Source organism: Artibeus jamaicensis, unplaced genomic scaffold (genome assembly GCF_021234435.1).
Source record: "Artibeus jamaicensis isolate MK-2021 breed Jamaican fruit bat unplaced genomic scaffold, CSHL_Jam_final contig_387, whole genome shotgun sequence".
Taxonomy (NCBI): domain Eukaryota; kingdom Metazoa; phylum Chordata; class Mammalia; order Chiroptera; family Phyllostomidae; genus Artibeus; species Artibeus jamaicensis.
Window position 1 is genome coordinate 6,772,626 of NW_026521812.1, and position 288,358 is coordinate 7,060,983.

The window sequence follows — 288,358 nt, forward strand, 5'->3', positions numbered from 1 at the left end:
TAGTACAGCTATAAAGTCACTAACTTACCTGACAGAGAATCACTAGAGGCATTCATGGTACGGCCAAGAACAAGGAACAGACACCCACTCACTCTATTTAAAAATATATTTTAAAATATATTAGAGGCACTAATTTAAAAATATTTACTAATTAAAAATATATTAGACTCACTAACAATATAATCAGACTAGACAAAACAATTCCATAATAACTGACATAGAAGTGAAACTTTTTATTTACAGGTGATATTGTAGTGTGTTGGAAAATCCAAGAGAATCAATAAAAACACCATCATAAAAATACAGAATAGTAATAGAATATTAAAACAAAAAATCAGAATGTTTTACATACACAAATAATAGCTAATTAGGTGATGTAACAGGAGATAAAACTTTGGTTATGTTACTAGCAAAAAGAATTTAAGAATACATTTAACAGAAAGTATATAATATCTATTTAAGAAAAAAATGAAGTATTTTCAGAAAATACAAAAATATATTTGAATAAATTTGGAAAATTTTCTTGGTTTTAGATAGTATAACATTATAAACTTGTATTTATTCCCATCTTAATAATACATTTAGCAATAAAAATAATATAAAGTTATTTTATGCAGCTAATGAAGTAGATTTTGAAGTTTATATGACAAAACAAACATAAAAATAACAAAGAGAACCCTGAAAAAAGAACAATGGGGAAGGAGTATATTAAAACTTACTATAAAGCTTTCATAATTAAAACAGTATGGTATTGATTAATAAATAGATAGGAGGCCAGAGAGATTAAGGGAAGAGAATAGGAAGCTTACAAATAGAAAAAATGCAAATGGCAATACAGTGACGACATTTTTAGAATGTCAGGCTGTGAGAGAGACCAAGGAAGTACAAAGAAAATAATGAGGATGTGTAAACCAAACACAGACAGTATCTTGTAGTTTCTCAGACTAGTCAAACTGGGGGCAATTTTGGCATCAAGAATTATGGTACTAATGCGTTATAGTATAAAGAAAAATGTAAAAGACCATAGGTTACCCAAAATGAGCTCATAAACAATAAGTATAGAACTTCAAGGGTAAGAAGGAAAATATCTTTATGGCAACCTGTATTAAACAAAGTTTACTCCTTATTCCAGGTGCTAAGGAATTGGGACATTCCTCAAGTTTTCATTAAAATAACCACATTTTAAAAGTTTGTAAATACGTTCACTGCTTAAATAAATTTATTGAAAATTTTTATTACAAAATTATTATTAAAAAGTAAACATGCAAATATAGATATAATAGTATCATGAATTTCATTCATACATCACCTCCCTCCATAATTACCAATCAAGTTCAATCTTGTTTCACTTGTATGTCAACCTATTTTTCCTCCTTTTTATTTTGGAGCTACCAGTCATCATGCCATTATAACTGCAAATATTTCCATAAGTGTCTTTAAAAATAAGTACTAAAACCCCACAATATCATTACCATACTCTAAAATATTAACAATTCTTTAACATCATCAAATATTAGTCAAGATCAAGTTGTCAAATGTCCCATAAGTGTCATCATAATTATTCTACAGTTTCTTTGATTCAGGATCCAAATACATTTTTTAAAGAATAAAAAATTTAGTAGTAGCTAAATCTAGACTGTTACAGATTCTGATTCTTAAGTCCTGGATTTTCCTAAAGTGCAATAATAATTGTTTCATACTGAAGTTTTGTGTCCAGCCATTTGGGCAGCATCTTAAGTGTTTTTTCTTTAGTAATTCAATGCAATTATCTTTTCTTTATTAAAAAAATCTTTGTATTGCTGCTCAATTACAGTCGTCCCCATCCCCCGTCATCACTCTCTCCTGCCCTACCCATGTCCCACCTCCCACATTCAGTCCCGAAAGGGTTCTGAAGGTCCAAGAACCTATAGTCCTGGTTTCCTATGGTCTCTTAGGCCAAAGAGTTTGGCCATTTTTAGACAGTTAAAATAAATAAGTTCACAGTAAATCAATACATTTGGTCCATTTGGCCAGTTGGTTGTTGTGTGCTCTGTACACACCTCTTTTGTTGTCTAGCTTATAGTGGAGGGCTCCTTGTGTACTCGGGGCAAGTAAAAGACTTGGTAAATTTGGTGACATGGTCATTCAGAGAAGAAGAATACTTGTGAAGTGTTAAAGTATTGATTGAACAAATGATTTTTTAAAGATCCCCAAAGGAAAAAAATAAACTGAAAAATTCCCATGTGACATACTGACATTTTTATTATATTAGCAAGAATATATTCTAAATGATTAATAGTAAACTACAGTACAGTTTCAATTGTTTATTGCCTTTTTAAATGTTTAGTCAGGTAAACTCCCTATTTTTATATTTGTCTATGTTTCTATTGGTTTGTCTTGTTTTTATTGTAAATATCAATCCTTTGCCTGTGATACATGTTACAAATATTTTCTCCCATCCTATTTCTTGGTATTTAATTCTTTAATGCATTTGAAGTTTATGTTGGTGTTTGGTGCAAGATTAGAATCTAAAGGAATTTTTCTATCTAGAAGTTAAACAATTTTCACCATACTTTTTTTTTAATAACTCACCTCATTCCCATTGATCTGTCATGCTTTTATTTTTAAGTCTCATAAGTGGTAGGCCCATTTCAGAATCATCTATTGTGTTTCAGCCAATTTTTCTGTGAATTCTTACACACAGGTTTGGCTACTGTTGTGTTATTATGTATTTTTTGGTTCATATGTTTCAAAATTTCTTAGCCACCATCATATTTTTACTATTTTGACAACTGAGATTTAGAATCGTTTTTATCAAGTTAAAACATAAATATTGGCATTTAGGGAGTTTGTTGTGGTAGATGGAGGGTAAGTGACACGGATCTACACATGGCATTAACCCCTGGTGCAAACGTGAAATATGCCAGCCCCGCCGGCCAGCAGCGCATTCCCTGGGGTCCACCCCGCCCCGTGCGTCTCCGAGCAGAGCCAGGCCAGCCAGCACTATCGAGTAGTTATCCATTGTCTCTGGTTTGTCCGACTCGTCAACAACCACTGTGGGAGAAGCTCAGGCTCTTGGATCTCACCCCTGTCTTCTCTGCAGGTTGTTTTGCAGAAGCTCCTTCTATGCGTCATCCTCTTCTACACTGTGTACTACGTGGTTCTCAGCACAGGCTGTGTGGTGCTCCAGTAAGTAGCACATTGCCTTCTCACAGAATCAGGAAGCCGAAGTCGACCATGAAAGTTTATACTTAATGCTTGACATGTCTTTATGAACTAGAGGATGCAGACTTCTAGAAAGTGTATATCTTCTCACTTTTGTAAAAGTGAAAATGAGCAAATGTACCATCATTGAAAATGATCAAAGTAGCACTCATGAAACGCAGTGAACAGAACCAGGCAGGGCTCATCCTTTTACCTCTGGACAATCGTCATGGAAAAAAGTGGAGCTCTCACTCCCTCCACCTGTGTTGGATCAGAAGACGTTTGAACTAGAAGAGAATTTAGAGTTAATATACATTCAAAGGAAATATTTTCTGTATGTACTGGAGATAGCTCTGGATCGTGAGTCAGGAGATCTGCCTTCTGGCCCAGGTTCTTAAAATCTTCCTGCTCATCTTGACCAAGTGATTGAGCTTCTCTGATTTCACTTGTCTTCATTTGTCTAATGAAGGTCATAATCCAAAAGGGGGTTATTGTGAGGACAAAGTAATCCATGTGATTTTAATACCATTTTTACTTACATGTGTAACCATTTTCCCCCTAGGAAATTTCTTGCTATGGATGAATTTTGTCTTTACATATTTAGGTTGTCAATACATTGATTTACTTGAAATACATTATGTATTTTTACAACTGATTCCCTAGAAATCGATTGTTTGTACAATTTAATTTTACTTTGTGAGCAAGGAGTTAGGCTTTACCATTTCAATATACAATTTAGTGCCAAAACTAATTATACCAAGTTTTGCGATGGGAAGAACGTTATGAAGCATGCTTGCGGGCAAACCCACTGAGGAGGCTTCCAGAGCTGACACAGTCGCCTTAGCTGTCATCTGGGACTGGAGATGGTGAGGCTACGCCTGGAGCAGAGCAGGGCTGGGAATCTTCAGGGCTCTAGGAGCATGGGGTTGCCAGGGTTTGTAGTTAATGTGAGTCAGAGGCCAGGGATTTGAAGTAAAAGCCCCAAAAGGCAGCTAACCGATTGATGAGCTGCACACCACTGCAAACTTAGGTACAGCAGAAGATGTGTACTTAACAGACTCAGATTTTAGAAAAGGAAAGTATCTCAGAGATTAATCATTTCAATTTACAGATAAGAAACTAAGCCCAGGGGGTTCAGTGACATGCCCAAGCTCAAGGTGAACAACTCCATCAGGATTAGAGCCTGGTTCTTGTTTCCAAACCCTGTGCTCTCACCGCAGTATCAGGTTCTCCTCCCACATTTGATGGAAGGGACTTCCAAGATTACAGCTGAGATATCAGGTACAAAGAAATATACTTGGTGGACACTGTGGACTTCATTGGACAAAGAAGTTAATGTAGGTAAAGAGGTTATTTGGCTGCCATCCAAATCAGCCAGTTTTTAAATGTGCCACAAAGAGGGTAAAGCTAATGACGCTGTTGTATGTGAAGAGCACTGTGCAAACCTTGACATGCAAAGCTATGAGCTGCCTCCTCCAGTGTAAACTGTTTTCATTTGCAACATCTTCAGGGTGTATGAACTCAGTGTCCTGGCACCGTTTGACTTCAAAACATGCCCCTCATGGCTCAACACAAGTTATAAAGGTAATCGGTTTTCATTTTGAATCTTTATCAGTTAGTGAACTAAATACCTCTAAAAATCAAAACAATTTTCTGCTTTATAAAATGTTTTTAAATATCAGGCCTTTCAGTCAGCCATGTGTATCTTAGACTGGACTTCACAATTTGATGTAGAAAAGTGCTATAAAATTTTTTTAAATGCTTATTCCTAAAAGAACGGCATGGAATAAGTGGAATATGTAGATAGTACTATTATTTGAAATTTTATTTGGAGGCATTATGGGTAAAATTTTGTGCATGAAGTATTTTTCTATAAAGAGGGAAGAATGACTTGATGTGCAGGTGTAGAAAAATGATTGTGGGGTTTGAAATGGAAAATTAAGATTACAGAAGAATTTGTATAGTATAGTTATTCATTTTTGTAGAACAGAGTAAAATACATGTGTCAGTACTAAGAAATTATGCAAAAAACTGTTATTTTCCAGCTGGGATGACAGAGGTCTTTCATTTTCTGCTTCACACATTTCTGCTTTGTTTGGTTGTTCTCCGCCAAATAGTATAAAGCTCGTTGGCAAAGGTAAAATGATAAGAAAAAATGTACTAAGAAACAAAAAGTCTTTTTAAAGTTTATTAGTTTTTGAAGAAATAATTATTAATAGCTACTATATTCATAAACCTTATGTATATTAATAACAACACCTATTTGTATTAAATATGTGCCACCCATACTTGTCTCAGGGGCATTCATGGTGAGTTTGCTCCATCGTTAGAAAAATTAGATTTGAATGTTGTTTTCCATTGTAAAATAATACACATAAATTAATGAAAGTCTGTAAAAAGTATACAGTTTCAGAAGATGATTTGATTTTAGGGTGTACAATGCAATATACAGATCATTTATCATAGAAATGTATACTTGAAACCTATATAACTCCATTATCCAATGTCACCCCAATAAATTCAATCAACACACACACACACACACAAAGGTAAAAATTACTGCAAAAGTAATGAGAGTTAAATACATTCTTTATTATTGTACAAAATACATGTTTTCAGCAGAAAATAAATAAACAAATAAAGTATATACAATTAGAAAAGAGAAAAAGAAGAAAATCAGTTCCAAGCTTACTTTCTAAATATTTCTTTTAACATTCTGTTAAATTTCTTTCTACTTTTAAGAAATAAACTGTGGACTCTTTAAACATTACATTTTTAAAGAAATTACTAGACATCTCTTTTTGGAACATATATGCAAAAATACAAAAATGGCCTGCAACCAAAGAAATCAGATTTCAGATGTGATTTGTATAGGAAACTTGGTCTGCTGGAACTACTGAATTCAAACAAAATGCTTTAAAACAACCCCCTCAAAGGGTAACATTGTTCAACCAACAGTGGCACTTGGGACTTGCATACTTGGTGTCTTGCTCATCCAATAGGCAATCGCTGCCTTGCTGGTTAATAAATTTTGTCTGCATAATAGAACATAATGTGGAGGGTTTTTTTGCTTCTAAAAAATATGGAGTTTGCCTGCCTAGACTTATCAACTCCTGAACTATATAAACTTACCAATCATTTGCCATATTTAAAGAGAAAAAGAGATAATCTTTATGGAAAGTGATATTATTACAAAGGGAACTTGGGGTATATCATATCTATTTGTCACTTTATAGTTCGATGAATCTTTCAAACCACCACAGTCTTAAAGTTCCCTATTAAAAATAAAGGCAAACCCTTCTCATGTCGAAGGCTGTTAGAAAATTGTGGTCCTGACCTGTATGTGGTCCTGGCTCTCCGTGCTTGTTCAGGGAAACCAGTCTGAGACAACTGGTGGGTTTAGAAGTGTCTCCATCCATGCAAGTCCTTTAGGAGGCTTCGTTCATCTATAGCTGTCGGTTACTCGGTTACGTTTCCCAGGTGACTATCTGAGGGCACTGCTTTATTAAAAGATACAAAAGAACTTTATTAAAAGATACAAAAGAACTTATGATTGGTGCCAAAAACACTTTATAGTTCACTACATTTTTTTTTATTTTTGAAAACTCAGAATTGAAGTTTTCATTAGTTTTTAAATACATCTTTAAAAGAGGCTTGCAATCCAAATATAGGTCAACATGCATTGGTTACACTGTAACTTTTCTTTGTTGCATTCTAACTTCTAAAATGCTAAGTATAAAGAATGTGAAACAGAAATTATATATTGTTATTTTTCTATAAGTCTAATATTATTAAAAGATGGAATATATTAAAAGTTCTTTTCCAAATCTGAGGATTGTTAGGAGAAGGAACATTAAGAAAATTCCTATCAAATTCATTTTGCTGAAAGACTTGTAATGGTCCTATTACTAATTGTATTTCAGAATTATTAGTTACTTATATCCCAAATAGTTATATTCTTCTTTTTATTTTCAGTTCTTTTAATCTCAACAGAAGTCACCTACTTTGTTTGTGGATTGCTTTTCGTTCTTATTGTGGAAGAATGGGTGTGGGATTATGCTATTTCAGTAACTATTCTCCATGTTGCCATCACTTCAACAGGTAAGCAGAACAAAGTAAACAAAACTTCGTTGTGTGCATGTTGTATTCTGATGACTAAATAACAAAAACTGACGGTGAAAGATCTCCACCTCCCTCCCCTTATTCATCCTTCCCACCAAATGCTTCTATCACTTCCTCAGCAATGTATTGCTTAGCTACATCTTCCAATTCAAAACTGTACTGAAATGTAGGTGCTTCCTATTCCATTTCCACATTCAGCTTATTAACTTGCAGAGAGTTTGCCTCTGTTAAGAATACTCTCCTACAAAATCCTCCCTGGGGCAGAAATTGACCAAAGACTGGGAACTGGAACCTGAAACCTGTACTCAAAGGCTTGCAAACTCTTCTAGTTATTTTAGAAAAGTTACTGTGTTCTTAGACTGAAGGGTTTTTATTTCTACCTGTGATCTTTGGAGTCAGAAGAAAATGGATTCAAGTTCTCGTCCTACTTTTTTATTAGGTGGTTAGTCTTAGGCAAATTACAGTATTGCTTACATTATTAGTTGCCTCCTTTACTAAGTGAGGGGTAATTAGTGAAGTTTCAGTGAGAATGAGAATTATGTGACACAGTGTCTAGCATATCATAATTTCTGAGTAAATAATAACTTAAAATTTATACTTCCATTGTAACTTTTTCTCCCTTGTCTAACCATTATTTTTTTTAAAGCATACTAATCAAAGTATGGGTGGTAATCAACCATAAGTTGTAATTCAAAGTTATTATTATTAACAACTTAAATCACTCATATTTTTAGTACCCTGGTCTATTCAAGGTTTGATCAGTCTTCAACTTAAGAACACACAATTTTCAAATGAATTGCTACATTCCAGCATCGCTGCTATTGGAAAATACCAGCATCTCCACACCCTAGCATCAATTTCCTGAGACATAAAACCTTGCAGTAACTTGGAGGACCATTGAACTTCCACCATCTTAGATCTCTAATTTATTTGGGGGCTTACTAATTCATGGGAGATAGCCACAGGATATTCACAAAAGGGGCATAAGGTGGTTCAGTCTTCAAGGCTGAGATAAGCAGTCGATTCTGGATCCAGAGAAGTCACAAGTTGTCTAACACATGGAACATAGAAAAGACTTCACAAATATCTCTCAATAGCATGGAGTTCACAGTGAAGTGGCTCAGAACTTTAGAGAGAGCCAGGCATTGAGGGTGCAGGATGGTCTTAGGACCACCATCAATGTGTATACCTTCAAATCAACACAGTGAGCTGACCTGAGACTTGATAATTATAACGTCATTTCTAGGAGAGAAGTTTCAGCTATCTGACCTGACAAACGACCTCTTTAGATGATGACTTCAGGGCAAATTTAGGGGTACCTGATTTCATGGATGGAAATAAAATTTCTCTGTTTTATGTGGATATGTTTTGCCCAAACAGAAGTATTTATGAGTAACAAAATAATATATATTTTGAAAATGAACACTTTTTTTCTATTGCAGTTATGTTGGAATTCCCTTTGACATCACATTGCTGGGCAGCTTTAGGTATTTATATATATATTACCTATATAGATTTTATATATACATATATAATATTTGTGTGATATAAATACATATTTATATATAAACTGGGGCATACAAATTTTTTAGACGGGTCAGGTAATTGAACCAGAAGACTGATCATAGGCTTTATTATTCTAAAATTACAGGGAATAAAACACTGGATATATTTTTGTGACATATTCTTTTGTGTCTCTTTTTGTACAAATTACATTACTGTCATTTTAATAGTCCAAGAAGAGAAACTACTTTCATATTTTTTACTGCCCACAAATTGAACAACTGAATTCATCAATCATGTACCTAGCAAAAATATTACCCAAAGGAACGTGGACTTTTCTAAAGCTTTTTCTTCATGTTAAGCCAGGTATTGACCACGAAATATTTTTTAAGTTTTCTCTTTTCAGTATATTTTGGAATATTTTTTATTTAATTAGTGTCCTTCTTAGTGATGAAAAATGGAAATGCAGCACTTTGCCACATTCTTTTCCCTAAAGCGGAGTGTTTATAGTATGAGCATTATCGGTACTTACATTACTTACCAATCTCTTTACTAGAATTTAGTTCTCCACTTACCTTGTGTAACCATAAGTCTTAGATGTACACTTTTCTCCAATATTATTTAGTGCATACAAGAAATATGTGTAGAAAGTTTTATCTTTTTTATCTAATAATATTTTATCTTGTATAAATTGTTCAAAGTGTAAATTTTTCATAAATTGAAAAAAGATACTGAAAGACATGCTATAAATGTAAGTGGAGATGATCTCTTCTCTATGAAAAACAGGAACCTCTTTAGATTTTATTGACAACACCACAAAATTTACTGAGCCCTAGAGAGCTAAGTCACATAACAAACATCACCTTGATGTCGAGGAAAGTCAACTTTAGCTAATGGAACAGCCCATAGAATTTGGTAAAACACTTTAGTGACTATTTTAGTCTCTGTAACCATGGCTGGATTACTCAGAGGACAGTCATCAAATGATGTCGGAGCTCATCTTCTTTTGCTTTTCCTTGAGTAAAAAATTTAGATAAAAGAGAATAGTAGCTCAACCTCTTGAAAATCCTGTCTCTTGGTCTGGCACTGGATGCATGTCCGTGTGTGAGGAACTTACTTGCGTGGGCCTGTTAGGCCTCGGATTCACTCAGAGCTCTTCCCTCAGGAGCTTTTTCTCTCTTTGAAGTTGTACTCTTATTGCCATACAGGGAACAACAGGTCTATGAAAACCCTGTAAGGTGGGATTAATATTTTAAAACAAACTGGAATTATTGGGCCAATGAAACCAGAGCTAAAGGCATTTTCATATAACTGAATATCTCAGTGAAATTCTGTGTGTTTAGTGTTCCTAAAAATCTGGCACAAGTCAGAGATAATTGCTTACACTGAGAATCCGTGCTGCAGAATATAGTATATCAAAAGCATCACTTTCTTTAAAATTAAGGTTTTGTTAAACATCATTAAAATCACTGTTAGCCCCCTTCCCAGGGTTTAGTAATTTACACCATATACCAAAATAAATTCAAGATGGATAAAGACTTAAATATAAGCCGTGACACCATTAAAGTCCTAGAGGAGAACATCGGCAAGAAAATCTCAGATATTTCACGCAGCAACTTTTTACTGATATGTTCCCTAGAGCAAGGAATGTAAAGGAAAGAATAAACAAATGGGATCTCATCAAAATAAAAAGCTTCTGTGTGGCTAAAGAAAACAGTATTAAATTAGCAAGACAACCAACTGTATGGGAAAACATATTTGCCAATGAGACCTCAGACAAAGGTTTAATCTCCAAAATATACAAAGAACTTACATGACTCTACTCTAAGAAGACACCCAACCCAATTAAAAAATGGGAAAAGGACTTGAACAGACACTTCTCCAAGGAGGACATACAGAACATCCAGAGACACATGAAGAGATGCTCAATATCGTTAGCTATCAGAGAGATGCAAATTAAAACCACAATGAGATACTACTTTATACCGGTCAGGATGGCTATCATAAACAAAGCAACAAACAACAAATTTTGGAGAGGTTGTGGGGAAAAGGGGTCCTTAGTTCACTGTTGGTGGGAGTGCAGACTGGTACAACCATTATGGAAAACAGTATGGAATTTTCTCAGAAAAATAAAAATCGACCTGCCTTTTGACCCAGCAATTCCACTGCTAGGATTATATCCTAAGAATCCTAAAACATCAATATCAAAGAACCTATGCACCACAATGTTCATAGCAGCACAATTTACAATAGCCAAGAGTTGGAAGCAACCTAGGTGCCCATCAGTAAATGAATGGATCAAAAAATTGTGGTACATATACATAATGGAATTCTATGCAGCAGAGAGAAAGAAGGAGCTACTACCCTTTGCAACAACATGGATGGAACTGGAAAGCATTATGCTGAGTGAAATAGGCCAGGTGTTGAAAGACAAATACCATATGATCTCACCTTTAACAGGAAGCTAAACAACAAAACAAACAAGCAAGCAGAAAAAAAAAACAACAAAGACACTGAAATAGAGAACAAGGGGACAGCGACCAGAGGGGAGAGGGGAGGGAAGTTAAGGGGAAAAAGGGGGAGGGATTTGGAGGAATAAATAGGAAGGACACAGGGACGAGAACTATGGGGGGTGGAAATGGGAGGGAGGTGGGGAGCAAGGGGTGGGGGAGGCTGGGATGGGAGAAATAGACAAAAAAACTGTACTTGAAAAATAACTAAATAAAATTAAAAAAAAAGAATAGGAAAAAGACAGATAGTAACTTCTTATAGATGAGAAGACAGATAAGTGGGTAAAACCAGATTATGGTTGTCAAAAGTCATTGAATTAGGAATATTTGCATTCTTCATTATAGAGTTTTTCAAACAAGCCCCAGTTATGAAGCACCTTGTTTATGGGGGGAAAAGTTCTAACCAATTTTACTGAAACAAATTTCACTGTGTTAAAGTTGATTTGGCTCAACATGCAGAGAAATCAAAGGGTCAAGAAGTTTGATTTATTTACTGAAACAGAAATATTTGTTAGTGAATTGGTTGAGTTTCTGAAGCCTCTAACTTCTTAGAATGATTCTGTTATTTAGAATTCCATATTTAATAGTAATCTATGACAACTAGAAACATCTATAAAGACTGTATAGTTTTACATAATTGCTTGCTCTGCAGACAAGAAAACTAAGTTTAATAATATGAAAGACATGGCAAATGTGAAGTAGAAAAGATTATCTAAAAATTGGGATTTTAGTTAGAAGCATTTATATCAGACAATAACTGTAAACTTTCACAGTAAACTTTTACTATAAAGATGTTAATAATAATTGAGTTGGCTGCCTGATTACAGACTTTCCTACATATTTAGTGACAAAGTATCAAAAATATCCAGAAATAGGAAACCCTCATGTGCCCTTACTATTGGTATTTTATCTGGTATGAATGTAGCTCAGCTAGAATGGAAGTGTTTGCTGAGATGTTAATAAAAAGCTTAAGAACAGGACGACTAGATTTGTTGGCACATGAAATAATAGTGGCTACAGACAAAAGCTGGTGACCTTGTGTTGCTATTTACTCCATGCCCTGATCAGACTAGCAACTAGATAAGTGGAGTTTTTCTAAGATGCCTTAAAACTATTATGGTTTGATTCAAAGACCCACTTTTTTTTTTTTAGCTATAATGATAAGTTGCTTTTGTTTTGTCTTGTTTAATTTTATACAAAGGTGGCTTCTGTTAAAGTGTTTATTTCTTTCATGTTGTAAATATTTTTGGTTCTTTTAAGCTGTGATAGCGATGGTAACTGATGGCTTTCATTTTATTCAACTCACACAAAACAAGCCAACATCTGATCAAAGTATTACAGAAAGTCTTCCTTGAACTAATGAAAGGTGTTGGCGATTTACTCCTGTGGACTGCAGAATTAGGACTGCGGTCACTACAGTTGTCATCACTGTTCGGTGGTAAAACCACTACTGATATTTGCCTCTTTACATGAAACATGTTGCCTTAGCATGTCTGCCATTCATTTCCAGGAGCTGTCCACTGGGAATGTTGTCTGTTTATGTGTGAATATGAAAGTGCTTGTTTTGTTTGTTACTGCTGTTTTTTTGTTTGTTTGTTTTGTTTTTTAGTTTTTTGTTCTTCTCAGTAGTCTTGTGTTTGCACTGGGTAACTTTTGTCTCCTAAGCCAATCAAATGTTAAAGACTATGGGGGCCTTTCCTTTTTTTAATTAACATGTCATTCATCGGTTAAAACTCGATCAGTGTTTCAAGAATGACTACAGTGGGCATTGGAAACAGACTTATCACTATTGATTTGGGGTTTCCTAGAGATAAATATAGTTCACAGTTAATTGTTGAGCTCTAATACAACTGATGATTTAAAATTGAACAATAGCTTATTGTTTTGTAACGATGTCAGTTGTTAAACCTTGACATTTCAATTAAAACATGAATTGTAGTTATAACAATGCAAATTCAGCAGTTGCATTTGCTGTAGTTAAATTATTTTAACAATTAAATTTATTTAATAAAAATCTGAAAACTATACTTAAAATATTTCCAAGTGAATAACATGTTTTCCTTTTATAATTAGAGAGAAAATGCCTTATAAAATAGTTTTAAATATCAACAATGCAAAGGAAAGACAGGTCTGAAGAGCTAAAAGAAGAATTGAGAATCGTGAATGCCGTGGCACGTGCTTTGACTTGATTGCCTTTGAGTTTCTGAGGTTTAAGAGCTCCCTACTGTTAACTTGACAGAACTGTGCACCTACTCTTCCCTGACGGAAGTTTTGAATTTCAACAATTTACCATCACAAAATATATACCTACCCTCTCTTAGCTCAATCTATAAAGTACTCTGTTGCAAATGCTGTGTCAGTTTTAGGAACATTATCTTAGTCACCACAATTGTTCTTATTCATCATCTCACCAATGAATTATTCATTATTCGTAGTTAACCAAAACTTTCCTTTCATTACTTGCAGGATCCGGCTTAATTTCAATGATATGTGGAGGGCAGGCTTTAGCGTACTGTTTGTTCAGAGACAACTTTATCTATCCAGAGCTGGATGATTTTTAACAGAAAGGCTGAATTAATTTGCTTCAGATTTTCTATATTATCATGTACATTGTGTCAGAATTAAATTGTATTTTTTGTTCGTACCTATATTCAAGGTTGAATTTATTCAAGAGACTTTCTAACTATGAAAAGAAAAAAGATAAGTTAATGGAGAGCAGAAGGACCCTGGTCAAGAATTCACGGGCAAAATGTTGCAAATTCGTAAATGCAGTGTTCCTCCTAGTGTGTTCCGTAAAATGTTACTTCTGAAGGATGTTCGTGATGCCATGCAGAGAAAAGAAAAGTTTCCTTTTGAAGTATATTTGTGGAATCCTGGGTTTAAGTAAAACAGACTTATTTATTTCAGGACTTCTTCAAATCCTTAACGTACTACTGTAAACAAAGCAGTGGTATGCCTTATGCATGGTTTCTCAAACGTATTTGACCAGGAACACACCGTGGGGAATGGTAATGCGTCTGTGTAAAGTATAACACAGAAGCAGGCAGATTCAAAACTACAGCAAATCCCTGTAACCAGAATCTGATTCTATTATTATCCCTAGTATTTTTCTGTGTTAAGAGTATTTCTTATGAAATTATTGCTTTTAAAAGTAGTATCTATTTATTTCCTTAGATTGTGATCTTCTAACAGTGCTTTTTGAAATTTTTGTACATTTGAGTCACCGGAGGTTCTTGTTACAATGCTGATTTTGGTTTAGAAGGACTGGGTAGAGGCTGAAAGTCTGTACTTCTAGCAATTCCTGGGAAATGCCTGTGTTGCCGGTTCATGTTGCTACTTTAGGTGGCCAGGTCTAAGGGCTTGGGACCATGTATGTTTTCAGGGTGTACAGCTCTATGTTGCCAATCCTTTTTCTTATACCATTGTGTTCAATAAATGCTTGTTGAATCACGTTACAAATTAGGAGAGTTAAATTTGTGTGTGTCTTAAATATTTACCACTTTTTATATAGTTTAAATATCTTCTGATACAAAAGAAGTGCATACCATGTTTAAAACTATATATAAGTAACATACACCCACCAAACACACACACACACACACACACACTCACACACACACACACTCACACACACAGGCTCATTCCTACACTCCCACACACAAACATGCTGGGAAATAACTAGAAACCAAACAAAACCATCTCTAGATTTTTTTCCCTAGATGACTCCTTTTACACTAAAATCTATTTCTTTCACAAAGATATGCATTTTACCATTAAGGTATATCATGCTAATTGTATGTACTTCAGGGGACATCCCCCAAACTACCTCGTGTTGACCAGTGACTGATGAGGTAATTTAAGTTCCTCATGGACATGTAAGTCTGAAAATAATGAAGCTGTCTCTGCTGCTTCTTTCTCACACTTACTTACTAATACACACTGTCTTATGTCCATTATTCTTATTCTTCCTGTTAAATTTCTAGAAAATGTTCAATCACAGATGTATTGAAAAATATAACTCATCTAAAAATGGACCCGCTTTTTGACCCAGCAATTCCACTGCTGGGATTATATCCTAAGAACCCTAAAACACCAATCCAAAAGAACCTATGCACCCCAATGTTCATAGCAGCACAATTTACAATAGCCAAGTGCTGGAAGCAACCTAGGTGCCCATCAGTAAATGAATGGATCAAAAAATTATGGTACATATACACAAAGGAATTCTATGCAGCAGAAAGAAAGAAGGAGCTCCTACCCTTTGCAACAGCATGGATGGAACTGGAAAGCATTATGCTGAGTGAAATAAGCAGAGACAAATACCATATGCTCTCACCTTTAACAGGAAGCTAAACAACAAAATAAACACGCAAGCAAAATATAACCAAAGACACTGAAATAGAGAACAGGGGGACAGTGACCAGAGGGGAGAGGGGAAGGAATTTCAGGGGAAAAGGGGGAAGGATTTACAGGAACAAGTGTAAAGGACACAGGGACAACAACTAAGGGAGGTGGAAATGGGAGGGAAGTGGGGAGCACTGGGAGGGTGGGCTGGGATGGGAGCAAAAGACAGAAAACTGTACTTGAACAATAATTAAATAAAAAATGTATAACTAATCTAAATCAGTCCAAGGAATGTAAATTTTAATTACTAATAAAGATTATTTTGGTCTTGAAAAGAAGGCAACATAAGATAGCTCTGAAAGGGTCAGCATTACGCTTGTTCATTCTCCAGTGAATACCCATCGGCAGCATTCAGAAAAAAAGTGTCTCGTTAGAAATACAACGAAACTGAAGCCTGCTCTATGGAAAACACAAACATTGAGCAAACCATGGATACATTAATGATGAAGTCTACCCCTATAGAACCTCACACGGAAGGAATTTACAGAAACACTGAAACTGCCTGAATACATCTGATAATTAAAAAAAGATTTGGTTGATTAAGTACTTTTTAATATAATGAGAATTAAGTTACACTAGTAAATTAGAATACAGTCTCTCTAGACTCAGAAGACCTTAATGTCTTGTCATATTGTAGTGTAGCTTAATTAGCATGTTTATTTTTAGGATTAGGAATCCATCTGCTCAGGTAATTACTATTGTGTTAATCCTCTTTATTTTTTTTCTCCTGATCATAAGAATAATCTGTGGTTTTCTTCTTTTATTCATTAAAATGATTATTATTATCTACTTGATGATACTGCTTGATAAAAATGAAAAATGCAATTAGGTTGCATATTTTAGCTTAAATATAAAATGTATCACACATATCAACTAAATATTCACTTTGGTTTTTATTGCCTAAAACTATATATAAATTTCTCAAAGAGCCAAGCCCATTTAATTTATTCTTCTAGTGTCTCACATGGAAGTATAAGTTGGTAGAATCCTGTCTGGTATTTTGATACATATTTTTCATATTTTTTTTTAAAAGGCAATGCTTCTACATCATGCATAACTTTTTCATAACTATGCTTTGTAAATTAATTCACATATCCCTTTAATGTTTATTTAAACTAATTATTTTCCCAGTGAATGACCAGTATCTCTACTTTTGCTGACAGTGGTCCCAATATATATATTGGGGCATATCTATATGCGGACCACTATTATATCTGCAATCTAAACTTCAGACTCTTGTCTCAAATTTTATGGGTTCTGTTCAACCAATTTATCTTTGTAGTTGAATTGATCAGGTCAAAAGTTGTTTGGTACTACTCTAAAGGTACAGAGATTATCATATAGAAGTAACAAGATATAAATATATACTATGAGAAAGAAAATTTTTTGACAAACATCCCAAGGGAAAACAGTCACTTTCTGAAGTTGTTCCATAAACTTTAGAAACCTGAATTTCTGGCTAAATAAATCTATACCAACAGCATCCATAGATATAGCTGTAGTAAAAAAAAAATGTCAGAAAATGGAGGAAATACAATTTGCTTCATATGGATAAAGGTAATTTTTCAAAATCAAAATGCAATTCTTCAAATGAATATTTCTACTACAGAAAAAAAGCCTCATAAAAGATGTAAGAATTTGGAAATATTTCACATTATATTAAAATGTAAAAATAAAGTTATAAGTTTTCCAAGTGTTATGCATTATTTATGTTAGCTATTTCTTTAAGATTTTTCCATATTCTATCTAAATGTTCCTGGTAGTTCAGTAACAAGAAGGCCAAATCACCTTTTAAAAACAAAAGGAAAAAGTGTCTATTCAGGTCCTTTGCCCATTGTTTAATTGGATAGTTTGTGGGAGGTTTTGGTGTAGAGTTTTGTAAGTTTTTAATAAATTTTGGATATTAACCCCTTATCAGATGTGTTGGTGAATAAGTTCTCCCATTCTGTGGATTTTACCCTTTGTAGCAGTGTGGATGGACCTGGAGAACATTATGTTAAATGAAATAAGCCAGTCAGAGAGACAGATAAATACCATATGATCTCACTCATATGTGGAATCTAATGAACAAACTGAACTAACAAGCAAAATAGAGATCTTCTCATAGGTGGAGAGCAGGTTGTCAGCTCTGGTGGGGGGTGGGCTGGGGGTGGAAGGATCAAGTAAAAAGGCAAAGACTCATGTTCATGAACATGGACAAAAGTGTGGTGATTGCAAGGTGAAGGGGAGTATAATGGGGATAAATGTTAGTGGACGAAATACAATAAAAAATTTAAAAAAATACAGAAGGAATTATCATCTATCTTTTTTCTTGGTAAAGAATGTTTACCCTCCGACCTAGGCCCAGTACCCCAAATGGGAAAGCCATTCGTGATGATTATAATAATAATTGATTCATCTAGTTTAAGGAGTAATAGAGATCTCCAAAAGATCTTTCTTTAATTGTAAAAGATAAAATATTATTACATTAGGGAAAAATGGCAGAAACCACCTTAGACAAATGAACCAGGTTAACATTGCTACTAATGGGACTAACCAACAACACGTACCTTCTTGAACACATATGAATTGAGATCCCAGCATCGCTTCTGTGGCACTACTGCCAAAACTGAATAATCTGAAGCTAATCTTAAGAGTATATCAGACAAGCCCAACATTAGGGGCATTTTACAAAATAATTGGGCTACACTTTTCAAAAATGCCAATATTGTAAGATTTAAAGAAACACTCAGAAATGTTTCCAGATTAAAGAAAATTTAAGCCCTGGCTGGTGTGGCTCAGTAGTTGAGCACTGGCCTGCGAATCAAAGGGTCACTGTTTTGACTCCCAGTCAGGGTACATGCCTGGGTTCTAGGCCACACAGATACCCCGTAGGAGGTGAGTGAGAGGCAGCCACACACTGATGTTTCTCTCACTCTCTGTCTCCCTTCCATCTGCTCTCTAAAATATAAAATAAATAAAATCTTTTTAAAAATAAAAAAATTTAAAAGACACAATTTTGGCTTTTCTTTTGCTTTAACAGAAACATTAGGACAATTGACAGAATCTCAATACTGTGTATTAATAATTGCATTGTTTCAATGTTAATTTTTTGATTTTGATTATTGTACTGTGGTTTGTTTTTTAAAAAATCCTCAGTTTTAGAAAATATCATCTAAAGTATTTAGGGGAAAGAGAGCATTGTACCTGCAACTTATTCTTAAGTGGTTCAGAGAAAAACTTGTTACGTATGGCATGTGTGTGCACAAGCACATGCCTATATATGGAGACTGAGAAAAGGGGAAAACAGCTGTAGAAACTAGGAACGTTTTGGGAATCTGGATGAAGGGTACATGGGAATGCTTTGTACTATTCTTGCAAACTTTTCTCTAAGTTTGATAGGTCAAAATAGAGGAAAAAAACAATGAAAGAGAGAGGAGATGGAGAATCCGAGAATTTAAAAGAGTTTGTCCAAAGTCATATAAAAGAGGCAGAAAGTTCTCTGGGACTGAAAGTCATGTTCTCTTCACCACCCCTCTTCTTCTTTCTCTCTGTGATGACATTTCATTCTCTAACCATAGAAATATGGAAGAGCGAATGGACTGGGCCAGCAGCTAGGTTGCTAATTCTTAGAGAACCTGCTTGAATACTTTGTGAGTCACACTGGCATTCTTGGGCAGCCAGCACAGGGGGCAGGAGCATGGCCAGAGCTACAGACACTGTGTTGGCAGTGTGCCTTGACCTCTAGAAGCTTGTCTAGCTGTCCAAGACACAATGTCGAATCAGGAACCACTGGGACTGGCATTCATTTCTCTAAGGAGTTTGGCCAGGTGTGAGTGCCTCTTCTGGTCAGGAGTGATATCCATTCATGATCACAACAGTGGTAGAGCCTTGACTGAAGTGGGGTTCTAGTCAGTGGTTTGGGGTAGAGTGACATGGTTCAGCTTTCCACAGAGAGAGGCAAAGGCTGACAGGTTGGCAGGCACATTCAAGTTCAGGTTGGACTCCCATACTCTTTGGGAACTAGAGTACAAACCAGGAACCCCAGACTGAGGAAGGTGTCCCCTCTGTGCTTCCTGTGTGATTGTCCATCATTGGACTTGACACCTTTGAAACTGCCACTGAATTTTTAATATACTAGTTGGCCAAAAAGTTAATTTGTTTTTTTCCCCATAAGATGGCTCTACTAGCGCTTAGTTGTCTTTAACTTCATTTAAAACAATTTTGTCAGATTGTATTGTGACAGCTGTCATGTCAGTGTGCATATAAAAAAACTTATCAAAATGGGTGAATTTTTGTGTAGCCATTTTAATATCGAAGATGGAAGAAAACAAGCAACATTTTTGGCATATTATGCTTTATTATTCCAAAAAAGGTAAAAATGCAACTGAAACACACAAAAAAGATTTGTGCAGTGGATGGAGAAGGTGTTGTGACTGATCAAATGTGTCAAAGGTGGTTTGCAAAGTTTCATGCCAGAGATTTCTCGCTGGACGGTGCTACACTGTTGATAGAGCAGGTGAAGTTGACAGCTGTCAGGTTGAGGTGCTAACTGAGAACAATCAACCATGTGGAAGAGAACCGACATCATCAAAATATCCAAATCAATAAAGTTATTGGTGAAGATGAAAAATGTATGTTTTATTTTACGGAAAAAACTATGGGTACTTTTTAGCTAACCCAATATATGCTTATCTCGTCCACTAGATTCAAGCAACTTAAAGGCAAGCCTGTGCTTTTTATTGAACAAATATGCATTGAAGCCAGTGCTGTGCCAGGCACTGTTTCAGGTACCAGAAATATATCAGGGAACTGTTCTCAGAAAAATTCTGTATCCTTATGGAGCACACTTCATCACCATCATCATATTTAGAACACAGTATCTGGAACATAGTAGGTGGTCAGTAATAAATGAGGGGATGCCCAGTTGCAATGGGCACTTGTGGTGACTAGGAAGAAAAACTACAGTGTCATGGGCATTTAGGGACCCAGGGTGCTCAACTGACACTGGGAACTGAGCATAGGTTGGAAGACTAATTCCAGTCCCCACTGTGAGACGGTGGAGTTCCCAGGTCTGATATATTTGGGACAGCCTCTGGATCTGGACGTTCAGTCTGCAGAATGCAACGTTTACCCCCATCAGCTGGGAAGTGCCCTAAGAATTGTAGGAAACTACTCAGTACATGATAGGCTTGCTGTAGTTTCCAGAGTTGAATGTCAAGGACAGGAGGGTATACTAAAAAGCATGTACTCTCTCTTCTCAATCTTTAGAAATGTTGTTTTTTCCACTGGAATACTTTTCAGTATGCCAAACCTCTTATCTTCACCCAACACCTTCCTTTACAGCTACTCAGGCTCATCCTTTGCCTGGTGACTTTGCTTGGTCTCAACTTGTACGTCCCTTCCTTCAGGAAAATCTCTGTCATGCCTTCCTCAAATCAGACTACTGATAGAACCCCTTCTGTGCATCCACACAGCTCCCTAGTCTTTTTCTGCCAAAGCATTTGCCATATGACACTGGAATTGGCTACATTCCTTACTACACTATAACCTGTGAGGGTGGGAATAAGCCTGTCTTGTTTACGGCTGTGTCCTAGAGTCTAGCACAGTAGTTACCCTAAAATAGCTGTCTAGAAATAGTTACTAATTGAAAAATCATATTTCAGAAAATTATCTGACTTACAAATACATTCTCAAATCACAAAGGAAAGCTTATTTCATCCTCTACAGGAGTGGTTTTCAGTCTGCTTTTTGGAACACTGGGGGTTCCATGGAGATGCTTAGGGACTATGACAATGAGGACAGGGGAGGTGGAGTGGCCAGGCCAACTTTTTACTGCTTTGTGCAGTGAAGGAATATCTGTGTTGTTTTCTAAAGCTATGCTCTCCTATATTCCAATACAGGGCGTGTGTGCACATAGCTGAATCCTATTTTGGGCTACATGAATAGTGTATTACTTTTCTACTTCTGCTGTAACAAATTACCATAAACTTAGTGGGTTAAAACAACAAAAATTTGTTTTCTTGCTTCTGGAGGTCAGAAGTCTCAGACAAGTTTCCCAGGCTCAAATCAAAGATGAAGCTGGGCACATCTCTGGGGACCCTTGTCCAGCCTCCCAAAGTGGGGCTCCCCCTAAATGTATGCGAACACGTGCATTTTCTTGACTGCACATTGTCAGAAAGATGAAAGTCCATATTTTCAAAAATTATCCAAAAGGGCCGTGGATTCTTCTAAAATATAAATCACTAACCTAGTTAATTTAATTAAAAAATCGATCTCAATTTATTTACATATATGGTTTCAGGACCCTATCCAAATGCACAAAATACCACTAAAATAGGTTAAACTAACTAGGGAGAGTAATTTGGCAAAATATATCAAAGTCAAAAACACACATATACTTTAATTCACAAATTCTACTGCTAGGACTTCTTACAGACATAATTGCAAAGACAAAAACTGCATAAGGAGATCAGTCAGTTACATGACTTACAGCATTTATGCAAGAGAACTTGACACAGTTATTATAAAGAATGAGGGTGATGTATAGGTGTGTAGAAAGAAAGATATTCAATATAAATTCTTATGTGACAAAAATTCAAGACAGAGTACAAAGTCTAATACCTACTTGTCCTTTCAGAATGTATATATGCTGGTTCCCAGACTTATTTTTGGTGAGGACATATAACAAATAGACTATTAATACAGAGGGATGGCAGAGGCTAGAAAAGAAGACTGTTTTATGCATTTCTACCATCTATATTTTCTATGGTGGGTAGGTAGTACCTTATTTTATAAAAGGTCAGGGGCAGTTAATAATAATAAATTATGATTATAGTAAGAGTAGAATCAGTAATGTTCCCATGCCTCATGTAATTCTAAGCACTTTACACAAATACTTTTAATTCTCACATCTCTGTGAGATAGGAACATTATGATACCCTCTTCTTACTGAATGTATTGGGGTGACACTGGTTAATAAAATTATATAGGTTTCAGGTGTACAATTCTATAATACATCGTCTGTATAATGGTACTGTGTGTTCACCACCCCTAGTCAGTGTCCTTCCATCACCATTTATCCCCCTCCTCTTCCTTGTACCCTCTTGGCGATGAGGAAATTCAGGTTCATGAAGATTAAGCCAGTTGTTTAATGTCACACAGCTGGTAAAAAAAAGAGGTCAGATTACATTCTGGTATATTTGACCTAAACCAGTGCTCTCAACTGTTGCTACTATTTTTGTTTACTTGCTTATGCTTTTTCATGTTAAAATAAAAATTCTAATAAAGATGATCACATATGTTTTAATACTGGTTAAAACTTTCTCAAACATCAAAACTAAAACTATTCTTTTTCCTAACACGTTGTAAATCCAAACAGAAATAACTATATCAACAAAGCTCTGAATTTTTGAGGTTTAATATGTTCAAAATATTAAAATATATATTTTAAATTTTTAATGAGAGACATTACTCAAAATGACAGCATGTATAAACATTTATAAGAAGGACAATAAAAAGTAGGAGAGGAGGGGGAATGTAAACAGGAGAAGAATGAGAAAGGAATGAGAAGAAAATTTACGAGATTCTGCTAACTCTGCTGATTTATGCTTTAAGAAAATGCTTTATAAAAGTAGTCTAGGCTATCATTTTTGACAGCTGTAATTTTTTTTCCATTATATGTGCTAAATAAATACTCTATTTCTATTAGAGCTAGGATGAGGCTGGGGTATTTTTCAACAAGAAGATGATGCCCTAAGTTATATGTAACATGCTTTATTGTAGTTACTTCCACATTCCAGCATGACTCATTTTTTTTTTTTAGGGAAAAGAATAACAAATATAAATGAGCAACTCATTGCCACTTCATGTTTGTGTGTAATCTAAAAATTATCTGCACAAACTTTTTCCGGGTGAAAATTGTGTCTTATCTTATCCACTCGGTTCAACGTTTCATAAAGGTTCTGACAAGAACCAGTGGTTTCGGGAACACCTTACGTGCATCCTTCACTCACATCCTTTGCCCTGGATGACTCTCTTAGTACATTTGCTTGCATCATTGCTTTCCAAGCGATCCCAGTGTGGCAGTGAGTGTGGATTATCAGGTAGTTCTTCAGGATCCTTTGGTTAAATTAATGAACCCACATGTGGTTAGGTTAATCGGTTGACTTAGCAACTGTTGACCAGTCTCTGCAGGGCTATATAGAGCATAGAAACATAATCATAAACTATAAAACTGTTTGATAAAATATGTTTATACCCTATCTTGACAAAAAATTTTTAAAATAATATAAATCTTTAAAAATGTGTTAAACCATACTATGTTAAGTATAACTTACAGAAAAAATTTTAAGAAAATTTGATAGTGTTCTTATGGCACAAATTTGACTGTTTTGGTGATTGCTAGTGATGTTCCAATGAGTAATAAGGTGAAGATATTCCATAATTCATAAATCATTATATACTTATTTCATATAATTTATTCATCTTGCCATCATTTTAGAAAAAAATACTAATTATGTTGTTAAAATCAGGATTATCTCATGATTTGTATTCTATTAATAGTAATGCCATATCAGGTCACTCTAGTTCATAGACTGGTGTTTATTTAAATTTGGAGAAACTGTTCAGCTGATGAATAGCTAATAAAATTGTTAAGAAAATTTGCAATATGTATATGTGGGGATGAAAGAAAAAATTTACACACTTTAAACGTTATTAAAGAGAAATTTGTGATGTATTTTTCATATAATACCTACAGCTTATATAGTGATTTTCACTATCCCCTACAGTGATTTCTTCATTAAATCTCTATTTATATAAAATTTCTGGGATTCCATTTGATTTACTCAAGTTGTACATCTAATAAAAATAGCATTACTTCATTCTCATTATTTTGATCAATAATTAAATCTGCTTTTAATAAACAATTTATAATGTCCTGTTTCCAAATTTTATGTGGGTCACATTCAATATAAATCTCAGTTTTATTGTTTCAAGTTCTTAAAAACTTAAGCAAGCTACCTCTTTGAACATTTTGTTTCTTTATGCTTCTTATTTTTTTTCCCTAGCCCTACTTTTGTGTTTTCTATTGTTAGTATGATCTCCATATGAACTTATTCTCACTAATCTAAAAGGTTAAAAATAAAATGCAATTATATTCAAAGTAAACTCAGTTTAACTGTATTTTCATTAAAAATGTAAATTAAACTTCTGTTTATGTGTTTTCAAGATGTTATGTTCTAAAATATTCAGGAAGATATATTAAAAATTAAGATGCAAAATTAAATTATAATAATTAATAATAGAAATTTTAATCTAACCTATAAATGAATCTAAAATTATTTATTTGAGGAAAATCAATAAGATTTTATTAAATACTTTCACAAACACAAAATTATTTGCAATTTCAGTATTTAATATCCACTTAGCCATCACTAAAAAAAAATCTAGATTATACTTGACTCATGCTATGTCTAGACTCATGTATCTGTAGATATATCTATAAACAGAAAGAAATATGAGAGTGATATAAACTGTTGAGTACTGTAGGTTCCCAAGGTACCATGTGCAGCAATGAATATAGACTAGGAAAGTGAGAACAGAACATGGATGCTTGATACTACTCGTTAGGTGAGAGTCTAATGCAACAGCTCTACCTATGAGGAAGGGTTTAACAAATTGGCTAATTTGCCTTTTCTTTTTTTTTTAAATGCTTACACTACACACTCAAAAATCTTCTCTGCACTCAGAAGCAGTGTCAGTGACAACCCAGAAACTGTGACGACATTCAGTGGTGGCCGCCATCTATCTAGGAAAAGAGGGGCAGAGGGTTCCCCGAGGATGAAAAGTGTTACTCCAACCAGCATATGCTCAGGATAATGGTTTCTGCCATGTCAGCACCAAGAGCTGCATGAATTGTAAGTGACTGAAGTGCCCCTGAATTGTTTCATAGAATTTTGTGATAAGTGAGGCCTTCAGAACAGCAAGGCCAGGGCAGAAGACTTTCTTGTCCCAGTCCTATTAGAGGACAATTGGAAATCCTGTCCCTATAGCATGACCCAGCTATGACTGGAACCCTGAGACCTTCATCAGGCTGCTTTCCCCGGAGGTACACTAATCAATCACATAGAGTGCTCAGGGCCAGACACAGTAACAAGTGTAGCTCTTCCATAGTGATAAGAGCTTAACATCGATATTTATGTGTGTCTCTGATGTACCAGAAACCATGCTCATTCTATTATGATGCAACTGCCTGTCTGCCATTTCCTGCTGAGAGACTTTGGGTAAGTTTAATTCTCTGAGTCTTGGTTACGTTAGTTCTAAAATAGGCTCAATATAACTACTTCCTATTGCCCTAGCTGGTGTGGCTCAGTTGGTTGGAGCACCATCCCAAACATCAAAATGTCAGGGGTTTGATTCTTGGTCAGGGCACATACCTAGGTTGCAGGTTCAGTCCCTATTTGGGGTGTGAGCTTGATGCCACTAATTGATGTTTCTCACCTCGATCTTTTTCTCTCTCACTTCCTCTCTCTCTAAAATCAATAAATATATTTAATTTAAAGAAATGACTTCCTACAGTTGTTATGGTTAAAGAAGTTGATGAATTATCAAATAAACTGTTCATTGCCTGGTGGATACTATTGTCATTATTCCTATTGTTGAATTTATCCCTCAACTCTCCATTCCACTGTTCAACCAATAAACTCTATCAATTCTCCCCAACATACCCTCAGAAAAGAAAATAGATGGGCATTTTTTAAAAGAAACTTTATGCCCAAGAAATTTATTCTGCTTCCCCCAAACTTTGTAAGAAACAGTGACTGCCATTCTATGCCAACCCCGGACCAACTCGGTTTTCCCCTTCTCCCTGCCTACCCCCATTTTTGCAGCTAGTCCTTCACCTCTGAAGGACACACTACCTTAAATTCATTCACTCGACCGTACGTAGTAGGCCCTCAACCCACTGAACAATCCTGTTCGGTGTCCTCGTTAGCTCAGTGACTATTTCAGATCCCGTCTGCCTCAGTCACATGTTCTACCCTCCTTATTGTCAGCAGATAACCCTGCCCCTTACAGCGCAAATAAATGCATCAGATAGGAACTCTCTCAACCAGGCCTATAAAATCAACTTCATTGTCCTTATCATCGTCTCCACCTTTTCTCTTCTTATTTATTCTTATTTTTTCTGCTTGTGCTCCTGATGACATTTCCCTCAATGTCTCACGGATTTCCCATCGTAAATTACTAGACTTCTGTACTTCAGTTTCTCTCTTTGCAGTAGATCCTTCCAATTGATATTTAATTATACCCATGACCAATATTCCTTTCAAATAAACAAAAAGAAACACTCTCTAGGCCTGTCCCCTGCTAGGGACTATACTCTTTCCTGTCCGTAAACCCTACTTCTTGAATGAGTAGTCTCTAGTCACTGACTCACTTTCTCCAACTTTCACACATTCTCATTTCTATCAGGTTGCAGTACACTAAAATTACTCTCACCAGCATCCTCACAGCCACCTCCCCAGGGCCAAAGCCAAATTTTCAAGATGTTGCTTGATCTTGGGCAGCATCTAATATTGTTGATCCCTCTTTGTTTCTTAAAACACTGTCTTCTCATGGCTGCCATGGTATAGCCTTTCTTTTCCTTTCTTCTGTCTACCCAGCAGCTGCCTCTCAGTCTTCCCTGCAGCTCCTTCTCCACTCACAGTGCTCAGCCTTGTAGGGTGGCTCTTCTGCACACTGTCTCTGTTTACTCCTCACAGTCTCACATGATGATCTGATCTACTCCCACTCACGAGACAGGATGCTGTCAGGGGCAACACAAACCATCTTTGGAAGGGATATTGTTGGTTCACCTTAATGGGGAATCTGAAGGATAGGATTCAGCTCTATCCAGGAATATGACTAATGATAGTTAGAATCTGTCCTGTTTTTGTTTAGTTGAATTTATTAGGGAGACATTGGTTCATAAAACCATACAGGTTTCAAGTGTACAACTCAATAAAACATCATCTGCCCTTTGTATCATGTGCCCATCGTCCCAAGCTAAGTCTCTTTCTGTTCCCATTTTCTCCCCTTTGCCCACGTCCACCAGCCTCCATCCCCTTCCCCTCCAGCTATTACCACTCTGTTGTCTGTGTCTATGTGTTACACACATGTGTGTAGTTTTCTTAACCCCTTCACCTTCTTTCATCCAGTCCCTCAGCCCCTTCCCCTCTGATAGCTGTCAGTCTGTTCCATGTATCCACGCCTCTGTTTCTGTTTTGTTCTTCAGTCTATTTTGAATTTGTCCTATTTTCCATGTCCCTTACCCTTGCTTTCCACAGAGTTGTCACTCTCAGCTCACATTTCTTCCGTAATGGCCAGAAGAACCAGTGGCAGCTCTAGACTTCCATGGTCCATGATTCAAGAAAAGAAAGGTAGCAACATTCTCATTCTCCCCAGAGATTTCTGTTAACACACTTTGGTTGACATGCTTACCCTCAATTGAGTATTGAGGCCAGATGATGGGGAACTTCTAGGGTCCCACCCCTGTAGTAGAAGTAGAGCAGGTTTGAGTCCCAGCCAGAACACATGAATGTCCTCATAGGAACTCTGAGGAAAAGAGGGAGTATTGGGTCCTGACTGGTGTGGCTCAGTGGGTTAAACATCGTCCCACAAACTGAGAGGTCACTTCCTGGTCAGGGCACATGCCTGGGTTGTGGGCCAGGTCCTCATTTGTGGGCATGCCAGAGAAAATCAATAAATGTATATCTCGCACATAGATATTTCTCTCCCTCTCTTTCTTCCTCCTGTCCCCTCTCCTTAAAAATAAATATATATTTTTTAAAGAAAGGAATATTGGGTAAAAAAACAAAATATGCTTCTATGGCCTTGTTTAATTACTGTTTGTCAATAATTTTACTATCGATATTTCAAATTTAATTAGGGGTCTTGAGCTCCAGAACTACATATCCAGCAATCTCCTAGCCCTATCTCTTGAAAAGATATATAGGTCAATTAAGTTAAACTGTTCTAAAAGTGAACTCATCATTTACTTCCCCCAAATTAGCTCCTTCCCTTCAATCCTTTTTTTCAGCAAATGCCACTGCCATCTACCAGTTGCTCAAGCCAAGTACCTAGTGGTCATCCTGGATGTCTCTCCACCACCCGAGCCAGATAATCACATCTAAATGATTTTCAGGTGCCATGATTCCTTAATAGTTCATCTGTCAAATCACATCAAGCATCTTTTCTGACCATAATGATATGAAACCAGAAATCAATTAAATAGTTCATCTGTCAATTTCTTTCAATTTCTTCTACTATGACCCTAATTAAAGCCACCATTGATTTTGCCTAGAACTTTTTAAGTTTTCTAACTTATATGACACTTATTTTCTTCTCCTCTTTATATTTAATTTTTAAAATGTTGAAGTTATGCATCTACATAAAATGACAAAAGTTTTCATAAAGTTTGTCATGAAAACAAGACCAGTCTCCTATTCCCACTCCCTGTATTTCCTTACAGACAGCTACTGTCACCAATTTGAGCTGATTATTTAGGTGTGTGCCTTGTAAATGATACAATGTGTTGCTACTTTTTGATATTTTATTGTAGGCATTTCCTGTTGACTTCCCACTAGGAAAGATGAGAAATTAACTTGCTCTCCTCTGCTCCTTGGACACATACATACTGTGCCATCTCCCTTCCCCCAGTATATCTGTATCATCATTTTGGCTTGATATGTTGGCTTGATTGTCAATTTCGTACATTATTACAACTACATTAAAGCTATTCACAGCTGAAGATATTATTGATAGTCTTTTTTTTCCTCTTATCATTTAACACAGGTCTCTCCCAAGTGACTTCTTCCTGCTTTCTTTTCTCACTGTTTTTTGGTCTATGTCTTTCGCACCAGAGGCTCTTCTCAGATGCCTGCTGTTACCTGTCCATGCACATTGAAGTGGAGGATGATGAGAAGCACTCAGTTCATGAGCAGGGCTCTGAACAGTGAGCTTCATTGTCAGGTGATGAGACTGGGCAATTTCATTGTCAATGTTGGTATTTTTAAGACCTTCCTCTGGTCCAGGAAGTTACCCTGAAAGAGAGATCACTTCACTTTTCTGCCTTATGAATGAAGGCCTGGCTTCCAGCTCTCTAGGAGTTCCAGTATCCAGTCTGCTTACACCTTCTCATTGGCCCATTTTTAGCAGGTTGTGCCTTCCTCTCAGCCATGCCTGCATATCTCCCAGTCCAGAGTTGCTCTCTCTAGAGAACAAGTCCCCAGATTTCCCCCATGTGGGTGAGGGTCAGTTGTCCAGCTACATGGAATGCAGGAGTGGTTTGACTGCTTCTTAACAGTTGTTAGACTAGTCTTCCAGGTTATTAAATGAACAAATGGTGCTCGTGGCTAGCAAAAATGCGCAAAAGGCTAGCCTGAACTCAAGGGGTAACCCTGAGGATAGCCTACGGTAAGTCAAAACAAAATTATGACGCCCAAATACCAAAGTTCTAAGTCAGAGGAGATGAAGTGATGGAGAAACACAAGGACAGAAGTTGCAGATTGAGCAGCAAGTTTGTTAGATGGGGGAAGAGAATGTAATGAGACTCAAGATGCAGAATGGATTAGTAAGTATTTTCTTCCTGCTGCAAGAAAGGCCATAACAGCTACTTTGTGGAGCCATTGTGACAGTAACAGATTGTGTAGCCTGTTTTAGATTTTAAACTTTGAATAACTGGTAGTAGTATATCATCTTTAGTTAAGATGTTACCCCACGCACATTTTTTTGGCAACAGGCATATTTTTAGGTTACAACCAGGAACACATCTGGAAAATACTTATGAAGGGAGATATATGCTTCTGGAAACAGATACTGGTAGTATATTTTAGCAGGAACTCGTAGACATCTGTGTCTGAGATGACTCATTGTGTTTCCTTTCCTATCTGTGGCATCTCTGGGGCAGATCCAAACACTCGACAAGGGAAAGTCTAGACAGAGTGGGTATTAGCATTCACATCAAAAGGGTGGTCCGAATAATAATAATAATAATAATAACAATAACAATAATAATACAATCCAAAGTTCCATACATGAATTCACACCTAAAAAGGGAACATCAATAAAATGTGCAAAAAAATGCTATAACTGTGTGTGTGGTTTTTTTTAATGGGACTGTTCTTAATTACTAGAAACTGAGTTACCACAAGTCAGTACTTTTATACTTTACTTGCGAGTCACACTCTAGGTGCAGTAATACTTTTCAAGGGCCTGAAAGGAATGAGCCTTAAAAGCCTTTTCTGAAATTCACTCTCCTTCCCTGACATCACACATGACATTAGGCAGAAAGGACGAATGATACCAAAAACCTTCCCTTCATCTCTCAAAGTCTCCACTTAGATGCAGGCAAATTCTTGACATAGGACCTTAGTTCACTCCAGTTTGGGGGACGATTTGTCTTTTGAATCAAAGCAAAAAACATAGGTTATTTTTTTGCTCTATTATTCTATTTATCATGACTACCCAATGTTTTGTTTACATTTTAGTTACATAATACCTTAATAAATAATTATCTCATTTCACTTTAGAGAAATTTTTTAACCATCTGTTAATGAATAAGAAAATGTTGCTCATTTAGTAGGTGTTCAAAAATCAGGTATAATATTTATGTTATTGTTCCATCCAAACAAAAATGATAGAAATTAGATTACATATTTTTTTTAAAAGGGAAAGATACCAGGTGGTGATGTTGAAGGCCAGGATATTATCTCCTTTCTTAACTTTAGCTGCTATTGTCGTCATCTATATCTATGTTCTATTAACTTTAAAATTATATCAATTTTATTAATAAAAATAACTGGGTTCAACTGAATTTTTAGTAGTATTTAATGCATTTCTGATATTTGCACTCAGACACCACTGAACATTTTATATCAGGTTGAAATTTGCTAGTTTCAATCCAAAAATAAATCAATGAAAGACATAACAGTGGTCTAAAATAAAGAGTTGCTCACTGTACACAAATGACAACACTTTGTTCGTATACAGTGTGATCACACACGTGTATGTGATAGTAATAACCTTCTACCAGAAGTGTCAGAGGAGAAATTGGCAGTTTTCCTTCTGTTGGTTTTCACAGTGGTAATGTGGTGACCTTGATTTAATTGATTTTCAGTTTTAAATGATAAACTGACCTTGTATTTCCGGGCCAAACTCAGCTTCAGTCATGATGGCCTTTTATTTTTTATTTATTTATTTTGTATTGTTGTTCAGTTACAGTTGTCCCCATTTTCTCCTATTATTCTCCCCTGCCCTACCCATCCCCCACTTCCCACATTCAATCCTCCCCTTCTGCCATTGTCCTTGTCCATGGTGGCCTTTTAAAACATTGTTGGGTTCTATTCTCCACTCCCCAAAACACCGGTAATGTCTTGGAGAACAGGAGAATGTAGTTGTCTTCATTTTGGTCAAGTCTGTCTAATTTGGGGGTCAGGATCATGATGATGTATCGAATCAATTTAGGATGCTTTCCCTCCTCTTCTAATTTCTGGAAGTGTTTGTGTATGATTGAGATCACTTATATCTAAGTGCCTGGTGGGATTTACCAGAGAAGCCTTTGAGCCTCAGGTTTTTTTGTGGGTGCATTTTAAACTATGACTTTTATCTCTTCAACACCTATATGGCTTTTCACATCATTTTTTTTCAGTAAACTTTTTCAGCTTTTGTGTTTCAATGCAAAAACTGACTTCATTTTAGTTATCAGATTTATTGCCATTGTATTTTCCATAATAATTCCTTGCTGTCTTTTTAATATCTGTAAGGCATATAATGGTGTGCTCTCATTCCTAACATTGGCGATTTGTGTCTTCTCTCCTTTATTTTCCTATCCAATGTATTCAAAAGTTTTATTGATCATTTAAACAATGGTCATAAAGGGACTTATTTAGGAAAAAGATCAAACCTATGAACATTAAAATGACAACAAATTCACAACTATCAACAACTGAATCTAAAAAACAAACAAAAAAAAACTATGTAAACAACTAGAACAGGAACAGAAGCATAGATAGGGAGATCCTGTGGAGGGTTATCAGCTGGGAATGGGAAGGGTAGGAATCCAGAAAAAGGTACACAGACTTAGAAGCAAAATTGGGTAGGTACAGAAGAGACAGGGGGATGTTAAGAATAGTGTAGAAAACGGAAAAGCCAAAGAACTTATGTTTGACCCATGGACATGAACCAAGAGAGGGCATTGCTGGAGGGAAGAGGGGAACCAGACAGAGGGGGGCAAAGAGAGAAAATTGGGACAACTGTAATAGCCTAATCAATAAAATATACTTAAAAAAATAAGCTTTCAGTTTCATTGACTTTTCTATGTTGTTATTATTTTTAGTTTATTAATATCAGCTTTTGTCTTTATCATTTTCTTACTTCTTCATACTTTAGATTTCATTTGCTCTTCTCTTTTCTAGTTTCTTAAGGTGGAAATTTAGATAACTGGTTTGAATTTTTTTCTTTGCTTTTACTGTAAGCCTGTGATAAGTTATCTTCTTAGCACTGCTCTCTCTCTGTATTCTATAAGTTTTGATATGTTGGTTTTAATTATTACTCCATTCAAAATATTTTCTAATATTTCCTTGTGATTTCTTCTGTTCCATGACTTAGTAGAATACATTTTACTGGTGTTTTTCAGTTATTGATTTCTAGTTTAATGTATTTGTGGTCAGACACCAAAATTTTATAGCATTTGTATCTTTTAAAACTTATTGAAACTTGTTATATGGCTCAGAATGTGGCCTCTTTTGGTGGCTGTCCCTGTTCTCTTGAAAAGAATTTGCACCCTTTGCTGGGTGGAGTGCTCAGTAAACCTTGATTAGGTGTAGCTGGCTGATAGCGATGTTCAAGTATTCTATACCCTTGTGATGACCTGTCTATGGCCTCTATCAAATGTTGAGAAAGGAGCATACTGATGATTTTGTTTCTTTCTTCTTTGAGCTTTATCATTTTGGGGGGAGGTGTATTTTGAAGTTCTGTGTCTAGATGAATACATCTTATAATTTTTACATATTCCTGCTAAACATATTAATGCTTATTATTAAGAAATGTCCTTCTTTATTCCTGATAATATTTCATGCTCTAAAATCTACCTTGCCTAGTAGAAATTACTGATTCTAATTTTTCTTTGAATAATGTTAGCATGATACATATTTCTTATCATTTTACTTATCATTCTACTCTTCTGCTGCAAGTGTCATTGTCTTTATAGTTAAAGCAGGTTTTCTCTTGCAAACAGTATCATTGTCCCGTGTTTTTTATTGAATCAAATAATTGTAAGTACATGATTTTTCTCATATGTGGGATATAAAACAAATCCATGGACATAGACAGTAATGTGGTGGTTGCTTTTGGGAAGAGGGAAAAGGGAGGTGGGATGGGGCAGAGGAAGGCGTAATATGTGGTGACCGAGGATGGTTTGGCTTTAGGCTGTGGGCACACAGTGCGTTATATAGATCTAGTATCGTAGAAATGTACACTTGAAATCTACCTGATCTTAGTACCCCAAGTTACCCCAATAAATTTAATTTAAAAAATATAAAAAATTAATTTTTGCTCTTAAATGGAGTGTTAGGTCATGTATATTTAATAAAATAATTGATACATTGGTTTTAAACCTACTGTTTTGCCATTTGTTTTATGTTTGCCTTATCTGATTTCTGTTTCTTTTGGTCTGCCTTTCTGGATTAATTTAGTAATTTTCAAGATTTCATTCTACCTCTTCTATTGATTTATTAGCTCTAAAGTATTTTAAGTATTTGTTCTAAGTTTACAATTTAAGTATTTAATTTGTACCAGTCTGCCTTCAAATAACTTCTTATGATGGTATACTTTCATTTCCTCTTTCTAACCTTTATTGGAAACTTTTTTGGTCATACATTTTACTTCCACGTGTGTTCTTAATCCCACAACATGTTATTTTGCTTTAGATCACCGATGAACTTTTGAGTGGGTTTTTAATGGGGAGATAGTATTTTATATCCACCCCCACCTGTATAATTTCTGGTGTTCTTCACTCCTTTCTATATATCCAGATTTCCATCTGGTATCATTTCCCTCCCACCTGAGGAACTTTCTTTAACATTTTTTGTAGTGCAGGTCTATAATCAATAAATCCTTTGAGCTTTTGTTTGTCTGAAAAGAACTTTACCTCCCCCTGCCCCCACCTCACATTCTTCTTTCTTTTTTACAACAGCTATTTTCATTGGATAAAAAAATCTAGGGTGAGATTATTATTGTCCTCCTCTCACCTCCCCCCCTCACCCCATACGTTACAGACATGCTTCCATTGTTTTCTGATGTTCACACACGGTTGGGATGTTTGGACCTGCAAGATTTCTGATCAACATCCTTTTGTATGTGATATGCCATTCCTCCTAGCTGCTTTGAAGATTTTCTCATTATCACTGGTTTTCAGCAATTTGATGATAATATAACATAGCGTCATTTTCTTTGTTTTTTTTTCTACTTGAAGTTTGTTGAAATTCTTGAATTTATGGATCCGTAGTTTTCATTATATTTGGAAATGTATTGGTGTTTATTGGTGACTTTTTTCATGCCCCTGTGTTTCCTGGGACTCCAATTACATACATGTTTAAACAGGTTGGCATTTTCACATGTCACTGTGCTGTTTATCATTTTCTGTCTTTTATCTCTTTATACTTCATTTTGGATAGGTTCTGTTGCTAGCTCTTCCAGTTCACTATTTTTTTTTAAAAAATCCCTGAAGTGTCTAATATGCTGTTCATTCCCACCAGTGTATTTTTCAATTCAGATACTGTTTTTTATATTTAGGAATTACATTTAGTTTTCTTACACATTCAATTTCTCTTACCATGATCATATTATTTTCTAACTATCATACTTATACCATATTTCTAATATCATATTTATAATAGATGTTCAGGGGTGGGGAGGAGTAGGTTTCCAGTTGTTCATATGGAAAAAGACAGGCAGGTTATAATTATTACAACAGCTTTTTAACTCAGTGTTTTGCATACTCACAATTGGAAACCCACTTTTGCCTACCTACTCCTATATAATCTAACATTAATTGTTTCACTTCAGAATTAGGTATTGTGCTGGCAGTTCTCCAATACTTAAAAATAGTTTTCAACATTAGATATTTACAGCTACAAGTTCATTTTGATTCATTACATCCTCATGGCAGTAGAATTCCACATATTCAGTTTTTATGTTATTATTGTATTCCTTTGTAGAGAAGCTTATGTGGGAAAGTTTCTTTGCTGTTGTAAATTATCCAGATTCTAATATCTTTGTAGACAATTCATCTTTTGGTGGGGCAGGGTAGGAATGTACACATAGAAGACGAAGCCTGTTAGATAATTAGGCCTGTGGTTTCCAAAGAGAAAGAATCATGTCTAGACAATTTTTAAGTCATGTAATAATCATAATACATGGCACATAATCAGCTCCTCCAATACTATTGGTCAGTGAACAAAAGAAGGAAGAAATAAAAGAATGAACATAGAAGAAAGCTATATAATTATAAGTACCATTCTTTCGTCAAATGGTGGAGATATATTTTTGAGATCTTGTTACATATTGCCTTCTTACTCTTTAGAAAATGACACCCATTTATATTCCTATCAGCCATAAAAGCATTTACTCATTTCCTTGGCAGCCCGGCCAACACTGAGCTAAATCATCTTCATGTCTGTAAGAACTGATGAACAGCAAATATCCAGACTATGGATTTGTACACTAGATCTTTACATTTCCATGCCAATTTTCTTGCTAGAATTAGGATCTCTTAATAAAAAAGTTTGCCTGAGACAAATTTAAGTTATTTATACAATTATCCCATCCTATCTTTTTTATTCACTGTTTTTCTTTGAAAGGTAGTAGTTGTAAAAATTCTATATTACTACATTGTTTATTAACCTGATATCAACATCTTATTCTTTTCACACGAGCCATTTAGTGGCCATGAAGCCAATATATGTCAAAGCATTTTGAAGAGTTTTTAAAGATGTGGGCAAATTAATGTGTTTTAAAATCATCCAATTTTTTTCTGAAAATAAGGCAATAAACTGAAAATCTTTCTGACATAAAATAACAGAAATGATGAGTAAAATATAGCAAACGTCATTTTAACATATACAACTATACTTTAAAACAAGTGAGAGAAGAATCCAGAGAACAAAAATATGAAGGTAACTGAACACAAAAAGAGTGAATTGATACTTCAGCTTTCTTAGCGGGGTATGTGAATCTTGACAAAAAAGAGGCTTGGGAATTAACTGAACATAAATCTATGCTGAAATAGCATGTAGGACGACTTCCTGCAGAGAGAGATAAGGAGTTAGAAATTATATACACATATGGGCAAAGGTAGATTAAAAATGATCTGTCCTGACCACAGGTGGGTGACAAGGAAAACTTTTGGTCTCAGACAAAGCTCTAGATAAAAAAATAATTTCCTATAAATTTATCATCACAAACCTGATCACAAAAGTTTAAGGTTTAAAATGCCATCATCTCTGTAGGCTGGGAACTACATACCAATAAACGAACATAAATTTTGGTGCTAATTATAATTTTGGCAGACTTCAAATCAGATCACATAAGACTACCATACATAAAATCCTGGAAGATAAGCTCACACAACAAATTTACTGTTTGTTGTACAGTTCTGAATTTTAACAAATGCATGGAATCATATAGTCACACCACCAAGGTACAGAATAGATCCATTTCTCAGAAGCTTCTATTGTGCTCCTCCTTTGTAGTCAGTGATTCTCCATACTCCTAACCTTTGGTGACCACCAATTTGTTGAGCATCTCTGTAGTGTTGTCTCTCCCAGACTGCCATATAAGTAAAATCACCCTGTTGCATATGTAACACACCCTATGGATATGCATCCATATTATTGCAGCCATCACTACTCCAGTCTGCTTTTCATTCCTAGTTAGTAGTCTTTAATAATTCTAACATCTGTTCAACTCAGGGTTGTATTGTTCAGGTTTTTCTGGTACTTTGAATACTATATCATGAGGTTCTAGGTCCTATTAAAATCTCGTGGAGAATGTTGACTAAAGTCAGTGATCCACAAACATTTGGACTAAAAGTTTTATTTTGCAATTTGTGGGCTGGGGTGCTGGGGTGAGGTCGTTTCAGTTTTCAAGGCTTTGCAGTGCCGTGTGTGTCTGCCAGGCACATGCACCACCATGGGCGAGTCTGGGAATGGAATACTGCTTTACATTATGGTTCAGTTCTCTAAGCCTCTGCTATGTGTTTGTATACACACACCACACACTCTGCCATGCACTGAAATTGCACCCCAAATAGAATTCATGTGTTGAAATAACAGTCCCCAATATGATGTTATTTGAATATGGGTTCTTTGGAAAACAGTTTTAGGTGAGGTCATGAGAGTGGGCCCACATGAAGAGATTAGTGCTCTTATAGGAAGAGACACCAGAGAACTTGCTTTCTCTATCACATGAGAAGGCATTTGAAGGTGACCATCTGCAAGCCAGGAAGAGAGCTCTCACCACAACCTGACCAAGCTGGCACCATGAGCTCTGACTTCCAGCCTGCAGTGGGTTAAGCTGTCCAGTCTATGGTACCTCGTCATGGTGCCTAAGCTGACTAATGCGTGCATTTTATTGATGCTGTTTCTCTGACCAATACAGGCATCTTCCCTTTTATGCTCTGAAACAATTTAAATAACATCAAAATTCTCTGTCTTCTGAACACTGAAAAGAATCATCCACAAAATCATTTATTGTTTGGAGTGTCTTTGATTATTTTCTGGGTTTCTTATGTGATTGTCTATCTGTTTAGCTTTTCTTTCTTCTGGGGTCACTTATTTTCTAATTTGTAAAAAATCATCTATTTCACCCAGGTTTTCAATCTGTATTATTCTGTAAAATGTCATATAATATTTTATGCTCCTTTTTCAATTGTGATTATATCTGCCATTATTTTACCCTTCACATTTAGTGTATCAGAGTGAGATTTCAAAATAATTTTAACTGGCATATCTGTTCCTGTTCTTAATACCTTTGGTTAATTACTGGATGACATCTTTCAAATATTGATAAATGATATTACTGTCCCCCCTTGAAGGTTACTGGAGCACATTTTGCTGTTGTTAAATAATTTTTGTCTTTCAAACTCACTTCTGTACCTCTGCTCCTATTCTGCTATATTTCTTCAGAAATTCTTTTCTTTACTTTTCTGTGCTTTTTGTTTCTTGACACTTTAATTACCAATTTATTTGTTGAAGGTGAATGCTTTACATCTTTCTAGCAGCTAGTGTATTAATTTAATGAAACCAGGTAACAGAAACTGTGAAGACTGACCTTGATTCTCTTGTCTAACCACTTAACATATTTAAAATAGTTGTAGTATTTTATGTTTAATATTAATAACTATGTAAAACTCAGCAAAAAGTTTAATGATCTCAGAATAATGAATTTTTGTGTAGTGGGGACTGCTAACTTTCTCTCAGTATCTCTTCTTCTTTACTTTTTAATAATATAAGCTCTCATCCAGTTAGCACCTACATTCCCCATCCCACCTTGCAAAAAGTGCTGGCCAGGGGACAATGGTCCAGCCAATGGAATTGCAGGGAAGTGCACTACCATTTCCTTCAAGGGTACCGAATTTGGGCACACTTGTTTGTCAGACCAAGTGACTCTTTTAGTATAGGATGCTATAGTTATATATGCAGTACCATATCTGATAGATGTTTATTAAACATATAATATGTGCCAGGCACTATGCTATACATAAAATATAAAGATCATTTTTTACCTTTGAAACTCATATATGCTGCTCATAGAAGAGACAAATGAGTGAAAAGATAATTTCAATATAAAGTAATCATTTTTACAAAAGCACTGTGCCAGTCAGTTATCAATTTATTGCCTCTCAGCTCCAAATCCATCCTTCACTGCCTGCATGTGATAAGGAAACATTTATCTCTTGCCAGCTGGCACAATGTTCAGCTTTGTCAGTAGAGGGCGCTGGAGGGACACTGCAGGTGGTAGGGATGTCTCTTCCTGGTTCTGTTGTGCATTCCAGCATTCTTGTCCCTGCTGGGCTAGCTTGCAGGACATCCAGTGGAACTCACCTTCACGAGTTCATTGATTTTCAGCAGCACCCTGTAGAAGTCTTTGCAGTGAGATCCGAAAGTGCCCCACCAGGTTTTCCAGGGGTAGGTGTGGCAGTGCCTTCCAAGGCAGTTTGCAGGTGAAGTGCGGCAGTCACCTTAGCTGACTGGGGGGTGGGGGGGGAATGGGCGGCATCTCCGCATCTCTAGGCAGCAACTCCCAGCCAAGTTCTATGGGCACTGTGGCCAGCTTCACACTAGTAAATTCACTGGCACACTCTCAAGGGTGGACTTATTACTGTGGGGTTTCTGCCTCCTTACTGGACCCTGACTTTTAAGCACTCTTATTTTATCTTCACTGTAAATAAACTAGTTGGCCCTGAATTAACAAAGACACATAGAACACTATTTATATGGGGTGTCCTTATACGTCACAATACTTATATTTGCATGTTTTCCCTCTTTGCTTAATAATGTAGATTATACCTTAAAAATCACAGATTTTTGTAACTGATTTTTTACCCTTAGAGAATCAATATTAATTTCTTTTTTTCCCTGAACAATGTACCTGAAAGATCCATTCACATATCACCTAAAAATAAATTTTGTGGAAATAGTAGAGTGTATCATGCTAGAGGAACTTATTTTCCTAGTTAAGAAATGAGTGAATTATAAATTTAATCCAAAATTTCAACAGTCCATTGGCCTTGGGAATTAAGTTTGTGAAAAATGGGTTATTGATCAGTCAATGCTCCTCCTGACTGCCGCACGACACTGAGGTTTCAGTACAGACCTTGTGTGTGCAGACACAGGAGTTCGGGAGCCAGGTGAGTGAGGCTGAATTCATTGTTTCTTTAAAACAGCAATCATGGAATAGCATTTTACATCTTCTGGAAGCAAGTACTCAGGGATTTTAGAGGGGCATTACTCTACTACTTTTGTAAAAAATGACTACTACAGCAGTTTGAGGCAATACATTCCAGACTTCAGTTCAGTGACACAGCAGCACTCTTGGATCCTACAGTGTGAAACATACAGGGGGACACAAAGATGAGCCCAGGTCCTGCCCTTACAGAGTTTATACTACAGTAAGGAAGAGGCCATACACATAGCAAACAGAACTGAGGACAAGGCCAAACAAGTGACAAAGGAGGAGTGTGGCAGCCATGAGGAAGGCCCTCCCAACCCTCCAGCTGCAGGGTGTTTAGCTGACCCAAGCCCTGCTGCCCAGTGCTGACAGTGGTCACAGCTTTTGTGCAGCAATCACACTTCCTATGGGCTGCTCTCAGCCAACCGCTGGCAGTGGCAGTGGTACCAAGGCAGGCCACGTCTAGGAGAAGACACGTCTGTGATGGAAGACTTTGGCTTGAGATCCTATGAAGCTTTTCTTAGAACTGTACTGCATCCAGCTTTCCTTCCTTCCTTTTCTCTCTTTACTCATGTTAGCTGGCTCTCCACGGGGGAGTTGAGTGGCATAGTCTTATGGCTCATCAACCCTCCCTGGACTTCCTCCCCATTTTTTGCAGAGATATTTCCTCTAGTAAAGATGTTGCATATTTAATTCCATCATGGTTCTATTTCTTGGAGGACTCAGACTTATACACAGACAAGCAACATGTATGAAAATATAGACAGAAATCTTCATTCTGAAAATTCACTTCCGAGAAAGTATCTTTTAATTAGGATCCTGAAGGAAGAGTTGGATTTTGGTAGGAGGAGTAAAGGACAGGGCTGGGTTGCGGGAGAGCAAGTGACAGTTACAGCAAGTAGCCCACTGTGGCCAGAGTCTGAAATGTACAACAGAATATAATGAAGACAAAGGTACACAAAACAAGGGGGTAATGGAAAGTTCTCAGAGATCGTGCTAAGAAATTTAGTTAATTCTTAGTCATTTTAGCATTCTGAATAGAAAAGTAAAAAAGCTTATCTCAGACAGGAGGCTTTTGGCTGCAAGGAAAACCCAATTTAAAGTGACTTTAAGACATCTGGTCAAATTGGCAGCGTAGGTAAACATGGCTTGCCTCCTTCCACAACCACATTAAAACTACAACTAAATATAGAACAACCATCACTCAGACTGGCAGAAAATTGAGCTGAATGGAAGTTTGATAACTATGGAATTAAGGAATCCACATCCATCCAGACTGGTAGGAGGGGCAGAGATGTGGAACGGGCTGTTCCCACACCCACACACGCTGGATAAGAATTCTGGAGGGATATATTGAAAGCAAGGAGTCCCAGCCCCATACCAGGCCCCACAACTTATGGTTCCAGTGCCAGGCAGATAAGTCCCTGTAACTTCTGGCTGCAAAAACCAGTGGTGCCTGGAGTCCCAAGTTCCTCTTAAAGAACCCACACAGGGACTTACTCAGACTCACTCCATCTGAGCTTCACACCAAGGTAGCGCTTTGAAAGGCACCAGTGGCATACAGGGAGAAAATGAAGTGTCTGGCATCAAGGTGAGAGCTGGGGGACAGCTTTCACCCAGACAGAAAGGTGGGCAGAATTCATTGTCCTTTTTCTGAGTCCTCCCTGCACAGAGTCACAGAGCTGGTAGGCTGGTACCGTATTTGAGACTCCATCAATTTGGCTAACACTATTTGTCCCACCCTGAAGATTCCCTGAAATTCCATCCCACCCAAATTACAGGCCCACCCAAGATGTTAACAGAGGCTTTTCCATACAAATGGCTGGTCTACATGCATGCTTCACAATATCATAAATCTCCTCAAACAAACAACAGCCAGCCTCAGAGAGCCCCCAACCCCTGTACCTCTTGCTAAGTGGACCCAGGCCTGGCACTAGCAGCAGCCAGCTTAGATTCACAACTGGTTTCACCTGGGAACCTTCAAGCCCAGCATAAGTAGCAGCCATCTCACATTGCTGTATAGCTTGTGCAGGGCTGTTCTGGGCAGAACACAGGTGGGGATGACCTTGGCCTGTACCACCAGGGATAACCCTAGAGTCAGCATGCCCAGTGGGTGGCTACCGACCATGCCAGAGCCCACCACCCTGCCCCAGAACAGCTGACCCTCCATGGAGGGTAGAGGTTAATGGTCAGTGGTCAAAGTCAGTCCTTGGAACTGAGCGGCCTGGGTAAATTCCTTCCATTGACCTGCCAACAGCAATCAAGGTTCAACTGCAAGAGGAGGGCATACTTAGCCCACATGAAAGGCACATCTCAAGCACCCAGCTTGGGTGCTATGGGAGGCTAAGCAACTGAACCCTAAGGACGCCTACTATAGTAGGCCGCACTACCAAGACATGGAGTCAAAGAAGCTCTACCTAATACACAGAAACAAACACAGGGAGGCTGCCAAAATGAGGAGACAAAGAAACATGGCCCAAATGAAAGAACAGATCCAAACTCAAGAAAAAAAATAAAAACTAAATAAAATGGGTATAAGCAATCTATCAGAGGAAGAGTTCAAAACACTGGTTATAAGGATGGTTACAGAACTTAGTGAGGATTTCAACAGCATTAAAAAAAGTCCAGTCAGAAATGAAGGATACACTAATTGAAATAAAGAACCATGTATAGAGAAACAACCATAGAGTGAATGAAGCTAAGAATCAAATCAATGATTTGGAACATAAGGAAGCAAAAACAACCAATCTGAACAACAAGAAAAAAAGAATTCCTCCCCACCAAAAAATATAAAAACAAACCTAAGGATAGTGTAAGCAGCCTTTGGGACAACTTCAAATGTTTTAACATTCACATCATAGGGATGCCAGAAGGAGAAGAGAAGGAGCAAGAAACTGGAAATCTATTTGAAAGAAAACTTTCCCAATTTGGTGAAAAAAATAGACATGCAAATCTAGGAAGCACTGAGAGTCAGGCCCAAACAAGATGGATGCAAAGAGGCCCACTCCAAGTCACATCATAGTTAAAATGCCAAAGGTTAAAGGTAAACAGAGAATCTTAAAAGCAACAAGAGAAAAGCAGTTCATTACCTACAGGGGAATTCCCATAAGACTGTCATCTGAATTCTCAAAAAATACTTTGCAGGCTAGAAAGGACTGGCAAGAAATATTGAAAGTGATGAAAACTAGAGACCAGTAGCCAAGATTTCTCTACCTAGGAAAGATACCATTTAGAATCAAAGGGCAGATAAAGAGCTCCCCAGACAAGGAAAAACTAAGGGAGTTCATTATCACCAAACCATTATTATATGAAATGTTAAAGAGACTTATTTAAGAAAAAAACCAAAATCATGAACAAGAAAATGACAACAAATACATATTTATCAACAATTAACTCTAGAACACAAACTAAGCAAACAAGAACAGAGACAGAATCATGGACATGGAGAGCAATTTAATGGTTGCCAGATGGGAGGGGATTGTGGGGGAATGGATAAAGAGGTGAGGGCATTAAGAAGTACAAATAGGTAGTTACAGAATAGCCATGAGGATGCAAAATACAGTACAGGAAATGGAGTAGCCAAAGAACTTATATGCATGACCCATGGACATGAACAATGGTGGGGAGATGCCTGAGTGAGTGGAGGATACTGGGTGGAAGGGGCAAAGGGGGAAATTTGGACAACTGTAACAGCATAATCAATAAAATATAATAAAAAAAGTGACTTTACACAGATTTTATTGGCTCACATTCAATTTAATTTAATGCTATTTTGCAAGGACCCAGGTTTTCCACCTCTGCTCATCACTTGTCAAAATGAAAACACATCAATTGTGTGTTCCTTCCCCAAATCCCTGCAATGTCAAGGGCCCCAGCCAAAGAGCCAAACTTTTTCCCTTCTCATTGTTTATCAGCTTCATGTTGTGTTAATAATTATCTGAGCTGATACTACTAACTAGAGCTTATAACTACTCAGTGCTTCCTATGTGTCAGGAACTATTCTAAATACTTTATATTTATTCCTATAATGTTCTCAACAATTGGATAGGTACCATTATTGTCATCTTTTTATAATTAAGGAAACTGAGGCCCAGAGAATGTAGGTTATGTGTTTCAAGTCACTTAGCTGTGAATAGTGGCCAAACCCAGGGTTCTAACCCAAGCAGCCTGACTAAAGAGACTGACTTTGAACCACTAGACTAATCCCTCAGTATCAACAGGAATGCACTTGACACTCAAGCACAAGCTCAAAAGCTGTTATGCTCAAAACAATGCAACTGTTAAAATATTGTCCATTCTTTTTTCCAGCAGAGTTAAAATAGACTCTGTAAGGTGTGAACACCCCCAAATTCAACTTGGTAATGAAACCCACCCAAACCAAGGAGTTGATGGGCAGTAGATAGTGATATCTACCAGCCAGATGTGGGGCCAGCTTGTTTTGAGTTTCTAGTCTGTAGGGATCCCTTTGACAAACAGTTTACAGTGGTTAAGTCTTCCGTTTGGATTTCTACCCAAGGGGAGCCTACCCAGGATTGCTACTATGTAAACGATGATCACTTTCTTAATTCCAAAGTACTTTGAGGCAAGCAGGGTTTTTTCCCTAATTCACTAATTTTTATTGGTTTATTAAATATGTGGGGTGAGGTCTGTGGAAGTGAATTCATAATTTGCTTTTGGTAAAATTTCATTTTCTACAATATTTTGTCTCTAGATCAACAAAAAGAGCAGTGGTAATATCTTTCCAGAGGCAAAACTGGATTTTTTTTCCTTTTTCAGAACTTTAGACTCTGAAGAAGTATTTTATGAATCTTTTAAAAAGAACAGGTACATTTACTGCCAAATAGCTCTTCATGAAAGACATGCAAATATAGCAGAATAAGTGAGATAATTCTCTTTCATTTGAAAAACACATTCTTAATTATGTGAACTTGTTTGGAAGAATATGAAATGCTCTGTATTTAGTACTGAATGAAGTTTGGCTATGACATTTATGATGTAATCATAGTCAGGAGTTGAAAGTTATATTAGTATTGAATGTAAAATCAGTTTTCCTCTTTTCTTATATTTTTAATAAAGGAAAATGTTAATTAAAACTGATCACGAAGAATAATGTTGGCTTCTTTACAAAGCTGATCTTTTCAAGCTAAAAAGGTGTTCCCAGCAGTAATAGGGGCTACATGCTTACTTGTTTAAAAATGAGACATCAGTAGATTTTCAATCTTTTTCCCCTAAATCCTGTTGTCAACTTGCCTGTCCTCTTTGTGAGTTAAAATTAGGTCACATACCCATTCCTTAACTGTGAATGGCAAGGGTGTGGCATTACCATTAGACCAATCAGACCAGACAACTTCTCCTTGAGCAATTGGACTATTTGAGAAATAAATGGATAAATAATTATAATGAGGGATCTGTCAGGAGAAAGTTGAGAAAACTCTGCCAAGGCAACCAACTATAATGGTAAAGAAATTTCATGAAGAGACTTTGAGGGACAGTATAGAAACAGAACTGAAGAGTAGGAGATTAAAATGCATGGCTAGTTGGAAAGCAGCAGTTGCAAGAACTGAGAACCAAAGTAGTAACAATAAAATGAACAAATGGATAGGTTATAAACCTTAATTTAAAAAAAACACACACAAGAAAGAATCAGAAAGGTGTAATTGAGAGAACTCAAAAGCGGAAACACTATTACAGAGGAGGAGTGGGACAATGAGGCGGTTACAGACTAGGTTTTGGCATCCGGCTGCCTGGTAAGTGATGCCACCTCCAGCTTTAACCAGCCACACTTGCTTGGGACTGGTACTCCTGAGGAATAAGGCTATAATCCAGATTGGCTAAGCACTGTGAACTTTGGCGCCATGAAATTCACTTATTAGTTATGTGGTCTTGAACTCTCAAAGCCTTGATTTCATCATCAGAGATGATATGTTTTGTGTCCTTAATCATTACCAGTTATTGTTCGTGGGCCTGTTTTCTTTTGACATCAGCCAACATTGTTTTGTACTATAAATTCAAAATGTGCAATTGTGATATATGCTATAAAAATACTTCTTGTGGTGATGAAATGTGTTTTTTTTTAAAGAATTTTAGCTGTGCTTGGCAGAGAATAAGGTGCCAAAGAAACGATAGCTGTGATTTTGTCATGAAAATGCAAAATTGTTGGCTTTGATGATTAGGACATCCTGGGTAGCCTTTGAGAACCAGATTCACTGTAACACTATAATCAACAGGAAAAAAAAGTAGGAGCTAAATGAGGAAGTTGATGTAACAAATCTCTGCTATAAAATATGGCGAGGGCAGATATGCTTCCAGTTCTACTCAGGATAGAGACACAGGGATTAAAGACCACCAACAGCATTTATCAAGTTGGCACGAATAGGGCTGCATCTTTCTGCCAAGTTATGAAATCTTGGACTTGGCTACATTGAAAAAACTATTTTTTTCTTCTGGAATCACTTTCTTTAGGAAATGTTTCTAAATGAACTCCTCCAGTTTTCTCACTGGCCACCATAGTTAGAAGGACTCTCTCCTGTGCCTCAAACTAACCTGAAAACACAGGCAAACCAGTGATTGTACAGAGAGATACACTGATATAGATGCAAACAGCCAGCATGGTCTCTAACCTTAAAGAATTTATGGCTGATGGTAGCTGGGGCCTGATTTAGCTGAAGGCCACCCGCAAAAAAATGTGGTCATAAAAGGATGCACAGGAAACAGCACAGTGAAGGAGAGCCAGGAGGGGGTCTGGACTCTGGAGGCACTCATGTACAAGGAAGTCAGAGGATAGAGGAACAGGGAGAGAGAGGGAGAGAAAAAGGGAGAGAAAGGTCTTTCCTGGCTCAAGAGATTGGATCAATTGGCTAAGGTAGCACCTGGTACAGATTCAAGCTACACCTGACTCCCACTTCATCCATGTTTTCTGTATGGACTCTCACAGCCCCTTCTTTCAAGCTATAGCTCCATGAAAACCTGTTAGGTTCACCTTGCACAGATGTGGAAGAAATGATTAGCTAGAATTTCTCAAAATGAAATAGTTTTCTTACCTGCAAACTGTGAAGAGTCAATGTCTCTGGCTTCAACAGTAGCAGAAAGAACACTGTCTGGATTTGGCTCAACTTGGCAAGGAACATCTTAGTGGGATGGAAAGAAAAGAATAGGGGACACACTCAAAACAACAACAACAACACAGAAGTTATTATTATCCTATTTAAAAGCCAATTGGCTTATGCATTGGACACTTACATGACAAAAATTTAGTGTATTCCTATTTCCAAATACTTGTCAGCCGCAAATGCAAGGCTGAGAAACTCGAGTCAGAACTTAGGTCCATAGCAAATTCAAGAACGCCAGCCTTCCTGTGAGTGCCTTTCATGGGTTACCTAATAAACCCCCAATCTATTCTCACACAAGCATTTATGGAGCACCTGACATTTACCAAGCCCTGAGAAAGGATTTGGGTTTACAGTTATAAATAACTAGTATCCCCTACATTTCCTGGACTTCCCATCTGAAAGATTTAAATTTCGAAATGCCTGTTATAATTTGGATTGTTAACATTACATTTCAAACACTGCACAATTATTTTATAAAATACTTGTTTTACTTAGAACACCATTGTCTATAGGCAGATTTCCCTTGCGTAGAGGTCGATTAATTTGTGACACATTGCCTAGAGTTTCAAACATAGGCAATTCCCTACCTAATCCTTGAGCGACAGTAATTTGCTAGGATTAAAAGCCTTTCACTGCCTACACCACATACGTGACCCCAGAGGCAACTTAATTGTGTAAGGAGAGAGTTAAAGACTAAACACTACTATTAGCTTCCAAACATCTCTGTAAACCTATCCATCAAAAATATTTACTAAGTGCAGTGCTATGTGTCATTTTCCTTTCTATATATTTTTTCCTCTCTCTCTCCCCCTTTCTCCCCTCCACCCCCGCCCCCTTTGCAGGGGGAGTTGGGTACGAGGTCTCCTTGTTCTAGAAATTACCTCTGTTAAATCTTACACTCTGCACTTTTCTCCTTTCTCAAATCAGAAGAGAAGTCACCTTTCCCCGTCGAAATGTACTGGTGGAGCATGCTCAGTAGCTGGGGCCGCTTTCGGAGCTCGCCTCGAGCTTTGGTTGAGCTTGCATTAAGCTTGGGAAAGCGTCAGGGATCCAGCCGCAGCTGACGATCCAGTTGCTGGAAAGCTGATCTGTGCCCAATAAGGAAGGTGCGGCTCTAGCATCCATCCTCAGCTGCAGCGGTGCTGCAGAGGGCTCCCCCGGAGTCCGGAGTCCGCCAGCCCCGCGACAATTTGCCTACTCAGCGCTGGACTCATCCTCCTGGTGCCCGCGTTCCAGCCCAGTGCTTCTAGCAGCTGCTGGACGATTGAGCAGAAACGACAAGCTTGTGGTTAACTGTGACTGGCGCGTGAATGAAACTTCTAAGTCAGAGAGAGGTGCGTCTTGGAAGAAAGTGCCCTAGGAAGATTTTTGCAGCAGCTCAAATCATCGTTTCTTTCTTCACTTCTCATCACCCTGGCATCCCCTGCGCTTGCCCTGGGAAAGATGGTTACGGTAGCCACGAAGCTGGCGCATTGCTTTCACCTCCGGTAAGGAGAGCACCTTCACGTGCTTTTTTTTTCAGTGCGTTTATTAGCTCTGAAGTCTACAGATGGGAACGGTCTTTTGACTGGTAGCCTTGTTCCCACTTCACAAGTTTGTTTTTAACAGAGGCTGAGAAAAGGGGACTTTTTGTATGATTTCAAAAATCCTCTCAGGTTGAAGTTAAAAAAACAAGCACTAGTGTTCTTTCTTACCTCGGTTGTTGTTGACCCTGGTCTGGACCAGCTTGGTTAAATTTCAGTTTCTAGTTGAAAGACGAAGTTGAAAGTATTTTTCTATAAGAGTCCTGTTGTATTTTGGAAAAAGTTACCTCATGTCATATAGGCAAACAGATGTCATAATTGGTTCCAGATGAGTATGATTTCAGTTACAGTCAACAGAGAATAATTAATGGTATTAAAATTCAGCATCACCCTTGACCAGCATTGAACTTGAACTGACTAGAAGGGAAATATTCGTTCTACGGTCATCTGGTTGTTTCAAAAACAAGTGCTCAGGGTTTACTCTTGAGATAAATAGGAGCTCACTGATGTAAAGAAAAATAAAATATTAGCCCCCCTCATCTTCTTTGGGCATCAAGCAAGATAGCTTCTTCCCAGAGGCATCGGTTCAAATGTAAGGAAACATATTTAAAATGTAGCTTTGTGGTTGCACTTTGACATTTTCAATGGCAGCTGTGGAGCCAACGTCTTCAGATGGCTCTTCGTGTAAAAGAAAAAACTGAGAAAGACTCCTCTTTTTTGGAACATAAACCAAGAGCTTTCAGATAAGTGGATTTAACTCTGTGCTACCTAGAAAAACTATCTAAAATGTCATGAAATAATAGCTAGTTTTAATTACTATTAATTTGGCTGGAAGCTTTGAAAGGATCACTTTTCCAAGTAAATTCCAAATTCATAAGCAATAGTAGGTTTAAAAGTATTGCCTAACATTTAGCAATTGTAATCAAATGAGGCAGAAAAAAATGTTTTCTTTCTGATCTGATAGTAGATTTATTTCTTGCTTAATCTAGACATAAACTTATTAGTAACAATTTATTTAAAACAGTAGCTATATGTTATTTCTCTGAAACAGTAGAGTTTTTTACCAAAACTAAAACAACAGAATTATGAATTATGCAGTGATAAAGAGGAAGATAAGAGACAAGAAAATAGTTAATGTTGAGTGGTAGATATTTGACTGAAAAGAAGTTGGAATTTCTAGACAGATAATTGCTTTTAAAGCCTTCTTTTAAATGCAGTTTAGTGTTTGTGATACATTCTCTTGCGGACTCATTTAACTATGGCCAAGTGAGCAAACTCTAGTAAGAAAGGGTGAGGGGTCAAGCTGTGTAGAGGTAACAATTTCTATTTTTAGTTTATTCTGTAAGGACTGGAACCCAAATGCATTCAGTCCAATAGGCCTTCTACAGTAGAAACAAAGTCCTTTGAAGTCTCGTTACTAGCCTAAGAGCTAGGAGAAATCCATCTTTCATTCCTTTTCTGATAGAAGGGCCTCAAGTCTGTGCATTTGCAGCACCCCAGGTTCTGAGCTCTCTGCCGACCTGTGGCAAGACAAAAACTACCCAGTGTCCTCTGATGTTCATCCTCTGGCTTCTCTTCACCTGTTCCTTCTGGCTCACCTCAAGCTCATCCCAAACCAGGTGGCCCTCAGCACAGTAAACGTAAGAAGCGCACTTTTCAGAAGCTCCCAGTTACCCAACATTTTACTAAGGAAAACTGACTTCTAAAACCGGTCTCTACTTATTCTTGGTGGTCTTGTTCTGTGGACTGGTTTCCGGGAGGTGCTTTCCCCGCATACTCAACAGTGATCTAGGTAGACTTAAAACATGTCCTAATGCTAGGAACTGCAATTAGCAATCTCCTAGAATAATGCCTTAACAATCAGGTGGGAGAAGAAAACAGGAAAAAAAGTTTTTTCCCCATGTTTGGATATCAAGGAGTGAGTAGACATTTCTCCTTCTCTACCCTTTCAGCCAAATATGACATGAGATGAAAAGTAAACCTATTTCAGTGCAAGTCATTCTGTTTCCCTTTCTGAGAGGTGAGAATAATGATGGGCCATTGCACCCTCCATGTCTGTCCCTAACCTGTTCCAACTCACTGCTCATCATCAGTATCTCATCCACATCAGAGAGGAAAAAAAGCGAGACTTTAGATTCTCTTAGAGTGCCTTTATCTGTGAAGCAGACACTTGAAATGAATTTTATTTTTCCTTTAACAAGCAAATAGTACCAGAACTTAAGTCCTAATATGTATGTTTTTTCCCCTGCCTTTCCCTCCATTAAGGAAGGACTTACATCTGCTTTTTTTTATTTCTACTACTCTCTTTGTCATAGATTTAACTAATGTCTAGGGTTAGATGACAGTTCAGCTGTGGTTTATTATTCTCAAAACCTAGACCAAGATATAACCTATGTTTCAATATTGATATTGATATTTTCAGTAGAGGAGCCACATGCTCAGTAATGTTTTTATTTTAAAAATAATAAATATAGAATTTTCTTAGCTATCCCACATCAGATTTCTTTTACAGAATTAATCAACCCTATATTTGTATAGCACGAAAGGTGTAAGTCCTGATTGCTTTTGATTTAATAAATGAATTTTCTACTACTTCAGGTGACTTCTAATTTGGATTTAGCAACTTGGAGGAAGGATAATTGTACCAACACAGAACTAGAAATACTCAAATTTTAACTGGAGTCTAGTCAAGAAGCCAAGAATATCAGGCTAGTTCTAGGGTAGGGTTCATATATTCATGGCCAGAATTCCAGGGATTCTGCACTTTCTCCAAGGGCATAGTAAACTTTAGCCCGGCCCACCACTTTCAGACTGCCAATGCTAGGAATTCATCTTGAGAATACAGATACATCCTGAGTTTTGAGAAGTTAAGGCTGGTAGTGTTTCTCTGTGCCATTGTTTTCTGTGGAATGGGCGGGATAAAAGCAGGCCTTGACTAATTCCTTTACAAAGGCGCAAGTCCAGCGGGACTCTGGATATCTGCATTTCGTGGAACAAATCACTCTCTATTACCCACTTCCTCCTTCTGCATCTTTAAGTTTCTTGTATGACTGTATTTGAATATCTTGGTTATATCACTTTTAAAAAGTTATGTCATTGCCGATGAACCTCTTAGAGACCTTCAGTTCCAAGAAGTCCCCCCAATAAAAGTATGCAAAGGAACAACCCTAATTAAACCCCCACTTTCTGCTTCTGCTTCAGTATACCACACAAACTAGCAATGGTGATTGATGTCATGACATGCTGAGAAAGAAAATGTGCAATATCAGTCATTTCCTTGAGCACATCATAAAATAAACTTGAAGGCAGTGGTCAGATAAAATCTTTCTGGTTGATGACTTTCTGCCTCCCCCCACACTTTCCTTACCAGATGGTTGCTGAGCACCTATACGATGAGCTCTGTTGGGATAATTAAAGAGAGATGTTTGAACAAGGTGGCTAAGGTGCTTGGTCTCAAGGGTCTTGTATTAACTACAGTATGGTGGGAGAGGGTGCTGCTTCTCATGGAGAATGAGACAATAAGTAAAATAATATTGGGGTAGTTGCAAGTGTGGTGTGAAAAGCAGACAGGGAAATGATTTGAGTGTGACTTTCAGTGGGGCGCTCAGGGAAGCCCTCTCTAAAGATACAATATTTGATCTGGGATGAGAATGGAACCGAGGTCTGTATGTGTGTTCCTGGTTGCTCGGTTTATTTTAGAGATGATGTAGTGTAGCCAGAACAGAGAAAGGCACTGGGAATCGGGGAGGGTTGGGGTAAGTGTGGTGATGGAGAAGGGAAGATTTAGGGACCTGCCTGGGGAGTGGGGAGGGCAGGGGAAGTGATAAGATTAGAAGGATAGGCCAGGGCCAGGCCAATGGGTCTCCTGAGGTGGGATTTTTTAAGTGCATTGAACCTACTGGAGACTCTTAAACTTTCAAGGAGCACTATGGCTGCTAAATAGATAATGCACTGTAGGGCTGAGAGGGGAAACAAAGGAGATCAAGGGAGATGCTACAGCAGTAAACAGAGAGATGTTGGTAACTTGAACTAAGGAGGTAGCAGTGAGGGTGGAAGTTGGCACCTGTAGACTTTCTTTGCTAAATTATACTTTATTTCCATTACAGAAGTAATATATTTTTATGGTAGAAACCCTGAAAAACACACGGAATGTCCCCCCCAATTAGTAAATCATAATTTTATTACTCAAACTTAATCACTGTAATGTTTTTGGTATCTGTCCTATAGAAAACCCTGGGACCCCCCACCCCCACATAAAATATTTTATCATCTTACCACTTAATTTTACATAGGATATTTTTGTATCCTATGAACTCTTTATGAAGCCAAAATATTATTTTTATTTTTAAAGATTTTATTTATTTATTTTTAGAGAGAGGGGAAGGGAGGGAGAAAGAGAGGGAGAGAAACATCGGTGTGTGATTGCCTCTCACACGCGCCCAACTGGAGACCAGGCCTGCAACCCAGGCATGTGCCCTGACTGGGAATCAAACCAGTAACCCTTTGGTTCACAGGCCAGGGCTCAATCCATTGATCCACACCAGCCAGGCTGAAGCCAATATATTATTTTTGGAAACTGGTTTATTTTGGATATTCTGAGAAAACATTGCTTTTGGCTTAAATAAACTAGAAAACAGCTTGCTCTAAGTCTGAATGAGAAAAAACAATTCATGTGCCATAGAGTCACTTTCTGCATTTGTTTACTAACTACTTCACGGTACACCAGGTGCTGGGGAGCTATGATCTGTGGTGTATGCTCCCTTTATTTACTATCACCTCCCATGTCTCAGCTTGGTACCTCTACTTTCCAGGGGACGGGGAAGACTGAATTTGACCTTCTGACTGTATCTGTAAATTGTATTTTTCACCATTCCTGCTTTTGTAAAGACTTCGCAAAGATTTCCTTACTAGAACTCCCATGCCATTTTTGGAATCTTTCCACTAGAAGCAGCCTGGTAGGAGGCTGCATTTGGGAGGTCTGCCCTGGCCAGTAGTGGCCCAAGTTTGGTAATGGATGATGAGCACCAAACATTAATATGTTTTCTAGGTTTTTGCTCATAGACCCTTCACCTTTCAGAAGTACTTACCAGCAAGAAAAGAGTACTGGACTTCCTCCAGGCCAGGATTCCTGAAACATGAAAGGGAGTGATCTTGCAATAGTCTACTGCGGCTTTCCGAGAATGTGCCCTTTGCACCTCTTCTTCTGCGTTAAAAATGCAACACATTTTACAAGTGTGCCCTATCTTGTTTATTGTTAAAAATATTAGTAGTTTGTTTGCCTTGTGCTTTCAAGCTTTCAGAATGGTCTTATGTAAGTTATACTATGAAATAAACATTTTAGATTACACTTGATCTTTTCCCAAATACCTGAAATTCAGCAGAATGGGATTTATTTTTATCTTCTAAGCTTGGTTCTCCCATTGTCTTTCTTGACTTAGGTAAGAATTTTACCTGTTCTAAAGTCTCCTGACTGAGAAAGGGGAGAATCTTTTTTCACTCATTTTGTCTGTTAGAAAGAACATCTATGCAAGTTCAGAAGAGCCTCCCTAATCTTTTCCTCCCATCCATTCTACTGAACACTACTTTGGTTCAATAAATGTCTTCCATCTTTAACTGGGTCTGTTAAGCTTCTCCTGCAACATTCCCCTATTTGATCCTCTGTGCTATAGCAAGAGTGATCTATTGTATCCTTTTTCCCCTTTTTTCTTTTTTTTAAGTATTTGATGATGACAGTTTCCAAATTATACAATACAGTACCACATATCCAGATAATCTCTGAACTTCTGAGACTTACAATTTCCCTTCATTTTCTAAGTCTATCTTCTTCCCTTTCCCACCATTTTACCCCTTGGTCTAGCTATATTGATCTTATCATTATTTCTTCAGTGTGTTAAATTTTGAGCTTTATACCTCAGCACCTGCTGTTTTCTCTACCCGGAATATCTTTCTCCTCCTTCCCCAAGTTTCATAGTCCTATTCATTCCTGGAGAGCCAGCCCTAACATTAGTTTTTTCAGAGCTCACCAGGCAACCCTTTTACATTCCTGGAGTAATTTGATCAGTATTAAAGCATTGTTTCTTTTTTGTTTTTGGAAGCCAAGCAATGGTAATTTATTCATTCATATTATTATACAATATTTATTTTGTGCCTTCTATGTGCCAGATCCTATATTAGTTCTGGGAGGTACCAGGATGAATAAAATAAGGACTTGCCCTCCATGAATATATGACAGTTAATGACAAAACACCTACAAAGAGAGAGACTATGACACGGTAAAAGCAGGCTGCCACTTGGGGATCATTATTACTATTATTATGGATTCTGGTCTCTCTTTGGATCAGGCTTCTTTCTTCAGCCCCATGGGCTCACGTAGGCAATTAGTTCCCTTAATCCTGAAATCATGAGGTCTGTGAATTGATGGGCAGAGAGTATGACTTACTGGGATACAACCATCACAATTGGGACACCATACAGAACCAGATATCTCACTGGCATTATTTTTACATTCTAAGATCCCTCAAATGGTAGTCCTGTCAGAGCTCTGTTCTCATTCTCTGCATGAAGAAAAATTGTTTTTTATTTTCAAAGTGGACTTTATTTTTTAAAAGAACTTTTAGGTTTACAGCAAAGCTGAGAGAAAGGTACAGACATTTCTCATGGACCCCCTACCCACGCATATGCCTAGCCTCCCTATTATCAACATGCCCCGCCAGAGTCGTACATTTGTTACAGCTGACGAACCTGCACTGACCACCCATGAACCTGCATCATGATCACCCAGAGTCCAGAGTTAACATTAGGGTTCACTCCTGGTGTTGTACATTCTGTGGGTTTGGACAAATGTATTATGCATGTATCCATAATCATAGCATCAAAATCCTCTGTGCTTTTCTGATTCATCCATCCTTCTCTCTCTCCAGCCCCTGACAACCACTTACATTTTTGATATCTCCATAGTTTAGTCTTTTCCAGAATGTCAGATACTTAGACTTATACAGTATGTGGTCTTTTCAGATTGGCTTCACTCATTTTGTAATATGCATTTGTATTCTCATTTTCTTTTCATGACTTATTAACTCGTTCTTGCTAATGCTGAATAATGTTCCATTGTCTGGGTGTAGCACAGCACACTATTTATTTATAATTATTTGTTTTTTTCTGTTGAACTTGGGTTTGTGGGGGTAGGGCTTTGATGTTTGGTTCTAGGTACATAGTAGAAACCTACTTAGTATTTACTGTATAAAAAAGTGATAAATGAGTAAATCAGACACAATGCTTTCTCTTCCTCTCATTTTCCTAATAGTTTGTTCTTCTTCATCTGGAAGCAGCTTCCATATTGAATGGAAGTGTGCATTTATGGGTGAGAGATATGTTTTATTTTGTTTCCTTCCCAACTAGTCTGCCACCATTTCTTAAACTCAAGGGTGAGCAAATTTAACCCTCTGGCCAAATCTTATCTGACACCTGTTTTTGTCAATAAAGTTTTATCAGAATATAGACACACCCATTCACTTATATATTGTGAATGACAGAGTGGAGTGTTTGTGACAGAGACTACAGGAGCTGCAGGGCTGAAGACACAGACATCTGAGCCTTTACAGCAAAAGTTTGCTGTCCCCTGCTCTAGCCCAGGGAAGGAGCTGGAGGCCGAGATCAAAGTGGCAGAAGTGATCACACGGTAGGAACTTTTCTACAGCAGCAGCCATTATATTCTTTGGTAGAGAAATAAGTTTCTGAGATTTATTTTGATTTGTGTGTGGAATATAGAAATGATAAAAGATGATCTGGTGAAAGGTCTGGTTGCTTTGTTTTAGTAATTACAAGATAATGATTTGGACCTAATTTATTTTAGGATTAAATAGCTGTTCTTGAAGTAACATGAATCAGAATGACCTGGGGGCTGGTTCAACTGCAGAGTGCTGTCTCTCTCCCAGGATGGTTCTAATTCAGGAGGTCTGGATGGGGATCTGGAAGCTGCATTTCAAACAAGTTCCCAGATGTTGCTGGTGCTGTTAGTCTGGGGACCATGTTTTGAGAACCATTAATTAAAAACAGCGGCTCTAAGCCTTAGCTGTCCCAAAATCACCTAAGGAGTTCTAAATACTTTTTTGTTTCTAAAATAAAATATGCTTGGGCCCCACCCCAGACTTACTAGATCAGATTCCCCAAGGTTGTTCTGTATTTTTAAAAGAGTGATTCTGGGGAACACTTATATTTAATTAACATGCTTTTTAGAACTATCATATGGGCATCACTGATGTTTTGACTAATACATTTGAAGTACCAATTAAATATAGATTTCATTACATCTTCAGTTTGAAGAAAATTGTAAACTCAAATGTTGTTTATTGTATGTACATTGCATTTAGTTATCAGTGGACTTTAATAAAACTGTAGTCCAAAAAGTATGTTGTATTCAATTTAGCAAATTTCTTATTTTTCTTAGTAAACATACTTTGATAAGTATTAGTTTGATAATAAATGCACTTGTAAATATACTTTGATAAGTTTAGTTTTTTCACTATGTAAAATTAATTGTAATTCTATACTTGATAATATCCCTTTCCACTTTTTCTGAAAGTGAGTGAGGTTTTAATTTTGAAGGGAAGGGTGAACATCTCACATTTCATCACATTTATAGTTTTATGGTAGCAAGTTTAAATGTACAAATGCGTTCTAAAGTAGCTAGAAATGGCACGAGAGAGGTTTTCTTTCCTGGCTCTTCCTCCCATGTGTGCAGGGAGAAAACATCCCTCAACATCTGGGTAAATGCTTTTTTAAAACAATATAAAGCCCTGTTGCTCTGGATGTACTTCTATGTGAGATCTGCTTCTCCTCCATCATCATTGCAGCATATCGCATAGCTGTGTTCATTTTGTAATGTTCTGAAGCTCAGCATTATGTTAGAATACAAATTAGGAAAAACAACTATGCACATAGCAAGTGTAGAAGAACCAAATCTTTGGTACATTGGCAGCTAATGTAGTAACCTCGACAATCACGGGCCATACAAAGAGCCCTTAAGCACTATATTTATAAAGACCAAGCATTTTGGTCATGCTTTTGGTCTGCACATTTAAAAAAATAACGACAAAAGAAAACCAAACACCAACCCTTTGGCTTTACCAGGATAGGAATCAATATAAAGATTTGGGTTTATAGATCCCCAAATCCATAAAGCAAAATAACTACCAACTTCTTCAACTACAGAATTGTATCTTAGAGAATCATGAAGATTACTAATATGCAGTGTCAGAATATGAGTTTCACAACTAGCTTAACCAGAATAATGTTCTGAAGCATGAAAAGGCTCATTTTTAAGTGCATTTGGATTAATTCAAGTTTCAAGCTGGCTGTCTTGAGTGAAAATTTTTAACTTTTTTCTACATTTCATTAAGAGATTAGAAAGGATATTTAGAAGTTATTGTGGGTTAAGCAGAAATGAAGACTTGTTATTCTTTCCCTTTCATGGATATCACTTGCTGTGCCTCAGTCAGCTCTACAAAGAGAAGCTTTTATTCCTGGGGATTTATTTTATAGCTTCTAGAAGGCAATAGCACCCAGGAAACCCCCAACATAATGGAGAATAGTAATTCATTATCCTATGATTGTTACTATTTTAAGTACACTCATTGGAAATGCAAGGACTAGTTATTCAACTAGAACAATTGATTAAAATGGGGACTACGATTGATAATAATTTTGTATTAGCTCATCACTTTTGCCTGTTTGAACTTCATTTCTCAGTTGAGAATGTTCTAGATTCCTCCTTTATACATGGGTAGGGCCAGTGTCATGGGCATAGCTCAGGACTCTGCTTATTTTGAGAGCAAAACGAAGTATTTCCTGTTTCTTTCTGCTTTGCTCATAGGAATGTCACTGACATCAGTGGATTCCAAAAATGTCTGTGCTTCAGACTCAGTGATGCGGGCGGTTGAGTGGTCTGGGCGAAGTGGCAATAGTGAATGAACTTTTAAAGAATACAGATTCTCTGGCCCCACTTTAATCTTCCTGAATCAAAGTTTTTTGAGACTAAAGGTCAGGAATCTGTGTACCTAAATCTCCTGACGCACTTGCGTGCCCGTGCACGGATGTGATCTCCAACAAAGCTTCGTGAGGCCTGCGGGTCTGTACCCACAGTGGGTGTAGGTTTCTGGTTTATCTAAGTAGTCAGGAAAAAGGCCTATTTCAGGTAACCTCAAGTAAAATTTAGGAGGAAGTGAAAATAGTGAGACTACGAATCAGTCCAACACACCCAAGTCCCGGATAATATTGTGTGATACCAACAGGGCTACCATTTGTCCAGTTGCTTCTGCCCACATTGGAAGGGTTATGATACTCTGTGCAGCTCCCATTCACCAACTCACTATGCAGGAGGGGAAGGCTGGCCCTACAACCAGGCTGCAGAATAAAGCACCAGACCACTCTTACTCGCGGGCCTCTTCTCAGGTCTGGCAACATAATGAGATCTACTTCCAAGTGGAAGTAATCAGAGGGAAATGGAGTATGAAAAGACCTGATGGTTAGCTTAGTGCCTTCATGTGTGGTTTGGATGTGGGCCTTGCCAGAACTACTAAGGATTTGGAGCATGGGGCGGAGGTGGGAGATGAGGTAGGGGTAGAACACAGGATGCTGAAGGGCACTGTGCGTGTAGGCTGGTCCATCCCTCGCAGTAGTAAAGGATTCCTGGGTTTTCATTTGGAAAGAGAGGCTTCAGTGCAGGAGTACATCTTATGTACACCATGGGGCAGAATGGGGAAGCTTATATGCATCTCAGTGAAAAATGAAGATGCTTATAAGAACCTCAGTACATAAAGTATCTTGTAACCCCAAACATGATGGAGATATACAAAGTCCATGTTGCTGAATGAGAGTGTCTAGTCTATGAAAACACCTAAGAAAGCAGTTTCAAGAGGAGAGATAGAGCCATCCTCAAAGGTCTCCTGTCCCTGAAGGGAACCTGTGTCATTCAAGGGCAAGCATCTCAGAGCTCAGGAGAAGGCCACTAACAGCTTAGCAGCAAACCACCACTGTCTGTCCTTGTCAAAGAAGAGTTTTCAGATCAAGACATACTTGGTCTCTGATGATGTGGAACCTGGCTCTTGCTGAGCAAAGAGAGGCAGTTAATTAACATGGCAGAGTCATGAGTGCCATGGAGAGAATGCAGCTAGTGTTATGTGAAAGATTATGGGCATTGCAATAGGTGGTCGAAGGTGTGGGGATGTCCTCTCCCTTCCTCCCACATGTAGTTATGACAGGCCAATTTGTCAAGGGCTCAGTTCCCTATTGTAGGAACCATGACCAAATTCATTCTTGGCCAGGCCACTGAGCACGCTTGGCTGGACAGGCTGATTTATGAGGGCTTGGACTTGGTTTAGATCTGCCTGTTATGTCAGTTCGCTAAGAGCAAGTAGCCCCTTTCCAGCTGTTGGATGTGTGTTAATGGAGGGCTAAAGAGTATAGGGCTGCACTAACATTACTGTCTTCCTCTTCATTATAAATATGTTTGGCTGGCTTCAGGAAAATAAAAACGAAATGCAGCCGGTGATGTTTCTTCTGCTGACGTTCAGGTGCATTTGTAGCAGATTTCCTCTTGTTTGATATTTACTGAAATAAAGAACTTGGGACTGGATAATGAGTAATAAAAGAGATTTTCGCACTAAATATTTATATATTATAGAATAAGGAAAGAATACATGGAACTAATCAATAAGCAAGTTTTATAATATTGCATAATTTGTTATAGATTTAATACATTGTATATTTTGATTGAGATGTTAGGCCCTGGGATAACATCATAATAATAATTACCTGAGTATATAAATGTAAACACCATTAAAATAACCAAATACAGAGTGAATATGCTATGTACATAAGAATAGATATCTTTATGTTTTCGATCTAACCTTCACTTACACTGGTCTAGATAATTATCATTTTTAGAACATCAATTAGAAAATCCAACCAAAAAATCATGAGGAAATATATTTTCAAATTTTAAATAAATATATTTACAGATTTATAAATCAGATTCATAAAGTAACAGTATTTTGTTTTCAAATCTAGAGTTTTCAGCATTTTGGACCATCTAATTCAATCACTTTCATTCTATATCTAAGGAAAATAGAGAAGTTAAGCAATTTTGTTTAGGATCTGGGGATTACTTCACTTTGAAGTATTTATGAGACCATTTTTTATAAGTCAGAGGCTAATTTACACAGTGGTTATGAACATTCCTGGATTGGGATCCTGGTTGTTTATTGTTTTCCATACATGCGAGCTCCATGAACGTAGGTAAGTTACTTAATTTCTCTAAGGCTTCAGGTCCTCATCTGTACAGTCTGGACAATGGTCATGCCTCCTCCTCAAACACTGTTCTAGGGATTCGGCAACATAATAAGCACAAGTGTGCAGCACAGAATGGGCCATAGAGAAAGAGATCAGGGAAGGTTGTCATTATCATTGAGACTACAACGGAAATATTGCTATCAGAACCATCTTTCAAGAAGGTGATGTTTGTAAATAATGTATGTCAGAAACACCTAGAATATAGAAGTTTTCCTGGTTATTTCTGATTAAGGAAATCAGTGCCTTCATTATAGCAATCTTTTTCCTGAAAACTTAGGTTTAGTTAAGTATCAGTAGTTCTATAACCATTTTACTAGTACTTGTGCCAAGTAAATGACTTTTGTCATTTATATAACTGGCTTCATGCCAGGTACATATACCCACACACTTAACCCTCACCAAGAAACCAGTGAGATAGGTATTACCATGAGTCCTTTGTGACAGATGTTGCAGCTTTGCCACAGAAAGTCAGTTGGGAAGTCAGAGGTGCCTTGGCCGATGAGTGGAGAAGCTGGGGTCTGAGCCCCACCTGTCAGTGTTAGAGCCACAACTCTAATGTATCACACCGTATCACGTGCGCCATGGGAGAACTGCTAGTAGAAAAGGGGATGCTCCAGTTTTTATACAAATCTGAATTTGATTTGCCCGGATGGGCGTTGATCCAACCAATTATTAGCTACTGACAACTCCACTTTATAGGGCTACTAAGAAAATATTAAAACTGGCTGCCATTAATCCATGACTTCCATGGATTTTAAACTCTGCTAGGGATTTCATATGTTCTTTTTCTCTCTTCCATAGCAACCTTCCGAGATAGATATGATGATGATGTAGATACGACAGTTCCCATTTTACAGATGATGGAACTGAAGCTGAATGAAGTATATAACTTTCTCCAAATCACAGTATTATTTGTGTCACTCCAAAGCCACTGTATTATTTGTTTCTATAATGAACATTGTGTATATCTCAGTTTTATGCTACTGACACTGTTAATAAATGATTAGGAACAGTAGAAAAAGTAAGTCAATAGGACATTATGGGGAATGCCTTTCACTATCCCAAATTAAAATTGAATTCCATGCCTATCAGAAGTTATCTGTGTTTTACCTCCAGAAAGCAGCGAGTGACTTCATACAAAAAAATGAGGGCTGGGCTTTGACTGGATGTTCTTTTTCCTAACTAAGGAGTGCCTTTCTCCAGCCATGAGTGAATTTAGCTAAATATTCCCTTAAAGAAACACTAGGTGGCGTGTGAGAACAAAAGAGATGGGAGACAAGCACCCTCTTCAATTTGCAGTAGAATTTATCTTCTGAAATGAATCATTGATGATTCAGGCTTCTGATCACTAATGCAAGGAACACCTGACCTGATATTTTGCCAATATAAACCTCTGCATTATCTCCAGTTTGGAGTACAAGCTTGATAAATCTAAGTAGAAACCCAGTCCTTTATTTTTACAGAAGATTAACCGAATGGATCTCCCGGTGTTATTTCTATTCAGTAACTCTGTCCTTGTTGTAGCAAAATTAAACCAAAAATATGAAAACGTGATACAGTCAAGGAACACTATAAACTCTATAAAATTAATTTCTATGCTTTTTTGGAATTAAAATATATGTTTACCAGGAATGCAGGGCTTGCGACATTATGTAGGATACAAAGACAATAACCAAAAAAGGACACACATTTATCCTCCAAAGATCTTGTTTTTAGGTCATGAAACTTCCAGACCTTGGGCTCTATTAACTCAATTTATTCATATTTTCAACTATTACTGATATTTTTTTTCATTTCTCTTATAATCATCTATGCTTTTTTAAGGAGTTGTAGAGCCCAGTGAGACAGAATAGAAGCGGAAGAAAAACAAAGGAAAGAAGTTGCAAGGGCTGAGGCAAAGAATGAAGTATTTAGATTAGATGCTCTAGCAAGGGCTGTCCAGCCCACAGCCTGCAGGCCACATGCAGCCCAGGACGGCTGTGGGCGTGGCCAACACAAAATCGTAAATTTACTTAAAATACTGAGATTTTTTTGTTTTCGATAGTTTTTATGTATTTAATGTGTGGTCCATGACAGCTCTTCTTCCAGTGTGGCCCAGAGACACCAAAATATTCGGATACCCCTGCATTCAACCCAAGTCAATACAATTTTGCCTCATTTTCTGAATGTCTCTAAAGAAATCATAAAAAATAAAAAGCTAGACAGAAGGGCTAGTTTAAGCCCTATGCCTTCAAATAAAAAAATTGAAAGGGACACATTAGTCTCACATTAGTCTGTGTGAGTTCTTTTTTAAAAAAAATTTTATTTTATTTTTTATTTATTGATTTTAGAGAGAGTGAATGGTGAAGGGAATGAGAGAAAGAATTGTTCACTTATTTATGTACTCATTATTGATTCTTAAATGTGCCCCGATGGGGGGACTGGTCTTGTAACCTTGGCATGCCAGGATGATGGTCTGACCAAGTGAGCTATCCGGCCGGGACAGGGCTTAGCCTATGTTAATTCTTAAAAACAACTTTCCAGTAGAGAAGAAAAATAGCATCCTTAGGGGAAAAAGTCTCATGTGTGTCTCTATTTCACAGCTACAAAAACTATTAAGAGCTAAATACATGGAGTAAAGATGGACCCCTTGTTTTAAAGCAAGTTTAAGAGTTAATTTATTGACTACTAACTATATGCCTAACATTTGCTGCTGTTTATTTATATGATCTTATTTAATTTCCCAACAGTTCTGTGAGAAGGAGGTTTCTATTACTAGCCCCACTTTATGGATGAGAAACCTGAGGCTTAAGGAAATAAAGGGAAGAAGCCCAGGGTCTAATGATTACCAAGTGGAGGAGCCAGGTCTCTCCGATTCTTAATGCCCAACTGTGAACTAAGTCACATACGGCTTCCCCTAGAGAGAGGGTGGCATTTGAGGGCCAGACCCATGCCATAGTGGGAGTTACTGGAAATATTCTTTAGCTTTCCTCTCAATGTTCTCCTTTCTTACCCATACTTCTGTGTCCTCACCTCCCATGTAAGGGGTCCACTGTCTCCCAGGGAAATTTGGGCCCTATAGGTCACTTAGAAAAATGCAGCAACGTCACCAGTTCCTGTGATCTTTTACAGGTCACATATGCTGAAACCCAAGTTCTAGTGTAAATAGCCGCAGAATGTGGACTTTCTGATGTCGAGGGGCTGCTGTCTCAAAACTGAACACACTCCATCTCATTCCACTACCAAATGGTATGCAGCTCATCTTGTAAAGATGAATAACCCCATTTTGATGATTCTAATTTTGAGAGGGTAACACAAGTTTTGCGAATTTCTTTGTTTAGGCTCCCAGATCATCCATCACATGGCTGCAGGCACTCCCACTTACGTACTGGCCTTGTGTCTAAGAAAGTTGTCTATAAGCTAATGTTTTAGTAACCTAGGAGATGAATGGGCAAAAGATTATTGTGAAATATGTTATTTTGGCACCAGCTCAAGTGAGACCTTGGAGAACAGGATGTGGTTCATCGTGTAGCTGAATCTGCTTCATGACTAATATCGAGTGTGTCTCTGAGCCTCTGAGTCCCTGAACCTCATCTGTCAAACGTGAGGGTGGGGCTCAGTGAGTTCTAACGGCTGTTCAAGCTCTAACCTTCTAGGATTTTTTTAGGCTCCACACCTGAAGAGAGTATTCAAAAGTAGGGCATGTAATTTTAATCACTGCCACAAATTATTTGAGGACAGTGTTATAGTAATTAATATTCAAAAGTTCTTATAGGTACTTAGATGAAAGCTCAAAAGGAAAGATGATCATGGCTTAGAAAATTCATTGAGTAATTAATTGCCGATGACTAACGCTCTTCCTCCTGCCCTCCTTCCCCTTCAGAGGCGCAAGAATAGGGTAAGCCATGCAAGTGAATTTTATTCTTGCTAGTGTGCCTAAAATAGCCAAAGGAAGTTTCTGATGTGATTTAGCATGCTTAGATTTGTATTCTTGTTAATTGTTGTGAAATGTCATCTGCTTAATATCTAACCTCATTTGCAATTCTAAACAGTCTATTAACATCCTTTGTCAACAACATCAAATACCCACAAATTTCCTTTCGCACAGAAGTGGGCAGTACTTCATCTCTCCTGCTTCCTCAGTTCTATATTTCTTTATTGCCCTTGTACAGTCTCGCTTATATGCGAAATTAAAATAAAAATGAAACTCATAAAAACAGAACAGATTGGTGGTTGCTGGGGAATGGGGGGGGCAGGGTGAAGATGATCAAAGGTACAAACTTCCAAGTATAAGATAAATAAATTCTGGGGATAGAATATGTACAGAATAGTGACTACAATTAACACTGTACTGTATACTTGAAAGTTGCTAATGGAGTAGATTTAAAAGTTCTCATTACTAGAAGAAAATTGTAACTACATGAGGTGATGGATGTTAACTGAACTTATTGTGGTAATCATTTTGCAATATTTATGTATATCAAATTATTATGTTATATACTTTAATATGATAAATCAGTTATATCTTAATAAAACAGAAAAATTAGAGTGGACATTTGGTCAGTCTTATAATAGAGTAATCTTTTCTTCTAATGGGGGAGCTGGACAATGGTCACAAAAATTCACACTTAGTCTAAGTAAAAGTTTAATGTAGGGAAGCATTGTCATAGGCTGGGACAGTGGGCTCTGAGGTGGAAACTGTAATTGGAGGGGATTAGACTGGATGAGGTCTTTAAAGTTATGTGTTCATCCTTCTTCCCTTTTACGTATAAGGAAACTAAGGCCAAAGGAGTGAGGGTCCTTGCCCATGGTCACAATGATATGTTAGTGTTAGAGCCGGAACTAGAACCCAGGACTTCTGATGGCCAAGTTCAGTGGAGGAATTCTTCCTCCACACCACATTGCCTGTCTTTTCAGTAATTAGATATAGAGAAGAAAAATGGAAAGCAGATAATTTTTAACCTATGGAATTCTGCAAAATTAGTTGATTTTTGTGGTTGGCTTTTATTTTTAATACCATGAGATTCAAAGTTCTGGTTTTGTGCATTACAGAGTGTACAAGATCTGAATAACCTAATTATTAGTTTTAGGAGAAAAGGTGTGTGTAATCAACTGTATTTTCTTCCCAGGGAAGAATAATTGCATTTTTGAGGGGCTTAGAACATATGCTCTTGACATTAATATTTAATATTAGATACAGTAATAACAACTCCTAGTGATACATTTGTGCGGTCTGCATGTTTGTGTGGAAGTTAAAGGAAAACCAAATGAATTATTAAGGCAGGATGAGGAGAGCCATGAAGTGAGACAGGCTGGGTCCGTGTGTGTCAGGACTCTCGCTTAAGCCAAAGGTGGCTCGTCACTGAGACGCACTCAGATTTCCACCGCCAGGAGCCTTTTAATGCAACAGTGTCCATTATGGTCTGGTATCAAGTGAAATGCCACTTTAGAAAGGTTGCTTCTCAGTCCTGATCCTTTTAACTAAGTGTGGATGAGTGCATGTTTGCTGTGGACCCGGAAAATTGTGTCAGTTTGTAGTAGCCCACGATTGCTCTATTTTTCTTTCTTTAATCATCCTGGGAAAATTTGGAGACAAAGACAACCAATATGACAGGACCAATATGACAGGACCTTTGAGAAGGAAACCTAATCTTACAGGATCTACTCCTAAGGCAGATTTTCATTTAGTGAGTGGTCAGCAAAAATGGAGGGTGGGAGGACTCATGTCCCTGTTGTAGGACTTTGTACCTGTTCTCACCCAGAATGCAGGGGGTTTCAGATGGGTCTGAATTCTATCTAGTTTTACCTTTCATATCTGTATAGAAACACAGACAAGTTCAGTAACTTTTGGGAGCCAGGGTTCTCCTACATGTGAGTTAACATTAGGGAAAGTATCTGATGCATGCAATATATGCAAATGGTAACTGCTATTTAACCTAATAAATATTGGATTAGTGGAGAAGAAAGAATAGACTATGAGGAGGGGTGGCCTTTTGTTGTTGCTGTGAAGCAGAACTGAAATCTAAGGATTTAGATTTATTTGAAAAGGAAAAAATGTGTTAGAAAAAATATTCAAGAATACATGAGTGATTGCTGCTCAAGATCTCCAAGGGATTTCTGGAAAGTTGTAAAAAGAGCAGGATTCTTCTCTCAGGTTCCAGATCTTGCTGAAGTATTAGTTTGCATTACAGCAATATTAAAACTTTTCTTTTAGAATGTGTTTCCCATTACATTTTTTCCTTTTAAGTGAACTTTTTTTTAAATCAGGACTTTCTTAGGATTTTTTCCTATTTTTGACACCATGCGACCCCAAATTCTAGTCTTGTACGTTATAAAGTATATAGTATTTGAATAATATAATTATTATTTTTCAGGAGACAAGGTATATACAATTAACTGTATTTTCTTCCTTGTAATAAATAATTGCACTTATATACTTTGTAATGTATCATTAGAATTTAAAGTCCTGTAACCCTTGCAATTAATACCTTCCAGTAAGATACTTCCTGTCTGTTGTGAAGCCAATGGTTAATATATTGCTCTTACAACTAAACTATAACATCTGACAGGCATTGCTTGAATAAAACACTGGCCCAGAGTTCAATACTGGCAACCTACCAGAAGGCAAGCTGGCTTGGATTATAAGTAGGTCTATGGGCTATAGATTTATAAAAGCAATGTTAATTTTTCTATTAAAACAGTGCAGCTAAAGATGGACAAGGAAGTGTGGAGCTAAGGCCAAGTGTTGCCAATTCAGAGTGTAAGTGGTTTGAAGCAACAGGTCTCTTGGTTCCCTGAAGAATGACATTTTAGATTTTGGGAATTGGATGGCAGAGGAGGTCCACAGCAGTCTTCCCATAACAGAGGGTCAGCAAGGATCCAAGGTCACCTTCATGCAACGTCCAGTCATCGATTTTTCCCCCTAACATTAGTGTCATAGTTTTTCTCCTCTCTTTTATGAACAGTAAAAAGAATACAAAATTGTTTTATCTTTCATGGATTATGTAAAGTAATTCTCACTTTAAAATACTCAAATACAATTTTTTGATCCATTCATTTACTGATGGGCACCTAGGTTGCTTCCAACTCTTGGCTATTGTAAATTGTGCTGCTATGAACATTGTGGTGCATAGGTTCTTTGAAATTGATGTTTTAAAAAAATTGTGGTACATATACACAATGGAATTCTATGCAGCAGAGAGAAAGAAGGAGCTACTACCCTTTGCAGCAACATGGATGGAACTGGAAAGCATTATGCTGAGTGAAATAGGCCAGGTGTTAAAAGACAAATACCATATGATCTCACCTTTAACAGGAAGCTAAACAACAAAACAAACAAGCAGCAGAACAAAAACAAAGACACTGAAATAGAGAACAGGGGGACAGTGACCAAAGGGGAGAGAGAAGGGAATTTAAGGGGAAAAAGGGGGAGGGATTTGGAGGAACAAATAGGAAGGACATAGGGATGAGAACTAAGGGGGGTGGAAATGGGAGGGAGGTGGGGAGCACGGGGCGGGGTAGGCTGGGATGGGAGAAATAGACAAAAAACTGTACTTGAAAAATAACTAAATAAAATTTAAAAAATAATAATTAAATACTCAAATACAAAGAAATATATGAAAGAAAGTAAAATTGCTCCCAGATAGAAACCATTAACATTTTAATGACTGTCCTTCATGATTCTCTTTATATATGATGTTATTTATTGTGTGACATTTTTCTCTCATGCAGTCTTATTTTTCCTTACTTCTTCCCCCATAACTGCATTCAAAGGAAAATAATACAAAAACAGGTAACAGGTATTGACAACCTTTTTATTTCTTTCTTCATGCCCATACAGTCTTATGGAGTCACATGGACATAATATATTTTGAGATGTATTATTTTATAAGAAGTAAGGCTCTTATAATACTAGAGCTTAAATACTAGAGCTTTTCTGACATGAGTGGAGAATTCTAGATTTTTATACACTTCCCTCTAATTTTTTATAGTTGTCTTATTCTTACCCAATTCAACAGCTTTTATAAAAGATCCTCAGGACATTCAACTTAGTTTTCATGGAAATGGTTCTGTGTGAACTCATACTTTATCAATTTAAATAATATGGAAGTAAATTAATTTAAATCGTGGGTCTCACCTACTTGAATAGGATACTAATTCTTGGTAAACATATAACTCAGATGGTGAGAAAAGAGCTCCACCACCCTTGACAGAAGCCCACAAGTTTCAAACATTCTGCTTCTGCAAAGGGTTTTACAAAGGGTTACAAAGGGTGGCTTTACAAAGGGTTAGACCTTCTGTCCTCCCAACATGTCTGTTCTCTGCTAACGTGGTAGGGACTGGACAAGCTGTTGTGTGTCATCCCCAACATCACCCCACAGAACATTATCCAGGGATCCTTTCAAATTTCTGGTCATATGAAGAAAACGAGATTTGTTGAGAAGGACCAAACTTCTACTCCCTTTACCAACTGTACCTACTTTCAATAATAGACAAAGTTCTTTAAATAATATACAGTGCTCTGTTACCCATTCCCAGTTCTCCTATGCATTGGTGATATAGCTTTTTTTGGTGTTGAATCTGCGGGATCTCTCACGTGTTTCATACTTGCTAACAAGATGTAGGCTTTCCCTTGGTATATGTCTCTTCTTGCACCAGAGTCCTTATTATCAAGTTGTAGTCTTTGGCCATGCAAAGGTGCCTCTTTTCCCACCTCCCAAAATAGCTTAGAGAATTACTGCAAGAATAACTTTAGACCCCGTATTTTATGAATTATCCAGTCTCTAAATTACAATTTAAGTGAAACACCAGGGGTGCCATTGTCAGTGAGAAAAATGGGCTGGGCAGTATCCTAAGTCTGGTATGTTAGATGTCAAGTTTGGGGGAAATTAACTAAGCTGTGAATGATCAATCAGCTGGGAGTTAGCAGGCAAATTGTCAACTCCAAGAAATCAGCAGGCAGAATTGAGGCAGAAATTCAAGTTCAGGACCTGAAGAGAGAGGGTCATGGGACCAGGCAGGGAAATGCGCAGTGAGGAGAACGGAAGATCTGTTTGCGTCCATGTGTCGAGATCTAAACACTAGGTCCCACAGTTGATCAAATGGCAGCAATGTAATGGCGTCTAGCACTGGAGACATCTGGGGAAACATGTCCCCATGAGTGAAAGGGTGTGACAGGTCATGAAGAACTGATAAATACATTTTACTTTATACACTTCTCAGTAGTTATTTAGGTACCTGCAAAAACTACCTCTGTGGTCTAAGTCTTTAAAGGGGACAGAAGGTGGCAACAGAAATGAGAGGTGTTGATGTTCTATCTGTGTCTGTGAAGCTCAAAGGTTCAGTAATTGCTCAATGGGACAAAGGAATGAGCTGCTGGCCACTTGGATGTACTTACTCCTAGACACATTGGTTTCTTCTAATTTATCATCCTGGCTTATGTATTGCTCTGGATTGTCTATTTACCAAAAATAAGGGGAAAAGATAGATTCATTGACTCAGTGCACTCTATAGTAGATCATGAGCTAAAGATTAAAATTACATCTGCAATAGTGTCAACAATAAAAATAAAGGAATAAAAGCATTTCCCATAAAAAGGTACAGAAATTTTTGGTCTTACTTTTAATTAAAACAATGCAACAGAAAACGTTAAGTTTATTGTCTCCTGCCAAATCATGAAGATCAGGGATGGTACTTCTTTTTTTCATCTTTTTCCCATTTGATTAAGAAAAACAACAGCTACAAGTTTTGAACAGAGAAAATTCTAGAATTTTTGTTTTGTTTCAGAAAGTTGTTGTTAATGCTCTTTCCCTGCTATGCTATAACTTTCTAGTAGAGTGTCTTTTGTTGTGAGCAGGCACATTTTATGGGATTATTATATATTAATTTCTTCTTCACTGATCATTTTTTAATTATAGTTACATGTTACCTCAATTATAAGGGAAACTTGGTAAATCTTAGTGAAGCCAATTTTTAAAATGCTTTATCTTTCAGACTGATGAAAATAAACTTACCAGTCTGATCTTGGTACTTATGTCATGTGAATGAATCAAGTTTAAATAGAGTTGATTTTTCTTCATATCTTATAAATACTAGAGCTTTTGATTAAGGTTCTAGAATAAAAAAGCAGTTTGCCTATAAAGTTACTACAGATTATTCTAAAACAAACCAGAAACATTGTGCCCTTTGAAGAAACTTTATGAGGAGTGAATGCCTTGGGGATCCATTATTATAAGTTTTTCTCATAGATCAAAAGTACGCTGGAAACCCCTGTACTGGGATATCTTTTGGAATGGGCTCCTGAGTCACATAAAAGTCTCCCTCATAGACAGTTCTTATGTGGTATTAGAATGTGTTTTATTGTAAAGCCAGTTAACTTACTTTATAGTCACATGTGAGCAGTAAGCTGTTCCTTGCAATTTAAGTGGTACTAATAGGGATGTCACTTGTGGTAATGCTTTTCTGTTTTCTCTAATTAAGGAGCTCTTTGTGTTTTAATTTCATAATAAAACCATGTATCTTTGCTTTATAACTGTTTTACTTCTTTAATTCCTGCCCCCCACCCTCCCGCAGTTTGTTGTTGATTTTTAGCTTGGCACATTCTAAATTGCTGGTTTACCCACAGAAAATGTTTTTTAAAATGTAGGAATTGTATTACTTTACCCTCTAACACTACCACCTCCCAATGATCAGGAAAAAAAGTCTATATACTTTGTGATTCTATTTGCTTTTTTAAAACTTTTAAAATATTGCATAATATAAAGTTTATTTCTTTAACCATTTTAAGTATACCGTTCAGTGGCATTAAGTCCATTTGCTTTTCTCCTGGATAAAAACATGGGGAGATCTGGAGTCATTCAGAAATACACTTTTAGTAAGAAGTCTTATAACACAAGTTAGCTGATGAAAGAAGAATATAGCTACATTAATCTAACAGCTATTTCATTTTGATTTATATCATAATTTACTATTCATTTTTCATTTATTTAACCAATTATGTAAAGAATCTCCTGTCAGCCTACCTTAGTAAAATAAGAAAAGGAAAAAGTCCTTCCACCCATGGAGGGATCTCATTTAGACCTGTGTGTAGGGAGTCACACAAGAAGACAACCAATTATCATACGCTACAGAAATATCTAGAATGAGGAAAACAGGACTGTAAAATGGAAGCCTAGCAGAAGGGCCACACAGGCTTTCCTGGCCGGGCAGAGCAGAGCAGAGCAGAGCAGGTTTCACTCTAACATGAAGGATGAGCAGGCACCCACCAGCTAGGAAGGCCAAGGGAGGGTTGACTGTTTACACTAAGGGAACAGCATGTAAGAAGGCATGGCCTTTGAGAGCCACGCAGCGTCTGTAGGGAGTGACAGAGGGCTTGCTGTGGTGGCAGACCGGTGTGTCTGAGGAAGAACGTTGAGATGATGTTGAGAGTGTTGAGGGGGACCATCTTGAAGAGCCTGATGAGCTGATGATACTGATGTTTCTAAAACGTGGCCTTGGTCTGAGGTGCTTACTTGGCAGTGGGAGAAGGGTGACTAAGGTAGCCAAAAAATTTGGGAAATACTCAGTTAAAACAAGGTTTTCGGTTTTTGTTGTGGGACTTCTTAGGTGAGTTCTGATTTTCCTCGGGTAAAAAATGGCACAGCCTGGTTCCTAACGCACACTGAGTGCAGAACAGCGGGCCCCCCCCAGCCCTCACGGGGAAACGCTGGTGCTGGGGCCTGCTGGCCCATTAGAACGCGCACACCCCATCTTCTCTGTAAACTTACGGGTTCGTTGGGTATTGAAAATTTCCAAAAGCCAGTGGTTAAACTAAGGATCCTCAGTGTCAAACAAGTTTTGTTTGACTTAGTGTATTTTTATGTGATCAAAACTTACTTTGTAAGTATGGCAGAGATCCTTATTCCTCTTATTTATTGCGATAAGCTGTAATTAAAATATATTCTCAGTTCAGTTTCTTGTTTTGTTGTTTTTGTTTTTGATGACAGTTGATTTCATCAGAATAGAATATTTTCAACATTAAAGGGATTCTGGAGTTTAGGTTAGAAACTCCTCGTTAACTCAGACATACCCCAATAGTTAAACAAATAATTTATTTAACCAGTATAAAAAAACATATTCTCTGTGTTGGGGTTATGGATAATTAAATTTTTATGCTTACTTGGAATTACTATACTTTTGACAGTGAATACTGCTGTGTATTAAGAAAACATAGTAATAAAGACATCAAGCTGTAATAAAAATAAGATAACAAGGAGTGCTTCTAAAAGGTTGCCATTTAAATTACATTACTAGCTGTATATCTTTCTCTGGTCAAAAAAAATTTACAATCACAGTATGTCATTCATTTCTCTCTTTATCACACGGTTTTGCTGACTGCTGTACCTTCTGTGCATGGACTAGTGCCTAGTAGATTTTCTAAATGCTGCAGAATTTTTCCTGTTCATATTAATGTTTGAGGCATAACTTACCAATGGCAAATTGTAAGCGTGTCAAGTACACAGCCGGATGAATGTACACAAGTGTATACACCTGTGCAACGGTCAACCCAGATCAAGGCCTGTACCGTCATCTCAGAAAGTCCCCATGTGCCGGTTTTAGTCAAATCCTGCCCCGACTTCTACTTATCCTGATTTCTATCATGAGGGATTATTATTGTCTGTCATCGAACTTCAGTTAAAATGAAATGCATGAATACTTTTGTGTCTGGCTTTTTTTTTTTTGGTATCTAGCTTTTTTTTAATATTATGCTTTTGAGATTCACCTGCATTACCTCATGTATCAAGATCCACTTTTTAAAAAATTGTTGACTCTGAATATACCACAGCTTGTCCACATTTCTATAAGTGGGCATTTGAAAGGTTTCCAGGCTTTGGTTAGTATAAATAAAATCAGGATCTCATCTAGGGTTAGATTATTCAAGAAATAAATAGGACAATGAAAAGAAAATATCACAGGCAATTTTTTTCCATTCATTTAGTTGACTGGGAAAAGATGAATAAAATTTTAGAAGAGAAAGTTTTCCAGATGCAAAGTTAATTAGAAATTTTAACAAATATTTACTGAACTATTTTTTCATACGGCATGACATATAAAGATGAGTAAAACTTTATACAAATTTAATAATCTATTAACAAGGCTAGTATATAAATATGCATAATGCAAAACCCAATATGATAAATGTAATAAGAGAAGTGTATTGCTATAAGGATCAAGAGAAGGAAACAGTTATGTTTCTTATGAAAATGATTGTATCATTTACAGAAATAGTGAAGTTTGGGGAAAAAGATACTTGAGCGGTGGGAGTTATTATGATTTTTCTTTTATTTTAAACTGAAGAATGAGAAATAGTAAGAGTGAGAAAGGAAAGATGAAAATGTAAGAATGAGAATTGAATGAACAGAAGTTATTGAGTTAGAGATGAGAACATTAGCAGCACTTTCTAAAAGGTTGACCTGAAGCAGAGGTTCTTAGCATGTGGTCCAGGAACATGAATCCCTTAACATGTAAAATTCAGGGTGCTTATGAACTTGGACAGAAAAGAATCCAATTTATTTCTATTAGTGTCTCACTGAAATTGAACATTTCCTTAAAGAATGTAGGCAGCAAAACACAGTTGTATTAGCAATATACTGTTATTTTGTCTCTAATAGATATCACAGAGATTTTCATACCACACAAAAATTCTTGCAAATATCTCAAAAAGCTACTTGTGCTTATCATTAGTTTGAAATTAGAAAGGTTATAAGAACTATCATTAGGTTATATTATTGTTGTACTTGTTAAAAGACAATTGTTACAATATCACAATTTTTTAAACATTTTAACAACTGTTTATTAAAGAAATTTATTTCATTGGATACCCCATTATTTTACACATTTTTAAACATTATTTCAAGACAATGTCCACAGATTTCACCAGACTGACAAAAGGATTCGGGGCACAAAGTTTGAGAACCTCTGACCCAACTTTCAAAGCCTCAGTCACTCTATCAAATAACATTCATGGAAGGCTGAACTAAAGATCAGAATGCCAGCTCATCTATTTGCATATGAAGAAACTGCCACACAAAATTTACAGAACTAGAGGAGAGATGTACAGATTGAGAAATATGGGGAGGGGCGATTTTAATATGTCTCTTTGAGTAACTAATTGAACAAGCACAAATATAAAAAGCAACAACAAAAACAACAAAACCCAGAAATAATGTATAAGATCTGAACATGACTTGCAAAAGTTGACTTCACAAGCATGCATGGAGCCCAACCACTGCAACACGTACATGCTCTTCAGCTTATGCAAAACATTTATTGAAATTGACTACATACTGGGTCAAGGACAAGTCACAACAAATTTCAAAGGATGAAAATCCTACTGAGTATGTTCTCTGATTACAATTTACATAAGTTAGAAATCAACAACAAACTATGAAAATCCCTTATGGTTGGAAATAAATACACTTCTAAGTAATTCTCAGGTCTAATCTAAGATGTGATAATATTTTGCACTGAATTATATAAAAATACTGGATACTACTATTTGTGAGATGCAGCTAAACTTGTGCTCTGTTTAGAAGGAAATATATAGCTTCACATGCATCGTTAGAACAGAAGAAAGTCTGCACACTAATGAGCTAAGCAGTTCAATCTGAGAAACAGAAAAGGACTAGCGAATTTAGTCTACAAACATAGAAGAAAAATTAAGATTGATAATAGACATTAATGACATGAAAAATGGAAGTACAATAAATAACAATTATAAATCCTAAAGTAGATCCTTTGAAAAGACAAAAAAGATGGATAATCTCTTGAAAAGACAAAGATTAAGAAAAGAGAAGGCACAAATAACCAAAATAAAGAAAGAAAATGTAACAACTTTAAACTTTGAAGACATTAGAAAGATTAAGGGATACCATGAACAACTTCATACTAATATATTTGAAAATTTAGTTGAAATAAATAAATTCCTAGAAAATATAAGCTGACAGAGCTAACACAAGGAGAAATAAACATCGTAATTATTTTGATGTTTTATCATTATTTCCTATAATGATAAAAGAAGTTAATTTGGAATTAAAGCTTTCACCCATTGATGGACACTTAGGTTGTTTCTGTTCTCAATCGTATGCCTGTTAATTTCTTCAATGCTTCATCGTCTTGAATGTGCACCACTAGGTCCTCATTTGGGGGAATCTGATGAAACACTTCTCCTTTTACTCAGTAAGGAGGAGTATTTACCCACTTCATAATCAGCACGACTACGGGTTCTATTCCCAACAACCTTATCTACCACAGGTGACGTGAATGAATATCCTTCATGCTTGTTGTATCATTATTCTTATTTTTAGAAGCATCGTGATGGTAGTAGTTGAGAACTGCACCAAGATAGTTGGAGAGGAAATTCCATTTCTGGTTACTTAATTGTGCAAGTCTGATAAGTCACCTGACCTTTATGTTCCTGTTCTGTTTTGAAACCATAATGTTTGAAATTGCTTTTATTGATGGGTCTCACAGTATTTTCGTTATACCTTACTTTGAGTAATCACTGTTGTCTATTCCTGCCAAATTTATAAAGTGATTATCTGGCTTGTTTCTTCTTAACCTGTGCAATATCTCTGTAACTCTCTGAGATAGGCTTTATAACTCTCTGAAGGCTACATGGCCTAGTCTCTAAATCTACGTACTATAGAGCAAGGTGCCTGGGTTTGAACACCGTTCTATCACTTAAGATATCTGTGTGATTCATATAATTGTTTACTCTTGGCTAGAAAAAAGAGATTAAAGATACCAGTCATCTCACACCATTGTATGAAGATTAACTTAGTGGATATATGTAAAGTGCTTACAAGAGTGTTTGGCACACTCAGACAGTAGGTGTTATTTTCAGTGATAGTGCCTCTCCGAGACACATGAGACAGTACATGGGAAAGGGACTCTTAGCACTGGTGCTTTCTTTCACAGTCATGTCCGCAACTAGCGAGAGAGCTCCTGGAGGCCAGGAGCTGCGTGACGTGGAGGAGCAACATGGCATTCAGTACCGATGGCCGTGAGGAGATGGGTGCACGGCTATTTCCTAAATAGATTACAGAAAAATACCTAAGCTTCTTTAAAATTTTTTTTTTTGCTCAAAAGACTGAATGTTTGAAATGATCATTTAAAATGCCTTATTTTTGTTCCTCATCTTCCTCATCAGCTTTTACTGATGGTTCCTACTGTATTTTCATTTTGTCTTACTTACACTAATCACTATGGCTCTCCCTGCCACATTTACAAAGTGATTTTCTGGCTTGTCTGTCCTTAATAGGAAATCTCATGAAGGTTTTGTGACTATGCGGTAAGTTGTAACTCCACTTCTGAGCCTTAGCGCATCAGTGTTTTCTGCACAATGTGAGATTACTTGGACATACCATGGTAAGCAAGAATCATGGAAGAATGAAGAGAGCATGTGTTGATGATGAAGAAAAGCTGATGTCTGAGAGCTGGTTTTGAATTTGTTGTCACTTTTTAGCTGTGGAATCTGAAGCCAGTTAAAATGGAAGCATTGATACTCTCAGGTCAGTAGCATAGTTGGGGGCTGACTACATGTAACAGTATATCTGAAGCACTTACTGTCACTCAACAGGGACTGGGCCGGGGCTTGGGGCAGGTCTGCCTCAGGCCGGCCTGCAGTGCGTGGGCCAGCAGTGCGTGGGCCAGCAGTGTGTGGGTTCTTGACTCTGCGCAGGAAAGATTTCACAACACGAGTCCAGGTGGTTTTGAGAGTATGTTTACAAAGCTGGGGGCAGTAAAACAAGGGAGGGCTTAGGACAGAAGCAGCAGCAGAGGGTGCATTGGAGACAGGTTCAGGGGGTTAGTCCCGGACGAGCTGCCACTGCCCATTGCTCCCTTGTTTGCAAGGCTTGTGGGGTCTCTTAGAGTTTAGAAGATGCACTTCTGTGGGGGAATAAGATGGAAAAAGACATGGCTGGAGAGTGCAGTGAGTCCTTCATCTTGAGGATTTTAAAGGTCTGGAGTTTAGGGGAGGTCTTAGGGAAGGACCTCCATAGACTCTTCATCAGCTTTTTCAGGTGTATCCTTTCATGGTTGTGGTCACAACTGATTGGTTGGCACCAAGGCAGCTGGTCCTGGTGCTGTCTGCCTGGTTTTGCTGCTTCTCTGGGCCTGGAGCTGAAATACATGTGAGGCCTAGATGTTATCTCTAGGAAGGAGAGGTCAGGGGGTCTAGACCGCATGGCCAGCCATATGCCAGGGAAGAAAGTGTCACCCTGGGGGTGAGTACTGGCACCCGTTTGCCTGTTGCTAGGCACCTGGGGATTTCAGCCCTGGTGACCTTCTGTACCTGGCTGTAAATTGCTTGGCCAGTTTGGCAATCTGTCTGTTTTCCCATTCCACTTGCCAATGTATTTTTCTAGCTTCTTACTATCCTGCCTCACTACCACAGTACCTGGCATACAGTAGACACATTAAATATTAGCTAGCTTCTCCTTTATTAGATAGTCTGATGTCACCCACACTGGCTTTGCCAATGATGGAGCATTCATTTGTTTACATTTGTCCTGGATTACTAAGCAGTTTTTGTTGCAGAGGGAAGGTTTTGTCTTTTAGCCAGCAGGTGGCAACCAAATTAAAGCTAAAAAGTTCTCATTTAGACAATCTCTTTGTGTCAAAACTTGATGGAAATGACGGGTGGATGAAAAACAACCGTAGGTCTGAAGTGGAGTCGCCCTGGCTAAGGCACTTCTGACGCTGGGCCCCAGGTACAGGTTAGTTTCCTTCAGGCTGCTTTGCTTTTTACCAGAACATCATACAGCACAGTGTTTAAAACAATGGATCTGCTCACTTTGATTTGGCAGTTTAAAAAGCAGAGTAAAAAGTAAAGTCATCAGTTAATAAAATAAAATGGTTATAAAAATACTATTTTTAAAAATTTTTAACTTGCTTTTATGTGACTTTTTTTGGAGGGGGTTGCCAACTGTGGATTTGTGTGTCATTTTTAAACAAAGCACATCTTTTGACTCAAAAGACGTAAGGTATAAGCAGAATAGAGTCCTTTGTAAACCCAAGTCTTTGAGTCTTACTTTTGTTTTTTAACCTGCAAAGTGGTGATATCACCACAGACTGTTGCAAGGATCAAATAAATAACGTACGAAGGACACTTAGTAAGGTGCATGGTGCACAGTAAGCAAACATAATAAAATGGTGCTGTTTAGAGGATTTATTACTGCTAAACTTCCTAATAATATCACTATGGTAATATTGACATTATTATCATGGAGCCATAAAAGGTAGAGGAGATCCCAGGGCCCAAGTGACCTAACACTTTCATTTATGGAGAGGAAACTAAGGCATAGAAAAGTTAACTTACACAAAGTCACAGTGCTAATCAGCATCAGTTCCAGACACCAGACCTCCTGAAGCCACTGTTCTTTTTAAGGCCCATATCCCTGGACTAATCCTTAGCTCTGGCTGGAGGTGGATGGCTGTTGAGGATTACCCACCCCTTTTTGGGGGACTGTGGGCAGGGCAGTGGAGTGGCAGGTGTGTGATGACTGCCTTGACCAGAGACATCAGAATCAAACCACAGTCACCTGATATATGTGCTGCTGCGGCTCTGAGACAGAGTCAGCTCTAAATAGTAAATCCCTGACACTAGCTTTCTTTTCCCAAGCAAGTCCCTGCTGGGTCACTTTTCTCTCTATAGGAAGACCATACCTACGAGTCATTATACTTGACTTATATTTAGCATCCTGTGATTATCAGGAATGGCTAACCATGTTCCGGGAAGAAAGAATTAGTGCCTCTCAATTGTTAAAGGTACTATCTTTGAGCTCCCCTTAATGATTTGCAGTTTCCTCTAAAAGGCCTTTCAAAGAATGGAAGACTAGAGGAGCAAACATTCCCCTCCTGTTTAACTTGTTGATTGCCACTCTTGGCCATCCAGTATCTCTAGAGGTCAGGGATTTTGGGGCTCCATGCCTTAAATAGTCAGTAACTATCACCATTATATCTACACAACTTAACCAATGTGCCAAGTGTGGCCTATCACACCGTCAGGGCAATTAACGCACCAGTATATCCTGGACTTACCCTGGAGCTAAAAGGAGCATAGAGTTCCCTGTGTGCATGGCACCTTACACATCAGAAAGCTCAGCGGGACCTCCCTGAACTCTCTCATCCCCAATTGACCATGATGGTTTCTGCTTCCTGTTTTATCCCCATACATATACCTGGGAAAGATAGTTCTGTTGTCTGACTCCCAAATTTACAGTACTTATTTGGTCAATTTTTGCCTCCTTTTTTTTCCTTCCTCAGTATTATGATTATTACTGCTGCTAAGAGGACTTTGAATGTTTCTCTTTATTCCCGATGAACCCTTTTAGTTGCTAAGCTATTATCAGCCAGTCCCTTCTAGAATGAGTGTACTTTGGTCTTCTCAATTCTATTTGAAATTGTTCGAAACACAACCAAAACAGAAATGATGGTGACCCAAAGCCGGAAATGAGGGGCTTGCACACTCTTCCATGCACTCGAGTGTATTCTGTAGTGCCCTTGTTTCTTTTTTCTGACACTTCTGTTCCCATTTAAGGGTTTCTCCTTGCTCAGGTCTTTGTTAAACCATTGGGGCTTGAATGTACCACATGTTCTGATACTATTCGTATCAAAAAATCATACCAGGACCACAGGGGAACAACTAAAAGAAAATCTGAAATTCAAGGGGGATGTTTCAAGTACAATGAGAAGAGATTTGGGTGGGTAGCATGCGAGTTGCCTTCTCGGAGATGCTCAACTCAGACCGGGGGATTGCTGCCCTGACCCTGTCAGCCTGGGGCTCATCCTATTACAGGACTGTTTCTAGGCCAGTTCATGAGGCAAGAACACACAAAGGGTGTTTCCAGATGTTGAAAAATTTCAAGTAGCTAAGTTTAATAACACTTCTGCGTCTAGAATTTATAGAGCAAAAGTCTTCTAAAATTAGATACTCCTAATTTATAATTAGGCTTAATTATAGTTGTTGATTAGTGATGCCAGTGGTAGTTTACTGCTGTGCGACAGGGAATTATGGACTTTGTTCTTCACTTGATGCATTCTTATCATGTATTCTGAAGCTCAGCAAGATAAAGACAGGTTGGGACTATTGACAAATTAGTCAATTCTAGTGTGAAAGTGATTCTGGTTTCTTTAGGAAAGGGGAGGTCAAAGACTAGAGTGAAAATGATTATTTTTCCTTCCTGTTTCAGAATGCGTAGTTGATGTTGCTTATTCTTCATGGATGATACTGTGTTTTATTAATAATGACAGGCTCAGTAGAATAGTTTATCCTTACTGCAGACTTCCAGCATTTATTTTATCAACTATAAAACAAGTCTGGCAGAGACCCAAATCTATTGCATGTCTCTCTGTTAGGCTGTGATGGGGTTGCACTGACTACTCTACCGCCTGCTGTGGGGAAGCTGGACTCTTGAGGCTTGTACTCGTGTCCTTGTTCTGACCACTGGCTTCTTACATGGCTACTTTGGCATGTCCACAAATACTACTGACTACGTTGAGACATTCCTTTAAGTGTATAGTGCTGCTTAGAACTGTCTGCCCTCAAGGGACATATAATCTCAGAGAGTCCTCCTGTGTGGGGGTTGGGGAGGGGAGAGACAGTTGTCAGCCATACAAATAGATTCAGTCTAACAGGATGAGTGATAGAATAAGTGATGAGACACATTCTATGGGAACATGTTACTGGTGAGATTGCCACACTGTGCCTCAGATGTTTCTAGAGAATGTCCAAGGGAGATCTAAGTTAAAACCGAGGTGTTCCCTGTGAGAAATAAAGGCTTTTGCTTCATGCTCAGCTAAGTATGTGTCTTAGTGATACACATTTAACTAAAATGCCTAAAAGAACAGCCTCAAATTCCTCCTATAGTGGAACAGGGAACAAAGAGAGAAGGAAAATACACAAGTAAGTGCTTTGCTCTGTAGCTGCCTTTTACATGAGAATTTAGTTATCGGGACCACGTATCAGCTCAATATAGCAATTGGTCACCTGGGGACAATCCTTTGTTATGAACCCAGAACTCATTATAATAAGGTTTCAATGACTATGTTATAACTTCAACTCATACAAAGTCTGAGAAGTATTAATAGTTCAATTTTTCCCTGAAAGGTTAAGGCTACCTCATCACAGAGAAAATGTGGAGCACACTTGTGTGATTAAAATATGGCTCCATGATGTTTCTTTTGTCAAATTAAAATAAATTTGAGGGTCTCTTAATTGTCTTCCTATTTAATTAAAGTCTTCATAGCGTTCAGAGTCCTGTAGCCCTAGTACGGTGCATCATCGCCTGTAATTTGTGCTTCAGGTTTCCATTAAGGACACAACCATGCTCACAACCACTCGGAACAAATCTGCTTGGGATTGGAACTTCTAACCGAACTGCAATGTTTTTTAACAGATGCTATAAGCAGTCTGCCTTAGTAAAAAGATTGGATGATTGTTATAACGTCAGGAGACCTGGGTTTGAATGTGAGTCTTGCCAGCTCTCTCATAAATTGCTTAGTATTTCTGACTAGTCTTTCAGTTGCCTCCCTCATTTAAGCAAAAGAGTAAAGATTAGTTAAGAGGACAGAAACGAAATAGCAAAGAGCAGTATGTAATTGTTATTTAATGAACGCAAATATATATGCATATTTTTTCAACTGAGCGATCCAAGGATTGGGGATCCACTGGCTTATTGCAAATTATTATTTTATTCTTACTCATCAATTTGTTACCCACCACCAACTAATATGGTGCGTGGCTCTAGTAGGTGCACAGCACAGGTGTTTGATGAATGAATCACTGATGAGTGGCTAAGAACAGAACATCATAGAACAGTAAACAAATAAACTAACACTAATGCTATGAGTGATATCTTAGGGCCAATTTAGTGACCCTCATATTAATCCCAGAAATGGACAGTGAAAAGAGAATTTCCAAACTATCAAAAGTTAGTTAGGAATTGCCTTCTTTTATTTATTAATTTAGTTCACTGTCTCAATGAATGGGGCAGATAAGTGGCTTTGGTGTTAATGAATGAATGACTGTTTTCATCTGAGATCCGTCAGGTTACCATGAGTTCATTGCTTGTTATGCAACAAAAATTGAAAAGGAAGTAGCTGTGTCCTTGCCAAATGATCCAGAGCACGTCAGATGATTTCTAGGACTCCCCCGGGCGATGATGTGCACACCTAGAAACAATGAAATCTTATCCTAACAAAACCAGCCCAGTGAAAATGCTGGTATGTGGGTCACCCGATGAACATTCCCAGAGGCTTTTCAGCAGCCCCCAAACCAAGCCGTGGAACGTGATGGGTATGAGGGTGACATGCAAAGTCTGGAAGAGTCCAGCCCTGGGCAGGTTCCAGTGAAGCCATGCCCCATTGCAAGGACTTCTGGGCCTCTCTGGAAGGGCCTGCACCTTCTTAATGTTGAAGAAGGATCAACTGAGTAGAGGTCTTCATATTTAAAATGAGAACTTTGCATGTGAGGTCAGTTGTTTGTAAGAGAGATAAGCAGGTAAGTAACTACAGCAAGAAACTCAACCTTTGTGTTTCCGTGAAGAGACTGACAACTGGTTACATTGCTGGAAGAACAGGCTGCCCTTGCTCTATGTTCCCTCTGACCTTTGCAGTCTTCTATCCCTCTGCCTAGCCCATTGCCATCTTTTTGTAACATTAACATTTTCTGATAACATGTTTTTGGTAATATGTTTGGTAACTTGATCGTATTGTTTGGCAACATATTCTTTGGATTGAAACAGTGCTAACCACATAACAGTTAAATAACAATTACTGACTGAATCAATGACTATCAGTATCATTTATTAAAAACTAGATACATCTGGCAAATCTTAAGAGAACCAAATTTGTGACTTTATGTGGGATTGAAATAAAATGGTTCTCTTTTATTCTCTATGTTTCATTGATTTGAAGTTGTATATTAGTTTCATTCTGGGATACAACTTACCATTGACAGTTGTCATAATTTATTGGCAGTATTTTTTCTTTACTAGTGATTTTCAAAGTAATGAATAGTAAGTCTAATAAGAATTAGGTTTCTTAGATTTGGTATACGATAATAAGACTGAACTCATCTTAGTACACCTGTGCAACTTTCTACCTATGATAGAATAATGGAAAAGCATGAATTTTTAGATCAAAGGAATTTTATTGTGAATTTTGGCTCTGCCTTTATATTTTTCTTTTTAATCTGAGCACAGAGCTAACCCTGATATTATTAATATTTGGGTTGCAGGATCCCCATTTGTATGATGGGCATGAAGCATTCATATTAGGCTTCTGCTACATAGACATTCAATGAACTAATTCAGTGAATGCTTCCTCCTTTATTTTCTCTACCACCTCCACCAGCTTGTTTGTGCCTTAGAAGAGCTCTGTCTGGTAGGAACATGTAATTTCCATTTTACAGGTTCAGAAACAGAGGTTTAGTGTCATGAATGAGTTAAGAGAGGGCTTTGTGGAGCCTCCGATTTTCCATATTTCTCCATGTCCCATTAAGCTGTCTTAATATCTTACAAGTAACTAGTAACATAGGTGAGAGCTTAGCAACTTTTTTTTTGATAAATTTCCTTGGGCAGCCTGTGTAACAGTTTTACACAATACCTTCCTAACAATATTGCATACTACATCCTTTTTGGAAAGAATTTTACCTCTTGCCCTCATCCTGTAAACAAGGATGGGCCTCTATTTAAAGAAGAGGAAAAGGAAGAGGAAAAAGGATATTATATCACCTGGCCTAGCATTTTTGGGAGCAGATGTTTTCCTTGTTTCATTGTTCACAGAAAATTGGTTCAAGATGGTATAAACTAAATGCTCAAAAATACTATGATTCACAAATCAATTCAGACTATTCTTCTGTTTAGATAGAACAAAACTATGAGGATGGATTGAAGTTAAATATTGGTGCTGAAACCTCGGGTCTTGATGCAAAACCAAAAGCAACTTACCATTCCTGCACTATGATAGACCAATAGACAGTAGATACTAGACCTCCAGGGCTCGAACATATGGAGTGGAATCACTGGTAGGTGCTGCAGAAAATTACTTTCATATTTTCTCAATTTAGCCTGAAAATTTTCTATTACAAGATTTTTTTTTAGCTTCAGCATTTCCTTTTTCTATTTGATAATCGTGTTTTAAAATAGATTACAAATGGATCAAATAACAAGGATATAGACATATTTCAGTAATAAAATACCATCAAACTTAAATGAAAAGGATATGAGTACCTGTTGTGTGAAATGTAGTGGCATTTCTTAGTGAGCCCAGACTCGGCCAAGGGCTAGATGTATGATAGGCACGGTGCACTGACGACTAATGAATATCCCTGTAAATAAGATGGTGATTGAGAGGGAAAATATTTTAAGGGGCCTAGCAAATGTCTGAAACTTGATAGGTACTCAGTGAATTCACCTTTCCCATCTTTGTTCTTCCCTTCCATTTTAATTCTTTATCCTTGGTTAAAGTTTTGAAATTTAATGGATCTAAGTGGACTCCCAGTGTGGAAATTAAGCATCCCTCAGGAATGGTAAATGCTCGTCCATGAGGCGGGCATAGGGGAAAACCCTCTGGGAGAACTACTTCTCGAAGGGACAGCTGACTAGAGATCCAAAAGCCGGAAAGAAAGCTTTCAACTCATTTTCCTTACCTATTAATTGTTCTGCTCAGCCCTTTGCAGGTCCTTACACAGAGCATTGCCTCAAGACCTCCTGCTGTGAAACCTTATCAGACACAGCCTGTCCCCAGAGCATCTTTGCTGAAAGCATTTGTTAGGCATCTCCATTTGTCTAGGTTAGAGCTCATGGGGGTAATTATGAGCCCCTCACTGTTCCATCCTCACTTCTACAACTCTATCAGGTCCCAAATAATCTATCGTCACAAGGCCTCTGTGCATTGCCACTGAGTACGCAGCAAGGATTGGGAGAGAGATGAACGAACAGGTCCATACACTGCTGGGGTATTTCAGCACCCTCCGAACTGACAAGCTCACTGTAATCACCTCCCAGTGGATTGCTCTTCTCCATTCTTTCCTCCCATCTCTGCTATTTACAGCCACCATAGTGTTCTTTCTACTAGTAGAGCTGATTATACTACTATCTTGTTCAGTAACCTTTCATTATTCCCACTGCTTATGGAATACAAAATAAATACTTGCAAGGACCTACAAGGCCATTAAACACCTGGTATGAATTTACAGGTTTTTATGTTCGGTCTTCCTATGCTAGCTCCCCTTACATTTTTTACCGCACGTTGGCCATGAACACACCTTGACTTTGTGGAAGCAGTCAGGCAGAATTTGCCTTGGCCTCTTTTGTTTTCTCTCTTGCAGAAAGCCCTGCTCAACCCACCCTAATCAAGACCTAGTGGGTTGTTATTACTTGATATATGTTTACTAGAATTTTCTCTAATTGTAGAATAATAAATGTTTAAAATGGAAAGCTCAGGGGAAAAAATAAGCACACATGCACAATACTTTAATTGTTCCCTCTTTCTTAAAACCTGAATAGATCTTGGAATTATTTACCTCATTTTAGTTGTCTCCCTCAGCACCCGATCATTCACTTTTGCACCTGTTATACAATGCCCGATGTTATAAACACAGACAGGCTAGGACTTTTGATAAACTCCTGGGGCCTGGGTTGTATCTCACTCGTGTACACCACCCTCAGGTTGTCCATTTGAAATGAGCCAGTGGCTGCAAGATCACACCGCACCTGATGTCAGTGGGGAGGTTGTGGGGGTTTTAGAGACTGGCCTCCTAGTCTCCCTGAGGTCCTCCAGCAGATGGCCCCTGGTGCCTAGTGCCTGCTCTTGGGCCGTTTGAGGAGTCTCCATGTGGCTCATTTTTCACCTCTAGTTCACACTGAGGTGGTAGAATGTTTTCACTGGACAGAAACCTTTGAAAAAGTCTTTTTAAAAAAGTAAATGTTTGATGGTGGCTCTAAGTTTCTTTTTGTAGTCCTCTAATAGTGAATGCTCATAATAGACTGCATGAAATACTGTAAAGACAGTCTCCTCTGTGTTTTTAAAAAAGGTTTTATTTATTCATTTTTAGAGAGACAGGGAGGGAGAGAGAAAAACATTGATGTGAGAGAGAAGCATCGATCGGTTACCTCTTGTAGGCACCCCAACTGGGGACTGAACTTGCAAGTCAAGCATGTGCCCTGGCCTGGAATTGAACTGGCTACCTTGAGCTTTGAGGGACGATACCCAACCAACTGAGCCACACGGGTCAGGACAAGGCAATCTGTCTTGAAAAAAATCAAATCTTAGAGGTCTCAGCCCATTCCATTTTATTTTCTGCTGCAGGGGTGTCCAGTCTTTTGGCATCTCTGGGCCACACTGGAAGAAGGGTTGTGTTGGGCCACACATTAAAGCACAAACACTAACGAAAACTGATGAGCAAAAGAAAGGCTTTAAGTAAATTTATGATTTTATGTTGGGCTACTTTCATAGCCATGCTGAGCCGCAGATGGCCTGCGGGCTGTGGATTGGACGCTCCCGCGTGTAAAGAATATATTCATTATCTTCACAAGGAAAGACAAGCATTACTTTAAAGAGGGGCAGACTGGCCATAAGGAGAATGCTAATATGTCTCATTTTTCTGACCAAATATGTGGCTCTACTGCCTTGATTTCAATTATTTGTAATTGATAGTGATGAAATTTCCCAGAACATCACAGACTGTTATTTAAACTCAGAAACTAGGAAGGTTATATTCACCTTCTGGAAAAATTTGAAAAAAACAGCTATTTAAGAGGAAGAGGCAATGTGATATAATGTGTATATGGAAACTCTGATGAAAGAATCTACCTGAGTCCCACCAAGGTGCTTTCTCTTCCTGCTTTTCTTCTTTGGCATGCCGATTTATAATAAAAGCTGTTCTTTTTTTTTTTTTAAGTTGTGATACTCATTTTTTAAAAAGATTTTATTTATTTATCTTTAGAGGGGAAGGGAAGGAGAGAGGGAGAGAAACATCAACGTATGGTTGCCTTTCATGTGTTCCCTGCTGGGAACTGGCCTGCAGGGAACCGGCCTGCAACCCAGGCATGTGCCCTGACTGGGAGTCGAACCTCCATTGTCTGGTTCACAGGCCCGCACTCAATCCACTGAGCTACACCAGCCAGGGCTAAAAGCTGTTCTTTATGAATATTCCAGGCTATGATGTCTGTGAGCATTGATGTGTGTATCAAACGTATTGTGACATGCTTGGAAGGATGATGGCTGGAAGGCATTTTATTATGTTTATTGTTATGTATTAATCATTACTGGCAGATATTTGACATATCTGATATTAAGCATACAATTTCATTATTGGGAAAGGAAAAGTATATATCTCACATATCTTTAAAGAAAAATACAGAAGTGAAATATAGTTAGTGGGAAGACAGGTTGATAGAAAATATATTTTCTATTATATATAGTGCAATTCAAATTTTTTCACTACTTGGATTGTAGAAAACTTTCTGGGTTTCTTTGGTGCGGGTTGGATAGAAATTTTGAAGGTGTTATTTAGGAGTGATTCATAAGAGCTGGATACCAGGCCTTACAAAAGGCATTTAGATGGAGGCAGGGACTGTGTGTTGAGACAGTCTCTGTGTTTGAACACTTCCTACTGCGAGAAAATATTCTGGTGGCTGGATATGATGTTTTCCTTAAACCTTAAGAGTCCTGGCTCTGTAAACATCTGGCTGACTAGCTGTTGTATAACCTTTTTTTCTTAGCATCTGCTTCTGTAAAAATAAGCCCTTTGGACTAGATATAAACTTGGATTGGACAACTTCAACCCCATAATTTTGAGTCTGTTTTAAAGTTTCAGAAGGCCAAGAGCCTCATGATTATAGCTATGTTCTTTGAGCCTTTGTAACAAAACAGCTAGCCAAATTATTAAGTAGAATTAAGGCAAATAACTCTTCTAGATAACTTCAGAGTATATCAAGAGCACAAACAGTTTGGGACTAGGGTCTTATAGAAAGAGGTTTCTCTCAATCAGAGTGAGGCGTGGTGCAAGCCAGACACCACAGCTTCTTTGACTTGTCAAGGAGATCAGCATCCTTCCATATTTTACTTCAGGACAAGGCTTTTGTACTGGAGCAAATCTAAGTATTGCTACAATTCCAGACGTTTTAAATTGAGTCTTCATTTGTGCCTACCTCCAGAATGCGCTTCACGCTCCCTAACTTTGTGCTTTCGGCTGCAGGTGTTGGCAACCTGGGTCCCATTGTATTCAGTAGCGAAGAGAAAGCCAATGAAGAGCTCAGGTCATGCACTTCCTGAACTTGACTGATTTCCAGTATAGGCTAGTTTTGGTATAAGAGGTGAATGTACCACGAAGCTAAGTGAAGTTAAACTTTCAGAGTCTTGCTCTTGCAAGGCCTTTTCCAAGGCCCTGTATATATGAAATTCGGTACAATTTGGGGTCCATAAATCTAGTTCTATTTCTGCCTCATACATTTTTAAAGAGAATGTTTATAATTACAGTGGCCAGGATCATTTTATTTCTGTGCACATAAATAATTTTAGATATGTTGGCATAATGATGATGACATACAGTTGTATGTATCACTATGCCACAATCCCCCAGTAATGTGATATAAAAAAGAAGTTTCAAAGAACCAGAAAAGAAGCTAATAATGTATTTGTGCCTGGCTGAGAGTTAATCTCCATAGCATTGCATTTACATCAATATGCCATTTGGTTAAACACTATAGATTTGCTGTAGATGATTTTACCTCATTAAATATTCATGTGGATTTTTTTCTCATAAACAAAACACAGTCAGTTTCAGGACAGCTGTGACCTATAATATTTAAGAACTCAAGCTTAATGGTTACATTAATTCAGGTTTACATGTGCTGGTTTGCCACCCACTAGCTAAGTGACCTCATATTCCTCATCTGTAAAGTAGGCATAATTCTAATATTTGCCTCTCAGTGCTATTGTGACAATTAAAGAGACTGTGTGTGCCATGTTGAACAAAGAGTAAACACTTAAGTATTAGCTATTATTATTTAATGGTAGTAAACTCTTTAATTGTAAGAAAGGTCTTTACTAGATATTTGCCAGAAAGCTGAAATTAGCCTCTGGCAATCGCAGTTATAAACTGTTCCAGCACGGACAGTATTTTCTCCGTGGAGGGACAGTTAAAAAAAAACCCAAAACTACTGATAATAATATAGAATTTTTAGAGCTGTTGGGAGGAAGGGAAAAGGTTTTCTCCTTATTGCTTCAGAGGCAGAATTAGTAACAATGATCCAATTTGCAAGAAAGTACATTTAGATTCAGTATATGGAATAATTTTCAGTCACAGTTCCTCAGGATAGAATCGAATTGCTTGCAAGCTTACAAAAATTATTCATGAAAAGCCATGGCAAAACATCAGGTAGAGCGCACTAGAACACGCCCTCTTCATTGGTCGCTGCTACCATATAAATCCAGGTTTTATCACCTTTGTAAAACTTTAACTTCACAGTTGATGATTAATTTATTTAAGTTCTTGTTGTATTATCGTTATGTGGAGTTTAACTTTGCCAGTTGAAAGGTTAGCTTTCACGTGGCCTCGTGTGGCTGTACAGGCTTTCTGACATCTTACAGTTTGAGTGTACACATTCTTCCTAGTCAATTCCATTTAAAGTGACAGAAACCGATTGAGAATAATTTTGATAACTATGTTGATTTCATTGCAATCATGGTACCCTGAAAATAGGATTACTTAATAGGTTTTTAAATCAAAATATAAAAAATCAGTTGATAACCTTTTTGATACCACCGAAGTTTTTCCTATTAATTTTTTTCTTTCTTTTTCTTTACCCTCACCCAAGGACATGCTTATTGCCTTTAGAGAGAGAAAAAAGGAGGGAGAAAGAGAGGGAGAAAAATATTGATGTGAGAGAGAAATGTAGATCATTGATCTTGCACATGTCCCCAGCAGGACAGAACCTGCAACCCAGTCACGTGTCCTGACTGGGAATTGAACTGACCTTTCACTTTACAGGATGATTGCCCAACCATCTGAGCTGCAGAGGTCAGGGCTCTCCACCCTACTTTTAGTAACTAATTTGGGTACATAAATCTTCCTCCCGATGTCATCTAGTACACCCATTTAAAAGGAATGAATAAAATGAATGTTTAAACTTCTTGATGTTATTTAATTACTTTGTAAAATGTTTCATAAGAACAAAGTATTTGGTATGAGATTAATAGCCTGAGATATTAATATGTTCAAGAACATTAGGTTCTTGGTGTTTCTTTAAAGTGGTTGCAAAAGAGAGTACTTTAAAAAAACATGTATCTCTATGAAGAAGGCAGACTCGGTGTAAGGGATGAACTCTAGCTAAATCTTCCTAGGGTTTGGGGTGTGAAAAAGAACAGCCTTTCAAGGGATCATACTGGTACTGAGGTTTGCTTTCGTCGTGGTCCTAAGAAAATTCTGAAAACAATTTTTAATCTACTTGCGCCTCTATATGAAGCTGTTTGCACCAGGGCACAATCCTACCAGCTGTCTGCCTGTGATGGGTAATATCCTCAGGGCTTCCTCTGTGGGAGGGAAGGAGGAGGAGTCCAGGGGATTTCCATGGACCTGAAAGTTAAATTAGTAAGATTCAAATTTTATGTTTCAGGCTATGCAAATCAACTTATGCCACATGTTCTTGTCTGCCTCAAAAATTAAAAACCATGGTCATTGTGAACCCTAAAATTATTTCAAACCCGTGAAATCGTTTTAATGAAAATTGAAACTTTCATTGAAAATTTTCATTGAAGCTATTTTAATCTTCATATTGTGATTTATTTGTTATTTATAAAGTGGAGAGTATGAATAGACAAAGACATAACTTAATCATCATTTTGGCTGAAACTGGACAAAAGCTCCCTTTTTCATGAATTATCTCAGAGTTGGCAGTGCTCACATCTGTCAATGGGCACATATGACCATAATAAGCTGAAGATATAGCAAAGGAGGAAGGAAACATAGTATAAGAATAAAGAATGAATACAAAACTATCTAGGAAAGTAAGGGAAAAATAGAAGTGCAATGGAGAAACAGAGAAGAAAAGAGTTTCCAAGAGAGTGTGTGGCTTTCCGCTGATCATTGTACAAGGTAGGGAACACCAGGTTTTTTTGCATTTCAGAGCAGCTGCGTAAAAAAGAAGTGGGAATGTGTGGTCGTTAACTATTTTCCGCAGAAGGACGTTAAAAATGACAGAACTCATACACACACTTCGGTCAGTTTCCCCCTTGCCCTGGTGAACGTATCATCATAGATTCACACACTGGTATGGGCATGGAAACCACTTGTCTGATACTACCGATCCTAATTTGGAAATATAGTACCCTTTCTAAAGACACGTTTGATCCATTCAGTTCTTCATCCAGCCAACATTCAATGAAGGCCCACTGTGTTGAAGGATCAGGTTAGATGCGGAAAAGAAGAGACGAGAATGAGGGTGGGCCCAGAGGGAGTGGTGTTTGACAGATGAAGACTCGGGTGAGGTCACAAGAGCACTCCGTGGTCTGTTAGGGTTTGGAACTGGTTCTGGCAGTGATGGGGAGCCAGTTTTCACTGGCAAAGAGTGAAGCAAAGAGAGACATCATTAGGGCTGTGCTTGGTTGCGATAATATACAAAACAATTTAGAGAAGAAGGCAGGGAAAGGAGCTAAAAGAGCTGTTGCGAGATTGAGCTATGACTTAATGATAAGGTGTGGAGGGTCCTGGCCAGTGCAGGGATAGAAAGGAAAAAACAGGTAGAGCCCTAAGAAGGTAGAAATGCAAAGATTGAATACCTAACGGTGGAGGGGGAGGAAGGAAGCTGTGATTAACGCTTTTTAAAAGGAAAAGTTTGGTGAATGACAGTTTCTTATAGATATGAGAGGATTAAAAATCAATTTAAATACTTCAAGTGTGTGTAAGTTTGTGTAATTATTTCTCGTGATAATTTTAAACAATGACAGAAATATAAATCAGATGCTTCTGGAATGATGAAGTTGAAAAGTTGTTCATGAGGAATTTTAGATAGATCATAAAGGTCAAAAATAACCCAAAAGTCACTTCAATTCAAACTAGTAGGTACATAGAAGAGAGTAGAACTTTCTAGGGGAGAAGAAATAGAAATATCTTCCGTATTTTTAACAAATTTGAGCTCGTTTCCTGATCTCCAAGAAAAAGAAAGAGTGATGGTTAAAAAGAGTGGAATTTAGCCTAGAACTCTGCTCAAATCCAGCTTCTGAACGATTGTGTTGTAGTAGACAAGTTACTTAACCCGCCCTCAGCTTCACTTCCGTCGTACTTTGCAGAATACAGATGGTGGTACCTATGTTGTAGGGTATGTGTGTGGTAGAGAGGTGGAGAGAGAGCTAGAACAGAGAGATTATTACAGAGAGGTAGAACACTGAACTACGTGAATGAGAGAGAACACAGGTAAAAAGTCCTGTCACTGTCATGCTGAGCCTGGTATACAGGTGCTCAGCCAATGACAAGGTCTTTTTTTATTTCTAGCAATAGCATTTACGCGATGGTAGAGATGCATCTCCTTTTGATACTGGAGGGTGTTTTGAAACTTGGCATTGGCTTTTCTGTGAAAGAAGCAGACATTACAGCGTCATTTTTATTCAGATATTTTTAACCAGACACAAGAGGTAAAGCCTTTCTTGTGACCTGCAATTGCAGTTTTGCAGCAGGTTCGTTGGTTTCTGCTAGGGTTAATTTTAACTATAGCACAAGAGGAAGGGGTTAAGAAATGCCCTTACTCATGTTTCATGAAGTAGCAGAAATGATCAGATGGAAACAGGAATTGGGAAGGGAAAACAGGCCCTGCAGTAACTCGTTGTTTCCCAGCCAAGACGCCTTGTACTTAAATTGATGACAGGAGTCCACAGCCTGACAGTTTAATCAGATCAGAATTTCTCCTGGGTGGTGGCAACAAGTAATCCCCCGACCATAAACCCTTAAACTGTAGCTACTCAAGCTGGAATGGCCCCGGGTTGAAACAATACTGAGTCACAGCTCTTCTCATTGGAGAGTCCGGCAGCCCTTCAGTGCAGAAGGCCCCTCCCCTCCCGTGTGAATCGCTGGCCCTGGGAGGAGGAGCTGGCCGATGCTAATGAACGGAGTTGCCGGGCGAGCCAGGAACTTCACTCCCCTTCTCAGACTCAGGATCACAGAAATTATGCCCCTTCTTTCACCATGAGCTGGCTCTCCAATTCCCAGGGAGTGGTGCTAACTGCCTACCACCACAGTGGCAAGGACCGGGCTGTGGCGGGGAGCCATGGCCAGGAAGGGGAGGAAGCCACCTCGAGGTAAGCCCTGGCATTTGAAAGCCAGAGAACAAAACAAAAACCTCTTACCTGCTCCAGGAAAAAAAAGTGACGGGAAGTTGATGCGGGGAGAAAGGAATGACTCCGCGTGTGTAACCTAACCTCTGCAGCAGCAGAAGTGCTTAGCGGGGCATTTATTTACTTTGCATCTCGTCTAGTCCAAGTCTGAAATAGCGCATGCAATTACTAGTAAAGATAGAGGGGGAAAGACTGGGGCTATGCCTGTCAGACTTGTTGCTTAGCAGGTGCATTTCAAATGCTGAAAGATCAAATGGCTATATTTGAAACACTTCCTACAGTGGAATTCTTGAATGGGCTCGAGGCTCAGCGCGCAACTGTTAGTTGGGAAAGTGTGCCAACACCAGGGGGCGGAGGAGAGGGGGCCGGCGGGTGGTGGGGGGGGGGGAGGCGGTGTTCGCTGTACAAGCTGTTGTTAGAGGCTGGTGTTTCCCCCGTGCCCTTGCTGAAAGCACACTTCTTAGGCAAAAAGCCCAAGCCACTGGCCTGTGTTAGTATGTTTTATATTCTTTCCTGTTTGTGAATTTTGGTGTGTGCGGGGTGGGGGGTGCATTTTTTGGTCAGGAGATAGTACTCAGGCCAGAAAAATGTGGTTAATATTAAATCACTTTGTAGGTGAAGAGGGCAAATGTGCTACAGACCACTGAGGGGCAGAGTACCCTTCCCTCTACCTGGGTACTTAGTTCCACTTTCCAAGGACTTTTTTTTTCTTTTTTTCCTAGTGACCTTCTCATGAGACAGACTAATGTTTTCACCTCAGTCTGAGATATAAATGGTAAATATTGGCCTAAACGCCTGCAAAAACCGAATGCTAACCTAATTGTGTAGGGCACTAAATTAGTTGTCAGTAAGTGTGTTTCCTCCCTGGCTTTTCATGTGATAATAAAACCTTTGTTCTTGTGTAACTGACTTATGCTTATGCCTTAAGTTAAAATAATGCCTTCTTTCATTTGTTTTAAAACCCCACATATGGGGGAGGGGAGTACAAATCAGAAGAACGGCTGTAGTGCTCTGCCTTAGACACCCAGGCTGGTCTCTTCAGGTGGCAACTACAGTGTGCATTCCACTAGGAGTCAGTTCATTTCTAAAGATAAAGGAGGATTGCCTCCTGGTGTGGTTACATTTTATTTTCTGCTATTTTGAGTATTTTCTGTGAGCAGTCATCTATTTTTCTGCAGAAGACCAGCCCCATAACTTTCATAGCTTGGAGTCCACACGACAGTCAAAATTGCCAGAACTGGGCAAGCTAAGCATATTCTCCTGTGACTTCAGTCTGGGTGGCTTGAGGAGCTGAGCCGAATCTTGGGTCTTTATTGTGAGAGTGAAAAGAACCTTAGGGACAGTGAGTCCAGGCTTCTTATGTTCACCTTGAGGGCTTGCCACCCCCAGGAAGGTGTTAGGTTGTTGCAAGGTCTGTGGTTCTAGGCCTTTGCCTGGGGCTGCATGTCTTGTTCTGGAGACTTCATCCTGTGTTTGTACTTTTGCAGCCTGTTGTGGGTGGCCTATACTTGTGTGGGTTGAGAGAACAGAAGAGAGGAACGGATCGTTCTCCACCTATGCTAGAGCTGAGTCCAGAGGTACTCAGGTGGCAGATTGGGCAGCTGCTCCCACAGGGAGCGATCCTTGCAAAGCGGTAGCACTAGGTCTGAGCCCACGTGCCTCCTCTGCTGGCTGCCATATGGCTTGTCCGTATTGACCCCAAAACCTCACTACCAAAGTTGAGTCCTAGGGCTGGAGAAGATGGGAGTTCTGGTTTGAGGGCTGGGAGGAAAGGCGAGGAGGAGGAGGAAGAGGAGCCAGTCCACATTAGCTGTTAAGTTAGCTTTTGCCCGTGATAAGCTTTTGTGTTACTTTGGGAGGTTCCCTGTTTAGCCTGGAAGGATAGAGATACTGAAGTGGGAGGGTCAGAGTGATTTGAGGGTGGGATGGGTCAGAATTTGACCTGCCAAAGATGGTGGTGGAGGAGGGAGGGTGGAGGAGGAGGGAGCGCACAAGGCTTGGGCTGGCTGAGTTGGTCAACTAGTAGGAAGCTGCTCAGAGGCACAGGGTTGATAGTTGCTGCCAATTTGAAAAAGCTCCTGAAAGGGCAAAACCAAACCAGAACAAATAAAACTTTAAAAAGTGTTTATTGATTTTAGAGAGAGAAGGCAGCGTGTGGGAGAGAGAGAAACATCAGTGTGTTGCTCCACTGATTTATGCAGTCAGTTCTTATGTGTGCCCTGACCAGGATCAAACCCTAAACTTTGGTGTATCAGTACGATGCTCTGACCAGCTGAGCTACCCCACTAGGGGGCAAACAAAAGTCGGAGAGAAAAAGTTAGATTCTGTCTATCCTCCCCCATCCCCACCTAGTTCAAAGTTGTTTGAGGGACCATGGAAATCTAACTTGGCTTATTGCAAGACTTTTGTTTCTTCAAAATGATATGCACTCTGATGAATTTTTTAATCAAACATTTAGTTTAATAAGATGAACTCATGTATATACCGTTTAAAAGTGTAAAGGGCTATGTATATGATTAAGAATATTTATAGAAAGTTTTTGATTTTAGACTTGCCTAAAAAAAGTCCTATTTTATTTGGTCTTTAGGGAAGCTGAGAGAGTAGGGAATTAATCTCTTTATAAGTTATCAGTTAGTCTAAAATTCCCTTCATTCCATTATCCCTCCTCATCAGGAAGCATTCATTAGATGCTAGATAAAGGAATTTCTCCTACTCTTAATTAGAGGTTCTCAAATATTTATAGAATCCATTTTCAATTTTTTTGTTGTATTTTCTCAAAACATTAAGATTTAAAGAAATATGCTAACATTAGTTGTTCCGACTGGCTTGTACACAGTCAGATGTTTGCAAAGGAAACCACTTTATGAGTAGCTATATTTATAAGACTTTGTTTATTTGTTAATTTTCAAGCAAATTTCTTAATATTTGCTTTTGCAAAGCTGTTTTTCCAATAATACTGTATTTTGTCTATTTTTACTGTTCTCCCTTGACTTTTCTCTCATTTTAAGGAAAAGTATTTTGTTTGATTTGTATCCTTTTTGCTGATATTTTGGTAAATACTAATGTAAAAGAGATTTTCCTTCTTAGAGGACCTTTTAGCTGGAGTTGATATATGAGGTATTTTTCATGTCTCTTACAAATAAACGGATGACATTCATCGTGTAGGGTCTTGTTTTGCTGACCCCCTTTGCCACTGGTGTTGGATAAGCAGAACTAAGAGTCTCTGTGTCACGGCGGCGTACACCCTAAAACTCTGAGCCCTGGGGCCAGTCGGCCTGGGTTCACATCCCGGCTCTGCCACTCATTGGCGCTGTGGTCATGGAGGAGTTACTTAACTCTCTGTTTGTAAATTGAACTTCATAATAGCTCTCACTTCATTGGGAGAGTTCAGTGGGATGATCCATGTAGCCCACAAAAGTGTGCTTGGCTCATAGCTAGCTCCTACTTTCCTTAACACTAGGTAAACTACAGGAAAGAAATTACTGAGCCTTCCAGCATATAAATATTATGTTGCATTTTCATCAATATTTTGTTATGTGTTAAGAAACATGGGTGTGATCCATGTACTTAACTAAAAATGGTTTAACTGAAAATTAATCATAATGTAAAAACTCAGGCCTTTGAAGTGTGAAAGACCTTGGAAATGTCCTTTTGAGCTAGAGAAAAATAATCAATCTGAACTAGTGGTAGCCACTTACAGCAAGCCTGCCTTGGGGCATTGGTGAGCCGCACTGAGGCCTGTGAACCTACTTTTATGGCAAGATGAAATGTGGGCGGATCCTCTTTTGGCCACTGGGCTTGTTACTGTCTCCACACTCCTCTCCTCCTTTAAGAACTCAACTCTACTGCTTGATGTGCCAAATGGAAGATGCTTGCCATCTTCATATGCTTAGCTTAGTCCTAGACTGTTTCAAATCTTTCAAGGTATGGAACCTGTTTCTGGGTTCTATACACTTACTTAGTAAGCATAATCATTTGGCCACTCGTCATTCCACATAATTACTGAGTTCTTACCGTGTGTCATTTCTCTAGGAACTGGGGCTACCAGGAAGACAAACACCAGCATGGGGGAGATGGGGCCTGGAGTGGAAAATGAAGACCTGATGAGCCTTGGAGATACAGATGGGGATAAGAGTTAGGGAAGAGCTCCCAAGGCAGACAGGGGTAGGGAGTATAGAAGCCGTAGGCCTGGTGTTAGCCCAGCAGCAACACACAAGAACCCAGAAGAGACAAGAGCCCTGTTCCAGTGGTGGGAGTAGGGGAGGGTAAGGAGGAGAAAACAAGTGGGCCGAGTAGATCTGACAGCTTTGTAGGCGCTTGAGAATTGGATTGTTGCTCTGAGTGTGATGGGGAGCCAGTGAGCGGGGAGGGTTTTGAACCTGGGGGAAGCAGCATATTTTGGTTGTAAAAGGTCTTTTTGGCTGTTTTGTTGAATGTAGACTGTAGTAGAAGGGACACTACTCAGGAGGGTAAGGTGATGGTGCCTTGGGCCTAGATTTCAGTCGTTTAAGGTAGTGGAGGTGGTTAGCAGTGAAATATTTTGAAGGTAGAGCCTGTAGGATTTCCTGACAGTTGTGGTGTATGAGCCAATGAGACTAGTTAAAGATTGTTGCAAGGTTTGGTCTATACAACTCTAGCGATTTAGATGCTGGAGACTCCCAAAGTGACAGGGGGTGGACTGGGTAAGATCCGAAGCTCAGTTTTAGACCTGCAACTCAGGAGCATTTTGAGAGTAGCTTTAAGGAAGAGGCATTGTCTTTCCTGATGAGGTCAACATTTTTACATAAATTCATAGCACTAAAAAAGAAAACCCGTGTACTTTCCTTCTAAATTTGTGTATTATCTGAAATTATGTATATTTTTGGTGAAGGAAGGGATGGTGAAGAGTTGTTATAATGCAATTATGTAAAAAGTGAAGTACCACGGTTTTTCATTTTGTTAACCTTACCATTTAAGGGATGTTTTCTCATTCTAATTTTGTAGGATTTGGTGACCAAATGCATTTTTAACCTGTCTATATGGATAACTATTCTCTAAATCAATCTAGTCCTCTACTTCATGACATAAAAGTACTTTTATAAAAACTTATTTTTTATCATGTCTTTTAGAAGCCTTATCTATCACTTCCTCTTGAATTGTAAAAAGACACACCCAGTATTCCAAATGGGCAGGTCTTACTTTTATTTAGAGTTATGTTATTTGACTTTTAACTGCTATCATCTGTGAGGCTTGTGATTTTTGTGGGCCTGTTTAAAGTTTTCTTCATAAAACTTATGTTGTCATTACCCCTTTCATACGTAAGGGTTTACAAATCTCAAGACACCCCTCCCCACAAGAAAACAGCTAAAAACTTTCCTTGTTTTCCGTGGCACACTTCTTCCACTGTCCGCCTGCGTGGTACGCCCATGTCTCTCTTCTCTAAGTGGGGCTTGTGCTTATTTAAAGGTTTAGTTTGTTCTTTTTATGTTTTAAGTTCTTAGTATTTGTCGTGCTTTTAAGAATACTGCAGCAAAATGAACTCATAAAAATGGATGCTTTCATGATGCATAGGACTGCTACTGGATTGAATGGCAGTTAGACTTAAATAGTTTTTAATCATTGGACAAGCAAAATGAATTATTTTTTCTCTTATTTTAAATTCCCTGTTAGTATAAACATGAGTACCATTCACATGTTGGAAAAAAAACCCAGCGCTGGCTAGGTAGCTCCGTTGGTTAGGACATCAACTTGATATGCCAAGGCTGCAGGTTTGATCTCTAGTCGGGGTACACAGACGAATCAATCAATGAGTGCATGGGTGGGTGGAACAACAAATGGATGTCTGTCTGTCTGTCTTTCTCTCTCACAAGTCAATGGATAATTTTTTTAAAAAGCCCTGGCTGGTGTGGCTCAGCGAATGGAGCGCTGGCCTGTGAACCAAAGGGTCGCCGCCGGTTGGGTTCCCAGTCTAAGGCACACGCCTGAGTTGCAGGCCAGGCCAGGAAGGGGGTGTGTGTGAGACAACCACACATTGATGTTTCTTTCCCTCTTTCTCCGTCCCTTCCCCTCTTTTTAAAAATAAATAAATAAAATCTTTTTTAAAAAACATTAAAAAAAGAAGAAAGAAAGAAAAAGAAACCAGTATCCTAGAGGCCAAGGCTACCCTTCTCTGAAGTGGAAGTTCCCTGCACTCCATGTTCATGGTCAGAAGTCTGAGAGGTCCCACTCCCTTTGGTTGCCTTCTCTCTCCCGCATCTTGATTTAGTCACCTGAGGGTCCCGAGAATCCTCCCTGCTGGTCATTCTGGAGGTGTCACTGTGAGAGAGCTCAGAACTGCAGAAACTTGAGGCATCCAGGTGTTTTCATGGGTGGTATTGGTTTTGGGGTGGGGGTTGGGAGAGGTTAACAACATGATCTGCGTGCTGTGCTTGGAGATGTCAGTACTCTTCTGAATTCTCTCTCTTTTGGGCGATATCTGTCCTGGTCCAGACCTTTCATTTTATACAAGTACTCTGAGATAGAATGGTTTGCTGTGAAAGTTTTAGTTGGTATTGATATTTAATGAATTTATTTTTTTGATAAGAGGAGATAGAGAATACAAGTTGTCTTATTTGAAGAGCGTGGGGGAGTGGATTGGGGCAGAAGGGGCAGAAGGGATGGTATCTAGATAACTCTGAAGTTCTTGGAACTTCCATCTGCGATTGTTGCTGTAACCTCTGAGCTGGCCAAGTTAATCCCCCACCTTTTTTTTTTTTTAAGAAGTAAACAGAAACCATAGAGACCAGTGTGACCAGTTTCTACATCTGGAGTCTTCCTCATTCTCAGGTTCACTGAGTATCTGACCTTCTGTGCTGAGAGTGTGAAACATCTTCTCCTTTACACATGCTATTTGGTAGTTGCTTTTTGGCAGCAAAAACACTTAAATGTCTTTAGGGAAAGTGAGGTTTCTGGCATCTGGGCTGTTGGGAAAGGAAACATCACCTGTCTTATTTCCTCAGTGACTGGTCACTGGCAGTGTTTGCTCTCTTTGAGACTCTTTCTTTTCTGTCCAGTGGCCTTATGATCTCACCATTCTGAGCCTGAGCATGGCTCTTCGTGGGGCCCAGCCTCATGGCCCTCTCTTATCTTACATCTGTAACAAGAGGACCCTTCTTGCTGTTTTCTAACTTCAAATTTTTGAAGGGGGGTCAGATTTTCCCAGGGAATCTTTTTGAGCTGCCCCAGGCAGCCTATTATATGACTATTTGGGGTCTTTCTTTTTTTCATTTGGGGTCTTTTTACAGAAGCAGAGTCTGTGAGTAGGGCAGATTCCTATAGAAGGGATGTAGCATCTTTGCCAAGCTGTTTAGGATGTCGTACCTTTAAATGTGTTCTTACCTGTGAAGTGACCATGACAAAGCTCTATCTAACTTACAAAGTTAATTACAAAGATAAAACATGTAGCTTTGGAGACTTTTAAAAAAGTACATGATAGAAGTATTTTTATAAATCCTTTTCAGTACAATATCTAAATTTTCCCTAGCATTTCACTGAGCCAGAGTAATCATGCTAATACAAGTTCAAATGAATGAATGAATGAATGAATGTGAGAGGGAGTGGGGTGTAGTGATCACACACACACACTTTGGGGACAGACTGTCCAGGTCGGAGTCCTGGATGGGTTGTTTAATGTCATGGGGCCTCTGTTTATTTTTCTGCTGCAAACTGGGAATAACAATATATTACTCGAGGGTTTATGAGTCTTGAATGAGTTAATATAGGTAATGTACTTAGAAAAGCACTTTGATATAAAGCCCCACAACTTGCTATGATGATTCAGGGCAGTCAAAAGATAGTTACCTGGTTTTGAATTGATTTGGAAGTACCATTAGAAAGCATTTTTGAGATTGATTTGTGAATGGTTGGGAAGAGGTTTGCTTTAATACACATGGAGTATAACTTCTCAATTTTAAAAATAACATTTGTGAAATGAGTTATAAAAATATCTCAGAATATATTTATTTCAATAACTACTAAGAATACCAAAATTGTATCTTAAAAAAGGGCTTTAAAATATTGAATGTTAGGCTCAGGTGATTATTTTGAATAGCTTTTTATAGTCTAGTTTGAGCGGATGTAAATTTTCAAATCATTTGTTACTCTTAATAAGATAGAATATAATGTCATAAAGAGCAAGAAAAAATTACTTGCCCATGTTCCTCAAAGAGCAAATTGACTTTAGGTTATTTGAATTCTTGCAGGTAGTAGTAATCACTATAGCTGAAATAAAGTATTCGAGGAAAGGGTAGTTTTTTTCACTTTTGTTCCCTTTAAAATGTATTTATGTACTTTATGAACAGCTCTTGATCTCATAACCAAAAGGGATGTTTCAGGGAACAGAGCTAAGCTGGGGGTATGCTATTCCTGGCAGGGATAGGGATGTGTTCCCCCACCCCATTCCCATTTAGTGCACAAGATTTGAAAATTTTACTGCTGATTTTTCTCTTCATCTATACCATACGAAATAAACTAACTGTAAATGCCTACTGTGCACTGGACCCTGGGCTAGGAAACTATTTGCTTAGTCAGTTCTTCTCAAACCCCTCCCTACCCCTGTACTTGAAGCTGCTATGAACTTGCCGCTCCTGCTTACAATGGCTCACCAGAGCGGCCTGTTTGCTCCCACCTCTAAGACACTGGGGACTTTTCAAAGGTGGAAGCAATGAGATTCCTTCCTAGAGGAAGGAATGAGATGGTGAACTGGAGGGAAGAGAGAGGCATATGCCAATTAGGACTGCAGAAATCATCTTCCATGGGGGGAAATAGCATAAATGATATTTAAATTTGTGGAGCTGTAACTTCTCTAATGGTGACATTTTATGGATCAAAATATTTCTTTTTACTAGCCAGAAAATTCCAAATGCCATTCATCTGTGGCATTGCTGCATGGGAAAATGTCTTTTGACTTCCCAATAACGTGTTAGAAATAAATGTTTCAAACCCAAATAAAATCTTTAACTAAGTTGGAGATTACTGTTCAATGTTTCTTTGTTGCCTTTCAGGACCTTTGTGAACTGAGGAGTAAAATGTATTTTTTTTCCCTGCCTTTAGTTTTATCTTTCCATAGTACAATGTGTTTCCTAAGATATAGGTAAGCTCTGCAAACCCCAATAAATATGTCTTCCCCATCTTCTAAGCATGTGTCTGTCTTCCACAGGGATTATGGAAGTGTCATTTATTTTGGAAGATTTAAGAAGGTGAAAATTGCCCTGGTTGGTGTGAATCAGTGGGTTGAGCACCGACCTGTGAATCAAAGGGTCCCTGGTTCCATTCCCAGTCAGGTCACACGCCTGGGTTGTGGGCCAGTTCCCCAGCAGGGGGCGCATGAGAGGCAACCACACATTGATGTTTCTCTCCCTCTCTTTCTCCCTCTAAATAAATAAATAAAATCTTTAAAAAGAAAATCTTTAAAAAAAGAAAGTAGAAATTGACCTATATTCTTGTGATCCTAGCTGTATCATATTAGAACTATACAATGTAATTAATTTCATAAATTGGAAAATACATGGCTTAACATCTTGTTGCTGTCAGTCTGAAACTATTTAGAAAAATATTGTGATTCACACTGAACCACAAGAATGTCAGCGTTTGGGTGGCTTGGCTGTAGGAATCTGGTGCCTGTCTGAACGCCGATGTCTGCCATGTCCTCTTTCTATTTGCTGGCAAATGGCAGGGATTGTATATTGTTGGTGAGCAACATACAATTAACATCTTACCTAGAAAGAGAGCTGGGTAGGTTAGACAGACATGAAGGATGTGTAAATATGGAATTTCTTAATTTTTAAAGTATTTAAAAATATATGTATTTTAACTAAACAGCAGTGAAGGGCTGTGCTGTGTGTAAATGATAAGACTAGAATGAAATAAATGTAAGAACTCCCGCTCTGAAGAGCTTCCCATACAATTCAAACGGATTCTGAAACAGCCTTTTCAGTATCATATTTAGGAAGTCATGGCGAGCTTCTGTTTTTTAAGGTATAAAGCTTCAGAAGGATTTGTTGAGTACTTGAGATCTGGTTTGGGTAAGGAAAAATATTTGGCAGCTTCAGGTTGAAAGAAACTTTGGCTATTTATAGGTGGTCTAGAAACATGTAACTTGACCAACTTATTCTATAATTAATGTTTTTACTAGAGTTACTAAGTGTGTGTCTGTTTATTTCTCTCTAGTCCAAACAATGAAGTCAAAGAGATGACCCATCATCTGATAGAAGTTATTTGGATCAAAGTAGAAGTAAATTTGTTTATAGTTTTAAAACTAAATCATTGATTGTTAGTTTTTATTTCTTATTGTATTTAAAATGCAGGTATACATGCTTTAGAATTTCCAGATAGAAATTCTTTTGAATTGTAGCATTTTTACATTATTCTGTGTTATAATATAATTGCACAGTATCATCTCACTGGATATATTCAGGTAATTATATGTGCGTATTAATCCTTTGTTCTGGTTTCTGAGAGAAAGGTTTATATGCTAAAGGACAGAGGCCTGGTAGGTTATGTAATAAGTGAGTGAAGTGGATGATTGAAAAATCCAAGCCTCATAATAATGGGTTTTGGTAGAAAATATTAGGTAGATTTTTCAAAGTGCTAAGTAAACACCACCCCCCAAATTCAGTCTGCAGGTGAGACCTGGCCAGGGCACCACGTGTTTGCAGAGACTTATCCTGCCAGTCAAGGGGGCAGTTTTGGTTACCTGGTGTGTGACATACCACCCCAAAACTTAGTGGCTTAAAATATTTTATTTCTTGATTCTGGAGGGTTATAATAAAATTCTTTCTTGGGGTCCATCCAGCAAGATGGGCTGAGGCCTGGGTCATCGAGGCTTCTTACGTCCAGGTTTGTTTGAATCATCTCTTTCTCCTTGTGCACCCTGTACCTATGACTACCTTGGGCTTCTGCATAGCAGGGTGGTGTCGGAGCAGCAGAGTTCCTGCACTCTTGCTGGCTTACCCCACAGTGAACACCTACAAGGTTCAGGTGGAACCTGCCAGGCTCTCAGGGCCTAGCTTCAGAAGTTACTCATGCTACATGGCGGTGTGGTATTGGCAAATTAATCATCGGTCAGCTCAGATTCAAGAGCACGGAGTAAGTAGTAGGCCTCACCTCTCAGGGAGGGAATGGTTCGCACAAAGGGGAGCCGTAGTCGGTGACAACTGCTCAGTGGTCACTGCAGTCTCCCTGTGCAGCTGTCCCTGTCTGCCTTTCCTGGGCTTCGTGTCTCCTTCTGCAATGCAGAAACCTCCGTTCCTTGGAGCTTGACCTCAAAATTCTCCACTAGTGATAAGGCACATTTTGTGTGCATTTATCCCTTTACCTTGTTTGTTAAGGGTTTTTTTGGAGTGTTTTTTCTATTCATCAAGAACATAAATGCCTTAAGCATTTTTCTTTATCCTAGTGTTTCTTTAGTCTAGGGATTATATAGATTTAGAATCCTATATTTAAGAGTTGGTATTTGATATTTTGGAAGTGTTGAGTTTTTGTTGTTTGCAGTTTAATATGGGACTTTTTTTCTTTACACCAAAAGCTAATGCTTGATTCTTAAAAATATTTTTCAAACAAGAATGCACATTTGAACTGGAAAAGAATAGAGTCCCGAGAAACGAAATACTCCTTGCAAAGAACATGTTCCTTTTATTTGATAGCAGCAAAGTTACCAAAGGCCCTCATTTTGTTTATATCCATCTGGTGATATTTACATTACAGGGCTATTGGACACAAATGTAGCATTTTGGATCACATAATATTTTTGAGATCATATAGTACATATGGGAGACATCCCAGAGGCTATATAAAAACTAATTACTGGTATTTGAGTTACTTAGTTTCCCCACTCCAGGTAGAAGTTACATTTAGCAGTTGACCAATAACTGTTGTCACTGAGGCTTCATACCTAAGTGGCATCGCTGTAGGTTTCCTTTGTTCCGTGGTTACAAACTTGTGCTTTACTATAACTACTACTAAACTCTATTTGCTTCTTGCCACACTTCCTTCAAAGCACGGAGGGAGATACATGGCTAGGACAACCTCGAAACTCTGGGGTATAGGGCAAGTGTTTTTCCCTTAAAGAAGGGAAATTTTTAAAAACAGCACCTTAAGATTAGAACATGTTTACATTTCTTTAAAAGTAGACTATATCTCCAGGTTAGGGTTGCCACTGTTTTTGTGAGAGCCTACTGCATCGATTTGAACTATTTATTTATAGAAAGGATTGTAATGTTTTATCAGATGGCTTCATTAGTAAGATTTTGGTGTCATTTAGAGAACTACATTTTCACTAACTTTTCCATTCCTATACTATAGATTGATGATCATATCATCTCCACTTTGCGGGCAGAGGAACTAAGCAACACTGGACTCCCCCCACCTTGCCCTGGGGTAACTTGCATCAGATGCAATTTTATGAAAGCTCTCAAATGAGGGATTTTATTCTTATTCATAACTGCAGACATTTACAAAGCCACAACAACCGAGTACACCTTAAAAATAAGTTATATAAAGGAGTGATATTCACAGCATAAAATAGTTCAGGGAGAGGCAGGAGCAACTTCTGATAATTAAAATGTAAACGTGAAAAAATAGACAGAATAAAAGTCCCTACTTATTCTACTTCAGAGGTCACGTGATTACTATTTTACAGTGTTCTGTGGGTCAGTGTATGCATGTGTATATGTCTATGTAATGTGCACATACACAATCCATTCTCTGTCTCACACATACATACGCAGATAAGTATTCGCAGCTTATTTTAGGGCAATTCTAATACGCTGCTGTGTACAGTTGTTAGAATCATGTTTGGGCCTGCTTTCTTCACAAAACTGGGGAGAGAACAGGAAATAAAGAGATTCATTTGGTATAACTGGATTCATTTGTTTAACTGTACACTCTGATGAATAATTTTCTTCCCTGGTAGTTCTGTGAAGGGCTGACTCACTGTGGTTTTCATGAGTCTTGGTGATAGATTGCACACTCATTGTCATGCTTGGGAAGTACTTGGAAATACTGCCCATATATCTTCTGAGCCTAAAGAGCCATTCATGTGATGTGACTCAATTTCTCCCATCCACCCTTGGGTCCCTCTGAATCAGGGCCCATTTGAAAATTAGGCCTGTTAGATCCAGGAGGTACAGCATTAATTGAAGGATTCCTGTTGTCTCCAGAGTTGGCATGATGGGTGTTCCTGGTGGCCCTCTACCTCCCGGAAGACCTACATAAGTCCCAGGGGGTGCTGAGGTGTATGGTATTGCATTGGCATTTGTTGGGTTTGGAGTGGGTCTACCACCACCTGGACCCTGTTCATTCCAGGCATTCCAGAGCCACCTAAAGCATTCAGTGGGGTTATTCTCATTGCGCCTCCATCGTTCTGAGGTCCTAAGGGCACCATTTCTCTGGGAGGAGTCATTCCCCACACTGGTCCACCCATGTTTGGTTGTCCTCGTTGTTGAGTTGGGTCCGCTGTACTTGGAAGTAATTGCTGACTTTCTGGGACACCTCCAAGCGCCTGGTTAGGTATCCTCAGTGGGGGCTTTGGACCTCCAGGGTACCAAGGTGACAAAAAAGGTTGAAAGGACCCTGGTGGTACAGAACCTCACTGGCATGCCACCTCTTGCTAGGAATGTCCTAGCACTGGCCTGGAAGCTGCTTCGGGACCGTAATCATGGAAGGCTTTTGCTCCACTTGAATGTTCACATGTTTCCTGTCTCTCTAGAACCGCATAGTAGAGACCCCAAAATACATTCTGCCCAGAATGCAAGAATCCTGGTGGTTCCTCCCTCCCCACCACGTGATGTTTTCTTTCCCCCTCATCTTATCACTGGTAAAGATGTTTGGGCTGATTCCTGAGCTTCTCCATGGGGCAGATATTCATATACACAGATCGGTACCTTCTCCCTGGTGTGGCTGTTGGATGGGGCGGTGCTGCGGTTACGCTCGCCTTTGCCGTGGGTGCCTGTGCCGAGAGCAGCGCCCACTGTTGACTGCTGCAGGGCATGTGTTTGAACTGCACGGGCCCACGTGTGTGCAGATTTTTCTTCAGTAAATATACTGGAAAAATTTTCGGAGATTTGTAACAATTTGAAGAAACTCAAACATGAACCTTACGATTTCCTTAAAAATTTCTTTAGCTTACTTTAATGTAAGAATACTGTATATAACCCATGTAACAGAAAATATGCAGGAATCAGCTGTTTATGTTATAGGTAAGACTTTAGCTCCCTAGTAGGCTATTAGCAGTTAAGTTTTGGGGGAGTTAAATGTTACAAGTGGATTTTTGACTGTGTAGGGTGGGGTCAGTCCCCCTGTCCCCTGCCCCATTGTTCAAGGGTCAACTGTCTTCCCTCTTGAGCTTAGTTTGAAGCCTGAAGCTGGAACACAGTCTAAGCTTGGCATCCATAAAACAAAAGGCCCATTTTAACAGTTTTTTATACATTTCAGAAGAAACTAAGACTTTGTTAATCTGCTCAATGGAAAATTTCTTTAAAAAATAATCCAAATTGTTAGATCTTTCTTTCCCAAATTGTATGTGGAACACTGTTACTAGGTGTTCTATTAAAAAAAAGGGTTTTGTGGTCTAATATTTTGGTGTAAGCAAAGTTTACTGCAGGACTTCTTGAAGCATATCTTAGCATGTATTGTGGATTCTTAAACCATTTTGTAGCAAGAAGCATATTCCTAAGAGCTTTTTTTTTTGAACACTTGTTACGGATGTTGCAGAGAACGCAGTTTGTGAAATCCCCAAATCTTGCTTTCTCTGTACACTTGGAAGCATCGCACACTTTGGAATCAGTCTCGTATTTTAGTAGTTGTTGACGTTAAATCGCCCTTCTCGGTCTGGTCACTGAGTACATCACCAAGGGTGGCACACACCCTGCAGGGGCTCCCTTTGGTGGACTTGTTTCCACCAGAAGAATATTTCTTACTTCTTAATACCCAGGCTTCACAGCACATAAGTCTTTCAATACAACAACTTGTAGCTTATTTTTTTGAAAGGAACATTTATATATATGCCTGCAAACCCAAAATGACACTTTAAACACAAATGTGGGAGATATATCTGGAGTTACAACTTAGGATGATATGAACACCTCGACAACGTGCTCCGTGTCAGCCCGGAGGACGCCCGTCACGTCACTGCCCAAAAACAGCCCCTAATCTTACTAGTTGTTTGATCTTCAGCATGATAGTTTGCTGATTGTGTTGGAGTTTTGCTGTGTTATGTTTCAGAAACTGGTTGAAGGTTCTGTACACACATGTGATATATTACGTTTTCCTTCTCAAAGATTAGGACAACCTCAGTGGTGGGTTTTGTGGGTTTGTTTTTTTTATTTGGCATGTGGGTTTTAGGTAGGGGTTACTGCCACTAAGTTACAAAAGCTGCATGAACTCATTTAAGCATCATAGCACCCCAAGTGGGTGGCAACGTTGTCCCCCATTTATGAGGGAAGAAACGGAGGCGTGGAAGGGTGCAGTAACTCGCTCAGGGTCCTACGGCCAGAAAGGGGCGTGCCTGGGACTTGGGCCTGGGCAATCTGTCGTGGGGGCCGTTCAGAGAAATTGTTTCCAGCTTTCGTAAGCTGAACACGGTTTCTAGAAGTATAGACAAAGCAAGTTAAACCAAGACAGAGCGCTGGATTGGCAGGTAGCTCGTATTCATTTTTATCATAAAAACCCTGCTCTCTTTGGTGTCGGGGGAAGCTTGTTCTGATTTGGATTCTAAGCAGGCTACTGGTAGTAAAGAAGGCACTTGGGGAGAACACCTTAACTACTTTCAGGCGCCCAGACACCATTTACTGCAACGAGGTAATAAGTAGTTTTACTAAATTCTGCCATTTAGTAAATAATTTTGTGTGACCCTGAGGAGTCTTCTGGCATTTTGCAGTGAGCTATTCATGTAACTGGGGCAAATTAGATCATAGAAGAAAAGAAAAACAAATATTTATTGAGTACTGTCTGTGTTCAAGTGTTTAAAATAGAATTTGTTTAATCCTTGTAAGGTGAGAATTATTATCCTTGTCTTAAAGAGGAGAAAGCTTGTGTACATGGAGTCGCTGGCCTTGGACCACACACAGCTTGCCTGTAGATCAGTTCTGCTTGGAACCCTGGTTGTTTGCGTTCTACCGAGGGGCGTAGAATGAGTGTGGTTTTTCAGATTTTCTCCCTTCAGAGCACGCATGTCTGAATGAGAGTGGGCCTCAGTGAGTGGGAAGAATGTCTTCGGTGGAAGGTCCCCATCTGGTTCTTTCCAAGTTGAAGTCTGGGCTATGGCGTGAACAGCGGCAACTGATGGGTCAGTAGAGGTACCTGCAGATAGAATGGAAGAGAAAGCCCCAGGCAGGGGCCTCTCCTCTCTATCCGTTGGCATTTATAAACTGGAAACTGCCTTCAAATGCACTAAAAATCTCCCAGGACCAGTACGGCACAGTAACAGGTATGTCTTTATTACGTCTACCACCATTGCCACCAGTGTCATTGCCATTCGATGGTTGTGTTTTTCTACACAACCATCTGAATAATCAGATTGAACCCTTGAAACAGGACAGTAAGACAGCAGTGGGGCTGCGTTGTGTGCAGGTCCTTCCCTAGCAATTGCAATGGTCTCAGCAGCCTTTCTGTTCTGTGAGAACTTTCCACTGAAGTCCAAATGCACAATTAATTCCCTTTCACTGGAAAAGTGTGGGAATGTGACAGGAGCGAATGAACAGCTCCTTTCCACTTAATAGAGTCGTTCAAATACTTCAGAGGCCACAAAGACATTAAAGGCTTAGCCTGCCACGGACCCAAAAGTATCAAAATAAAATGGCCTATTTGCTGTTTCAAAAGTGCTTTTCATGAAATTACAGAAGGTATTTAAGAAGGTGAGTGAGGGCAGGCTGGCTGGAGAGCATATACTGGTAACCATCTTTTGGCCATGGCTATTTTTCACAGCAAATAAATTTTCTTAGTTTATAACTATGATCCAGGGGATCAACTCACCACAGCTGTTCCTGGAGCTTCCCCACTTTTAGGCAAAATAATTCGGAACTTGTCAGAAAGCCAAAGGCTAGGGGATTGCCTTTTTCTTCGTCCTAAACCTGGACCTGTTTTATAAATAGTTGATTCCCAGGCCAAGGTGTCCCTGCATGACATGTGCCCATGAATGTCCTGCTGCCACAAATTGCTAATCTTAGCAGAAACAGAACTCTGCGTCCACACCAAGCTCTCCTGCTCTCCTAGGAACGCCGCCCCTGTACTGCTTTACCAGGTGGAGTCCTTGGGGCGAGTCTGCATGCTTTCCTAGTTGTTCTTCAAGATTCCGGGTGTTTTTAAGCCTCTTGACAATATATCCTTATGGAACATTGACATTATATCCATTATATCTGCACCTGGGCAAATGGTTTGCATGGAGTGATCTTCCAGAGCTGCCCAGTCTGTGGATGCAGTACAGGTAACACAGGGAAGGGGAAGGAAACACAGACCCTGTGCAATGGGAGCCCAGACATGATGGGACAGCCTTGAAAGGGGCCCTTTCAGGCCCCTGAACACCTTGGATAACCTGTCTTGTTAGGGAGAAAAAAGGAAGGAAGCATGCATTTTGTAAAAAGTAAAACACTTTATAAAGTAAAAACAAAGTCTTCATAAAAGCCTAGGCTGCATCGTTCCCTCTTGTCTTGGGCCAGTGGTCCTAGGGGTCTCAGTCTAGGGAAGTAGGGGGTCCCTGGGCTTTAGGGTGAAGAATGGAAACAGGGACAGAGCACTAGAAAAGGAGAGCAGTCATGGAAGTACGGGACAGCTGCTTTTCTAACCTTGCAGAGATGCTGGCAGGGTCAGCACGAGGGCAGCCCCTGGTGGCTGCAAGAGGAGGCTGTACCTGAGACACAGGTGGCCACAGAGGTGACCTGAAGGAGCCAGCCTCCAAGGACTCTAGAAGTGGACTAACCAGGGAGGCATATGAACATCGGGCCAGTGGGCATAGCAGTTACCAGAGCTCTTGGCTGCAGGGAGGCATTGTGGAGACCTGAAAACAGACTGTGGCTGGGAGCAGGTTCCTGTAGTGACGCAGGTGGGGTATCCGCTAGAGACCTTTCGTTTGTTGCCATTGCTGGGTAATTCACATGCTCTCAAATATGCTTCATGGGCAGGTGGCCACAGAAACACCTGTGCAGGTGTACCTTCTTTTATTTTTTAATTGACAATACTGAAATTAAAAATATTTATTATAGAAATTTGTTCTGAGAAACTTCGTGCCTGTAAGTTTTAAAGCTTGGAGAGAACCAGTCTTCAAATTTCCACCTGAAATTTTCATAATTCAAGCGTACTGAAGAAATGATCGACAGAGTGAATTTCATTAGGGATTTGTTTGGTTCCTCATGAATCTTCTAAATTGTGACATGTTGTTAAGCTCATGAAATCATAGTACAAAATGTTTTCCTTCTCTTTTGAGAGGAATATTAAATGCTACAAATCTATAGAATGCTGCACTATTGATATGCGTGAATACTTTCAAACTGAATACATCATTTAATGTTTTATTTGCATTACCTCTTGGGTAAAAAGTAAACAAGGACAATATTAATTATTTGTGTGAAAATAAACCTTATCTATAGATGCTAAAATTGCACCTGTGAGTGACAGAGCCAATCCACTGTTTCTTTATATCCTGAATTATCATCATGTTTATTATGTTTGGAACATGAATCTTTTACATTTGGAGAATTTATATGTTATGTGTAGTGACAGATGACTTGAGACTAGTGTAAAAATCTATCACTTTTGCTTAAGACATATCAGATATTTAAGAGTTTTTCATTTTCAGTATAGCATTTGTAGGAATATATGTGATAAGCATATCTTTACTTCAGCAGTGATTTTATTCATTTTAATGGCATGTACCGCTTTATGCCCTGTACATACATGAAGATAATATTATTTCTTTGTGAATGACTTCATGTACTGCTAATTCCCATATGAAGCATTTCACATGTGTATACATTTCAGTTTTCCAGGGCAGGGAATTTGTGTTGATTTTGTGATGAATAAAATGTTATAAATGGACTTGGTGGGCAAAGAAATCCCATGTTTTCTTGTTATTAGCATTAGCGTCATAATGTAATCCTATATAATTATCTTAAAAATAGACATTAACTAATCCCCCTTTTAGAATTAAGTGACAAGTTGATTTAAATGGCCGTACTCCTTGGTAGTTTCAGAATTCGGAATGAAAATTCGAACGCTGGGCTGCCAGGAGCGAGGCGGGTACGTGAAGAATTGTTTTTCCAGGGATGCTGTTGTCTCCGGTCCCCACGAGAAGTAAATAACTGTGTAATTTTTCTGAATAATGCAAAAAAGAGGACTAGAAAGATGTCTATATGTATGTCTTTTGCCTTCACACTTACCATGGCTTCTGAAACTATGCCAAAATGACATCTTAATGCAAAAAAAACAAACCAAAAATATAATCAACCAACCAACTAAACAAAACATGTAAATGGGTTATCATCCCTGTCTGTTTCATTGAGGTCCTTTGGTGAAATTTTTAAATGTAAGAACATTAGCTGTTCTTTTCCTTCCTGGGGGAAGCTCCATCTTTATTTGAGAGAATCCTTGCCTTTCTTTGGTCAGTTTTCTTCTAGTTGTTGGCTTTCAGGATACAGAGTGATAAGTTTGTTCCCAAGCTGCTGACCAAGCCTCAGAGGCCTGTCTGCGGAATGATCATTAGTGCTAGCCACTGTTTATTCCTCTCGAAATTTAAGATCAGCCCCCTTGGTTCAGCTTGTTTGTTAAATTCCAGGTAAAGAAAAGTAAACAGCACATACATTTTTTTGGATGGTAGAAAAATTACCTAGAACCTGCCTCTTCTTAGCCTTGTGACATTGAGATTCTCAAGGAAGTAGAAAATAGAGCATTTCATATTAGACAGTAGTTAGATGCTATGTGTTAGAATCAGTCCTATAGAATCTCCAAAAGATGGAAGTATTGTCACTGGAAGGAGCTACATTTGTTTCACTACCCAGTATAGCTGTCAATGATGAGACATCTGTTCTGAAAAGTGTGCTGTGGCACCTCCTTGGAGTTTGTTCAGCAGGTGCTTTGTGTTCTGCCCTCTGCTAGGAATATTGTGCTAGTCAGAGATCAGCTCCTAGAAAACCCCTAGAAGGGGTTTTCTAATTTCTACTTCAGAGGATGAGCTGTGTCACATATCTGATGCAGGACAGGAAGTTACACCCGCTGCAGTGGAGGTTAAAAAGAGTCAACAACCTTGCTGTAGGCATTTGCAGAAGAAGGACATCTCATGTTTTTGACTAAGAGGATCAGAGAAAGTTTCATCTTGTTGGAGTGGTTTGCGTAAAATTTGATTTTGGGGTAGGAAAGTAAATGCATTGAGGAGAGGGAGGTTCAGATGGGAGTTGATTCTATAAAGATTCTAATTGGCTAGAGGACAGGATGCTTGAGAGAGGAAGAAGGGAAGGATGGAGAGGGAGGTTGAGGTCAATTTGTGGCGAGCTTTAAAGGTCAATGTTGATGGAAACATTGGGATTTTTTCAGTCAGTCTGCTTGTGGCCTGCCCACTTTTCAGAATGCCTGACTCCTCTATCACGGACCTTTGGACTGAATGATATAATGTAAGAGGTACAGTGTGATGGCATTGTGGTGAAAAGAAGGAAATCTGGATTGTAAAATAGCATAGGACTGTGTCTTGGGCCCATCACTTACTAGTTATGTGCCCTTGGGCAAGATGGCAGACCTTTCTGTGCCTCAGTAGCAGGATGAAGGTTAGAGGAGGTAAAAAGTCACTGTAAAGCACACAGGCCCCTTGCAAATAGCAACCAAAAAATGCTTGCTCCCTAGTGAACTTCTGTGCTATCTGAGACGGTCTCTCCCATCTGTTCTCTTATGAGTATAACTCCCAAGACATCTGTGAAGCAATCTAGAGACAGACAAAGTGTGAACAGAGATAGGGAGATGGTTGACACAGGTAGGGTACCAGAAAGGATGGTTTTTTGTATGAAATGTCAGTAGCTGCTTATAAGTTCCTTTCCTGTAGTAAACAACAAAGAGGCCCCTCTGCTCTCCCCATGCTCAGGAAAGAGAGTGAAAGGAGTGTCCGCGGGCCGGGCTACTTTGGTTCCTTGAGCCTGAGCTGTGGTGTCTCGATGAGTCCTGGTCGGTGCCTGCGGAGAGGAAAGAGGTTACGTCTAAGGCAGGTGGAAAACACTTTCATAACTCCGTGGAGCCGAGGCTTCAGCCACAGGCTCTGGAGAGTCTGAGGTCAGGAGACCCTCAGACCCTGTGCATTTCCACGGTTGATATTTATAGTTTACCATTTACAGTTGCTTGGAAGGTTGGAAATTGGTAGTTGACAGTTTCATGAATTAGAGCTGCAAGTCCTGAGGATGTGGTATATAGAAACTGGGCTGACGATGGCTAGCAAGTGAGCATAATGCCTGCTCAGCATTTGTAGCCATTTGACATTGTAAAGCGATGAAAGTGTGTATTTATAAAGAATGGTGTTTAGGAATCATTCAGTGACAGTTGACAAGGTGACTGCCCTGATTTCTGAAAGAAATGTGAATCTGGAGGAAACCAGAGTCTGTATAAATACTTCTGTAGTTGCAATTCTGAAGATTCTGGAAATTCTCAGCCCATATTTTGCTAGAATATCCAAGTGGTTGACTCTTTTAGTATCCTATTGAAGAGGCTGACTTTGGAAGAAATCAACTACCTGTGAGGAGCCAAGGGAATTCTGTGCAAGCCTCTGGCATTTGTCAGTTTACCTAGCAAGGAACCTGTGGCTTAGCATCTTATTGGTTGAGTGCTAGGCTAGAAACTACTCTCATTGGTCAGATTTGGCAGTGGAGTGGGTTGGCTTTCTAGTGCTCTAAGATAATTACATGTAGAGTGCTCAGGGAGCCTCCAGTGAGTGAATATAATATAATATAATATAATATAATATAATATAATATAATATACACACACATATATATAATTTTACTTTTGTACAAAATTTTCTTTTATAGTGAGTCAACTTGCATTTGATTTTAAAGTTGTTACCAACATACCGGATTGTTGAGTAAAGAAGCTTCCTTGGTTTCCCAGGGGAGGGTTCAAGTAAGGGAGAGCGATATTTTTGAGGAACTCTAGTATCAACCATATTAATTTTTGTATGTACTTCAGAGATGGGCAGAATAAGAGAAAGTAAGAAGGGAAGAAAGCCACTTTGTATTTTTGAATATGGCAAAACTGTATCAAATGACCACCACTGTGATGCCCACAGTTTATGGTTGTTTTTAAATATCATTTTTGACAGTGCTAGGCTTTTCAACATCTCGCTTTATGATGAAAAATACACAGCAATAGCTAATCTTTACACAGTGCGCTGTATTTTCCTATATACTTTAGAATAGCAGTTTGTGGATATTGATTCCTACATTCTTCACCATACTAAGAAGGTAGACATACTTATTTTCTCTGTTTTACATTTGAGGCAACCAAGGCACAGAGGTTAAGAAACTTGCCCAAATGACATGCTAGGAAATTGGTAGAAAAGGGTTGGTGACCCTGGCAGTCTGGTTTCTAGAGTCTGTTTTCTTAATGACTTTACTATGTCTCCTGTCCACAGCCTGAGCTGGAGGTAGAGGTAATGGCCATTCTCTGCTTTAGTGACTATTTACTATGAGAGTACCCATTCCTCTTTATGACCATAAAGTACCTTATTTAATACTAGAAAATGCTAGTGCTGATATCACCTATGATTCTGAAAGAGCTTTTTACAGATCTTGGTGAGAAGTTCCTTGTGATACTGACCTGTAACAGTGTCAGGCTTTAGGTTAAATAACTCATTTATTGGGCTGATGTTTCTTGGCTTTTATGAGTAACTTTGGCTGAGGTGTGACAATATGTGTGCTTCTGACACATTTCATATGTGAAAGTCACCAGATGGCTGGCCACAGCGACCCACGTGACGTCCATGGGTACACTAGTGGTGTGATTGCCCCCGGTGGGCTGAAAGTTCCAGAATAGAACTTAAAAGTAGGAGGGCACATTTTATGTGTGTCCATGAAACTCAAAAACACACAACATTCTAACATGCAGTTAGAAAATGTAAAAAATTCTCCCAACAAAGTTTTACTTTCTTCTTTTCATGATTATTTATTTTTCCCATTAGAGAAATTTTGAAAAAAATAAATAACAGAGCAAATAAGGAAATAAAGGTCACTACTGAAGAGCTAGCCACTACTGTGTTTTACTTTCCCTCAGTATATTTATCCCTGTTCACACATTCCTACATGTGCTCTCTCAAAGCAGCTGTCTGTGTTAATGTGCTGTTATTCTCCCGGTTATATTTGAACCGAGGTGTAGCATGCAGGATGCATTTTTGCTGGAGAAACCACAGAAATGTAACTATTTATTATGTTTCCTAGCTATCTCACATATCATTTCCTCCCTTACTTCCTCCCTGTCACTGGCGGTCCCGCTGCCAGCCTGCCTGTTCCCCACTCGTGATGTCTGACTCATCGCTGACACTCAGTCCTCAGGCCTGCTGCAGGGGCCTGTTACTGAGCTTGGCAACTTTCCGCTCCCCACAGTTCCTCAGATCTGCACTTTATTCTTCAGCGGTGGCAACCCTGACCTGCGTTTCACTGCCTCATGCTGGCAGTGTCCGTTTCTTGGCCGATGGCCTCTTCTGTTTTTCCAGCCACTCTTAAAAAGGACTTTTCTTAAAAGTGTTTTTCTCAGCATTGCATTCTCAGCAAAACTTCCCATGGTGACACCTCTGTATTACTTTCCAGTTATCCCAGCATCACGCTGGGATTCTTCATGGTGTCCCCCCTTCATCTCATGGGCTTCCACGCAAGACAAAGACACACCTTGGTTCTTTGTTACCGCATTGTTGAAGGGAAATTGGGCTGGCCCTCGTAAAGAGTGTGGAAAAAGAAAAATCTTTGCCATCTCTATTCTCCATTACATTTTTGACCCTTCAGGGTTTCTCTTTCCTCCTATTTGTTACTTAGTATTCTTCTTGCTCTATAATTCACACTTTTAACCAAATATGAAAGGATCTGATAGTGGTGGTTTATACTTGAATGAATGTGATCACATATTCTTTTTTTGTAATTGAAGGTCTTTAATTAAATAAAGCTAGTGCAATTTGATATAGTTTTTTTTTTAACCTTTTGGCAAATAAAAAGTTTCCAGCTCTGAGTTGATTTCCTCTACCCCAAATTTAAAAAAAAAACAAACTTTTTCTGGCATATGTAAGTCTGAGAACAACTGTTTTTAATCATAGCAGTTAAAAAGGAAAAGCAAAGCAAAAGGGGAAGAGATAGAATAGAACAGTTTATAGGGAGAGTAATATTATTAAGCTATGTCCTTTGACAAAAATGCATTATTATATTTTTCTTTTATAAAAACGCATTATGTATGTGATTAAAAAATCTTTTTTTGAGGAGGGGAAGGGTGGGGAGAAAATGCATACGACTGTAATTGAACAACAATAAAATACTTTAAATAAATAAAAATATATTTTGTGTGTGCAGTCCCTTGTTTCTGCACAGCCACGTGCATGCATTTATTGTATCCATCCTAACAGATAAACCATAAAAGCTCCGAACATCTTATTTTCTTGATTTATCCTTGAATCCCACCATCTAGATAATGCCAAACATGCTGTGCAGAGTCAATAAGTGATTGCTGATTATATGACAATGTTTTGAGAGATAAAATTTTTTTCTTGTATCTCCAGAGTTTTAGTTTCCTGCCCGCCCCCTCCCCCCCCCCCCCGCCCCCAACAGAACAGGAGAATTTGGTTCTCTAACACCAGTGTCAGACATTTACGTTTCAATATCTACCCGCAGATAATCATGTCTGGTTGTCCATGAGAAGATTTCATTTGCAACCTGTGTTGGTGGCAGCTGTCATTTCATTCCTCTGGTGCTGCTACTTGGCTCTAAAACCTCCTCTTTTGCTTAGAGAACTGGGCCAGAGAGGGAAGCTAGCCTGAGGCCCCATGGAAATGAGGCAAGCCTGCTTCAGGAGCCCTGTCAGTATTCCGGCTGGGGCAAGAGCAACTGCATGGGTTGCTTTATATTCCAAAACTGGAGTTACCTCTTCTGTGACCCTACTTACAGATGCCAATCTTGCTCTTTGCTTGATTCAGCCAAAGTTGGGGAGGTGGAGGGAGGTGGAAAGACTTCGGTCCAGAAAGTGTGACGGGGCTTGATGCACATCTGCTTTCTTACTTTGGTTCTGCTGTGACCTTTCCTTCTAAAAAGTCTATGATTCTGTAATTACAGTGTATTCTATTGGCACAGTTGTTGCACTATAAGTCTAATAAGTTAAAGTAATTTCTGTGAGAGAATACAGGCTTATATAGTCCACTGTAGTAAAAGAATAATGCATGGTGAGGTGGTAGGGAGGAAACAAAGGAGGTATAGGTAGTGACCTAACACATCTGCTACCTGAAGGTAAGCCAGTAAGTGAGGAAGAGGAGGTAATAGGCTGCATGACTTGTGAGCTTGCTCACCATATTCTGGAAAACATATGAAATTTAGTGTTTTAGGTTTTTGCACTGTCCCACGGGGCTTGTCCTACATCGGACAACTGTTAACTAATATTGTGTGGATTTTAGTTTGTTGCTCATTTTGCATTTTCTTTTATGTTGCTGTATTTTAAGGTACTGCAACAATGAAATGAATTATTTTATTCTGTTTGCAAAAACAAAAAATGTTAATAGCTCGAAAGCAATGAAGGTATATTTGTGATGGTGTCACTATGGTATGATGTGGTATTTTTATTCTTGCTTGAAAGGCTAGGGATTGAATTTATATACTTGTGCACGTCTGGAGTGGGAAGAAAGTACCTGGCCTTTGCATACAAGCAATTGCTGATTGATGTCAACTTTTCTACATCAGGATGTTTTCTTTTACACAAGAGAGCCTTATGTATTAACAATATTAAGAAATACTTCTGAATGAGGATTTTGACAAAGGATCACTGGCTTAGTGGATTCTAGAATGTTACCTTCTTTGGAAGAAAGGTCTTTGGAGATGCAATCAAGTTAAAGATCTTGAAGATTATCTTGGATTATCTAGTTGGGCCTAAAATGGGGGCACAATCATCCTTGTGAAAGACAGATCTCATGCACACCCACAGGAGGCGTGTGAAAAGAGGCAGAGACTGGAGTCTCGCGGCCACTAACAAAAAAAAAAAAATGTTGGCGCCCACAGATGTTGAAAGAGGCAAGGAATGGATCCCTTAGAGGCCTGGAGGGAGTACAGCTTCACTGACCTCTTGGTGTCAGCGGTTCTGATCTTGAACTTCTAGCCTCCAGAACTATGAGAGAATAAACTTCTGTTATTTTAAGTCACCAAGTCTGTTGTCATTTGCAGCCACATGATACTGATACAAAAAGGAAAGAAATAAAAGTGTAATGGAAAGCAACTCGGTCACGAGGACTATATTATCAAATTTAATTTATAAATATAAACATAATATATACTTTAATGCAATCTTAGTCTAGGTCATTTTAATTCTGATCATCAAATTATCTTTGCAAAAGCAACACCCTAATTGTTTCATGCGTGTTTGTCTGTATTCCCAACATGACTATAAATGGGGGATTCTGTCTGGCTTGTTTAGAATTGTACTTTATAATTGTAACGTTACTTGGTGCATAGTAGGTTCTGAGTAAATATTTTCTGAAGGAGTACAGTCTTAAGTGTGAATATCTTTCTAGTCAGGGCTCCAATCTACTTTTACAGCTATGTTTCTCACTATTCTTTTTTTTTTTTATATTCTTGCCAGGAAAAGAAAAATCAAGTTGGTGAGATATAAATAATGAATAATAAGTACAGTTTCCCTTATGAATAATAACTGTCCAGATGACAGATGGCGCTAGAATAGACTGAATTGTATCATATTAATTGGAAAGTTTTCCTACATCTTTAGGAGAAAGAAGCCAATTAGGACAAATCAAATATTTTATATTTGTATTTTAAAATGCAGTTTAGAGTGTGTTTTTAGGATCAGTATAGATACAGCCCTGCAGCCCTGAGCCTGCAGCATTCATCAGAGGCAATCAATATTCAGAGTAAAGTCAGTAAGCCACTGTTATTTCAAAGATGGGATAATTTTGGACTAAACCCTTTATAAGCATTTTTAAATAAGCATGGAAACAAAAAGAGTTTATAGTAAAATTATTTCAGTACATTGAAATTAAGCTACTTGGTGAATTCTGAAACACGTTCTATCATCTGAAAGTAGTTTTTTGCTTGTGAGTTGCAGAATTTTGTATTCAGGCCCATATCCTGTCTCAGATGATCAAGCGAACAAGATGATTGATTTTGTTTCCCCAACTTTAATCATGAAAAATTTTAGCACTTAGAAATGTTTTAAAATGGATAATGAATACACATAAATTTTACATCTGGACTCAAAGTTTGAATTTTCAAAAGCTTAACCGGGGGTGTGAAAGTCATTTTCACCGGGGGCCACATCAGCCTTGTGGTTGTCTTCAAAGGGCCTAATGTAATTTTAGGACCGTGTAAATGTAACTGATCCTTAACTGTTAAGTGGGAGCTCAGCGCTGCCACTGGGTAGAAACAAGGTGCCGGGCCAGATAAAACCAGGTGGGGGGCTGGATTAAGCCCATGGGCCTCATGTTTGCTACCTGTGGCTTAAACTTTGAAAGCTCAGGCCCAACTCCAGACTAATTAAATCTAAATTCCTGATGGGTCAGTTGCATCAGTGTCTTTTTGGAAGGTCCTTGGGGGATTCAAATGTACAGGCAAGTATGAAGACCACTGTGCCATATGCTATTATCACAACAAAGGTAATTATAGTCTAGTACTCAATCTATATTAAAGTTTCCACAATGTTTCCCCAGATGCCCTTTAGAGCTGTTTTTGTTTTTAAACTACAATGTATTTGGTTGCCATGTCTCCACAAGGGCAGGGAATTTTGTCTGTTCTGTTCACTGATGGGTGCTGCACAGGGAGTAAAAGAGAGACTTTGGTAAGTGTTTGTAGGTTGCATGGATTTAATCAATGGCTGGGCATCTGTTGAGTGTTCCTATGTCTGAGTGAAGTCTTTGCATGTAGAGTTTTTCTTGAGCATGAATGTGTCACCCTAGATTTAGAAAGATTAATGGAGAACTGCAACTTTTTCATCAATAATTCATTTAGGTTCAAATATATGTGCAGAGTTATAAGGTGGAATTTAATTTTGTGTTTTGTGTACACATTCCTCAGAGACCCAAAAGGGCTTATCCATAGGAACCCCTGGGGTTCAGTGGGGCAGGTTTGGAGAAACCCTGGCTAGCAGGCTGCCCCTCCCCTAGAATCAGCTAGTCTTCTTTTCTTCATGGGATCACCGTTCCATTTTCTTAGAGCAACATATTTAATTCCACATTGTGGAAATGTAAACCATAATTGGTAAAGGAAATTTAGATGGCACTCAATACACAAGTTTTATTTTTTTACCTCTCAGTGATTGCTTCTGACATTGCCTTTCCCCATCTCATGTTACAATTACTCGTAGCTTTCGTAGTAGTAGTATTTCTGTGTGGGCAGCTTACACTCTAGTTGTTGGTGGAAGTGGCAGAGTTTGAGGAAAAGGTTTTGTGAGGACAAGGAAAACATGGCGATAGGAAGAAGTGACTTGTGAATGTCATTAGTAACAGACAAGAAGATTGGGATTAGGACTTTCAGTAAAGATGGCGGCATTGGCAGACGTGACTGGCCTCTTTGCATAACTACATCAGAATTACAACTAAAATGTAGAACAACCATCACTCAGAACAGTCAGAAATTGAGTTGCCTGGAAGTCTGACAACTATGGAATTAAAGAACCCACATCCTTCTAGGCTGGGCCCACACCCACCTGTAGCGGGTAAATATTCAGGAGGGGCATCTCCAGAGCAGATAAAGGGCTTCCAAGATAAGAAAAAACTAAAAGAGCTCACCATCACCAAACCATTGCTGTATGAAATGTTGAAGGGACTTATTTAAGAAAAAGGAGAACATCAAAACCATGAATAATAAAATGGCAAAAAACACACATCTATCAACAACTGAATCTAAAAAACAAACTAAGCACAAGAGAAGAACAGAGATAGAATCATGGACGTGGAGAACATTTTGATGGTTGCTAGATAGGAGGGGAATGTGGGGGATGGGTAAAGAGCTGAGAGGATTAAGAAATACAAATAAATAGTTAGAGAAGAGCCATGGGGATGTCAAGTACCGTAGAAGAAATGGAGTAGCCAAAGAACTTGTATGCATGACCCGTGGACATGAGCAATGGTGAGGGGATTGCCTAAGGGAGTGGGGGAGGCTGGGTGCAGGGGGCAAAGGGGAAAAATCAGGACAACTGCAATAGCATAATCAATACAATACAATTACAAATAAATGGCTATTGGGCAAAACAAAAAAAGAAGAGAAGATTGGGAATGTATATCCAAGGAAAGAGCCAATGAGCCCTTCAATGCCTCTTAGTGTTGGTAAAACTCTGGGAAATGTCACAGGCATTTTGACTTTGTGCCATCATTGAATGTTCTCCAAGCGTCAATACTCAGTTTTAGGACAGCTCTGAAGTTGGACAAATAGGACACATCAATCTAATCTAACCAAAAGGTAGAATCTAAATGTTTTGAAACTGTGCCTCATTTCTTTTAGAACCAGAATTTTCAGTTGTCTGTCATGTTTAGTGAAAGTAAGCACCACCAAACCAGCTAACACTCATAATTATAAGCAAGTCTGTTTTTTACACACAAGAAAAAAAGGTAGTAAAGAGCATATTGGTCAACAAAGGTAACTGTTTATTTAAACTTGACCTTTGGGACTAGGACCCTGACCATTTCTCTTAATTTACAGTTTTCGATTGGTCTTGTGATTTACTTATGCAGGTTTGGCCATATAAAAATTCAATGGTGTTCTTGTCCCAGAATATTTTATTTTCTTTTTAAAAATGTACAAGCAATTCCTCATCTGTTTTTAGATAAATCGCTGATTCATAGGTAATTTTCAAGGATAGTATTTTTACCTTGTTATCATGAATTTTTGTGTTTAAGGGATGTGCAGTGTCAGTTGGTCTAACCGTCTTACACACAAGGAGATGGGGGTTGGGAGAGGTAAGAGAACTGCTCAGGGTAACACAGAGCCAGCTGATGATGGAACCAAGAAGAGAACCTGGAATCTCTGATGAGTGTTTAATGGCTATTCAAGGTCACTCGCATCCAGCTGGTGTTGGAGGGACAGAATCTGAAATCTCTAATGAATATGAAATGATGTGGCTACTACATGCATCTTGTTTTCCAGGCATTTTAAAGAATATCATTGCAACACTATAATATCAAAGGTCTACAAAGTTGCAGTATTATATTGAGTTTGACGGATGGATAGAGTGTTTTCATTCCATCTTCATAAAGCATGGAAAAGGAATGTTTTCTAGCATGATCTCTAACTTTGGGGTTGCTGGGGGTGTGAGTACGTGGCATGCCTACCCCTTATTAGAGAGTCAGTGGTTGATTTTGGATGGTTTGGTGGTTGCATATACTTGCAAATACTCAGTGACTACATATTGACACCTTGAGCCTTCTTTAATGGATTACCCAGTGATGTAGGTTCTAGTGGTGGTATTTGACCTGTTGCCCTCTTTGCAGCTCATGGGGGTCATTTAACCTTCTGGATAGTCAGAAAGCAGAAGTAACCATTGTTACCGCTTCCATTTGTTAAGACGACATTGACTACTTTTGCCGCTGATTTATTTCTTTCCCATCCACTGCAGAACACTGACCAACTGTATCAGATGTGAGGAGACTTGGCCTCATGACCTCTCCCCATTCTCTCCCACTTTTCTCCCTGTTCCACAGCCTCTTCTGGATATATTATATAGCCAAGAAAGAATCAGAATCTGACACTTGATACACTAAATCAAATGCCTGACCCCAGTGATACTAACCAGGTTTCTTTCTTTTTTTGGTGGATCTGTTTTACATTTTTGGTAAGAAAAGCTGCCATTTAAAATGATCCCTGGCCACTTAATTGGTCAGCCTTCACATGGGACATAGTTGCTGCTCCAGTTGTGGGAGAGCACTGAGTAGGGAGAGGTGGAGTAGGGTGATGTGAGGGGGCTATTGGTTGAACTTGGAGTGTGAGTTGGTCTGGAATTGAGAGCTATTTGATTGGCAGCACAAGTAATCATAGGGACGTAGGGAAGAGAATTGATTATAAGTATTGTCCAAAGAACAAGGGGTGGGGAAAATAGTTAAGTATCTGTCTCTTTTTCCTCCTGAAATACTTTCTCATCCTCTCGTAGGGCTGGAACCAAGGAAGCAGCCTTGGTTATACATCCAGTTATACCAAGTAGGGCAAAGGACAGGTGGCTGAGTTTCACAGAGAAATGCCAGTCTTTTTAGATGTCTGTGGTAAATATAAACTTATTTGGACTTTCCAGATTAAAGCACCATGTAGTGGAATGCTAAAACTGTTCCAACATCCATTCCTACTGTAGATGTTGAAAATGTGTTCTAGGGTTACATAGCTGGTCAGTGTCAGACTGAACTAAACTTCATATTGCCGCTCAGCCTCTTAATTAGGTGTTGTAAGGTGGGGAGGTTAGCCTGAAGGAGCTGAAGGTGCATCTCCTGGTGTCCAGGTAGAGCTCTCCTATGCATGAATGTAACCTTGGGGGTTATTTACCTGTGCAAATGTTTAAAGAGTTCCTGGCTGTTGTTGAGGGCTCAGTTAAGTGCCAGCTACTGCTGTTATTCTGTTCTCTCTTGGCTATTTGCTCTCTTAGCAGCAATTTTGTCAACATTTTTAAGATAAAAAGAAGTGACATCTTATGAAAATAAAACTTGTGAATTATTTATAGATTCGGCTGGCCACACTTAATAAGTGATAATGAGCTGATATTATAAACAAAAGGGGTTCATAGTTTAGCTCTTAGGCAATACCTCTATTGAGAGGCCAAATATATATTCTTCATTTAGGTATATTACAGAAAAATATTAATTTTTTGTAACTGCTCAGTACCATAGAATTTCAGAACTTCAACATTACATTTAAGATGCCATGGTCACATTCTATACTCCCCTGACTGGTGAGAAAGGAAGTGACCAGAGATATAAGTGATATATTCAAGATTACACAGTTAATAATAGAGCCAGGCGGGCCGCCTGTGGAGCCTCTCCTGGAAGCCACAGACAGGTACCTCCGATTTCCGTGTGTGTCACAGGCTTAGCTACCATCTTACACTACTTTGCCTACTTGGGTGGCTGTCATAGTGAGAATTTTATGGATACTTTTCACATAAATAAAAATAGTCAACTGAAATTTTTAGACAGTTTATGAAATACTTCAATAAGGTGTATTTCTTTAATGATGAAGGGGAGATTAAAAGCTTAAAGCAGTTGGGAAGAAGCTAAAAACTGATCAGGGACCTTTTTCAAAGAGAGAAATGTGCGTGTGTGTGTGTGTGTGTGTGTGTGTGTGTGTGTGTGAATCAGTGAGTCTAGAGATTCAGAAAATGAAATTTGAGACAGTGTCTTTGAAATCTTTTTTTTTTTTTTGTCATTCAGCTGAGTGGCTTTGGGAGAATATCCATTTTCTTTTTCCACATTTTGATGGTGTTTAATGTAGAGCATAAAATAGCTTAAAATGATAGAAGTTCTTCAAAGGATAGAAATATCAGGCTTTTAAGGCTGGTGAAGTGCGTTCAGCACTGTAACGAGTACCTGGTGGTCTGAAATGAGACTGGATTTTGAGTGTGATCTTCTCCTTGGATACCAGTAGAAAGAGTCAACTGATGATGCTTAATTTAAAAGAAGCAAATAGTAACAATAAGGTCTTGAAAAGAATAGCAATAATCTAATGGGATCAATTCAGATGTTTACCACCTAAATGGGCGGAGGGCTGAGAAACTGCAAAGAGACAGATCAAGAGTTTAAAAAGTGTGTTAATCATTGCTGACTAACGAACAATAGTTAACACATACAAAACACACTTTTAGAAATTTACAAAATGATTTCAGATGAAATGTTGTGAATTTCCTTTTCTCTGTCCTTCCTATTTAGTCAAAAAATAAAGAGGGAAAATACTCATGAAATAAACCTGTTTTGAATCTGAAATGAAGTAAAACTTAAAAGCTTCATTTGGGACATTCATTTGGCTACTCCATTGAATATTTTTGGCACAGTTATATTGTCCTGAAAAGCAAACTGGAGATAGTTTTTGACTAGAAAAAAATTCAAAACAAGTAAGGGAAATAGGAACAGGACTGAAGCTGTCCTACTTTGGGGACATTATGAGAGGGCTGGGGTTCTTGGAAAGACAACGATGCTGGGAAAGTAGAAGGCAGCAGGAAAAGAGGAAGATGAACTGTGCGATGGGCTGACTCCATAGAAGCCACAGGCAGGAGTCTGCAGAGCTGAGCAGGGCTGCCGGGGAGGGAACTCTGTGGGCATTGCTCACGCACAGGGTCAGCAGGAGTCAGAGCTGATTCAGTGGCGTGCTGCAGGACACATTTGCATTACATTTTCGTGTAGTATGAAAATGTATAGCAAATAAAAATACTTCCATTTTAAAGTACTGAATAAATGACAGTGTGAAGTACAGTAAAATTACTTTTCTAAAATTTCCCTAAAGCACGTTTTTAAAGAAAAAATATATAAATTTTTCAAAAGGAATGTAAATGCTATCACATTATTCATATGCATATTGGAAGGAAACTGGGTGGGAAGGGAGAGACCCGAGTTGCAGCCTCGTCTACAAACAACCAGTTGTACGACCAGACACTATTTCCTCACCTCGGGCCCCATGTCCTTCATCTGTGAAATAAAATGACTCGACTGGGTCATCTAGAAATTTCTTTCATCTCTGAAAACCTGTCATTATTAAATAATTTGAGAATTCAAAAATCCAGATGGCCAAGAGCCTGAAAGCTTTATGGAGGATATTAATAAGAACCAGATTTTAAAGGAAATATAAAACTTGGTTTTTCAAAAAGAGGGCATTCCACATGGATAAATGGTGTGAACAGAGACATTATTGGCAGAGACCTTCTCTTAACTTACTGCCTGATTATTGTAAAAGCAAAGTCCTTGACTCTATAGGTAGACTGAATCAAGGATTAGCTCAGCAGATTGGGGACAGCCATTGAAGAAAATTTTCTAGCTGCCAGAAAGGACTATTTTGAATAGAGTTGTATTGTAGCTGATGAATAGAAAGTATCTTAGTTCTGCTGAGATAGGGACATTAGCACACTTTCCAGTTCTGTGCAGAGAAGACTAAAGGAAAGCTGACGGTGGGTCAGGGAAGCAAGAACAAAGACATACGAGATGGGCAAAGCCGAGGGAGCAGTGTTGAATGAGTTCCGGGTGCTGGGAGAGCGAGATGTGGGAAGAAAGAGAGACTGACGTAATGGACGGGCTGGGACCCGGGAAATCCCAAGGACAGGAAGGAGTTTGGTCATGGCTCAAGAAGGGGGACACTGAATTAGAGAGCTCTGTGATTTGCGTTAACGAGGCTCAGGTTTTGGCAAATAATGGGACTTGATGTGCAGTGGGGATGAGTTACACAATTAAGGAAGAAATGTGAAGTGTGGGGACAGAGTGACACAGACGTTGAAATTGTAAGGGTGATGATTACAGAGGGCAGGGGTGAAAAATCTGGTCCCTGAATAGGAAAGAGAAGACAGGGGAGGAAGAATGTGCACGGGTGCACGTGCCTGTGGGTGTGCATGCGTGTGTGCGTGTGCATATGGTGATTAGGAAACCAGCTGTGTCACCGTCAGTAACCTGCTGTGAGTGTAATCACTGAACCTCTGTGTGTTCTCAAAAACAAAATGAGGGTGAAGGAAGTTGCATTGTATCTGCTTCTCAGTGGGGGCAATGTTGCGCTCTCAAGGGCATTTTGGAAATTCATGGGGGTGTTTTATGTTGTCTCATTGTTTGTGGGGCAGGTTCCAGTTGTGTTAGAAGTCCTATGATTTCAAGACCTGCCAAACAAAGACATTGTCTGGTGTTTTCTCTGACTTTAGAATGACTCAGTGGGCACTCCTGAAGGATGTCACATTAAAATGTCTCATGTCTTCTTATCTTTACTTAAATTTTTAATTCCATGCACCACCTTCCCTTTAGTCTCTTATTTTCTGTATTTTTTCAATAAGGAGCATTTTCTAATCTTGTTTTTTTCCAAATCTAAGCACATTCATTATTGGTAGATTTAAGCAGCTGACCTCATGCCTTGTAGTATCAGAGCACTAATTCATTTATTAGAGTGTATAATCTTTTAAATTGCATTTCTTTATTTCTCCTAATATGATTGAGGGCTTGTGCACATGCACACATAACTGTACTTGAAAAATAATTAAATTAAAAAACCCCACGTCGATAGCAAAAAAATTATGTAGAGATAAATGATCTGAATTTCACTTCCAAATGGTAATGGTAGAGTTAAATAAATGTGTATTATGTTAAGAGCAAGTCTGTTAAGGTTAAGGATCACTTAAGCAGGTGATCTCTAAGGCCTCTCACTTCTGACATCTCTAAAATGCTGCAGCTTCATGAATAGTAGGATTCGAAGAAGTGGGTTTATCATACTGGAAAGTATTAAAAACAGGCAGCATCAGTACGGGTACCGGGTGGAAGTCAGCAATTCCTTGTGAATCTAGGAGGGCTGAAGAGGTTGAGATCCATCTGCAGAGGAGGGACATGATGGGCTTTTGGGGAGAACCAGGTCCCTGCTGATGGGATGACAGAGAGGAGGGACTTTTGGTTTGGCAGCTCAGAGAGGAGGAGGCTTTGAGCAGAGGCTTTTTCCTGCTGCTCTTTAAAAAGTGCACATTGGTGGCTGGAGCTCTGATTCGGGGAGAGGAAGGGATGGACCCTGCTGGCCTGGAGCCCGTTGCTGGTGCCACAGCCACCCGTGACATTGCTTCATTTCAGTGGACTTGAGGCACTCACAGTGCCATTTCCTTTTTAAACCATGATCTAAACTATTGAGTATCTACTGTGTGGCACTTGGCCCTTTACAAGAATTGTTTCCAACCCTTTTAACAGTCTTACAAGGTAGGTATTGTTATTTTCCTTTGAGGATAAGGAAAAGGAGGTCAAAGAGGTTAGATGTCTGGCCCCAGATTCTACATGCATTGAGTGGCAGACAGGACTGTTGGACTCGCACCTGCATTTGTTCCAAAACACTCATCTGAAAAGATATGTGCACCCCATGTTCACTGCAGCACTACTTACAATAGCGAAGGTGTTGAACCAACCCCAGTGCCCGCCAATAGACAAGTAGATAGAAAAGCGGTTTTATACACAAACATAAACACATACACAATGGAATAGTTTTTGGCCATAAGAAAGAATGAAATCTTACCATTTGCAACAGCATGGATGGACCTAGAAAGTATTATGCTAAGTGAAATAAGACACACAGAGACAGACACAACCACATGATTTCAGTTATATGTGGAATCTAAAGAACAAAACAAATGGACAAACCAGCTCTTAGGTACTAAGAACAAACTGATGGTGGCCAGGTGGGGTGGGGCTTGGAGAACTGGGTGAAAAGATGAAAGGATTAAGAAGTACAGATTGGTAGTTAGAAAATACTCATGGGGATGTAAAGTACAGCATAGGGAATGTAATCAGCAAAGTAGTAGTTATATATGGTGCCAGGTGGGTACTAGAATTATCAAGGGATTACTTCATAAGTTATATATGTGTCAAACTTCTGTGCTATACATCAGAAAGAAACTAATAGTGAATGTCAAGTATAATTGAAAAATATTTTTTAAAAGCCTGCCTATGTCCCTGTGGCACCAGACTCTTTGAGGACAGGTGTCTCCTCAGCGTTGTGGGTTGCATCCAGTGGCCGTGGTGTGCCTGGGGAACAGCAGGGGGGTGTGAGGAGTGGGGGCTGTGCGCAGGAGGCTGTGCGCAGGAGAAGCACCTGGGTCAGGTGGGCCCAGCAAGCCAGCAGCACTGTTGGGCCAGTCGGGTCCTTGAAGACAGACGTGAGAGATGGACCTCAGTCCAGATGGGGAGAGAAGCTGGAGCAGCAGGATGGAGCAGCTTGGATGGGAGATAAAAAGTCTCGGGACCAGTGAACCAGGCTGCTCCTGTACTGACTGCTTTTATGGTTTACAAAGTGAAAAGAAAAGTTGGAGATGAAGATACCTGTTGAATTTAGAATGTTTTTATGTATTTCTGGGGAATACTTAGATGAAATGATGGTTTGGGGACGAATGGTTGAGGACGTTGCATTTATTCTGCATGTGTTCTCTGCATTGCGGTGATAACCTTCTTTAACAGGAAAGGTTGTTTTGAAATAAATGATAGCTGAAAACAGGGGGTTGAGATCATGTCTGGCTTGGGAAATATGATTCCCCTGTCTCTAGTAAAAGACTGTTTGAACGAAAGAAAATGAACATAAGCAAGACCAAATAAGCTCGTTGCATGATAATTGTAAAGGGATGGAAGGCAGTGACAAGGGAACTTGAAATATCTGTGGTACCTGTAAGTCGCAGACTTGCTCAAATTCCCAAGCAGCATTTGAAGTGCACAGGAGAAGAGAGATGGACATTGTCCTCAGCCTCTTCTCTCACTTTTCATTTTTACTGTTTTTTTTTTTTTGCTAGATGTATATGTTTTTTCTTTCCCTGGATGAAAAGAATATCACCAATGCTTCTTCCTCTTGCTTGTCCATTGTTCCATTGTTTGACCACCTCCTCTCCCTGCTTGTTTTTCAACTTTGCTGCATACACCTGTTCTGAGTGCCTGCTAACCTTCCTTCTCTTGGACAAGAGCCCAGGCAGACTGTATTAGCCTCCTACCCATGGCCAGGAGCCTGCTGGGAACCTCTGAAGTTCTTATCAGTTTTTCTTTGACCTTCATGTACGTATTGCCTTCTGCCAGGCAGATCCTGACCTGAGGAGAGTAGCCAGCCCTGTGCTATGTACCCTGAGTCTGAATAAATGTTTCCTGAATGAGTTCATTACTCACTGGGAGAAGAGAACCCCATTCCTGGGAGGACTTTCTCTTTAGGCGTCTCTGGATCCAATATCTATCTATCTATCTATCTATCTATCTATCTATCTATCTATCTATCTATCTATCTATCTTTCTATCTTCTTCTTTTTGTGTGTGTGGACCTGTTTGATGCCTGACTCAATATTGTAGGCTTTTAACTGTTTTAAATTTGTAAATGCTCTTTGCAGAAAGCATTTATTAAAGACAGAGGACTTCTGGCTTCTGGGCCAAATAGTGGTGGTCCTTTAATTCCATCTAACCCTGAGCAGTATTAGTAGATGTCACAGTCACCAGGATTTTTTAACACATTGAGCAATAATGCCCACAAGATGGGGATGCTATTCCATGGTGAGGGGAGGGGGTGTTGTCCTTTTTCTTGGTAAAATTGGGGCCGTGTGGGATTCTTCACTTTTCAGAGTGAGAAGATAGTTTTTTTTTAAATCTGAAAATAAGGGGTAAAAATAATTTTATAACATGATTATTATAATTTTGTAAGTACTTCAATATTTTGTGAAATTTGTTGACGCTGATTACGCATTCTGTATGGGAATTTGAATCTGTTTTTCTTAACAAAAGAGTATTTTTAGATGAATTAGATACTTGACCCTCAATATAAAAACTATGGTACATCCCAGATTTAAAGGAGGGATTATTAAGCATTGGCAAAGAACAGGAAATGAGCTTTTAACAGGCACAGGAGAAAAGGACATGTTCCTTGTCAACAAGGAGTTATAACCTCATTGGCGGGTTGAGATATACACACATTAAATGATGAGTGAACCAGGCAGTGTCACTGATAATCGCATATGCATGTATTTTTAATCTCTACCCTGTGTATTTCCAAAAGAATTTGTGTCTGTTTATATTTGCATATATATAATCAGGGTGTAAATCAGTTTATAATGAGGTCCCTTGTAAGGGAATTAGCAGGGGAAGGGAAGAAGCAGGCGCCGGACTTGGGCTGGAAGGCGTCCCAGATCAGGAGCATCTAGGATGGAGCTGAACAGTCCAGAGAGGGGAGCAGGGCATTCCGGGTGAGATAAGGCGCATGAGCAAACTATTAATAATACATGCTCCAAAGGATGTGTACATTGTAGTAGTGGTGTGATTGGACCCCTGCCATTTTTTTGGCTGCTTTGGGGAATTCCTTACTTCCTGAGCTTCACTAGGAGGCAGAGCCCCACCTGCCTGACAAATAGGGTGATGCCTAGTGCTGCAGGCACAGGGGGTGTGAGCTGGGTCATCCACTGCTCCAGTGCACTGGGACCACCCCAGGGCATGATTCGGGGCATTATTCCAGGCTGCTGGATATTTGGGGAGACGGCCAGTAAGATTTTAAAACAGTTCTCTTCTGTTTAATCAGCGCTGATGTCTGTGACTTGCAAACAGAAGCCCTGATAAAAATAGATACTCATCACTGGGTACTATCCTTTGAGCCAAAAAAGTTCCAGGTGTTTCATGGACATAAGCTCACTCAAGTTGCACCACAACCCTGAAAATGAGCTAGCATTGTTACTCCTCAATTCGCAGGTGAAAAGACAGATTCAGAGGGGTTGAGTAACTCGCCCAAGTTCATACAGGAAGCAGCAGGGAGCCCGGATGTCATCCAGGCTTATCTAGCATGGAGACTGTGAGGTTAGCCACTCTGCTCTGTCTCCCACTCTGTTAACTACCTGCATGTATATTGGAGTAGTTCATTATGAAAGATTTTTTTTTGTTGTTCAGAACACCACTAAGGAAGGGCTTAAAACTCTTTTTTGAGTATCAGAAATAGTAGTTGACAGTTGTAGATTGTCATTGGTTAGGACATGGAATGAGAGGAGAGGTTTTCTTACCTTGGTCTGCTTTATTGTCTTTGGTGTTGATGTAAAGGCAGACAGGACCTCCTGAGGACTATACCTGTTTAGAGGAAGGAGAGTGGGGAGGTGGTGGGGAGGGAGAAAGCAGCGTATCACAAGGGTGCTTTCAAGACTCTGCTTATCACATCATTAAGTTTTTACAACTACTAGAATAATCTATACCCGATTTATTTTGCTGGGGACAATTTATACCCAAATATCTGCATGGCTAAACCTCTTTTCCTGTCCACTTCATTCAGGCCTCTGCTCAAGTGTCTTATCAGAGAGGTCTTCTCTTTCCATCTCTAATAATCCAACCAACTTCACCCTCCCACCTCTTAACCCACCTGATTTATTTTCATAGCATTTCTCAGCACCTGGAAGTATTTGTTTACTTTCTGTCTCCTTGCCACCAGAATGTAAACTTCATTAGAGCAGGGATTTTATTCCCTGCGGAATCCTCAGCATTTAGAAGGTCTCTGATACATAGTCAATGGTCACTAAGTTATTTGGAGTAAATGAAAGAATATGAGAAACCTGAGGCTCGGAGAATTTTAGATAACTTGCCTAAAATCCCATGGAAGATGTAGAACTTGCATCTAAAATTCTAGTCTATGTAACTCTGACAAGTCCTCATGTTTCCCCTTCACTAAGGTCCCTCTGTCTGGGGGAAAAGCCTATATTTGTACACAATTGGAATAAGAGACATGTCACAGGATTTTTTTTTTAAGTTGGAAAAATAAAAATCTTAAGTAGCAAGTCCAACTTGCCTGTTTTACAAATGAGGAAATAACTGTGATCCATTGAGGTTAGGTTGCTTGATCAAGGTACTATAGATGTTTACTGATGGAGGAAGGATGAGAATCAAGATAAAACAATCTCCCAGTTCAGTCCTATCCCCTACATCCTGCTGCACGTACTTCCTTCTAGATAAGTGAGCCCTATTTTGATGTAGAATTTAGATGTTAACCATTGGTGCTAGGTTTGAAATAGTGAGTCATGTTATCTCAATGCCATAATATTAATGCAAGAAAGCAGAGACTGAAAACCATTTGCCCACAGGAACCAGCAGATTGTAAAACATCCAGATAGTAGTGGTGGGAACTGTGACAAATGAGAGGTACAGTCCACCCTCGAACAATGTGGGGATTGAAACGTCAACCACCTGCACAGTTGAAAATCTACTTATAACTTAAGTCAGCCCTCTGCATATGTGGATTCCCAACTACAAATGAAAAATTATATCCCCTGTTCATAGAGCCCAGTCCCCTAGCACCTGCTGACTGCCCAGAAGAACATACTGCAAGAGAAAAATGTGGTAAACCAATCTAAAAATGTCTGAAACACCCTGCTGGCCAAACAGACATTTCTGCCATCCCGATCTAGCCAGAAGCTTCCCAGCGACAGCTTGAAGTCTTACTATGAACAGTTTTGTGCTTTCCAAAGCAGTTAGTTTCAAAGGTGGGAATGTGTTGGCAAAATTCTGAAGTTGTATCACTGTGGTTGATTGTTTTTTAGACTAGCCAAAGGATCAGTGGTTTAAGCTCTCAAAGTTCACAGAGGGAAAATAATTATCAGTAAAAGAGTATTTATTGCCTGTCCTTATTATCCTGGTGATAAAGTTTGAGAGTAATGTGTTTTCTCTGTCATAATACCATCTGCCCTAATGGAAGGTAGTTGGTTATGTTATTTACCGACTGGGAATCAGAAACCCTTTTAGAGATACGGCGCAGCAGTTAACTACCTGTCTGTCACTGGGCAAATCACCCAGTTTTCTATGCTGCCGTATTCCCATTTGAACAATCAAAGCCTGGATTTTACAAGACCTAGAGAACTAAGGATATGGGAGATTTTATGCTGGACTTGAGCTTGGTTCTTTATCTCTTAAAAAAAGCCCATATTAGAGAAAGATGGATTGAATTGCTTGCATATGTCACATCTTTAAGCACATTGGTAATTCCAGTGGATCAGCTGCCCTTCCTGTCATGATCCAGCTGTGAGGCTCAGGTTAACAATGATTTGACTTAGTGATCTCTGGATTAATTCTAGTTCTAACTCCACCATATTTTGCATGCCCCTTTCTGAGGACAGGTTTCAGTGGCTTTTGTCTCATAGAGACTGAGAGCACGGAGCCTGGGGCTCTCATCCTGGGTTGTTCCCTTGCTTCCCTTGTTTGGTCAGTGTCTTTCTCTTAGCCTCAGTCTCCTCATCCTTAAACTGGGGATAATTGTGGTGACTACCTCATTGTCTCATTGCGATCGCTGTTCCTGGCAAATTATCAAATGCTCCTTTAATTCTTATAATGCAGCAACTGTGTGGTGCAGATATTGAAAATTTAATTAATATTTACATTTGAAATACAGAGTGAAAGTCCCCCCCTTTCCCAGCAGATTCAGGGCTTTTCAATTTCTTTGTAGGAACTGAGCTGTGTTGGAAATAAAAGTCGGCAGGGTTCGTGTGCCTCTGTGTGTGAATGGCACCAAGTAATTAAGGCTCAGAGGTTAAGACAGATGAATCGTGTGTAAGGTGAGTGTGAGCTGTAGCTATCCTGGACGCTAACTGAAGAGCTCACTTTTGGACAAATGGCTAGGTAGACCTGCCTATGACCCCATGCACAGTGGGACAGAAAGAAGGCTTGCACTTGTGGGTTTGGTGTCAGTTGAAGGAGACCATCCGATGCAGCTGTGCTGTGGCAGGAGGAGTTCATTGCGGGAGAAGATGCTTCAGCAGCTTTCACATGCTAATGTAAGGGCTTCTGCTCTGGAAGAACAAAAACACCTCTCTGGATCCATATTGGAGCGTGATTGAAGGCGAGAAGATGACAACAGACAAATTGCACTTGCTTCAAAAGGAGAGTGCGGGTTCACATTGAGTGCTCCAAGTTGTCTAGGAGTAGGCAGCGTGCCCTGATGGGCCATTCACACTGGGCTGCCCTCTCTACTGAAAGAGCAGCCTGTCCTTGTCTGTGGCGCTTTCATCTCTGCTGTATTCGTATTCATGTGCACTGTTCCCCGCATGAAAGTACAGCATGCTGTTCCCAGCTTGGCTTCTGTGACCTGAGGTAAAACCAAATCTTAAAAAATATTTTAAGGCTTTTACATGGAATGCTAATTATGCACAGTGGTACTTAATCATTTGGCATCTTGCCAGAAGCATTCAGAAGGTCTTGCAGCTCAGGAAGCAGCAGCCTGTACAGGGCATGGGAGGGGCTCTCGATTGCAAGGCCTCAGCCCTCTGAGTGTGTGCGTGGCAACAAGGGACAGCGGCGTCAGTGTCACCTGGGAAACAGAGGACACAGAAGACCTCTTGGCAGGCTGGAAATCAGCTCTACACAGCTGTTGGATTCTGAACAAACTTCAGGGAAGTTGTTCACTGGGTGAGCCTGGTGGGATGACTTGGTTGGAATGGGCTGAGGCTGGGAAATGAACACTCTCGATGGTATTGTCAAGAATGCTTTGGAGGCCACATGTGAATCTTGCCTTTAACCAGTTTAAACTGTCGTCTTTCAGAGCTGGACATCTCATTAGAAGAGAATGTCTTGTTCTCTAGCCCCCTCATTATGCAGCAGGGTAGACCTGCGTGTGTGCAGGGGTGAAGCCTGGTGAAGCTGGCCTAGAACCCAGGCCTTCCGATTCTCTCACAGGTTCTGCTGACTCTGCCCAGCAATCAATGGCTTTGAAGCTTCCATTGAATTCTTCCTTCATTCACATCAAATATGTTTTTCAAGAAAAAAATTTGTTGTTCAGTACCCTTGAATATTCAGGAACATTAATATGAGTTTATCTTTAAGATAAGTGCGAGTGCTTTAAAATTCTGATGTATTCCAACTTCTCTTTTTAAAATATATTTTATAGATTATGCTGTTATACTTATCCCATTTTTTCCCCCTTTGACCCATCTGCCAGGTACCCCCATTCTCACCAGTAATCCCTCCTCAGTTCATGTTCATGGGTCATGCATATAAGTTCTTTGGCTTCTCTATTTCCTGTACTGTTCTTAACCTCCCCCTGTCTGTTTTGTACCTGCTGATTTATGCTTCTTAATCCTTGCTTTTTCCTCCATTCATTCCCTTGCCCCTCCCAGCTGATAACCCTCCAAATAATCCCCATATCTATGAATCTGTTCCTTCCAGTTCTACTTGTTTGATCAGTTTGTATTTTAGATTCAGTTGTTGATAGTTGTGACTTTGTTGCCATTTTATTGTTCATACTTCTGATCTCCTTTTTCTTAAATAAGTCCCTTTAACATTTTACGTAATAATGGCTTGGTGACAATGGTCTCCTTTACCTTTATCTTTTCTGGGAAGTACTTTACCTGCCCTTCCATTGTAAATGATAGCTTTGTTGGATAGACTAATCTGGGATATATGTCCTTGCTTTTCATCACTCTGAAAATACTTCTTGCCAGTCCCTTCTAGACTGCAGAGTTTCTTTTGAGAAATCAGCTGACAGTCTTATGGGAACTTCTTTGTAGGTAATTGCTTTTCTCTTGCTGCTTTTAAGATTCTCTCTTTATCTTTAACCTTTGGCATTTTAATATGATGTATCCTGGTGTGGCCCTCTTTGTGTCCAACTTGTTTGGGACTCTCTGTGTTTCCTGGACTTGTATGCCTATTTCCTTCACCAAATTAAGGAAGTTTTCTTGCATTATTTTTTCAGACAAGTTTCAGTCTCTTGCTCTTCCTCTTCTCCTTCTGGCATCCTTATAATTTGGATATTTATAAATTTGGAGATGTCCCAGAAGTTTCTTAGACTATCCTCATATTTTTTAGTTCTTTTTTTCTTCTTATTGTTCTGCCAATGCCTTTAAATGCCTTTTTCTTCCTTATGTTTCAAATCATTGATTTGATTCTCAGCTTCATCCTCTCCCCTGTTGGTTCCCTGTAGATTTTTTCTTTATTTCACTTAATGTAACCTTCATTTCTGCCCGGGTCTTTTTTATGCTGTTGCTGTACTGAGTGAGTTTTCTGAGCATCCTTATCACCAGTGTTTTCAACTCTGCCTCTGATAGGTTGGTTATCTTCATTTTATTTTGTTCTTTTTCTGAAGTTTTATTCTGTTCTTTCATTTGGGCCATATTTCTTTGTCTCCTCAATTTGGCAACCTCCCTGTACTTGTTTCTATGTATTAGTGGAGCTGCTTTGACTCCCTGTCTTAGTAGCATGGCCTATTGTAGAGAAGGCACCTGTAAATTGTGTCGGGTCGAGCCTTAGGTAATCACCCAAGGGTGGGGAAACCCGCTTAACTGCTTTGTGGCTCTGTGTGGAAAGAAGAGCTCAGAGAGGGGGCAATGCCACTGCCTGGCTTCTGAAGGCTTGCTTGAAAGGAAGCTGTCTCCCAGCACTCACCCTGTTTCCAGTCACTTCACTTTCTCCCCATAAGCAACTAGTGCCCTTCTAGCTGTTGCCGTGGTGCTGAATACCAGAGGAGATGACTCTGTATGAGTCTTAAATCCATGTGGGCCCTTTAAGAGGAGTCTCCAAAATTCCAGGAGTTTCTTCTGCTGCACCTACCCTCACTGGTTTTTATAGCCAGAAGTTATGGGTATATCTAGCTTCCCATAACTTGGTGCTGGAACCCTGGGCTGTGTGGTCTGGCCTGGGGCTGGAATTGCTTGCTTCTGGAGTAACCCTCCTGATTTTTATCCACCACATGTGAATGTGGGATGGCCTGTTCCTCCACCTCTCCATGCCACACTGTGTCTCTGTGCCTCTCTGCCTGTCTTTGTGTCTCTGCCCCCTATCCATTTGGATGAATGTGGCTTCTTTAAATCCTTGATTGTCGAGCTTTCATACAGCTCAGTTTCCTGATGATTCTGGGTGACATTTGCTTTGTGATTTAGTTGTAATTTTTTCTGTAGTTGCCACACAAGGAGGCAAAGCATGTTTACCTATACCTCCATCTTGATTGGAAATCCAACTTTTTTTTCTTTCTTACTGAATATATTGAGGTGACATTGGTTAATAAAATTGTATAGGTTTCAGGTGTACAATTCTTTAATACATCATCTGTACACTGTATTGTGTGTTCACCACCCCAAGTCAAGTCTCCTTTCGTTACCATTTATCCCCCCATACATTCTTTTACCTCCCTTAACCACCCATTCCCCCTGGTAATTGCCATACTATTGTCTGTGTCTATGTTTTGATGTTTTTTTCTCCTAAATCTTTTCACCATTTTCATCCAGTTCCACAACCTACCATCCCCTCTGACAGCTGTCAGTCTGTTCTCTTTCTATGAGTCAGTTTCTTCATTGGATTCCACATATGAGTGAAATCATGTTGTTTTTGTCTTTCTCTGATTGGTTTATTTTTCTTAGCATAATGATCTCCAGGTCTATCCACACTGTCGCAAAGGTTAAAATTCCCCTTTTTTCCCCACAGTTGAGTAGTATTCCATTGTGTCAGTGTACTACAGCTTTTTTATCCATTCATCTACTGATGGACACCTGGGCTTCCAAATCTTAGCTATTGTAAATAACACTGCAATGAACATAGGGGTGCATATACTCTTTTGCATTAGTGTTTCAGGTTTCTTCAGTTAAATTCCCAGAAGTGGAATTGCTGGGTCATAAGATAGTTTCATTTTTAATTTTCTGAGGCAACTCCATACTGTTTTCCACAGTTGCTACACCAATCCATATAACCACCAACATGCCAAAGGGTTGTATTTTCTCTACATTCTCTCCAATACTTGTTTGTTGATTTATTAATGACAGCCATTCTGACAGGAGTAAGGTGATATCTCATTGTGGTTTTAATTTGCGTTTGTTTGATGATTAGTGGCATTGAGCATCTTTTCATATGTCTATTGGTTATCAGTACGTCCTCCTCGCAGAAATGTCTATTCAGATCCTTTGCCCATTTTTTAATTGGATGATTTAATTTTGGGGTGTTGAGTTTTGTAAGTTCTTTATAAATTCTGGATGTCAACCTGTTTCAGATGTCTCAATGAATATGTTCTCCTATTCAGTGCTTTTTTTTTTTTAAATTTTGGAGGATCATCTTTAATTGGATAGCACTGTCGTAAAACAACAATTTACTATCACATTCAAAACAACTGAGGAGTATTTCCTGCCACTGCCCAATTGTCTTAAGAGTCTGTCAGTTATTTAATGAGTTTGGTGAAGTTTTTAATTACTACGAGTTACTGATTTGAAAATAAAGTCATGTATGTGAAGGTACTACAATTGTATCCAGTTCAAATTGTAGTGCATTTTGAGACAATTCTATTGATTCTTACTGAACTATTGAACTGAATTTTAGGGACTTTACCATCTGTCATCTATATGTTGATGTCATCTATAAAGATAAAATTCAAAATGTTTTTCTGTTAATTTTCACCAGACCCTAGAGAGTACTAACAAATGGAAAGTGAGAAATTTTAGTAAATGATTCGTACTCCATGACCCCAACCCTACTGCCCACATAATTTCTCACAACTGCTACTGGTTCAAAAATCATATCCATTGCCTATCATCATGAGAACCATCTGCTTAGTTAATTTTTCATATGTAAAGCTTACAGATTCTATAACTTTTTAATTTAAATGTGACATGCCTAAAGCAGTTGTTTTTCTAATTTTCTGTAGTCATAGAGTCCTTTTCGAGAGCATTCTTACTTGGATCTCCAAATAATAAATCGAAGTGAAGTTGCTATGGTTGAGGGCTAAGTGAGGGACCTAGAGAGGCCCTTCCCCACCCCCTTCATTTCTTCTTATTTGAAAAATGCAACACTTAAGTAAAGTGGCAGGTTAAGTTAAGGCTTTAAGGTGAAAAATCAGTGTGAATGGATTGGAGCTATGTAATTATTAGAATTGGAAGAGACTTGCGATATTATCCTTTTTTTTTTTTTGTAGGGTGAACGTGTCTGTCGTGCTCACACAATGCACAGTAGAGCTGGTGACAGCCCAAGTTCTTCTGTCTCCCAGTGGAATATTCCTCCCTGCACTATCTGTTGATAATAACCTAAGAAATACTCTGTCGTGGGGCGTTAGTATTCGCTAAGAATGATGACAGCACTGCAGGCGTGATTAAGATCCTGTTAGAGATAAGGTGAGGGTACCTGTGCTATGATTCACAGAGATCAGCCCAAAGTGAGAGCTAGGTGAAAGCTTACGAGGTAGCCAGTAACTGTCAGTCTTTCTTTCCTCCTGTGTGCTTACTCCATAGCTTATTGCAATTCACTGATTAGGTTTTAAAATGATGCAATGAATTATGCAAAGCTATTTTCGCTGGAGGGGCTGTCTTGCAGCCTAATGCAGTACAGATGGAAAGATCCTCTTTTAATTATTGTTCTCACAATACTTGGAAGTTTTTTTGAGGAATAAGCACTCAGAAGTGAAAGTGAATGGCCTTCAACAGTAAATGAATTCCTTTTGCAGAGGAGAACTGAAATGTATTTACCATGCAGATGGTTGCCCTGTATTTGAATGTTCATCCTTGTCATCTGAGATTCAGACTTTAAAGCAAAATGTCTCTTGAAATACTTGGGTTTTTGATGGTTCCACTGGAGAAATTACTGCTGCCCGGGCTGGCCCAACATGTATTATTATTCTTCAGAAATGGTGACAAGTATTTAAATGCCAATTTACTCTAATCATGAAAATATGTAAATTACCCCTCTTCCCTTTCTCTCTCTCTCTGATCCTTAGTTACTACTGAAGAGACTGAATTAGTTAGCATCCCCTTACTTTTATTAGCATAATATTAATGTGAATGATCAGCAAAGGCTTTTTAAAAAAGAAAGCAGAACCATGGGGAACAATAGCAATGCTCACTTCTTCAGTGAGGAAGGAAAAATATTTATGATTAGGTTTCTATCTTTGATGTCTGTGCCAAGGACCACCCACGTGGGCCTAAACTGGTACTTGTCTTTAAAAATCAACATAAGCTTAGAGGGTTCACTTGCAGAGCAGGAGCTAATCTGAGAAAGGCCCAAAGGCCCAAAGTTTCAAAACAAAGATAATATGCTGTTATCCATAGGTAGTTCTTCATGACTCAGATGCTATTAAGAAGAATGTTTACTAATAGGGTATGTTTCTAAGACACCCCTTTGTAAACAGAGGAGGAAAAAGAAGAGGAAGGACGGTCACTGGACAATTCAAGGTATAGCAAAGGACTGACTTAAAGTTCTTTCCAGCAAAGGGGTTGATGTAAAAATGGAACTGATTAATTCTTTATTTGCTCAGAGGAAACAGGCATAAATTAGAGGAAAGTGAATCATATAACAGGAAGACATTGTAGGCTCTGGAGAGAGCTTTATACAATTAGAATGAGGTATAGCAAGGGCCTGGAATCTCTCTTCTTAACTTCCTCTTACTGTGCTACAAACAGGTGCTACACTCTCTGGCATCTGTGTCGGCTTCTGTTTAAGTGGAAGTGAGCACTGCCGCACCTGCAGTCTGTCCTGCTTGCATAGTCCGGAGCCCATGCTGCCCTGCATTGTGATTTTCCTGCATGATTTATTCCACTAGAATGTGGACTCTCAGGGATCAGAGGTGAAGGCTTGTGCTTCTTTGGACCTTGGACATCAACATGTACAGTATCTTGCTATTAATGAGGAGCCAGTATTTCCAGACTCTGAAGTACTGACTACACCCCAGGGTCAGTGTTCTTTCCAGTGTCCTCTTCATTACTTGAAATGGAAAGTCTGCTTTGTTACGGGGGGTTAATTTGATTGTTAAGCCATAACCACAATGATTTTTGAAAACAAAACTTACAGAGCTTTGACCAATATCTATAATGAGGAAGGCTAATGAATGAATGTAGGGGTTATTTTTCAGTGAAACCTCTATTCACAAAGCTATTGGATTGAGACATTAACATTCCTGTGTTAGATTTGTTGGCATTACTTAGAGTTTCATAAATGTTTCTTATAAAAGTTATGCATTTTGCTTTACAGAGGTAAATGCTGAAATGCAAATGACTCAAGTCCTTTATGAGATGGGCTTGTTTCAATTCCCACATGGAATGGCATTTTGGAACCAAATGCCATATTGCTTTTGGTTGCATAGGAATTTTGCTGTCCTGTGTAAGCAGCGGGTAAACAGTAGGTTGGCCTGAGTCTGATGTGAGCCTGGGGCTCAGGGGTTCCTAAGATGCCCGGGATAGGAATGAAGCTAGGACAGTTACAGAAACGGCCGGTTTGGGAGATTCAGTCCTCCCAGGACTCGATGTGCTTCGTGTGCCTATAACTGTGCTAGAGCGTGTGGTAATGCTAAGGAGTAGTATTAGTTATGTTTGCTTATCAAAATCCTTTTTTTCCCCTCTACCTTGTGCATGTCCTTCCTCACCTGCTGCAGGTTTCCATAATTTCTTTCTGTATAATCCTTGCTCATGCCTCGTGGTCACTGCCCTCTGAGTACTGGTCCTGTCCTCTAAACAGAAAGCTCAGTGGCTTTTACTGAAAACGCTTTTTGTTAGCTGAGCATTGCCCTGTACATGGAAAGGGTGCAGGTTCCATTCCCAGTGAGTGTACACACTGAGGTTGCAGGTTTGATCTCTGGTGGGGATGCACACAAGAGGCGACTGAGTGCTGTTTCTCTCTGACACGATGTTTCTCTCCCCTTCCCTTCCTCTCACTCTGTAAAATTAATAAGCATGTCCTCTAGTGAGGATTTAAAAAAAAAAACCACTTGTTTTTGTGGGATTTTAATTTTTTTGTTTTTTCCTTCAAATGTTAAGCTTAAAGTACTAAACCCCAAGTACTATTTTACAATTGGAAATTGCATTTTTTTCTATTTCATGTATCTTTTAGGCTACTTGCATTCCCATCTGTCTTGTGCTGGGTCAGCTCAGATTCTAAAACATGCTAAGAAATACACAGCCTTAGATAATCACATTTAAAAAGGAAAAATTGTTCTGTAATATTCGCATATTCTACTTTGTAACTGACTTGCTGAAGACATTTAGAGGAAGACATTATGGATGAATTGTTCCTAAGCTTGGCTAAATTATTTGATTAGCTGGAAATTATTTCTCCACCCCTTCCATCTTCTCAATAGAGCTGACTTTTAGCACCTGGCATATAAAATACTTCCTGGCCTTCAGTACTTATCGGTGGAGCATTATGGTATTTGAAGGTCGTTTGGAGCTATCAGTAAAATGACTCTTTACCATTCCTGTGAAGCAGCTGTTGTTGCTGTATCTAACTCTTCTACTATTACAACTCACCAGCATTACTTTGAAATAATATTTACGTGTTCTCTCCCTTTTTCACTGTGTGATGTAAACACAGATATCTTTTTAATGTTTTTTTCCCAGTGTTTCTCTCTGGTCGTCCTTTGGCTGCCTGGTGGGAGTTTGGTTTTATGCCTCCATGGCCCCACTGAGATGTGTGTGACATTATTTCTCTACCTTATTGCAGTAAATAATCACAAAATCTAAGAAGAGGTTAATAATAATGCCCCATATCTTCCATAACATGTCCACTTACTTAGCTTTAGTGATTATCAAAGGGTTTTTTTTAATGCAGTTTTGACTTTTGTCCATGTTGGTGTTGATATGGATGTAAAAGTATTGGGGAAGGGCAAAAACATTTGCCCATAGGAAATAGGTGAAATCAATAGTATATCCAATACTAGTCTAAGATTAAGGTAAAATATCAATGTTTATATTTTTTGTATGATATTGACAAATATTTTATTAGAACCCATATGATGATAGGCACTAAGAATCAATAGTAATCTACATCAAGAACTGGAGAGGGTATCAGAATATTGTAATTTGTCAATGTGTGTTCAGCCCAAATGAAATTCCTGGCCAACAATTGAACATTGATCCTGGATTCCAGATCTTGATGTGTATTGTGATGTTACTAAGTGAAAGAGTTGCACGCTGGTGAAAATGTGTCTGTATTAATGTTGTCTAAGGCATATAGGTCGGTAAACTGTAATAATGAGGTTCTAAGCTCATAGAAGGCAGGATGGAGGACTTTTGAATGATAAATTCAAGAATATCACAGAAGGTGGGAAGACTTTTGTCTTTATTAGTGAATCCTTTTGTGCATTTCACCATGGCAGATGTGTCGAGAACTTTATTGATTCTTCAGAAAGAACAGAGGAGCACAGATTTGCAACTAAAAAGGCAAAAAATGGGTTAGTCAGGAGCACTAAAAATAAATGGGAAAATGTTGGTGAAAATTTGGGATGCTGATAACTACCTTCAAAGCCCCGTGCTGCTGTGAAACAAGAACCAGGTACAGACAACTGTTGGGAGGAAGCTGGCCTCCAACCCTGGGAAGAACAGCCCTAACGATGGACCCATGAGTGAGCTTCAGGCCAGCCCAGGACTGTGAGAAACAGAGCAGCGAGAGAGAGGGCTCCTAGGCTGGGTTGTAGAGGTAACCCTCTAATTGCTGGTCTCAGTCTGTGGAAATGAGTGAGCAGGGGGTGCAGTGGAGGTGAGGGGGGTAGCAGTGGACGTCAGAGAGGAAGTGAAAGTTTACTGAGGAAGGAAAGGTGCACCACAGCAGGGCCTGAATCATGTTAGAGACCATACGAAAGGGGAGGTCATGACCCAGAGGCCCCTGCTGGAGGGTTGTCTGGGCCACTAGTGGAAAATTCCTCCCATACCTGGTGTTAGTGTTGTGTATAATCTGTCTCCTGATAAAGGCTTGGATAGCTTGGTTGAACTGACATCTCAGATAAGGTGCTCAAGATGTAGTTGGTATCCAGCAAATAGTTTAAAATTTGTTTTAGAGATTAAGTTGACAGGATGGAACCAGGGAATGTATCTTAACAAACTGTATGCCAGTGCTTGTTTATGACTTAATATTGGATACAGTCTGATATGAAATCAGCCCTCTCTTTGGTATGTTTCCACTCCCTCATACAGAAGCCTGCTTTCAAACTAAACACCCAGGAGTTACAGAGGCATAGAACAATTATTTACTAATGACCTTTTAGGGCTTCATGATGACTAATTTCTTTACTGTCTACTTTTCATGGCCCTGTCTTATTAATTTATAATTTTGTACAATTAAATTAAAAAACCTTAGAAATTAAAAGGAGGTGGTTTTTTTCAGAGGGAGCAATAATTAATTGGACAATGGCAAGCTGGTTGCTGAACCCAGGAATACCAGGTGAAAAACACTTGCCCCAAGGAACACACAGTTTAGGTAGAGACAAGTGTGAGCATCTCAGCACAGGATGTGGTAAGGGCTGTGGAGAGACTGAAGAAGGGAGGAAATGCCTTTCTTTATTCCATCCCCCATGGAGAAAGGTACCAAGTTACAAAATTAAGTAATGACAACTGGAAGACAGAGCTAGCTGCAGAGCCCAAGCTCAGAATGCAAAGTAACTGCTCATGTCTAATCCGTAGGTAGCTCTCTCACTAACTAGAGCAAGAAATGGAAAGAGTTTTGGAAATGAACTTGCAGATGCAGGTGTCAGGTGGATACAAGTTATGGTGATAGATGAATTTGTTTAATGGTGGAGGCATGGTTCATTAAACTGTGCCATAGTGCAGGTTCTGGGCTTGCCGGTGGTGCTCTTGGTGTATACAGCCTGGACATTCTGTCACTTCTTCTTGAGCAATGACACGAGGAAACTGACAGCTAAGTGGATGTTGTACACAAGCTCATCATCTGTCATCTTCATGTGGCCAACAGCTACTGCCAGACACAACCCCTTCTTCTTCTGGAACTTGGTCATGGGTTTTATTCCATTGACTTTGGCCCCACATTCTTGTTGTGGGTCATCAAGGCCCAGAACTTGCCAGCCTTATTTGGGCCTGGGCCCAAGATTTGTGGGACCTGCTTGATCAGAGACTCCAAAGTCAAAAAGTCATCCTGCTTTTTGACGAGTGTCTTGGCCAGTTTCATCTTTTTTTAAAAAAAAATCCTCACCCAAGGATATGTTTTCTTTGCTATAAAAGAGAGAGGGAGAGAAACATTGACGTGAGAAAGAAACACTGACTGTTTGCCTGCCGTATGCACCCCGACCAAATCCAGACCTTAGGTATGTGCCCTGACTGGTATTGAACCAGCAGTGTTCCGGAGCACAGGGCGATGCTCCAACCAACTGGACCACCCAGCCAGGGCCCAGTTTCAAATTCTTGAGTTTCTTCATCACCTCAGTGCCCATGCGGAGGACATCCATGGCCTTGTCCTTGTCACAGTGTTGCTGGTCCCTCAGAACACAGACAGAGAACTTGGGGCAGGAAGTGGATTTCAATCTGACGGTGCCTGAGAATTATTTGTCCTTCTCAGGTTCACAGTTCTTCAAGCTGATCTGCACCTCCACTGCCTCCAAAAACTAGAGCTCGTGCTGGTTTCTGTGAAAGACCACCTGCTAGAAGGTGTCCCAGGAAACTTTGCTACTGGTGGTTCCTCCCACAGCAGAAGCCAGAGCAGAGCGGTGATAGAAAAATGAAATGCATATGCACACTCAATCTGGTGCGCTGAACCAGTGCTCCAAGATCTTGATATCGTGTGTCAAAGCCCCACTGCACATCCTTTCAACCTCTTCTTGGAAGAAGACTTTAATGTTAAGATCTCCTGGCTCTCATTTAGCTACTTGTTTTCTCCCCAGCTGAGGAGGAAGAACTACCTCATGAGAGAGATTTGGGGAACAAAGAGGATCTCACTTTTACCCAGAACTAGAGCTCTAAAGTAAGAAAGACCTATGTCTGGTGGCCAGAGATAGCCCCTAAGTTCCCCTTTCTGTACCCTGCATCTACACTTAAATGGGAAGAGAGTGTTTCCAACTGGCCTTGACCCCCTCTGGGTGGAAAGCATCACATCGTCTTTCTGTCTGGTGCTTTCCTTTTGTTGCTACTGGACTTAGGGCATGCTCACTGCCTATATTCCTATTCTTTTGCTGATGTTCTCATACACATTGGTTTTGCCATGGTTTCCTGTAAAAGGAATAATGCCAGGTTTTCAAAGCCATCTCTCAACAGGGTCCATTCTCAGTGTCTCTCAGTGTTACTGAGGCAATGTTGTGTTTTTAAGAGGATAGTTTGTGTGCTCACTGATTTGCTGTGCATCAAAGTAGGGTGGCCACTTTGAAAGACCAAGTGCTTGCTATAGAGATGTGAAGTGATTTTTATCTTTAAAGGAAAAGAAAGCTGAACAAACCGAGGAGGAAATTTTATTGCTCCCTCCAAAGGAAAGGGATAATGTACGTAAAAAGTAAAAGTAAATTTCCTTGAAGTATGAAAATCAACAATATATTTTTTAAACTGTAGCAGTTGGGTGGCATATAAAAGATGAGGAATCCTTTCCCTGGTCGCCTGGGTGTGAGGAGAGACCAGTGTGGTTGCTTTCTAATCAACTTCTCACTGCCTTCAGGCGAAGTCAGTGTTCTTTCTTCCTGGCTGTCAGAACCACTTCTAATAATTACTGCTTTCAGCTAAACAATAGTAAGCATTCACTTCCAATGGGGGAAAAATGACTTGGGTCATTCATAGGCTGCAGCTCTTCATAGTCATTCAAATTCAGTGTATTCTGATGGACGGGGCCATTACAGAGTATTAATAGCTGCCATCTCCTGATGGCCATGATTACTCCTTTAATGTCACTGCCAAAATGAAAAAGAAAAAGCTCCACATCAAAAATACATGCTGTTTTTTTCCAATATAGCAGTAATATAGATGGAGAAGCAGAATGAAATTTTAAGACATTTTAAAAATTTTTAAACATCTTCAAACCAGTTTTTTAAAAAATGGCACATTTGAGGTTATGCTCCAGTGCGAACAAACCATATTTTAGAAAATGCATCGGAAAAGGTTTCTGTGCATTGTAAAGAGGCATGGTGTGATGTTCAATGTATTTTTCTCTAGTTTAGTACAGTGGTCATTTAAAACATTAATTATAGACTGTCAAGGGGATCAGTTTTCCTTTTTAATGTGAAACACAGACCAGAGAGATTGGAGCATCTGATACGAAAAAGTAAATTCCGCTCTTGTCTGTTTGGTATGAGAAGATGACCATTGAAGAGGAAATGGGAACAGTAATCTTGCATCTGCCATCACTTTGCTGCTGACTTTGTGGAAAATATAACCCTGGGGCCTCATTATCTCACCAGGAAAATGATGGGATAGGTTTAAATCTCTAGGGTCCAATATCATTCTAAAGTGTACACATCAACAGATAAGACTTTATCTAAAATATACTTGGTCTTTATGGCCGATGATAAGTCTAATCTGAGTAAGAACTTTTTTTTAGTGTTAAAAACAAAACAACATAAAATAAAAATAAACCTTTATTTTTGGTCTTTATCTCCCAACCCAGTCAATTCTTTTCCTGCTTTGGAAATAAATGTAGGATAAGGAGCTTGAAAGAAAGTGTATCTCTTTAAGAAAAGGTCTTGTAAGAAAACAAGCAAACAAACCAACAAACAAAAGTCCCAGCATCAAAAGACTTCAAGGAAGCAGACTTTGGGCCACAGAAATACCCTGGAAGAGACAGAACCAGGAGATTGGATAGGAAGTGTAGCAACAGGACTCCTCCTAGGGTAGGTACCTTCAAAAAGTAGAGATTGGACCAGAGAGTTCAAAGAAATGCCCTAGTTCCAAATAAGTCTGTCCCAAGACAGTTGCAGGAAGAGATATGGATGACTGGGGAGCTCTAAGGAAAACACAGACTTTCGGATGCACTGGCCTGCAGGGGAAGCTTAGAGAGGACTTCTTCCTCTTATACTGGGTGGATAGAAGCAAACGCTGAAAGATGTTGGCATGGCGGGGGTTTTAAGTGACGTTTTTATTTCTTTTCACTGTAGTATAAATTAAATATGGATATATAATTGGAGTAAGTCCCAGCTTTGATGAAAGGCTGTAAAACTAAACTAAAATAAACAAAGCAGTAGGTCAAGAGTCAGTAGGAAAACATGTCTGTTCCTTTCAGTAAGGCTTTCTGGACTGTTGCCCACCAAATTAAAAAGTGCTTTTTGAGATCCATTAGGTGTTGTTTTTGAGAAATCCTAGAGCAGTGGTTTTCAAAATGCAGTCCAGGAACAACTGGGGGTCTCGAGACCCTTTTAGAGGTCTGGCGATCAAAACTGTTTTCATAATAACACCAAAGCAGTATCGGCCTTCTTCACTCTCGTTCTCTCGTGAGAACACGGTGGAGTTTTCCAGAGGCTACATGACATACAATATGGCAAGAGACTGAATGCAGAAGCAGATGTGAGAATCCAGATGTCTTCCATTAAACCAGGCATTAAAGACAGTTTCAAAAACGTGAAACAACCCTGCTCATCTCACTGTATTTTTTTGGTCTGTAAAACATAGATTTTCTCAAAAAATATTATTTATATTAAGATGTTTATTATTATTAAATAAACTTGTAGTGAACTTTTTCCATTTTAATATCTAATAGTATACATATCAATAAATAGAACTTCGATAAACAAAAGCTCTCTGGGGGTACTTTAAAATTTTTTTAAGTGTGTGAAGGAGTCCTGAGACCCAAAGGTGTAAGAACGGCTGACCTAGAGGATAAGTACATCTCTGAAGCTTTGAGGAGGGTAAGGTGACCTTGTGAAACTATGGGAGGGAAAGTTACACGTAGTTTGGAGTTACACAAATGTTAGCACTGATACTAACTTGAGTACCCTCTTCACGGTTATCTATGAGGCACTTCAGGAGAAATTCTCACTTGATAATTGAACAAACTAAACAATCGAGGCTTTTGATACTCTTCCCATTTTATAGATGGAAAAAGTTAGGATCAGAGAAGGTAGGAGATTTTCTAAGATCACAGAGGCAGTTAAACAGAGCTGGAACCATCTTGGTACTCTGACTCCCGGCCCCGTGTCCGCATGTCATTTCGCTGACTGCATTGGTACGAGGATGACTGTTTAGTCGGCTTGTTTTCTTCTGGTGGGGCTCAGTGTAATCTATCACAGCCTCCACCTCTTTGTGAGGCAGACCAGTTTAATATTCTCTATGACAAAGTAAATAACAGGCATTACTAAGACCTTGAATAATAGCAGTTCATTTGAAATTCACTGATCAGTGAAAAATACCACAGAAAATATACTGGGGAAAATATAGGGAAGCAAAGACTCACTTAAAAAAAATAAACACAGCATGGGATTACACTAGCAAGATGAAAAAGAAAGAACATTTCTTGAATGAGGGTCTGGAAAGGTAAGGTTTGCTGGTGATGCTATTGCCTGTGGAAAAAGGGCAAAGTAATAATCCTCTGATGTGTGGGAATGCAAGTTGCACAGGACCGTGACTTTTGCAGTTAGCTAGGAAGCAACTTCTTTTAGAGGATCTTGTCTAGTTTTGTCATTGTAGTTGTAAAAGTTGAGAAATGAGCGTGTTTGAAGTGTGGCGGTGGGTTAGCGCTTAGGACTCTGGAGGAGGAGGAGTGAGGGAAGAAGAGCGCAGGACAGTCGCTTGCCAGTAAGTCAGTGTGGGGAATCGGTAGTTGCCCATGGAACAGACTGTGTTTCTTCGATTTCAGCACCACGTGTTGGCTTAGATCTCCTGGAAATATAAAATGTATCTGCTCTGCACTTCGTTACGTGTAGCAGATGTTGCTTTATGTTCTTGAACCCAATTTGCAGAATGAACATGGTATCGTATAACATACTTACTTCTAAACAGAGAAGAGAGGAAACTGGTTCACTGGCCTCTTACCAGGACGGCTTTAAGAAGGGCCAGACTTTTAGCCATTGCCTGTCCGGGGTTCAGAAGTGGAGTGTATTCTGAGAAGAAAAGAAATGACATGACATGTTTACTGATATAAATTGTAATTAGAGAATGTTCAGCCCTGGCTGGTGTGGCTCAGTGGACTGAGCGCTGGCCTGTGAACCAAAGGGTTCCTGGTTCAATTCCCAGTAAGGGCACATGCCTGGGCTGCAGGCCAGGTCTCCAGAGAGGGGCGTGTGTGAGAGGCAACCACACATTGATGTTTCTCTCTGTCTCTTTCTCCCTTCCTTCCCCTCTCTAAAAAAATAAATAAAATCTTAAAAAAAAAAGAATGTTCGGTTACACAGCCTGCTGACCAAGGAGGGTAGTCTTATCACTGAGTGGTTGCACCTCTCCAGTCCATTTCCTCTAATATTAAAAAAAGGATGTTTTCTTGTAACATTTACCAGTGATCAAAAAAATCCATCTTTCCATCTTTGTTTCTGTTTCAGGTTACCAAAACAAACCTACTTGGCTTTTGACTCTTATTAAAGTCCACATGTTCACGGACAGCAGTGTGGTGAATGTGAGGGAGGAGGAGAGGGAGGGGGGGCAGGTGGGGGAGGCCGTGGGCAGATAAATGGTGGTGGAAGGAGTCTTGGGGTGGCGAACAAAAATGAACTAATAAGTAAGTAAAAGTAAAGGCCAAATATTGAGTGGATTCATCAGCACAAGTGATTATTGAATCTTTGCTTTGCATATGTTCTGAAAGCAGGGCTTGACATAGCAGGTACTTTTATGTAACAATGCTGTTGTTCAACGCCCTTGCGTTTTTTTTGCATGTGTTGTCTTTAATGGAAATTTACTGGAAAGTTCTTGCCAGAATAAACACATTCTTTTAGGAGTGAAAGACTTAATGTACTTCAGGGTCAACTGCATCTTTTTCCTGTGAGCAGATAAACCAAATTATGTGGCACTAGTCATAATAATTTACACATCCCATAGACTAATCATGGCCTCCCGTGGGCTGAGGGTTGTAGAAGATAGGAAGAAGGTAAACGATCTTACATTACAATGAGACAAAACAAAAACAAGGATGAGGCCTCTATATAATGGACATGAAATAAATCCAAAATGAACTTGGAGACCTTCTGTAAATTACCTTTAGCTACCCTGGCAGAGCAGAATGAAGGAGTGTGGCTCATAGGGAAGTTGAGCTGCTGATCTCAGAAATTGAAAAAAGCAACAATACTCTTTGTTTTGAAGAGAGAGCTTTCCCATTCACATATTTTAAAAACATATTGTATTGATTGTGCTATTACAGTCGTCTCAACTTTGCCCCCCTTTCCCTCTCCACCTGGTACCCCTGACTCCCTCTGGCAACCCCCCACGTAGTTCCGTCCATGGGAATGCATGTAGGTTCTTTGACTACTGCACTTCCTATTCTGTTTCTAACATCCTCCTGTCTGTTCTGTATCCTTTGCATTTTAATTTAAGAAGCAAGAGTGTAAACTCTCAAATGGGAACAGTGACTTTATGGAAGCGAGAGAAGGGGACCAGGCTGGGATACAGGGATGTAAACAGGACAGTTGGGGCAGGGAGGGAGGAAGTGCCCCTTGAATTAAGGGATGGGGGAGGCAAACAATGGACAATGGGGACTGGAGGGAAGAGATCACACAGACACGCCTGGCCTGGACTTCTTCCTGTTGGCCCTTGTCCGAACGCTCAGCCATCACCACTCCCCTGATGCTTCCGAGGAGAGATTATAGTGGTTGTCCACCCATTAATGCAACCCGCATCAATAAAGTACATAATCAAGGCAGAGAGGGATAAAACTAGCCTATTACAGTTTAGTAGTCAGTTAGATTGCAATTATTTGTAGCAATAGGGAATTAAGTTCTTCGACTTTTTCTAAGAAACCGTTGAAATTTAACTGCTGTATAGTGTTGACTAGAGCTTAGTGGCCCTTTCCCTTAGGTAACATTAAACCTGACTATTGTAAATAATTATAGGAAAGGCCAGTTTAAATGTGAAAAGCTTCACATGCTATTAAAGAATTTTGTTTTATTGTATTTCTTTTTATTTTTCTATGTGCAGTAAGTAAAACCAATCTAGCAAAGTATTACTTTCTAATACCTTTTTGGGAGATAACAGAGCAGCATGAAATTAGAATAACAAAACAATAGTTCACCAATTATTGTCCCCACTCAAATTATATTTTTAAAAAATTCTTAAATATAAAGGGAAGCACCATAACTGATAATTTTTATTTTTTAAGTAATTAGGCTTTGTCCCCCTATCTCCGTGTGATATGAAACAAGAATTTAATATTTCTAATGCATGTGGGTTTTTTATTGTAAGGCCCTTTAATTCAATTTTAGTAGAAGGCAAGATGTGACTTATACAAAAAAAAAATAAAGTTAACTTGAACTCATAAAAATGCCTTCATTTATTCAACTTATCCTCTTCTTCATAGCTAATATTTGAGATAAATGTTTAAGAGGTAATTCTTGATATTTATTCAGAATCACCAGTGAATGAATTTTTCCAATAAGTGAAGCTGTATCACTTTTAAAAATACATGTTAATGGGTATGTTTATAAGTACAGATTGGAAGTTGCTTTCTATAAGAAAATGTAACAGTAAATTTAATATATTGTTTTTCTATTTATGTTTTGGTTTCAATAATAAAATGAAAATTCAAAAAGTACTCAACTTATTGATTACTGGTATTTGCTATATAAAGGTTGGCTGAGTTTGGTTTACAGATATAAATGATAAATATAAGATATTGTATAAAACTTTAATTCTAAAAAAAAACTTTAATTCTAATTTAATAACTAGTAACTTCTAATCAAGATTTGGCCTGTTATTTTATAGGAACAAAATTTTAGGCTTAAAGAAGTCAAATAACTTAAGTGAAATGAAAATGAAAAATCACTTCTCACTCTGCTATTTGTGCTTCACTATATTTCTTTTTCTTGGGTGGGGGGCAGTGAAGAATCAAACTGTTCCTTCTACGAGAACATTATAACTAGTAGCATCTCGAGGTAAATATGTATATATAGTTTCAAATGTATATCTCCAGTTTTGTGAAGGAGAATTTAAGGAGCTTCCAACTTTTTTTTTAGCTCAGTGCTGGATACTTTGAAATTGAACTACTTTTTCATGTAGTAAAATGAACCATGGTTTTTTTTTGTTTGTTTTTTAATTTATAGTCGTAGATGCGGCCAGTACACTATGAACCAAGAAATCCCCAAAGCAAAGGAGAAGCCTGCATTTGATCGCTCAAGTTCCCAGGATTCTGTGGATGAGCTGTACATGGAGGACTATTGGACCGAAGTAGAAAATATCAAGAAATCTAGTGAAAACAGACAAGATCAAGAGGTTGTGGTTGTCAAAGAGCCTGATGGTAATCACTAGCTAAACTTTTTTTTTTGTTTTTGGTTTGTATATGTATTTATGGGAGAGGAATACATGGAAAGGAAGAGGAGAACAACAATAAAAAATTAAAGATAGAGCAACCCCCAAAACATAATAATTCAGGTTACCTTTCACCTTGAGAACTACTGTTTGTGTCAGATTTATGAATGCAGCTGCCAAGTACAAGTGGCACGAGTAAATTCTTTTAGGCTTATATGGCTACGAGCTTGTTGGCTAAATTTACTGTATCATAGAATTTTAACATTAGACTTGATATTTTGAAATCATCTAACCTCCCTTTGAATTCCTGCTGTGGTATCCTAGCCAAATAAGCTCACAGCTTTGCAGTGATACTGTTTCTCCGCTGGCTAGTCAGCTCCAGTTGTTTTGATGTTCTATATGTTTTATTGATTACAATCTGCTAGATCCCCTTTGACTCACATGCTGTACTTTGCTTTTTTGGAAGAGCAGAACTAGTCTGTTCTGTTTTTACCTGATAGTGTTTCATATGTTCGAAGATAATTCTGTTGCTCAGCAAGTCTTTTCTAGAATAGAAAAAGATTCACGTGAACCATTCCTTGTAGATGGTTTTCAGAACTATCCCAGTCCTGGTTCATCATATCTTTCAAAGTATAGTACCCCAGATTGGACACAATGCTCAGGTGTAGCCAGCTTACCTAAGCATATAGATCTGAACAGTGGAAAGATGGTATTAGTATTTTTGTAGCCTCTATATTTGTTTCTTTCTTGTGTTTGGTCCATATTTTTTCTCAAGTCTCTTTCCAGCTGTATTTCCCACAGTCTCCACTACTACACTTGATATCCTAGAAGAAAAATGTAAAACTTTTCTCCTTACCCTTAAATATCATACTGTTTCTTTTAATCCCTTAAAGTCAAGCAGTCATCAAGTTTTGACGCCCAATTTTGGCATCTTTTATATCATTTTCTTTCTATGCCTTGGGCCAGTTGTAAATTTGTAAGTATGTCTTTGGTATGTAAGTTAATATACATCCCAAAACAGTAAGAGCCACCCATAGTCAGTGCCTCATGACCCACTAATAGTGATCTCCTTTCCAATAGATTTCTGAATTTAAATAACTTAGCACTGAGATGTTTTAGCAGCAAAACACACCTAAAATGGTTTTTGTCCTTTGCTATAATGTTGCTTGAAAAATTTACCAATAATACTTTAAAAACAAAAGTTGGAGGTTTTTCTTAATTTAACATTTCTTACATTTGTAGAAGAAAATTATAATCAATTCATTCTTTCGTTGGCGTTTACTTCCATTGTAGTCTCCCTTTGTTCTCCCTTCACCAGTGGAGTCAGGCTTGTCTGTGATAACAGTATCTCAGCCTTTCTGCCTCACCGCCCGAAGGTGGACACAGCCTACCCTTGATCTGCTGAGGGGCGGGAACATATTCTACAGCACACAGCATTCAGGCCTGATGCATAGCCATGTGTCATTAGCTATTTCATAATTTTCCAAGATTAAAATGAATTCATAGGTCGTCGTTCGTTACATGATTATCAAGAATTGGAAATGTTTTTGTGTGTGCATGCCTTTCCTTTGACTTTAAATTGAGTTTTACTCCTGCTTGTAATGGAACAAATGATTAAACATTGTAACATTGTTTACTTTACCTGCTTTTTTTCTCTGGGAATTTGGTTTTATGCACTTTACTGAGTTCTGCCTTAACAGCATTAGCAGTAATGGCTGACTTTGTGTCCGTAGTAAACAGTTTTTGTTGCCTGGCATGCAGGATGCCTGGCAGGACATTACGTTTCTGGAAGCCAAGGTTATTAATACTTGATTTCTGCCCTCAGGGAGTTTATATAGAAGGATAGACAGGCAGAACCAGTCAGTCCTGCACCACGTGACACAGGCTATCACGGAGCCCTGCAACGCTCGTCCCCTGTAACATTCTCATTTTCCGTCATGGGGCAGCGGGACAGCTGTGCTGCAGGTTACAGATGAGGAAACGAAGTCAGCCTGTGGCCAAGTGACTTGTCCACAGTGACGCGTTGGCTATCAGGGCGCTGAAATGGGATATGGTTGCAAATCTTTTGTGTCCCAAGTAATTGGTCTTTCACTTTCCTCCATGAACTTGGTGCTTGGTGTGAATCTATTCTAGTTACTTTTCTGTTTTTCTGTATTTTTTATTAGAGCTCTGACAGTATGTTCTTTACCATTTAAATCCTGCTTTTAGTGTTTTAAATTGATCTAGTTGTATAGTTTGTTGCCTATAATAAGCTACTTTTTGGGCTTAAAATGGTGCTTTTTTTTAATTTGTAAAAAGACACGCATGAATCTGATGTGCTGACTAGAGGAATTAAAAAAATTAACTAGAGATTGATTAGTTCCTAATGTCCAGATGCTCTTTGCTTCTTTGTCACACTCTCTGTCAGCAACAGTGAACAGTAAAAACAAACCTTTCCGTCAATTAGTGTTGAACTCAGGGACAAGGAATTTAAGCCAAGAAACAGAGCTTTAATGGATATCTCCAGAATTGACTTCCCTCTATAACTTGATGTGGATAAGTTGTATTTTCATTGCTAGCTCATCTCTGGAATGGGAACAGTATTATCTTCTTAGTTAATCTGCAGAGAAGTTAAAGAGGTTAATTACATGTGAAGTCATTAAAAATTTTTAATTGAGTATATATGAAATGGATCTACAATTTGATGTCTCTGTAGCTGGAGTTTATGGCAGTTGTCCAAGTTTCAGATAATGATTCTGAGCGCTGTGGTTTGGTTGCAATACAAGAGTTTCAGTAAGAGTTTTTTAAAAGCTAAAAAATGTACAAGTTCTCATATTGTGTGATCTTATATATACCATTTTTCTCTACTGTCTCAGAGGGTGAATTGGAAGAAGAGTGGCTTAAGGAGGCCGGTTTGTCTAATCTCTTTGGAGAGTCTGCTGGAGATCCCCAAGACAGCATGGTGTTTTTGTCGACATTAACCCGGACCCAGGCAGCAGCTGTTCAGAAACGAGTAGAGACCGTCTCCCAGACCTTAAGGAAAAAAAACAAACAGCACCACATTCCCGACGTCAGAGACATATTTGCTCAACAGACAGAGTCAAAGGAAAAAGTAGGTTTCCTTTTTTTTTTTTGATGCTAAAACAAAGAAATAATTGCTTAGAATTATCTGGACCGATCCAGTTTAATTAAATCATGAAAAATATAATGAGCACATTACATGACAGGCACTGAAGCTCCGAGCTGGCAGGGATCTAGAGAGACTTGATCCCTGTCCTTCTAGAAGTTAATGCTGATGGTGCAGAAAATTAAACAAGTTGCAGTTCAGAGTGATAATCCTTGTGCGAGATGTCCTTGGAGCACCAGGAGTGGCCCTGTACCTCCCTCCCACCTCCAACTATGTGACTACCAATTGTTACCTACAGAAAAGTAGGAGGCAGAGGATTCTTCCTTATTCGTTACTTCTTGTAGGGACAGTTGCTGTTTCCTTGACTTGCTTGAGAGTGATTGGAAGTGAGGTGGGAGGGAGCTCAGTGCAGCCTAATCACAAAGCAGGGACCCTGAAACGTGAAGTAACTTCCCTTCTGTGTCTAGCTTTTAGCATGCTGCTTAGCACATGGAAGGTTTGATTAAATATTTGTCAGGATGATTAATTTATTAGTGGAAGCTGTTGGAGTCTGGTCAGAGCCATGGGACTTGTGAATGAAAAGATGTCAGGGAAGGCCTGGTAAAGCAAGAGACCTACATTGCTTAGAACAGTACTACTCAAAACAGCCAGTTGGTGGGCTGTGGATTACTGGTGCATGAGGACATAAGGAGCTTGCACAAAATGTAAATATCATTGTTCTTTCATCTGGAAAGTCTGACTACCAAAAAACAAAACAAAACAACAAAAACAAAGAAACAAACAAAAAGAGAGCTGAACTAAATGGTGTTCCTGGGGTTAAAGACGATTTCTACTCTGGCCTGTTCTCAGATGACACTGACTAGCTCTGGCCTAGAAAACCCAGTAGGGTGGTCAGAATGAGAGCAAACAAAAGGGATTTTGAACAAGGATGGCAACGATAATAGTAGTAATAATGATAGCTGCCACCACTGAATACTTACTGTGCTAACTATGCTCCTTGCCTTGTCTCCTTTAATCCCTACAGCTGTCTTTTGAGGGAAGCATTACCATTTTCATCCTTTGGCTGAGCCTCATAGTCTTTAAGTAAATGGCTCGATGTTCTGTAGATAGGAAACCCAAATTTGTTTGTCTCTAGTATGCGCTTTTATTTTAACCACTATGCATCCTGCTGTATTTGGGTTTTCATATGGGATTCTGATGTTAAGTAGTCTGAACGTGCGACTCTAGTCACACCGTAGGTAAAAAATAATAAATATCTCATGACTCTACGGAATCGAGGTAACAAAAGGACTTGTTTTCGAGGTGTCTTTCTGTCACGTAGAGGTTTTTTGCTTTTTGGAGACATTTCATTCTTCAAAGAAATCCTGATTAGCTGCAGATTTCTGCTCCATTTGTGTGGTCAATTGTGGATCAAATCCAGTCTATTTTACAGTTAGGGGTCACTGGCTGGTTCCAGGCAAGTCTCTTAACACCCAGTAGTTATTTGGTGCATCTTCTGGAATGGAAGGATTCGATTAAGTGTCCAACCATTAGAAAAATAAATGGTAAGGAAATATGTATTATGACATTTCTTTCCCAGCTAAAGGAGGTAAGAGGAAGTAAAAAGGGGAGGGGCAGAGAGCTGAGACTAAGGAAAGTATCAATACATACCATGGGACCGAAGCCCATTTTGAAGAGGATGTTGCAACTCAGTGCTAGAAGCAGGACTTTTCAGGAGATCCCTGATCATGCCTGAACTACGTGGCTTCAGTCCAAGGCAGTTGGTGGATTGTATCATTGGATAAGCCATGAAAAGAGAAATAGCACAAGTAATTTAAAATAATGTTGACCTGCTTACACTGCATGCTTTTAATTGAAACACTTGCCACCCTTTAGAGCCACCGCTCCGTCCCTCCCTCCCTCCAGCAAACATGAGCCAGCCATCTTCACCTGCAGTTCTTCTGTTCTCAAACAAGTACATATTCATCCCTTCCATTTCATGTGCTTCCTCATGAAGCCCTTGCTGACACTAGGAAATATAATACAGAAACGAGTACCATCTGCACTGTCAACTTCAATTGCTAAGGGAAACACTTCCAACCACATGCTCTAAAATATGTGTTCATGTGTAAGATTAGAATCACTCACTGTGTTCATTGTGCTGCAGAGAGCTAATCTTCTGTGGGCTTGTGGGCAGAGGAAGGGGGTGGTATTGCTCCGTCCTGTGGGGGATTGAAGTAGTGCCACAGTCCCCATGTCACACCTGGGATTTGGTAGTCACCGTACACCGTCCCGGGTGCTGCCAGTCTTTGAGTAGTGCAGTAATGGTCTCTGTGTACCTGACCCTGTGCTTTTCTAGACTTTTCTTAGACTGCAGGGAGGGAGGGGTCCTTCTTGACTCATAATTCGAGGTAAAATGTATGGTGAGGACAACTACAAAGGCCACCGTTCTTTTTTGTAAAGGTGAAAATCCAATCGAATGATATTTTAAAAAATAATTCATTCAGTTAGATGTCTGTGTATCACCGATCTTCCCTTCCTGATTACTGAATACCTTCTGAAGCCTGACTGGGAGAGGAGGAAGTGCTGCCTGGCCACACTTGCTGGTGAGGAGAGTGTTCTACCGAGTCTGTAATCTCTTGGAGGGTAGCATTTCTCACACGTCACTGCTTTGACCCCTTGACAAAGGAGTTCCTTTGCCTATATGTGCTCTTAATAACTTTTTGCTAATTTAGTTTTAGTTTATCTGACATTTATCACCAGCTTTTTAAAAAATTTGAAGATTTCTATTTTATTAGCTCCATGTTGTAGTTTTGTTTTATGATAGACCTATTGAGATGTCAGTCACACACCATCCAACTCACCCAGTTAAAGCCTACAATTCAGTGATTTTTTTAGAGTATTCACATATTTACAACATCACCACAATCAATTTTAGTACATTTTCATCATTCTCAAAAAAAGCCTATATCGATTAGCAGTCATTCCTTATATTTTCCTCTTTACCCCCTAGACAACCACTAATCTGTTTTCTGTCTTTATGGTTTGCTTTTTCTAGACATTTCATAGAAATGGAATCATAATATGTGGCCTTTGTGATTGGTCCCTTTCACTTAGCATGATGTTTCCAAGGTTCATCCATGTTGTAGCATCTATCAGTACTCATTTCTTTCTATTGCCAAATAATATCCCATTGTGTGGGTATACCCTCTTGCTTATTTACTTATCCATTGATGCATATCGATAGCTTTTTGATATATTTGTCTTTTCCCCTCAGCTAAGTAGTGGCATCCTTCATAGCTGGGGCTCTCTTGACATTTGTCCTATTCCCCACAGTGCTTAGTATTGTGTCTATTGAGTTGTGAGTAATCAAATATTTGTTGATTATAACCAGAGTACATTTTTCCCTGTGATCACCATAATTCTGAATACATTTCTTATATTCTAAAGGTTAGTAATGGAATTACTTATAATTCCATTTTTCTGGTTGTGAGTTGGAGATGACTAAATGGCCCATTTTCTATCTTTAGGCTCCAGATGGCACTGAATCACAGTCAGTCAGAACAAATGAAAACAAATACCAAGGAAAAGATGGTATGTTGGACCTGTTCTCTTGTATTCTTCTGCTTATTCATATGACAAATAGATACAGCCTTTTAAAACATTCACTTACAATTCTAGTAAGAAAATTATACTAAAATAGTAATATACAGTACATAAGTAGATAATTACAGAGGGCCGAGCAGCTGAGGTGTGTCCATAAAATATCCAGCCATGTACTATGACAAATGGAGACATTTATCAAAGAAGATACGAGATACAAGAGACACAGGACATTGTACATAGCACAATGATGTCTTAGTCCCCTTCAAAGTAGGTGCCTTGGGACCTTACACAGTTCTCCCAAGTTGCAGGGCACCAAATCTGGGCTGTAGAGGACTGACTCACCTGAGTGATTTGCTGTTTCACCAAAATACTCTGCATGAGACGTGATACGTGAGTGGGCACGTTGTTATGATGAAGCTGCCAACCACCAGTTGCATAGCTGCAGCCTTCTGAGTAATGCAAATAGTTTCCATGGAGCAATGTTTGAGGCTATTGCAAAATTTGATGCAGATTCATTGATCTACTCACTCAGTTGTTTTAAATGCAACAGCCACACAGTACACATGCTCACTCAACAGTGTCTGCCACCCCCACTGGCTAGTACAGTGATGTTGTCATTGTTCACACATGTAAGTCCACTCTCCTTGGCTGCCAGGTTACATCAGTGTGGGGCAAACCATTCTTGTTATGTTAACAATGGTCCGATTTTTTCTGGACACACCTTCTATAGTGAGCCTTTGATGATAATGATGTTGATTGGTTTATATTTGTGTATCTATTCTAATATCTTTATACATAGTCACTTTTCCAAATGCTTACCGTTTGCAGGCACTCTGTGGAGATGTTTACCTAATTTAATATACTGAAGAACTCTATGTAGAATGTATTGTTCTTAACGTATTTTACAGTTGAGAGAATTGGTAAAGTCACTTTCCCAAGGCCATAGAGCCGTAAGTGGAGCCAGTGAATTTGAGGCCTTGTGCTCAAATCGTGAGGTCTTAATTTATAAGTGAATTACTTTTCAGAAAATTTAGAAAAACTTTAAAGAATACTTAGAATGTTTTGGACAATTGATTATAATTCTCCTTTACATAACATACTTTTCTCCTTCTGTATCTGTTACTTGAGAAATGAATTAGAAATTCAGGGCATGGATGAAAAGAAATATGAAGACTTTCTTAATACTTACCAAGAAAGAATCTATAGCTGTTTCATTTATTTACAAAAAGGAAAAGCATTCTCAATTAAAGTAATAGACTTAAGCTTAAAAATTTAATTTTTTAATGTGTTGCTGCTTAAAAACTATCATAAAGGTGGTCTTCCAGACTCTAACTCGGGGACTTGTCCTTTTGTTTATGTTCTTAAGACTTGGTGCCTGGAGGGTCCATGCCATTGGTATTGTTGTATTTTGATTGTAAGTAGTTGGGCAGGAGGATCAGGCAGACTGGGGAGAACTAGGAAGTGTACCCGAATGTTCTGTAAAAACCGGGAGTTAGTCCAAGATTATATAGAGCATTTTGGTGTCTTAGAGCATCTACTATATGTATTTTTTCATTCTTCTATACTTTTCCGAGCACTCTCCTGAACACCTATGTGTATATGTAATTGTGTTTATACATGCATACATGTCTATACATTTATATCTATAGAAGCACTTGCTTCTACTATTCTTTAGAGGTTTCTTTAGTGGCATGTTTTTGTTTTTTTTATCAGAATGAAGTTAGTAGGTGTTTCCCAAGTCTACATACCAGCAAACAGCGAAATGGCAAGTGAACCAGATCGCCTAGTGCTGGCCTGCTAGAGAGCTGGGTCGTCAAGAGAAGCAGATGAACCTTTTGTGCCAAAGTCAATATGTTTTAGACTTTGGGCGACAGTGACTGGCAATCTCTAAATGAACACTGAGGAAATATTGTTTTTTCTAGATGTTTTCCTCTCTTGCCAGAAATGGTGATGCATGCTGTATAAATAGATGTTCCAGAAGACAAGTTCATTATGTGAGCACTTTCCAGCCCAGCTTGCAGCAGGCCAGTGAAGTATGGCCAGCTTGCTGCCTGATTCACATCTGCCTTTGCTGGAATGCTATGAAGAGCCTCCAATTCTGATAGAGCCTCTAATCAGCATAATAAGAGAGTGTGTGTAATGCCATCCAAATCACTGAGTATTTACTACTGCACCTGTTCTGGGCAATGCCATGCTCTTTCGCTAGCCAGTGAATTAACCAGTGTTAGGCAAGCATAGAAAAGGTCTGAATGAAATGCATGGAAAACACTGTCTAGAGGTAAAATGTGGAGCTGTTTCTGCTCAAAATCTGAAGGCATGCATGACATACTCTATTGTAAATGTTTCCCCTGCACTTGGGCTTTAATACTTGCTCCATGAAAGATACTTATTCTAAATGAAAAAGTTACAAAGTGGTAGTGTTGCAAGTGCTGTCACATTTCAAATTAACCTACTGTGAAATAGTAATCTTAACTTTTTGTCAAATCGTACAACTCTGTATATATGAAAGACCTAGTATTTAATACTTGCATTTAGATATATTAACAATGCCCTAATAATTTAAAAACTTTCATGTTAATAAATATATATTTTTTTCTCTCTCTCCCTCTTTTATTTTATTTTATGTCTATGGAGGAAGGAAAAAAATTAAATAAGGGCACTTGGGCTATTTTGGACAATTGAAAAACTTCAAGGAGTTTTGTAAAATATTTGTAACCCAGTGAGTGCTGTTGACCACTTCAAAACCTAAGGAGAACAGGTTAAAGAAATTACATTCTTTACTGGTGAGGACTTTGAGAGCCAGAAGTTTTATCTCGGCATTCTTTTAACTTTTCTCTTTGAGAGTAGATAATTGATTCAGATACATTTGTCAACCAATTAACTACACATTTCTTGTAGCAGTCCCTGCATTACTCCTGCAACTGTTTTTCCTACTATCTTCTCTGACTTAATTTATCATTTGAGCTTTTATGCTTTTATGTACATGTTTTTGCCATGTTTTACAGAAAATTTATGCTTTAAATATATTAGATTGTGACTTAATTATAATTTTTCTACTCAGTTTTTAATTCAGTACAGGACATTTCATGGGTGGGGGGGTATTTATTGTAAGTCTACCCTGGGGATGTTAAAGAGAAGAGGGAATAGTTTTAAAATTCTTATTCATAAACAGTCACATTCTTGAAAGGTGGCTTCTAATTCAAGAAAATAGCTAATCTTTTTTCCCTCTTAAAATGGTTTCCTAAGAAAACAACATACATGGTCACAGTAAAACACAAAACACTGTAAACCAGTGGGAAAATAAAACTGAAATTTGGCTTTGTCATTTTAAGTTAATACTGTGAAATTAACTGAATGAAGTTCTAGTTATTCTAACTTAAAAAATATTGTCACATGCTATTGAAGAGCATATCAGGTGGTATAGATGAGACAGCAGATAAATACTGTCAAGGAGCTTCCAATTTATTTTCATTTTTGGAATTAATGTAGGTGAATGTTTGGTTGCTTTCTTAATTGTGAGATACCGCTAGGACCAAGTTTGCAATTTGCAGGGCCCAGTGCAAATTGGAAAGGTGCTTGCTCAGACTTCAAGATGTAACAGCAGAGCCCCGCCCACCACCCCCATGCTCCCTCCACCCCCAGCCTGCGCAGGGCCTGTCTGAGCCCGGAGTCCTGTGTGGTTTCTCACATCCCATGACCTTAAGCCTGCCCTGCTCACCGAGTGGAAATGAACAAGGCTAGATTTATATTTATTCTTCATTTTCTTTTGTAAAACAAAAATTTTCATTTTTAATTTTAATGATTATAAATATATTTTCTATACTTTTAACATGTGTATAAGACATATTTGTTAAATTTTAAAATTACCTTTACCTTTCATCACCTTATCATATTAGTATATAATATGAAAATGTATCATGTAACTTTATTTTGTAATTCACTTCTGCTCCACGTGAATTATAGATCTGCAGTGAGAAAATAATAATAATCTTGTTATTGCTTCCAGGGTTTCTTTAAAATGTGAGTTGCATTAAAATAAAAAATTATCAAACAGTAAAATTTAGAATTATATTCTCCAAAGCTTAGCAAAGCTTTGGTGTGTTCAGCAAAGAGGTTTTTAAATATATATTTTTTCCTGTAGAAGTAACAAACAAACAAAAGATTGAACTTATAGTATTGAAATGTTGATGTAAATATCTGGAAGTTATTTGAATAGCTTTATAGTTTTAGGTCCTTTTATCGTCTTTGGTAGAATCAGGTGCCAAATCTATTGATTCCTGTACCAGGTACCTCCAGAACTGACTCCTACAGTGATAAGTTTTTGGCAGTAACTCTTGTTTTGAAATTTTTGCTATGATAGGTAGGTAACATTCCAGAATGAAAAAATGCAGTGCATAGAACAGGCCTTATTCCAGGAATCTGTTCTTCTGTGAAGAAATGAAATAGCATATTGCTAGTTCTAAGACAGATTACAACTAACTTAAATAAAAGAACAATTAAGTCTATGCAATTTTTGCGAGGTTTTTCATTCAGAGTTTGAGATTATCCAGCAATGTTTGGGAACTGGACCCAGTCTAAGAATTGGGAGCTCAAAGAAAGATTCCACAGCTGAACTATGGATTTCTGGTCATCACATTTGTCCCTTACATGCCACCAGCCACTGCCCCCTCCACCCCCCGCCCTTCCTGCACACAACATTGGAAGGATTCCTTGAGCATACTTTTCCCAGGGGTTTTTATGTAGTTAATGTATTAGATGTAAAAAAAGCAAAGGAATAAAGCATGAGAATTGTGCATTTTGTTTTTATTTTCCCCAGACCAGGCATCTGGCCTAGATGATGGTGAAAAGAAGCTTATCCCGCTGGTGCCCGAGGAGGCACCTGCTTCTGAAACAGACATCAACCTGGAGGTGTCGTTTGCAGAGCAAGCAGTCAATCAGAAAGAGAGCTCCAAGGATAAGACCCAGAAGACCAAAGGCCACGATGCCCCAATACCTGTATGTAGGGCACTATTCAGATGTCACTGACCAGCCTTGATTTCTAACTAGTTTTTGTTTTCAAAACTTCACTGGAGAAAAGTTGAAAGAATAGGATAGCAAGCACCCGTACAGTAGATTCAGTCATTAGTTAGCCTTTTACAACCTACGCTTTCTCTCCTTTCATGTCTACCTGTGTATATGCCGTGCTATCAATGTGAATGAACATTTTTTAGTTTAACAAAACAGAAATATGATACTTAAGAAATTGAACAATAAAACAAAATTACATTTCTAAAAGGTAATATTCAAAATTTCCTAATTGTCATATTTTGCTTTATCGCTTCCCCTTTCTCCACCTCCATCACAGTTCAGAGATTATGTGTTGCATCTGATGTCCTCCTTTTGTTTCTGTGAATCTAGATCAGATCCCCTGCTTTCTGATTCATATTTTTGAAGAGCGCAAATCAGATTTCTGATTTTGTTTCTTCCTGTATGATTAGATTCTGGTTAAACATTTTTGGCCAAACACTGCCCAGATGACGTTTAAGCCTCCCACTGCATCATCAGTGGAAGGGCATGATGTCCCATGGTTTCTTTATTGGTGATGGAAGTTTGGCCACCTGGTGGAGGAGACGTTCCCCACATCTCCCCATTGTAAAGATACTTTTCCTATGGGAAATTAATGTTAATTTATGATCCTTGAGACTGGGCAAATGTCCTATTTGTCAGTGAAAATCTACTCCCCAGAGGTTTCTCCATGCCCTTGTCATCCTACCTGAAACAGTGTTTAAACTGGTGTTGAGAAATAGTGATTTTCTAATTTTATTATTTCTTCTACATGGATGGGCCAGCAATCTGCTGTAATACTTGGCTTTTCTCTCTTTTCTCTTTTTTGTTATTGAATATCACTATGAACTGAAAGCTTTCTTTTTTCATTCAATGTTTTGTAAATCATTATATTTTTGATGTTTAAATTTACCCAAAGTTGACCAATAGGAGCCCATAGGACCAGTTTGGGTCCTATGTCGTTTTAGCCTGCCCCCATCATTCATTTATGTCTTCACTTTTCTAGTACAAGATGTTCCGGGCTCACCCTGTGTTTCTCCCCTCAGACTTGAGGAAATCCATTTACTTCTAGTAATAGATTGTATTTCAAAATGAAGCTGTGTGTACTGAGTGTTCATTCACATTGCTGCTGAATATCTCATTTTTTAAAAAGTATTTATTTATGTATTTTGTAGAATTTTGCACATGTAAGCATTAAAAAGAATAGTATATGTAATGAACCCCAAATATTCATCACTTAGCCAACATTTATTAACCCATGGCTAGTCCTGACCTATCCATACCCCAAACAAGTTTCTTCTTCTGTATTATTTTGAAACACATCTTGGAATTATATTTTATCTATAAATTTTTCAGTATGTGTTTCTAAAAGCTTAAAGAGGGCTTTTTAGAAACACATCTATATTACCATTATGATAGCTGAAAAGTGCTAACAGGTCTCAATTTCAAATATTCAGACCATGTATAGATTTCAAATTATATTATACATTTCATAATTTTTAAACACTTTGTTGAATCAGAAATCAAATAAGATTTACGTACTGCAGTTGGTTGGTATGTCTTTTAAGACTTTTTAAATCTCTCCCTCTTTTCCTCTTTCCCCTGTGTCTCTGTCTCCCCATCTCTCACTACCCTCCCTTCTTTTATTACCTTCGGTCCTATTCCCTATTCTTTCTTTAGCGTCTCCCTCTCTCTCTACCTTGAAATTTATTTGTTAAAGATACGTAGTTATTGAGTCATGAACAGTTTTCCTCTGTGCCTATTTTTTTCCTGTTTTCTTCCATTTTCCTGTTAATTGACTCTAAATTCACCATATTCAAGTTCATTTATTTTTGTGTGTGAAAACTATTTTAAGTGTGACTGTGTGTCAAGAGACACAAATGTCTCGTTGTCTTCCTCTTTGTAAAGTAGCACCTCTTTCTGATCAATGCTTGGATCTATTAGGTTATTAATGGTTACACAATGATGGTCTCATTTCTTTTTTTAATTTATTAATTTGAATGATTCTTTTAAGAAAAACATCCCCAAAGTGGTTACTTCCTTTTCTTCACCAGTTTTCAATTTGTCTTTGTTCCCTAGCATCTTTCACTAGTGACCAATTAGTGTTGTTTTATTTTCATTTTCTTGTAAAGATAGGATCTTAACTCATGGATTTAGACACATATGACATGGCATCAGAAAAAGCTTTCCATCTGTAGCTGGCATATTTTATCCTGCAGACCTAAACTTGTCTGGCTCACAAAATGTTGGTTCTGTTTAGTAGAAATATACTTTATGACTATGAGCAGAACACTAAGAGCATTTCTTGTCTGGGCTGCCCTTGGTTAAAGCCTTTTCCGAGGACAGAAGTACATCTGTGCCTTCTTTCTTCTATGCTGAGAATTGTGGTTCTTAGGGACCATCAGGTCATATGATGAGAATGTCACAAAATTACTAGTTTGTTTTATCTTCCATTAATACACACAGAGTATTCTCAGACGATAATATCAATACTGTCATCAGTGATATGATTATGAGAAAACAGTTTAAACTTGTTTTTCTTTTCTTTAGCTGTTTGTATCCTTGGGATAGATCTCAAAAGGAATATAACAATAAAATTATTGTGTTCTAGGTTTCTTAGGATAGTTATTCTCCATGTGGTTAGATCACCAACTGCATACCTGGTTGGGGTAATTTACGTCATTTTATTTACAATCTTTAGGATAGATCTTTTTATTTTAATTTTTTATAAGCATGCAAAGTATTTACATGGTCCAGAAATCAAATCTAAAATTAAGGTGTATTCAAAATCTGGCTTCAATCCCTGAGCCAGATTCTATTCTGTCCCTCCCCTCATAGGTAAATTTCTTACTTTAAATTTATGGTTTATTCTTCTGTTCTCAGATAATTTGTACCCCACTATGCATACTTTTCTCCACCCTGAATTTTTGGTTTGTTTTGATTTAGTGTTATGTTTGGGAGATTACAGTATAGAGTATAGTGGTATAGAGAGATATTTCTCATTCCTTTTTACAGATACATTGTACTCTATTGTGAAAATGTATTAAAATGGCAATTTATTCACCAGTTTCCGAATGGTGGACATCGGAGTGGTTTCCAGGCTTTATTATAGATTTTTAAAAACTGCCTTTAAGGATTTTTATGCCCAGTGGGGAAAGTACAGGACTATGCATCATTTGGCCTAAAGACATGATCCACACTCCCAAACTATTCTTAGCAAAAGTATCTTTTAAAAGTGACAATCTTTATCTCAACAGATGGAAAAGTTTTAAAGTGACAGATAGGAGAGTCTAATGTAACAAAATGAAGACATTGTTGACTTTTAAGTTGTTGTTTCAAGCAATGGCATGAAATAAATTAATTAATCTCCACTTGATAGACTTAAAACTTCCTCTATCATTTTATTCTCCCCTTACTACACTAACCTGTACTCTGAGACCCTTTTGCTTTTATTCATGCAATGTCTTGAGCTTAAAATGACCCTCTCATTTCTATCCCCTTGTTGTTCCATGTTTACCAAGGAAACCTTAGCCAATTCTTTGTGGTCTAGCTCAGCATTTGACTTGACTGTTATAAGTCTTGCCTGACTGAACTTACATTAGATAAAATATGTAAAATCATCTCTGAAATTACTAGATGCCATGCTTTTGATAATCCCTGCCAATCAATCCATGTATTTATGTACCCATGTATGTGTCTGTTCATCTCTATCACTCATTTATCCATGCCTTTTCTAGAAGGCATGGACAAGTAAGGTTTCCACCTGTCCTCAGCGTGGTTGATGAAGTAAATACTTATATTCACCATCTGAGGCAGGTGTGTAAGTGGGTAGAAGCTTAAATTCCATTTCTACCCCATGCTCCTCTGCTTCTGTAAATTAGCAGTAGACTTTATGTAATCGCTGTTCTCTGTTGACCCCATTATATATTCACTTCCTTTTTCTTACATCAAGCAGTCTTTGTTAATTCTTCATGATGTCACACAGTGGATTCAAATTTCTCGTAAATTTGGAGATCACCTTTGTAACCTTGAATGTACTTTAGTTTGAAAATTTAGCTACTATTCATTGTGTTCTTGTGTACGCACTATATCTCAGAAAGTACACTCTGCAATTATTTCACTTATCGTCAGATGATCTCTATGTGGTAGATATTCTGATTCTTTTTATTCATACAAGGCAATGGGCTAGAGAGGTTACACAGCGTGCTGAGGCTTGGTTTCAGTGACTAAGTCTTTTCTAGCAGGCTGTGTTGGCTCCATTTAATGTGTCCTAGAGGTGTATATGCATTTAATTTAAATTTGTGAGTTTGTATCCTTTAAAAATATTTATTTATTTAATTTTTCAATTAGTTTCCATGTGCAATGGCATGAAGCTAGAGAGTATTATGCTAAGTGATATAAGTTGGTTAGAGAAAAACAAATACCATATGATTTTGCTTATATGTGGAATCCAAATAACAAAATAAACAAATAAAATGGAAACAGACTCAAAGATGTAGAGAACAGATTGAAGTTTGCCAGAGGGGAGGATGGTTTGGGTAATGGGTAAAAAGTTAAAGAGATTAAGAAGTACAAACTGGTAGTTATAGAATAGTCATAAAGCTGTAAAGTACAGCATGGAGAATATAGTCAATAATACTATAATAGCTATGTGTGATGCCAGTTGGGTCCTAGAACTATCAGGGGGAACACTTGGTGTTATTGTATTGGAGTTATAGACAACTTATTTGGGGTAACTTTGAATGTTACGTAAATAAGATTCTGGTTTCTTGGGTCTGTCATATAAAATAAAAATTTAATACCACTCCGTTCTGTCTTGGAGACTAAAAACATTGAGGATTTATTTAGAAACTTTTAAGACCATAGCTTTAAAATGATTTTTAAGATAACTGTTTGTATTCTAAATTCAAGTCCATATTTTAATTCTCAGGTTCTTTTTCATCAATCTTTTGGACTCCTATTGAATTGTGTTTAATTCAAGTAGATTCTCACTTTATAACAACTCTGTGCATACCGAGGGCCAGAAAGTAGGCGTGGAGGGCCAAGCTGAGAATTTGCTAGAGAATGAAGCAACTCTGCGAGACACTAAAGGACAGTAGAAGACATGGTGGTGCAGGACTGAGTTAGGACCCTGAATGGCTGGGGCAGACACAGACTTGTACACGATATAAAAATCAGTTTTTAAACTCATAACCCTGAATTATCAAGAAAAGGTTAAATTATGGCTATTGCTCTCCATTAAAAAATATGAACATATTTTAAAAAACAGCAAATATGAAAGATTCCTAAAAGTTCATTTATCTAGAAAAGTATTCATTTTCTTGAAATTACAGTGAATGAAATGTAATAAAATCACATTTTACACATGAAAAAAATTCTTAGGTAAGAAATGAATCTCCTAGCAGAGTATATGAAAGTCATCTTGTGGAAATTGCCCCATGGAGAGTAGATTCTCTTGCTTTCCAAGTTGAAATTCAAGTGGCTTGATGAGTAAAAGAGTCGGCTGCCTCGTAACTAATGAGATGCCTCAGGGACCCCTCGTCCTGCAAGGCCTACAAAAGACGGATGCAGCCCCAAAGGCCATCGGATGAATTTAGGGTAACACATGAGAACCAAAGACCTTGTATTTTTCAAAAAATTATATTTCACTCTTTTCTTGAAGCACATTTTTTAAAAGATAAAGAGCTTCCTTTTGCTGAAATTGCACTGCCTTCTCTTAGCCAGCAAACTGAAACATCCAGCCTGTTAACTAAACAAAATGACAGGAAGCTTCATAAATATTTAATGCTGCTATGAATTAAACATTGGGATAAAAAAAAAAAACTAAGTCCTTTCATTAAGCACAATGTTAAATAAATAAATAAAGCTCATGACATGTATTGCTAGGTAAATCAAATGTTTGAACTAATAATATTTCAGGTTTCTTTAAACATTTACCTCGGGTAATGCTTTGAATAATTATATTACATGTGTTTGGATTATTAGACCAAAAGCAACAAATTTTAATGAAACATTTAGGGCTTAAAAAAAAAAGTAAATGGTTGTTAAATAGGGGGTCTAGTCCTTCAAAAACAAAGCAATTAGCAGAACTCTGGGGCCAAGCACGAGGAAACTGTGGAGCCCAGGACAAGTCAGAGGAGATGAGGGGAGCCGCCAGCCAGGGGCCCCGCCCCTCGCTGAGGCTGATTCTGTGCTTTCTGCCTGAGGGTGTCTTCATTCTCTGAGCAGACTGGGGCTCCGCGCCTGCCCTTGTGCCAGGCCTCCGCTGCTGGAGGGTCACAGAGCTGATTAGGCCCTGACTCTTCTCCTTGAGGGCCTCACAGTCCTCTATCTACATCCATCAACCCACATTCCCTTCTGCGTGCTGTGGCGGATAAAAAAGAGGAGCAGAACAGCATGATTACTGAGTTCAGGATTTAGAAGATCTGAATTTATATCCAAATTACGTCACTGGCTGCTGCTGAATTCTCTTTACTGAACTTCAGTTTCCCCACTTAAAATATGCTGTAATAATACCTGTCGTATGGGGACTCTTGCAGGATAGAATGAGAAATCATCTATCAAATTATGAGTACTATCCTTTTTTTCTTACCTTCCAGTAATATTTAGGAGGAAAGGAAAACTGTGAAATCTTGAAATTATTGAGAAAGTTCTGTGAAAGAAAAGGTAGTAATAATACTTTTTGCAAGCTCAGTGTTTGCTCTTTGACCCCCACCACAACCTTATGACACAGGTTGTATTATTATTCCCATTTTATAGATGAAGAGCCTGAGACACACAGGTAATGTAATTTGCCAAAGGTCACATAGGTAGTAAGTGATGGAGATGAGATTTGCCACCTGTTGTCTGGCTCCATATTCTCAGTCCCTTCACACTGCCCCCTGGAGGCCAGTAACTCTCTCTGGCTGGAAATTCACTTGGGACCCACATTGAATTGTGTCTATTGCTTCTCATTTTTTGTTCTCACAGGAAAAATAATTGTTACAAAAAGTTAAGAAATAACCTCTTTCTCCTACTATGGACTTAAAGGTTTTTTCTTGGAGTTGAGTTTGCTTGAAAAAAATTAGCTGCTCAATTACCCAAAGTGGCGGGTGTTAGGAAGTGCTCTTGGGGCAACGACTCTCAATCATTTTGGTCCCATAACCCCTTTAAGCTCCGAAAAATTACTGAGGACCTCAAAAAGCTTTTGTTTTATCAGTGAGGAAGGATGTTGGTGTTGAGAATACCTACCATGGTTTTCAGTGCTTTGACAAAAACCTCAGATGTGTGGCCTTTGGCCAGGTGTCTCCAAATTCATACTGTTAGGGTGTTGGCTGTTTCCTGGGGGCTTGCAGCTCTCTAAGTCTGAACCAAGAAAGAAGGCATATGAAGATTTTTATAGCAATTAGGAGTTCATGAAAGATTTTGAGGAGGTGAACAAGGCCGGTTCAAAGTGATTTTGGAATGTAAAGACTTTCTTTGGATCTCATGAGTCTCATGGAAGTTGGTCACTGGTCTGGGGTTCTTCAACTATGAAAGAGGAATATGTAGGCCAGGATATAGTTCTTTTGATAAATAAACAATTAAAAAATGGGAGGGAAGCTTTCATTGATGTCAGTTATACCTATAGATATTTACCATATTAGAAATTAAAATTGAGAAATTAAAAGAGTATTTATTATTCCATTTAAAATGCAATAGTGCAGTTAACATTTTTGTGAAAAATAGCCATATTTATGAACAAAAATTACTAAGACATGTGACATGGTTTCATATTCTAGCAGCTTCTCTTATCCACATCTGCATTTTCAGGTGCAATAGCGCAGGTGTCGTACCTCTGGGAAACTCCACTGTACAACTGTGGGAGAAAGAGAGGGAAAAGGTGAATAGTGTCTTAGTGTTGATTATTAAAACAGTTTTTGACCTCTTGGGCTCCTTGAAAGGGCATTGAGTTCCTCCAGTGTTCTTTAGATTATTCTTTGAGATCTGCTACTTTAGGACATGTCTTTTGCAATAGTTTTTAGATTTTGAAGTATTAATGATATGGTGTAAAACTGAGCAAAGCAAAGCAAATAAAATGAAATCAATTGAACATCCTTGGCCATTAAATTAGGGAGTCAAAAGATAAACCCAAAAGATAAAATTGGTAAGATTTTTTAACAAACACAATAGTTATTATTTTAGTAATCAGTAAATACAGTGAAACTGTAATTTGTATTAAATGTTTGTTTTCTTATATTTAAGGTATTTAATATTAAAAGAGGCAGAATAGGTAGTAGATGATATTTGAGAAAGGCAAGAAACAACGAAAATACCACTTACCTGCCTATGATAGCAATATCTCTAAGTCCCAGTTCACTTACTCAGTGGTGAAAGTAGTAATAAAAGCAACCACATAAAAGTGCTTGGGAAATGCCAGGCAATTAAACTGCACAATGGCCCTCTGAATTGGGTTGGTTTCTCCCCTTCCCTCCTCCTTTCCCTCTTCCTCTGTTCCATCCTTCTCTCTCCCCAGCCCATTCTCCATCTCCTCCTCCATCCACTTCTGTTTTGTAGAAAGCATGGTTAATTTAAGCAATTGCTAGACATCACAGAGCTTAGTCATTGGCCAGATGACTGGTAGGCAGTCTGGCTCTTAAGTCCATGCTCTTAAGTGGCCCATCTGGTCTGCCCCTCCGCCATGCTATACAGCCCTCTGTGTCTATTGTATTTGGGTTTTAGTGACAATATTGCTATATTGTATTCAATTATATATATATGGTACTTAATAATAATGTGGGTAAAGAGTACCTGGAACATTGTAAGCACTCTCTTATGGCTACTATTCCTTTTTCTTTTTCTTCTCTTTCACTTTTCCTCCCTCTTCTTTCTCTTCATAGTTTATGCTGGACTCCTAATCACCCTGCTCCTTGAAGGTCAGTTAACTAGAGTTCTTCTTCTCCTTTGGGTTTGCTGTCTCTTTTCTCTTCTTAGCCACTGGTATGAATATGCCCAGGACATGGTCTGGTTCTATTGTTTGTCTGATCTCAGAGACCGACTCCTGAACTCTCCACTGTCTGGGGTACATCATCAGGACAGTATCGTTCTTTGTTCTGGCTGGAGAAATTGTGCCATAGCTTTGGTTGTCACTATTCTATACTTACAATTTTATCTTTCATTAAGAAAAGGTTACTGTACTAATGATATTAGTATATTATGAGTATTTACTTTAGAATGTACTATATTACACCTTTACTATATTAATGGTATTTATTTTAGAATTTCAGAGTGCCAAAAGACAAAACAGGCACCACCAGGATTGGTGACCTAGCACCCCAGGACATGAAGAAAGTTTGCTATTTAGCCCTAATTGAACTGACAGCGCTCTATGATGTACTGGGTGTTGAACTGAAACAGCAAAAAGCTGTGAAAATTAAAACAAAAGGTGAGTTGACATGAAAAACAATTGGATTTACTTTTAAAGTACCAAGCATGAGCCTGACTTTTTAACAGGGTTTTTAGGGGCAAAACATTTATAGAACAAACACTAAGATAACCTGAAGTTTAGATTCTAAACCAATGCCTTCAAAAATTTTGTACCTTGATAAAAATACACTGTCTTCTGGGCTGTAAAAAATAAAGGCACGATCAAATATTCAATTAGCATAGAGGGAATTTAGAAGGAAATTCTGAGTCAAGAAATCTTAACTCACATGCTTACTCCTTTAAAACTGTACATTAAAAATAATGCATTTGTGCCCTGGCTGGTGTGGCTCAGTGGACTGAGTGCCGACCTGTGAACCAAAGGGTCCCTGGTTTGATTCCCAGTCAGGGCACATGCCTGAGTTGCAGGCCAGGTCCCCAGTAGGGGGTGCAGAAGAAGCAACCACACATTGATGTTTCTCGCCCTCTCTTTCTCTCTCCTTTCCCCTCTCTCTGAAAATAAGTAAATAAAATCTTTTAAAAAATAGTGCATTTGTTACATATGTTTATTTCCAAAATGAGATCTTGAAAAATGGTTGATCCCGATCAATTACTTTTGCTTATTTATTTGAGGGAAAATACATAGGATAGTTAGTAATCCTTTTGTTCATTAACATTCAACTTCTAAATATTTTGCAAACACATTCTTCACTCTTTTAATAAAATTATGCCAGTGTGGCACATAACACTGCTAAATTGTATTTGCAATGTTTATGTGTAGTTTTCCTTTTGTAAGCAGCTTTACCCATTTTATAAAGTTACTATATATTTTTTATAATGTAATACGAGAACAGGCAGCTTCTCGGTTTTTGTTTTTCTATGACATTATTGGTCTGGAAATCCAGATAATTCTCTGTTGTCAAAGCTTTACTGTGTAGGAATTTCAGACCTCTTGTTTAACCTTAATGGTGTTTCCTAAGGAGAAACCAAGAAAGAATGAGGATTGTTGAGTTGCTATGGTAACATTAGCGAAGACAAGTATTCACCTGATTTAAGTTTTGGAGGAAGTGTCTCTGTAGGGCTGAAGTGTGCCTTCCCTTCAGGCCCTCTTCCATGCTGGGCCCCAGAAGACCTCATTCTGTGCTCATTTCCTTTGAGTATTTTAGCTTAAATCTTGGAAAGGTGAATTTCTGAGTAAAATGATGTTTCTGGTTTTCTGCAAGTCCGTTGTGGGTAATGAAGACATCAGATGTTTCTTTAGAAGTTTATCACAAAGCCTTCTCCAAATATAAAGCAAAAATATAATTTAAATATCTGTGCTCGAGACTTTAAATTTGGCTTGAAGAGGGATTTTTTTCATGTTTTAGAATTGCATCTTAGCACTAGTAAGCCAATATTAAGAGAAGTATTGTCATTCTTATTAAGAGTCTCACTATTAATAGATTTTCTTTCCATCTTTTTAAGTATTTTTATATCTTATCTAAGGTAGCTTATAAGGTATAAGATACCTTATAAACTAGACTTGAATATTCTTGAAGATTACATTGCTTTCTTAACATTTAAACTGCAAGTTATTTACTGGATTACTGACATCCTCTTGAATGGCATCTCTACCAAGTGTCATAGTGTGCGAAGTCTGGGCTCATACCTCAAAGATCAAATGACTTATCTCTCCCCGGGATGATGTGTGTTACACCTCTGTGCTAGCTGTTCACTCACTCAGTCATGGGGGCGGGATGGGAGGCACTGGGTACAAGCTATACTCATGCCAGACTTAAGGCTTATGATTTTAATTTAGATAAATTAGAAATTATTGTCTGTCCTTTCTGGAGTTATTCCCAAATCGATAAAACTACAAATTTAAATTTAAGAACACTAAGTATCTACAGTGTTTTCTAAAAGAAAAACTTTTGTAGAACAAGGTCATACTGTTAGCTGACTCCTCAAAGGGCAAGTATTTATGTTTGGCTGTATTGTAGAATGTTAAATGTCAATTAAATAGGTAAGAGATGAGTGATATTTACTTGAAGCCAACACTTTTAATTTGACTGCAAATTTTTGCATATTTATGTACTTTCACACAAATTTAAAAAAATAAGTACTCTTATTTCTCTTATGTATCCATTTATACTTTTCTAGTTATTTCAGGGAGATTATTTCCAATTATTTGTCCCGTTATCTTTCTGCTAGATTGCTCTGTAGGGTGAGGGCAGGATTTTCCTATTGGGGTGTATATGCCTAATGACTAGACAGTGTCATTCACGTAGTAGGGGCTCAGTAATTAATCTGATTGAATGATGACACCAGGAATCCATGCCTGTACATTTTGCATTCATATTTTATGGATTGATTGAAATGAAGAAATTTTATTTTACTTTTTATTGCAGATTCTGGCCTTTTTTGTGTTCCATTAACAGTACTGTTAGAATTTGATCAGAGAAAAGTACCAGGAACTCGAATACCCTTGATATTTCAAAAAGTAAGTAGGCCTGAATGGGTCAGCAAGGAGAGAGCATACTTCAACTAATAGTGTTTTTATTTTTTGTTTTACACTCATATTATTATAATATAGTTTTCCAATTGACGTGCTTTTTTATTTTGTACTTTGATTTTCTATTCAGGAAACAAATTTGTTTCAAGGGCTCATAATTTTTATTTCATGGTGGTGCTTTCTGTGTGATTACTGTAACAGTGATTACCTGGCATCATTTTCCTGTCTTCTATTAGCTGGCTTTGTGTAATTGAGATTTCAATTCTATAATACATAGAAATGGAAACTGCTTATAAATTTCTTGGGAATTGAATCCTCATGAATATTTCATGCCTGTGTGTATTTCCCAAGCTTTCTTATTTACAGTGAGGATGTCCAATTTAATTTACCAGTGTCTACTTCCAAACTAGGCAAAGAAACCATAAAGTAGAATCAGAAAATGATTGCTAAACTGTCAAGTCACTTGTGTATTCAACACTCAATTATTCATAAGGGCATTATCTATGGCACTATAAGAATTTCAGTCTAACCTCTGAGCCATCAGTATTCAGAAACACAGATTACATATGATAAAAGCCAGGGAATGCACAATGAGGAAGGCAGGTCAAATCACTTATGGACAACCCAAGCTATAGATTCTTTGCAACACCTGAGATATATCACAATTTCAGGAATTTCTGGCAATAGCAAGAGTGGCAGTAGGAACCTTGACAATTAATTGACTCAATATACTCATCGATACTAAAGCTCAGTCGACTTGGCACTTACTCTTCTTGTCACTCATTCTTCTGCTATGCCAAGCCAGGTGTTTACCTGTCTTGCCTACTAACCTCTGGTTCCTTTATTCTTCATGTTCTCTATTACATCCAGACCTGTCTCTCAGTGTTTCTCCTGATGAACGTTGCTCTGCAGAGTTAGTCCTGCTCATTAACCTGTTAGCCACTGCCAGTAGAACTTGTATCTGTTTAAATAGCTGTCCACAGTGCCAGTGATTAACAGAGAGGTGCTAACAAGTATAGGCCATCTATTCAAATTCTTTTAATGTTAATAAAAGGTGCCAGTTACTCTACACAGATGATTGTACAAAGAAGCCAGGATCTCAACACCATTCCTTCTAAAAATTATATGTGTATGTGTGTGTATGAATATATATGAGAGAGAGAGTTATTTTTAAAAATTGGCTTATTCAAGTGTATGTAGAGCAGGCCAGCCAACTGGAAACTTGGGCAGGAGTCGATGTTGCAGTCTTGAATCCACAGACTGCCAGTTGAAATCACAGGCAGGGTTCCTGTGTCGCTGTCTGGAGGCAGACATACTTTTCCTTTAGGGAACCTTGGTCTTTGCTCTTATGGCCTTCAGGACTACATGAGACCCATTCACATTATGGAGAGTAATCTGCTTTACTCAGACTCTACTAATTTAAATGTTAATTACAGGTAAAACAAAAAAACAAACAAAAACTTCACAACAGCATCTAGACTACTGCTTGACCAAACAACTGGGCATAGTAGCCAAGTTGACAACATTGAATTTACCGTCATACTCATGAAGGGTAAAGTTCTGTCCCCACGAAGGTTCAGCGATACCTCCTGACCGGGTTCAGGATTGCATCCAGTCCCTTGTCATTTTCTCTTGAAGTTGTTTTCTTATGTATTTAGTTATTTTACATTTGTGGTTTCTTCTGGAGACTATGGCTGCCCACCAGATATTAGATAACAGCCCTGAAATATTTTGGTTCATTTAAAAAGTAAAAGGGCATAGAAAGAGCTTACTATTAGATAGACACTTATCTGTTTGCATCCTCTCTGAATTATAAACAAAGACAATCACAGCGATTTATCATAAAAATATTTTTTGATTGATAAGCTAAAAAACTGGAACCCAGTGATTTGCAAAAAAGATTTGTTAGTAATCATTAATCATATTTTCTTAATTATTGAGATGCATACCCAAAAATGGCTTTAACAAAACATATCTGTGAACTGTATCTTTCTTTTTTTTCATCTTCAGAGGCACATTGTTTAAATCATATTTTCAAACAGATTTGGGGAAATAGAAATATTCTTAATTTTTATCTATGAAAAATTTTGCTTAACAGCAAATTCTTTTCTCACTGTCAAACTAATCAGCCATATCAAACATACTTTGTGTCAAAAAGTCTGACTTCATTTTCAATTTGTTTTTTAATTCGTAGAAGTATGTTGTATATATTTTGGGATATACAATGAAAATTGCTGGTAAATGCAGAATGTATCCTGAAAAATAAATTACTAAAAGCATCTTGAATAAAATATATAAATCAATATATTTTTCATCTCTCTATTTTGTCTTGGAAATGAAAGAAAAGCTGCAAAGTATGATTATGTTTTGATAATACAATGTAATACAGAGCTAAAAATGTGTTATTTTCAAAGTAAAAAATATGAGAAAACACATGACATCCCTTCAGACAATATACCTGTATACATACCTCAGTTAAGTGCTAGTATTCAGCTTTAGAGAATAATAAAAATGACTCAACTATAAAAATTCAGAAATTACTCTCATTCAGTTATTTAGAAATCATGGTCAATTTTTTCTTTGTATTCAATGAAAGCAAAACGTGTGTGCTGCTACAAACTAATTTGCTCCAGCAGTTAGCACATAATTTTATCCTTTGTTAATAGAACATTTTAAACATTTTATAAGATTAAATAAAAGAAAATTGCTTATATGTTAAATAATTTTTGCATGGTATTATTTGATAAATTTGGTTTTAAATACTTTATTGAATAATGCCCATCTAATGTAAAATAATTACGTAAAGTATTTTGATGCAGGTTTTTCCCAGTGTAATTTGAAAAATAGTGTCTTGGAAAATATTTCAGTTGAATTTCAGAAACTCATGTACTGCATTGACTGGTTGGTTAAAACTGCTTCTCTTTTCAGTGTGATAATAGATCCTTGGGAAAATTTTGAAACTACTCTTTGCTTTATTTTTACCTGACTCCCTCAAGATCAGTTCATTCTTTGGCCATAATCTAAGGATAGAAGAGGTGAGGTCATTAAAGAAAAATTTCCAGCTTGCCCAGTGTCTATACGCTCTACAATACAGCTGACTTCAGAACATCCAGACAAAGGCCAAAAGACCTCATTTATGATGCCATGCTTTGCTCCTGAGACACTTTTATAACTAAGGGGAAAACAGTACGCTTTATATAGTTTGTAGAGCCTTGGTTAATCATTAAAGGAGGTTTCTTTGAAAAAAATAATTGCAATTTTAGATTCTTGGCATGCTGTACGATTTTACGCCTTAGGGTGTTTGGAGAGTACTGTTGAAGGCTTAGTGATGAGTGAGGAGTATGTCTGCTTTTTATAAAGCCAGAGAAGGCCATTGTGAAAAGAGGGTGCGTGGTAGGAAGGAAAACCTATGTGACATGAGTAAGTACCTTATATTGAAACTGAGGAACATGGAAATTGATTTCCTTAAAATAGCAGAGGGCCCCTATAAAGTCTTTGTGTACTGCCTAGGGAATGTGTGTTACAGTTGGAAGATGACTCTGCCAAGAAACCAACCACTCTCTTCCGATCTTCCTAGACTCTAACAGTACGCTGTTGCAATGTCTTCACTTACCTCATTCTTGTGGGTTTCTGCCTTATTTAAAAAAAAAAACTTTGTTATTTTAATGGGGTCCTGGAGGTAGAAAGATCTGCATGAATTAATAGGGCATCAGGTATGATTTAGAAGTCTTAAACGAGAACTGTTTTTTATTTACATTTACCACCAAAACTTGCTTAAACACTTTAAAATGAGTATTCATAGTTTTTTTAAATTTCATATCATAAATAATTGTTTCTTTGAACAAATTAAAAATGTGATGTGAATGTGCAAATACTAGAATGTCGTATGATTTATTTGATTGTGGAATGCTATGTTTTGGGAAAAGCAAAAGAAGTGGGTGGTTTTAGTTGCTTTTAAACAATGAGCATTTTTAGTTTCTGTTTGTTTGGAGTTCCACAGCTGCTGTGAGAAATTATATACTTCTGTTACAAAGGAGAATGAGATCCAACTTTTTCTAAATTCTAAATTATAACTAAAGTTTTGGCAACTACTGGTTAAAGCATAGAGGTAGTGCAATTGCATTCAAAACTTATAAAATTTAGTGTATGTGTCATAGCAGTCAGTTCTCACTGATTTGTATGTGAAACAGATGTTAAAGTTGGAATTGTATCTGTTAACAAATACCAAAATCAGAACGTTCTTTTGTTTATACACAGCTGATTTCTCGAATTGAAGAGGGAGGTTTGGAAACTGAAGGCCTCTTACGAATACCTGGAGCCGCTGTTAGGATCAAGGTAACCCCTTGGTTCTACTGATGTAAAACTTTATTATTTAATTGCACTTTTGTATTTTTAAAAGCTAACTTGCCCTTCCACCCCCTTCCCCCATTGTTAGTGGATTAAAGGTAGCAATAAAACCTCTTGACATTCAGCTTGTATTTAGTTTTTCTGTAGTCTCTTCTAAATTGTATTGTTTTGATTTTTTTGAAAATCACCACATTACCTATAATAATACTATGATAAACAAAGTATTATCACAGGGGCAGGTGATCTATGCAAACATAACGTAGAAACAAAAGTCAACAGGCAAAAGACAAGAGTAGTTTCATCCTTCTAATGAGAAGAGAACATGATGAGTCAAAATATTAATAGGGGGCTGGTGATAGATTTAGTCAGCATGAATAATAGCAGTTGAGTTTTTTTAAGAGGTAGGATGATAAACTCCATTAGCTGAGCAGAGTAGGAGACTTGACATAATTCGTTTTAGTGAGCTGCCAAAATGAGACTTTGTCTCCGCCACTTTCCTGACTTGCACAGTTCCCTGTCTCACTGGGTTCAGGGCAGCCTGAGTCTGGCTTGCGAAAGAGGTCAGAGGTCCTGGATGGAACTCCTCTCTTCCTTCCCCCGCTTTCTGTTCTCTCAATAGGCACTTCCTTCTCACTACCCTAGGATCTGGTGTTTGCTCCTCCCTTTTCTCTCTGTCACCCGACTCCTGATCCAAGGAATAAAATATCCAATGTGTGCATGGTCAAGGTGCAACTATCCCACAGATGATGCGTGATTCATATGCCTCTCAGGGAATTTGCACTTTATGGAGCTTCTTGGAAATGTAGCTTTGTCTGGAAACTTCATCTAGGAAAGTGTTGATTAGCAGTCATTAACAATCTTCTTTACCTTAGCCTCCAAATTCATCTATAGCTCTAAACTGAGATAGTACAAGTCACTGCCCACATTCAATATATTGTGTTCCTGAGTTTGCAAATCCAAGAGAAATTGGGTAGAAGGAAGAGATTTTCTCTGTCTGTTGCCTTAAGACCTATCCCATATGACATCTTTAGAGCTGGATCAGGAAGAAATGACTCTTGGGGGGTGCATACCCTCCTTGCCTGGGGCTGTGGCTGTGGAGCTGCCAGGAGTGGAATTTCTATTGATAAGCCCCACATTCCCATCACCTGCTTATTTTGATCAGCTCCCTCAATTTAGGAGGCTAGTTTCGGCCTACTTGGCTCTTACTGCATCGCAATCTCAGTTTAATCGGATTCAAGTAACCTGATATATCCTGCTCACAAATTTCATTCAGCCCGTGTCCCCTGGGTTTGGTGTCTGGTGCACAGAGGTCTTGAAACTGTTCTGGTGCTCTGTGAGTTTGATAAGTTGCCATTGTCTCCGTTCGTTTGCAAACACCTACGGCGGTTTCACCACTAGTCAATCATGGACGTGGTATGTGATTCTGAGATAAGTTCTGTTGGAGAAGTACATTCTTGTACAGAGACAGACTCAGAAACAGGTAATGCGATTTCATATTACCCCTATCAGCAAGAATAATTCTCAGTTCACTGTTCACAGCATTCATTAGCAGAATGTAATGGCCAACTCACTAGTCATAAGCACATTTCCTTAAGTACACAAGAGCAGATACAGAGTGTATTTTATAAATATTTTGACTGGGTTGCTGGCAGAAAGATGAGTTCAACTAAATGTAGTTCCTAAGAAGGTCAGTGAAGTGAGCTCAGCCAGCTCTTCTATTCAACTCAGCCGGGCGTCACATACCAAATTATGCAGTAGTTGGTCCTTTATAAATAAATAATATGTAAAACTTCTGGTTGTCTTTCTCCCCTGCCCATTCACGTTTCTTACACTCTTCTCCCTCCTGTGTCTCTCTCCCCAACCCCTCTTCTTTCACTCACCTTTCCCCCGCACCTCTCTTTCTCTTGCTCCCCATTTTTAGGTCTATATATTCACCAGTTACAGAAATAATTGGGGTAAAGAAGGGAGTTGGATTGGAAAGAGCAAGTGTAATAAATCTACCTTATGAAAAGAACAAAGGACTAATTTGGGATAACAGTTTCAAATAAGAGAAGAAAGCGACAGGGCCTTGGAAAGATTTCTGACAGAATGGGATTTACACCCCAGTAAGAAAGCACATAGAAAATAGTAATTGTGAAACTAAAGAGATTTATTAATAATAATTTGTCTGGCAAATCTCGTAGAGTCCTTGAGGTAAGCAAACTAGGTAGTTCTCACTCTATACGGATCAAATCGTGTTCTGCAGCCGGCAGCAGGAGGGCTGCGTGACTTGGGGCTCCTGCGTGGAAGGCAGGTGTATCGATGTCTTTCGTGCCTCATTAGCTGTAGGGTTTGGTTTTCCCCTCCCAGGGGTGACTAATCAGAGTAGTCTTCTGCTTTAGGCCCAGGGATGGATCGTGCCTTTTGCTATGGAATGTACTGCTCAACAACTTAAAATATACACTGTTTTTTTAAAAATGATTCTTTTATTTTAACAAAAAATTATAGCATCTAAATAAACCCCCTAATATAAAGATGATTTTAACTGATCTTTCAATTAAAACTTTAACTGTTTAAGGTTTGATTTGTGTCCAGAAAAATATGTAAAGTTTCTGAATTTGGGCGGGCTTAGGTATCGTTTCCATTTGGTGAAGCACTCCGGGGTGAGGGAAGTGGCACTTTGCCGCGTGACAGAGAAGTGTTGGCCTTTAGTGCTTTCAGATGTCTTTCTAAAAAGTAGAATCACTTGTAAAGTGGGAAGTGGATCACGTTCTCAGCAGGAAAAAAAAAAGAATGCACTTACTGGTAGCCTTTTTATTTTTCTTTTGCCTTTCAGAATCTTTGCCAAGAACTAGAAGCAAAGTTTAATGAAGGGGCTTTTAATTGGGAAAGTGTCAAGCAGCATGACGCGGCCAGCCTGCTGAAGCTCTTCATCCGGGAGCTGCCCCAGCCACTGCTCAGTGTAGAGTACCTCCAAGCTTTTCAGGCCGTCCAAAGTAAGTCCTGTCCCTCCTCGAGGCAATCTCTGTGCTTCTGCCATCCCTGTTCATTGTTTTAACAACATTTTGAATCATAAGGAATGTTACCAGATATATTTGGGTATACATATTGACTCACTGATGTCAACGGGCGCCACACGATCCCCTTCTCCTTTATAAATACACATCTCGGAGTAAATAGAAAACAGAATGTTCTCTTTGGGTACAAATGAATTACATGCGCTTTAAGCAATACAATATATTTTCATGTTAAAACTTGGAAGCTTCACATTTCTCTTATAATAGAATGAGTCATGTAAGATCTCTGATACAGTTTCTCTGCCAAGTGTTAAAAGCAACATTTACTGGAGAAGCTGTGGATTAACAGTTATCATAAAAGCATGAGGAGATGGGGCAGCATCTGTGGTTATTTTCTGAAAAATTAACTTTCTGAAATGGTCCTGCAGAAACATGGAACAAATCATGTGACTGCCTCATTGGTGGACGGCAAGAGACTTCTTAAATCTTGCCATTTTGTACTCTTGGGCAAGCTCCAAATTAATGTTTCAGATAGTCCTCAATTCCTTTGTACTGAACACAGGGATCATGTGAGATTTATGTACTGGCATAATTATGCCTTATAGTCCCTAGAGACCAGCAGAAAATGAAAGATGTCACATTCTGGTGACCACATGTTTCACTTCCAAATTGGGATGCATTTGAGAGTACAAGGGGGCCACTCCTAATGATTAAGGTGAACTGCGGTGTCAACCAGAACCATTCCAGGCTGTTCCTTTTTAAATTTTATGGAGGTACAATTGATATGCAACCCCATATTAGTTTTAGGTATCCTAGGTAATGATTCGATATTTGTAAATGTTGTGAAAGATCACTGTAAGTCTAATTAATACCCATCACCATACCTAGCGATGGACATTTTTTTCTTGTGATGAGAACCTTTTAGATCTACTCTATTATCTTCCAAATATGTGACGTAGCATTATGAACTATAGCCACCATGTGCTGTGCTGCCTCCCTGTGGTTGATTTGTGCATGACTGGAAGTTTGCACCTCTGGAGCCCCTTCACGTGTTGCCCCTGCCCCAGCAAAACCCACCAATCTCTTCTCTGTACCTATGAGCTTGGCTTAAAAAAAAATGTATCATATATAGGAAAAATCATACGTTACTTGTCTTTCTTTGACTTATTCCACTTAGCCTACTGCCCTCTAGGTCCACCCATGCTGTGCAAATGGTGAGGTGTCAGTTTTTAATGACTGCATAATATTCCACGTGTGCCCAGCTAGTCTTAATGCCTGTCACAGGGCGGGGATTCCTGTGGGTCATAGCTAACATTTCTTCAGAACTCTCAGGGCAGATGTGACTGAAATCATCTGCTGCAAATGTTTCTTAACGGTTGAGTTGTGCTATTTTACACACATCCTTTGGGTGTGGATTAAAGGACCAAATTTATCCCTGAAAAACAAATGCCAGAATGGCTCCAAATATCCGTAAGTGTTAAGCGGCATATAGGCTACTGAAAATGATAAGTGATAAATACCTCTTCCACTCTTTCACTGCTGGTTGGTTCCCTGATTCATTCCACAACTGTTTATTGAACACCCGGCCTGCTCCGGGCTTTGTGTTCCTTATTCCTGTGGGAACCCATGGACTTTCACCACTGATTTATGTGCTCACCATGAAAAGAGACAGGCTTGACTGTTACAGGTTCGCCTTGACAGCATAGGCCTTTTTATGGGGGGATAATGCCCATGCAGCACGTGAAATGATCGTCCACGCACTGTTGTGTGGCAGCAAACACCAGGCCGCGGGGCACGTGATCACGTGGGAACTGAGCATTCTGAGAGGGAAACCGAGGCAGCAGCTGCTTCCCCTGATCACCCGCAAACACTCTCGCGGCAGGGCTTGCTGCTTAGTCACCGTCTTACATTTCACAAGGACGTTTACGTCAAATAACTTCTTTCTCACAAAATGAAAGAAAGAAAATAATGGAAAATGTTCAGTAAAGAAAAGAGTTCCGATTTGTTTAATCTGTCTGCAGATCTTCCAACCAAGAAGCAACAGCTACAGGCTTTGAACCTCCTTGTCATCCTCCTGCCCGCCGCGAACCGAGACACGCTGAAGGTCAGCGGCCCATTTCCCTTCCTTATCCCTCCGTGTGGAGCAGGGAACAGAGTCACTTTTCATTGCGTGTGTCAAAGCAGTACGCTATTGTCATGGAAGTAGTCGTAGTAATCCGTAAAGAAAGGGCCTGTTTTAAGAGATGGTGAAAGTCTTACTCTGTATTCACTCATATACTAGGTTAGTCACGATAATGGTATTTTGTGTTTTAATTTTTACTATACCGTTTCTTGTACCAAAACAGATGATTTGAGGTTCATTTGTTAATAGGAACAGGGGATTTTTCTACTGTTTTCCCTTCTTTCTGCTTTTCTGCATTTTCCAAGTTTTGTTTAATGAATATGTATTAATAACGTGAAAAACGAATGTTTGCAGAGAAACTTCTGAGTCATCTCATAAAACCCACTATTCATTAAATGTTACATTTGTTTGGAATTTGGAATAAGTCATCATGTTGATTTTCAAAATGTTTGGTTAGCCAAAAGATAGACCAACTCAAAGAAATTTTACCTACTTCTCTAAGGGCTTACCCTGCATTGCTGATTTATATCATGATTTCAAAGTGTTTTGGTGTAATATTATATGGTTTAACACCATTTGTTATAAGTGTTATCATAGTCTTTTATAATAATCAGTGGGTTGCTCCACATTGATTTATTTTCCCGAATGACGAGAGTTCATAGATTTATGATTTAGTTATAAACTTCTTAAAACAAAAGGAGAACAACTTTAAAAGTATAATTTAGAAAATTTACCTTAAGTTTCACTGTTGCCTTAAGAAGATTTTTTTTTATACAGTTAAGAGGGGGACCCTGACCCTTTTACTCCCTATATTTCTTTCTATTTAAGAAGAAATATTGTGTCAAGAAACAAAAACACTATTTGGTAAATCTGGGAAATTTTTTCCTGTATCTCATTAAGATTTCTTGACTTGAAACTAGGTGAGTGGCACTTTTGTGATGCCCATGGAAAGAACACTAGCAGTCCATTTATCTGGATGAAAGCCGTTGATGGGGATTACGGTGTAAAAACACTGCATTGCCACAGGAGACCTTCCGAAGAGTTATCCTTGGAAGAGTTAGTTTTGTGGGGGTATCATTGGGCAACTTGCTTGACCAGGGATTTTTTTTTTTTAACCTTGGAATATTGTGCATTTGGGTCAATGATCATACCTTTCTTTAACTTGTAAGAATAACAAAGACTTGTGTTAAGATATCAACAATGAATCCATATAAATGTAATAATTGGCATTTACCCTTTTTATAGTTTTTTGTGAAACATTAAGTGTATGGGGTAACATTAGCTAATGAACATTATATAAATTTCAGGTGTACAACTTCATAACACATATCTCTATGCTCTGTGTGTGCTCATCTCCTGATGTCCAGTCTCCTTCCATCACCATGTATTTGACCCCTTGTACCCTCTTCATCCTCCCCCACCCTCTTCCCCTCTGGTAGCCACCATTCTGTTGTCTATGAGTTTATTCAGTTTTGTTTGTTCATCTGTTGCTTTTTTATACCGCACGTATAGGTGAAATCACATGGTTCTTTTCTGACTTATTTCACTTAGCATAATACTCTCAAGATCCATCCATGTTGTCCCAAAGAACAGAATTTTATCCTTCCTTATGGCTGAGTAGTATTCCATGGTATACATGTACCACATCTTCTTTATCCAATCATCCATCAGAGGACACTTAGGTTGTCTCCATGTATTGGCTATTGTGAATAATGGCGTAATGAACTCAGAGGTACATCTATCTTTACAAATAAGTGTCTTTAAAATTTTTGAGTAGATTCTCGGAAGGGGATTGCTGGTCATAGCAATGTCTAGCTCTAGTCTTAATTTTCTGAGGAAGTTTGCTAACATACACTGGCTCCGTTAGTCCTGGCAGGCTAGGAGATTAGTATTTCCACTTAACCAATGGGAAGGCTTCAAAGAGCAGAGATATCAAAAGGATACGCTAAAATCACACATATCGAGTAAGTAACTGTGCTGGAATTTAAACTAGGTTTTCAGAGAATGCATCCAGTGATATTATAAAATACCAGACCAATGATAAATACTTTTTTTAAAAGAATTTATTTATTTATCTTTATAGGGGAAGGGAAGGAGAGAGGGAGAGAAATATCAATGTATGGTTGCCTTTCATGCGTCCCCTGCTGGGAACTGACCTGCAACCCAGGCATGTGCCCTGACTGGGAATTGAACCTCGATACTCTGGTTTGCAGGCCCGTACCCAATCCACTGAGCTACACCAGTCAGGGCTATAAATACTTTTTAAAAGGGCAGTTCTTAAAGTTCATTTAAAGACAAAGTACATTTGAAGATGAAGTTCTTTCTGCAAGAGCTAGGCTAACATTTTATTAATTTTATATCTATACACACTCACATTCTAATATTCTAAGAGTAATATTTTGAATAACCTTATTGTATATGCACACCATGATTAAAATGGTTCATTACCTAATCTTTGTAATTTATGCTCATAAAGAAAGAGATACACTGATCCCTAAGTAATTATTCTGCCCTCTGGAACAAAATTAAATATTTTTTCCAAACCTCACCAATTAATCTTTTGTCCCCATCTGAGAGCGTATTACTTCTATAAAACCTCATGCTCAGATTACAATTTAACTTTTGGAGCACTGCATCAGAAATTAGATACATAAATCTTATTGTTCGATACTAAGGCTATGCCTTTCATTTGTTTCAGATTTTTGAGATCTCTATAGCAGCAAAATTTCATTCAAGATCAGCATGCTGGGAGTCATGCCCCCCTCCCCCCCCACCCCGAAATGCTGTGAGAGATGAATACTTTCTCCTACTTTTTTCATTTTGGTGTAGTTAACTTGATGTTTTTCAGGTAGGGATTTTAAGCTAAATCAGAAAATGTGATTGTTTTAGTAGTTAAGAGTTCAGAAACAAAAGCCCAATGGACCTGACATTAAATTGCTTCTCCGCCGTTAGCTAGCTGTATGACCTCCCGTAAGTCCCGTGCATGCTCTCAGAGACTGCTTTCTCCTCTTCAAGTGGGGACAAGCACAGCGTCTCGCTCCAGGAGGGATTAAGTGGGATGAGCTCCCTGATGCGCCTAAAACAATGCCTCACCCTCAGAGAACATTGAATACCTGTGTGGTTTTGCATTGATCTGGACCCAAATAATTCAAGAAAGAAGGCAAAAGAAGAGCTTAGCGCTCTAAGCCCTATGACGAGAAGGGTCACCTGCCTGTGGCTTTTGGGCAGGACAGGCTCAGAAGACACCTGCAGACGGCAGTAGAGGTAGGAAGTGGGTGGCATCAAACTGAGGATAAACTAGCTCATGCTGGTGAAAAGTTCCTTGTTATTCATTTATTCATTTTAAGACTCCCCTTTGTTGCTCTTCATTCACTTTTCACCCCATCATAATCTCCATTGTTCTAGATTTCATGTCAGCTAGCTATTGGGTACCCCGAAGTAAATGAAACTGAGGTTAAAGGAGCCTTTTTAAGGGAATCTTTTTTTAAAAATTCCTGGAGATAAAAGCACACATTCCTGAAGCAAGTGCATAGTTGTCTGATATTTTAAATGGTCTTTCCGTGCTTAGTGGCTCTGGGAGACTATTGGTCTGACACTTCTGCACGCCTGTCCCCACCTCCCGGGTCAGACGTGTGTCCTCTGCCCCGTTCCCCAGCAGCACGGCCCTGGGTACGTAGGAGCACAGCACCTGCTCAGGGCACATTAACCAAACGGGGAAGCTTTGCTTTGGTGACAAGGCCTGCTGCCTGTAAGCTGGCTGACCATCGTTTTGCATGACTTACTTTTTTTAACTAGATAGAAATCCCATGTGCTGCAGTGCTCTAATCTCTCATCTTTGTGTACAACACAAATCTCAGACTCACTTCTGTTTCAGGCCCTGCTTGAATTTCTCCAAAGAGTAATAGACAATAAGGAGAAAAATAAGATGACAACCATGAATGTGGCCATGGTCATGGCCCCGAATCTCTTCATGTGCCATGCGTTGGGTTTGAAGTCCAGCGAACAGCGAGAATTTGCAATGGCAGCCGGGACAGCTAATACCATGTACTTACTGATTAAGTATCAAAAACTTCTTTGGACAGTAAGTATACATTTTGAAGCTCTGTTAATGAGTGCTGATACCTAGATTATGAAGTCTTTTTATGAATTACCATATTCTCCATACAGAGGTAACCAGATAGGGGATTTCAAATGTGATTTAAAAAGAAAGTAATATCCATTTATTAAACCTCAATTTTTTAAATGGTGACACTATTTTATTATTTCTATTGGGTCAGTTCTAAAATATTTTGTTTGCTAATGTGATTTTTGAGGATGAATTGTTCCTGGATTATTGCTAGATACCTGTCAGCTCCTGTGTATTTGTGAGTTTTTTCTTTCTCTTTTGACAGGAAAGGCTACCTGGTCATTAGAAGGGGACTGTGGGTTAACCAGAGGCTAGGTTGTGGAAAGGTGGCCACTAAAGGGACCAGCCACCCAGGTGGTAGCTCCCATTGCTGGTCACCTCAGGCTGTCTCCAGTCTTAGCATCCCAGGCCTAGATGAAGGCCACTATGTCCTTGAACTTCACCAAGCCTCTCTGAGAAGCTACACAGAGAGCTGGTAGACTGCATCCTGTGGATGCCCTGGGCACGTGGTGAGTGGGTCATACAGTGCCTTTGGTTTGATGAAGAGTGCATGCACAACGGCACAGTCTCGTCAAAGAGACAAAACCTTTACTTCTCCAATTAAATACACAAATATAATTATTTCCATAGTTTGTAATGGTGCCACTTCTCTTTCCACTCCAAACTTAATTTCATGTCTCCGTAGATTCCCAAGTTTCTTGTCAACCAAGTGAGGAAACAAAACAGCGAAAATCTTAAAAAGGATAAAAAGACAATGAAAAAATTGCTGAAGAAAATGGCTTATGACCGAGAAAAATATGAAAAGCAAGAGAAGAGTACAAATGATGTAAGAGAAACTTCAAGTGATGTGTTTGTACCAATTTCAGTATCGTTTTCAATGTCCCACAACAGAGAGTTCTCCATGTTTTTATCATATGATAAAAACTGCACACTTACCAGGTTCTGGAACTACTAGTCAGGTCGAGGCACCAATAGTGAGAGGTAAGTGCACTCCTGCAAGTCCCAAAGCCCAGGCTTGGCCGTGGAGGCTGGCGATTCCGCAGGTGAGCTGTTAATTGGTAACAAAGGGCGATCAGAGCAGAAAGTCTCGGCTCACACCCACGCACCCACACACAGACAACAGCGAAGGACTTTGGGAGACTCCAGCCACCCAGCAGATGGGTGAGGTCTAGCCAGTAAGGAACCCCTGGTGTGAACCATTGATCTTTTTTGTTTAATGTTCTCATCTGTAAAATGGGAAAAAATAACTAATCTGGAGAGACAAATAAACCAATGTTTGTGTTGTGCCTGGGACACTTCCTGGATTTTAGTAAGTATGTAAAGGTTCCTAATTGGATCCTAAGAAGAATTTGGAGAAAGTTAGAATACAGAAAATGAAAATATTTCAAAAAAGAAATATCTAAATATTACTGTTTACACACTTCTGGGAGAATACATTAAAAACTGGGTTTAGAATAATGAAGCGTACATGGAAACACATTTATGAAGTAAGTTCCCAAAGCTCTGACTTGAAACCTTAACATGGAATGAAAGGGTTTCCATTGTTCTATTTTTGGTGAAGACGCCCCCCCCCCCCCACTTTGCCTTTGAGGTTATTCAGTTGCATGCTGCCATCTTGTGGAATAATTTGGAAATTCGGTTATCAGCCTTTGATATTTCTGCTTTGGCCTACTTCGGGGATCCAGTAATTAAAAACAAACCAACCAAAAAATTCTCTTTTATTTATTGATAGCTCTCACTGTTACAAAATTTAATTTACTTGTTCATTAAAAATTTTGGTCGATTTTTAAGTATCTTTTTAAAAAAGGTTTTATTTCTTTTTAGAGAGTGGAGAAGGGAAGGAGATAAGGAGAAAAATATCATTATGTGTGGTTGCCTCTTGTGCATCCCCTGCTAGGGACCTGGACCACAACCCAGGCATGTGTCCTGACTGGGAATCGAACCGGTGACCCCTTGGTTTGCAGGTCGGCACTCAATCCAGTGAGCCACACCAGCCAGGGCTCAATTTATAAGTATCTTTAAAAACAAAATTTAATAAAGGGAAATTATAAATAGTGTTCATGTTTTTTGAGAAAAGGCTTGATATCATAGGTCAGAAAGGATTTTTGAGATAAATCATTTTTGTTTAACATAGGATGTTTATTTCTTCTGAAACCATTATAAAGATGTGACTATCTTCTTGTTTTGTAGCCCTGCTTTTCAAATTAACTAAGGTGACTTCATAACCTTGTTTCCTTTGTAAGACAGTCTTAACATGATATTCTAAGGCCCAGTATATATCTACAGAAACAAAATTTGTGTCTTACCTTTTTAATGACGGACTTTTAAGTAAAAATTTAAAGTTACTTTTTTGGTAACATTTAAAAAAATTTTTTTAGCTTTTACTTTGGGTTAATGAGGTGTGAGCTGGTCTGAGATTTATCTCTGTACTAGTTAGAAGCTGTGTCTTCATTTTAAAGTTTGGCATTTAAACCTGGATTGAAACCTCAGTTTTATCATGTATTAACCATGACTCAGTTTATCCAAGCTTTGGGTTTCTCTCCTAAGAAATTCAGCAGTTCCTTTCACAAAACGCTACTAAGTACCTCCTTGCTCCCTCCACACTCCCTGCGAACTGTTAGAGGGGGCTGGGGCTGGGAGGGCTGCGAGCAGAGGGGCTGGAGGTGTGGGTGTCAGCCGGACCCTGACGCTGGGCTGCAACGCAGGAAGCGGCCTCAGAGACGCTTCACTGGGGACTGGAGCTGAGCTGCGAAGAGCGCACGGGGTTTGTTCAGGCAGCAAATTAAAGAGCAAGGTCCTGCCCGCAGAGGAAGCTGCGCGCAGGGGCGCAGGGGCGTAGCCTCTATGTGATCCTAGCCCACAGTGGAGGGTAGTTTGGGCTGTCGTTCTGGTTGAGAAATTTTGATCAGTTGCTAGGATTTTGTTTTCAAGTTACTGTTAGTTATTAGGGGGAACAAATAAGCACAGAAAACAATTACAGAACAACAATAAAGAACAAGATAATGTCCCACAGTATAAATATGTGGTAAGTCACTAAGTCATCAGACTTCTGCATACGTTTCTATCAATTGCCGGAGTTTTGAAAAGAAAAGACTTAACACAAAAGCCTGGATTTCCATCTTAGCTTGACAAATTGGCTGTAGGAACACGCCCCTGTGTCCCCTTGCAGTAGGGGACCTGCTTTCCTGCTGGGTAGCAGTTGTTTGGGTCTCAGTAGCATCAATTCCCTTTGGTGGAACCTGGGCCTCCTGCTCGGCTACAACCCACTCTGCACTCCCCTTTCTGGCTTGTTGCTTTATGTTTCCTGGCTCTTTCCCCACATCATTTAAATATGCAGCACAAAAACGATAGGGCCTGAAACTGCCTGGGCTATTTTATTTGTTAAACTACTATTTGATGTGTGCCTACTATGTGCCAGGCAATGTATTCTAGGCACTTGCAATATATTATGGAACAAAGCAGATAAAGATCACCGCTCTTGGGCAACTTAAATTCTAACAGTAAAAATAACTAGAATGCGTGATCATGTGGTAGCTTGGTATGTGGGAAAACACTCTAAAATAATAAAAATAGTAGAGCAGAAAAAAGGGATCTGGTGGAGGGGGGGGGTGTTCCTCTTACAGATTTGACGTGGGTGGTCCGAGCACTATACAGCAGAGTGGGGTGTGAAACAGGGCGGGGCGCTGAGCTGAGCTCACACCTGAGGAAGCACATTCCAGGAGGAGCAAATAGTCCGCGCAAAAGCCCTGAGGCAGGACGTGCCTGGGATATTTAAGGACCAAAAAGGAATGATTGGTGCTGGTGTGGCCGCAGCAAGGGGAACAATATTAAGAAATGAGGTCGGAGGGACAGGAGGGACTAATTGTAAAGAGCCTTGTTAGGAATTTGGATTTACCTGGAGTGAGATAGGATCATGGCAGGATTTTGAGCAAAGGCTTGAAAATCTACATTTTAAAAATGATCTTTGGGGCTACTATGTTGAGAATAGATTCTAAGAGAGTAAGGATAGAATAGGGAGACTGTTTAAGGAGCCCGTCCTAATTCCAGTGAAAGACCAGTGTGTTTGCACTAGAGGTGGAGAAGTGGTCAGATTCTGTGTTGAAGTTAGAGACATTGGGATTTCTTGATGCTGAAATGATAGGAGGTGTAAGAGAAAGGAATCAAGAATGACTTGTGAAAGCTTTTGTCCTGAGCAATTGGAGGGGTGGAATTGGTACTTGGGGAAGATCATGATTTCACTCTGGGGCCTGTTGAGTAGAGCTGCCTATTATATATGTACATGGAGATGTTTGAGTGTGTTTGGAGGGAAAGTTAGGTTGGGCTGGGTGGCCAGGGAGATGCATGGAGGGACAGGGGCAGAAGAAAGGCAGGAATGGTACTCAAGGGGGAGCTGGGCTTTTGTTCTGCATGTGACAGAGAACTGCTCAGAGCTGTGCCCAGAGTGACATGATTTTACAGGTGACCCTTGAACAACATGGGTTTAAACTGCACAGATCCCCTTATATGCAGATTTTTTTTTTCCAGTAAATACAGTCGGCCCTCTGTATCTGCTGGCTTCACACTTACAGATTTAACTAACTACTGACTGAAAACTGTATTTTTGATCTGCAGGTGTGGAGGGCCAACTGTACAGAATGTACAGTGATATTTTATATAAAAGACTTGAGCCTCCTTGGGTTTTGGTATCTGCAGGGCATCCTGGAACCTTAGAATAGTTGCTGTGAAGGCAGGTGAAGGGAGTACCTGAGGAGTGAAAGATAGGAGGCTGGGGAGGAGACGTCAGCTAATTTCATTGTTGATGGAGTACACAGGGTCTGGCAGAAGTAACGCCATCGAATGTGGTTGGTAAGGTACATGAATGCCTTGCACGAGTTGGACAACAATTTGAACATTTCACCTAAAACGTCATAGGGTGTGCTTGAGTGTGAAATTGGTATGTTACAGAATTGCATACTTATAATTTTGTAGTAAAAGATTTGATATAAATCACCAATTCATAAAAAAGGGTGCTGTTCGTGCTGGACCCTGTATATTTGAATTTGTAGAATTCCTCTGGTGAGCATTTGGCGTGTGGCGAAGGCCTGAAAACCATGCTCCTCATTGTACTCAGAGATTCTTTCAAGGGGAATAATACAGCGGGCATGCAAATAGTTATGCCTGACTTTATTGCCATTTTCTTTATACTGGCCCAAATTAGAAATCATCCAAAAAGATACAGGTGATTAGGTAAACATGTTATGGCGTATACGTAGAAGGCAATACCATGAAAATGTAAGAGTGTGTATATATGGACCCTGGAAGATATTCCTAACCTGTTGAAAGGAGTTTTAAATTGGTAAATATTATATTGTGATAGTTGTAATAATTATTATTTTGACTGCTTACCACAGGTCAACAATGATGCTGAACATTTATGAACATTACATCATTTAATGTTCATAGTAATTTGATTGGAGTATATTGTCTCATTTTTTACAGATTAGGAAAGTGAAGATCAGCAGTCTTTAATAATGTATGGTTATCTAGACAGGAAGTGGTGGAACTTGAAACCAAGTCTATGTGACTGTGAGTCCAGGTCTCTTTACTGTTGCCCTCTATTTCCCCATAGAATGCAGAAAACTCTAAGTGATGTGCACCAACCCTGGACTTATGGGTGGTAATACAATGAACGTGTATTATTGCCATTATAAAATGTTTAACATGGAGCTTTTAAAAGAGTCCTGGGCTGAGCCAAGGGACAGCAATAGGAATGGAAAGAAGTGTTAAATATGAGCCGGCGGGAACCACAAAATGTGGAAACTGACTAGAGGTGAGGAGTGTAGAAGAAGCACTCTAGAATGACTCACCAATTTCACCTTAGGTGATTTTATTTCAAGAATTTATATGGAATCACAAATGGCCCCACATAGCATAGCAATCCTGAGAAAGAAGAACAAAGTTGGAGGAATTATGCTGCCTCAAATCAAACTATACTATAATGCCACAGTAATCAAAACAGCTTGGTACTGGCATAAAAACAGACACATAGGTCAATGGAACAACATAGAGAGCCCAAAAATAAACCCACACCTTCATAGACAGAGGAAGCAAACACATACAATGGGCTAAAGATAGTATATTCAATAAATAATGGTGGGAAAATTGGACAGATACATGAAGAAAAATGAAACATTCTTATGCCACATACAAAGAATAAATTTGAAATTAATTAAAAACTTAAATATTAAACCCCAAACCATGACAATCCTAGACAAAAACATAGGCAGCAAAGTCTCAGACATTGTTTGTAGCAATATTTTATCTGATATATCTCCTCAGGCAAGAAAAACAAAAGAAAAAAATAAACAAATGAGACTATATCAAACTAAAAAGTTTTTGCATAGTGTGGAAACCATCAATAAAATATAAAGACAACCTGCAGAATGGGAGATTATATTCGCCGATACATCTGATAAGAGGTTAATATCCAAAATTTATAAAGAACTTATGGAACTCAACACCAAAAAACCCACAATCTAATAAAAAATGGGGAAATGATCTGAATAGACACTTCTCCAGAGGACATACCAAAGGCCAATAGACATATGAACACTACCGATCATCAGAGAAACGCAAATTAAAACCACAATGAGAGATGACCTCACACTGGTCAGAATGACCATCATCAATAAATCAACAACAAGTGCTGGTGAGGATGTGGAGAGAGGGGAACCCTTTGCAACACTGGTGGGAATGCAGACTGGTGCAACCACTATGAAAAGCAGTATGGATATCTCAAAAAATAAAAAATGGACTTACCTTTTGACCCAGTGATTCCACTTCTGGGACTATAGCTGAAGAAACCCAAAACACTAATTCAAAAGAACATAAGCATCCCTACAGTCATTGCAGCATTATTTACAATTGCCAAGATGTGGAAGCAGCCCAAGTTCCCATCAGTAGATGAGTGGGTAAGACAACTATGAGATATTTATACAATGGAATACTACTTGGTCATAAAAAAGAAGAAAATTTTACCCTTTGTGGCATGAATGGGCCTGGAGAACATTATGCTAAGTGAAATAAGCCAGAGAAAGACAAATACCATGTGATTTAACTCTTATGTGGAATCTAATGAACAAACCGAACTAATGAATAAAATAGAGACAGACTCACAGAGAGCAGGATGACAGCTAAGAGGGGAGAAGTTGGTGGTAGGGGGACTGGGCAAAAAGGGAAAAGGACTCATGGACATGGACAACAGTGTGGTGATTGAGGTGGGGAGGAGGGTATAATGGGAATAAATGCTAATAAAAAAATACAAAAAATATTTCTTAAAAAAAGGCATCATGCAAAAGGATCAGACCCTCTGACAAGTAGTAGTTTGGGGTTGACTTGCCTGTGTGAAAGTTGGCTGCATGGGCTGGCCTGAGAGGAGGTGTGCATTTGGAATGAGCATAAAGATTGTAGTTGAAGCCACAGCGTATTTCCTGTTATACAAAGTGAATGTGCTGTGTGAGAAAATGAGAAGGCAAAGACAGCCTTTGCCTCTGGGGCCACCAATTTTCGTAGTTGGCCATGGATGAGGAGTGGGTAAAAGAAGTCAACAAATGGGAGAAAGTAAGAGAAAGTTGGAGATTGTAGTGTCTCAGAAGCTCAGGAGGAAGACTAAAGTAAAGGAAAGAATTTGGTTAGCAGCACCAAATTCTGCAGAGAAGTTGCATGCATTTGACACTGGAGAGAGGACCCTGGAATTTGTATTTGAAAGGTTAGTTTGTCACTGGAGAGAGGACCCTGGAATTTATATTTGGAAGGTTAGTTGTGACTTTCTCCAAAGCACTGCTAGTGAGTGATGATAAAAGAAGCCAGGTTGCCAGAGATTGAAGAATGTAAGACAGGAGTCATATTCTTTTAAGCACTCTATGTGTTATTAATGCTAACTGTATATAATCAAGCACTTATGTTATTATGATGTGCTTGACTAGGTAAATAAATAATATAAGCCAGGTTGTACAGGATGCCCTCAACCTACTTAATAAGACAAACATTTTTAATGACTACAGCATATTGTATGGCACAAACATAAATTCCTGAATTTCTTCGACACTAATGAGACTCATCTCTTAATTACAGCAGGAGGAAACACTTGGTGAGAAGTAATGAAAATGTAGACTATTACAAATAACCATTTAACGGTAGCCTTCAATTTACAGTTGGTGTTGATATCATTCCCTCCTACACATAAACACACCATGAGGGCATGTATATATACATACCACCATCACATATCAGAGTCATGTGCTTGAAAACATTAATGACACGTCATTTTACATCTCTAGACCTCAGTTTCCTCCACAGAATAAGAGGGTAAGACCAGATTAATGGGGTTTAACCAAAAGTATGGCTTACAGTATCTAGTACTGTGATATTTCTATACATATTTATTATGAGATTTTTTTAACACACAAAAACAGAATAGTGTAGCCCTGGCTGGTCTAGCTCAGTGGATTGAGCACAGCCCTGTGAAGCAAAGGGTCGCCGGTTCAATTCCCAGTCAGGGTACATGCCTGGGTTGCAGGCCAGGTCCCCAGTAGGGGACACATGAGAAGCAACCACACATTGATGTTTCTCTCCCCCTCTTTCTCCTTCCCTTCCCCTCTCTCTAAAAAATAAATAAATAAAATATTTAAAGAAATAGAATAGTGTTTGAACCCCCATAAACCCATTACCAATAACTGAACTAATTTTTCTGACTGTGTTCTATCTTGTCCTCTACACCTTTTTTTTTCCTGTATTTTTAAGGAAATCAGAGACATTCCATCACTTCACCCATCATCGCCTTAGATTGCATCTTTGCCTGATAAGGATCCAGGGCAGCTGTGATGGGCGTCTGGTTATGAATTGCCAAATCATGCAGGTTTCAAGTTCATTATGGACTTAGGCTTGTGTGATTCTTTTTTTCTGTCAGTCAAGCTCACCTCTCAAAGTGAAGGGAAGCTATACCTTTACGAGAGCATGTGGGCACAGAGCAAGTCACTGGGAGATTCTGTGAAATAAGCCAAACTGCTCAGCACATTGGTAGAAAGAACAAAAGTTCTCTCTCCTGTGGTTACCTTGGTGTTAACTCAAGTTAACACCAAGTGTCATACTCGCCACTTATCGTTGAGGAACTCCAGGTTCAGAAAGTGTACATGGCTTGCTGAAAGTTCCAAAATAGTCTTGTAATGTTGGAAGGTTTAGGGCTTTGGACGTGGAGAAGAAATCTGTCCCTGCTTCCTTTTGCTGCTTCCTTCTGCCCTTCTTCTCCAGAAGAGTCTTGGAGCTGGTTGCAGTGCAGTGTGGGCTCTGGATTGTCGGTGACGGGCTGTGTGTCTTCAGTCGCATCTCGTCTTAGGAAGTCCCTCTCCAATCTCATTGGCTAGCCCTGACCCAGGGCTTTGCTGCAGGTCGTGTTGCAAGCATCTGCTTTGGGTTTGAAAACAGCGTCTGGATCTACTTGGGGACCCATGTGGAAAATCAAATTACAATACCAAGCACAATATCATGTTTCTGTTTAAGATTCTTTGATTCTTTTTATAGTGTATAAAAATACCATATTAAAAGAGAAAAATATCAGAGTGTATTTCATTGTAAATTAAATGCTTATCAACTCTGGAAGTTAATCTGGATTGGTGAGTTGGGTAACAGTTTTAGGATTTGGATAACAAGGCCTGATCATACCCAAAACAGAGACAGTGCAAGGTAGTAGAGAATGCCTTCTGTACTTTTACCTCCAATCAGACTGAGGTGATGAATATGCCATTTTAGTTTAAGATACCTTGCTAAAATGTCCTTGTTTAATTTTCTAAAATATGTGTTATGATGTCTGCCCTTTTTTTGAGGTAGTTGTATTTCCAATGTGCCCTTTTGAAGATAAAAGGTTTCTCTGAAGCATTAAGAATGCTGGCTTTACATTTAAATTAGCTTTTAACTATAAAAGAAATTACCGTCTCTTCTAAAGCTCTGACATTACATTTCTAATTTCCAGAATGCAAAAAAATATGAACAATGCAGTTATTATCTACCCCTTATGAAAAGTATCATTGTTTATTTAACCAAACAATAAGGAATAAAATCATATTTTTAAAAGTGTACTTTAGTTCAAAATGTAATACATGTTAGAACCCTTAGCAGATCATTTTCTCTATGATAGTAGTCTTTGTATGATGAGAAATTAAATAACATTTTGTAAGTTGTAGCATTCTTGTGACTGAATTTTAATGATGTGTTAATCAAATACTGGTCTTCTCTAGTCTTGCTGTACATTGGGTAACTTCAGTTCACAGCATAACAACAACAAAAAAGAAGTGAAAATGGAAGGGTGCAAAGATAATTATTCACAGATTCCATTATTATTATGACTGAAGTTAAGAACAGACTGTTTGGCTTAATGATCAGGCGTGTTGTATCCGTTCAAAGCTTGGCAGCTCAACGTAATTAATATACTAATAGCTTTAGTATTTGATACAGCATGATTCTGGAACTTAAGAGTAACTGCCATACACCATTTAAATGAGAGCTTTGGCATATTTGTTGTTTACCATCTTTAGGAGATATCATTTGGCCACTCTTGTCTAGATATCCAGGAAAAACTTTCCAGAAAAAACTTTTAACCCCTTTATCCCTGACTGTTATGTCTACCAGTTAAACTCCAACAATAAAGGAACTGAGTCACCCTTAATCTTTATATTGTTTCGAGAATTTGGCTGGGGTGTATTACCATAGCATTGAACACTCTGAGAATTATTCCTGTCTCTACCCCGACACGCATCATCCCGCTGGATCACACGTTCCCCAGTTGTCAGGGAGCGTGGCCAGTCAACCTAGGACACTGCTGTCTACCATTATTGGCTCAATGAAAAGCTTTTCAAGGGCAGTGATATTCCATTGCTGTGTGAAGTGAGTCCAAACCACACAGTTAGTCATTTGAGAAGGGTTAAACCTGTTCTAGAGCTGGCCTAGCTTCATCCCTGGTCACTGAGGAGAAGGCGTGAGAAATGTTTAATTTCTCAGCCATAAGGAGCCTGTAGAGATGCCACTCCCTGTCTGTAGTCCAAAGCTGTAACATGGCAGCCATTTAACATTTCACCCACACACAGGAACTCCGGATGCCCTTGGAAACTGGTGTCAGGACCTCTTCCTTCCCAACTCTAATGATCAGAAAGGCTCTGGATTCCTGTGTTAGCTGTGTTGTTTTGGGGGGCAACCCTGATACCACACTGACCTTAGGGCTGCGTGTTATAAGAAAGCACAGCCTTACTCTGCGAAGGATGACCCCTGAGCTCACAGAGAAAGTGTAGGCTGTGGTTGTATTAGTATCAGAGGCCTGCAGCGGTTCACGAGATGTCCTGGGGAAAGGGGCCTGCATCTGGAAGCAGAGGCATGCTAATGCTGGTGGCTCCCTGCAGGGCTGCCTGCATTACCTCTGGCAGCTTTGTTTTTTTCTCTTTTTTTCACTGTTGTTCAAGTACAGTTGTCTCCATTCCCCCTTACTACCTCCCCCCATACCAGCCATCCCTACCTGCCACCCCTGACCCTACCCCCACTTTGACTTTGTCCACGTGTCCCTTATACACTTGGCACCCCTTCATCCTCTCCAATATTATTATCCCCTCCCTTCTTTAGTCCCCTTTTTCCACTCTCTTTTCCTTCCTGTCCTCAGGAGTAGAGGGAATACCATGTGGTCAATAGAGGAAACTGGTGTTCTTCTAGACAATGTTCCTAAAACTATTTTTTAACTATTAAGGAAATACACATTGTTATACTTTATTCTATTTTAGAGAAATTGTACTATTATTAGTATATCAATTTTGGTGAGAAATATTTTTGAAGGATTCATTTAATCAGTAAACATTGATAGGTAGCTACAAATGTGACTCAGACATTGGCATGTGACTAGAATTGCTGGTGTCCTATATTAGGGTCTGCATTATAAAATAGATTCAGTGCACATTTCAGTGGAAGAAGGAATTTCCTTTGACCCTGCGGATTGTGGAAGGTTCCACAGAGTTTGAGGTATTTGAGCTGGGCCTAGAAAATTTATAGTGGGGCATTTCAGAAGTGAAATAGAGCATACATAAAGATAGGAAATCATGGTGTTTATAGTGAATTTTGACTGGCCTTTTTTGTTATTCAAACATAGAATGTGCCCCACAGAGTGGTGGGAATAAAGGCAGGGAGGAGAGTGAGGTTGCCTTACTCTCCTGGCCTCTCAATGATAATATGCTATTTTTCCAGGTCATTTTTGCTCTTATAACTCATTTATTTGCTGTCTTTCTGATATTTTAGGGTTGGATAAGATATGGCTGTTAGAATAATGTTTGTCAATATTGTTTCACCAGGGAAACCTACATATAAGAATATTGGGCCCTATGACTCAAGCAGAGAAGCTGACTGTCTGCAAACCCTACCTGCTATTCCAGGCACTTTATGATAGTAATAGGCAATCAGGATCCAAAACACCAATATTTGTTTCCTTTAACAGAATAGACAAGGTGGATTAGGTTTATGGACACAGATTCTGCGCTTCAATTGTTGCCATTACGATTTGCACTCCAGCATTCGAGTGGTCAGGCCCAGCTCATTGTTTTCCATGTCCTCTGAGGAAACACACAGTGGAGGCCAGGCCAGCAGGACATAAGTGAGAGCGGAAACCCCAGGGAGAGGTGCATGGAACGTAATCCCTGAGTTTTAAAATACAACATCAATGTAACAACTGCTTTGATAGAAAAAGGTAACGACACTCCCATGTGAAATGCCTCATCCATTGTAAGAAACAGCTCATTTTCAAAAATGTTACAAATGAAAATAAAATCCGTCACAGAATTGAAGAAAAAGGTAAATTAGACGTGTATTCTGGAAGCAAGGTGAAGGTCAGAGACTAGACTAGGTGGGCCGTGCTACAATACATGCCTCAGGAATTGGAAGTCAGCAAACCACGCCAGGGGCCCAGGCTGGGAGGAAGGGGTGAAGCAGAAGGTGGGGGATCTGCCTACTGGTTAGGACTGAGACATCTTCTGGGGATCAGGTTGGGCACAAAACCCCCAGGGAGAGCCGTGAGACAAGGACACTAGAAACGCAGTACCTCACCCAGAGGATAGTGAGTGGATGTCAACAAACGCTTTGTCTTTGTCCAGTCAGGGTTTCCGGGTTTGGCACCAGGCCCCCCACAATCTCTCTGCAAGTGTAACAGGTGTGTGCAGCCCTGGCAGGGGGTGGGGGCGAGTCGTAGACAACCCCACGCTCCCTTGTACATTTTTGTGCTGTACAGCTTCTTTTCTTATTCCCACACTATACATTTCAGATGTTACTGAGAAGCAGTTTTAAGTCTTTGGGAGACACCTACATTTTTATACAGCCTAATTCTAAAACCAATTTTTTGTTGTTGAACTTTGAAATTATGTTAATTCCCCCTGGGTTATTCCATGCTTTATGTTTAAAAAAGAAAAAAAAAGCAATGTGAGACCGAGTACATTTAAAAAAGATATTGTGAGCCCTAAAATAATAGTGTTCAAGAAAGGATTTGTGTCTTATTTATCTACTAGAGAAGTAGATCTAGCCCAGTGACTGGTACTTAGAGGATGCTTAATAAATTTAAGTTTGTTAAACAGGGTATTTGTAATGTGTAAGGTATTATCTTTAAACATTTGTTCATGCTGTTCTAGAGTCTAAGACATATTGGTTATAAAGAATAAATTAGTATTTATTTTAGCAGGATGATTAGGAATTAGATAAGCCTAATATTTCAAATGCCACAGCTGATATTTTGTTTTCACAATCCTCAAAATATTTCCTTGCTATCCCTCTAAATCCATATAATGTTCTTAATATCCATTGGCAAAGGATTTAGAATTGATTATCCTAAATTTAAAGTGTGTATTTACAGGGTAAGCTCATTAGGCAAGCGAGGACCAAACACAGTACAAATGTATTAGAACAGTATGTTTCTTTCTTCTTTTCAAAAAAATATTCCCAGGGACAAAATTTTTTGTCAAATTTTGTAAATGTGCAGGAAGATTTTAAAAATGCATACCTTGAAATAACACACAAAATAACTTTTCTGATTTAATTTCATAAATTGCTACATGAAGAAGCACCCTCTCGTAGATAATACTCCAAAATCAGCACTTAATATGGCAGTAATGGTTATTGCTGTCATTCTTTACATCTTTAAAAATAATTAAGCATTACTGCACAGGCATTATAAAGTTCCCCTATCACCATTAAGAGGATATTTGAGGTTTGATGTAATTTAGCAAATTGCATTATACAGTAGTTAAGGTTTTTATGTAGTGAAGTAAAATGTGTAGCAGTTAAGCACACTTACCATATAATGCATTGTGCAGAGTCCCACGTTCCAGCTGCTGCCAGCTTTGTTCCAGTGTCATTATTGCTTTGCAGGCTGACGTTCCTCAGGGAGTGATTCGAGTGCAAGCTCCCCATCTTTCGAAAGTTTCCATGGCAATACAGCTAACTGAAGAACTAAAAGCCAGTGATGTACTTGCCAGGTTTCTCAGCCAAGAAAGGTAGAGGCCTGTTTTGTTTTAATTATTTCATGGTATAAGTCACTTATTCTCTCCCTCCCTCCTTCCTCCTTTTTTTCCCCCTTAGCTATGGGTGGTGTGAAATGCATACAATTGTTGTCTTTTCGCAGAAAAGAGAGCAGATTTAATAATTAGACTGTTGGAATGAGTTGAGTTCATTTGATGCAGTTCATGTTCAAGTTGAGCATGTTTCATGCGGGATGCCTGAGTGTCCCTTCCCGGGCCTGGGCCTGCGGTGGGCCCGGCACCTGAGGCCGCCCAGGAGTCTTTTTAGAGTCTATTGATTAGAGGTTAATCACTGCGTGTTAGGATAATCACTAATTAGGGTACATTGGGATTAAAATGAACAAATAAACAATACAACTATTCCTATAACACATAATGAATAAAAAAGGCTTACATTTAAACATAGAAGGTGTAAAAGATTAAGGGAGGATAACCAGTCCCTCGAGCCCTGAAGTCTCTAAGACAAAACACAGTGCCCCCAGTAGGGGTGCCTGCCTTCCGCTCCATTCTGGGGTGGGGGCAGGAGGAGTCTTTTGAAAGCCTTTGGCATCCCTCTGATGATGTTAGAGCTTACACTTTCTGAGGCATTTGCAATATTTTTTCTTGAATTTTAAAGGTTCAAACAAGTGTACTGGGTTTTCAGTGTTTAGCCTTTGAATTCTTATTTTTAGCTAAAGTTATATTTAATATCCCCCCATTTCTGATCACTGAAATGAGGTAATCTAAATTTTTATAAAGTCTGGGAAATCAGGGGCATTGCCATCTTGGCTTACAAATACTCTGTTTTAGCCTTCCAGAGTTTTATCTCCTCATTTTAACATTTAGGGGCCCTGGTGCAATTTTCTTCCAAACCTCTCCAATTTTAGTACAGTATCACCAGTCTACAGTATACAGTCTCTGTTCCATTTAAGGCCCTCTGCTAGATGTTGCAAGGGGTGTTATGTTAAAGTATCTCCCCTCAGGGTTCATAATTTGGGAGAAGAGATGAGACTATGCCATGAACAGATGGAGATGAAATAAAAGAGAGGCACATGGGTGACATCTGGGCTTTCAGTGAGCCAGCATTAACTCCCCTCTCAATGACACTCAGAAGTAAGCCCTCACAGTACTTCTGTTTTACTGATAAGAAAACAGAGATTTTCCAAGGTCACACATTTCATAGGTGGTGGGGCTGAATTCTAGGTCCATGGTGTCTGTCTTCACAGATGGCCCTTAACCACTCTCCAGCTTGGTCAGGGGTTCTAGAGGTCATCACGGATCTGGAGATCCGTGATGCAGAGTCTGGGAGTAGATGGAATTTTAGTGGATAAAGTTCAGGGGCAGTTGGAATTTTTCAGGATTAAGTCCTGGGAACAGTTGGAATTTCTCAGATGTCTTTGCTCCCCAAAGGGTCCCTGGTCTAAAATGAAGTCGATCAGCTTCTGTTCTACTCCCTGCCATGACTTAGTAGATACTGGCTGTTGCCATCTTCCCACCAGAATGTGGCCCTGAGGTTGTGGCCAGACTTCAGATGGAGGCCACTCTTCCAGGCTGGACCTGCTATTTACACAACGTTTACTTTCAGGGCCCAGGTGCTCTATTTAGTTAGTACTTTCGTTCCTCTACTTGCAGATAATATAAGATGTGACAATGAAGTTGTACAATATTCTCAGTTGTGACTTTAATACTTACAGTACCAAAGGACAGCAGTAGTCATTACATGGTTGGTTAGGGATGCTTCTATCATACCACATTTTTCATAACAGTTTGGATAAAAGTCAGGCTTGGTTTTCTCTTCTCAGTTCCAGGGAATGTGTCTTCAGGGCCTTATATCAACGGTTCACAAACTCTTTCCCATGCATCGGAACCCCCTACAGAGCGTTTAAAAAGACGCTAGGGCTTCACTTAGACATGTTAAGTTAGAATTTCCAGAACTCTGGAACTGAATTTTTAGCAGATTTCTCAGGTAATTAGTATACAAAGAATTTTGAAAACCACTGGATTTTACCAAATTTTATTGTTTGAATCTAATGGCTGGAAGAGTTTATTTTATTGATGAGTTCAAACCTGTAAATACACCCTACTTGCAAAGTCTTCATAATGAGTATTTGCTTCTACTTTGAGTGCATACACCTCACACATTTGGACAGCCGACACGGACGTCTGAACCACACCCAGTTCTTCGCACCACCTTGCACACCAGTGGGGTTGTCAGCACAGCAAACCGTGCTGAATGCTCATCGAATAAATGTATTGAGAAAATTAAGGCACAAACATTTCTTTTCATAGTTTCATGAAGACCTTTTTGGCCTCTATGCTAGTAGATAATTGTATTAGTAATTTTATTGGCAACTAAAATGTTATTTTTCTTTTGATTTTACACATTAAAATATTAATTTATAATTTCGACTTCAGATATATGACAGTTTATTTTCATTTACAGGTGTGACATTTTTATTACCTATTAGGCACATTTAACAGATGGGAAAATACAAATGTGTAGATAATTACAGCATGTCTAAGTTATGAATTTTCTGTACAAGCTAGAATTCCCCAAGCACATTAGAGTGATGTACTTGCAAGCTGTTTGATGATATAACTAATCTGTTTGTTTTGTCCCCGATAGTGGGATTGCCCAGACTCTCAAGAAAGGGGAAGTTTTTTTGTATGAAATTGGAGGAAATATTGGTAAGCGTGTGTTTTTCTCTTTATACTTCGTGTGCCGATTTGACACTGCCAATGACTATTATTTATATCTACTAGGGGAGAGGGGCATTAGTAGAAAAGTATAGCCCACTGCAGAGAATTGATGAGTATTGTAGATTTGTCTAGTGGTGTGGCCTTCCTCCTCAGATCTGTTTGTTCTGTACAAATTTGTTATGTGCAAATTCCCAGCTATGTTGAGTTTCAGCCAAGGCAAGGTCCCTAAAATAGATACAATTTCTAGAATGGTTAATGAAGTTTTTCAAAAAAATTTTTATATGCTTTTATCATGTTTCTTTAAAATAATGACAGTTTTCTCGGACAAATTTTTAACAGATTTTATTTATTTATTTTTAGAGTGGAAGAAGGGAGAGAGAAAGAGAGGCAGAGAAATATTGATGTGTGAGAGATACATTGATCAGTTGCCTCTTGCACGCCCCCAACTGGGGACCTTGCCTGCAACCCAGGCATATGCCCTGACCAGGAATCGAACTGGTGACCTCTCGCTTCACAGGCCAGCACTCAATCCACTGAGCCACCCCAGCCAGGGCCTTATGCCACATTTTAATAAAGGAAGTAGCTGAGCTTATTTAAGACCAAGATAACACTTTTATTATGGTACAGTACTATATTTTCTTAGTGAAAGCAGAAGTTATTTTTTGCCATTGTTGATTGCCTACTGAATAGTGTACACACACATATACACACATTGGTAATTTAGAAAATAGAAATAAGATAAATGGATTAATTTTGACCATGTCTTATATTTTACTTGCCCATTTGTTATATTCACATCTGTATTAAATTTTAAAATAGACTTTTCCCCATTTTGGACTCTCATATGGTAAGAGCAAGATTGTTAATGAATAAACAAAATTGTGTTCATTTCAAAATTTTAATTGAAAGCATTTTGCAGTAAGTTTTGCAGAAGTTTTTCTGAGACTTAAAAATGTTAGAAAATATTAAAAGTTGAATGCTGAAATGTGGACTCATTTTTTAAATTTAAAAACTACCACTCCATTAGAAACCTGGAATTGTTAACTTTATTAGTACAGATTATTTAAATGTTAATATATTTGATTTTATATTTTCCTCCTAGATTTTGGGAGTTCAGTATGATTTCTTTGTTAGGAATGGATTCAAAACAGTTGCCACTTTAATAAAGGGGAATATGCCTTTAAGGAGCCCTTTAAAAACCTATAACAAAGTATTTTCAACTCTCTAAATTAATGTGAAACTTGTGCATGCATAGAAAGACTACAAGAGTGACTTCTCCAATATTTTTGGCCACATTTTATACTATCACTGGAGATAACAAAGAATGGAAAACACTCCTGATCTAGCTGTCCTTTTAGTTTGCTTTCGTTTTAGGTGTGGTTGTTAATAACTGTGGGTTTGTTGTCCTTTCACTGTTCATGTTTCTTTAACTTCTTTTTCTTAGATAAGTCCCTTTAACATTTCATATAATAAGGGCTTGGTGATGATGAACTCCTTGAATTTGATCTTATCTGAGAAGCACCTTATCTGTCCTTCCATTTTAAATGAAAGTTTTGCTGGATAGAGCAATCTTGGATGTAGGTCTTTAGTTTTCATGACTTGGAATACCTCTTTCCAGCCCCTTCTTGCCTGTAAGGTCTCTTTTGAGAAATCCGCTGACAGTCTGATGGGGACTCCTTTGTAGGTGACTGTCCCCTTAGCTCTTGCTGCTTCTAGGATTCTCTCCTTCATTTTAATCTTGGCTAATGTAATCACGATGTGCCTTGGTGTGTTCCTTCTTGGGTCCAACTTCTTTGGTACTCTCTGAGCTTCCTGGATTTCCTGGAAGTCTATTTCCTTTGCCAGATTGGGGAAATTCTCCTTTATTATTTGTTCAAATAAGTTTTCCACTGGTGGCTGTGCCTTTCCCCCTTCTGGTACCCCTATAATTCGGATGTTGGAGCGTTGATCTCAAGGAGGGTTAGCAACAGGGGAGTGGGAGGAGGAGAAGGGGGGAGAAGGTACAGAAAATAAGTAGCATAGACAGTAGATAGAAAATAGATGGGGGGGGGCAAGAATAGCATGGGAAATATAGAATCTAAAGGACTTGAGACACATGGTCATAAACTAAAGGGGGGGTAATGGTGGGGATGAGGGGTAGGGTGGAGGGGAATAAAGGGGGAATAGAACAACTGTAACAGCATAATCAATAAAAAAATAAAAAATTAAAAAAAAAAGAATGGAAAACATCTGAGTCTAAGACTTAGGCTTAGGTTTCAAAGTGCATCGCAGTTGCCCACCGTATTAAACTAATGCAACACGTCTCTCCTAGGGGAGCGCTGCCTCGATGATGACACTTACATGGAGGACTTGTACCAGCTCAATCCGCAGGCCGAGTGGGTGATAAAGTCCAAGCCGTCGTAGAAGCCTTAGGCTGCAGATAACCACCAGGACTTCCTTAGTAATGTTGGCTGGGCCACCGGTGTAAAGAAAAGAAACAGCAGGACTCTTATTATTCGAATGTACCCAACCATGGATAGTGACACTCTCAAACCTTAAGAAGTTATAGATTTGTGCTGCTGCCAGAATTGTGCTGTTATTATTAATATTATTAGAGAATAATTATCTCTGGAGAGAGGAGAAAGTGGTTTAATTAGCTTGTAGGCTGTTTTCATATGCTCTGTCAAATGTACCCAGATGTGATAGTTTTTATACATATATATATATGAAATATACCCTTTTCCCTTTTGCTTTGTTTTGTAAAATCATATATACAGTAATATATGCCTTTTTCCCTTTCCTCCTCACATCTGCATTCCCCCAATTAGGCTTGCTTTTTAACTAAAATGATAACAAATACTAGGTATGGCAAAGTTGTGAAGATAGTACATCTTAAAACAGCCCAAATTCAACAGTATTCCTGTGACTACTGAATGCTGAATATTCATCTCTTTGAATCATTTGTTCAAACAATAACATTCCGCTTCTCCCTGCTGTATTGTACGAAGTGATTTGCATTTTTTCAGTTCATCTGACATATGTGCACAGAACTGTATCCACTATCAAGAAGATAGAACTGTCAGAAACTGCCAGTTATTACTGAACCATTAAAGACTTGTATACTAAGAATAAATAAAATATATCCATGTGGAGTAACTGGATTATGGATAATAAGAGAGCGAAAGCCCAATCGCTCCATGTATGCTGCCCTCTTCTACATGAAATTTAAAAAGTCGTAGCTGGCTTCACCTATTGTCATACTAGCAAGATAAATATGCATAAGAGTCTAATCCAGTAATGGTTGAGAATATATTCTACAGAAAGGGATTTTTTTTTAACTCATGAGTAAGTCTGCAGGAAGAATTATTCTTCTGGGCATGATACAGTCATATGGACAAGGTTTTGTTTGCATACTTATTTTCAATGATCAGAGTAAATTTATTAAAATGCCGCGGAAAGTACTATTCCCAGGGATTTTAATGCACAAACCATACTGTGACAAGAGATGAGCCTTTGTACTGTAAATAAGAGGAATAAAGTGAGAGAAACATGTTCAATATTTTATGAGGTTAGAGTGTAGTAAATAAAAGGTGATGTAAATGAATGCCACACAAACTGTGTTTGTGATACTTTCAGTAGTGCTTTAGGAAAAATTATACATTCTTGGAAGCTCTTGATGTCTTTCTAATTAGGGAAAATTCTGTTAATGGAATGATCATAAACTTTTAGCATATATTACAACACCGGCCTGTGGATATGATCATTTAACATTTTGGTGATTTGTGCCATTGCTTTTTATTTAATTTTTTTATAATTAAATGCATTTTTTCTAAATTATCTTCTCTTGGAATTATTACTTTTCATCCTTTGTGTTCATGAGTGTACTAATGGGCTATTTTTGTTTTTGTTAAAAGCTACTTCTACTCTTTAATTGCTTCTAGTGTTCCTGGGTAATTTTTAAAGTGGGAAGACATGTGGGAGATAGAAACTTGTTTGCTTCTTTAATTTGTTTCTTAGCAAGTTTCTGTTCTTTAGGATTTTTCAAAACACACTGTATTCTGTTTCTGATTTTGACAATATATATTAATTTCTCAGTCAGCAAATTCTTTTTATGGTTTAATTTAATGAAAACAATGAACAATATAAAGGCAAAATCAAGTGCTTAAAACAGTTCAGGTATACATCTTCAAAAAAGAGAGTAGTAAATATAATGATTTAGGTAAATGGTTTCCTAAAGTATTTGCTAACTAATTTTCACCACATTTATTACCCATGGGGGAGTAGGGGAGGGTTGGGCTTTTGATAATAAAAAAAAGTCCCAGATCTTGGTAAATAAATATGAAAATGTTATTTTATTTTGAGTTTTTTTTTAGAACTCATGACCCATGTTCAGTGACATCGAACGATATAGAATTTAAATAATGAGCATAGATGTCTAACCCACATTTATAAAGAGGATAAACTTGAACATGTAGAGCCTCATATGTAAATGCTCTGGAATTAACTTAAATGCCTTTTCTGCAATTTTTTTTCTCATAAATTTTAAATCTCAGGATAGATTAGTTTCGATTTGTTTGTGTGTGAAGGAAAATAAAAATGACAAGTGTATTTTCGTTGAGTCTCAAACATTCTAACTTTCAAGGGAGTTGCTGGTGAAAGTGGAGAGACTATTTACAGAAACCAGTTGCCCTATTAAGTTTTCAGAGATGCTGCTTCTTTTTGAAAGGGGCTTTTGTAATTCTTTATGATTTCACAGTATTTGTTTACTGCTGCTGTAGAATTCAGTGTAAGCTCCTTGTTAGCACTCTTTGGGAAAAGCAGTTTATTTTCTGACTTCCTGGGATTTTTTTCATCATTGTCTTTTCCTACTTTTCTTTAAACTGGGTTGCACTTTCAACCTCATTGTCCTGATTTCTTACCTATTGATCAGTAGGTGGCAGTATTGGTCAGGGATTCCTCTGCAGTTGAACTGAGAAGCTTTGAAAGTGAACTTGAGTTCAAAGCTAAGTGGTTCAGACTCAGTGAAGGCATCTGCAAGTCAGTTAGGCAAGAACACCACAGACCTATCGTTTTGATCCCTGATTTTTTAAATTGTAAGTAATAATTCATTTCAGAGTTTCTACATCCAGTCTATTAGGGTGCTTTGATCCTTAACCTGCGGAATGGAGAAGGAGAAGAGATTTTTCTGAGCTGGAATTAGACATTTTGGCAATGTCTGTTTCAAGCAGAAGTCTCATAATGAGAAAAGACTGCACCAGGAAGGTGAAAAGGGGTGTCTAAGAAGGACATAATGACCTCTGTCTGTGTTTTAGTATACACACGTTTGTTTTTTTCATTCAACAAATATTTACTGGTCACCAACATATATGTGTCAGGCATGGGGAGCCCTTGAAGTGCATCAGTGAGCAAAATAGCCCTGTTGTCGTAGAGCTTAGAGCCTAGTGGAGGGAGACAATCATGAATTAAATAAAATGGACTAATCAGTAAATAAAATTATTTGTATGTTGAAAGGATATAAGTACAATGGAACAACAACAACAACAAAGATGAGCCCTATTTGGGTTGAGGACCATCACCCCTCAAGCCAAAAGGACAATGGATCGGTTCCTAGTCGGGGCATCGGACCAGGTCCCTGGTTGTGGGGTGCGCAAGAGGCAGCTGATCAATGTTTCTCTCCCTCTTTTTCTCTCTTGCTCCCCTCTCTCTAAAAATAAATAAGTAAAATATTTTTTTTCAAAAGATGAGCAAAGTAAATGGGACAAAGAGAGGATGGATATAGGCTTAATGCAACAGTAAATAAGATCTCGTTGAATATATAACAACTGATCAAAGACTTGAAGGAGCCGAAGAACTTGCCACATGGATGGCTGGGAGAAGAGCGTTCCAGACACAGGAAAAACTAGTTGCAAAGGCCCCAGGGCAGGTGTGTACCTGGCTTACCAAAGATTAGCAAGGAGACCAACATCATTGGTGGAGTGAGGGCCAGTGAAAGTAATAGATGAGGTCCAAGAGATCACAAGGGTGGCAATGGGGGTGTGACCACAGAGAGCTGTGTATTAGGTGCTATAATTTATTCAAATTAGAACATTTTTGAGAGTGGGGCAGAATACTGTTGGTGAGGACAGTAGCTGTGGAGTAATGAGAAGTGGCAGACTCTGGTTATATTTTTAAAGGGAGAACATACCAGTCTCCTGGTATAAGAGAAAGAGAACGCAGTTTTAATGGAGAATGACCATAAGATATTTGATATGAGCAATTGGAAGGATAGAGTTTTTAACAACAGAAACAAGAAAGGTGAAAGTAATGCAGGTACTCGGAGGAAGGAGGGATTTAGGATGTTGAGTTTGAGGTGCCTATTGGACATCTAAGTGACAATGTGGAGTAGACAGTTATCTGTGCAGAAGTGTGGAGAGAGGTCTGGGTGGAGTTACTGACATGTAACGGACCATTAACTTTAACCACGAGCTTCTGTGACATCACCAAGAGAGTGAGTCCATGTGGATACGATAAAGACAATCACCAAGAGGCGAGCCCTAGAGCTACTCGGCCCAGGAAGTTAGAAAGACAAGAAGGGACCAGCAAGGCGACTGAGAGAGGGGATCATGGAGAAAACCAAGAGATTGTGAGGTACCAGAGCCACATGAAGAAAGGCTGTCAAGGGGGAAAGAGCGATGTAATGTCAGATATTAATTACAGCTCCAGTGAGCTAAAGCAGAGAAATTGACCCTGGCGTTGTCTCTGTGGAGGTCATTGTTGACCTTGATGAGCAGTTTAGGTAAAGTGATAAGGATGAAAGACTGATTTCAGCAGGGCTGAGAGAGTGGGAAGGAAAAAAAATCAAAGACTGTGAGTATGGACAACTCTTACAAGGAAGTTCTTCTGCTACACAAAGGTGCAAATAAATGGGATACTAACAGGCAGAAGTAGGAGGTGTATTGAGGGCCTTGAATGCTGGGTTCAAGCAGTTTTTCAATTTCATTCAGTTAAATGAGATTTTAAGAAGAAACATAGACACTGTGCTAGACTACCTGGGTTAACCAATGTGACCTACATGGCTTACTTATACCTCATTTTCTACTTTGTATAATGAGAATTAACAGAAAATTTATTCCTTAGAAGCTTACTAGAATTAATTGATATAAAGGGCTCAGGCATATATTTTCCTGTTGGTAAGTATTCAGTAAACTTCAGTATTTTTATAACTGGGGTTATGATCAGTATCACCGGTGGTTTCAATGTTATCTCTGTCTCACTCAGGATTATCAATTCTCCTGGCCTGTTACAGTACTTTTCCACCTGGAGGTCGGTGTTAGTAACTTCCTCAGGGTGTCTGTGATACTGTCAAGGATACGGAAATAATTCCAGAACACTTTTTCTCTATTTCAAGTGACATCAACTCAACTTTAAATATGGTTTAGATCAGTGAAGGCAAACAAACTGGCACAAGGGACAGAGTTCTCCCCCTGCAGCCCCGACCCAAAGGCTCGGGAAGAAAACAAACTCCTACCCAGTGTACTTTCCATGCTGGGTATCTTTTTCACTCTTGGAATCATCGGGGCATTTTCCGTTGGGGCTGGAGGTGCCTGCTGACCCAGGTCCCACGTCACTGTCTTGCTTTTTTCTGGGTGAGTAATTTTTTTAATGTTGTATTTAATAAATAGAGCAATAAAAATTTTCCTTCCATTTCAATTGGCCTCACCTCTTAGAGTCTGGACTTGGTATCCAGCATCTTTTTTTACGTCTGACCTAAAGTAGTCAGTGGGGCAACTTGGCTCCGGTAGAAAGGGTTTTGTATGAAACATGAGAACTTCTTTGAAGGATTTCATGAATTATTTTCACATGTAGCTGCAATGCTGTATGAGAGAAGCAGATTAGTTGCAAGGAAAGTACTGCTTCTATGATATTTCCAACCAAAGCCAATGCAGACCCGCTTTATCACCAGCAAGCTTTTTATCTTGAGATTTGAAGTCTTGATTTCTCAGCCAATGGCGCTCAGATAAGCTTCAGCGAGAGCAGCCTCACTCTTTGTTGTTTTGCTCCTCGTTTGATGCCCACCTCCCGTTGCACTGCGGGAGCTCAGTTCTGTCTCTTGTTGCATCTCCTATAACCTTTACAAATTGAGGGCTTTCGTGTAATCTCTGACTTAAGTCCCATTTCGGGGCCACAGTGAACTTCATAAGCAGAGTTACAGAGAGTGGTCCAATTCTGAATAAGTCAATCAGTTAAAATTTTCTGTCATCTGACAGTAGCCTTCTTACAAAAGCAAAAAGGAAATGATTTAATCATTACCTGTGCCTTTAAAACTCTCATTTCAATGGGAGAAATCTTGGAGCATCTTAGTTTTGGTTGCTTTTAGTACCCAGTTTGTATTTGGCAAAAAAGAATCCTACTGGGGACTCAAAGAATGAACTATTGAGCCCTGACTGGTGTGGCTCAGCTGGTTGGGTATCATCTGGCAAAGCGGAAGGGCACTGGTTCTATTCCCAGTCAGGGCACATGTCCTGGTTGCAGGTATGATCCCTGGTCAGGACCAGAGGCAACCAATGTTTCTCACATCAATGTTTTTCTTCCTCTTTTTCTCTCTGCCGTCCCCTCTCTCTAAAAAAATACATTTTTTTAAAAGAAGAATAAACTATTGAGAGATTATGTATTGTCTTTTGTCAAGGAATCTTGAAACATTTAAGGAAGTGCATTTCCATTCTCATCCTTGTCTTCATGTTAAAGAGGAAGAAGAAATTAACATTCTTGATTGCTAAGAAATTATTAGGCATTACTCAGTAATACCTTAAGAAAATGTTGCTGTGATAGACATACTTTAAAGGTTCAAAAAGAAACAAGGCTATCCATTTATCTCACTTTCTTCCCTTTTTTCCTGTGTCTTTCCAAACATTTAAGTGTTTGCTGTGTGCTACACTGTAGTTTAGATTATGGTGATAAAAATCAATCCTATTATGCATTCCCAGAGGCAATTAGATTCAGATTTGTCACCAGCATTGATACAAGGTGGTGATAGGGAATGTATTCACAGCAAATGGACTCTGATTTGAGGGAGCAGAATAGGTACAACTTACTGGAGCATTGAGAAAGGGCAGCCTTAATTGGATAATTGTTAAGGAGGCAGTGATATTTAAGCTGGAAGCCCAGTTAAGATACCATAGATCGGACCAGGCTGGAAAGGATGAAACTCAGAACTAGGCCTATGGCAATGAAAATGAGTGAGTGTGGGTTATACTGATATTGCAGAGTTGGGGTCAAAAGGACTTGTGTGACAGTTATCGTGAATGTAAGAAATGAATGAGGGAGACATTAAAGACCCCCTAAGAGAACAGAGAAAGCCCTGGTTTGGGGTAAAGGGATTGAGACAGAGAAAGGGGCATATTATGGGTGTCGAAGGGGGAAATGAGGATGTGTTGGGCATGAGGTGTGTAAAGAGCCTGAACAGTTAGAAATTAGACCTCTGTAGGTAATAGAGCTTTGAAAGGTACGTTGAAATATTTGCATGGAGGTGATCATTAAAGCCACTGGGGCACAGGGGTGGTCCCCTGAGAGTATATGGATGAAAGAGGGCTAAGGGCAATTTTGAGGTGTGTCCTTTCACTTAAGGAATACACAAAGAAAGAGATTGTTGGAAGGAGCAATTCACACCATAGGAGTAGTGTCAGCAGAGTAAAAATCCTCAGTGCCAGGAAAGATAGGCTTAGTGGAGGAAATGGTCAACTATGCCAAATAATGAGAAAAGTAAACCAGATGAAGATTGAGTGGAAACCGCTGGAGCTGAAGTTTACGAGTTCAGGGCTGACCTTCTGAGAGCAGGTTGTTTTGGATTGATGGGAACAGAAGCTGATTGCAGTTGGCCGGAATGTGGATAGGGGTTAGAAGCTATGAACGTTTGTTGGGGAGGGGCAATAGGAATAAGGTTTATCAAAGTTTTTTTTCTTTGATATTCTCCAGAGAGGGAACTTGATCATAAAATAGCTTTCATATATAATTTCTAATATTTGATATTACCTGAATGTCTAGATTTAGCTCTTTCAAGAGTCTCTTGTTCTGTTATCAAAAATATTACTCAAAATAATTGGATAATTTCTGAAGGAAATTGACCATGCTAAAGGTGAAAAATCTCCCAAGAATTTTGCCAATCCCTGAAGAGAGATCATAAGTTTTATTTTTGTAATTTTTAAATTTAAGACTGTTTCTTAAGTTTAAGACTACTTATTTTAAAATAAGCTTGTTTGGAAGTTAGTGTTAAGGGGTCTGATAACACTGAGATATTAAAGTTTATTCCATGTTAGCAGATTTTTAAAGAAAAATACCCTTGGTTGCAAGATGCTACTGCATCTCTCACTGCTGTTCTGCATTTCTACATGGAATGAGTCTTTCATTGCTTTGCCCACTGTAATCTATACAGCAAAACCAGAGGAATAGTTATTATATATGTTAAAAAATATGGTGCTGTGCTGAACGAGATTTCAGACAAGTGTTATATGCTTTGTTTCCAAATCCTAATTACTGCTAAGTAAACAGAGTGCATTAAAGTGCTATCTAAATATTGTTTTCATTTTTTTCACCTGTATACCCTCTAAAATGATTTTATGCACTGTATATCACCTGGCATAATTTTTAATTTAATTCTAAAATTTTTCATTATAAGTTTAAATATTGCAAAGGACAGGTTGATACTTTACTTCAATTGGAATATTAATACTATAGTGATTTAATATAATAGAGCTATTATATTTTTTTAAATGTGTGAGGATTCTTAATTAACAACAAGAGATTTTACATTGCTTCTTTCTTTCTTGAACACCTACTTCCATTGTGCTTCCTCCTTAGAAATTTACCCTAAAGTAATATTTAATGGTACAAATAAATTACATTTTTACTGCAATACATTAAGTGTATGTATTGAAGTAATAGGTGATCAAACAACAAAAATATATCACAAATTTTGGTAAAGTTAATAAATAGCAGAGTTTGACTTTATTGATAATGGGATTCTTAATGAGAATAGAGTTTTTAGGGTTTTTTTTCCTTAGTTTTACTATGAATGGATAGATCTTACCCATTCCTAATATATTTAGCATCAGACCTACTTCTATTTTTCAAATATCTATATCTATATCTATATATATATATATATGTATACATATACATACAAATGTAATAGGAATTTTAAATCTTAGTTATAGCGGTGACCTAGTTTTTAACTACTTTAAAGTTCATGACATATCCCAAATCACAATGATCTACCATCAGAATTGTTTGTGGTGATCTGCCCCCTAGGTCCTTCTTCATAATTGTTGAGAGCTAACAATTTGAAGCAATCTGACACATGCATGGATTTGTTACCCAGCTGTTATAGTGATCCATTTTGCCAATTTCTGGGAAGTATACCAGAAAACGATTACTGAGCCATCAGAAGGAGTGTGGTCTTTCACTGCAGACCTGGTTTTGTACTGCACCAGTTTCTATCAACTGAAAAGCATCCCAGGTGAGGGTGAAGAGACATTTGGGTGGAGGAAAACTGGTACAGGTATTTGATGTGGAGAAGTGGTTTCCAAAACTTTTATGCCAATGTATATCTAAGTACAAGATATAGCTAAGTGCATATTTTACAGAACTGTCTCAATCATTTGGTTAGGGAACTACCTATTGTCACAATAATAAAGAACGAGAAAAATAAACTTCTCTATGTAGAGAAATGCAATGACTAAGATTCCAGAATCTTATATGGTTGGTGGCTAAAAATTAGTCAAAAATAAAAATAAGGCCTTTCAGTTCTAGGACAATATACAACTCTTTTAGAATGAGGACCCTTTGGTATTTGATATCAAGTGTAAGAAGACTTGCAAATCACTGAATGGGTACAAAGGTAGCAGATGGCCTCCTTGGCTGGTAAGCCCATGGTGAGTACAAAGCCAAGGATTGGAGAGAAATGTTAATTCCAATATAAAACATAAAATGTATTACCCTGGATCTGCACTTAAAGTAGACATGCAATCCGATGCTATGTTGGTTGTTCCATGAAGAAAAAGAACCAGTGACCTATTCTGGCCAAAAGCACACTGAGCATCTAGGCTTATCAGAGGAAATACTAACCCAACAGAAACTATACTCCATGGAGCGATGGTAAACCAACCCCTCTGTGAAGTGTGGATACAGTAAATGAGATAATCTGTGTAAACACACTTGTAAGTTGTATGCATCACCGTGTGAGTATCAGTCATGAGGATGGCAGGGGTGATAATGCCGCTTTAGTGGAACCAGAGCGAGTTCAGAGTAGGGCTTGCAGTGTGAAGAATTCTGTCATTTGGAGAAGATCAAGATTCTTCAGCTTGAGAATGTTAATATTGAGGGGTGAGATCATTACAAATGATTAAGCTGTGTAAATTGTGGGTTTGTGACTGTGAAGTGAACATTAAACTAAGTGTTGAAGTACATAGTGCGTCCAGCAATAAGACTGTCAGCATATCAAGAACAGTCTGTTTTCTTCTCATCTGGCATGTTCAGTGTTTAATGCAGTAATTGGCCATGGCAGACACTTGGTGAATGTTTGTGGTTCATAAACACCTAGAGTTTTCAAGCATTTAATTTAGGTAGAGTTCTCAAATGATTCAAAGAAGATAGGCAAGGCTAGCCACAACAGAGGCATAATTAGCTAAAAGAGGCTGATATCTTTGTCACGTTTAAAGTTGTCATGTGAGATGTCTGTGTCATTACATTAGATGGGACTCTGGGCTAGGTGGCTGGAGGTATTACCCTGGAGTGGCCATTTTTCTACTTAATTCACTCATTATTCTCATACTTAGTATATGCAGTGTACTCAAAGAGCAGTAAGATATAGACTATTTTCTTAAGAAGTAATAATGATGTTATTAGCTTTATTAGATTTGAATGATGATAACAGAGTTACTGGGTAGTTACGTTGTACCAGGCAGTGTGCTATGTGCTTCATACACACTACCATTCAATTTCTGCACCTCATGTAAGAGGCCGATACTTTTATCCCTGTTTTACCAGTGAGAAGCTTCCTCCACTAGGTCAGTTAAGAGGCTGTGCCAGGGTTCACACCAACGACAAAGCGCATGCCACTCACAGTGTGTCATGATGCTTTGGACCTAATCCAGAAGATAAAACCGAAAATGCTCTGGGGATAAGAGGGAGCTATTGTATCACTTGAATGAAGAAGTGTCTTCACTAGATGCTGCCGAGTCGGGTCTGCGTGGCAGGTCAGCCTGTCATGCTCAGCACCTCAAGAGGCCCTGCAGTTCTGCAGATGAGTGACCACTCATAGCTAGTTGTCATTCTGTGACTATATGCAAGAGGCTTAGTCAATATGTACTTTGGGACTAATACAACAGCATGATACTGGTGATCTTTTAAGGTAATGCTATGATTTCAAAATGAGTGGCTGATTAAAAGATTTTAAAATACCCCAGGACCAGGCTTCCATGATATATATGCCAATAGGCATACATGTTTCTGGTAAGAAACCAGCATGCCACCAACCACATGTCATCTTGCAATCTTTACTAGGATCCATGTCCTTTAAGCTTACCACAGTAAAATGTGATTTAAGATCTTAGAGCCTAAGCTTGTATTTTGACCAGGTCCCAACCTGGTCCTTGAAAGGTGCATCTGGTCTTTTTGCACTAGGTAGATCTATAGAGAGAGGGCATTCCACTATGAGGTCACCCAGAGGAGGAAGCGGTGGTCCACCTCTAATGTGGTGGAGTGAAGGGAATAGGAGAGAAAGTGAAGGGAAAGGTAGGCTTCCCACCCTTTGGGACCCCTACCAAATGCACAATTTCTCTTCCCTAAGGCATGTTTGAGGTGTCTGACTTGCCCTGTCTAATTGGACCAAAAGTGGACAACTGAATTGAAAACAGTCAGTTTTTCCTCAGAATTTAGAATTTAGACTGAGCATCCCTTTGGTAGTCTCTCCACCCAGTAGGGATTGTATTCAGTCATTTGGATGAAGCAGAGAAAGAGAAGCTTTTCCAAAATTAGGGCAAGGAACTTGTAATTGGTAGGCAATGGGGAGCCACTGAACTCTTTTTTTTTTGTATGAAAGTGACACGTAATCAATCATATCTATTCTGCCAAAAACATCTAATACTTCTTAGTTCTAAAAACTTCTAAATTCATCTTATGACAGCCATTCCGAGTGCCTGCTCTAATGTATTTGCTAAGATGAAACCAAAGTACTTCTCTTCCATAGAATGAAATGCACTCATCTTTGCCTGAATTCACAAGGCATCAAAAGGGAAGATGTCAGCCAGGCTCAGTCATGTTGACATCCCTTCCTTTTCTTATTCTTGACTTGCACTTACCCCCTTGGCTTTGGAAAATTAGATTATCTCTTTTCCCTTCCCCCCTAACCATATGTAACTTATAAAACTTGGCAGTCCAAATCTGTTAGAAAGCTCAGAAACATGGGCTCTCTTAGTCTTGATAATATCTAATAAGATTGTCTTTGGAATTTTATTTGTTGACAAAGCCATCTTGTTATTTTTAAGTGGTTCTTTTTCATCTTCTGACAATGCCCGCTGGAGGAGGCTGCATGGAGCTTCTTACCGCCTTTCATTTAGGGATGGTTAATGTGGCTGTGTTTTCACAGCGCGGGCAGCTGCAGCCCTGAGAGGGCAGCCAGTGTTCTCATTTATCTTCTCCTTCCTTGTCTGCTGTCGAATTCCTGGGGACAGTGAGCCAGGCACTCCAGGAGATGAGCTTCTCTTGGCGTGTCGATATTGTCATTCTCTCTCTGCTTGGCTCCTGCCTACATCTTCCCCTGCCCGCTCTTCGTCTGCTGTTTGCTAACACAGTGTAATCCTTGCTGGAACCACAGGCAAGCATGTCCTGCGTTTGCTAGAGGTGAGTGGGCACTGACCCTGACGTTCCCTGTGCTGCTTCCTTGCTGGCCTCTTTTCTGCCTCCCTTACCTTTCAGGATGCTATTTGCAGTTCCTTGAAATGTACTGGGCATAGAAAAAGGCTACTGCAATGGATAACATTCATAATAACAATAACAACCATTTGGATTCTCACTCTACTCCATGCACTGTTAGCACTTTATAGGCATTTTCTCATGCAATTCTGACCCACCTGTGAGGCATTTTATATTTATCTCAATTTTTAGAAAGAGTAGCTGAGACTTTGAAAGTTGACATGACTTCCAGAGACAAACCCACTAAGCGAGAGAGTCAGGACTTGAACTCTCTTGTCATGCCCAAGTCCATGCCTGTTGGTGACACTAAGAACAACACTTCTGAGAAGACTCCACGTTCTTCATTTTTATAATATTTAGTTTTTACCAGCCAAAAGCGCCCATGGTGATTTTGTTTCTCCTTCTTTCACTGTCGTTGAAATCCGGGACCCAAAGTTCTCTCTGAGCTGCTGGTCATCTCTCATCTCCTTTAGCAGGAGGTATTGCCAGACATGTCTTCTTGACCCCGTCAGACCATGTAGAGGCCTGCTCTTTATCCCACTGTGCTCGTGTTACTGTTTTACTGGTTTTTAAATACCTTGTGTTAGATATGAGCAACACCTTATTTCCTTTTAAGCAGTGTCTCTGTAGTTTTCTGTTAGGAATGGAGAGCTGAGTCTGACTCAGAGTCACAACACCGGTAACCAGCCGAGTTTACATGCCCAACACGATGCTTTATGTATATTCCTGTCCAATCATTACAATAGCCAGGTGAGGTTGATAACGATATGATCTTCATTTTACAGAGAGGAAACTAGGCTCAGTGGGAGCCACTGCCATCTAGAGTACTGCATCACTTTTCTAACTGGTCTTTTCACATATCCTCTTGCTCTCCCATTCTTCTTTGACTTTACTGCAAGAGAGATATGTTTTAAAATGTAAATCTGATTAGGCCATTTCCCCATGTACATTTCCTCAGTAGTTTCCAATTTCCTTTAGAACCAAGTCCAAAATCTTTACTATGGCTTAGGAGAATTGCCGTGTCTCACCCCCAATTAAATTCTCAGCCTTATAGCTTAACTCTTTGCTCAAAACTCTTCTAACCCAATTCTACTGGTTCTCTCTTTGTCTAGTATATGCCTAATAAATATTGTACTGTCTTTCTCCCAAGTTATCTGACTAAATTTGATCTCCGATTTGACTATTCCTTATTGTGGCTTGTTTACTGACAAATACAAATTTCATTCACATCTCTTCAGCTGTTGCTTAGTTATGCTTAGTTATGCTATGCTTCATATTCTCAGCCCATAAAGCTGTTTCCCACACGTTGTGGGCTGAGTTAGGGCCCCCAGTGATGTCCAGACCCTCATCCCTGGGAACAGGATTGTTACTTTATATAGCAAAAAGAACTTTGCAGATGTGATTAAGTTCAAGATCTTGACTAGAAGATCATTTTAGATTATCTGAGTTGGTCTAATATAATCACATGGCAAGTAGAAGAGGTGAGCACAGAAGCAAGAGGTGGGAGTGACTGAAGGAAGAGGCTACAAGCCAAGGAATATCGGTAACCTCCAGAAGCTAAAAATGGCAAGGAAACAGATTCTTCCTAAAGCCTCAAGAAAACACATGGCCCTACTGACACTTAGATTTTAGACATCTGACCTCTAGAACTTTAAGAGAATACTTCTGGGTTGTTTTGCACCACTAAGTTTGTAGTGATTTGTTAAAGTAGCATAGAAAACTAATATACCATACTTTTAGGATTCTACATGACTGAGAGACTGAAGTCATTCATTCAACAATTATATACTGAGTGTCAGGCACTCTCCTCAGCATATTGCCCTCTGGGTCTTTATACTCTAATAGAGGGAGACAGAAAATAAACAATAAATATCACATTGGAGTTACAAGTACTATGCATTTAGAGAGAAAATAAAAGAATAGGAGGAGAACTGTGATTTTAAATCAGGTGGTTAGTGTGGACCTCATTGAGAAAAGGAGCCATGTAAAGGTGTTAGATATATGGACTTAGAGATGGGCACTCACCAGGCAGTCAGACAAACATGAACAAAGGCCCTAAGAAGGGAATGTGCCCGATATGTTCCTGGAATAGTAAGAAGGTCAGTGTGGCTATGGCAGAGTGACCTAGAGTAGAGTAGTAGCATAGTGAGGTCAGAGAGATGATGGTAGAGCCAGGTCATGTAAGAGTTTTCTTTGAATAAAATGGGTTAGTCTTGGAGCTTTTGAACAGAACTATAGGGTGCACTGATGCAGGTTTTAAAAGAATCACTCTGTTGCTGTTTCGAAAATAAGTTCAGAGTTGAGGGTGGGGATGAGGGATACAAGGATGGACACAGAGAGACCAGTGAGAAGGCTGTTACGATAACCCAGGCAGGAGACACTGTGAGCTCCAACCAAAATGGCAGCTGTGGGACTGGTGAGAGGTACTCAGATTCTGGATTTATTATGAAAGGTGGGGCCAACAAGATTTCCTGAAAGACTGAATGTGGAAATGCAACTCCAAGATTTTTGTGTAATCAAAGGGAGGATGGAGCAGCCATTAACAAGCATGGAGAACACCATGAGTAAGTGGGACTTAGGGCAAAGATTGGGAGTTCAGTCTGGGGAATGGTCAGTCTGCGTCATGCTAGATATCCAAGTGGAAGTGATGAGTGGCAGTCAGATATTAATGTCTGTCCATCAAGAGAAGTCAGGGCTGGAGATATTGTTTGGGATTTGACAGCATGTATTAGCTTTTTAAATGATGATGCAAAAGAAAAACATAGGTGATGGAGGCAGGATGGGGGAGTCCAGAGGCTTCCCCAGGGGGTGGTTAGAGTACAAAAAATAAGTGGTGATCAGAAAGTCTGAATTTCAAATGATTGCAACATGTATAGAAAGAAAATATTTTGCCTTAGAAATTTAGTTGTCTATTTTTACATAGAGGGAGATATTCATTCTCTACAAGAAAAGATAGTTATATATCAATTTTGGGGTTCTCTTACTAGTTAATTCTAACAAAAATGCAATGCAATGAGTCCACTTAAATATCAGTATTTGTGTATTTTTCCTATATTTAGAACCGTAGTATCATTTTCCAGGGCCCCATTAATCTCTACACATTGTCACTGAAGATATCTATTCTTTGAGAAGTAAAAAAAAAATGAGAACAGTGACTTGAAACAAGGAGAATTTTGTGGTTTGGGGAATGAAACCCCCCAGTGCACACTTTGTCGTCTCGCACCTCATCTGACAGGTTGTCCTTCTGCTCTAATCTTTTGCTGGAGTTGGATGATGGCCTTTACCAAGAGTCTGGCACTTTATATTTTATGAAGTGTTTTCATATAAACTTTCATTTATTTTAGTTTTAGGAAGCGGATACTGTTATTCTCATTTATAGAGGAGGAAATTTAGGCTCAAAACAGCAAAGCAATTTACCCAAGGTCATCAACCAGATTTTTGACTTGGCTCAAACTTAGCACCCCCAGTTTTTTTTTCCCCCAAGACTTTATCCATTTATTTTTAGAGAGAGGGAAAGAGAGAGGGACAGGACCATAGAAGCAAGAGGGAAAAGTTGAATGGTTGCCTCACGCAGGCACTCAGACTGGCACCAAACTGCAACCCAGGCATGTGCCCTGACTGGGAACCACCAGTGACCCTTCACCTTGAGGGATGATGCCCCAGCAACTGAGCCACACTGGTCAGGACAGAACCCCTAGTTCTTTTTCTAATTTTTAAAGATACATAGTACATAGAAACCTTTCAATTTATTAGTTTTTTTTTAAATGTCATTTCAAGGTAAGAAAGAGGGTAAAGAACATTTTCTGAGCTTGTTGGAAATGGTTTCTAGTAGCCATCAACAAGCCATAAAAGGTCATAGAGAATATCATCTAAAGAAAACTAAGCTGCTATAAATTTCTTTTAGGAACATCTCTCTTAGTTCTTGCATGATTGCCTCTTGCATAGATTATTTGGCATACAGGACATAATTCCTTGATTGTTCCATGCTGCATTGACATTGGCTGAAATTGGAAAGCATGTTGTAACAGCCATTGAAGAAGACTAGTTGTGTACCCCAGCTCACTAAAATGAGGTTTGCTAAAGGTCTTAATGCTTCATTTTGTGCAAAAGTTGTGTACTTCTTCTCTCTTATGTTTTATGCAGTCTGTTCCATGAAAATACCTTAAAGAAAATTAAAAACAATATCTGAGAATCCTTGGATACGTTTCTGAGTATTGCTGAGAAGAGAAGATAGTACTAGAAATAAGTGGTACCATTATTGTTATAAGCAAGTTGGCAGGTGGGTAGATTTCTAACTTGATTATTTGCTGCCATGGGTGAAAAGTTTGGCTTTATGAGGATGAAGGAAAGGGGGAGGCTTTGGGGAGCAAAAGGGACAGGAAAGATAAGCTACTCCTGCTGGTTGGGAACCCAATATGTAGAAAGCATTAAAGTATGACTCTGAAAGGAAGTAGGGATATGAAAATAATATTTATTAATAAGATACACATGTAAATGGAGATAAAAATATACTTCAAGACAGTAACTAGGTGTATATTAGATGCTTTTATGTAAAAAAAAAAAATAAGAGATGCCAGAGAGTTTGGTGATAGTGTAACTCAGGAATAACCATCATAGAGAACAGTGAAAGAAACGGGCTTCTGCTGGGGGACATTTACAATCTCAGAAAGCATTAAACTGAGTGTTATCTGCTTTCTGCCCTATCCAAGGGAGAATGCTGTTGGTGTAGCATAATCAACAGTCCCCATGTAGACAAAGCAGGATATTCCTGAAAGCATTAAACGGGTAGTTTATGGCACTTGTAGTCACCAAGGAGTCTATACCTAATTCATTCTTTTTCCTAAGTTTATCTGTGTCTGAAAAATAATAAAAAAGTGATATTTTGGTTAGGTCAGAAGATAGTGGAAAGTGATAATGGTATGCAATCAAAATTTCTACAAAAGTTTGTTCTATTATAAGAAACAGGAAACCAAGTCTTAAGAAGCTTCAGATCTAGTATTTGTGAGGGCATTGATTTGGGCATTAGAAGACACCCTGCTGCTGATTATTGGTTTGAGTACATTGAGCAAGTCATTTGAGTTTTATTTTTGTCATGTATAAAATGAGGACAATCAGCCTACATCAGTAAGTTGATCCATTCAACAAACACTTCCTGGGCAGCCATGGTGCCAGGCCCTGCACCAGCCATTGGAGATGCAAAGCTTATCTCTGTCCACCAGGATTTCTGGATTAACTTGATGATAGGATGGTTGTAAAGAGAGAATACGTTGAACCAGATGCATATAACAACACTGTGCACATGGCGAATCACGAAAGAAATGTAAGATAGTACTATTTCTGCCAACGAGCGCTCATTAAGCACCGAATGTGATAGATTAGACCCTGCACACTGTAAGCACTCGAGTCTTACATTGCTTCTAATTTTACTTCCTGTTAAGCACTTGTATTTCTAACCATAACTTCCTTGAAAACAAACATATCCTAAGATGCAATTAGAGTTTCACACCCACACCATGCCCTGCTATTCATTAGCTCTCTCTTTTTTTCTTATTTTGAAAATACCCAAGTTGAGGGAGAGAAACTGTCAGGAGGAAGGGCCGGGCATGCGTCACAGCACACGCTGCTGTTCATGGAAGGGCAGAAATTCAAAAGCAAAATGCAACTCTGGTTGTCTTCTGAAGGTAGAACAGATAGGATTTTCTGATGAGTTGAATATAAAGTATGAGAGAAATACAAGGGTTAAGGATGGTTCCAATGATTTTGGCTTTAGAATCTGCAAAGATACATTTGTCATCATTTACGGTGGGGAAAGCCTTGAGAGAGAGAAGGTTGGAATAGAGTGGTAGAGACCATATTTTCTGTTTGGGATATGTTATATTTGAGATGTCTATTAACTTCTAAGAAGAGATATTGATTAGGGGGTTAAGATATGCAAATCTGAAGTTCAGGAGAGGTCTGGATTGAAGATGTAAATTTGAGAATCATCAGCATCACCATTTTTCCAGTCGAGTAGGAATCAAGGTTATCAGTTAAGGGTGAGGGTAGGGATGAAGTGTGGAAGGTTTAAAGAATGAATAGGTATGAAATAATTCTTCAGGGGAGTAGAAGAGTGGATGGGCCTGGGGAAATGCAGTGTGATTGTAAGGTACTATCAAGGGCCCATTTTGGGTAGGATGACCAAATGTTTCCATTTGCCTGGGTCCCAAGAGTTTCTGGCACTTCGACTCTCAGTGCTAAAACTGGTAGAGTCAGAGAAAAACCAGGGTGTTGGTCATACTAGTTCTTAGTCATGAACTGAAAGGATTCGTGGTTTGTTTTTCTGCAACCATGAATATCTGTATGAGTGTAAGTAGGTAGAGATTGAGATTTAATCAGGGTTGTAGTTTTGCTTAACAAAAAACTAGATAAACAATATTATCTACCAATTGCACTTTTAGATTTATACCCAAAAGAATTGAAATTGGTGTCATTAAGAGATATTTGTACTCTAATGTTCATAGCAGTATTGTTCAAATACCTAAAATGTGGGAGTAACCCAGGTATCCATGGACAGATGGGTGCATACACAAAATGTAGTATATACACACAATGGAATATTATTCAGCCTTGAAAATGAAGGTAATTTGTATATATGCTACAATATGGATAAGCCTGAGGACAATGTGCTAAGTGAAATAAGCTAGTTACAAAAAGACAGACACTGTCTGATTCCACTTTTATGAGGGGAAATCTGGAATACTCAGAAAACCCTAGAATAGTCGAATTTAGAGAGAGAAACTTGAATGGTGGGGTCTGGGGAAAAGTGGGGAGTGGGGAGTTATTTTTTAGTGGGTAGGAATGTTAGGTCAGCTGGACCAGGGGATTGGAAAGTTGTGATCTGAGGGACCATAGGTATCTGAGAAAACAGGGAGAGCAAACAACTTGGCCTCAGGAAGAAGTGTGTCTTTGATTAGCAGCTGTGATCTTTGTGAGCAGCTGGACCCATTCACACAGTGTTCTGTTCTCCATGTTGGTAGAAATGTTTTTCACTAGGAGGGCAGCAGTGTGGCTGCTTCTTAGTAAGTCTCCATGGAAGGAGGAGAGAGTTAGATTGGCTAACTGAACAGTCCTGTTCACAAGAACTCATAGAAATGGACTCTTGGGTCCCGGGAAATTGGTGATTGCCAGGAAGAGGAACCAATACACATCCACTGAAAATCGGAGTCTGAATGCGATTATTAAAAAGAACAAAAGTAGGGCACTAACCAGCCTGAAGTTAATGAAGTGAATTCACATGAGGAATCAGACTCAACTCTTTTCACCTTTCTCAGCAATAGCTGCTGCCTCCATCACGTTGCCCTTTCTCAAGCAATAGTAGCTCCTCCCCCATGGTTCCTAGGGGAGTAATTTTCACCTTGTCCCTCTTTGCCATCTGAGTAATTTCCATCTCGTTCCTCTTTGTCTTCTGTTACCATTGTCCCTTCTGTGAGATGACTGTGGTCTGTCTACAATCAAAGGACACTCACTTGTGTAATATACCAATGATGCCTTTTGGAACTGTGTCAGCTGGGATGCTGGCTTCGGGCAACATGAGGAGTCTGGTGTGCCCAAGGTGAATTGAAGAGGGAATCAACAAGAATATGGTGGTCATAAAAATGAGGCTTGCATTTATAAGCACATTAATACAATATCTGTGCAGACTTCAGGAACTGGATTTTATGCTGTACTCTCAAACAGATAATGTCAAATACAAAAACACAGTTCTGTCCCTTTTGCCTCATGCTTGTGAAACAGAATTTGGCCATGCATTTCTGCTATTAGAAAAAAGTCTATTGTTTTTCTCCCTATTTTATGCTTGTTTTAATTTTTCAAACAAATCGCCCACTCTCTCTTTCTCCCCCCCCCCCTTTAGCTAAGACTAAAGTTACCTAAAACCGGAGGAATAATTGGAGCATACTTCTATTTGGTCCAAGAGGGTAAAGGTTAGTAGAAGGAATAGATTAAAAAGAAAAGAATACAGGTCATTACAGAATCTGTAACTTTAATGTCTAACTTACCTATAAACTACTATACTAGAGTTTTACAGTGCATTTCTTTTATTTACAGTCACCATGGGAAGTCAATTTGTCAGTACTTTGGTCCGGCACTGAAAAATTATATAATGAGTGCTGACTTTCCATGTGCCTTGGTGGAGATGGATTATCGTGTCAAAGTCAGGCCACTGCGGTTGTGATACTGCCCAATGTGATTTGGAAATTCCTGACCGACCTTCACATTATGAACAAATTTCTGCCATGTCTCAGCATGATTTTCCTGGGACTTTCACTAACTTGGCAATTTGCAATATTGATCAAGTGAAAGTTCTATTTAAGTCTCTGCTACAAAACATCTAGTTGTAAATTTTTTAAAGGTCAAGGTACAGGTTTGGCCAGAGTGCATTTCATGTAGAAACTAAAGTGATCAGGAAGATCACATAGTTATGGAATGTCTCATCACCAGGGTATATAACTGAAACTAATAATGTTTGCCAACTGTAATTGAAAGATTATTAAAAAAAGAAAACAGTGAAAAAGAAGCCCACAAAATATCTCAGTAATAATTTTAAATATTGATTCCATGTTGAAATAGCATTTTGGCTGTATTGGTTTAATAAAATATGTTATGAAACTAGAAAAGAAATACAGTGATTCTTCATACTCACTCACCTTAGGTGTGTCTAGGACGAGCAGAGATTCGGGGAAACCGTGAGCCGGGGCCTGTAGGGAGGAGCCCGTAGGGGCCAGCGTTGGAGTTTCAGCCAGTGAGCATCATGGGCAGAGAGCAGCCAAGCTGCGCAAAGGTGTGGTTAGGAAATGACCCCGCGGGGCAGAAATGCCAGGCATGAAACAGCTCTTGGCCACCCTGAGAACCTCTCTCCCTTCCTTCCCACTGAGGGACTGTCAGTAGGGGTCCGACAGGAGACCACACACACACACACACACACACACACACACACACGCACGCACACGCACGCACACACCACACACACAGTTGAATAGAGAAAGTTAAGCGCGAGGAATCAACAGGGGGGTTCAGTCATGACGGAATGGTTAATCCAAGCCAAGATATCGCTCAAAATACAAGACCAGCAGATGCAGAAGCAGCCATCACCCCTGGTATGGAGATAAAGCACCCTGGACGGAGGCTGCATCCCTGGACGGAGACGCAGCCCTTTATGAAGGGCACACAGTAGAAGCTCACGGGGTAGGGTATTCGAAGTTTTTTGGAAATATTCCCTCTGGAGTGCTGGGGGAAGCCACCCTCAGAGAGGTGCTGCGCTCAGAAATCTGCAGGCTGCCGGAAGGGGTAGAAGTGGGGAAGCTGCTGAAGTCGGGGAAAGTCACGCCCACGAGTGCTCTGCTGTGAAGTTTCCCCGTGAGTGCCATGCACTGGGAGGTGGGGGCTGCCGAGAGGGTGATCCCAGGGAGACACGCCTCTATGGGCACTGCTGTGATGTTTTCTGCAGGGAGAGTGCTGGGGAGGCAGCCACAGACGGGGTCACTTTCTGCAGGCCGCTAGGCATTGCGGAAAATCTCGCCCCCTCTGCAGAGACCCGAGAAACTGAGTACTGCGGCCCAGGTGGAGAAGCCTCTTCCTCCTCCAGTGTCCGTCTCCTGACGAGTCAGACACCGCACCAGCTGACGGTGGCGGAGAGGTGAGCAGGATCGGCTCCGTTACAGCAGGGCGTGGAAGGAAAGGCGGATTTGGAGATGGAAGTAGTAAATCCCGAACTCGCATTGTGCCCATCATCTCCCAACCGCCTCTCATTCCCGAACCAGGGTGACCCTGTGCTCCTTGCTTCCTGGAGAAATCCCGTTTGGACTAAAACGTTTGCTGCCAGGTTGCCCTCTTTTGTGCTTAAAGCCTACTATGAGATTCAAGGTCTCTTAATGAAGAAAAAAACTTGCTGCACAATGTAACATGCCCTGCACATAACACAGTCACAGCTCTGTGCCAGGCGCCACTACCTTGGACGAGCCCTCCCCACGCCACCTTGAGACTGATCTGCGGCTCTGGTAGAGAACAGCAAGAAAGCAATTTAGAAAAGCAATAATAAAATAAATGGCGGTGGCCAAAATCTATTCATAGGGAATTACCTTAAGTATGTTTGCTGTTGTAGTTTTCTGGACTGTTTCCTTTGTAATTACGTGGAGGCCTCATAGGGCCTCTATTTCTTTATTGCTCCTTCAAATTACATCAGTAGAAGACAAGGCAAATCGTTCTTCAGGTGAGCACATTTTTCATATTTATTTTCCATGTATATTTCTTAACAAACAGTGCAAAACAAGTGACGTTTAGTCCTTACATAGAAAAACTGAAATCTAGCCTAATAGGATTCTAGTCAGCGAAAATCAAGTCAGAATCTACACTTCTTCATCTACTTGGATCAGAGACTTCTTCTCTGGTAGATTTGGTAGATACGCTAGTCTGTCTTCCTTCCTACCTGAAGATCCCCGCTTTCTGCGCCCTGCTCCAGCACACTGAAATGCCCACGAAACAGTAAAGTTGTAGGAGTCACTACCTGGATAAGGAACCTGCTCGGGCAGATATTTGCTGCAGAAGAGGACCCACAGCCCAGGTGTTGCGGAGCTCAGCTCCCTGGAAGCAGAGTGAGGGGGCTGCCAGAGCTGGAGCTGCTACATCCCTGTGAATTCGGAATCTCTGGTCCGCACAGAATGACTGACCTGCCAGCCTTCTGCTTTCAATACACTTGGAGATGATGGAGAGGATAATCCAGAATAAAAGTAGAGGAAGCAATTTCCTCTTGGCTTAGAGAGGAATTTGTCTCACATCTTTCAGACAGAAACAAGGACCCATGAGGGACCTGTTCAAAATAATCAGCACATAGCACTGTGCCAATGGTCAGTTTTAGCACTTAAAAGCATGGTAAATTTTATGTTTTATATATTTCACCAAAAAAGAAAGAGGCAATCAAAATGCAGGCAGCTAAGAAGGGAAGAAAGGATCATGGTGGTTGCCAGGCAGTTACTAATAATGCTTTTTTTCTGGATTTTGTTTGTGACTGCATCAGCACTTTGAATCTGCGATGATTTCTAATTCCACATATTTGTGCTATTAAGAGAACGTATGGATTAAACACCACCAGAAACCCAAGTAGCAGATCTTTTTATATGAATAAATAAAGATAAAATGAAAATAAAATGAGAGGGAGGTTTAGAATGGGGGGTTTGGAGATATGGGAGGGACATGAATAAGGTAAAGGAAAATGAAAGAGAACTCTGGGAGTTTTACAGCCTTTTTTCCTCAGGGCAATTATTTATGAGGATATACAACTAATTCTAGGGTCTAAATATATATACAGTTTTGAGAAATGTTTGATATATCTTAAAGTTTTGAGAAAAAGTCACTGAAGAATCAAGTGGTTACCACCTGTTAAATTTATCTCTAGGGAGAGAATTCATTTAACAGAGATGGCAGTTTCAAGTAGCCAGCAGGATAACACCATTCCTTAAGAGCTTTTGAGAGATGAATTATCTGATACCATATCCCTTATCTTGCCTTCTTTTTTAAAAAACTAGAGTGTGATGATTTTTAACAAGCTCATTGTAAGACTTTCAAAATATTATTATTATTGCTCTTACTATTATTTTTTATCATAGAAAGACAGGATGGCTTCAGGGACTAATAATCATCTGAATTATATTTAAGGTGGCCTGGTACCAGCATTCCCTGTCTGCTAGTGACCAAAGCCCATTACTGTCAGACAGTTGTACAATAGACCATTGTATATTAATGTTTCCCTGGACTCAAGCATGAAACAGGAAGAATATTCTGCCTTAAGAGCCACCTCTGTCTGATCCTTAACTTTTCCCTAATTGTTTGCTTTTCCTAGCTACCTCTGATTTTTGTGGTTTGCTGAAGTACCACTTTGCTACCATCACACGTGCCATGAAACTTGGTCACTTAGCAGAGTTGTCATATCTAGTGCTAGGAGGGGATGCAGAATCAGATGTGCACTGGATCAGCTTCTCCTGCTGTACAAGCTGCTCCTCCAAAGGGAGTGAGGCTCACTGGGAGCCTGTAATAATCCATGCCACCGGGGTACCACTTCATAAATTATTTCTTCTTGGTGAGCTTTTTGCTTCAGTTGCAATTTCCTTGGCTGCTAGTGGTGACTGACTGCAAATTCCAAAAAAGAAACTGGGACAATGACAGGCAGATAATAGAAGCAGGATCCAGAGCTTGGAAGAGTGTTAGAACAGCATTGCTGACTGTAAAACATTGTCTACTGAGTGGAGTAATGTTAGATGTTTTATCCATCCATCCATCTGCTCACCCAGATGGCAGAATAAATAGTCTAGAAACAAGTTGGACATTATGAAGGGAGAATTGTAAGATTCAGTGTAAAAAGGATGTGCATTAACTCCACAGTGAGGTGTAAGAAATTAATCATACAATTGCAGTATGGAGGAGCGCCTACCATGAACACGTGCCCACGTGTGAAAAATAACAGGTGATTAAAAACTTAACATTAGCCAAACAGCTGCTAATAAAAAGTCTGTGATTATGTAAACTGAATTAGAATGTCTATTTCAGTGGTTTAAGAGTCATGTTTTCCTTGATTATGTCCCATTTACATCAGCTTTTGGATCTGAGCACCGCATTTAAAAGGACCATTGGACAGAGGAATTCTCAAGTAGAAGCTAATCATGAAGCTCTTGGACTATGGCACTAGGAGCTGCTGGCGCCCATCTTCCCAGTTATATGAAAATACTCTCTGCGACATGAAAGACTGACACTGACAAATATAGAGACGGACATGGCTAGTCCATGTTTTAAGTATCTTCATCGGGAATCTACACTGTTACAAGTGGGTGATTTTTAGATAATATGAAAATACTCACCTGAACAGTATAGTTGCTATTGGTTTAAGGAAGGGATGTTAGAAACAATTTTTTTTTCATTGGTGAACTGAGTCATCTTCAAAATAGATGTTTGGTTAGGAACCCTGTGCCAGTACAAAGTATAAAAATCCAGGTAGCTCAGGAGACTTCCACAACTGCTACAGACTTGAGGTTTACAGCACCACGGGTCCCATGCTTCTCCGGTTCATGGGGCACCCAGCCACCTGACCGGACCTTAAATCTAGGGACTTCTACCATGAGAATATTGTCATACTGGAGCAAGACATTCATACAGGTGCTATGAGGCAAAGACCACAAGCATTGTAATTATTTTGGTACTTGCTTGCCAATAAATGTTCGCCTTCTTATGGGTGGGGGACTGGTTAGCAGAATTTGGCTCAGGACTTGCTTTCTTTGAGATATACCATCTGTTATTGAGGTTGCATGTATAGTATATATGTGTTTGTGTTTATGTGTGGTATCTGCTGTTACCTATCCCAATTCATTGGCAGATAACATTTACCCCCTAAATCTACTATTTGCTACATGACCAAATTGTCCCATATCCATTGCAATAAGGGTCTAGGGTTTTAATACCAGTGTAGAGGTGGTATTGAGACTGCAGGCCCCACGTGCAGCTGAGCACTAGATCTGGGCTCTCCTAATAATGGTGAACAGCAAACTGCTCTTTGGGGGAGCCCTCATCAGCCAAGGCCCATGGACTCTCATTATGATAAGAACCCAGCCAAAAACTACACAACACACAAGGCACTCTACCCCTGAGATTGTTAGCTGGCACACGGGAACATTCCCTGTCAAGGAATTTTAGATAATGGAGCAACCTAGAACAAATGAAAATATAAATATTTGTTAAATGCTTAGTGATAGAGAAGAAGTCGAATACATTAGACAAGCAGAGAGTATTATTTCTTTAAAGTTATAGGAAGGTGTGGAAAAGAAAATAGAAATTTCAGAAAAAAAGTTGGCAATGAAATTAAAAGTAGTGAGATAAATGGTAGACCATCTTCACTGAAAAGGAAGTTTATGAAATGCAAAATAGAAATGAAGATGTCAGAACACAGTGGAAAGAGATAAAGAACAAGAGATACAGAGAGGTAGATTTACCGGATTTATAGTGAAATAATGCTGTTTATATTCGAGGCCCGCCATGTGCATGGGCTCCTTCCAGCAGCGGCGCCCCTCCCTTAGCAATGCATTTATGTGATTACATGTTTCCATAAAATTTGCAAAAGTGAGATTTTAAATTGCAGTTTTAAAATTGCTATATCTTTCCATTCCACTTGGCTCTGATATACTTTCCTAGAGTGGGTAGTGCTGGACTACATTTTGCGGAAGGTTGACTTGGGGGTGTTTTGCTTTGTTTGTTGGGACATATTTGTGTAGTTTTCAGTAATTTCTCTGTGGAGCTATTACTGCAGGCTCCTTAGTACAGGACTGGCTTCCTCTATGACCATAGGAACTCCTCTCTGACCATTGTGCCAAATACCTAGTGTCCTGGCACTGGAAGACAGGACCAGAGGTCATTTCATGAAAGGAAAATGTCCTCTAGCCCCTGACTCTGAGACAGTAAGGGCAATAAAGGAAAAACAAGGCTTGATATATGTAGAGTCAGCAAGTACTCTTACAGATTATATACAAAAGAAATTTGCTAGTGCCTTTCCCCATATTTGGCAATAACCTTAAATATAGATAGTACTAACACTGAGTTGTGGCACTAAAAGAAATTTTTTAAAAGAGAAATTAACAATAATAAGTACCAAACTAGAGAACAGACCAAAACATCTTTCTATTCCCTCAACTGAAAAAGATATCAGATCGTTATAATCTTTGCACATGCATGAACTGCCCCCTGACATGAAACCCTGCCTTTCCAACACACGTGAACATACTTTTGAAATAACTGGCTTCTTCTGATTTTTAGGTATCTGTATACAGGTCACCTGCTCCAAAGAGGACTCACTCTAAAGTTGGTTCCCATTGGTTTCTCTCAGTTTTAGTCTCTTGTGTGGCTTCTTTATAGCACTTATGATGAGGTTTTATTTTGTTTACTGATCTACTTACTGCAAGAACGGAAGGAACAAGGGATTCCATCTGCCCTACTCAACATAGTGTCTCCATCATCTTGCTGGATGAAAGAGGAGTAATAAACTTTTTTTACTTAAAATTTTTAAATATTTTATTTATTTATTTTTATAGTAGGGAAGGGAGGGAGAAAGAGATTGTAGAGAAACATCAATTAGTTTGCCTCTCGCGTGCCCCAAACGAGGGACCTGGCCTGCAACCCAGGAATGTGCCCTGACCAGCAATCGAACCAGTGACCTTTCACTGTGCAGAATGATGCCCAGTCCATTGAGCCACACCAGCCAGTGCATTTTTTCTTATTTTAAATGGCCATATCTAGTTATTTTAGTCTGGAATTTATTGAGATTAGATTTTTAAAAAATGAGAGAATAGTATAGTGGAAAGACAGAGAAAAAGGGGAAGGCAGAGTAAGAGAAAATATGGAAGAGGCATTTTATAATGAATATCTGTATCTTATTTTAGAATAAATTGAAAAAAATCCCTTCTGAGAATCATAATGTTTGGTGTAGAAAGCATAAAGTTCACTGTATGAATTTTACAATGTTTATTCCGTTTGAGTGGGGAAAGGGTCATGTTTAGTTCTGTAGAGATGATGTGATTCCAGTGATCATATTCCGCTTGTATGTATTTATAAAGGATTTGTAGATAATGAGAAAGAGGTTACTGGGTAATTATTTGATCTCAAGAGATATTGTATTTAATGTCTGTCTTACTGTGTTAAGGAAAAGTAGTTTTATTAATTTTTCAGAAATACATTAGATTCAGTCAATTATAGCCCTTTCATTAAGAAAATTAGATTTTTTTCATATTTGCACTATGTGGATTGCAATAAATACACAAACCAAACATTTTAAGTAGACACTCAGCCTTTAAATTATGGAGCAATTTAAATTGATTTATCAGGCAGAGAAGGTTGCTTAGAAGCAGGGAGAAAGAAGAATTTCAAAAACTCATTATCATTTAATCAATGAGCAAATGTGTTTTAGGTGTGGTGATAAAACTTTCATTTCAAAACCAGTACTTGGTTTAGAAATGTGTTTATCATCTGTCTTTTTGAAAAGATTCTAAGAGACACCACATAATTCTTACAATCTCTTTGGGAATATCAAAAAGTTCTAGTTGCAACATGTCAATTCATTTTTTTAGGTCTGTTTGTGTTACAGTTACACATTTTATTAAATATGATACTATCATTCATCCAATCATTTCTGTAAGTATCCAGGTTTTAGATTTCCCTATTTGGATTACCTTTCCTTTTTTCCCCAAACCCTATGGCCAAATTCAAGTGATTTATAATTTAGTCTTTCCTCTTATTTCTGGCACAGAGCTCTGAAACCATTGGAATTTCCTAAGTGGTGAGATAGATAAAGGTGTCCTTTGTTATGTTAATATAGCAACCTAGGACAAGTGCTTAGGGAAGTTAAGGGAGGAAGCTGTTTGCCTGGAGACCCAACGTGTGGCTAGAGGGCTGAACCTTTCAGTCCTCCCCCAATCCCTCCCCTCTGCCACCACCCCTTGACCTCCAGGGAGGACAGAGGCTGGAGGTAGAATCAATCACCGATGGTGAATGACTTAATCAATTAGGTCAATATAATGAAGCCTCCATAAAAACCCAGAAGGATGGGTTTCAGAGAGCTTCCCAGTTGGTGAACATGTGCAGACTGGGGGAGAGTGACACATTGGAGAAGACACTGAAACTCTGCATCCTTTTATAATAAGCCAGTAAATTAGTAAGTAAAATGTTTTTCTCAGTTCTGTGTGTCGCTCTAGCAAATTAATCAAACCCAAGAGGGAGGTCATTGGAACCTCTGGTCTGTAGTCAGTTGGTCATAAGCACAGCTGACAGCCTGGATTTGTGACTTGCAGTTCGCGTCTGAAGTGGGCGGGGAGCAGACTTGTCGGACTGACCTCGATCTCCGGGTAGGTAGTGTTAGAACTTCACTGAGTTGTAGGACAGCTGGTGCGCAAGACTTGCTTGGTCGTGTGGAGGGAAAAACGCACACACTGGAATTGGGTACAGAATTGTCGGTGATCAGAAGTAGGATCAGGGTCAGGTATTCGAGTTCTAGCAGGAACTCAGAGCTTCTCCTGGTGACTCCACAGAAACCCTTCTCCCGTGAAGTCCTATGCACTGTGAATTTAGCACTGACCTTGCCTTGCTTTGCCTTACTGCTATGCTACCATCAAACAGCCTTTTGAGTTTTTGTGTAGCCAGACTCCCTCCTCTCCAGGATTGCTCCCACCTCTTAGCCACTGCGGAGCATTGCATCCTGGTGTGTCTACTACCTGGTCCTTCTCATGGCCACAGCAGTTTGATCACAAGAGGCCAACCCTTGATTTATGCCCAATCATGGTTTGTTTTTTTTTTTAGGAAACTTACAATTTGGATTGAGAGTAACAATCCTTCCCTATGGGTTCCTTGAAAATAACTTTTCACCCTCTCCACCCCTCCCTCCCCCTTCCCTTCCCCTCTAAAGATAAATAAAATATTAAAAAAAAAAAAAAGAAAATAACTTTTCTAATCAGAGGCGGTCTATTTACATGCAGCCATAGCAGGGAAGTCCACCTGGACAGAGAGAATCAGCACAGTGGGGAACAGAGTTGGAGGCAGAGCAGTTGCTGGGGAACCTAATGGCTTTCAGTCCCTGATCATATGTCTCTATGAGGTCAGGCATCTGTTCTTTCCTTGGGTTCCATGAAAAACCCTGACACTCTCATAATATACACCTTTGTGCTGCTTCGGCTGGTTTGACGGTTTTACTTCCATGCTAAAGAAAGTTGGATAAGATATATGTTTCTCATCTCAACAGCACCTGTGCAGTTTAGGATTTAAAAACATTTATGAAAAGAAAGGTCATGAATGATTGCTTTTACCTCTCTTTTCAGGGAGAACATCCCTGGGCTCACAATATCTACTTTTTAACCTAAACTCCATCCTGCAAATTTTGTTTTTACAAAATAATGTAAGTTTAAGAAAAATAATAATCTAAGACTTTACTTTCAGGAAGTATGGAACCTAATGTGACTGTGTTCAATTTAGAATTCATGGTTCCAGAAGTTCCTGGCTGGGTGACTTTGGGCCTGTCAATCATGTTAAGCATCTTTTTTTTTTTTTCATGTATAAAATGGGGATGAGAATGCTGCCGCCAGAAGAGCTGTTGAGAAGATTAACTCAGAGGCTGTGTTTTTAGCTCCTGGCATAGTATTCTTGTCACGTCTATCAGTTCAAACTTAGTGTCACTAGTGAGAGAAAACTTTAATATTGTTAAACACAAGAATTTTCCTGGCGCATGTTGTTGAACAGGCCAGAGTTATGGCAGCCTTCAGATGAGGTTTTGCTCACTGGATCTATGGGTTCCCCGCTCTGCTTTGTGCAATGTCAGCTTCACCCTCAGGTTCCATTCTGAGGTCCCTTGGTAGGTCTGGGCTCCCCTCACCGAGTATCAAATTGGATGCAACAGCCCCAGCTGTCACGTCCTTAGGCACACTGTGCCTAGCTCAGGAGAGGGACCATGTTTTCAAGTGGGCCTGTTAGAAAACTAGTTAGTTCTGACTGGATTCCTTATCACCTCAGTCTCTGTAGTCAGGAGGACAGGATGGGATTCACTGATAAAATTGTCAGCACCCATTTCTGCAGTAGGAATAGTGGGAAGGGGATGTTCAGTCCCAAAGAAATGTAGGGAATTCTTCCCAGAAGTAAGGTAAATAGTAATGGGGCGGATGTCTTCTACAGCTCAATACACTTAATAAATGTGCCTCTATTTTATCTTAGAAAAGATTTAAAAAATCAACATGATAATAATGTATATTATCTTCCCCAATACTTCATTCTGTATGAGTGCTTACAATTGTTGCAACTTTTTATTAGTTCTGATTTTTGGATAAATTCTAAGAAATATTATATTTTCAATTGAAAGCTTGATCTAAACAACATATTATCTTTTTATTTGCTTTTTTTCTTTTGACAAAGCTTCTACTCTCCAGAGTAAGAAAATGGGATTTTGCCAATGTTTTAATTTAATAAAATAACTTTTCATTTGCATTTGCTTATTCATCCTGATGTCTTTGGTTCCTGTTCTATTCTCGTTCAATTATTCCTTTGAGAGCGTTGTTTTCCCCTGACTCTTCTTCATTGTCGTGACATCTTTTCAGAGATGAGCCTCTGGACATAATTGAGCCTCTTGGTATCTGGTAGAGTCAGAGCAATCACATTTGGGAAGCGATTTCTGAAGCTACACTTTGAAATATGATATTAGAGTGTAGTTTAGAAATTCAGATTAATAGTATACATTAGGTTGGTTTAAACCAATATTAACTTCATTGGTACGTAATTTTGACAAATTTGTTATTCTAACCCTTCTGAAAAAAAATTCTTGTTAACAATTTCCCCCATTTTATTTACCCATATTATTATTTCTAGTGATCTCTACTTCAACATTTTAAAATTGTAATGGACACACATAAATATGAGTTGCATACACTTAGCATTATGCCTCAGCATATATACACATTCAAACACATATATAAACAAGTTTCCCAAACAATATTTACTCTGTACAATGCACCTTCATGCTGTCAATTCTGTTCTATGGTACTTCATTCTATACTACTTTATTATATAAATTACTCTCTTGCCATTCTGCAATTTGATTTTATGATCCACTTATACATCTCAATAATACACTTTAAAGATTTTTGCTAAAGTAGTGCTTCATCAGTAGTGGTTTTGTACCATCAGGATTTTACGACTGTGCTCAAGACAGTTTTTATCTTTGTAAGGGCAAAGTGACAAGAAGTATTATTTCTGCTTGAAAAGGCATTATACAAAATAAAAGTATTATTAAACATTTTTCTTTAATAACTACACAATTGAGGGTCCACTTAATGCAGCAAGTGAGAGTGCATGACAATTAATGAAAATGGGATAAGAGTTATCTCAGTTGGATCACTACCTAACAAAGTGATGCTGGATACCTTGACATTTTTGACTCTTATAAAATTAACTTCTACAAATATGCCTCATCAAGTGAATAATTTACATTCATGATAAAAACTTCATATGATTCATCATAATCATCTCTAACACATTAGAAACCAATTTATAAGAGAAAATAAAATGTTATACTTAGTTTACTTTTTTATACTGGGACTAAACTATTCATAGTAACAATAAATTACTTTTGAGTAGTGTCTACATGTAGTATTATAAAATTTCCTTTTAAGTGCCATTGAGAAACCAACAAAAGAAATAATCAATTGATATTTTAAAGTACAAAATGTAAGAATCATAAAAATCAAATCACAAAGTTAGTTTTGATTCATTTTCAATGTCATAGGGAATAATTAAAAATTTAATTAAATATTATTATATAAAGAGGAAGTAAATATGTGCAATTCTCAGGAACATTAGAAAGGGAATCAGAAATCATCTGTGTAAACTGTGACCCATAGGTCAGCATTCTCTCTGAAGTTCAATAATTGAAAAATTGCAAGATTTGGCTCCTGGTCAAGGTGATGAAGTAGGTAAATGTAGTAGTTGCCTCACCCCACAACCACATCAAAATTACAACTAAACTACAGAACAGTCATCACACAGAGCCATCTGATATCTAGCTGAACAGAAGTCCTATAACTAAGGAAGTCCTACCACATCCAGACTGGTAGGATGGGAGGAGACACAAAATGGGGGGTCCCACACTCAGTTGTGGTGGTGAAAAATCAGGAGGGGTACCTTGGCTGCGGAAGTCCCCCTGAGGAGCAAGAAGTCCCAGCCCCATACCAGGCCTCCCAACCCAGGGTCACAGGGCTAAGAAGAGAAGTCCCCATAACTTCTGCTGTAAAAATCAGCAGAGATTGTGGCTGGATGAAACTGAGGGTTGTTGGAGTCCCAGGCATTTCCTCTTAAAGGGCTTACGCCCAGAGTTACTCGTAATCATTCTGTCTGAACTCCAGTGCTGTGGCAGTAGCTCAAAAGGCACTGGCAACATATGGGGAGGAACAGAATTGTGTGGCATCAGGGTGAGGGCTGGAGAAGCAGCTTTCTCCCAGACAGAAGTGCTGGCAGAGGCCATTGTTGCTTTTCTGAGCCTTCCCCTCACAGAGCCAGCAGGCAGATATCATACCTGAGTCTCCATCAGCCTGGCTATCAAGATTCACCCCACCTAAGACATTTCCAGTGGCTTCTCCACACAAATGGCCCATCTTGGCTCATACCACTGACTTTCCTAAAATCTCTTGAATGAGCAGCCTCTGGCCACAAATAATCTGTTCCTAGCTCCAACATTACCAAACCGGTAAGAGGACTTATATGTACATGTGCATAAAAGCTGAGACTGAGCTTTCAGGAGAGATTAATTACCAATAAAAAGTGAAATATATAACTATAACTATTCTCTTAAGCTTTTAAGCATTATTTTAACTTTCAGAAGTAATACTTACTTTGCAAGAGATGTAGCAATGGAAACATAGAATGAGAAAATTGAAAAAATTCAACTACAAATGAACAAATTGTGAGGCCTGAATTTTAGTTTTAAATTGAGTGGGGAAATTTCAGCTGGTTCTTTGCTCTACTTCTTCCCTGATAGTTTGTTTTCAAAAGGTTAAATTGACTTTCAAGTAAAATATAATGTGAACACATTTCAAATATTTTATTTAATTCATTAGTTAATGAGAGAATTAATGAGATGTTAAAACTGTTCTAAAAAGCATTTGAGAAGATGCACACACACATGCATGAATATTAGGAAAAGATTTTTATGAATACAAAATTTCTACCTTTGGGGTTATCACTTCCATTAGACAAAAATTATTTACATCTTTACTACACGGAAATCTACAAGAAAACCTTGACCCTACAGAGCTGTGAGAAGCCCAGTCAATAGAAAGTCGGGCCCAGTACTGCACGGAGAGAACACCCAACAATTTCTTTTGCCTATTTTCAAGTTCTGAATTATTCTTCTAACACCTGTACTCTCAATACTTTTAGTGTTAAACTGTCCACAGTCCTCCATCTGTACTCACTCCCTTAGTGATCTCATTCAGTCTTGTGGCTATGAATAACATCAACGATCTGATGACTCTCATATTTATATTTATAGTTCAGACCTCTTTCCTGAACTCCAGACTCATAGATCCAACTACCCACAGTACAGTGCACTTGGATATCTAACAGCAAGTTTAAATTCAACATGTCTACAACTATACTCCTGGCTTTCCCTTCCATAAAAAGCCTAATCCACCTCCATCCTCCATCCCAGAATATTGGCTACTCTTTTCTTTTTGATGATCAGCAGATATCAGTACCTTATTTTTCACACTGCATAGGCAGTATTTTAGGAAACACTAATCTACCTTCAAAACATCAGAATCTAATTACTTTTCACCACCTGTGCTGCTACCACCTCTTTCATCTAAGTGTGTCCCTGCAGAAGGATCCAGTGAGTCAACTTTCCATAATGAAGCGGGCTTTGATCTACCCAAGGGTGAATGGATATATCCTCTAAACTGAATATACAGCAGCTCTACTAAAAATCATTTCTACAGAAAAGTTCAATAGGTAGTGTTATTAAGTACAATGTTTTTTCTTTGATTTATAGTTGCTGTATAGCTATTCCTAACATCCCCAAGCACATATAAAACAACTTCTTTATTCAACTACATTGTGAATGTTGTTTTATTTTTTCTATTTATTTACATAAGTGGTAATGGTCACTATTCAAAATAATTTCTCTGATGTACATGTCACTGTTAAGAGATCCTGAAATGTGCTAATGCTTTAGGTATGTGTGTATGTGTATGAATATATATATATATGTATATATATGCATATATGTACATATGATTTAGTCATTAATTTTTTATGCAGAAAGGCCGTATATTAACTTCCTAGAACTGCCATAGCAAAGTACCACAGACTGAATGACTTAAACAGCAAATTTGTTTTCTTACAATTCTGGAGGCTAGAAGTGTGAGTTCCAGTATGTTAGCAGCATCGTTTTTTCTAGAGGCCTTTCTCCTTGGCTTTTGGATGGCTGCCTTCTCTGTGAGTCTTTACATGGTCTTTTCTCTACGCCTGTCTGTGTCCTAGTCTCTTGTTATAAGGAAGGACATCAGTGGTGTTGGATTATGGTCCACCCATATCACTCTATTTTACCCTTATTACCTCTTTAAAGTCCCTATCTCCAAACACAGTCACATTCTAAAATACTGGGGGATTGGAACTTCCGAGTATGAATTTTGGAGGGATATCATTCATGCTCTGACACTTACACTTCAGTAATGGGCACAAATGTCATGTTCACATAGGTAACTGGCACAAATGGCAAAGAGTGAGTCTCTGAATATCACTGTCCTGAGTGTCAAGGGCCCTGAATTTCAAGGGCCCAACCTGTGCAGCCTTTCCCTTTAGGTGCCCCTCGGGTCTGAGGTATCTAATCTCAGTCAAACGAATGACTATAGTATCTGTTTTTGTGTCTCTCTCTTGACTCAACAGAGATGAAAAGACATTGAAAAAGAGATCAAAGCTGCATCAGCTGTAAGTGATATCCTTAGCAAGTGCTAGTGAAAAAGAACACTACTCTTTGCTTGCAGAAATTGGTGTGTTTTCATGTTAATCATAGGAATCAATTTTATATACAAAATAATTCAGGAAATAATTCACATAAAATCAAGAGATTTTTCAACTTGTCAAAGTAGTCTTTTCCTCTGTTGTTAAGCAGAAAATCTAGGAGAGTGTTGTAGTTAGGGACAATATGCTAAATCAAAGAAGAAGAAAATAGTTATGATTTGTAAAATCACTAATTGGAACTTTAAGAGTCTGACAATATTCTGGTGATTTGGGGCTAAAATCTGCTCTGTTCCTTACTTTCCTTTGTCAGTGGTGTTCACCATGGTAACTTCAATAAAACTCTCCTTAAAAATATTTTTCTTCTAAAGTACAAAGCACCTTCCTAAAGAAGAAGGCTGACAACCTGGTAGGGGTGGGTGTTTGGAAAATAAGCAAAAAGTATTTAGTTTTCTTTATGATTGCTGTGAGTGGCAGGAGATGAAGAAATTATTGAGGTGACAAAGTTGGGTGAAGGAAACATTTTATCTTCTTTTGGAGTAAAAAATGAATCTAATTTTTGAGGTAGAAAGTTAATTTAAACTATGCTAAAGCAACTTTTCTCTTTTATTAAATTTCCACTTTAGAGTATGGACTGGTACAAGACAAATGTAGCCAACACCTGCTTCAGTGAATTCTGCTGGGGTTTGATCAAGTTTCTTGAGTCTGCTTGGAAACGTAACTAACGTGAGACTTTGAGCACACCATCAAACTTCTCCAGGCCCCTTCTAGTTTCTACCCCCTAAAAATGGAGGCAGAAACAGCCCAGGAGTCCTCAGCCTTCACTGAACGTTAGAATAAACGAGTTGTTTAGAAGACGCCAGAGGTAAGGCCCTCTGCAGAGATTACGCCTTAAAGTCTGGAGTGACATCCAGATGCAAGATTTTATTCTATTTTCTTTTTTTAAGTGCCCAAGGCAATTTTAATGTCTAGCTAGAGCTGAGAATCACTGTATTTATTGATCTAAAGAGCCATTCCAACTCTACCATTCTAAGGCACTTATCTACAAATTGACTTCAGCTGGGTTTATCTCGGATAGGCCTGCCAATCAGGTACTCTGGCTTTCATATTGCCTTTCTGTTCAGGATTCGGGAAAGAAAGGCATTAGCTTTTAATTTAGGAACCTAGCATCTCTATTCCTGTGTATTCACTCATTATCCAGAATAAGCCCAAAAATCATGCCAGTGTCCAGTACAAAGTAATGCCTTCCCTTTCAAAACACATTGGTTTTCAAAGAGTTTTATTACTTAAAGGCTAGGCATTAACCAGATTCAATAATGTGTGTGTGTATTTATGTGTATAGAAATGGTCAAGACAAAGTTAGCAGTGGGATTCTCAAATGACTACAAGTCTTTGTTGGCATAGCAGATAATTTTTCTCATTAGAACAGTGGTTCTTGTCCCTGATGGTATTTTAGAATTGCCTATGAAGCCTTTTAAAAAATCTTCATGCCCAGGCTATGTCCTAGACCAAAACCAAATTCCTGCACCAGCTTTTGTTTTGTTTTTTTTTGGTTTTGTTTTCTGTTTGTTTGTTTTAAAGCTTCCTGGATGATTCCAAAAGGGAGCGGTGGTTGAGAAGTGCTTGGTCTAGATCAGGGGAATGAAGTTGTGTGGACAAATTGTATCATGCACCTGGCCAATGCTAAAATGCTGACAGTGTGTTAGCCATTTCCTTGATTAGACACAGCACCTTCCTTCCCCCTGAAGATTATACTTCTTTGGTTAAGATTACCATTGTGAGGGAAGTTGTTCTTTTAAATGTTCTACATTACTAGACTACAACTATTTCTACTGAAGGTGGTGAATGAAATGTTTTCTTCATAAAATAATGAATATTATTGGGGCCATTCTTCTCACAGGTCCCTTTGAAGATCATTGAAATGTTGGGTAAAATGAGCACAAAACACAAAATTTAGTAGGGAATGAATTCTTTAGGTCATAGTGTAACTAAAAAGATTCAATAATATATGCCTTTTAAGTTACCAGTTTATTGACTTTCGGTAAGTAAACCATTAATTTTAGTATTATTTCTCCCCTTTTAGTGTAGATTGTTAAATTCATCAAAGACTTAGAGCCCAAAGCCTCAATACTGTTACATAAAATGTGTGCTTAATTGTCATTCTGGAGCTTGGTCCTGGTATCTACCCAAAGCCCATAAATCATTCTCAAACAAGAAAATCAAGTAATTAAGCTCTCTGGCCTGAATCTGATCTATATTTTCTACCTTTAGCATAGAAATGTATTCACTCATATAGCTAGTTAAACTCTCTTTTAATGAACCTGGATCAGAGGAATGATTTGCTAATGCTTTCACAAACACAGGGAGTGTGGCAGCTGATTTCTTCCCAGTCAAATGTGCCAAAGCCACTGCTGTTTCCAGTGGTCTGGATGGAAAGCCAAAGCTGACATACATGGAAAAGGATGATAAAAGTATTAATGAGAGTTAGTGAAAACAAACAAACAAAACAAAACGTTGCCTTCACAAATCACATCTGAACTTTTCTTGAGATGACTCTAGGGCACATTGTAAATTCAACAATTTATGATCAGCTGCCTTTTATCCTTAAAATCACACAAAACAAGTGATTATTTAAAATGAAATAGGTGGTTTAATATTCATGGACTTGAGAAAGAACTGGAATTAAAATTCAGTCTGGGATCTGAATTAGCACCATCTGAATACAGAAATAATTCAATATACATGCACAAATTACTTTTAATAACATACACAGGTAAAATATGCTTGTTTTACTTGATATACTTGTTTTGAAGAACCTTCTTGGGGTTCAACATATTTTTATTGTTTAGCTGGGCACGATACAGGTTGAACACCCCTGAGCTCCAGGGCCTTGGCGAAATTAACTTCCAGGGGCTTGCCGGTGCCTTTGGTGAGCCTCAGGGACCGGATGCAGCCTCTGAACCGAATGTTGGTTGTCAGGCCAACCTGGTTAAGGCCATCTGAAAAACAAAGCAAGGAGGGCTCAGTGTTGAAATGAAGCTGGTATAGGTAAGAGCATGTTTTTATAGTGATATAAAATTTGAAGACATACATTTTAAGACATCAAACAAGTCATTGGTCTGGACTCACAATTTTAAAATTTGTAACACTTTCATAGTTACGACTTAAAATTATTAAATTTGATTTAACAAAACAAAGCAATTGATCAAATACTGAATTAAGATATGGGATTTTAGTGGACTTTATTCCTTTCTTACATTATAAATATACATTCCAAGGGTTAAATTGTTTGAAATCTCACTCGAAATCCCCCTCCCATTGAAGAGAGACTCCCTTCTCTCATCAGGTCTACAAGGTACTAATAGGACGTCATTTCACAGACGATGAATGAAGAAATACATTATCCCCTTTACACTATCTTGGGGTTTGTCCTTATTGAAGCTGAAGTAGGTCTTGTTAAAATGTACTTGTTAAAAAGAGAATCAGCTTTGGAAAGAGGAGCTCTGAACTGGTCCTCATTACTTCTGTATCTTTTCCTCAGTCACCAACTGCTGAATACACATTTTGCTTGTTTTGTTAAGCAGAGGTGTACCATAAATGAGAACAAACGTTTCTCTTGCCAAAAGGCTGAAAGACCATTCTAAGAGCCTGTGTTGTTACAATACTTATTAAGAGGCACTTGGCTTATTTCTCCTCAAGTTGGGTCCTCTTGTTTATAGGCACTTGAGGTAACTCTCTGTGGTTCCCATGCTATTTTTAATGTGCTGAAGAGGGATTTCAAATGCAGATTTATTACTTGGGTTTCCTAGTAATATAAATATAAATTCTAAAATAACCTAAGGGGGAAATTAGCTACAATTAACCCAATGATTTCCAGAACTTGAGGAAATAAGTTCCATAACATTTTATGATTCCTTGGGTATATTGATATATGAAAAATCAGAAAGAACACCAACTCTGGCCCTGATCACTGTTAAATGACTCATATCTTTTATAAGCCAAATATTCTCTATTGCCCCACGAATGAAACTTTGGGGGTATCATGAAAAGTAATGTGCTCATTTTATGCACTGGGAATTTCAGGTAAGGTGTTATTTATGGGAACAGGTTCTAAAGCTAGGAAGCAGGCACACTTAAGCATTCTTGGATACATTTATAGAAATACAAATGTTTTAAAAATCATGAACTGAATACAGCAAAGAAATTGTTACCGAGCTAAACAGTGCTCACCTGGGAAACCTCCAACAAACACAGGGTCATTTGTATCCGCTGATGTAGATGCTGGGTTTGGGCTCTGGGCTTCCACCTGGTTCCCATCTACTGTCAGCTCAAGGCGATGTTTGATCTTGTTGGCAGTGACTTTGTGCCATTGTCCGTCACACAGACGCCCTGGGACCCCAGCATCATAGACAGCAGTGAATCGGCCAGCACCATTGTCCACATGAAACATAATCTAGAAAGCAGGAAATTAAACAGTCAGAAGGTTGTATTAGAAGGGTATCATGATGGTTCACATGATAAAAACTGAAAGGTCTATAGGAAAAACATCAGTTGGAATAGTTTGAAATGAACATAACTGGGGCATTAAAAAAAAACTTGACAAAAACCGAAACAAAAATTTAATGACCTGGAGTCACAAATTATGTTCTTTGCTTGTAAGCACTGTTGGGAGCAGCAGGCAAGATGTGTGCAGCTAGTAGTAATTCTGCTTTTAGAAAATGTGAAATACAATTTTTAGACTAGCTGATAAAAAAAGGACCTACTATAAACAGGGAAAATTCTTCCATGGATCTTTTAGGGTGTGATAGTTAGTGAACCTTATAAAATTTTCTTAAAAGATGTTTTGAGTGATTCATTAATTTGGCTTACAAATTCATTTAAAAGGGTTATTGGTTTTTTGGTTTTTTTTTTTTTCAGTTTAAGCTTTGGTGTTTTAATCATATGTATTTGTTTTCCTTTCTGAATTCTATTTTATACCCAGGATTGAGAGTTACATAAATTACTTTGTGGGGCAGGCTTTCTGCCACAGGAGCCAAAGACTTGGAGCCAGAAGGCTGGTTAAATTCTTAACAATGAAGAACTGAGATTGGTAGTTCTTGTCGAAATGAGAAAAATCTGTTTTGAGTAACATGGAACAGTCCCTGAAATCTGAGATGACAGAATTCTTCTGAAGCTGGTGAAGGAAAGAAACATAAGGAAATACTAAAAACCGTCCATCGGGCAACACGTTTGACAAGGTAAAAGAAATAGGAGTTTAAAAAAGAGGATTAAAAGTACAAGTAAATAGGTGAAAGATTTGTAAACTGTAGTGATGGAAATATGATTTAAGATTTTACTATATTAGGTGGAGCTTGTGATAACAGGATTCTGCACATACAGGAGCGTGGTGAGAAATCCACCTGCATTGTTTCGGAACTTGGTACCCTCACTGACAAGTTGATAGTAACTGCGATTGTGAGCAGGTGATGAAATGAAGCTTATTCCAACAAGATATAAGGAAAGTAGGTTTTGAAAATCTGGCAAAACTATTAAACATTGCTTATTTATTCCCCTTTCAGCCTCTGTGCTCTAGGATCTTTTCACTGTATTGTCTTTGATGATGGTTTGGAGATGGGAGGGAAGGAGGAGGAAAAGGAGTGCATATTTTAAATCAGGATGCAGTATTTCTTCTTGGGAGGCAGCAATACCTTATGAATGGAAATATGAACAGAACTGAAGTAGGGTTTGATTTTAATTGCCAGAAAGAAAACTTGTGAAATTTCTTGCTTTGCCTTCCTCATTTTACCTATAGTATAAAATATATACAAAGGGTCTGTCCCATCACAGGTGGCTGTTCATAGGAAGTAAGGAGATGTTTACATTAGATTATTCATTGTAAGCAAATTTACAAAATATTTTAATTTATACTAATGAAATTTATTATGAATTTCCTCTTTTTTGAAATGATATCTGTATGCTTTTAAATAAAAATTGAGAAACCAATATGTCAGCTAGCTACCTGTTATTATAAGAGGAAAAGACTGATTTTAGACAATCCAAGACCCTTCCTTTTCCCCCCCACTAAAATCAAGAGCTTCCTAAACTGTCTTCACAAAGAGAATAACTTGGTAATACAATAAGAGCTTGAGATCTAAACCTATTCAGTCCATTACTAGTTAATCCATTTGGCTTACTGTAGTATTAGCACATTTAAAGTTTACATTGGCCCACAGAATAAGTGTGTTGAAACCATGCATAATTTAGATAATCCAGAAAAATAAAAAGAACAGTCTAGCTTTCTACCAACAAAGAATCAAGATTCAAAATAAAGTTTTACGTCTGAACAAAAATATCATGAAGAAATCAGAAATATTTAGACAGCTGATGGCTTACCTTTTCATCGATCATTTCAATACCCATTCCATCCATTTTTTGACTGCTGATTCCCAGGAGAACTCCTGTGGTTCTAGTCGTGCGGAATTCAAATTCTACAAGAAGGTCCAATCCCACTTTGAACCCACCAACTGTAAAATAAAGGTGTAACAGAAAATTGTGGATTAGACTTTAGGGATTGTTAAATCAAATTTGTATAATGGAACAGTTTTACTAGATTTCAATTCAGAAGTTAGCCAATTAAATAACTGTAAATTCCAGACTCTAATGTGACCTATACTTCCACTATTATAGTATATAACACACTTTATAGTTATTGCTTATTTTCTTGGCTGTCCTCCCTCCTAGAATGTAAGTTTTATGAAGGCAATGACTTTTGTCCACATTGCTCACCATTTTTTTCTGGTGCCCACCAAAATATCTGGCACCTAGTGGAGGTTTAATATGTTTTTGTTGAATGGGTGAATAAAGAACACACACTGAGACTGACTCAAAGCATCTCACATCCAGGTATGATTATGTTAGGATTGCTGTAGGGCACTTAAGTGATTAGTCAGTAAAATTTTACTGGGCTACTCCAAATGGTGCCACAATGACTTGAAAGAGCTCGGTAATAAGGAAAGAAATTGCAAGTACAATTTTGAAGAGGATTCTGGGACAAAAATAGACTTTTCTATTTTATCCAGTTAAGTCTTTTCTGTATAATTTCCCATATTCGATTCACTGGTTTATTTGATCTTTTAGCAAGGATTTAAAACATGCCTCTTAGAAACAAAGGGACTCATTACAACCAGACTAGACCCTACCAACTGCATGGAGTATTAGGGAAGAACTCATGGAAGGTTTCTCCATGTCTTCTATTCATTTGTTTATTCACCGAAAAAAGCTATGTGCAAACACAACTGGAGGTGGCACCTGTGATGTGAAAGACTTTTATTCTTGAGAGCCTTCATGCATTTGGATGGGCAAAAATGGGTTTAGACTGGATTTTAAGAGCAAAAGTAGGAAAAGCTGAGTGTTCTGCAAGACAAAATAGAAAGACTTTTTTTTCTGTCCCTGAAAGAGAGCATTAAGGAGAAGAGAGGAACAACCTGAGACAGTTCAGGGGAGGACAGAGGGAGTAAGGGGGCCACTGAAACCCCCGTGACTGGGCGGCTGGAAAGGTGTTAGAAACAACAATGTCAAAGGGTTAAATTGAAGCTGTACATTTCCCAGTGACATAACCTCCTCTGACTACCCAGGTCTCATGAAGATTGTATTACATGGTGAGTAGCAGAGATGATAGAATTTGTTGGAAACTGGGGAAGAGGCTAATTTTCTGGCCCTGTTTGATCCAGAACCAAAGAGCCCAGGCAAGATGGCAAGTCAATAACTGCAGACATGGAAACTGAAGTTTTACCATCAGATCTGACCAAGCGAGTGCTAGCCATCCATGAATTTGTAGAAATCTTGCAGAAGGCTTTGCACTTTCATAGCATGTGGAATTTGGGCTTCAAATTAACACCCAATTTTTCAATGTTTAACATATCCTGTGCTTTTCTGTTGTCTGCTTCTGCATAGGTGAAGTTTCCACCTATGCTCTGTGTTGGAAGGCCCTGCTCTTCTCTCACAATGTTGGCAGGTGAGTATTCAAATCGTCTTTTAAATTCTCACTCAAATATTCATTTCTCTGTAAAACCTTCCTGATTTCCCAACCAAAATTAATCTTTCCTTTAAATATGCACATAACCTTCTTGCATGTCTTTTCTAGTTTTTATACACTCTGCTTGCTGTCTTTGTGATTTATAAACATACAGAATCTTACCCATTGATAGTATATTCTTGAAGAAAGAAACATCTTATTTACTTCTGTTGGCCACAATGACTTCTACATAGTTTGTGCTCAGTAATGCTTTTCTAATGAACAAATGTGTATGTCTGGGGTAACCGCTGGACCGAATATTGTGTCTTAATATATGTTGTCATATTTTTTGCTTCTGTAATATTTATTTTGTGCTTTTCTTTCTAAATTGTGCCTTTATTCACAGTGATTCTGACCTACACTGGAAATGTTCATTGGAAAGGGGGAGATACTTAGGGAAAGTCAGGGAAAGGGGTCAGTTACCATCACCATCAGTAATAAATGGGCACCAGGACATGCTCACTGTGTGTGTGAGGCGGGGGGGGGGGGGGGGGGGGGGCCAAGAAAGAGAGCCTTGCAAGGAATTGAAGACAGAATTTAAAAAATATACATTATCTCATCTCCATGAAGGTAGACAGGGAAAACTTAAAAGTAGATAAATGATATGGTAGAAACATATGAACGTTCTTACAGAATTACATTTATTTTGCTGTTATTGATCTCCAGGGAAGAAGATGAAATAAACTTTCCAAATAGCCTTTTACTCTATTTCTTCTATTAGTTCTTATCAGAATCAGATACATTAATCTTAAGAGCCAATTTTTTTGTTACTTCTGCATGTTTTTATTTCTGGCTTAAGTAAAGGACACTAGTTTAGGGCCCCAAGGACTTTTATGCTTCTGCACAAGTAAGAAGTTAGTATTTGTACCTCATTAATATGCCACAGGAAGTAAATGAAAGCACCTCACCTGTTTTGGCAAAACCTGTTCCATCAAAATATGTTCCTTTCTGAGCGTTTGCAAAACACGTCCCAACATGGAAGCTGGAGGTTGGCTGTTCAAGATCAACGGGGGCCTCTGCCATCTGGAGATTCCTGACGCAGCCCTCAATGCTGTAGGTCACCTTCCAGGTCAGAAGAAACAAAATCAGGTTTTTGCCTCTATGTGGAATGCAGTCATTTGTGAGGAGCTGTAAGCGTATAATTATCAGCCATTTGTCTTAAAACAAACTGCCTGAATGTGCACTACCACCTCAGGCTTCACAGCAGGAGCACAGAAAATCCTGCGTTGTGCTTCTCGACTGGGATGGATCCAGCCTGGACATGATAGTGCTGATACTCTAAGTACTGCACAGGGCTATGGGCCCATATGGGTATCATAACTTTTAATTAGCCTATACTTCTTTAACAGTTTTTAAATCTTACTCTATACACATTTTGTCATAATCTATGTTCAAATTCTGTTTGAAAAGATAATTAGGTTTGGTTCAGGGTTTCTTCTTTGTGAAAAGATAATGAAAGCAGTGAACCTTTTCCTAAGAAAGCACATGTATGTACACATAAAACTTCAAAGTCTGCAACAACACATCCAAGGTTTAGGGACTATAGAAACAAATCAATCATACTCTACTCCATTATATTTCATCTGGTTTTAGGGACCCAATTTAATCACTGTTGCATCCCTAAAGCCAGATGAAATATAAAATACAAATCTCACTGCAGAGGCTTGCATGGTGAGAGGCCTGGGTGGCGTATCCAACTCTACGAAAAGAAGGCAGTACTGATCGTGCATAAGAGGAGCCAACGACTGAGATTTACAGCTACAATGAACAATCGTCTTTGATGAAGAACAGCTCTACATCATCACGTGTTCTGATCTGAGCATAAACATGTACCACACTTGTGTGCAATGTGTTCTCTAAGAACATAAATCCCCCGTGCTTCTTAAAACGGGGAAAGAAAGGGAAGGGTTGTCAAAGAACACGTATAAAGGACCCACGGACAAAGACAATGGCATGGGGGCAGGACTGAGTGTAGGAGGCGGGGGTGGGTTGGGCAGAGGGAGGGTTACAGGGGGAAATGGGGACAACTGTAATTGAACAACAATAAAAAATAGTGCTTTCCAAAGCAAGCCAGGATACACATTTTGACAAGAAGTTATTTTGTTGTACAAAATTGCTCAGACTTTAAATTCCGATCCAGTATTGAATAACTGTAATCTCAATGCTATGCCTCCCAACAGTTGCTAAATCTCTATTTCTGAAACCATGCTTTCAATACTTTATCACCTTTCTTGTCCCGTGCTTTCCATATGCTTGGTACTCTTTGAGGCATGTTAAATATATTACCTCATTTCATCTTTACAGCAACCTTGCTTGTTTGTTATGACTATTATTGACTAAAGAAGAGGGAACTTTGTCAAAGAAAGACTAGGTAAATTGCTTAAGATCACACAGCTAGTCAATAGTTTAGCAGATATTCCAGCCCAGGGGGTCTGGCTCCAGGATCTATGCTCAGATCTATGATGCTGCGTCTCCTAGTCAACTTTGTCTAGAAGACTTTCTGTCACTTCTCCAATTATTTCCTATCTAATTATAAGTGGTTATTGGCCAATGTGACCTAACAATTAAAATACACACGTGAGTCAGCTAGATTATTTAGGCCACCGAAACATACTAGACACTCACTGGACCGATTCTTCGGGTGGTGTAGTTGATGGGCAGCCCGCCAACATACAGCATTCCCACGACATCCAGGATATCAGCTTTCCTGGGACTGACGGTTCTGTTGGAGGCATCATCTACATAAAGAATTCCTTCTTGCTTAATCCGAGTAATCTTAATCTACAAAACGAAGAGGAGCCATGAATGCCGACCATAGATAAATTTCAAATATGCAGAGGATAAGATGTAAGAACTTTACAGATATTCCATAGGAAAAGCAAAATAACTGAGTGCCTGGTATGTGTGCTAAGCCCATAACGTAAGTGAAATTAAACCTATTTTACAGACAATCTCACACTCTGTTTTGCTCCCCGCCCTTCCCCCGCCATTCTTGCCATCTCTGAAAGAGTACAAAATCTTCCTGGGTGAGTTTTAGATTGAAGACTCGTCTACAGGTTACCAAATAAGCATGTTGTAAGGAATTGGGCAGATCGAGGGCCCTGTGCTGATTACATGAGCTGCAAGATTCACATTTGTTTTGAAACATGTATTAGTTTGACCGAGCAAATCCTGGTCTCCCCAGCACAGTTTCAGACACAGTCTGTCCCTCTGCCTCACGGCCCTCCTCCTGCAGGACCGGCAGGAGGGCAGCCCACCCGGGCTGCGCTGCTCCTTCTGTGGGGGGCTGGTTAGTACCAGGTCAGGAGGGAGATGGGAAGCTGACTGATGCTGGAGTTGCAGCAGTGGAGTGAAATTATCTTCTGGGATACAGTGAGAAACGGGGGGCAAAAACTGGCTTGAGCATAAAAACCTGGAGCCTGAATTTAGAAATAGGAGCGTGGAACCCTGTGAAATGCTGGAATACAGTGATGGCTGAAAAATGAACCTACATCAGGATGAGAAGAATTTAAGACGTCATTATAAGCTTATTCTGGTTTGGGAAGTGATTTTTAAACAAACTTTCAAAAATGAAATCCCCTCTTAATGTGGCTCTTTGTTGAACTGAAATGCTTTTAATCCCAAATTGTGTTCCAAGAATATCTTTTTTCTCAACTGTCACATTTATTATTCCAGGGTGTCCAACCCACAGCCTGCAGGCTGCCTATGGCCCAAGATGGCTATAAATGCGGCCCAACCCAAAAGTGGGAATTTACTTAAAACATTATAAGATTTTTTTCTGATTACATGTCCCAATGTATTTAATGTGTGGCCCAAGACAACTCTTCTTCTTCCAGTGTGGCTTAGAGATACCATAAGGTTGGACACCCCTGCAAAGATGAGAACAAACCTTAATGAGAGCACCTTCATAAAGTTCAATATTTGCAAGTCATAAGCTCCCAAACAAACAGTGATGATTCTGTTTTTTATTTCCAAGGTAACAAATTGGTTGACTTTGCATTTTTATTATATATTTTAGGTTTTTTGGATTTTGGCATGATATGCTAATCATCTAAAATGTTACATGAGCACTTAACAATCCAAGCATGTTAACATATAAATTACAACATCTAATAACATTATACTCTAAAAATTAAACATTTTATTGATGTACCTAGGGAAGCTTTACTTAACAGGCTATCACAGGTATAGAAACAAACTCTGAGTCTTCATTTTAATCAGGCAGTATATTATCTACTTGTAGTCATGCCAAAGTGGAGAGTAAGCTGGCAAATGAGCCTTCTGTGCCCACAACAGTACCAGCTTCTGGGTGTAAGGCCAATGTTTTAAAACCCGTTCCAAATGACTGTCGGTGGATATGATACTCTAGGGCCCTTTAAACATGATACAGGAGATTCCCAGACTGTTGGTTTTTATAGACCAGGATGGGGTGGGATAGGAGGGAAGTCTGGAGGCCCACTTTAGTATTGCTAACTTTAAAGTTTGTCAAATATAATTCCATAAAAAGAGGCCATTTTGCTATCTTAAAGTAGAAAAATATTATCTCAGTAAGTATTATTCTTTTCAATTGATTTTGCAGAATTTTGTGATTGATATGCTGCATTTTCCATGTTTCCCACTTCCGGTGGTGCAAATGCCTTCAACGGCCTGGCCCACATTTGCAGACAGGTGTTTGGGAAGCACAGCTGTACAGCAATGATGGCATCCTGTGGTACCATGATGAGTGGTCAAATACAAACCTGCCCAGGACTGATCACATTTCCAAGGCTGGCAGTTGTATATAGCTCTTGCTTTATTTTTAGCCTCGGCCACGTTCCAGGAGCACCAGGTCAAAGTCTGCACTGGCAAAATAGTACTGGCACCGGACGAGTCCCGAAGGCTGCCACTGACTACCCGCCTGGCAGGACACTGCCAGCTTCCTGAGGGCCATTACCTTGTGCCACTGGCCATCATTGATTTTGGTGGGGATCATGGTGTTGGTGTCACCACTTCCTAAGTCGTAACTGAAGTAGGGAAATCCATTTCTCAGCTGAACCGTAGCAAAGTCGGCGTGATTGATCCGAGCCATGTAGAAAAGCAAGCCTGATTCAGCTTCGGTTCGTACTTCAAACTCAATTGTGAGGCTGTGAAATAAAAACGTGCAAAGTAAAACAGAGGAATGATAGCATTCTTATTCTAAGAGAGGGTAACATTCAATCCTGGGTGAATTTCCCATACAGGACAGTTAAACCCTTCCTGAGACGGGGACTTCCCAGGGCTGCTGATGTCCTAAGCAGAGCTTCACAGGTTCAGACCAAAAATTGTATTCTTTACTGTACTCAGTGAATTTTTAAAATGCTAACCTCATATATTAATAAATGCAGTTGACTGAATAAATGCACATACTCAGCACTTCTATTTATTGGTTCTTGTCTCATAGCTCAGAATGGTACATACCGGTTTTTCACTTTGGTGTCATCAAATGCAATTGCAATGTGACTGTTTTTTGAGAGCCCAAACTGCTTGCTGCCAATCAAAAGAGCTGGTTCTGATTCTGCAGCACAAGGACCCTGTAAAACACCAAGGAGAGAAAGAGGGGACATTATGGACTCTGTTCTTTAAACATGCGATGCTGCTAATCGTTTCTCATGTTTTAATGTCCCCACATAATCTTTTTGACTTCCTTAAGAATAAAAACAGTCTCTTATCCCTTTCTGTTATCTACTACATAGCAGGTGCTTATTATGAAATGTTCCGTGAATGTGAATCAGTTTTCTTATACTGTACTCTTGAATTGCCAAATAAAAATTCATTGATTTATTCATGTTTTCATTATCCTCTAAAGGAAAATGTTTATATTTCTGAGAAAAGTGGAATTCCCCTTTCAATTATGGAGAGTTTTATTTTTAGAAGATTGAACAGAAAAAATGACAAGCTGGGCACTGGGTTGTAAGAGTAGAAAAATGTGTTCCCTTTTGCCCTCCCTGTAACTATTTCCTACTATATTACTTTTTCCTGAAAATTATCGGTCTACTAGAAGGTTTCCATGAATTTAGACTTTCAAGATGGTGTATCTAAACTTGCAAGTCAGCCCATTCAGGTCCTTAAGCAGTTGCTAGGCAACCCAGCACTTTAAAAAAATGTAACTCACCATACACCATTTCAACTGCCACTGTTCAAAAATCAACTTCCTAGGGTGCTTATGAGGGAGAGAGCTTGGTGCAGGACCAGCTTTGGAGGCACGCACGGCACCTGTGCAGTGACTCGGTTTCTCAGGATCTGCTGTCACTAACTTAAAATTCTTAGTCGTTTTTGAACAAGAGGTCCCGCACCTTCATTTTGCTTTGGTCTCTGCAAATTGTAATCGCCATTCTTGGTGCGATGGACAATATTTGGCTACTGTAACCCTCAGCTCAATAGGTGATCAAGGCTCTTGCAATTACCGCGCCATGCCACGATTCCTTTCTCTGATCTCTATTTTCACAAAATAGCTCAATGCACAAGCTTCTTAGGAAGTCTTTTAGAACATGCAGTACACGAGAAAATAAATAACCTGCCCACTTTAAACAACACATCTGTTTTTACGATCTGCACTTAACGGCTCTGGATGGGCCACTGCCCCAGTGAGCGCTGACTCAGCATAGGTTCTCAAACAGCCCAAGGCAGGCTTTTGATGCAGAATGTCCTTTCCAAAGAGTGTGCCTCCCAGATGACTCATCGGCATACAGGAAATTTTCACTCGATGAGGAAAAGCCTGGCTCTCTTTTCTCTTGAGCTTAGTCAAATGGAGCACTCTGCCACAGCAGGTGAAAGGCTTTAAGTGTTTTGAAAGGCTATAAAATTGGTCTTCATGGAAGTAGTATTTCCCTTCTGGCTTTCCGGGAGATGGTCAGTTAACAAAGGGCAGGCTGCTGCTGAAATTTACACAGATATGCAAAAACCCAGTGGGTAGAACAGCAGTGTGCTACTTACTCACACAGCTGAGTGGCCTCTCTTGGAATCAACCTGTGGCACCTTTCTTATTAACTGCCTGCAGAAGGAGCCCAAAGAGCAAGCCTTTGGTAGCTTAATGTTTTCAGCCTTCAATGATGCTATTAATAGAGTTGAAATATTTTTTCATCCTCTTGAGATATTTCTGTGCAGAGGACCGTTGTGACAAACACAAGCAGCCAGCCTGCAGTCCTCCTCAGAGATCTCTAAAAGAATCCTACCTGTGGGGAGTTCATCTGGGTCGGAATCTGGCTAAAACATCTCTAAACCCTCACCTCTGACAACTGAGAATGGAAAAGGTCAATGGGTACTGAGGAATTAAGGGCAATAATGTGCAGCTTAAAAGAAACCCACCTGGCATTTCCATATTTTTGTAACCACTGTGGTCATTCATCTAGTTATTACAGATAAATACAATAACTTCTTATTTGTAATATAGTTTTTTTTAATGATCAAAGTGACAATTGTGAAGATTAGGTATTGGGAGCAGCGGTTCACCATGGAGAGCTTTTGTCTTTCCAAGTTTGGGCCACTGTGGCCCGGACACCCTACACTGGTCCCTTGCCGAGCTGAAAGGGGTTCTTTGTCAATGTGATCACGCTCTCTGGATTTAAAAAAAGGCCCTGCTGACATTATTTGAGAAAAACCTTTGACCAGACAAAAGGGTTTTTTAAAGGAATTTTTTAAGGAAGCATTACGTGACACAGCCACTTGAAACTTAGGAAGAAGAGCACCTCTTGGAGGGCTCCTGCTTTTGCACCAGGCAGCTCTTGAGAAGCAGACAGAAGCAGTAGCTAATGAAACAGTGTTCTCAGATTGGCCAATGTTACAGCGGAGAGAGAGAACAAATGGGTCACTCTACTAGGTAACCTCAGAGCATCAAGCTGTTATGCTAAATTCATTGTTTGTTAAGGACATCCCAATTGACGTTTACTATCATTAATTTGCAGTGGATGGATATATGGATACCGCTTTAATAAAACTTCTATTACCTCCCTCTATAAAACTGGCAGTCGGAAGAGAGCTGAGAAGGGCCAGTGTAAAGGTAAGAGGGTTCATGTTTATCTACTTTAAGATTTAAATGAGAAGGCAGTTCTCCAGCCTCTGACCTGGTAATGTTTTTCGCAGGAGTCAAGTTCTCTGGTCCCGCTTGGTGAGGGGAGATGGGCCTGGCTGGTGCTGCCCGGCACCGGCACCGAATCACTTTCCCTTGGGTGAATCGGAAACCAGGGGCGGCCTGTTCCCAGCGGTTTGCCTGCCGTCTGCTCCTCCTCCTGCAGGCCCTTAGAGGGTGGAGCTGCTCAGCCTGCCTCTCAACAGTCTTTTTTTCCTTCTAACATTTTCAAAAGGGAACTCCTGAGATGGAACAGACAGTGCCCTGTGGTTTCCACCACCATAAAACCATCTTGTCATTAACAATGTTTTCAACCCTGTTTCCTGTAGAAAACTAAAGTAAGGAAGAAGGGTAGGAGGAAGGGTCGTCTGATTTGAAGGACCCTTCAAAGCATGGTCGTTGCAAGATCAATTTTTTTTCCTGCTCCAAGCCAGTGTGAGCTAGAGAGGAGACATCGTCTTTAGGGACGTGATACTCTCTACCTGTGTTATTTTGAAAACAATGATCTCTGAGATGCGTTAAAACAACAATAATAGTAAAAAAAAAAAATCCGGCTCAGTAGAGCCTCATCAATCTCAACACGTTACAATCCTGCCACCTTGTGGGGATTGTGTAAAGTACTACAGGACAGAGGAGGAAAACGTGTGAAAGGAGACACGATCCGCCAGCTTCTTGTTCTGTCTCTGCTTGGCAGGTGACAAGTTGTGGACAGAAGGGACTGGGGTGGGCAGTCTAATGTGGCGGTTCCCTGTTGGGGGGCACAGTGGTGTGGTTGGAGAGGGTTCTGAGGAAGCAAGGCTTCCCAAAGCCACGTTCGGGAAGGAGAAACTGCAGCCAATTAGCAACAGAGAGAGAACGTTTGCATCCTCACACTGTCACGCATTTAATTTCAGGTCAGCACAAAGCAGTGGTCATTGCCAACTGCTGGTTGTTGGCTGACATTTGGAAATGAGTTATTGGCTTCAAAATAGCATATGACTGGTGGGTAAGCCTTCCTTGGATTTAGATTGGTCCTGAGCAGAGATTTAAATTGCATTTATCACAACTGGCACCTTTGTTCTTGAAAGCACCAAATGACAGATGATCATAAAAATTGCACCGTTTTCTTTTTTCATGAGTCAATAACCTCTGTAACAAATGTGGGTGAAAATCACATCTGAGAAGTTGGGTGTTTCTTTGTGGATCTTCTTTATAGAGGAAAACTAAGTGGAAGATACTTTTTGCAGCAGTGACTTTAATGTTCTGAGATATAACATCTCCACTCAAACTGTTTATTGAGGAACTGAATATGTTAACTCCCTGCCCATGAGCTCTTCTGTTATGTATTGGGCATTTGCAGTAAGATCTACACACTAAAGCCTGAATAGAGATTGTCTGCAGTATGGAAAAAATGTGTTTTCTCTTTAAACACATATCAGTAACCAATTGATTTATCCTTCGGTCTGGACTATACTTAGCTTTAAAATTCGTAGCATTAAAGCTGCCTGAGAAATAGGGTTTTTTTGCTGTTTTTTTCCTTCTCTGCTCACTTTTCCCCTCCAATTCCCAAGAACCCTTAACAGCACAGGTGCCCTTCATAGCTACTTACATTGCTCTTGTTAGTGCTCACATTTTAAATCTGGAGGTTCTAAGTTCAACATTCTAATAAAATTCAAGTATGAAAAAATGTCGTCAGCTTGTCCTGTGCAAAACCACACAGGCCGTGCTGGTTATAAAGACTCATGATCCACACCACAGATACTTGCAGAGAATGGGTCACATTTTGACAAATTTCGGTGACACTGGAAGCCCAGGCCCCTAGTTACCCCCACCCCTTGCCATCCTCTGTGGGAAACATCCACAAATATAATATGTGCAAATGTTTTATTCATCTCTAAGTGGGCTAAAGATTGAGAGCAATATGAAGAGGAGATGCTACCATACTGCCACACGAGATAATGTGCTTAAAATGCTCTCTGACCTGTGATGTTCTGATGTGTATTAATAATAGGACTGACATAATCCATTTCACAGGGTAGGGATCTCTCAAGATGCTCTGAAACTGTCGGAGAGCACAGGGACTGTCCTTCTGCTGAAAGTTGCCGGTGGGAGGGGTGCAATGGTGAAAAGGAAATGAAAGAACGGAGACCGAGGAGGTGCTCCGTGGACGGCGCTCCAGGCAGGGGACTCATACACAGGCAGTTCCCACCTCAGGAGTTACCTTGCAAGTCTTAAATCTTAAATAGATTCTCTTTTTTAAATATAACATTTTATTTATTTATCTTTAGAGAGAGGGAAGCAAGAATGAAAGAGAAGGAAACATCCATGTGCGGTTGCCTCTGGTGAGCCCCCAACGGGGAACAAGGTCTGCAACCCAGGCATGTGCCCTGACTAGGAATTGAACCGGTGACCCTTTGGTTTGCAGGCCAGGGCTCAACTCACTGAGCCATACCAGCCAGGGCTCTTCAATAAATTCTTAAATCTAAATTCTGACTTGAAAATGTTTTCCTTATTTACATATGTCATAAGTATGTCATTATTTTATATTGTTTCAATGGAAATATTTTAAGAACAGTGTGGTGATATATTAAAATTTGCATTTGATAAACCTTATTTCACACTCGTAGGCACCACCAGCCGTTTTGTTTGCTTGGAGTTTAATGGTGTCCCCTTTCAATCTTGAAAGCTAGTGGGCTCTGTTTGCAGCTCACACTTAGCCCTAAGCTTGACTGACCTTCACACATATTTGCGTACTGTGTGGTTTATGTTAATATCTCTTTTTCAAATTTCTGTCTTTTAGCCTCTCTCTGTCTCTCCTCTCTGTCTCTCTCTTTTCCTCACTCTGGGTAGTAAGATGGTATTTTACTCACCTTTGCATTTAATAAGTTGCTCTTAATTTAATAATTGCTCTTAATAAATATTTGTTGTAGATGAATGGTCAAACCTTTAACATTTAAAATTTTTTATTTTTCAATTACAGTTTACATTTAACATTATTTTGTACTGGTTTCAGGTGTACAGCGTAGGGGTCAGACAATCACACTTTACAAAGTGTTCCCCTGATACTCCCAGTACCTACCTGGCAGCATCCACAGTCCCTACAATATTAGTGACTGTATTCCCCACGCTGTCCTTTACAACCCTGTGGTTGTTCTGTAACTACCAATCTGTACTTCTCCATCTCTTTACCATCTTCACCCAGTTCCCCAAACCTTCTCTGCTCTGGCAACCATCAATCTGCTCTCTGTACTTATGAGTCTCATTCAGTTTTGTTTGCTTATATATTATCAAAGGACATCCATGTAGAACATCTCATTTAATTCCCCCAGTAACCCCAGGCGGTTGGCAAGGTAGGTGCACCATCTGCATTTTACAGAGGCTAAAATGATGCTGGGGGTAAATGACTGGCCTTCCTGAAAGGTGAGTATTTGGCTTCTCATTTAATCAGTATTTCTAGGGACCAGGAGCACACTTCTGCACAGGACTACCAATTCCAGCACAGAAACTAAGGAAGAGAATAAAATATTCAAGGGTTTGCAAAATCTGCAGTCAACATAATGCAACCCATCAACTGGGAAGCATTATAAATGTGATGCGTGGGTTATGAAAGGGCGGGGAGCAATCCATGCTGTCCGATCCGCCAACAGTGAGGGTGTAAAGTAATACAGCCTCTAGAAAAAGCAGTTCACATATACGCTTCAGGAGGCTTAGGCATAGTCATCATTCGGCCTCATAATTCACTGCCTAGGGATCTGTTTTTAAAAAATACATAATCAGAAACAATGACAGAGTTTGTTGTACCGTGTACAACGGAATAGAGTTTCTAATAGTGAAAAAGTGAGAACACTCTCTAAGTGGTCCACAGTCAGAGGAAGTAAAATGAATTGTGAAGACAGTGTGTGGTGGTGATATGGAGTGAGACTCTAGGGTCGGACCCACTGGATTAAAATGCTTATCTCACCATTTGCTGGCTGCGACAGTGGGCAAGTTACTGAGGGCCTAGCTAGTTCTTACCCATACAGCTAAACATGGAATTATATGTATTCCACAGAGTTGTTATGAAAATTATATATACTACTGAATGGAAATTATTTAGGTCATGGCTGGCACATAGTAAACACTTAAAAGCCATCTTTATGATCATTACTATATAGTAATTGTGTCATTTATTAAGTGCTTAGTATATACTAGGCATTTAAGAAACATTACCCTTTTAAATCCTAGTAACTCTTTGATGTGTTGCTAATATCCTCATTGCACAGATGAGGAAACCGAGGAATAGACTGGCTAAGTTGATTTCCCCAATTCATATGGAGAGTAGGTTAGAGTACTGGGATTTGAACTCAGGCAGCCTGACTCCAGAGCCCCTGCTCTCGTGAGGATACACTACCTCCCATACTCTGAAATAGTTTGTGTCTTTGTATGCACACACACACACACACACATAAATACATACATAATCATATTTATGTGAGGTTTAGAAATAGTTTTAATTATGCATTACCAGTTTTTAAAAGCAGAATACCAAACTGAGATCTACTATAGAAAATGTAAATAGGGTTGCCTCTGTTTGGTGGTATTATAGGTGCATTTGATTCTTGATCCTGAAAATGTTTCTGAACTTTCATCTGAAAACACGTGCCATTTTATAGATAGGGATATTAAAGGAGGACAGATATACAAATAAAAGTAAGCCAAGGAATACGTAAGGAGAATAGTTTTCATACGCAGGTTACCCATCCTCTAATTCTAGCAGGAGAGAATAGTAAGTACCCGGATAACCTTCCTTCTTTACATGACTAGAAAGTAGAAAGCAGTGGGCTATAAACACTTACATGTGCCAGACCTGGGGTGGGTGCTGGGATGGCAGGGGTGGGAACCGGCTTCGGCTGGGTGACTATTTCAGCTGGAACTTCTCCATCTCCATCCTCACTGGGTTTCTGATGGGCACACCGACCAATGTCTGCATTTTTGAAGGATACAGGCCGTGCAAAGTCCATGGGGCTAATGGAACATGATTAAAATTAAATATTTCTTGTTTTTCTGAATTTTCATTGTCTCACTTCCTTACAGTGAAATCAACCCTCTGCCCCTTTTTAATGGCCGTGAGTGAGATTTTCTAAAATCTGAAGCTCTTCACAAGATCTTTGCTTTGCCCCATGGCTTTGGGCAGTGTGGATGCAACAGAGATTCTCATCTAAAAAAAAGTAGCAAGGAGACTCACTCACACGGAGTTAATGACAAGGTTCCATACACAGCCTTCAAAAGGAGGAATGTTTCTGAGTGGGGAAGGTTGAAACTCAGGTGGTGCACCGCCAACAAAAAGCTTTTTCACTTCAATCACCTGTTCTATTGTCAGGTTTTGCATATGCCTTCTTTCTTCATCAACTTGAACAGTAAAGATGCTGATAAAACATTGAAAATAAACAAGTATAAAAACACTTAACATCCAATACAATCTGAAATCAAACTCTTTCATTCCGCCCTCACCCCTTCCTCCCGTAGCGTTTTAAGTCCAAATTTGATGATTAGGTATTCTATACTAAACAAATCGTACTGTTTCTCAGTATCATGTTTCTTGCCTCCCTCGTTAACTCCCCCTGAGAGTTTACGTAAGGGAGGCGATGGTGTAGCTGCAACATTAGCCTCTGGTGGCATTCACAATCAAGGTCTACAGCCCAATACATGAGCCTGTAGAGTGAAGCTTCTGTACTGTGTAGCAACGTCTAATCGGATAAGGCTCAGTGAGTTTAGCACAGCATGGGGTCACTTTTCATTTGGCTATTTCTTGGTTTGTGCTATTATCTTCTTGCTAGGGGACAAAGTGTACTCGTGAGAGCTTCAATTGCAGGAATTGACAGCAGACACAGGACATTTTGTAAAGAATGTAGCTACTGGCTTTTGAATAGAATAGGCAGGCAAGAACATCAAGCTAATTGTTCCTTGCAATGATTTTCCTCAGTGGCTGTCCACTAATTTCCCTAATTTTCTTAGGAGAGATAACTCACACACCACTAATTGAGAACCTCATGCTACTTATTCACAATCCTTAAATTGTGGGGCAGAGAAGCAGAAGCAAACAAAGGGTTCTGATGATGAAAATGACCAAAGGCATTTTCTCTTTTGTTCTAAAGGAGGTTTTATTCTTCAGTACCAGTTGGCATGGGGCTATTAGTCATCAGTGTTAGTCACTGGTCCTAGCATTGTAAACGGATTGCTGAAAACTTACTTCATATCTGGGGAGAAAACCAAAGTACCTAAGTGGAAAACAGCCCTAAAATGCCAACTTACCTGATTTTATCAGGAATAAAACCCACATGTAGAACTAGAAACAATAAACCAGGACAAAGATGCTCTGAAATAGCACTGAGAAATTGGTAACTTTGGAACAATTCAAACGTAACAGAATGGAACAAAAAATGGATTATGATGTGGCTCAAAAATGTCATGCTTCAGGGAATAGAGAGGAGGTAGGTTGAATTTAGTTTCAAAGAAAAAATAAGGGGAAATGACATACCTCTTTTTTTTTTTTTTAACCAGACTCTGGAAGAGCATGTTGGCAAAATTCAGGAACTTTCACCTCAATGCTAAGAACACTGGTGGTTTTATGAGACTTAGAAAACCACTCACTTCTGGGTGTGACTCACTTAGTAGTCCTACCCCCTCCTTCCAGCAATACCTTTTGTTCTCTTGCTAAAAGCATCCTCTTACTAGAATGATATAGCATAGTTCATAAGGGTTTTCATGAGGGGTGTAAGCTACTATTAAAGATGGTCCATTGAGAGCAAATCTTTGCTCTTGGTTAGAATTTTTAAAGAGCCAGAGGCTCTTCTCTTTCTGACATAGACTCTCTAGTCTGATTCTGCCCCAAGGACCATAGTAGTGGTCCTTTCTTACTAGATCACAGGGTAGAGAGGTAGAATGAACATGAGCTTTCAAAAGGAACAGACTGAAATTAAGTACTAGTGTGGAAACTCACTGACTGTGTGAACTTGGGCCAGTTATTTAACCTTGCTCAGTCTCAATTCATTCATTTGTAACACGCAGATAAAAATACATAGTTCAGACAGTAGAAAACATTAAGGAATTGGACTGAAGCTGTATTACTTAATAAGAAAATTGCTAGAAGATTATAGCTAAATCCTGCTTATAATTTACATTCTAGGAGCATCAGTTATAGATCATTTATTTAGTTCTTTAGTGAAGAGGGACATAATCAACATATCCATTATATGATTCTGGTATGTTTTCTGTTTTTCAAGTTATCTCTTCAACAATTCTTTATTGAGGGCCTATAGTATAAAAAATACTGTAATAAAAATACATTACTATTTGTATTATAATAGTTAAGCTGTATTTTCTTATAGCCTCAATGGTTGATTCTTGGAGTTTCTATTTCTTGTTTGTTTGGTTATCGGTCTAAGATTTTTTTCAAACCACCACCAATTGGATTTTAAATGTGAAAGAAGATATTAAGAGAAGTACCCTAACATTTGTAATCACATGAAAAAAATTTTTGAAACTTTTTTTTATCATTAAACATAGTTTGAATGGTAAGATAGAAATATCTGGGCTGTTCTGTCCAAATCATGATCTCATTCTGGGAAACCCAAAGTACTTGTGATATATTTTATCCAACTTTTTGGTCTTCAGCTTAATTCTATACCTGTATTAAAAATGTTCCCACAGAAGAGCCTAAGCAGCTACTCCAGTCTCTCAGGGTTTAATGTTTTTGTGACGTAAAACCACTGGCCATTCCTGTAGACTCCAAGAGAAGGATCAGAGGGCAAAGGTGCTATAGAAGTAGGGTCACTGGAATACCATGGAATTAGATACCAGAGTGACTAAAGTGAGATTCTTGCAGACTAAAGGATAAAAAATGGGGGAGAATGAGGGAGGAGGGGTAAAGAAGGGTAGAGAGGGAGAAAAGAGGCCATGCACAATCTTGAAAAGATTATTTCTTATGGCAGTGGTTGGCAGAGTGGGTGGTCCCACATTTGCATATGGATAAACCAGGAGGAACAACTGGGGAGCAAGTTGGACCATACAACCCAGAGTTCCAGCTTGGGGGTGGGGGAAATAAAACCTCAAAATCTCTGACTGAAAAAACCTGTGGGGGTTGTGGCAGCAGGAGAAACTCCTGGCTTCACAGGAGAGGTCATTGGAGAGACCCACAGGATCCTAGAACATACACAAACCCAACCATCTGGGAATCAGCACCAGAAGGGCCCAATTTTCTTGTGGGTAGAGGCTGAAGTGACTGAAAGCCCGCAGAGAGCTGAACAAGCACCATTGTTTCTTCTCGGACCCCTCCCCCACATACAGCACCAAAACAAAGTGATGGTGAGTTGCCCCTCCTTGGCAAATACCTAGGGCTCCACCCCTTACTACGTGACAGGTGTGCAGAGGTTAAAAAAAATAAGTGGCCCAAATGAAAGAACAGATCAAAACTCCAGAAAAAATACAACTAATTGACAAAGAGAAAGTCAGCCTATCAGATGCACAGTTCAAAACACTGGTAATCAGGATGCTCACAGAATTAATTGAGTATTGTTGCAAAATAGAAAAAAAAAGTGAAGGCTATGAAAAATGAAATAAAGAAAAATGTACAGGGAACCAATAGTGACAGGAAGGAAACTGAGATTCAAATCAACAGTTTGGGCCAGAAGGAAGAAATAAACATTCAACCAGAACAAAATGGAGAAAGAAGCATTTGGAAAAAATGAGGAGAGGCTTATGAACCTCTGGGACAACTTTAATGTTCCAACATCCAAATCATAGGGTGCCAGAAGGAGAGGAAACTTATTTGAAAACATAATGAAGGACAACTTTCCCAATGTGGTAAAAGAAATAGACTTCCAGGAAGTCCAGGAAGCTCAGAGAGTCCCAAAGAAGTTGGTCTCAAGGAAGCACACACCAAGGCACATCATAATTACATTACCCAAGATTAAAGATGAGATAATCTTAAAAGTGGCAAGAGAAAAGGAGACAGTTACCTACAAAGGAGTTCCTGTAAGACTATCAGCTGATTTCTCAAGGGAAACCGTGCAGGGAAAAAGGGGCTGGAAAGAAGTATTTGAAGTCATGAAAGGCAAGAATCTACATCCAAGATTACTCTCTCTGGCAAAGCTATCATTTAGGATGAAAGGGCAGATAAAGTACTTCCCAGATAAAGTCAAGTTAAAAGAATTCATCATCTCCAAGCCCCTATTTTATGAAATGTTAAAGGTACTTATCTAAGAAAAAGAAGATGATCTAAAATATAAACAGTAAAATGACAACAAACTCACAATTAGCAACAACTGAACTTAAAAAAAAATCCCAAACCAAAAATTAACTAAGCGAACAACTGGAACAGGAACAGAATCACAGAAATGGAGATCACATGGAGGAATATCATCGGGGAGGGAAAGGGGGAAATGGGGAAAAAATGTCCAGGGAATAAGTAGCATAAATGGTAGGTAGAAAATAGACAGGGGGAGGTTAGGAATAGTATAGGAAATGTAAAGGACAAAGAACTTATATGTATGACCGATGGACATGAACTAAGGTGGGGGAATGAGGGTAGGAGGGTGTGTGTAAGGCAGAGGGGAATGAAAGAGGGAAAATGGGATAACTGTAATAGCATAATCAACACAATATATTTTAAAAATATTGCCTCTTAATTTGGTAAAAATTTAATAATTTTGTGATAGGGTATTAAAATTACCATCTTATCCAGGGTTTTAGAAAAAGAAATGAAAATTGACATTTATGGTCTGAAAAGTGTTGGGAGAAAGCAAATATTTCCAAAGTAATAAAAATATCATAATCAACATAAAGCAGTATAAATCTTTGAGGTCACAAAAACAGGGTAAGAGTAAATAGTCGGCCAGTACAGATGGAAGTGTTAATGTCATATATACATACATGGGTTTAATCCTTGGCCGTATTATTTACTAGGTATGTGATTTTGAGCAAGTTAGTCAATAATTCCTCATCCATGAAGAAGAGATATTAATACATATCTCACATACATTAAATAATTAAAGCACATAATTTTTGTCTACTCTTTGACACAGAGCATGCCATAGAATAGTTATGAAGCATTAAGAATGTTTCTAGGTGAAGTTCTTAGGGTTGTTAGCAATCTCCAGTTAATCAGTTAAGCACTTGCTTAAAGGATACGTGATGATCGTTTTTGACCTTAGAGTGCTGAGTGAGACATTATGACAGCAAATGTGTTCTTGCTATGCCAAAGAGTTCAGTGACTGCACTAATATGCCCAATACATTATCCTTTAATTAACAGCAAATGACAAAACTGTTTGTTTATATATCCAATTAACTGAATGATCAGTTTTCAGTGATGTACTATACACTGAGCTTAATCAAATAAAGGTTGAATTGATGGCCAACAGCTGTGAAGTTGGCATAATCAAATGCCCTTTTTGAAGAAACACCTGTTAAAAGGACACCTTAGCACAACATTGTAATGCACTTGGGAATGTCTGGTGTAGAAGCTATGTCAAGTCAATACTTTAGAGCATCCCCAAATGAGAAAATTCAGTTTGCATTTCTCCTTAGAGACCATGACTGCAATATCTGGCTATTAGATTAGTAGAAGTTCTTACTTTGTCCAAATATTGATCCCTCATTTGTCTTAATCATGGTTCCTAAACATCTCAGTCAGGAGACACTCTGCAAATATGCCTAGTATCAATTCAGCTCACAACCTGAGGCTCTATATAATAATGAAAAAGTGAGCCTAGGAATGCTTTATCATTTACTTAGAAGAGAAGGAATTCTGAATACTTACTGAAGCTGTTATCTACAGAAGAAGATAATTAGAAAATATAGCTCTTTGATTATAGAATAGTGTCTTCTTTCTTGAACTATTGCTACCTATGCATACTGTTGCTGTTAATGAACTACTATTGCTACTAATGCATACTGTTGCTGTACCTAAAACTGTTCTCTGTTTTCTGAGGTTTCATCAGATTTGGTTTCCAGTTCTTTTCTATGTTTTCATCCTCACAAGAATGAAAAACCAGTGGACTGCTCGTTTGAAAGTCTCATGTCTCTGAGCTTCTGCATTCTTCTCCTCTAACTTTCCTACTAAACAAATCACCACTGTGAGTTGCCATACAACATTTGGATGACAAATACAGATGACTTTCCCAATAAAGTGATTATGAAGCTTTCTGAAGAAATGAGAGGCCAGCTTACAGCACTGTTCTGCCCAGTTCCCTGACTCAGGCCTGGGAAGCAAGTGCTGTTGCGGGTCTGCCTCCATGCAATGATGGAGGGACAGCAGCCTTTCCCTTCCGTGCCTCAACTCCACTCCCTCATGAAGCCACACTTCATGTGCAGGGACCCCACACACCCTGGAGGGGGCCAGGGGTGAGGCATGCACATAACACTGCTCAGTAGGCCCTGCAGCTGCTGCACGTTCTGTATCTGTGGCAGGTTTCTAAGCAGCTGCCATAACTGCTTTGGAACCTGAATGAAATAGCAGCTGCCAAAGGCTGCTGGCTCCAGCTGAGCTATTCTGTGTGTTTCACTGTGTGCATACCTTATTTGAGAAGAGAACATTGGAGAGGTGCAGAGGGAGGATTTTCTTATCTGTAGCTTCAGAAGATACATTTGCTTTTTCCCAAGGTGGAGAGGGGAATGACACAGAATAAAAATGTTAAGAGTAGAACTCCTAAGGGCCAGGGTAAATGAGGTTTCTGAAGTGCAAAATGTAAAGAAGGAATTAAGCTACTCGATAGTTCGGCAATGCATCACAGGTCCATACACACAGAGGCCCAGCCAGAGACTAATGCTGCAGAGGAGTTCATGTTAGTTACCACGGGAGGTTCTCTAGGGCTATTGTTACCCTCTAGTTCTCTCCACGTGAACAGAATGCTCTCTCCCGTCGTGAAACACACTTGGCTCTGGTTTGATGACAATTTTCCTCATTGTTCGCGTGCCTGTGGAGAGATGTACTTCCAGACGGCCCTTGTTCAGGAATATCGCATAATAGGCCTGGAATAGCAAACGGTCATTCAGGATTAAAGAGGAATCTTATCCATGACTTAGCATTAGAGTTCTCTGACAGAACCACACCTTCGTCTGCTAGGAAATCTTACTGAAGTGAAGATTCAATATTTTCTGAAACACAGTATTTAAAGCAGCCGGAAATAGTGTTTTAATCATTTGCCATTTTTGCCTGTTAGTTGATGTGGAAAGTGGGTGTAATAATATAGCAGTCTCTCCAAAGGAGATTGGCGATGCTGAAGGTGACAGCTATGTTTGCATTGGGTCTCTATCTCACAAAACCCACCGGGAATCAAAGGGTGTTAACAAAAATCCCTCTTCCTTATATTCACAAGTGGACAGCCAGCTTCTGGAAATCAGGTCTGACTCCCAACCTCATGGCATTTTGAATGCTTCGACTTCGATTTGTTCTCTGAGCTGGTGGAATAGATTGCTATCACCAATATGTAACTTGTCTCCCTCATTCAGAAAGAAGGAAGACAATTTTTTCATCCACAAACATGCCTGCTTTCTTCCTGCTACTGTTACTATAGCAACCAGCATGGCTTTGAGATCAGATTAGGAACCCCACGGAGCCTGAATGCAGTCCTCGTCCCCAGGGCTCTTTCCATACGTGCACCCTTTCTCGTGCAGCACGGGGCACTTGCTACACAATGATCACTTGGGCCTCCATGAGTCACCTGTGCTGGTGGCAATCGTTCAATCAAACATCTTGTCTCCACTGATTGACTAAATTGTCTCTATAGCTGTGTGTCCAACATAAAATGTCCAGAGGATGGGGTCAGTACTCACCATCCATCAAAGGGGCCACTGCAAACTACTCACTCAATTAAAACCTTCTTAGCCGATTGACTGTTTGGTGTCTCAAACCGTTAGCAGAATATAGTCACAAAGAACCCTATGGGCATCAAAACTGTTCGCTTAGAAAAAATAAAATATGTCAATGTAACCAGCATTGATTCTGTGATAGACATGAACTATTTAACATTGATTCCTCTTTCAGATAGAATTTATTATGAGATTTTAATAGCTAAATGTACACTATCATTAAAATGTTGAAACATTAACATGTAATTTTTGATTTACTTTCTACTATAGTACTTTATATATTGTCTCATTTTAATTGTTTTAATAGGATGATGTTCCATTTTAAGGATTATCCTGAAAGCTGGTGATTCAAGTTCATTTATTTAGCACTGATGAGGAGAAACTGGAGCCAATAAGTTGGTGCTTAACTATGTGACAAATATCCTTCAGTGGAAATGTATTTCAGAATGTTTGATCTGGTTCTCTTGTTATAACTAGTTGATGATTTGGAATAGTGAGAAAAGAATTTTAGTATTCAGGATTAAAAGATAAAGAATTTGAGTACATTTATATTTTTATATATTCAGTGCTTATGTGCAGTAAGGAATGAGATAGAATAACCCTTTTTTCTTCTCTTATTCTTAGAAAACTATTTTTATTATGACCACTGGATAGATTTCTCATAATGTTAGGTACATACAGCACAATTTACAATTCAGTGAATACCTGGAAATCTACCATTTAGATTAAAAAGCAATACTTTTAAATCTCCTCTGAGTTTCTCTGAGTTAGTGGTTAGAGGTAACCAGTAACGTGACTTTTATTTCCTTGCTTTTTAAAAATTGGTATTTTTATTATTTGGCTTAAACAATAGAAATCTATTTTTTCATAGTTCTAGAGTCTGGAAGTCAGAGACTGTGGTGCCAGCGTGGTCAGGTGGTAGTGAGAACCCTCTTCCCGGCTGGCGGGTGGCCACCTTCTCACTGGGCTCTCACAGGGCCTCTCCTGGGTACCGACCCTGGGAGAATACAGGTGCCCAGGAGAGAGCATCTCTCTCTTCCTTTTCTTTGTCTTTAATGGAGGTGTAGTTGACATACAACACTGTACTTGTTTAAGGCACACAAGATAATGATTTCATATTTCTCTATTCCTGTGAAATGATGACCACAGCATGTCTAGTTAACATTCATTACCATACCGAGTTACAGAATTTCTCTCTGTGTGTGATGAGAACTTTTAAGATCTACTCTCTTACCAACTTTCAAACATGCAACACAGTGTTGCTGACTACACTTGCCATGCAGTAGAGGACAATCCCCATGACTCATTTGTTTCACATCTGGGAGCTCGTACCTCAGAACCCCCTCCACCCACTTCACCTGCCCTCCGCCCCTGCCTCTGGCAAACGCCAATCTGTTCATGTATCTATGAGCTTTTATGGTGATTTTTCTTAGATTCAGCATATAAGTGAGATAATATATTTGTCTTTCTTTCTTACTTATTTCTTAGCATAACACCCTTAAGGTCCATCCATGTAGTTGTAAATGACAAAAATCTCATCCTTATTATGGCTGAATAATATTCTTGGGAATGACTATATATATATATATATATATATATATATATATATATAATGGGGATATATATAATAGAAACACCTACATATATAAAATAAGAATGCATATATGAGGTCTGTCTGGAAAAAGTTCAGTCATTATTAATATGATGAGAATGGTTTATATGACATCAGGGTAACCTGGCAGCCAAGGACAATGGACTGTAATGCACATGCGTGAACGATGATGACTTCACTGTACTACACAGTGGGGACAATAATTGCCATTTAAAGAAATATGATTAAAGGCAGTGAAGGAATATCAAGAGAGTAAGGATTTATGGTGCATAGATTTGGGCAACGAAGAGGTAGCTTTTAACAGACTCGTACAACAGGGTGTATGAAAATTGAAGCTTACAGCCTCATGAGCAGACACCGTGTTATGTCATGAGGGAGACTGAGCATGGACTGTGTCCAGGCCTGGATTAGCTGTGCTCTGTTTGCCTCTCCTACCTCAGGTCATTCTCTGCCTTTTCTGCATCCGAAGAGGGTGGAGCAGGTGAGGTTCCAACAGAAGGCATCATGTCAGCTAAGGACACTGGGGAACTGATACTGGAAGAAATTTAAATCGAAGGGACCCTAGGTAGATGTCTATGGATCTGATAAGGAACTGGACTTAGAGACAAGACATTAATATAGTTTAAATATATTTTCATTTTTTTCTCTTTATGTATACATATGATAAACCCATATAAAACACAGCTACAAATACTACAAGTGTGAATGCACCTGGAATTGACCAACAGGAAAGTCTTAGTGGAGATAGTTGTCCTAAGAAGATGATAATGGAAATAAAGAATGCAAATCTAAAAATACAAGAGCAATTTATAAGCCCTCAATGCCTCACTGAGCTCTTTATAAATGGACTGTTTTGTATGCACATCAGGTAAAATGCATTACTAACGAGGCATGAGAATACCTGTCCAGTTTGCCTTCGTTTTCTCCGAGGTGGCGCTGGTGTCCCTCCACTTCCCAAGAGAATGATCCCAGACTCGTTTTTAGTGCTGAAGGACAGGTTGATTTCTGTCCCCACATCAATTGGTACAGGGGCCAGCTCCACAAAACCAGGCTTGGGGAAGCTAACTGTGTAAACATTCTGTAGCAAAAAGGAGAGAAGACAAGAAAACATTAACAAGGCAAATTTAAATTAATTTCTCCATCTCACTACTCTCCTCACTGGACTCAACATGATGAAATACCTGATAGTTTTTGAAAGCCTAGAAATCCATGGTCACGTGCAGAGCTTAAGAGCAACCAAAGAAGTACCATTCCCAGCTCTAACTTAAATTTTCTGGGCAGTTTCGGTTAAAATAAAAATTCTGGCCTCTGCTTCTATCTAGAACTTTTGAATTAAAATATAGAAGGTTATTATGGCTAGGTAAATTTTCTTTTGGTTTAAATTTATTTGCTAAATTTCCCTTTAAAACAATTAACCTCATGAATATCATGCATCAACTATTTGTTTATATTTTATAGCTGACCATGACCATGTCCTTGCTCTGTGTTCCTCCTCAGTGATGAACCCCAGGTAAAGAGGTTAATTGCTATAAAATGTATCAATACATCCTAGAAGAATTTTAAAAATTAGATAAAATATAAATCTTCAGAATAAAGAAACCAAACATTTCATAGTACAGTTTTCTTCTCAAATTAAAGTAGTATCATTGACCTTGCTGATTATAAAATTAAAACATTAACATTTTAGACAGCAACACAGTATGAAGGAGACAAGGTAAAAATCCCAAAGCTGTGTGGGAGAATATAGTTTTTCATCATTCATTCATTCATTCATTCACTCATGTATTCATTCATCTTTCACAACTGGCCACTTCCTCTCTCCTCCTCTCCATATTTAAACTGAATCATGATAGACACGTTCATTTGTAACTTTTTTTCATTGCATATGTGGAAGATAACTTTCTGTCAGTAAACACAGACCTGGTCATCATCTTTAAAGGTAGCAGGACATTATATTTATGAATATGCTAGGACTTATTTAAGCCAGTCCATGTAATTGGCAATTTAGAGTGCTTAAAATGCTCATTGCAAAAGTCCTGGCTTTTGCTGGAGTAAAAGTAAGGATCCTTTAATGCAGGGTATTTGTCCCAGTTAAGTGACATAAGTATTGTAAAATATATAATCTGTTTTCCATTCCAATTTTCAAATCATAAAGTTTTGGGTAGTTCAGATAAAACTACTGTGCAGACCTTTCAATATTTATCCACATCAAGTTTGTATCTCATATTATAGTTGCAAAATAATTCCTGGTTATGGGAAAATGCCTTTACAGAATCATCATTTCCACACATACAAGGCATTCATTTTCTGAACAGTCTTCCATCATCACATGTATATATTTTGCATGTGAATGAGCGTTAGCCTTTGGAAGATTAAAACTCCCCATAAAACTTTCTTTAAGAGCCTAGAATGGATTCTTAGAGATCCAATCCTGTATGCATTTCCTTTTCCCTTATTCCCAGGCTTCTCAGGGTGGCTGTCCATGGCTAATCCAAAATTGGAGCCCATCCCTGTGCACAATGAAGACCCTGAAAGTTCTATTCCAGTCGTTAAACGTGATGGCTCAGTGGTGGATCCACTTGTTCTTTTTCCCTGTTCTCTCTTCATTTCCCATCAAAATGCTTTAAAATAATTTTAATTAGAGGAAGTTTGAGTGAATAGTTGTATCATATTAAGGCAATTGAAATTTTTATAAGATTGATATACTTAACATTTTTTCTTGTAAACAAACTCATCACTTTTGGAATTCCCATAAAATTCTTACTAATATTTGCTAATGACTATTGGCTTCTTGCTTATAGATAGTTTAAGAGAGCAGAGCTGGGACCATGTTTCTCTCTCCTATGGGTTAGCCCCTACTGACAAATCAGGGCAGAATTGTAAAGTGGAATCAGGGTGCTGCTGCATTGCTTTGGCAACAAAGGAAAGACACTGAAGGTAGGTGGTATCAAGGGGCTTTGCAGGCATGTCAAAGATAAGACTTTGCATATGGTTTCCAGTCTCTGCCACTTTCAAAGACAAAGAGGTTTGACTTCTAAGCTGTAGACAAGATGCTATGCACTAATGATTAGGGTGTAAGTTATTGGTACCTATTTGTGTAAACTAACACATTCCAGAAAAGTTATATATAATTTATAAAGATAAGATAAGTCTAAAAGAGGTGACAAATATGAAGAAAAGGGAAAAGCAGTGTTGGAAAGGCAGAGAGAACCATAAAAGAGATGAATATTAAAAGTACAATCTTTAAAGTACTACACATGTGGGAAATTGGCTCACACTTTTGGGTCTTCATGATACCATTTCCTAAGTTCAGTAGATCACAGGGATTTACAGAAGTGCTTCAATCTTGCTTTATCATTCACATATAGCCTAGACCAGGGTCAGTAGGAATTTGAAACACATTAATAAGGAACCGGTCTGTGTAAGAGCACCCAAACTAAGCAGGTGAAATCTGATGCGAATGTATTCGGGAAGCCGAGATATACAAACCAACCTCCAGCGAACATCCTTTGGTAACGCCGACATAGTCAGGGCTACTGAGTATATTATACGGTGTTCTTGAGATTTCGATATCTTTGAGGCAGCCAGAGTATTTCTTCAAATTTACTTCTGGCCTGTTGAAAAGTTACATGGAAAACAAAAACAACATTAGTAGGTCAAGGGCAGTGTAGTGTCTGTGACTACTGGACACAAGCCACATAGACTGACTGACAGGCAGGCATCATCTCTCCCACTGTGCACGCATGCGCACGCGTCCCCAGCAAACTATGCTCCTTCCATTTTTCTACTGCTTGGGTCAAGTGGATGTTAACACCATCCTGAGAAGAAGTCTTTAGCGAATTAGTCTTCCTGTCCTTTAAAAAATTATCTTACCCACTGCATTTAAATACTACAAGGTACAGGAATCAACTGACTTCTTTCATTCTTCATATGCATAAGGAACTGTATTTCTTCTTTCCTCAGAGTGAACAGTTAATTAAACCACATCCCCAAAATGTTAAATAAATCATTGCTTGAAATTTAGGAAGAAAAATGTGGAAACATTTATTTTAAAAATAAAATATTTCTGTCTGTCATTTGACTTTTTTTTTTGGTGGACAGGAGTTGTAGCTAAAGAATAAGATAATATTATATTTCTCTTTAAAACTTTTTAACTAAAAGCCTAAGAAACATTCTTTTGGATTACATAGTCTTAAAAACAATACTTTAAAATTGCATGTACAGATTGACCCCCCAAATTCTTATTCTATATTGGAGTAATAAGAAAATAAAGTAACGAAAGCACAAAACATGCTTAAATTTTTCCAATAAAGTTGAAAATGGATTCTATACCCAGATGACACCTGAATGTTTACTCTTAGCTTACTTGTTCTTAAAAACGGGTAAGTGTTCAATAAACATAAGCTAGCAGTGTGTCAATAGCAATGAAACTTCTGTACTTAGTCTATAGCAGTGCTGTCCAATCAAACATTCTGAGATGATGGACGTACCACTCTGTTCTGCAGTGTTCATCAGTAGTTACTAGACACACATCGCTATCAGCACTTGAAACGTGGCTTATGTGAAGGAGAAACTAATTATCATTGTTTCATTTTATTTATTTTAAAGTTAAAAAGCCACTGTGGTTAGTGGCTACCATATGGAATAGTGCAGATCTATAGTAATAGGAAAAAAAACCCTTTTTCATCTGTAAAAGCTGTCTGATCAATACCAAAATATTATAATTAATAGGATAATAATTAATTCCCTGCACATCGTTCAGTGATGCCAGGATTCCTTTTTTGTCTTAATAAAAAGGACACGGGCATGAGGAAAAGCAGGTGGGGAGCAAGTCAGACCCTGGCAAGGGTGTATCAGGTGACTGATATCATGCCAGGTATTTGTTCTGTTTTATTTTTCTTTTTTTACTTTCTCTGGAACTGCTTTATTTCCTTTGATCATTTCCCCTTGTTTTTAAGGTCTTCTCCTCTTGTTCTGTTGGTTACTTTGTAGAAAATGCCCAGATGGAGGGTGAGGATCTTGCTTGTATTCTTACTGTAGAAGGGGAGGAAAGGTGTGGATTTCTTTTGCAATGTTCATTTGTTTCCTTGTTTCCCTTTCAGAGGAAGACTGATTTATCACAGTTTTTCAGAGGTCTTATCAATAAGAAAATCACTCCTAAAAGTTATATAGTTCATTGTTTCATGGAAATACAGGAACCATTTCAAAATACCATGATGATTTATTTAGCAAGCTCAATGTTATGAAAATCACAGGGGATAAATGATTGCATATGGTGATCAGACTCCTCATGGTAAACCACAGGCCTCTGTTTGTGTGCCTCAAAGATGAAATGACAAGGCTACATAGTGTCATTCCAGAGTTTTATTAGTATGTATTTCCATTGAACACCAGCCTTGGCCTTTTAACCTTCTCAGCAAACAGCTGGGCTGGTTTCACTACTGTATCATGATGAAACAACGCAGGTTGTTTATTTTTATACTTTCATTTCTACATATTCTAGTTTCTGGTATTAAAAGTCTAGTTTTTTCTTAAAACATTTCTTGGATCAGTTCATCTTCATGATCTCCTTTTTAGAAAAATGGCACAGTTTGGCTCTGAAATACCAAAACGCCAGACTGTTTTAGCCAGCGTGAGCCAATCCTGCACATCCCTGGGGTCGGGTGGGCCACTGACAGGGGTCTAAGGGTCTGCTGCTCACAGCTTTCATGCTAACACCTCTCTGCAAATAAGAATTAAAATACTCCTGAGAAGCTCCTTTTCACAATTAATGCAACACTTGTAGTAAACAGTATTTCCAGAGATTCTTTTTATCTGGCTCCAGGGCTAATTCTAAATAAACACTGCAATAAATAAGCAGCTTTGCTAAGAGGTGTAAGGGCCACGTAAACGTTTGCAGATTTGCAGGCTTGCAAAAAGCAACAAGGCAGTGGTAAGCATATGGAAGCACGGGCTGATTGCTCAGCAGACAGCATGGTACTACAGAGACTAGAATCTCGGGGTCAATCCAGGAGAACGGTTTGTTCTCTTCTTAATAACCAGTTTCTGTCCATAAACCTGACCAGCAGCCCTTCGCGTGTGTGCTGCTGAGTGTGGGCACCAGGGGGCGCTGTGCGTGGGCGGTGGAACAAATAAGCAGCGCAAATTCCTCATTTTGGCAGGTGAAACAAGTCCACTTGCAGCCCAGTTGATGATGGGTAAGCAACAGCATCTTTGCGAGCAAAGGGCAGCATGAGAACTATCTCAGGATGCATTGCTTGCTCATGAAATGTCCTATGAATAAAGCTGCATAGCTGTTGCTCTGACTCTGCACTGCCACTTTATCTAAGAAGACACATTTACCCAACCCATGCACTTGAAGGCAGCATGCATAAATTTAAATTTTACCTTGCTTTCATACTAGGTCAAGGGAAAGAGAAAAAACACACAATTTATTTATAATTGCATTTTCATTTAGTAAAATAAACTTCAATCATAAATCTTTTTGAAAAGCATCTCACAGGGATTGTTAAAGGAAAGGAATTTGAAAATCATCAGAACAGAAAACAGATTTACGCCCTTGACCACAGTGTAATTAGAATCTAAATAGGGCCACTTCTCACACTATTCTTTTGGAAAATTTGTATTTTGGAATATGAGTTTTCAAAGTACTCAGTCTTATGAATAGAAAAATGCATAATCTTGCTATGCTGTAGTATTTATGAGTAATACGAAAATATTGTCTCTTCAAAACTTGAACTTAACATATGTAAATAATTAACATATGTAATATGTTAATTGTTGTTAATATGTTAATAATTTGAAATTATTAACATATGTAAATAATAATATATGTTTGCCACACCCTTTAATTTTAATATATTAAGATTCTGTCTGTGGGCAAAATAACACCTAACTATGAATGCATGACTCCTTGATTAGTCACAAATGTATGTCTAAAGATTGTTCTGAAATAATGTGCCATGCTATGGAAATATTATATTTATGAACTGCCATATTGTGAAAGTAAAAACATTTCAGTAATAGAGACTCATTAGTTATGTAGTCTGGGAACGATTGCCTACTCATCTCAATAAAGCTCACATATACACCTTCGCAGATAATTCTTAAAAATCACTTCATGGTACTTTAAAGCAAGGCTTTACTAGAATAAATGAAGCTATGTTTAGATAGCCTTACTCTGACTACATATATTTAATTTACTTATCTAGAATTTATGATCTTGCAAAGTAAATCTTAGATCTGAACAACTGCTGGATCCCTAGTATTTACCTTGTTGCCTGAGTGGATGCTTAAAAAACGCTTGTTGAATGATTGGTAACTATGCCACTGCTCAAATACATTTGATCTGCAATCATTTTTCTGATGAGGCACTTTAAATCTATATTTCTGACACAAAAACCTTATAATGTAGACAAATGCAGGACCAGCTAATTTGCACCACACAGCTTATCGAGTAATAATACCCTTGAAAGACTGGTAATTAGGCAGTTGTCTGGTCTACGAGTTTAGATATGGGGAGAAGTCTGCATGCCAGGTATCATAAAAAGAGACTGAAGTTCCAGTGCCCATTTGGACAATATGAGGGTAATTTACCACCATACATTTCAGTTATTCTTAGATTATTCCAAAGGTAACATGTCTTTTTAGAGTAGTAACAGGTAAACAGGACTTTTTTAACCATTAAAAACTAACTAAACAAAGCAATACAAAAGTTAAAAACATATTAGTCTGTATCTGTAGTAAATGGTTTAACTATACCAATTCACCCCATTTTAACTAAATTCAATTAATATTTATTAAGCACCAACTACTCTATAACTTTTATTTCTTATGTTTTTATAACAAGCAGATAATTAAATACTATGTGAAATACTTTCTAACATTTTTTGGTTACTCGTGTTTAATTTTTGAACTAACTAAACTATGAGATCAACACATCTTCCTATCCCACAATCTAAAAAAATGTGAAAT

The 288,358-nt window shown here is 38.8% G+C and overlaps 3 protein-coding genes and 2 pseudogenes across 10 annotated transcripts in view; 2 read left to right on the forward strand and 3 right to left on the reverse strand.

Moving 5' to 3' along the window:
* The first annotated feature begins 2,899 nt into the window (after nt 1-2,899).
* On the forward strand, nt 2,900-13,977 carry TMEM244 (transmembrane protein 244). The gene is made up of 5 exons (XM_053664884.1): nt 2,900-3,168; nt 4,694-4,767; nt 7,159-7,284; nt 8,748-8,792; nt 13,785-13,977. The coding sequence occupies exons 1-5, from the start codon at nt 2,900-2,902 to the stop codon at nt 13,877-13,879; spliced, it is 609 nt and encodes a 202-aa protein (XP_053520859.1). The 3' UTR covers nt 13,880-13,977.
* An 80,800-nt stretch (nt 13,978-94,777) lies between these two features.
* ARHGAP18 (Rho GTPase activating protein 18) lies at nt 94,778-215,124 on the forward strand. Of its 4 annotated transcripts, XM_037147896.2 has the most exons (17): nt 94,918-94,989; nt 105,211-105,274; nt 156,687-156,880; nt 159,747-159,982; nt 163,507-163,570; nt 168,399-168,577; nt 177,863-178,028; nt 180,394-180,485; nt 184,755-184,832; nt 187,660-187,819; nt 189,862-189,944; nt 193,837-194,043; nt 194,774-194,914; nt 208,507-208,631; nt 211,261-211,322; nt 211,695-211,955; nt 213,646-213,734. In XM_037147896.2, the coding sequence occupies exons 3-16, from the start codon at nt 156,709-156,711 to the stop codon at nt 211,919-211,921; spliced, it is 1,992 nt and encodes a 663-aa protein (XP_037003791.2). In that variant the 5' UTR covers nt 94,918-94,989; nt 105,211-105,274; nt 156,687-156,708; the 3' UTR covers nt 211,922-211,955; nt 213,646-213,734. The 4 variants fall into 4 exon arrangements, with proteins under 4 accessions (XP_037003789.2, XP_037003790.2, XP_037003791.2 ...); XM_037147894.2 differs by lacking the exon at nt 105,211-105,274 and having other exon boundaries at nt 94,778-94,989; XM_037147895.2 differs by lacking the exons at nt 105,211-105,274; nt 211,695-211,955 and having other exon boundaries at nt 94,779-94,989; nt 213,646-215,124.
* On the reverse strand, nt 107,784-118,530 carry LOC119051222 (single-stranded DNA-binding protein 2-like; annotated as a pseudogene).
* On the reverse strand, nt 148,311-153,513 carry LOC119051221 (60S ribosomal protein L10a-like; annotated as a pseudogene).
* A 37,312-nt stretch (nt 215,125-252,436) lies between the features above and the next one.
* LAMA2 (laminin subunit alpha 2) overlaps nt 252,437-288,358 on the reverse strand; it is a 511,376-nt gene continuing 475,454 nt past the window's right edge. For 4 of the 5 annotated variants that reach the window (XM_053664792.1, XM_053664790.1, XM_053664791.1 and 1 more), the window contains 13 exons: nt 286,772-286,783; nt 283,878-283,998; nt 281,286-281,462; nt 277,784-277,932; nt 271,153-271,329; nt 270,760-270,928; nt 263,299-263,411; nt 262,796-262,985; nt 260,488-260,643; nt 258,771-258,924; nt 256,182-256,312; nt 254,040-254,262; nt 252,437-252,808 (listed from right to left, as the gene is read on the reverse strand). In XM_053664792.1, coding sequence (XP_053520767.1) covers nt 252,648-252,808; nt 254,040-254,262; nt 256,182-256,312; nt 258,771-258,924; nt 260,488-260,643; nt 262,796-262,985; nt 263,299-263,411; nt 270,760-270,928; nt 271,153-271,329; nt 277,784-277,932; nt 281,286-281,462; nt 283,878-283,998; nt 286,772-286,783 — 1,933 coding nt within the window. In that variant the 3' untranslated portion in view covers nt 252,437-252,647. The remainder of the gene's footprint in view (nt 252,809-254,039; nt 254,263-256,181; nt 256,313-258,770; nt 258,925-260,487; nt 260,644-262,795; nt 262,986-263,298; nt 263,412-270,759; nt 270,929-271,152; nt 271,330-277,783; nt 277,933-281,285; nt 281,463-283,877; nt 283,999-286,771; nt 286,784-288,358) is intronic. The other variant, XM_053664793.1, reaches the window with a different exon arrangement.

What these genes read in the sequence shown, in the direction of transcription:
- TMEM244 (XM_053664884.1), top strand. Translation starts at nt 2,900, where the DNA reads ATGCCAGCCCCGCCGGCCAGCAGCGCATTCCCTGGGGTCCACCCCGCC. An exon ending in ACAGGCTGTGTGGTGCTCCA is followed by an intron (nt 3,169 to 4,693) that starts GTAAGTAGCACA and finishes CAACATCTTCAG; the next exon opens with GGTGTATGAACTCAGTGTCC. An exon ending in GCTCAACACAAGTTATAAAG is followed by an intron (nt 4,768 to 7,158) that starts GTAATCGGTTTT and finishes TTTTATTTTCAG; the next exon opens with TTCTTTTAATCTCAACAGAA.
- ARHGAP18 (XM_037147894.2), top strand. Translation starts at nt 94,877, where the DNA reads ATGAGCTGGCTCTCCAATTCCCAGGGAGTGGTGCTAACTGCCTACCAC. An exon ending in GGGGAGGAAGCCACCTCGAG is followed by an intron (nt 94,990 to 156,686) that starts GTAAGCCCTGGC and finishes TTTAATTTATAG; the next exon opens with TCGTAGATGCGGCCAGTACA. An exon ending in TACCCTTGATATTTCAAAAA is followed by an intron (nt 180,486 to 184,754) that starts GTAAGTAGGCCT and finishes GTTTATACACAG; the next exon opens with CTGATTTCTCGAATTGAAGA.